Here is a 251,880-nt window from a genome sequence, read left to right on the forward strand (position 1 = left end):
CAATATAATAACAAATTAGAATTGTTAAATAATTACTTATAATTTTGGAAACATCATATAAAAATTCTTACCTTAAAGGCCCAAAAAAGCCTGTCAAAGTGTATTTGGAACCATCGCCATGCAAACTTTCGATCATCCAAGGCAGACGATAACTTATTCCATGTAGCTTTCCATAAATACGAGCCCCACGGAAAACAGGTTCCACGCATTTAGGTCTTCTACCAATTTGATTAGATCATTTGGAATAGGTTGTCTGGCTCTTGCCTAAAAAGCCAGCATGCAAAAGAATTAGAAGGCATACTCGGACAACGTCGACGTCATCCATCCGAGTAAAACCATCTTTATTATTCAACAATCTTGTCAGGTCTTCTACGTGTAGACTCGGCCTCTCCAGCTCAGGAAAAACCCGGGATAGCCATGATGGGCGGGTAATGTGTCTAGTGTACCAACCTACATCATCGTGTCCGAAGCGTAGACCGGTGATTAAGCAAAACTCCTCCCGCCCAAAACACGTATACGCCGGTGGAAAATCAAACCATATCTCTTCATCACGACGTTGTATAGTCTCTGGTAGATCGCTAGTCATGGTTTGAAGAAACAAGTGTGTCAACATTGCATCTCCACAGGGATGTTGTACTTTCAGCCATGGCCCGAAGCATGTATCCTAAAACATTTTTCTTTGTGCAGGTGAAAGCTTCGACGCAATTGTTTGGCCAGGCTGACTTTATTTCTAAGGTCAATTGAGCCGAATAAAAGTTCTACAAAGACAATAAACATACTAAATTAGATATACCAAAAACTACACTGTGAAGATATACCAAAAACAATAATAAACATAAAGAGTAGTAGTTTATTCTTCAAACTTAAATTTGCAACACTGTGAATTTCGTATTTGTCTTTGTTTTTTGGTTGAAGTAATGCAATTCATTCAAGTTTCAATTTGCAGAAGAAGAATAGTTTCTGAAAATGAAAATTGCAACACGAAAATGACTATCGCAACGCGAATTTGACTATCGCAACGAGAGAATCGCAATGCGAAACTAAAATCGCATTGCGATTTGCATTTCGCGTTGCGATTCTCGGTTGATTTAATAAGCAATCTAAGTGAAATGGTTAATCTATTATTGAAATTACCAGTAAACTTATCATCAATTTCAATATTAAAAACCTAATAATAATGCAAAAATTTCAAAAAGAAAATAATTAAAAAAACTAACACTCGTTGGTTGATTTGGTTGATTTTTCATTTCTGATTGTGAGGGTGGCTCTGAGAGATGGAGATAGACGGATTTCGCCGGAGATGGGGACGGATTTCGTCGGAGATGGGTGAGAGAGTGAGAGATGGAGATGGGACTGAGTTGTGATTTTAGGTTTTAGGTTATGAGTTGCGATTACGGGATATACTGTGGACGGTTCAGTGTTCCAATATATTAATATTCGTGTTTGGAATTTAAAAATAAAATACTTGGCCAGGATACTAATGGTGCTTTGAAAATCGCATTGCGATTATGTATTATCGCGTTGCGAAAGTCAGAATCGCGTTGCGAAAGTCAGTATCGCGTTGCGAAAGTAAGTATCTCGTTGCGATTTTGTATTATCGCATTGCGATAGTCAGTATCGCATTGCGATTTTCCCAATTTGCGTTGCGATTTACTTATTCGCATTACGATTTTCCCAATTCGCGTTGCGATTTACTTATTCGCATTGCGAATTGGGAAAATCGCAACGACACTGTAGACCATCGCAACGCGATTTTCAACTATCGCATTGCGAAAATACAACGCGAATTTGCGATAATGGAGATCGCGTTGCGAATTAGCGATCGCATTGCGATTTTGTTGGTCATTTTGGCAAATCCGAAAAAAGTTGATTAAAATCGTATATTATATGAGATTTTTGGTAACTGAGGTTATTTTCTCTAATTTAAATTCACCGAGATATTAAACAAGCCACTAAAAACTTAGATAAATATAAAGACGTACCACCAAAAAGAACTCATTAAGACTAAGAGAGACACCAAAGATAATAATGCAAATCACTGCATTATAATTAGGAATAACTAAAATATCATTAACAATAAAAATTAAATTCTAATTGTCTATTTTAGAAGTCTCGTATCTGTCGGACGTTAATGGTTAACGAAGGATTAGGTACATAAAAGGAAAGCAAGCAAGAAACCCTAAAACGCTCCTGTTGTTGTGACTTGACCCTAATTAATTTATATACAGAACGAAAAGGATGGCTTGAGCTTGACCAAAGATTATCCATTGTGCCTGTCGGGGACAGGAGAATAGCTAACAAAGAAATCTTTTTTTATATTTATTGTCGATTGCACACTGTAAGCATTGGGTCTCTTCGGTTCTGAGTTTTGAGTCCGAGAGATTACCTAATTTAACGTCCGAATTTGCAGTTTCCAGCAATGGCTGCAACCAATCTTCACTTTCTCCAAAACGCATTTCCCAGACCCATTTTTTCTCCTAAACGTCAAGTGATGAGAGCTCCGAGAATGGTTTTCAAGTGTGGTTGTAGCAGTAGCAGTAACACCAGTGTAGGGGAGGATGTTTTCTCCCTCACTTCTTCCAGCACATGTGACGTTGATTATCTGGGACAAAGCACCAAAGGCGATTTAAATCTCAATCTGCAACATCTCGAGACTTTCGGTATTCTTTTTGGCCTTCTTTTACCTCCCTTTTGGTTTCTTTAAATGTATCGTGTTTATATATTGAATGGTATCTTTCAAATGTTTTCTTTCTCTACTTTAAACAATGATGATCATAATTTATACTGTATCTTTATGGGTTTTGCTTTTTTACCAATGTAGGGCTTGATGGCCAGGACACTTTAGAAGGTCCAATTGAACATATAGCTAGATTGGAGACAGAGGAGGCTGGGGGTTTACTCAGAGACTTGGGTATCTCGGTGCTGTAAACCCTTCCTTCTCATTTCGCTTAACATCTTATTGAACTTTTGGTTTCTTATGCCTCATATCATCTTAATTATACTTTGACATAGAGTATCTAGTATTGTTACTTTCAATCATTGCATTGCATGTGGCACCATTTCTTTCTTAGCTGCTAGAAATTGGTTGAATTTGTTGCATAAGCCGGTATGCTGTTTCTTTTTTCTCGATATCACCAGTGTAATTTTTGATCTGCAGAGTCCTTCTGCGGCAAGGCTTTCTCCTCGTGGTATATTTTGTAGCCGGACTCTGAATCTTAGGTCAATAAGCGCAATAGGATGACATGGACTACACTTTAATACACTATAATGTGAAGGTGAATATCGGTTGACATTCTGTATGATCGGAAATCACTCTCAATTCAGTCGCAGCTTTCATCAACATAAATGGATTCATCTCTCTATGTGGTTACTTTAGATTTTATGATGTGCATTGATTCCTTTGCAGGCTTGGGAAGGACGGGCTTATGATTACTGCATGGAGAATTTAAAGAATATGGGTTACCCGGTTGAGGGACTTGCCTTTGACCCTGATTTGGTAATGTCTTATTTTCTGAGTCAGCATACTTATGGCTTCATATTGTATTGTTTTCTTATAATTTCATGGCCACATGCTTTTCCCCTGATTTCTGTAGGTAATTAGGGTCTTGTTATTGACAAAAAAAGGCAATTTGGTTAAGCGCCGACCGGTTTGGCTATGTGAAAAGGCCATGCATGGCACTAAAATGCTATCTACTCAAGCTGTTAGGTATGAATTTGGGCAGTAACTTTAGTTATTGGTAACTATTATGTGGGCTCCGTAATGCTTGGCTACAATTTGGAGTGTACAAACCATCTTTTAGGGAACATATGATCTAGATGAATGGTACTAGGTCAATTTGCCTTGATATCACTGCTGTGCTTTCACATACTGACTTGTGTGTGCATTACATTTTTTTATTCTAATGATGGCTCTATTGTCAAATCTATTCGATTTCTTAGTTGTGTCTTCTCAGTATTTCATGTTCCCTTGCATTATTTGCGGCATATTTTCTATAGTGGCGCTTAACTTTCTATGCTTGGAAGCGAGATTTATGGGAGAGAACTGGTAGACCTGCGGAAGGAGAGTCAATGGGAGTTTCTTAATACGTTATTTTCTGTTTCAGAAGCTGTTGCATTCATGCAGGTACTTTCTTCCCGTTTAAGCTACAAACAACTCTCTAGTTTTCCTTAGAAAATGATTTTAGGTAGCCTGCACTTCATTGTGAAATTTTAACATCTGAGTTCCTTTCCTTCTTGATGTAATTGGCAATTATGACATACCTGCTGCAATATTATGACTTCATGTTCCTGGTGTACTTAATAAGTTTGTGTCTATGTGTCTACATTGGCACTTGCGTGGTGCTTGTATGATCTTGTAATCTGCAGATATACAAATCTTCAATTGCCACATTAGTATCCCTTTGGTCCGACTTGCATTGTTGCTAAGAATTTACACAACTAGACAGTTATAGTGTAAATATTTTGAGCCTTATTTCATAGTCTTGTGATACATTGTGGAGATAATTTCTTTGTTATATGGTTTTAGATGGTGGACAGATTGGATGATGGAACGATCCTGCAGATCTTGGTCCACTGGACTATAAAGGACTTTACAAGGTATATTATTGCTGCATATGTGTATTTAATATGGCTCTCAGATGAATAGGTGCTTATTTTGCGACTCTTTGCTTGGTTTTAAGGCTGTTGGAAAGGCTTTATTCAGGGCACATGTGGAAGGTCAACTTAAGGTAAATATAACCAGGAAAGTTTGACTGTTAAGTGTTGTGATTTTCGAGTTCGTGCTGATGGGTCACATTATGCAGAGTGAGATAATGTCCAAACCTGATTATTTGTGGAGCCAGATCCAGAGCTACCTTTAGCACTTTTGGATCAAAGGAGGTATTTCTTTTACAGTTTGACCTTCTCATCTGGTTCAACATTTTAATTTATTATATTTATTATTTATGTGTACATTTAACGCATCAGGCTGGTAAGAAGTTGCTGCTTATTACAATTCAGATTACCAGTACACAGACAAAATGATGCAGCATTCTTTTAACAGATTCTTGCCCAATGACATGGGTTGGCGAGATCTTTTTGAAATGGTAGGTGTTGCTACATTCTCTGTATTTCTCATTGAGAATATTATCAAACAAACAAGTTCTTCATTAGGAGAAAACCAATTAATGAAACAAACCAACATATATTGAGAAATCCAAAACAATATTTCAGCAAATACATTCTAGGATGACTTTAACTTGGACCTAATGGTTGGGCCTCCGTCTTACCAGTGAGTCAGGTCCGGTTGGCTTCCTTTGTTTGTCATTTTTAGCAAAACACTGTTTTTAAATTTGTTTCTTCAAATCATATTAAGAAAATGGATAATATGTGATCTCACAACGAGAATACAATAGCTTTGGTATAATCTTCTCCTTGCACAACATTTGCAATTAGTTTTCTTGTAGGTATGAAATTGCTCTAAAGAGGAAATGTTAATGTTGATTTGATGGCATTCAGACATGTTGATGCACGTGTTTTCTTGCTGTTCTGAATGTGTATAGGTGATAGTCTCAGCAAGGAAGCCAGAATTCTTTCAAATGTCACCCATTATATGAGGTAGTGACTGGTGAGGGTTTATGCGTCCATGCTTCAAGGCTTGCACAGGTGATCTATATCTGTACCTTATGTTTTGATCTTATTTATACCTTGCAATGGAACATTAAAACTGAGAGAGAAAGATAAATCTGTACCTTGTGTTTTGATCTTATTTATACCTTGCGATGGAACATTAAAACTGAGAGAGAAAGATAAACCATTTACTTAGCTGTTTTGATCCTGTTTCTTGGTTGTCATTGATGCCAGCATACGGGTGGAATTTTGAGGTGAGAGGGAAAAAACTATGAGTGGCTATATGATTGGGTATTTGAAAGATGTGTTACCTCTGTAACTACACCATTTTCCATAGGTAAAAATTTAACCAAATAATTCATCATATTGTGCTAAATATCTTCCCAATCAGGACTTGAGGATGCTGAAAATTACTCCATATGACATTTAGTTTTTTAGCTTTTGATTAGAGTGCACTTTTTGGCACCCTGAACCAATGATTTAATCATAGAATTTTTTTTGTCTGTTTTGCAGTGTCTACCAAAAAAAATCATAGTTTGCTCATGATTTTGCATTCTTATTTATTCATCTTTTTTTTTTGTCTGCAGGAGGCTTGTACTCTGGAGGAAGTGCTCAGATGGTTGAGAATTCCCTAAATATCCATGAGATGAGATTCTTTATGTCGGCGATCATATTTACACTGATGTAAGTCAATCAAAGTCCATTTGCGATGGCGAACAGCATTGGTCTGTCGAGAATTGGAGGACGAGTATGAAAAGGTTCCTTTACGGTGATATCTATCTTGTGCCAATATTTTTTTAATGATTGCTAGTAATCATTGAGGATGAATTTAATCAGAACTATACAGTGAAGTAAGGGTTTACCGTTGAACTTGAGTAGTAGTAATTACTGAACCATTGTTGAAAATAAGATTCATTTTGAGATCAGTAAATTTTGACGAATAAACTAAGTGGTAATGCATTCTTTTAAATCCTCAACTGCTGAGTGCCGATAGGTCTTTATTTCGTGTGTTTCACAGTATAATGCTTTAATACAAAGCCGGAGTCATCGTGGAGCTGTGATAGAGCTTATAAATCAAAAGGAGGTTTTAGGAGATCTCTTTAACCAACTACGACTGGCTCTGCAACGTCGATCCAAAGGACGTCCGGCTCAGGTGACTTTATCCTATTACATGATGCCCTTGAAATTCCTTGTTTCACAGTATAATGCTTTAATACAAAGCCGGAGTCATCGTGGAGCTGTGATAGAGCTTATAAATCAAAAGGAGGTTTTAGGAGATCTCTTTAACCAACTACGACTGGCTCTGCAACGTCGATCCAAAGGACGTCCGGCTCAGGTGACTTTATCCTATTACATGATGCCCCTTGAAATTCCTTGGATTTTAGATTCCTGCTTCTTCTTCATGCTACAATGTGGTCACTGCTTAGTATAATTTGCTTAGTGAAACATTTTATTATAATGCCTTTTTTTTCTTCATACTGCAGCCTCATCACTATAAAGTGACGTTTTAAAATTTTGCAAATCATATGGATTTATACCTGTTTTCTGATAATCTCCCTAAGGGACAACAGCATTCACACTGTCTCTGGTTTCTTGCAGTATAAATTCCTTTTATTTATTCTGAAATCTCATATTTGGCTTATGCTTATCTTGCAACCAAACTCTTGGATCGTAAAAAAGCATATATTCACAGAAAAGGTGTTTATTCTGTTGGTGAAATAACAAAATTCTCGTCATGGTTTTAGACACTTGCTGCAACTAACATGGATGACCGGGAACTGACAGAGAGCATGCAGAAGCTTCTTATTGTCATGCAAAGACTTGATGAGAAGATTGCTCCATTGCTAGAAGCCGATGGAGAGCTGTTTAATAAAAGGTAAAACGAGGGCAGAAAACTTACATCTTTTGAGATTATTATATTGAGCTTATTAGAATATTACTAAATGAGGTAATGTTGAATGTACAAATACTCATACTGTGAAGCCGACTGGTTAAAAGATTGTGATCAGATATAATCTTTCATTGTGGGGGGTCTGCATGGAAACCATAGAAACATGCAATTGAGATAGTGTGAAATGTTTTGGTTTAGGTGGGGCTTTCTTTCACGTGCGGGTCTGTGGGACAAAAGCCATTTGATGCGGCAAATAGAGAAGTAAGTGGTCATGGCCTTGTCTTGACATAGATTTATCTGAAATAGAAAGTTGAGAAGTGATTGGTTGGACAGTGTTATATGTTAATGAATTCATAATTTGCAGGTATGCTGATATATATACATCTAGGGTATCGAATTTTCTGATCTATACACCTTTCATGTATTTCCGGTCACAAGAGCAGGTAATGCAAAGTGTTAAATGATAGGTAAATATAATATGGGGAATGAATTTCGTTGGAACTGACATTGAGGTGATGTTATTTGCGATTGTTATTGCAGACACTTGCTCACGATTCATACTTACATTACTGTCCAGAACAGAATGGGATTTTGACAAACGAGGAGTGAAATTCGGAGTCGTCTTCTCCGGGGTGATGATAATGATGTTTTCGTAGATAAGTGTACTTTAGAATAACTAAATAAATGATAATCATGTACTTTAGAACAACAAATGGATTAGCTGAGCAAGAAGCTTAGACTGTTTCAATCATACTTGAAACCCATATGATCATGGTTACCATGTTGTCTGAACTGGTAATCTCCTACTAATTTCATGAATAAACATGTAGTCATGTGTCAATATATATATATATATATATTGAATAGTTTGAGAGGTGACTATATGGTAGTATCTGTTCAGAATCTTTTTAGTCATTGACAACGCATATACACCCTGTAAATGCAGCTGTTGAACCTAAGACCTCAAGGGAGAACAATATTCCCTTTTACCATTTATTCGTTTGATGGGTTCATAGTCACGTATATTTGTAATTTGTAGAAATACATTATCTCAAATCATGGCAAATTGGTTCACGCTGAAAGGGCTTTGTGTTTTGGGTTGGTTTGTTATCTTTACCAGGCCTATTAGGTGTTGACAAGGGATGCAAATGTATGTAAGACTAAACAAAAAGACATTATAATTTGAAGGGAAGTTGCACCTACGGCTTGAATTCGAAAAGTTTAAAATTAGGCTCAATTCGACTCGAAGACTCGCGAGCTAAAAATTATCTAGCTCAGCTCGAACTAAAAAAAAAAATCAGGAGCTCGATTGAAGCTCAAGACTTGAGCTCGATTCAAGCTCGAACTCAAACTCGAATTTGAACCTACAAAATTCTTATATTACATTTAAAAATATTTTTTTAAAATTTTATAATTATCAATAATGTATTTTTAATATATTTTTAATAATGTAATTTTAAAAAGTCTAAAATTATAATATAACATTTTTTCAAGTAGCTCGCGAGCTTTTCGAGTCGAATATTAAGTAGTTCGTTAAGAATTTGAGTCGAGTTCATTCGATTTGAGTGTTGATCGAACTTTAACCGAGTCGATCTCGAGTAGCTCGCGATCTGTCTCGTCTTATTTACGGGCATAGTTGCACCAACCAACCCCTAGAAGAGGGCTAATGAAGAGGTTTTTGCACTAACGTAACTTTGAACCAATCGTTTGCATTGGTTGATTGATTGTGATGAGACAACTTGAACCGAAATCTAGATTTGAGTATGATTAGGGTCTAAGCAAACATACATACATCAATTCAGTGTACCACAAAATGCCATATTTCAAGCGTATATATCACCATCAGATTGTAATTTAGTCACTGTCCAGCCTTTCCAATTTTCATTCTCTCTCTCTCTCTCTCTCTCTCTCATTACTTGCTAGGAAAGGTATGTATCAATGAATCAATACCAGGAGCATGGAATTTTGTTATCATCAGTAATAAATGAACGAAATGGCTGCATACAGTTGGAAAAGGAAAACACATTAATGGATATAAATGAGATGATAGATTATTACTGTTGCATATAGATTAATTTCTGTTGGGTGCATGATGATGTCAAAAGCCTTTGGCTGAGGCGTAATTAAGCAAACGAGTTTTTCCCATCGAAACTAATCATTATACTTCTGTGATTGTAATTGCATGGAGTATAATTATAATGGTTAAAGAGGAGAGGCGCCCCATATTGAATTTTTACAGTGGGACACGAGTTAATACTAGGGTTTTATATTATCCGATTTAGATTTATAAATTAAATATGGATAGCTATAAAAGAAAAGTAAATGATAGTTTTTGGGTGGGTTGGTTGGTTGGAAAGCTCCTCCACCTGGCCAGCCACGACGGTTTCTTATCCCACACCTGTCAAAATATGATGTACAGGCAGGATATAATGAAAAGAAAACCAAATGAAATGTTTGTTCTTTTGTCCGCAGCCATTAAAATCTGCCCGGTGGGACAGTTAGATGATGAGATGTTGACACTCCTCCTCCCCACGGGTCTCCCATAAAACACAAACGAGATAATGATCACGTTATCTGTTAGCCTTTTACAAAACTTGTACGAGCAGTCTACAACTCTTTCTTGCATTTCCAGTTACACAGGCACTTGGTTTTCTTCAAAATCAAGCAAAATGCAGGAAAGACCATTGAAGTTGAAATTTTGATGCCCCAAAGCAAGTCTAAAACCAGAACATTGCAAGCTTATTACACCCATTTCCCATGTCGAGCTTTAGAGTTAAAGACCAGTCGGCAAGGCCCAAAAGTGTGCCCCCTGACAGCACCGAGAACACCAAGAAGAGCTTGATGATGAACAACAAGCCTAAATCTGGGGAAGTGGGGGGATGTTATAAAAAGGGTAGAGTTGTGGAACAATTTGGAAGGCCTAGGCGTTCCAATGTTGTTAAAGAAAACACAAGGTCACCAGAGAATAATGGTGTTCATGAACTAAGAGAAACTGAGTTGCAGTGAGGGTTTGGTCAAAGATTTGCACGCTCAGATGATGGGTTTGAGAGCTGAGTTGGATGGGGCAAGGAGCTTGAATATGGAGCTGGAGTTTCTTAATAGAAAACTCAAAGAGGATCTTGCTGCTGCTGAGGCCAAGATAGCAGCTCTTTCAAGCCCTCACCCTGACCAGGTGCAGCTGCAGGTTAGATCCTTAATATGTACTGTAATTTTCATATGAACTCAAGATTGGCTTTTTTGCTTTTGATAAATAGTATGATTATGATGAAGACTCAACATTTTGAAACAAATTTCTTTTAAGTTTCAAACTTGTTTCGAGTTATTAATCAGAAAATTCCAGTCTTTTTGAGTTTTTGTTATTGAAAATATAAGATTTCTGACAACTTCATTTAATCATTTATTGAAAGAAGAGGGAGTCAAATGGAGAGTTCCAGAGCCCAAAATTCAAGGACATACATAAACTCATTGCCAACAAATTGGAACACTCGAAAGTTGTAAGGGAGACAAGAACAGTCAAATCGCCATTAAGGGCAAGTGCTTGTTTGACTCCAAAAGATGCCGGAGCACAGGCAAGTTCACCAATAATTCACTCTCCGCCACCGCCTCCGCCTCCACCATTGCCACCGCCTCCTGCACCACCTCGTTTCCCTGCTATAGGAGTCACCACTCCAAAGGCTCCTTCCCTTATAGTGGACTTGTTGACAAGGAAAGAAAAGAAGGATCCCCCAGCAGTAGCAGTAGCAGCATGGAATCAGAAAAAACCAACCGTTGTTAGTGTGCATAGTTGGTGAAATTCAGAATCGATCAGCTCACCTGCTAGCTGTAAGCGTATGCTATTTTGAGTTAGAGATATAGAACTGGTTTGTTTGTTTCCGTTGGTCGTCTTTGAAGATTTGGCTGTTAAAAATTGATGACTCTTTTTCTAGATAAAAGCTGATGTCGAAACAAAAGGAGAATTCATCAACAGCCTCATCAACCGAGTGTTGGCTGCAGCCTATACAGATATAGAAGATGTTGTGAAATTTGTAGATTGGCTTGACAAAGAACTTTCATCCTTGGTAAAGTATCCAAGCTCTCTATGTTATTTGCTTTGATATTGATCTTAATCATAACTGGTCTCAACAATTCTCGAGTCACGTGCCTACTATATATTCATAATCATCAAAGAATCTGCAAACAGAAACTAGTTTATTGAATTAGAAGATATTTCTTTTTTTGATGATGGAAATTTTCTCCATGATTTTAAGAAGTTTAAGAAAAGGTATCAGCTAATGAGGCAGCTGTAGGATATTGGTGATGGACATTTGAATTATTTGCCTTGCCTGTATCCTGTTTCTACAGGCTGATGAGCGTGCCGTGTTAAAGCATTTCAAGTGGCCAGAGAGAAAAGCTGATGCCATGCGAGAAGCTGCTATTGAATATCGTGATCTAAAATTATTGGAAACAGACATTTCTTCCTATGAGGATGACGCTAACACTCCGTGTGGAATTGCCTTGAAGAGGATGGCTGGGCTACTGGACAAGTAAGGCTTGCATGAACTGCACTCTAGTTTATAGTCTGAATTCTCACCTATTCGGGATTTAGTCAGGAAACTGAATGGTTTAGTCACCCATGTAATCATGCTAGGTCGGAAAAGAGCATACAGAGGCTTATCAAGCTGAGAAATTCAGCGATGCATTCTTACCAGGAGTGTAAGATTCCGGTCAATTGGATGCTTGATTCAGGAATGGTGTATAAAGTAAGCTTACAATACATAGCAGGCTTCACATCGAACTGCTCTTCCTCTTTCACCATGTCACAAATAAGCCTTGTAATTTTGCAGATAAAGCAGGCTTCGATGAAGCTGGTCACAATGTACATAAAGAGAGTAGGAACTGAGCTTCAAACGGTACGCAGTTTGGACAAGGAATCTGCACAAGAGGCACTGCTACTTCAAGGCATGCATTTCGCAAATAGGACTCACCAGGTAACCCTTGAGTTGGCTCTCTTCCTTATAAACTCATGTATTATTTTAGTTCCCGCTTATCCTTATGTTTACTAAAACTTGTAACTTGCTTAAGCTCACGAAAATGTTCCTCATATAGCTCCTGCAATTTGTGAACAGTTTGCCGGAGATCTCGATTCGGAAACATTGTTTGCTTTTGAAGAGATTAGGCAGTGCATTCCGGGACACCTGGTCGGATCGAAAGAATTCTTGGCAGGAATATCGTCGGCATGAGTCGCGTGGCTAGTACATAGATTTCATTTATTGGTACTTGTTTTTATCATTTTGTCCTCTGCAGAACGAAATACTAGTTGTCGAAACATACATATATATGCATGCATACATCATACATATGTATATATGCATATGTATGTATTTATATACAGGTGGAGGGAGACTGTGTCCAGTAGAATAACGCAGGGTAGAGGTGATGTGAATCCGGAGAATTGTAGCACATTGCAGCGAATTCGGAATTTGGAATATGTAGCATATGTTATCACTTTTGATGCAATCGTATCACTTTTGATGCAATCGTATTCATGATATCTCATGTATACATATATACGCACATGCATGATGCATCTACTTCTAATTGTGCTCCAGGGAAGTATCTGCGCTTAAGCTTTTATGGTTTTTACTGTAACAGTTACCAGTGAAGTCTAGACGTTATTGTAAGAATGTTGACATTGTTAATGTTTATTTCTCCTTTAATGCTTTTGAATCCAATATCATTCTCATTTTTCTTTATACAACGCTTGAACTACTTATATCACCGTCTGCTACAAGAAAAATTAAAAGAAAACATAAAGAAACCCAGGCATTTAAATAGTGGTAGCGGTGTTATTCGATACAATTATTGTATGATCGCAATCATCGTAATAGCACTTGTTATGTCCGATCATGATAAATACAACGCAACTGAAAACGCAATTTAAGTCCCCGAAGAAACCCATATTCAGTAAAATCCCATCCCTTTATAACGTTAGCAGAACCAGTAACCAACACTCTAAGTTATTCGACTTAAAGGTGAGTATTTGGTCGAGTTGAATTAAAAATTTTGAGTTAGCTTAATTGACGAGTTTTGTTTTATAATCCAAAATTTATTTAAAATTTTCTAGTCGAGTTGAATTATTTGAGTTTCAGTTTGAAATTAATTATAAATATTTATGACAGGGTCGTGGCTAGGTTGTCGGGGGGGTCTTGTGCAAATTCTTATAAAGGAGCCCTTATTTTTTAGATATATTCGATTTCGGGGGCCCTATTTTTATGCTTCTTAATGGCAACAACAAATACATATACTCGATTTTGGGGTCTCTATTTTTATGCTTCTTAATGACAACAATTGATAGATATACTCGATTTCGAGACCCCTATTTTTATGCTTATTAATGGCAACAACTGATAGATATATTCGATTTCGAGACCCCTATTTTTTGGGGCTCTGAGCGGTCATCCACCCTGCACACCCTCAGCCACGCCCCTGATTTATGATGTTATGAAATTAATTATGTAGGGTTGAAAGACTAGACTTAAACTTAAAAATTAATATATTAATTATTAAAAGTTTTAAGTTATTTATTTTTAAAAATAATTTGATTCGAATTTTAATTTTTTTGAGTTAATTCGAATTTATGAAATTAAAAATAAATCGAATTTAGCAAAGTTTATAGATTTAAGAATTCCAAGTAAGTATATTAAGTTTTGTAAAACGAGATATTAACACTAAGGGGTTGTTTGGTTTGGGGAATGTGGGATTCTCATGGGAAAGGAATCCACATTCCCCCGTTTGGTTGGCCAGGAATCTCATTACCAGTAATATTTTATTATCAATAGTGATTTTTGGGGTATATTACCAGGCATTTTATTACCCTTTTCCCTAAGTATTGTTGGATTATCGACATTGTGGACTAAAATGCCCTTAATTTTTTTTCTTTCAAAAATATCATTCTTCTATCATTGAATAATAAAAATTCTACGAAAGTTAAATTACAAATTTATCCTTAAACTATTTTAGATTTACAAAAAAATCTATAATTAAAATTTTGTATGAAGTTCAGGTATTAAAATAAATTTTTACCCTTTCATTAAATTTTTTTTATATTTTTAATTTTGTAAAAAAAATTATATAAATTTTATGAATTTAAATTTTTTAAAGAAAATATGTAAATACTTTCTAACTTTAAAAAAACAAATATATAATAATGATAATTTGGTTAAATATACATTCTAATAATCTTTTATTAATTTAACCAAACGTGGTAATCTTACATTCCTAATAAACCAACTAAACACAAAATACAACATTCTCAGTAATCCTATTCCCTGATAATCTTTTATTCCCACTGGTAATCTTACATTCCGTGAATTAAACGCATCTTAAAAGAATAAATAGACTAATAAATTAATGTTAAAATAATTATTAAATATTGTAATGTGATAAAATGCTATAAAGTCGTCTGATTAATGCAATCGTACGACAATCAATCATTTAAAATTTTCTCTATAAATTCAAAAGAAACTTATATTTATGATGATTTAACTTTCAATAAGAAAAGAAAAAAAAGCTAAACAAAAGGCTTTTTATAAATCCATCAAAAAATATTTTATATCCGCTATGTTTATATTATTTTTTATGATAAGACATTTAACTAAAATATTTTAAAAATGAGATAAAGTATACAAATGATCCCGATTATAGAATGTTGTTTTATTATCATTCGATTATTAAAAGTTACAAAATGATCTTTCAACTAGAGGGTGTTATTTTATTGAGTCTCTGACTATTAAAAGTTACAAATGGTCACTTGACTATTCATATGTTTCTAACTCGTTTTTTTTCTTTAAAAAATTGACGGTTGTCTAATTTGTTACCTCAACCTACTTACTGAAATATAATATAAAATTATATTTTAATGATATTGGCATCGTCGTTGCTTTCAAACACTAACTCGACGATATAATATTTCAAGAATTGACTCGATAATATAATGTAAACAGAGATTTAATCAACAAAATACAACTAGAAAATATTTGAAATAAGATTTTTATCATACCCAATGAGTAGATTAATGATTAACTCTAACCGTCTTTAATTTTTTAATGAAAAATGATGAATTTAGAACATAAAAATAGTCGTATAATTATTTTATAACTTTTACTTATCAAGATATTTAATAAAAATAATGTCTTATAATTAAAAGATATTTTATAACTTTTAATATTCTAACGACTTAATAAAATATTATTCTATAATCGGGATACCATTTATATATTTACTTTTTTTTAAATATATTACAGTAATCTCCAATCCAAGCACCCAAAAAAGAACACTTCAGGATGGCCACCACTAACATGAATGCGTTAAAAAAGATTAAATTACATCGTTTTTCATTGTACTTTATTCTCTTTACTATTTTACTCATTATTTTTAATTTTTTTAATTTATTCACTAAACTTTACACATTGAATCATTTTGCTCACTCCCTTGTTATCTGTTGAGTTAATCGATCGACAGAATCAGCCAAGAGGGGGTGAATTGGCAATTAAAATTTTAGTGGAAACTTTTACAGAAAATTGAAAGTAATTGCGTAGCGATTTAAAGTGGTTCGACTTTCTCAATCAAAGTCTACGTCCACTACCTTAGCTATCCACACTAAGGATTTTCCAACAAATTCACTAATTTGTTCTTTCTTTTGATGACAAATAGTAACCTTACAACTCCTTCAAAAATTATACCCCAATTCTTGAGCACACTCTTTTTCAAAGAGAAATTCACAAATTTGCAAACTTACAAGGAAAGCCTCACAAGGCTATATGTTTGCACAATTCTAGAACAAGATAAGAACACTCAAAAGATGATTACAAATGAGCACAAAATGTGTTCTTAAAAGCAAAATGAATATTGAAAGGAAAATTTGGCTTGAATTGCACAAACTTGATGTTTGATGCTTTCTCTCTTGTTTCTCAATGATTTCTACTTTCTTGTTATTGATCAATGGCTTCTAAACTTGTTTAAATACTCATTCAAATGATTCTGAACGTTGGGGATTGTTAGTGGAGTCAATAGAGCCGTTTAAGTGTGAAAACAATTAATAAAATCAGTTGGGAGCGTCTGTGCATCGATGCATACCCATGGTGCATCGGTGCATCAAGTGTAAAATTTAAATATTTTGACCGTTGGGCCCTTAGTGCATCGGTGCACTAAGAGTGCAACGATGCATGAAGTGCATTCGATGTTTCAAAATAGCCATAGTGCATCGATGCATGGCTTGTGCATCGATGCATCAAATGCATTCGATGTTTTCATAAAACACTGAGTGCATCGATGCATGGTATGTGCCTCGATGCATAAAATGCATTCGATGTTCAATTAATTCCATGGTGCATCGATGCATGAATCGGTGCATCACTTTGAAAATTGATTTTAGGCTTGATTTTGGTTCAAAATACTTTGTGAAAATTGTTTCAAAAATATATTAAGTATAAAACACAATTTTACACATTTAGTAAGGTTTGAAATTGATCTTGAAAGACTTGGAGTAATATTTTGATATTCGAGTAATTAAATCGAATATACTTAGAAAATCATTTGTAAAATCTTAAAATTCGTTTAACTTAATTTGTTATATTGAGACATCAAAAATGTTTTCAACATTATCTCTCTAACATCGTTAACAAAAAGACTTGAGGATGCCACTGTCGGCCATCGTCTTCCACCGCAGATGGTAGTCGTTCGGTCTCAAATTTTATTGGTCGCTTAACCTCAACACCGTGAGTCCGAATCTGACCTCTATTTTGTCGAAACTTGCTCCAAAGTCCACAATTTTGAGATTGAAAGTGAGTAAGCCGAAAAGTTTCAATCCATATTCAGGGAATTTGGGATATTTTCCGATGAAATAACCACCAGATTCGAACTCAAGGGGTCGAGATGAACCGACCCATGAAATTTGAGATTGAACAACCACCATCAACGACTATGGACGGTGGCCGGAATGAAAATGGTGTGGTGGCCGGCATCATTTCTTGTGCCATGTCATAACACCATTAAACAATTAACGACAGAGTTAGCAAAATAATTCAATATGTAAAGTTTACTGAGCAAATTAGAAAAATTAAAAGTGCAGTGAGCAAAATAATAATAGTAAAGTACAGTAAGGAACAATGTAATTTATCCTAAAAAAACTAAAGAAAACAAACAATAAACTAAAGCAATTGCATGTTAGTACCTAATCAAAAATAATTGAATTGATTCTTGTATCATCTTGCTTTGTTTTGTTAATTGCCAACTAGTTAAGTGCTTTGTTGTAACATGAATTGATCGTTGAATTTATGAATATCATTTTATCCTTCAAATTTTATTATTTAATTTTTTCAAGTTGAACTTATAAAATATGAATCGAATCAAATATTTGTTCTAATTTTTGTATAAATTTAATATAATTATTTATAATATCATATAATACTGATTGGTTTTTGATTTAAATGATCCTTTCTAAACATATACTATATCATATTCTTTTTTACATGTGCAAGTAAGATTTGTAATTTTATTTAAGCAATGGAAATGTACAATACTCACAGTTTGGCATACTTCTTGAGGTTTTCTCCGGCATCATTAGCATGCTCGGGCACCGGTAAGTTGCACATAAGCGTAACCCTCGACGATGACACCAAGGATCCGTTATTGCTCTCCGAGCTTCGATTCGAGTCCCCTGCTTTCCATAGTCGCACCTCCCATACCTATTATCTCCCAATAAAATCAAGATATTTATGGTCGATTATAAAAAGCAAAACAAAGCGAGGGTATTTCGGTACATTAGCAGAGTAAAATATAAAATAAATAAAATTATTGATGTGACATTTTTTAACTTTTTTTAATGATGTCATGACATTAATGACACATCAATCAATATATCCTTTAATATTTTAACCGTGAGTGGCCAAATGAAACTAAAATATAATATTAGGTATAATTTCAAAAAAAATAATTTAGTGATCAAAATAGAACAAAAGTGATAGTTAGATTGTTAAATGTGTAATTTATCCTTAAAATGGGTAAACTACACATTTAGTATCCAAATTATTAATTTTATTTTATTTTAGTACCTAAACTTTCATTTGTTTCAAACAATATCTAACGTTTACTTTTTTGTTTCATTTTAGTACCTATTAAAAACTTAATGAAATTGTTGCACGTGACACTTTTTTTATGGATAAGTTATATTATTCATAACATTATTATCTTCTCACTCCTATTTTAGTCGCTAAAATTTAAAAAATTTAATTTAACTGCTCAACTTTCAAATTGTTTAAGTTTAATCACTCTAATTTATTAATAATTTTTGAGACATGATATTTTATTTTTTATTAATTTATAATTAAATTTAAATTTAAAAGCTAGAGTGATTAAATTAGGAGCAATTGAAGTTAAGTAATTTAAAAAACTTCAATGACCAAAATAGGAGTGAGAAGATAGTTGAGTGGTGAATGATGTAATTTACCCATAAAGAAGTGTCATGCTATAACAATGCTGCTAAGTTTTTAACGGAATATTAAAATGAAACAAAAAGTAAACTTCATGTACGATTTTGAAATAAATAAAAATTTAAATACTAAAACGAAACAAAGCTGATAATTTAAATATTAAACGTATACTTTGTCATATATATCAATGAATTTGTTAATTAAACATTAATTCTATTAGTATTATTATCGTTGATACATCTGAAAATAATGGTTATAAATGTATTTATACGTAATTGTCTTTGATTTAGACATTGAAATTTTATAGGATTTTTAATATTTTTAATATTTTTTATTTGAAGTTATAGTTTTAATTTATTTTTTTCACATATTCTTAAAACGCTTCTTTTTTATTTATCTTTATAACACGATTGTTCGTTTGCTTTATTTTCTCTCAACCAACATCGACATCCTAGGATGTTGTTGTCAAACCTACTAACTTCATTATTGTTTCTATTATTGTTAGACTCTTTCACTTCTAAGCTTGATTTAATACATTTATGATAGAATAAAGTGATAGTTAGAGTATTAAATGTGTAGTTTACCCATAAAATTAAGAATCAAACGAGAACTTGCCAGATGGCGGAACTGTAACATTCCTTCATCTGAGCAAACAGTGAGGAGAAAAGAAACTTGTGTGGCAAAGGTGGCCCCATCACCAGTCGCCATTTCTCTTTCATTTTCACTTCAACCAAATCAGCAACGCTCCATTTCCTCATCTCCGCCATTACCTTATCTCTTTAGTCTTTTTCCATTTCTTTCCCTTCATCACCACTGGAACCAGACCTCTAACTTCTCTTAAGGTAAACCATCACTCTTAACAAGCTTCCTTTCCTTATTTAAAAAATTTGTTCTTGAATTTTCTTTTATGGCTTGTTAGATGGGGAAGTGAAATAACAGAGGAAGTTTCTGAAAGCAAGAACCGAACTTGAATGCAGAGAAGAAAATATTGTGGCTGGAGCAACTGGAAATACTGGTAAAAGGGGTGTGAACAGCTACTTTCAAAGGGGTTTTCAGTCAAAGCAGGGGTTCGCCATTTGGAAAAGGCTACAACTTTGCTTCCAAACCATAACCCATCTCTTGAAATTGTTAGTTCATTGTCTTGGTCATCAAAGTTTTTCCTTTTTGTGTGTGATAAATGGCAGGTTTTTGTTTATCCAATAAAGAAAAGAAAATTTACTGAGAATCAAAGAGTGTTATTCTTGCATGATCTTTGTCACTTGAGAGAAACAAAAAACTCGTGCCTAACACGTACTCGATGATATGATTCATTGAGATTTTCGAAATACATGGAAATGCTGGACACCGATCCAACACTTATATGTACCTTAGTCGAGAGGGTCCTTTGGAGTTAAAAGAGTGTTGTTCTCCTTTGAAGTCCTGAGTTTGATCTGCATGACTTGTGTGTGGTATCAATTATTAAGAAGATTATAAACAGATATTATCTTCTAATCACAGTAGATTATATATATGTATATATATACCTTAATTGAAGTAGATTATTGGAGTTTATTTGGTACAAATAACTGAGAGTGGCTGGCTTTGCAGGTGCAAGCAGATGTCACTGAGGGTTCAGCAAAGCTAGCAGAAGCAATTGGTGATGATTCAGATGCTGTAATATGTGCCACTGGATTTCGACCAGGATGGGACTTAACTGCACCATGGAAGGTCAGGTTCCATTGAACATATGCCAATTTTTCATCACGGATGATACGGGACATGAGACTCCAAATATGTAGAAAAAACTTAGATATATATATATACAAACACACACACATATACAATACTTACACTGAGATAGAATAACTAGTTAACATATATCCATATCCATGTCTCTGCTGCTTTCTTTCACTTTTCTGTTCCGAATTTGAGCTTTAAAGTGGAGTTGCATAACGATTATATTGTTTGTTGATTGTTCATAAAATTTGTGCATACATTTTGCATATGATTTCCTTCATGTATTTGAAGTATACGCCTCTAGTTGCTGGGGTGAATTAGCCGAGTAAGTAGCTGATTTTACTTACGATTTGTAATAATATTTTCCGTTTAGATTAACTGAGCTAACCGGAACCAGTACATAACTATCTTCTGTAGGTAATCAAGCTTGGTTTCTGATGATTCTCTAAGCTTGAGTCTGTTGAATGCATTTAAGGAGCACTGTAGTTAGGTCTTTAGATGCACTCCAACGTCTAACTCTGGCAACCTTTGAATGGTTTCGTCCCTTTTTCAGCCACTCAAAGCACCTAAAAACTGACCACTTTCATCCTACCTCAACAGATTTTGTGAACATGGATATGAAGTCAATGATCAGCTATGATTCCATTATGTATTTCCATTTGATTGTCCCAATTAGTACCTCAATCCATGTTCCTTCTTATTGCTTGATAGTGTTAAAACTCGCATAACAGCAAATTCTGTGTTGCCATTCTTCAATAATCTTGATTTTGCAAGTTTCATTATGTTGTGCAGGTTGATAACTTTGGCACAATAAACCTCGTTGAAGCATGTCGAAAACTCGGCGTGAAGCGATTCATTCATATCAGCTCAATATTGGTCAACGGGGCTGCAATGGGACAGCTTTTCAATCCTGCTTATATCTTTCTCAATGTTTTGGGACTGACCTTGGTAGCTAAACTTCAGGCTGAGCGGTACATCAGGAAATCAGGGATTAACTACACAATCATAAGGCCTGGCGGGTTGAGAAATGATCCGCCGACCGGAAATGTTGTCATGGAACCAGAGGTAAACGGTGCATATTCCACGAGATTTCGATGTCGTCTTCGACTTCTTTTTCATCTTTTCATTCTTTGTTTGTTTAGGATACGCTATATGAAGGGAGCATATCCAGAGATCAAGTTGCAGAGGTTGCTGTTGAATCGTTAGAGAATCCGGAATCGTCTTTCAAAGTGTGGAGATTGTTTCTCGTACTGATGCTCCGAAACGTTCTTACAAGGATCTTTTTGATTCCATAAAGCAAAGTTGACATTGTCATTGCCTTGTGTACTTATTGTCTTGTAACACCGGAAGATCATGATATGATATGCATGCAGAAATGTAAATTCATACTTATGCCAAGTTTATTGTGGAACCAAATTGGGAGTTATTTTAGTGACAGTATTTGTAGGTTGATGCGGTTTTCACGGATGGTTCAAAGCAATCACTAGACCGTAAGAAACAAATAGGGTAAATTACATGTTTTGTATCCAACTATGACTTTTGTTCCGTTTTGATCATCCAATTATTTTTTGTTTCAAAAGGATATCTAATATTACGTTTTTGTTTCATTTTGGTCACCCTCGTTAAAAAAGTAATAAAATCATTGATGCGAATTTAAAAAAATTCAACTATAATGTGACAAAATCTTAGTGACACATCACAACATTGTTATTTTTTAACGGTGGGTGACCAAAATGAAACTAAAATATAATATTAGATATGATTTCGAAACAATAAATAACTAAGTGACTAAACAAAACAAAATTGACAATTAGGTACTAAACGTATAGTTTACCCAAATAAATATTAATAATGTGAGAGAGAGCCTTTTGGGTGGGAATTATCTTTAGAATTTTAAGATTTCAGAAGAACCATGCAAGCTTTGAAGCTATGGCGGCTACTGCGGCGGGAACACCCAGAGCCACTCCAGCCGTTGAAAATTAACACCTGAGTTACTAAAGAATAAATCGGAAGATCAATGAACGTTGACTTCCTTGACTATTATTTTTTTGGGTAAATGTATATTAGTAACCTACATTCATGTGGTTTTGTTTAATCACTCAATTATTTTTTTAAATTATACTTAACTTTTGACTATCCATCATTAAAAATAAACAGAATTATTGACGTAATAACTTTGTATTTTTCTCTGAATTATGACATGATATTATCTTGATGTAATGACTTTTTATTTTTATCTCAATGATGACATGATATTATCTTATGATGAATTTATTGAACTATGATGCCTCAATTTCTTCTTCTTCTGGTTTTAGCTCAATTGGAGATGTGATTCATTCTAGAGATGGTGATTGGATCTTTGGGTCCGAAAATCTCTCAATATCATTACATTCTCAGAAGTTGAACTTTAGAGTCTTTACATTAGACTTCGAATGACATAATTTATGAATTTGAGTAACTTGAAGTGCAATCCGGTTGTGATGTGGTCGTGAAGCTAACCCTTGTTTTAAAAAATTCTAAGTTTCTTCTACTGGTAAAAGACTTTCTCTTATCCGTTGATAGATTTGGTTCACTAAATTCATTTGAATCTCATATGAGTGCAATATAGTGATCTGTACTAAATTATTATCAAATTTCTCTATTTATTTTCACGCTTATTAATATTCAACAGTTAAATATAAAGATATATTAGATCATATTATAATAAAAAAACCGAATCACAAAACTCAATTCAAACGACAAAAAGGAAGCCGCATAAGGGAAAATAAACGAGCGTTTACACGTGCTGAGTTTCCCCTAAAGTATAAGGCAAGCCAAATCCCTTAACTGAAAGAACAGTAATAAATTATATTATATTATTTTCTTTCCTTTTCTTTCGCCATCTTCTCCTGCATCCATTGCTTCAGCTTTAAATTCCAAAAGAAAAATTCAACGAATAAGGGTTTTATTTAGGAATATTATTTATTCAATTTAACTTCAGCGGTTTCGGCCGATGGAGGGAGCGAGCAACTGTATCACGAGGTACAAGAGTCGAAGCTGTGCGCCGTCCATTGCGTCTACACGGTGTTACAAGGACCTTTCTTCTCCGAATTCGATTTAGCGGCATTAGCTTCCGATCTCGACTCCAAAGAGCGTCAGATGATGCTCCAAGGTGCCACCTCCGCCGGTGATTTCCTCTCCCAGGAATCACACAATGTCCCTCGGTGGCGATTTTAGCATCCTGGTTCCTTTTTCTCTTTTTTCCTTTCCCTTGTTTTCGAGATTACACGGCGGTGAAGGATAAACTCTAGATTTAAGTGTATAAGATTGGTTTCTCTGTTGAAAACGCTAAAGCTTGTAGAGTTGTCGTTGCTCATAATGTGAAAAGATCGAAAAATAATGGAATTTGAAAGGGCTTTACCCTTCTCAACTTTATCTAATATTGAAAAAAAATAAGAGAGCCTTTTGTTAAATAATATCAATTTGAGTTGAAAGTTCTTTTGGGGTTTGAGTAATTAGGATTATCAGTTTGGCTACTGAATTGTTAGATTAAGACATGAATAATTTGAATATTTTTTCAGTTTGCTTGTGATTTTGAGAATTACTATTATTGTCTTCGTAAGTATGATGTTTCGCAAAGAGGTTTAAACCCGAACTGCCTGCATCTTTCTGTGTGTTAATGTAGCTAATTTTGTCTTAATTTTATACCCGAGTCCTGTTAGTTAAAGAAAGACCACAATGGGAATCATATTGCAATTTATATGGTACTACACTACTATGTGTTTCACTCTGAGTCTGACTTCTTGTGGCTGAAGTTGATTGCATTGATATGTTTAATCCAGTTGGTTTTCGCCTTTCGGTGAATATCATATCGCTATATTAGTGAACTGCACGTATAAGAAGATCAACACTAGACTACAATTTATGTGGTGCATTTTGTGTAAAACTTGAAAATCTACATGTAAATGCAGGACGCATATGCATATTCTTTTCACTCTTTATAGAATGAATGTAAAACTGGGCAGGGCTACGTATTCTATATACAACGCTTGAATACTCTCATCCAGAGGGGTAAAAAACATCTTTAGAAGTATAATATGAATGAAAAACCATTCTTCTACATAGTGAAATGTGTGAGAATCTTACATGTTGATTATTTCTGTCATGTTATAAAATGCTGGTAGTTTGGGCAATTATAAAGAAGTAATGTAGTAATAATGGTGATTCACTAAGTAAAAGGACTTGAAATTAAAATTCAACTAGCTGTGTAAATGAGAAAAATAATGTTATATTCAAAAGTGATATAATTCGAGTAACTTTTATCTATAAATTTACATAAGTTTATCCAAATTTAAAATTAAATACAATATTAACTTATGATCATATTAAAATGTTACAAAAATTTAATTTATGAGAGAAAAAGTTTTATTTAATTATTAACTTTTAATTAATTTTAACTATATTAAATTATTTTAATACGGGTTAAACCTTTTATGATACTTATCACTTTATAATGATATGTCTGCGGCTTAAACCTGTAATAGTGTGTCAACGTAATCTTCTGAGCTCAAAAAATTAGAATCATAACCGGCAGATATACTGAACAATCTCATCCATGAATCATGTTAACCTAGACTTTGATAACGTAACAGTGTGTTATACAATTTGTGAATAAAGGTTATTCACGTCCAAGAATTTGAAGCTCAACATGGGTGTTAAAGAGCCTGCAAACTATTTCAAGGACTACTTTGTCGGATGCATTTCAATGCTCGATGAACAATTCATTCTCATAGCTCCATGTATTAAGGAGACAACTGAAAATGACAGGAAAACAAATGTATATAGGCTGCGAAAGTGTTGAAGCAAGTGAAGGGTATAATGATTTAAACACTATTCTCCGTAGCAATAGTTCAAAATGGATTGCCATTCATGTTTTTAAGATCCAAAATCCACATTTAGAACTTAATAATATTGATAATCATAAGAACACCACAGATATAAAATTTAACTCTAAACAGCAATTCAGTCCCAACTCATCCTATCCACTTGCAATGCCTATCTAGCACGTACAACGTCCCACTGCAAGACAACATATGTGATTAAATAGATGGATAAATGGAAGTTCATATACCATAAAATGCCAAACATATTTATCCCCCCGTAGACAAGATATTCAAAGTTACAAATCCATGAAAGTATAAAGGTTATTAAACTAATCTGTCAAGAGAGTTCAGAGTGTAAACTATCCATTTCATTAGGATTCATTGCTAATTTTCACCACTTTTGAGTTTCTTCTTTCAAATCTTTCCAGAGTTGGGGATCTTAATATGATACTCGTAACCCCAAAAATCAATATGGGAGCTAATAAGAAATCACAAAAAGCTAGAGAAACAAGGGATGCCAACAGGGAAATGATTAGAATTCGGCTAATGAGATGGTTAATAATTATCGATAATTCACATGCCACACAATGAGCTAACTTAAGAAACAAGGTATGCCAATAGGGAGATAATGCATATATTACAAACTACAAAGTACTGTATTTAAACAAACAAATTTCCCTAACCAGTCCAAAAGTCACACCATCACTGCATTACTCATAAATAAAACCAAGATAAATTTCAAAATTTATTCAATCATCTGCATACAGGAAGCAATGGCCAATACTTGACCACAATACCAACATAGTAGAATGAATTTTCAGCTACACAGCATATGGAAAATGCAATTAAATCTTATAAATGCTCAGGAAAGTAAAACACTAGCTTTAAATTACCTCAAATGTTGCTGGGATACATAAAAACTCTAACTTTGTCACCCTGATCAACCAAAAGGGAAACAAAATCAACAACAAAATCAATGCAAACAAAACCAACACAAAGAAAATCTAATAAGTACTTAGCTGATCACAGCTCGTTTGATTACCATGGATCTGGGAGGGAGATTAGACTTGAACTTAGCACGAACAACGCCACTATTACCATGAGGCCTAGATACTTTACCCCAAATGCAACGATAATGAGACCCATTTTTCTTCACTTTGGCTTTGTAAATGTAAGCCATTCGCTTCCCACGGTACCATCCACTTCCTCCTTAGTGTTCACTCCTTCGATCTGAATCAGTGACGTATTTGGATACTGGTTCGACTTCGATCTGTAACAAAATCAAAAACACATTTTTGAGAACCAATTCATAGACTAAATAACCAGCTCGAAAGATCAAAGGGGTAAATTTTAGTCACCTCTTGTAGCCCAAAATGGTCCCGCGAACGTAGAGCCTAAAAACAGATAATCAAACGGGGAAATGAGCAAAGTGGTCTATCCAAATCATTGAAAATTAAGCATGGGAATCAAGTGATTATGACCTGATGCGCTCTCCCTGGCGACCTTTCACCATTGTGAATCAAAGAAGAATCCTCTGCTGCCGCTTTGTCTGTAAAAGAAGAAAACCCTAGCCAAACTACATAGGAAAAGAGGAATTTATAGTATGGTTTTTGTTGGACAATCGAGATTTGGGCCTTTCGAGTATCCATTCTAATGAGCTGCACCAGATCTGAACCCATGAATTCGACTCAACCCATTTTATGGAAAAACAGTGACTGGTTTAAGTTTTATATTCTTCTTAGGTGATTCGAAATTGAAAAAGTTAATTTAACTTTATTTAAATGGTATTGCACGAATTAAGTGACATTGATAAAGAATTATTTTTTAATTTTGAAATTTAAGTTTGAATATCATGAATGCTGGAAGTATAAACGTTTAATGTTAAACATTAACAATTGTTATAAATAATGACAGATAACAATAACGATTGATTGTAATAATGATAAAAAAATTTAATGATATATGATGTAATTTATTAGGATGTTGTAGGTTTTTCATCTACTTTATTCTACCCAAACAATGATTGACTTACATGTTTCTTTTTCCCTTTTAAATTTGCACTCATTATTTCTAAAAAGTTATTATATGAACATTTCTTATCATGTCGTTCATGCATGCTATTAATGACTAGAATCACCTATTTTATTTTATTTCTCTTTATATTATTTTTCTAGGTAAAATATATAAATGGTTTCCGATTATAATGAGTTGCTTTGTTGAGTCATGTGATTATTAAAAGTTACAAAATAATCCTCGATTATAAGATACAATTTTGTTGAGTCTCATACTATTAAAACTCACAAAATGGTCAACCAATTATTCATATATTCCAAATTCATCATTTTTCATTAAAAATTTGATGCATGTCTGAATTGGACATTAATCTGCCAATTGAAAATTGATAAAATCATATTTTAATGATGTCTGAATTGGCACTGATGTTGCTTTCAAGCACTAACTCACAAACATAATGTTTCAAACACTGGCTCGACGACTTAATGTAAACAAAGATTCGGTTTACAAAATACAGCTAAAATGATTATGTGATCACATTTTATCATATTTCAATCAATACAACCGTCAATTTCTTAACGAAAAAGAATGAGTTTGGAACATATTATTAATCGAGTGACTATTTTATAACTTTTAATAGTTGAAAGACTTAACAAAACAGCACCCTATAATTGGGGTCATTTTGTAACTTTTAATAATCAATGGACTCAACAAAGCAACACCAATAATCGAGGGACCATTAGTATACTTTACCTTATTTTTTTCAATCTACAGCTTTTTAATTTGGACCTACTAATACATTCAGAATGTGTCAAATTAAGGAGTGATAAATCCCAAATTTCATCATAAAACCAGAAAGAATAAAGAACTGGTATGTCAACAGCTACAATAAATGAATCAAACTATAAACATGAGAAGGGGAACAACAGCATATACATGTGGATGCTGATGATGGCTGATGATGGTAAACCAAGACAATGTCAAGCTCTGTTTTCTTAAGATTTACAAATGAAATTTTTACCATTCCTGGAAGAACCTAAAGCCTCCTTAATCCAACATCATAAGGTTACAATCGGCCCCACTATGGCGATAGCATCGGCTTTCAATCGATCTACGAACTATTCATTGCAGTGTCTACCTGGTTTGCATTGGCATCTTCTGCTCCGGTTATCCTTATCTCTGGTGCTCAATGGTAGCGAAAGAGGCGAACTTCCGTTACTTCTTTCGGGCAGTTCTGTTGAAAATCTCGGTGTTAGAACCAACGACGATCGTTAGACTAATCTACGATGCGACCAAAACATTCTAACCTGGCAATTTCTTGTCTATGAAGAACACCACTAAATTAACAGTATACCTGCAGAAAAGATCTGTCAACATAAAAGAAAATACAGTAACGTTTTGGTAATAAATGGAAACTTCAGAAGAATACTCCATACCATGCGACGACTACGTCAACCGTGTAATGTTTCCGGGACGCTACAATGAAGAAACTCTGAATTATAGCTACCAACCAACCAAACTGCAGTTGTGCAAATGATATCATCACAAACCAATCAATATTTATACTTCCTTGAGCTAAAAGTAAAGCAAGTACATTAAAGAAACGAAACAAACATGTTTTACCGTCGTGTGCCGTATTTTTGGTAGGTGATGACGAAGACCAGGGTGAAGATCATGTGTGATGAAAAGATCAAGTCGCCACAACCATATATTGCACCTTGAGGAGCTGCAAATAAGATGATCAAATGAGCCAAATATTGACATCCTTAAAGGCAATAAATTGAGAGGTTCAGCAAAAGAGAGGATACAAACAATTGATTAACAGGACTTCTATCACACTATCCGGTTCTGGCAATCTGGCAAGCTTCGAACCCTGCAGAACCACACTAGTTATTTTGTCAAATGATGTTACAAATATAAACATCTATAGAAGAAAATACGCTGTACCGTTCGACAATGATAATTAGGACCAGCCTAGAGTGTAATTCAATTGCTAAAACAATGTTATCCTTATGAACCATGATATAAGATTGGCAAAACTACTTTAGATACCACTGAGTTTTACCCGTTGACTCGTTTATAATACTAAGTTTTCAATTTTATCAATTATAGCCCTGAATTTTAGTTTTACATTCGATTATACCATTCCGCCGGGATTATGATATTGCTAATGATGACCCGCAGTTATGGTGCGGCTGTTTTGATGCCTAACACGACACCGCTTTAGACTTTGAAATGAACCTTAGGGGGTGTACCGATTTCACGGTTAAATCAGTACCAAAACATTTGTATTTCACTCTCTTTTTTTCTCTTAAGATTGATCTTTCATGAAACTCGCTTAATTAAAAAAAATCTAGCTTTGCTACTGGAAAACAGAAAGAAGCACCGGCAAGAATGTATTTCCAACTGTAGAAGAATGTTGATCTCTGAACGAAGAAAAACCCTAGAATGGATGTTTATTCTATAGACACTCTTTCTTGAACAGTACAAAGAACACCCACCAACTCTTAGCCATGAAATCCAATGCATGCTTAGAACTTGAGCTAACGCATTCGCTTGAGCATTCCTTGTAGGCTTTCGAGTGGAAACAGAGCTCCCTCTACTCGGACTGAACACGAGCTGCATCAGAGCGTGAGCCCACGATTAAATAAAGCATTCAAGCCTCGAATCGAATCCTGGGTTTGGTAACACATTTGTGAACAGTAAACAATCACGTTCGTGAATAGTAAATGAACATGTATACAAATAATAAATAAACGAAGACGAACTCCTTTAAAAATAAATAAACGAACAAGATACTAACAATTTAAACGAACATAAATCGAACATGAAAATAAACAAATGGACGCAAACATAACCTTGTTCATTCAAATTCGATTCATTTACACCCTTACAAAATGGTCCCCGACTATAGGACGTTATTTTGTTGACTTCCTCGACTATTAAAAGTTACAAAATGATCACCGACTATTCATATATTCTAAATTTTTGTTAAAAAATTAAAGGTCGTTTGAGATGGACGTTAACATGTTAACTAAAATATAATAAAATATGACCTCATAATTGTTTGAGTTATACTTTGTGGGTTGACTCTCCGTTTACATTATGCCATCAAGTCAATACTTGAAATATTATGTCGTTGAGTTGATGCTTAAAAGCAACTGCAATGTGAGTAGATATCATTAAAATATAATTTTATCATATTTTAATCAACATGTTAACATATAACTCAGTCGATTGTCAAATTTTTAACAGAAATAAATAAATTTAAGATATATAATAATCAAATTATCATTTTATAACTTTTAATTATCAGAATACTTTAACATTTCCAGGTCGGGAATGATTCTATATACTTTACCTTTTAGAAAACTTAAGTATTATTTTTCAAAATAAAATTATTTATTCTTCTACACTGAAAGAACCGTGAATTAATCACGTGTGATTAAAATATCTACTTACGCGCACAACCAAGCTAAAGAGAAAATCTTTATTTCCCCAGCCGAGATTTGAGTTTAATATCTATGCAATGATCACCCAATGCTCTAAACAGTATCAACCACATGACCACCATTTTTTCTTGCAAAAATTATGGAAAACAAACTAAAACATTTTGCTCGAAACAAAAAGATTGAATTTTTATTTTTTTTCCGCGGATTTTTAGTTAAAGATTGGCTCAAAATTTTGAATAAAGAAATCACATTTGGCCATCAATGCCACACCATCTCACTTTGGTTCTTCAATTTATGTAAATCATCTGTATCCCCTGCAAGTTCCTTACATGTTTCTTGTTCTATACCCAGTGAAGCCGTTAATGGCAGCCACATGATGGATTAAAAAGTGGGTTCTTGAAAAAAAGGCATGATCTTGCTTACACTCAGTTACTTTGGTTCTTCAAATTAAAGTAATTTTCTTTCCTATTATTCTTCCCTGCAAATTCCTTAGATTTTTTTTTTTTTTTTATACCTAATAAAGCAGTGAATGTCAGTAACGACATAGATAAGAAAGTGAGTCGTATATGATATGACATGATCTTTGCTGTTGTTGGTCATGGACAAAATGAGTCAGGAGAAAATGGGGTCTAATTTGTTTAAATATGAGCTCATTTTTTTGTTTTTAAATTCAGGGTTGTTAAAAAGCTGAGATAGTGGTCTAATTTGTGTATTTATCATTAACAGTTTATTTTATTTATTAATGTGGGGGTGATTACAAGGTTACTTTGTTCGAAATACTTTCAATCATTTGACGAATGAACGCTCAAACACTCATATAGGTGTCATGCTTGAACCTAGACCTTTAGGGGTAAAAATCATCTCTTTAACCATTGAGGTCGCTTAGTTAGTGCATTAGTAGTTTAATTTGTCATAACTGCTAGATAATTGTTTTTTTGGAGCAAAAGTTTTATTTTTGAGTGCAAGGAGGTGTTCTGGTTCTGAATATTAGCAAAAACCTTGTATATGTTAAAGCAGATTTTCATGAGTTCTTGTTTGTTGTTTATGATTTTTCAGTCAAAAGATCTGTTGATATTTCCGGTTTTTTTAATGTATTTGTTTGCAAATAGGTTAATTGTGGGTGAGAAGTTCTTCAATAGCCAGCTTGGGATCAAAGTTTTTTATCTACAAATCAAAATGTTGCAAAAGGGAATGTTTTGGTGGTGGAAGAAGCAGTTTTTGAGTTGGATTTTGTTGTGAAAAATGACTTCAAATGATGATGAAAAGAGGAAAATATGAATCAAATGTGATGAACACTATGTTTCCTAGGCTTCATGTGAATGATACTGAGAAAGGAGGGCCAAAGGCACCTCCAAGGAATAAAATGGCCCTCTATGAACACCTCATTATCCCTTCCGAAAGGTTCAATTCAGGATCACAATCCATGTTGCCTCTTCCACCAAATAACAGCAACATCTTGGTTCCTTCAATGCCTTCAAGCTATGTAAGTTTGTTAACTGTTTTTAATGATTTCCTAAACTCATATGATGCAGTTGTCTCCTTCAATATATCTGTTTAACCATCTATGTTATTCAGACTTAGGTGTTACAGTTTGATACGGATATGGTTAACTTTATTTTAAGTTTTTCAATGTAGTTAAGGTCTTTGGATAGTCATGTCTTCATACACATATCTTAGTATGTGTCAGCCACGGATACGAGTACTTAAAGAAAAATGTAGAGTCGGAGCAACATAGTTAACCGTTTTAGCCCTTTGAACTTCGAAGTCCTTTATGATCAAATGGAACATACACATGCCGGACACATATTCGTATCCCACACTTACAAAGGGTGCGAGTAACAGAGCTAGATTTGATCAAATGTTTCATTAAGCCTTATTCTTTTGCATTGCATTCATGTATAAAATTGCTCATATTTGTAGAATGGTGGTAAGGAACTGAACATGTTGTTGCCACTAGCAAACTCCCATGAATCTTCAGTTTTGCCTGATGAGAAGTTTTGTTCTTGTTCTACTCCTGGGACTGAACTAAACAACATGAAAGGAAGTCCAGATAAAATATCTGCGAAAACTACCGAGTACTGTAGTTTGGAGCCATTGGAGCCACTCCATTTCTCTAACTTCAAGAAATTTTCTTTACGGTCACTAGGACATGATGACCTTATGGTTCCGACCTCTTTTCTGTCCGGAATAGATCGAAATCGTGGTTGCAGTAAACAAAGTGAAGGTGGGGAAAGTTTTTCGAAATTGAACTTGTACTCTTCAAAGCAGCTTCAAACTTCTAATGAAAAGCAGATGAAGGAAAATGGAAGATTATGTGAAAGCAGTGAAGATCTTACGGAAAGGCCTAATTCAATTGTGTCAACCATAGATGAAAACTTGGCTGGCATGTCAACGGACCCGTCAATCAACATCAAGAACTCAGGAACTTTAAAAGCACCGTATTCATTGTTGAATCAAGAAAATGAAAGTATCACAGTTGATATGTTGAATGGTGATGTTCCAAATGCAAGGTTGCATCTGAAGGATAATATCTTAATGGAATCTGACAGATGTCTAGAAAACGCTTCCATGGTGAAAATTGTGATATGCTCAAGACAATCACATGGACTCGATAATGGAAGTACGATGCATGAGAAAAAGACAAGTGGTATACAGCTTGAGGGTATTAACAGACATAAAATGTGCCAGGTGCATCCGTGGCGGATTACACATCTGCTTTCGATATATGTCCCGATGATGTTGTTGGGATAATCGGCGAGAATCATTTCTGTAGGGTAAGAAGAGCTATTGCCAAGTAAGTATCCTTTTCTGTTGTTTCCATGTACATATCTTACAACTAATGTACATTGAAAGGTGTAATGAAATCTGTTTTGCAGTCCTGTTTTTTATACAAATATCTCATCATATGAACGACATTCAAACTCTTCCCAAATGCATTAACATTAGTCATTAACTTCCTTCTTACGAGATACTAACGTTATTTCGTAATTTTCAGCCAACAAAGAGTATTTTCCGGGCAAGTCTTCGAGTTGCATAGACTAATAATGGTAAACATGTAACTGTGCTATTGACTTGCTAGGCATTACAGCAAACTATGTATGTGATCTCATTTCTAGGTTTCTTACTGGTCGGTGCTATACGAAAACTAAATTACCTTAATCAATTTTCTTGTTTCTTGGATCGAACCAAAAGAAAGGAAATTTAAATTGCATTGATTTTGGAACAGGTTCAGAGGTTGATTGCTAGTTCACCACATATGTTGTTCGGAGATACCTTTTATATGGACAAACCATCTTTAGATGTTCCTCAACCGCCATTGATTGTTAAAGTAAAAAGTAATTCCCGAAAACCCGATATTAGCATGAAATATGCAGGTGAGAATGCATTTGCAGAGCTGCCTTGTTCTTCTGCTAATGATGATACCGGCAAAGGACTTAATATAAAACGACCTAAATATGGTCCTTATTCGGGAAATGCTTCGTCAACACCAATGGCTTCCAATTCTGGGCCACCTCCTTGGTGTGTCTCGCCACTCGGGAGTCAGTGGTTAGTTCCCATAATGTCTCCTTTGGAAGGACTTGTTTACAAGCCCTTCACAGGCCCTAGTCCCCCAGCTGCAGGTTTATTTACACCAGTTTATGGAAGCTCTGGTCCACTTAATTTAGCCGTGGGCAGCTTGGACTTCCCTAACATGGCTAACAGCGTTGCAGCTTCTCAACAACACGAAATCGGAATACTTCGAACCGACCCTCCGATATGTCGGAGCGACCTCCCACATCATGGCCAACTTGAGCATATGAGTCAGGTCACTAAAGTCCAGTCTAAGGCCAACTTCACCATAGCTCAACATAGTTCATGCAACATGTTGAGCCAACTGAGTGAAGTGATCTCATATCGTGCTAAAAAACCGCCTGCATCGAACGAGACAAGTAGTCGCTGTGAGAGGGTAAAAGTGGATGCACTTCCTCTTTTCCCTACCGAACCTGTAATGCCTTCATCTAATCATGATGCTCAAACTCATGAACAACGAACACAGGTGATTAAGGTTATACCCCATAGCCACGCATCGGCAACTGAATCCGCAGCTCGCATTTTCCGGTGTATACAAGAAGAAAGGAAACAGCACGATTAGTTTTCATATCTAATAAGTATTGGTCCTTGGTGAAATATTTCAGAGCCATTTTTGCAGTCGAACTGGACCGAGTGGATCAATTGAGAACTAATGAGATTTCTAGTTTGTATAAATTAAATTTTACATAATCCGTATGTCAAATATATTAAAATTTAGAGTTAATAGCATCATATGTCCCCAAACTATATTTCTCATTTTCAATTGGTCTTTAAACTTTTGAAAATTTTAATTTCATCCCTAAACTATGACCCTCTTTCTAAATTGGTCCCCAAACTTTTAAATATTCCAATTCCATTCCCAAATTCATCCAAATATGTCATTAGTTTCAACCATTGTTTAACCTAATTTTTGTTTATTTGAAACATATAAAAATATAACTTGACCTAACTGTTCTATTAACAAGGGATGCGATTAGTATATACATAGAGTTTGGGATGAAATTAGAATGTTCAAAAATTTTGGGGACCAATTTAGAATGCAGTCATAGTTTAGGGATGAAATTGAAATGTTCAAAATTTTAGAGACTAATTTAGAATGATAATCATAGTTTAGGGATAAAATTAAATTAAAAGTTTAAGAACTAATTTAAAATGAGAGTCATACTTGAGAACGTGTGCTGAAATTAACTCTTTAGCCTTTCATCAACAAACCGTTCAAAACCAATTGTTCACTTGTATCTTTGATTAGTTAATTCCTAACTAATTAACTATTGAAGTTGTGTATTAATTTCGAATGTTAGAAATTATCCGATAATCCCATAATCATTTTAACTTAATACTGGACAAGTATGTACAACACCTTATCACGTATCCTGTATATAATAAGGTACACAAACAAAAATATTACCTGGTATTCTAATAAAATTCTTTACATTTTCTTAGTAAAGACTTAAGGTGAGTATTCGATCGAGTCGAATCGAGTCAAAAGATTTCAAGTCATTCGAGTTGACGAGTCTTATCTTGTAACTCAAATTTTATTTGAAATTTTTTCGAGTCAAGTTTATAAAATTTGAGTCAAGTTGTTCAAATTTCTATTTAAATTTAATTATAAATAAATATAATGTTATGGTAATATCTAATTCTAATTTAAATAATTTTATATAACTATATATGATATACATATATATTTCTTCATGTTTTTCTATATGCGATATACAAATATAATAAAAAGTTGAGAGAATCAACTCGAACCTGAAAATAAAACCACTAATTATTAAAATTTCGAGTTATTCGAGTTTTATTTTTTAACTCAACTCGAATTTGTAAAATTGCGAGTTGAGTCAATTCAAGTCAAGTCCTTTAATATCAAGTAAAAATTTGATTTTTTGAGACAAGTCAAACCATTCAAGTTTTTCAAGTCGAGTATATAGCAAGTAAGTTTGTTCAACACCATATCATGTATATAGCAACTATGTGCAACACCGACCTTGTTGGAGCATGCTATTTTGCAGCATCTGCTATAACAAGAGGAATATTCGAATCGTCTTTGCATCACCATCCTGTGGTGATGGGCATGGACAGGATGTACCGAGGGAGAACGAGTGAAATCGTCCTTCAAAAATCTAAAATTATCATATAGTTTAAATTTTTTTTATGTATTTTTCATTAAAAATCTGTTTTCACCCCCTTAAACTTTTATATGTTCGTCATAAAATTTTGCGTTCGTATATTGTTGAGTTATTGAACACAACATAAATGTATAAAACGAGGACCTATGTTGTGATAATCACTCAAATTGGACCCTATTCAAGAAAACTACTCAAAATCCGACTCCACCCAGATTTATTTATTTAAGTTCAATACAGTAACCTGTTTTGTATTCAGTATGCAAAGTTTGCTCCGAGAAGAATGTCACATGTAAGCAGACAATCTGAGACTTGCATTCTTCTGCAAAGAATAGGTAAGTTTAGCCGACATTGGCTACATTATGAAGCTCGAACTGAAGATTGGCCAACTTCCCGATTAACTCGATTTTCAGCTGGATTTGATGAGTTTAGGTCTCAGCGACAGCTTCCGCCATTGCCGGAGTTGATTGAATACCCACAACTTTAAAACAGCGGGCACAAAGGGTAGGGTGTTCTGGAAAAGATCCAACTTGAGGAGAGTAATTCCAACATCGTTCACACTTGGAACCATCCGCCCTTGATACTCCAATCCAAACCTTGTTGTTCTCAACAACATACTCTCCGGTATGTGAAATATTTTGAACAAATTCATGGTCTAAAGATGAAACTACCTCTACCTGCAATATTTCCATTCAAATAAAAGGACGTGTGAATTATATAATTGTTCTCGGCATGCAGGAAGAGATATATTTGCTTTCAACGAGACTTATCCACGGGTCAGCCTACTAGTTCGGCTCAAGCCAAACATTGACAAAGGAGATTTTAATTTGACCCGGCTCGACCTAAATGGGCTTGGATAAAAGATTTTCAAAAAAAAAAATTCCAACTTACAGTCCGAGCTAACTCAAGCCGTTAACACCTCTAACTAATATGGTTAGGAGTTAGAACTTGGGAGTCTCTTAGTTTAAAATGAAGTATCCCATCTTTATTTGTAAAGCCTATCGTAATTCAATTAATTTGTCTTTACCCTTATGAGTTTAACTTTGTTTAAAACTATATGTTTCTTCGCTATATAGCCAACAAGTCGTGTAAAACACGGAAAATAATAACAATTGTTTTCCTAAGTTTTTAGAAACTTTGGGCTTGCTGAATCACAGACGAAATAATTTAGTATTCTTTTCTCGATTTTCTTAGTTTCTTTTTTTTTTAAGGAATTTTCTTAGTGTAGAATATAAAAAAAATTAGACTTCACACACAAACTTGTCATAACTCTGTATTCAGCTTCCGCACTTGATTGTAAGATCGCATTCTATTCTCACGTTTACATAAATTCAAGTTTTTTTCTAACAAAAACACAATATCCTGATGTAGATCTCCCGTCTTCCTCACATCTTATCCAATCCGGATCTGAAAAACATTCGACCCAAGTATAACCATGATTATCATATAAAATTCGACATCCAGAATCACTTTTCAACTAATGCAGAACTTGTTCTACTGCCTTTCAATGATCAACCTTTGGTGATGACATTTACTGACTCAACACACTTGCCGAATAAACAATATCGCAACGTGTTAAATAAGGTAATTTAACTTTTCAATAAGTCTTTTGTACCTCTAAGAATCTGCAAATAATTCACCTTCTTTGGTTAATTGTAAATTGAGAATCATTGGAGTATTACATGGTTTAGCATCCAATTTTCACAACCAATTTAGAAGCAAACTTCATCCGAGATTCAATAGAAGTGTTCTCCTAGGATATTCCTCTAATAAAAAGGGCTACAAATGTTACTCTCCTCTTACTCAGAAAATGTACAATTTGATGGATGTCACTTTCTTTGAAAATCAGCCTTATTTCTCAAATCTGAATTTCAGGGGAAGAATTCAGATTAATTCCATCTTTGGGATAGTCTCTAACACATCCAGTCCATAGACATACTTTCCCATCTCAAAGAACCTGAAATTACCCAAAGTGATCCATCCTCTCCACGAAAAACAGCAAAATTGCCTTCTCAAGTTAGAACTCCTTCCAAAACACAACTCAGAACATGTCAGAACCTGAATTGGTTCCTTCTACCTCAGAAATTGACACAGGTATGAAACCTTCAAACAATGAAACTCTTGTGCCTTTTAATGATAACTCAGAACTACCTATTGCTCAAAAAAAGGAGTTAGAAAGTGCATCAGTCATAGTATTGAGAGGTTGGAAATTACTGCCGTCTTTTAAAGCATTTACTGTCACTTGACAGTATTGAGATTCCCAAGACAATACAAGCAATGAAAAGCCCAAAATAGAAGAAAATTGTTGAAGAACTGAGGGCCCTAGAAAACAATGAAACATGGGTCCTCACAGAATTATCTCCAGGAAAGAAAACAATAGGCTGCAAATGGATCTTCACAGTGGAATACAAGGCTGATGGGGGTGTTGAAAGGTTCAGAACAAGGCTGGTGGCGAAGGGATTCACTCAATCATATGGAGTTGACTACCACTATCACTGGCAGTGAATGAAGAATGGTCTCTTTATCAATTAAAAATAAAAAATGCTTTCTTAAATGGAAACCTTAAAGAAGATGTTTGCATGAAGATTCCCCAAGCTTGGAAAGTTTCTCTAATGGCTACAAGGTATGTAAGTTGAAGAAGTCACTGTATGGTTTAAAACAGTCACCTCAAGCATTGTTTGACAGATTTACTAAAGCAATGATTATGGATACAGTCAGTGCCAATCTGATAACGCCATAATTTTGAAAGTGTCCAGAAATGAAGACCATAGTCTATGTGGATGATATCATCATAACAGGTGATGACCCTAGAGAAATCAGTAAATTGAAAGATCTGCTTGCTACTGATTTTGAAAGGAAGGACATTGGCTATCTCAAATATTTTCTAGGCATGAAGGTTGCAAGAACAGAGGCTAGAATTGTGATCTCTCGAAGGAAATATGTCTTGGAATTGCTCGCTGAAACTGGCATGCTTCGGTGCAAACCATTCAAGACACCCATGGATCCTAACTTGAAGCTAAGAATAAAATGGGAGCACCAGTGGACAAAGGACACTACCAAAGGCTGGTGGGAAAGCTAATCTATTTATCTCTCACTGGAGAAGATATTGCTTTTTCAAAGGGCATTGTCAGCCAACACATGAATGACCCAAGAGAAGAGCATCTTGAAGCAATAAACATAATCTTGAGATATCTTGAAATGGCATCTAGTAATGATTTAATTTTCACAAGGAGCAAGAGTATGGGAGAGAGAAACAGAGAATTTATTAAAAAGTATGGGAGAGAGAGTTAACACCAAAACTAGCTGATATTTTCACCAAAACTCTTGCAAGAGTTAACACCAAAAAACTCTAAAGATTTTATTTACAGTAAGACTCTACTGCTGCTGTAATCTGCCTATTTCTAGAGACCTAACACACTGTATCAGAATAGAAAAACATTTCTATTCACAAAATTATTCCGTCTCGTTAGTTCTCTGTAACTTCCTACTTATGAACATAGGCAACACGTCAATAATTTAACAGATCAGCCAGTTTCAAGAGTATATGTAAAAGAAATTAAAAATACCTGAGATGTTAAGAATATGCGATGCAAGGCGTCTGCATCATTGTTAGCTGAACACATTTTGAGTAATCTAGACGCCAGGCCAGCATCAGACGCATGTAAATAAACCTTTGCTTCCAGACTGGATCCTATCAGCTTTCCCATACGAGCAACCTCCAGCACCTTGTTTACCTCAGTTCTCAGCTGGTATCATCAAAACAAACATTAGTCCTTTGCCAGTCTTTAGTTTAGTTTCAACTAGTATATCTAAAAAAATAACTAAATATATACAAACACATACATATATCTTCTCTAACGATAATAATTAATCTCCATCAATTACATTGTTAAGGATATTCTCATTTTTGAGACACGGGAACAAAAGGGGCAATAATCAGCAAAGAAAATGCAAAATCCTGGAAAACCACGGTGAAAGTAAAATTTATCACAATTATCGATGGAATTAATAAATTAATGGGGTATAATAAGCTTTTTTATTCGAATTAACTTTATTAATGAAATTCATTTCATGATTCAGACGTTGCTTTGAACAAAACTCACACATCACTCTGTTATAAAGATGAAAGATTGGTTACCTCAAGGACCTTTCCCCAGAAATCAATTTCTTCGGCTGGAAATGCGAGCCATATCTCATTAACGGATGGCCACTTTGATTCGAAAACAAATCCAGCAACAGAACCATCTTTGATTGTGTACTGAAAAGGAAGATTCTGCCATGCATCCTCTGCCAAATGTGGCAGGATAGGAGCAATTACCCTGGATAGGGAAAGGAGATGTGCAGCAAGAACAGTTTGACAACTCCTCCTCGTAAAACTTGTCGTACCCCTGAAAATTCTCAACTTATTAAGAAAAACTATAAATAGAGAGAGAGATGCTTTTTCACAATCCCTTCCTTTGTAACTAGAGATTGGACAAAAAAAAACATAATGGTTTGTTGCAGTTGATATATGGGAACGGTTTATAATCCCTTCCTTTGTAACTAGAGATTGTATTCGTTGATAATCTCAGTAGGAGAGTTCATAGGAGAGCTTTATGGGAACAATTTAAACACCACGGGAAGGTCACCAGGGTATTCATTCCGATTGTTAACAAGAGACCGAATTATAAGGATGCTACGTTTGTATATACAAAGCCAATACTCTGTCAGGTTTTGTTTATACTAGGAATAAAGGTTATTCTTGTTAGAAAATCGAAGTGAACTGTGCAACAATCCTGAATGATTTAAGATGTACTATTAAACCATTCCAACGTTAAAACATTGAAAAGACAAGGTACAGACGTAAAAGATGGGAGCGATAGGTAGAGAGAGTGTGAGAGTTTTCTCAAAAAATTTCAGAGATCTTGATGGGGAATGGACCGTGTTCATTGATAATCTTTGTAAGAGTGTGACAAGAGGGGTGTTAAGGAAGTATTTTAGTCCTTTTGGTCAGATTCTGAGGATTTTTATCCCCCGTGTTTTAGAAAAACCAAATTATAAGTCCTCTACTTTTGCTTTTGTCCAATTTGCTGGTGAGGAAAGCAGAAACAAGGCAATTCAGTTCGTGAATGGGAAGTGGATCGATGGGAGAAGAGTCTCAGTAGGAATTGCTAAGTATCAAAAGGTGAAGAGGAGGGAAGCTGCGGACGGGAAAAGGAAGTTGGAGACTAAGTTGGGGGATAGGGCTAATTCAAGATCTGGGAGGATAGATGAGTCGGTGAGAAGCATCAGAGATGGCAGATCTTATAAGGAGGTGGTGAATTCTGAATTTAAGGAGAGAGGTGAACCTGTTTCAGGGGCAATACTGGAGGTCAATAAGAAGAACGCATCTAGTGTGAGGAACGTTTGGGAGATGCATATCCCATTAGCCAAAATAGAATGGGTTAAACGTTCACTAACAGGGATTATGAAATCTTCCTTTGACCATGACTTGTTGAAGGAAGCTTTGGAGTTAGCGGGCATGAAAGTTCAGGTGGTTAGATGGGGCTATGTTTGGAATGCTTGCATCATTACTTTCAATTCGGTAGAAGAGTTCTCTAAGGCATGGACGAATAAAAAGGAAGAGCTGTTCATGTACTTAGACTGGTTGGCTCCAGTTTTGAACAAGGAGGGTGTTCCGACGGCCCTTTGCCAGGTAGAGCTATTTGGTTTGCCTCTACAGTGCTGGAATGTAGCATTCTTAAGTAAACTTACAGAGAAGTGGGGTCAGTTTTTATATTTTAACGAAGATCATGAGAGCAGTTCGGACCTATCGTCGGCAAAAGTTTTGCTCAGGGTGGAAAGTCCTTATGATGTTCCCGAAATGGTCTCGATAGGCTCATATGGGAGATCGTTCAAGGTCAAGACCTTATTGGGGTCTATTGTGAATAAACCAGAAGTAGAAGCGGGAAGGAAGAAGATGGAGAAATTTTAAAAAATTAGAAACAATGGTTATGTATTGTCTGACGAGGGAGATGGTAGTCGTCCTACTCTGGATGCAAATAGGGAAGAGTTCACAGAGGATGCTAGGCGTAAAGTTATTTCTTGGCTTAACTATGGGCAGAACAGTGGAGTGGATGAAGTCAGTGGGGGACAAGTCCAATCGAGTAAGTCAACTAATGATAATTCTGATTGTGGGCTGTCAGGTTTCTTGGGAATGAGGACAAGTCAGAATGACAATCACTTGGGCCTGGGTCTGAGAGATAAAATTGAATCTGTTCATTCTGAGGACAATGAGGCTGCTGTAGCGTTGTCTACAAAATTGGTTCCTAATGGGCCTGCTTTTAATTTAAAATGGGTTGGGGATAAGTTTATCTTACAGCCCAATGCTACTTTTGAAAATCAGTTTGCTGATGAGGAGGGGGAGGTTAGGGTGCTAGAAGATAATTTACAGGGGAGAAGGAAGTTCGTCCAAGCACACTGGGAGCTGCAATGAGTAAAGAAAAGTCAGGAGGCATGAAAAGTCTGGAAGGGGATACCACTAATAATTTACAGATTCATAATGATGGAGAAAGGAGCATATTTTCAGTAAGTCAAGCGGAAGGTTCAAAGAAGAAGAAGAAGGTCAGGGAGGACAATCGGTGCAACCTCATTGAGGAAAGCTTCTCAAGTTCGAGAGGAATGATTAGAAGTAAGGAATACCTATCAAATGAGTTGTAATTGGGAAGCAGACAAGTTAGCAAAAGAGGGGATTGGTTGAGGTGTTGTGTTCTGTTGTTGTAGTGTTATGTATTTTATCTAGGGAAGTTTATTATGTAAGTTGTATCTTATGTAATTATGGGTTATTAATAAAATGAGGTACTCTTTTCCTCCTTCCGCTAGTTGCCTCTTTCACAAGAGCCAACTAAGAGGGAGGTTTTTAATGGGGCCTCCTATTCCTATAAAAAAAAAGAAGGAATACCAAGAGGGTTGTATTGCAGATCCTGTGAGGGTTGATCAGATTTTAGCAAATGAGATTCATCTTCCTCATACTGAACATTAGGAACTGTCTATTCCTCGGCCTAAAAGTATGGTTAATCGAAGAAAGTTGAGAATTGCTCCACGTAATTCAGGAAGTGCTTGTTCGGATACTGAAGTGTCTATCAGCTTTTATGATAGAGTGTATAGAAGGGTTTGGAGAAGTTTGGTCAGAGATTCATTGGAACATGTTAGGGAGGTATCCCAGTCGTCCAATTCTTCAGTTAAAGCAAGGTATGAAGCAGCGGCTACTAGGGAGGTTTGTGAACTACTGGGGATCACATTTAAAGGGGGGCAACGATTATTAGAGGAGGAGATTTTTAAGATGGAGATAAAGGGGTCTTCAAGGAGATCATGAAGGTTTTTCGGGCTGCTATGGGTTTAGATTGTTTAGTTAAATGTCAAAGTTAAAAGTGATAACATGGAATATTAGAGGTCTTGGGAGAAGAGAAAAAATCAGAGCAGTGGACAGACTTGTTAATAGAGAGAAGTCGTTCATCTTATTTCTACAGGAATCAAAACTGAGCGTCTGTAATAGTGGGCTTTGAAGGAGGTTAGGGGGTAATTTATTGAAAGGTCATGTCATTACTCCAGCTGAGGGTTCGGCAGGTGGGTTGATAAGTTTGTGGAATGAGGATTTTTTTGAGGTTACTGCAGTATTCAATCAGAGCAGATTCATAGCAATAATAGGGAAGTTAAAGTTATACAACTTTGATTGTGTTCTAATTAATGTTTATGGTCCAGCAGTAGAGGAGGATAAAGAGGAATTCTTTAGGGAGTTATTGTGTTTTGTACAGAACTTGAGTATGCTAGTTTGCATAGGGGGGGATTTTAATGCTTATTTGGATACAGAGGAGAAGTGTGGAATGGCACAAAATTGGCATTCCTTGGATTTGTTTAGATCCTTTGTTCAACAATTGAATCTTATGGATTTACCGTTAGTTGGGGGAAGATATACTTGGTGCAATAATAGAGTCTCCAACTTGGGTAAGGCTGGATAAGTTTATCTTTGGAGGTGCATTCCTAAATCAGTTTCCTAACGTGGTTCAGAAAATGCTTCCCAAATCCCTTTCAGACCATAATCCCATAATGTTAGTAGAAGAATGTAACAATTGGGGACCTAAACCTTTTCGATTATTCAATTACTTGCTAGAGGAAGAAGGGTTTGTGGAGTTGGTTGAAAAGTCAATGTCTAATGTGAAGATTACTAATGGTCAAGGGGGTTTATTTTCTTTACTTCGAGGAACGAAACAAAACATCAGAAATAGGCCATATGCGACTCTCAAGGGGATTTCTGAAGATATTTCTCAGTTAGAAAGCAAGATAAATGGTCTGGAACTGAAGTTACAAGGAGGAGGGATTTCCATCCAAGAACGTGATTTGCTGTTTTTGTCTAGAATCGAGCTGTGGAAGTTGCATAGGAAGGAAGAGAGCATTTGGTTATAAAAATCAAGATTGAAGTGGAACTTGGAAGGGGATAGGAATACGAGGTATTTCCATTTAACAGCTACTAAGAGAAACAGAATGAAGGCAATTTCGGCTTTGAAAGTGGCTAATGAAGAGATTTCAGATCCGGATAGGCTGAAAAACTATGTATTTGAGTATTTTAAGCAAAATTACAGTTCACAATCTATGTTAGAGGTAGAGGACATTAATCTTAATTTTGCAAAATTATCAGAGGAGTAGAAGAGTGGTCTGGAGGTGAAGTTTTCAGAACAGGAAGTTTGGGAAGCAGTGTTTCATTCGGACAGTTCTAAAGCCCCGGGTCCTGACGGATTCACGATGGGTTTTTTAAGAAATTCTGGCCTATTTTGAAGGATCATCTTTTGAAGTTTGTGGATGACTTTCACAGAGGAAGGAGTTGGGAGCATGGGGCCAATCATGCTTTTATTACATTGATCCCTAAGAAACTAAATCCTGAAGGCATTGAGGATTACAGACCTATAAGTTTAGTTGGTAGCTTGTACAAAATCATCTCCAAAATCTTATCGAGAAGATTGGTTTCAGTGATTAAAGATTTGATCAGTTCATCGCAGTTCGCTTTTTATTCCAGGTCGACAGTTGTTGGATTGTGCTTTTATGACCAATGAATTTATTGATTATTGGCGGAAAAAAAGGCAGGAAAGGAGTGGTTTTTAAAGTCGCTTTTCAGAGAGCCTATGATTTAGTGGAATGGCCAATTATTTTGAGATTATTGAAGGTATTGGGCTTTGGGGATAAATGGATATCTTGGATGGATTATTGTATTTCTTCTGCTTCAATTTCGGTTCTAGTTAATGGATCTCCAACACCAGAATTTCATATGGGTAAGGGGTTGAGACAAGGGTGTAGTTTGTCCCCTCATTTGTTCAACATTGTTGGTGAGCTCTTAAATCTAATGTTGAGTAAGGTTGCTGTTCTTGGCCTTTTCGAAGGTTTCAGTATTGGTAAGGTCGGTAATCTTTTTAATTTGACGCATCTACAGTTTGCAGACGATCTAATCTTATTCTGCAGAGACTCCTCCACCCAAATTCTTAATATTAAGAGAGTTTTGAGGGTGTTCAGTTTAATTACAGGGCTTCATCTTAACTTGTCCAAGAGTAAATTGTTTGGGATTAATATGACAGAAGACAGTCTACAAGATTTTGCACTGGAAGCTGGTTGCGGGATTGGATCTTTTCCTATGATTTATCTAGGTTTACCTATTGGGGCGAATAAAAATTCTGAGTTGTTATGGGAGCCCATTTTACAGAAAGTTTACTCGAGATTAGCAGGCTGGAAAGCAGCTTCACTTTCGATGGCTGGAAGATTGGTGTTGGTAAAATCGGTGTTGTCATCCTTACCTATTTTTTACCTCTCTATTTTTAAGATTCCGGGGAAGGTAAATCAGAAACTAAATTCAACAATGGCCAAATTTCTTTGGGGTGAAGTTTCAGACAAGAAAAGGTTCATTGGGTGAATTGGAATACGATATGTCAACCATTTGAAGAAGGTGGCTTAGGAGTTTTGGATTTGAGTTTGGCTAATAGAGTTTTGCTTGGGAAATGGGTTTGGAAGTATGCAAATGAAAAAGACTCTCAATGGAAAAAATTAATTTGTTGTTTGCATAATATCAGTACGTTATCTTTGTCAATAGGCAAAGCTGTTTATCCTCAAGATTCTTGGCTATGGAGAGGGATTCTGAGTAACTATGAGAAAAAGGACTTGATTGGAGAGTGTTTGAGGTCCAACTTGAAGTTACAAGTGGGGAATGGTAGGTCAATTGAGTTTTGGAATGATATTTGGGTCAATGGATCTTCTCTAAAGATACAATTTCCTAGGATTTTTGCCCTTTCTACTAATAAAAATGGTAAAGTGGCTGAATTTGGTGCCTTTGAAAATAATGGATGGGTTTGGAATATTACACTAAGGATAAATCTTTGTGATTGGGAGTTTGAGCAGTGGTGTGCGTTAATGAGTTTGATTCATAATATTGTCTTGAATGAATCTATGGAGGATTTTCTAGCTTGGTCGGGGAAAGGCGAAGGCGTGTATTCGGCAAAATCGGGTAGACTCACTATTTCAAGTAGAATGGGAACTCCTTTTCAGTGGAAGAAATGGGTGTGGTCTGGAATGGCTCCTCCTAGAGTAGAAACATTTCTTTGGCAGATTACTCATCAAAAATTGGCAGTTAGAGTGGAATTGAAGAAAAGAGGGATTTCGATAGAAGATGTTCTGTGTCCTTTATGTCATAAATATGAGGAAACAATCCATCATCTGTTTATTTCGTGCTCGGTTGCAGAGGAATTATGGTATAGATTTCTAAGACTATGGGATATCTCTTCAGTTATGCCTCAAGAACCTTCTTCCCTTCTTTGTTCCTGGTCTTATCTAAGGGAGCAGTCTACTATTTGGAAGTTTATTCCAGGAGTCGTTTTATGGTCTTTATGGAAAGCTAGGAGCTCAATGGTGTTTGAGAACTGGAAACTAGATACTTCTTCTTTGTTCTTCATTTCCAGGGTTAGATTAGCTAAATGGTTTTTAGCGAAATTCCCTAATGCTAATATTCAGGTTGACATACTAGTAGGAGATCCAACGTTGGCAGATACATTTCACTCTATTTCCTATAAATCGAAGAAGGCTATCTACTGGTCTCCACCTCCTACAGATTTCTTTAAATTCAATGTTGATGGAGCAGTGAGAGGTGATGGGTTGCAGGGTGGAATTGGTGGTCTTAAAAGATTCGAATTGCAATATTTTAAACTCGTTTTCTATAGCGGTGGGTCCTGGTCCTCCTATGTTAGCTGAGCTGAAGGCTATTAAACAAGGAATTGATCTATTCCTTTCGTCTGAATGGGCTTCGAAAGGAAGATTAATCATAGAGTCTGATTGTAAATCAGCAGTTGATTGGATTCTGTCACCAGTTTCTGCCCCTACGTTTCTCAGTACTTTGGTTGGGGAAATTGGGACCTTAGTTTCTGCTAGGGGTATTATTGTTAGATGGATTCCTAGGAGTTGCAATTCGGAGGCAGATAAGTTTGCTAAGGAGGGAATTGGTTGATGATTATAGCTTTATGATTGGTTTGGTTTGTATTTTATTTTGGAAGTTATGATGTAAGATGTAAGATTATGTAATTTTGGTTTATTAATAAGATGAGGTACTCTTTTCCTCCTTCCGATGTTGCCTCTTCCACAAGAGCCAACTAAGAATGAGGTTTTTAATGAGACCTCCTATTCTTATAAAAAAAAAGAAAATCGAAGTGAACTGCAAGGGAAGAAAAAACTTGTCCCTACATGAGGAAAGAGGCAAATAATGTAAGTCAATATTATACCATGAGAATGTGTGACAATCTAGACAAATGAAAATCGTAGCAGGTGCATCAAATTGAACAAGTGGATATCTTTAAGATAAGCACACTAAAATCATCAATTCAATAAAAAAAAAGGGGGTCTGCCAAAAAAGTATAATGAAGAAAAAGTAAAGTGGAATTGCTATCTGGATATGACACATTAGGGAAAGAATTACCCAACATAAAGTCGATCTTTGGCAATATCAAAGTAGAAATTTGATAAGTCAACTATGACAAACCGTTGTATGATCTGCAAAAGGAAAAAAGAAGAATTATATAGCATTAGAAATAAAGCAATGGTGTGCATTTAGCAAAATACAAGTTCTACAGCATAGCAAATGAGTCAACTGTTACACCGCAAAAAACTGACGGTTGGAACTGTAATCTGAATTTGAATTTTTACTCACAGTATCGATACATTGTCAAATACTAGGATCTCTGTGCTATGGTGGCCATTATTATTAAGAAGAAAAACTAATCAAGTGGGAAGAGAGGAAAGTGCATAGAAAGCATTTTCTGTGACCAACAGGCAACAACTTTACACTGATTGTTGTGTTTTTTGAGAATAAAAAAACAATCAAAATGCTAATGAGCTTGAAGCTAAGCATACAGGACATCATGAATTCAATAAAAAATTTAAAAAGGAGCACCTTTTGGTGCTCCATTAATCATGAAGGGGGGTTTTAACGAGGCCTCCTCTTCTTATAAAAAAAATAAACAATTTAAAAAGGTATATTATTTTATTTACCTGGAATATTTTGAAAAACTGATAATTTTCGTAACCCTCCCTTATATTCTTTACAACATTTTCAAGCTGAAGTAGTGCATGCTGATCAATCATGGGCAGGTCAGGGTAAGAGACAGCATTTTCAACCTGCCATGCAAGTAGGCCAAACTGTAAATAACAAATTGTGTGAACTAAACCGACAAATGCAATATAAGCTTCTCAATCTCTTCCTTCTGCGTATGTTTTATAATTTTAGTTATTATTTTTGTGTATGGGGTCGAGGTCTGGTAGTGAAGAATCAAAAGGCTTATAGAGCAATTTAATATAATGCTGACTTTTGATGAGGGATTTCATTCGTTGAGAGATTCAAATTTCAAAAAATTATATATTTTTAACTTAGAATTCGAATAAGGAAATTGGCAGACTGAAATACTCGTTTCAAATTCCACATCCTGAGTTTAAATTTGTTAATTCCTTGTTTTCTTAAAAAAAATGAATAACTGTTAGGTTTCAATTTTATACAGCTTTTATTTTATTTAACTCTTAGCAACAAAAACCCGTTTTAAAATATCATTTTTTAGTGTTTACATATTATTAGTATTGTTACTTTACAAATTCTATACCCATATTGCATATTGTTCCTTCTATAACTATACCATCATTACTTTTCTATTATATATATTTTTTTATCTCATCATATTCCAATACTTGAAATTTCTGTAATGTAAGGAGAATATTTATCTAAACAATACAATGCAATTTTAGATGTCATAATGAATTTTGAAATGTCTTCAGTTCAAAGTTCTTCACATTTTCAAAAATGCTCATCCAAGCATACTGTAAGGGAAGGAAAACAGGATAATAAATTATGCCAGGAAGATTTTGAAAGGATGGATTTTAAAAGGAACTAGAACATACTTTCCAGTCATGCAGATTCCCCAAGAGATATCTCAATGTTCCTCTCAGCTTCCGATAAACATCAGACATTTGGCGGAGGATCTGGGGGCCAATTAGCACATCACCGCTATAATCTACACTAGAAACCCAGAGTCTCATGATATCAGCTCCGTACCCAGGTACTTCCTACCACCATGAGATAATTATCATCCGAAGCTGAAAGAAACAGGAAAGAAGAAAGAATTCAAGGGTGTGGTGTATATTGCCAAAAACTAACCTTCTGGTTCTTTCCTCCCTCAATAATAGTACGAGGATCTACAACATTCCCCAAAGATTTGCTCATCTTTAAGCCTTTCTCATCCAATACAAATCCATGTGTGATAACACTGGAATATGGAGCCTTTCCTGGATGGTAGATTAGAAAGAATAAACATTTAGGGTTTTACAGATCGAAATGTAATGAACATCTTCATGAAATTGTGATACATTAGAAGGAACAAAACATACTTAGAATTAGCTTAGATTTGATAGACAAACTGAATGAAAAACATTGCAACAAGAGACAAGCGAGAAACTACTAGATTGCTGTAATAAATTTTATTCAACAAGTTAGTATAATACAAAGTCAGAGCTGTGATTGCAACCACTAGCGCAGTGCAAATTTCATATGGATTATTTATTATAGAGACCAGATGCACTTCCGGTCCTTGATGCAGAATACGAAGCAACTTTATGAACTGTTTAAATTTCGTTAACTACATTGTTATATGACTGGGCTTACTAACTATTTTTATATATTGAGAATAACACATACTATTTAGGTAATTAAATGTTAGTGTTTTGCTTATTTAGAGATGATAAGCCATCAAGGTTTATTTTGCAATTTGAGTTTATATTTTGGTTTCTGGTGTACTCTATAACCTATAAATTCTTCCTTACCATCTAACAACACTTGGTAATTGTAGAAATTAGAGGAATACCTTTTTTTTATTTCTTTTTCAATAATCAAACAGGTTACACATCCCCTAAATATATACATGCTGAAACACCTAATTTCTAGGGATATATACAACTTACCTAGAATAGGATCAAATCTTATCTAAAACATAAAGAAATAAACAGGAAATAAATATATAAGGATATGGTAACAAGCTACCAGAATCCCTTAATATATGGAACTGAATATTGATCTGTTTGACTCTAGATTTCCTTAATTTCGGCCCTCTAACATGCAGACAGATATGCATTCAAACTAAACTCCAAATAATTCTACACTCCCCCTCAAGCTGGATGGTAAATGTTAATTAACCCCAGCTTGGAACTTAGATCATCAAAAGTCTTTCTTGGTAGAGCCTTAGTAAGAATGTCGGCTGTTTGAAGACGTGGGTACATATAGCATTTTGATCATCCCTTCCTCTATCTTCTCCTTTATGAAGTGCCGATCAATCTCCACATGCTTAGTTCTGTCATGATGGACTGGATTCTTGGCAATGTTGATTGCTGATTGGTTATCACAGAACATCTTCATAGGTTCTCCACTAGAAATTCTTAATTCCTCTAGTACCCTTCTTAGCCATATTCCCTCACAAATACCATGGGCCATTGCCCGAAATTCAGCTTCTGCACTGCTCCTTGACACCACTGATTGCTTCTTACTTCTCCATGTGACTAGATTTCCCCACACATAAGTACAATACCCTGAAGTTGATCTTCGGTCTTGTATTGATCCTGCCCAATCTGCATCACTGAACACCTCTATGTCTCTTCTTTGATTCTTCTCAAAAAATAATCCTTTCCCTGGTGTTAGCTTCAGATACCTTAGAATTCTATACACCGCCTCCATATGTTCTTCATTTGGATTGTTCATAAACTGACTTACCATGCTGACTGAAAAACCAATGTCTGGTCGTGTGTGAGAAAGGTAGATAAGTTTACCTACTAGCCTTTGGTATCTGCCTTTATCCACCGGTGCACAATTTTCTTTAGTGCCTAATTTTGTTGTTGAATCCATAGGTGTGTCCGCTGGCTTACATCCAAGCATCCCAGTTTCTTTTAAAAGATCCAGTACGTATTTTCTTTGGGAAACACAGATTCCTTTTCTTGACCTTGCAATTTCCATGCCTAGGAAGTATTTGAGCTGTCCAAGGTCCTTGATTTCAAATTCCTTAGCTAGAAGACCTTTGGTAGTGTTGATTTCTTCCTCATAATCTCCTGTTAGGATAATGTCATCCACATATACAATGAGGATAGCCAGTTTTCCTGCAAATGAGTGTTTGACAAACAAGGTGTGATCTGATTGACATTGAGAATAGCCATGATTCTTTATTACCTTGGTAAATTTCTCAAACCAAGCTCTTGGTGATTGCTTGAGCCCGTATAATGATCTTTTAAGTTTGCAAACTTTGTTGTCAGTTTTCGGTGTCTCAAATCCTGGAGGGATTTCCATGTAAACTTCCTCAGCTAAGTCCCCATTTAGAAAAGCATTCTTGACATCTAGTTGGTGAAGGGGCCAATCAAGATTTGCAGCTAGTGATAGGAGAACCCGAACTGTGTTTAACTTGGCTACTGGGGCAAATGTTTCTTCATAGTCGATTCCATATGATTGAGTGAATCCCTTTGCCACTAGCCGTTCCTTGAAACGATTAACACTTCCATCTTCATTGTACTTGATTGAGAATATCCATTTGCATCCTACTGGCCTTTTTCCCGATGGTAATTTTGATATTTCCCAAGTGCCATTCTTTTCCAGTGCATTTATTTCTTCAAGCACAGCAGCTTTCCACTCAGGAGATCCAAGAGCTTCTTGTATGTTATTTGGGACCTGAGTGCTGTCGAGGTTGGCAACAAATGACTTGAATTTTGGTGACAGGCCTTCATATGATATAAAGGTGTATATAGGATGTTTTGTGCAAGTTCTAACCCCTTTCCTCACGGCAATAGGATAGTCACTGTCATCACCAGTTAGTTTACTCTGTGAGGGCTCAGGATTAGGATTACCTAAAGGATCTTCACAAGATCTTGGACCAGGATCAGATTCTTGGTTTTGCTGCAGAGGTGCTGGATCTTCACAAGATCTTGGACTAGGATCAGATTCTTGGTTTTGCTGCAGAGGTGCTGAAGGTTCCATCTCCTTTTGGTTCTTTCTCCTCCGTGAATAGGTAATCAACTCTTTATTAGTTGTTGATTTACTAATGTCCAGATTTTGGTATGAAGATTCTAGGGAGAGATGTTGTTGAGGAGAAATAGAGTTAGAATTTGGAGAGAGCTGAACTGATTCATCAATATCCCAAATTTGATATTCCTGGGTAAAATTGGTCTCCCCCTGAATATCAGATTTGGGGTAGTAGGGCTGGTGCTCAAAAAATGTAACATCCATGGAGTGGTAGTACTGTTTAGTGACCGATGAGTAGCACTTATACCCCTTTTGAGTTGGAGAGTACCCAAGGAAGATACACTTAAGTGCTCTAGGATCAAATTTATCCCTTTTATGTTGATGGACATGAACAAAGGCTGAACACCCGAAAACCTTGAAGGGAATAGTGTTGATGAGACGTGTATTTGAGAAAAACTGAAGTAAGGTTTGACAAGGACTTTGAAAGTTGAGAATCCTAGATGGCATCCGGTTTATGAGGTATGCTGCAGTGAGAATAGCTTCACCCCAGAAATGTTTCGGTACATGAGTAGAAAACATAAGAGATCTTGCAACATCTAGAAGGTGCCGATTTTTCCTTTCAGCAATTCCATTTTGCTGAGGGGTGTTGACACATGAGCTTTGATGAATGATGCCATGACTCAAGAGATAATCATTGAGTATGAATTTGAAGTATTCTTTGGCATTGTCAGTTTTCAGAATTTGGATTTTGGCTTGGAATTGAGTTTGTATCATGGTGTTGAAGTTTTTGAAAATCTGACCTGCCTCTGATTTTTCTTTCATGAGAAAGACCCATGTAAGCCGAGTGTGATCATCAATAAATGTAATGAACCAACGGGAACCAGTCACATTTTTTAGTTTAGATGGCCCCCAAACATCACTGTGAATCATTGAAAAAGGATGGGATTCTTTGTAAGATTGGTTGGGATAAGAATTACGGACATGTTTAGAGAATTGACAAATTTCACACTTGAACTCATTTGGATTTTTATTATGAAATAGAGAAGGAAACAGCTTCTCAAGATACAAGAAATTCGGATGGCCTAATCTATAGTGCCATAACATGATTGCACTATCATTATTAGAACAACTGACAGAAAAAGAAGTAGGATTACCAGACACTAGACAATCGGACTGATAAGTTGTGCCTTGAGGAGGATTTGTAACCTCGAGAAGATGGAGTCCCGAGCACATTTTAGCACTGCCAATCGTCTTCCCCGAGTCCAAGACCTAAAATTCACACATGGTTGAACCAAATTTAGTCACACAATTCAGGTCTCGAGTAAGTTTACTAATGGACAGTAAATTGCAATTCAAATTTGGCACAAGAAGGACTGATTCAAGTGTAATATTCCCTGATACTTTAATAGAACCTGTACCAACCACTTTTGAGAGTGAACCATCGGCTATTCTGACCGTTAAGTGTTTATCACATGGACTGTAAGTAGAAAATAGGTCCTCATTTCCAGTCATATGGTCTGAAGCTCCAGAATCTATAATCCATGGATTTGACGTCTCTTTTTTAACACTGAGAGCGCTTAAAAAAATACCTTTTTGGGCTAAGGACCCAGTACCAACCACAGTGGAGGTTTGGGCATGCAAAGACTGGTTGAACAGATTCTGTAGAACCTCTAATTGTTCCTTGCTGAATGGAGTGGGTTCAGGTGAAGGTTTGTCATCCATTGAGGCAAAATTGCCTCGCCCTTCTTTGTCGTTGGCAGACCGAGAAGACTTCCAATCTGCTGGCTTACCATGAATTTTTCCAGCAAGTGTCCCTGGTGTGACCAGGTCGGCGGCAGTGATCACACCAAGGGCGTCCTTTCTTTGGTTTGGTGTCATTGTTGTTGTAGGAGTTCCCTCTAACAGCAAGGGCTGAGCTCTCAAGACTTGTCATTGGTTCTTGAGAGCCCATCATGATTTTCTTTCGACTCTCCTCTCTCCGGACTTCAGAAAAAGCCTCCCGGATATTAAGTAGAGGTTTGGATCCCAAGATTCTTCCCCTTACTTCATCTAGATTTTTATTTAATCCAATCAGAAACTTATATATTCTCTTCCGTTCAATGATCTGTCTATACCTGATTCCATCATCTAGGCAGCTCCAATTGTGCTCCTCGAACAAGTCCAGCTGTTGCCAATAGCGGTTGAGTGTATTAAAGTACTGGGTTACTGTTAAATCTCCTTGACGGAAGTCATGGAGAACACTCTCCACTTCAAACAACTCAGATGTATTCTCATTGTTGGAATACGTTTCCTTTGCAGCCTCCCAGATTTCCCTTGTTGTTCTGTAGAGTAGAAAGTTCTCTCCGATTTCATTTGTCATGGAATTGATGAGCCATGACATGACCATATTATTCTCGGAATTCCAGATTTTGAACTTCTCATCATCCTGGCTTGGCTTGGCAGCCGCTCCTTTGAGATAATCATCCTTTCCTCTTCCGCATATGAACATCATAACAGAGTGGGACCATTGGAGATAGTTGTTCCCATTCAGTTTGTGTCCTGTAATGGGCATGGGATTGCTATCTCCACTACTGTTACTGGAGGCCATGGCTACCCGTATTTGGTTATATAAGGGATTTAGGGTTCAGAGAATGCTCTGACACCATGTAGAAATTAGAGGAATACCTTTTTTTATTTCTTTTTCAATAATCAAACAGGTTACACATCCCCTAAATATATACATGCTGAAACACCTAATTTCTAGGGATATATACAACTTACCTAGAATAGGATCAAATCTTATCTAAAACAGAAAGAAATAAACAGGAAATAAATATATAAGGATATGGTAACAAGCTACCAGAATCCCTTAATATATGGAACTGAATATTGATTTGTTTGACTCTAGATTTCCTTAATTTCGGCCCTCTAACATGCAGACAGATATGCATTCAAACTAAACTCCAAATAATTCTACAGTAATAATGAGTTAATTAATAATTGGTCTATTTGCATCATTGAGATTTTCAGATTTGAAGCATCAGAATGAATCTTTCACTCTTTGCTATACTTTACTTTTTCCCTCAGTTTTCCCCCCAATTTGTATCTTCTTGTTCTCTATCAGACACTCTGACCCATGGTAATCGCTAATTGTGACAAAATTCATGCTTACTAATAAGGAGATAATAACAAAACTCATGCTTACTAATTAAATTTTATTCTATTTGATGGTTCTGTTTTGGTTCTTAGCTAAAAAATGTCAATAAAGAAAGAAAGAAAAATTACAAGAATATGTTTATAGCCAATATGAAAGAAAGAAATAAAATTGCCATTTACTATTCAAAACGGAAAAAGACTAGGCGAGAAGTATCCATGAGGAGACCAATGCTAATATAGGTAAATATAGTCTTAGGGAAATAAGCCATCTGCAGTTCTACAATCTACATCTCTCCTAGCAAAAGTCACAAGTGTTCACTTATGTGTGCACTTCTCATTTGACCTTATGGCTAAGAATAATTCTTTTCTATGAAAGGATCAAAGTTGAAAAAAAGACGCACAAAGAAAGTAAAAAATTACATCATGTAAAACAAAAGAATTATGCATTTTTAAAACCTTTTGATTACGGGGTCAACATTTAGTTTTCAACATTGATACCTTTTGTGGCAATACTTGTTAACAAGGAACTTTGGAACCACCCACGGTGCTGATCTGTACCCTCAAGATACAAATCCGCAGGAAAATTAAGGCCATCTCTTTCTCCCAAGACAGCAGCCCAGGAGGAGCCTGTCATATAAGTGCAGTTAACAAGCATCATAAAACTAAATAAGCAATATATCACATTAACCATTTCTAAACCATAGTAACGGAATTCAAAGTTAAGAACGGCAAAAGAAAGAAGGAAAAACAATTGCATAAGATTTAATGGTGTCTGTCTGTTATCTACAGCCACACCAAACAATAGATTCTATGAAGTCAATGAAATACAATCTACTTCATATCATAAATCTAGTATTCAGCACAGCCAAAACGTTTTTCCTCATTGAGCTGACCTTCAGGAATAGCCTTAGTTAAAACAGCATGCACAACCCAAAAGAACAGATAAAATTAAAGGAAGGGAGGAAAAAGTGGGGAGACACTTCTAGTTTCAGAAACAATCAACTTGATGCACAGTTATCTGGACAATTCTCAAGACAACCTTAACAATTTTATGACCGTGGAAATGATGATGTCAATCTTGTGATAATGCTCAAGCAAGAACAAGAAACTTCTACATTCTAACTTATTTCTCCTAGGCTGCAAAGCACTAAAGCTCAACCCCTAAAACAAACCTGAGTCAAACCAAACATCCATAGTGTCCGTCCCCTTCTCATACTCTGATGCTGTATCACGATATTTCACAGGTAGCAGGTCCTCCACTGTCATGTACCACCATGCATCACTGCCTTTTTCAGCTATAATGGCTGCCACAAAAAATGACCAGAATATCATGGCTTGAAACCTTAATAGCTACACAGAAGTTTAAAAGTATCATACAAGGGCAATAATTAGGGACCCCCATAAAAGTGGAAAATAACCCAAATTTGAATATAAATCCAAAAATATCACTAATGAATCCTTGAAAGATTATCAAGTGAGAAAATCTAACTGAAGGCCCTCAAGTGGAAAATAACCCAAACTTTAATAGAAACTCAAAAAAAGAAGTAATGAATCCTCCTTCAAAGATATAAAATGAGAAAAACCTAAATGAAGGCAGAAGACTTAGAGGACACCTTACATTTGATATGATCAATAGTCTCTTTGTTCATAAGAGGTTCCTTTGAAGTCACGTGATAGAAGACAGGAATGGGAAGACCCCATGTTCTTTGCCTTGATATGCACCAATCAGAACGGCCGGAAATCATGGCAGAAATTCTATTTTGAGCCTAAAATGTCATTATCAAAACATATGATTACATAAAATGCAACTGTTAACATAAATGGTACCATTTGTCAAAAGATAAAATCAAGGCTTCCCTTGGTAAGGTGGAAAGAAAATTCGAAAGATGAAAAAATTGAAAGAGACAAAAGGAGAAAGGTAAAAAATATTTTTTTTTTCTTTCTATCAGTATGCGTGGTAGGAAAGATGGAAAAGAAAAGTAATTCTCTTTCATTCATTGCTTGATAGAGTAGAAAAAATGAGAGGAAAGAAAATCAATATCTAAGATGTGGAAAGCAAATTAGCAATGAACTTAAATATATTTTATCACTTTACATAGTGTTAAGCATCATCCAACCTGAAACGTATGTTGCTCATACTCGAGCACGGGTGTCGGACTCAGGTACATGTCTAGAATCCTAGATGTCCAACTTGTCAATTGAGTTAAGCTCGAGACAAGGGATACATCACAAAAAGATCTGACAGCAGGACACGGGTGTGAGGACTCGTTTTATATATACCTTTTCTTTTTCTTTTTTTTTTTGCTAGAAGTAGGAGGTCTCATTAAAACCCCCCTTCATATTTGTCCCATACCACAAGGGAAAGGAACAAATAGCGGAAGGAGGAAAATAGTACCTCTAATTTATTTTTTTTGATAGGAAAGAAAGGCCTCGTTAAAATCCCCCTTCTTAACTAAGGACCTTATAGAAAGGTCATTAATCATAGGAAGGAGGGAAAGAGTGCCTTGGAACTTTTATAAATATTGAAAGTTACATAATAGTTAAAAATAACACTAAATTGCTTGACATAAGACTGAAACACTCCTCCCATCATAAAAACCTACACACAAAGTGAAGAAAATCATAAAAAGACCCTTACAATCACCCAATCCCTTCCTTTGCTAAGATATCTGCCTCTCCATTACACTCCCTAGGAATCAACCTAAATGAATGAACCTTATCACTAATAAGCCTTGAAATCTGAAAAACAATAGGCAAGAAAAAAATAGGTGCCAGAACCGGAGAATGAATCCATTCCACTGCAGACGAGCAATCACTTTCGACGATCAACCTAGCAACCGAAGCCCACCTAGAAGACAGAAAAATATCCAAGCCTCTTTTTATAGCTTTTAATTCAGCCAGAGGGGGGATTGCTTGACCAATACTCTCTGAGAAAGTCAAAAGAGTGCAACCATTCCAATCTCTTAATAAACCTCCAATACCTCCACCCGAATCAATCTGCCTAACGGCTCCATCTACATTCATCTTTAGGAAGTCTACTGGTGGGGGTAACCAGCGCAAAACAACACGATCAATAACATTACTAGAAGAAACACCATCTGCTAGAGATGGATTACCAATCAGCACATCCTCTTGTATAGTAATACCCGGAAATTTGGCTAGGAACCATTTAGCAATCCTGAATCTAATAATGAAGAATAGTGACACTTTGTCAATAGGAGTTCCTTCGAAAACCCTTGCGTTCCTAAATTTCCATACAGACCAAAAGATGGCTCCCGGAACAAACTTCCAAATCGTAGATTTCGCCCTCAACTCACCCCAAAGAAATACATCGTTCCTTGTACAATACCAAAACTACAGCCCTCTAATACAATTTGAACACCCAGAAGTGCCCTATAATTCACCCAGTCCCTTCTTTAGCTAATTTGTCAGCCTCCCAGTTAATACATATAGGAATCAGCCTAAGGATTATCTCCCTAATCTTTAGGACTATTTCCTTGACTAGATTGATGAAACAGGTAGGGACAGGAGTAGACAAATTTATCCAATCTACTACAAACTCATACTCATTGAAAGGTGCATTACTGGCGGGAATCTCCTATCTACTCAATAATTACTTGCAATGCCAATTAAAACAAATACCTGAGCAGGAATCCATTTTACATGACCAATTGCATCCATAACAGCCTGATGAAAGCCTTCCACAGATGCAAACCATTGTTCAGTTGCCCTAAATATCGTAGGCTTCTTTGTACGCCAATCATATGGATACTTATGTTCTGCATAATAGAATATGGATGTTGATTATTGGCATGGCTACCCTTTAGGTTTAACGATATGTCAGCAAAAGAATAGCAGGCAACAGTAACAGACCATAAAATTATCGAAGAAAAAATAACAGTAACGGAAGTAGTAAAAAGATCGCCTTTAAATGAAGAACATACCATATGATTCTTCCATTATAAGGGACATTTTTTCATCCAAGTATTTGACAACTGCAACATTACCATCTCCAAGAACATCAAGCCCATTAAACTGCCCGGCTTCATCGGTGAACTTTCCATCATCATCTACAGGAGAATTTATAGGCAGTCCATATTTCATACCAGTCACATAATCCTCCTGACCATGACCAGGTGCTGTATGCACCAATCCAGTTCCTGATTCTGTAGTAATGTAATCTCCTCCAATGACAACAGGGCATTCGATATTGGTAACTGGATGAACATACCTGAAACCACAAGATCTATGTTCAGAAAATTTGACTAATAACCCCAAACATGCATTGTTAAATGATGCCTTGAGTTAGTTCATTAGAAGTAAATACATGCTTTAGTTTTAACTCAACCTGAAATTTTCAAGATCTGAACCCAATAGCGTTTTCTTGATGATAAGCTTAATTCCCCATTTTGCTTCTAGTGTTGGCACAAGATCATATGCCACTATAAAGAAAGGCATATTTGGTTCCTTCAGAACATTTCCAACTCTTTTCTTCTTATTTCCAGCAGATAGGTGGGCATCTTCAAAGAATGGTTTTGCTCCAACAACAGCATATTGAAGCTTAGCATTCACCGCAACAGCTGACAGGAAGTAGAAGAAACAAGACAATATTTTTCCAGATTAATAAACAAACTACTTGTGATCAACTTAGATAGCATAAATTGAACAGACTAAGCTGAGTGCCTCAACATTCAAACAATCAAAGTAGCAAGGGTTATAGGAAGCTGCTAATGCATCTTCAAATTCAATGATAGTTTTCCTATAGTACCATCGACTTAAACATAGACATCGAACTAAAACTAAATGACATGATTGTTTGACAATAGTTGGATTTAAATAAAAATAGTCACAAAATGCCCTGTCAAGAGTTAAAGCAATAACCATATACACTGCATGCAAGATAAATCAAAGGAAAGAGAACCCAAATCAGATTAGAATAACATTCATTGGTTCCAACCATAAAATTGAGAAATAAATGAAAAGCATACCTTCATTAAGATGGCCAATATATTAATCTCATCATATTTGTGACTCATAATTTGCAATTTAGATATACAAATTGAAAAGAACATCAGTTTCACGTCAGTATAAATATGGGAAGTTAGGTTAAATGCAGGGCAAAAGAAAAGAAGACTTACCAGCATTGGCTGGAACAGTCCAAGGAGTTGTAGTCCATATTGCAAAGCATAAATCTGGAAAGAATTCTTTCAGTAAGCTATCTTTACTTGCCGGTGCACTCACCATTCTAAAGAGAACATATATGCTTCTTGAAACGTGGCCCTCAGGATACTCCATTAGGGGGAAAAACATTAAATTAGTAACATAGCAATCCTAGAAGAATGCTAAGTGCAAAAAGGTATACGACAACAAGAGACGCTTCGAAAATGGATTTTTACCTCCAATTCGGCCTCTGCGAGTGCTGTACGTGATGATGGACTCCAATGAACAGGTTTCCTACCCCTATATATATATCCTCTAAGTGCCATCTCGCCAAACACTTCAATCTAGCATTATATAGATACAAGAAAAAACAGATAGCTACTTAGAAATAATACACCACTTGCATTAGAAATTTTATAAAAAAAGGGTACCAAAGAGCATTTTCTCAGCACATGTGCTAGAATCAGGATTTGAATTATAGGTTTTCTCAGGCTAGACCAGTATAAGAGGGAGTGGGACATAATATAAACGTCTCCAAGAAGACAACAATTAACACTAATGTTGGAAAGCAATCATAGGAACTTAGGAAGGTAAGATTTTAGAATTATATTCCTTTAAAATTCAAAAGAAACCCCTTTGTCCCTAGACCCATTTCTCTTTCTTTCTTCCTCTACTCTTAGCAAAATATGCAAAGAACTTCATATCCTCCTCCCAAGTTTTGACTAAATTTTAAGACAGCATAAGGAAAATCTGAATGTTCACGATTTGTACTCTAATTAAGCAAAGATAAAGTAAATCGAATAAAGACTGTCTAGATACCTGGGCAGCTTCATATTTTGGATCTAGTGTTAGATAAGGATTATCCCAGTCTGCCCAAACTCCAAAGCGCTGCAAGAATTTAAAATTCGAAGTACTCAATTGCAAATTTTAGTCATCTATTATTAACCGTGACAAAAGGAAAAACAAATAAATATATCATCAGTGTCGATATTACCCATGAAAAAAAGTTAGATTTTCAAGAAAAAAACAGCAAATCATGCATAGCAATAGCATGAAACAAATAAAAAAGCTAAACTCATTAACACCTGAAACGATGACATTTGAGCTTTGACAGTTGCTTTGGCAAATTTGGCAGCCTTCGCTCTCAACTTCAGTGGTGTTAGATCCTTTCTGGCATCTTGATCCAATGATTGAAGAACTGTTACAATTAGAAATAATAGCCAACTTAGAATTTCAACCGGAATTAAACATCATTCACGAGAGAGAATGAATGCGAGAGGTAGAGAGAGTTTTAGAGAGTTTTCGAAAAAGTCCAATGTCTCTGATGAGGAATGGACTATGTTCATTGATAATCTTAGTAAGAGAGTTACGAGAGGTGGATTAAGGGATCTTTTTAGTCCTTATGGTCAGATTATGAGAATTTTTATCCCACGTTTTTTAGAGAAACCAAATTTTTTTTTGATAGGAATAGAAGGCCTCATTAAAAACCTCCCTCATAGTTGTCTCTATTAAGGAGACAAGTAGTGGAAGGAGGAAAAGAGTGCCTAGAGAAACCAAATTATAAGTCTTCAACCTTTGCATTTGTCCAATTTACTGATGAAGAAAGTAGAAAGAAGGCAATTCAGTATACTCATGGTAAGTGGATTGATGGGAGAAGGATTTCAGTAGGGATTGCTAAATATCAAAAGACTATGAGGAAGGAAGCTGCTGAAGGGAAGAGGTTGATGGGAAACAAGTCAGGTAAACAGGAAAAAACACAAACCGAGAAGAAATTTGTATCGGTAAGAAGTTTGAGGGATGAAAGATCTTATAAGGATGTTGTGAATAATGGCCTTAATGCGAGAAGAGAACAAGTTTCAGGGGAAAAACTGAAGGGTGCAAAACAGAATGCAAATGGTGTTAGGAACGTATGGGAGATGCACATTCCGGGGAACCATTCGGAGTGGGTTAAGCGATCATTAATAGGGATAATGAAACATTCCTATGAACAAGATTCGATAAAGGAAGCTTTGAAGATCGAGGGAATGGGAGTTGAGATATCGAAATGGGGTTATGCATGGAATGCTTGCATCATTACATTCAATACGATAGAGGAGCTTACATACGTATGGAAGAATAAGAAAGAAGAATTATGCTTATGTTTCGATTGGTTGGCTCCAGTTCTGAATGATGATGGAGTTCCATTGGCCCTTTGCCAAGTAGAGATGTTCGGAGTGCCTCTATTGTGCTGGAATGAGGCATTCATGGAAAAACTTACCGGGAAATGGGGAAGATTCATTTGTTTTAATGAAGATTCAAAGAGCATATTGGATTTATCAGTGGCAAAAGTACTGCTAAGAGTGGAAAGTCCATTCGATGTCCCTGATACGGTCACTATTGGTTCTTATGGAAGATCGTTCAAAGTGAAGTTATCCCTGGGTTCTGTTTTGAAAAAACCAGAAGAATTGGTGGGGAAGACGAAGGAGAAATTTTCAAAAATTTTGCACAGTGATTATGTCATGTCTGTGCAGGGAGATAGACAGCGACCTACTTTGGCAGCGGCTACTAATCAGGAGTTATCAGAGGAAGCCAGGCATAAAGTGTTATCTTGGCTGAACAATAAACAGAATAGTGGAGTGAATGGAGTCAGTAGGGGACAAGTCTCATCGAGTAAGTCAACTGAAGAAATTGCTAATTGTGGGCTGTCAGTTTTTATGGAAAATATGAGTAACCAGAACAGGAATCACGTGGGGCTGGGATTAAGGGAAACTTTTGAATCAGAGGATAAAGCCCAATCAGATGAAATTGGGGTTGATTTTTCACCAGTAAGGAAAATTATCCCTACTGGGCCTGCATTTATTCTTAAGTGGGTTGGGGAGAAGAATGGTACTGGTAGATTTATGTGCCAGCCCAATACCATTTCAGTTAATCATAGAGAAGTTGCAGAGGAGGGTGCAGTTACGTTGGAGAAAGAAAAGATAGGAGGAGAGAAAGAAATGTTAAACACTGAACAGGATGTTGATATGGATAAAGAGCAGTATGTTGGCTTGAGAAGTCGACAGGAGAATGAAGCAACTAATACACTGAATTTTAATGATTTTGAGAGAGACAAACTCTCTGTCCAACAGAGGGCTGGTTCAAAGAAGAATAAAAGGATAAATGATGATAAACAGATTGGCCTGACTGAGGATAGCTCTTCCAGATCGTGTGTAAGGCAGAGAAATGTAGTGAATCAAGATGGAATCAGTTCAGAGTTAATTATGGAAGGTCAGTTCAAAAGAAAGGAGATTTTGTCCTCTTCCAAAATTCTTGTTCAATGTCTTCATCGAACAAAAAGCTTAAATAATCATATGAGACTAAAAATTGCTCCTCGACGTTCAGGTAGTGTGTGCTCGGAGAGGGAAGTGTCAATCAGTTTTTTTGATAGAGTTTATAGAAGGGAGTATAGAAGTATGGTCAGAGATTCTTTGGAAAAAGACAGCTCATCCTCAAAGTCTTCACACTCTTCTGTTAGAGCTTTGAATGAAGCTATTGCTACTAGAGAAGTTTGCAACATGTTGGGGATTAATTTCAAAGGGGGACAACATTTGCTAGAAGAGGAAATTTTGAAGATGGAAAGGAAGGGGTCTAGGAAAGAAAGGGAGTAATTTAGTCTTCCTTTTCAGGAGTTTTAAGTTTTAATATTCCAATGTCAAATCTTAAAATTATTTCATGGAACATAAGGGGTTTAGGGAGAAAGGAAAAAGTCAGAGTAGTAGCCCGTCTTGTAAATAGGGATAAACCGATTGTCTTATTTCTACAGGAGACAAAATTGAATCAATGTTTTAATGGGTTAAGAAGGAGATTAGGGGGGTAAGATGCTTCAAGGAAAAAGTTTTTATTCGGCTGATGGGTCAGCAGGAGGCCTGATGTGTTTATGGAATGAAACTTTTTTTCAAGTTAGAAGGGAAGAAAAGAACAGTAGATTTGTGGCAATCTCAGGAATGTTCAAGTTGTATAAGTTTGAGTGTGTATTAATTAATGTGTATGGCCCGTCAGTGGAGGAAGAAAAGGATGAGTTCTTTAGGGAGCTGTCGAATTTTGTTACAAATTTAAATCTACCAATATGCATAGGGGGTGATTTGAATGCCTATCTTAATCCATCTGAGAAATATGGAGTTGCACAGAATTGGCATGCTCTAGATCTACTCAGATCCTTTGTTCAACAAACAAACCTCATTGATCTCCCTTTATCAGGAGGTATGTACACTTGGTGCAACAATAGAGAGTTGCCTACGTGGGTAAGACTGGATAGGTTTCTGGTTAGTAGCAATTTTTTACAGGGGTTCCCTAAATTGGTACAACGAATTCTACCCAAATCACTCTCTGATCATAACCCTATAGTGCTGGAAGAAGATGGGCAGAACTGGGGTCCCAAACCTTTCAGATTTTTCAACTATCTATTAAAGGAAGAAGGTTTTGATGATTTGGTTGAAAACTCCTTAGCTGATTTGCAGAAGAAGGGAGGTAGGGGAATTTTTAATTTATTAAAAGGTACTAAAATGAAAATAAGGAGCTGGTCCAGCAATAAATATATGGGGATCTCAGAGACTATTTCAGAAATTGATTCCAAAATAAATGAGTTGGAATTGAAATCACAAGGTGCGGCCTTTTCTCCTCAAGATAGAGACCAGTTAGTGTTGCTCCGAAGTGAATTATGGAGACTGCACAGAATAGAGGAGAGCATTTGGTGCCAGAAATCTAGAGTGAGGTGGATCAAAGAGGGAGACAAGAATACGAGGTATTTTCATTTAAGTGCCTTGAACAGAAACAGATTTAATGCCATTAATGTTTTGAAGGTGGATGGTGTAGAATTGACAGACGCAGTTCAGATTAAGGCTCATGTCTTGGATTATTTCAAAAAAGCTTATAACACGATTAATACGCTGGAAGTGGGAGAATTTGAACTTATTTTTGCAAATATATCTGTTGTGCAAAGGGATCGTCTTGAGGAGTTTTTTACAGAACAGGAAGTTTGGGAAGCAATTTTTTTGATAGAAGTTGGAGGTCTCATTAAAAACTCCCTTCGTATTCTTCCACATACTTAGAAGTATGTTGAAGAACAAGGAAGGGAGAAAAGAGTGCCTCATATTTTATTAAATATAATACTAAGTACATGAGGTAACACCAAACCCACATGCGGGAATAAACACCAATACAACCCATATCACCTAGAAATCTTACATCGTCAACCAAAAAGCCCCTAAATCACCTCAAGATGTAAGATAACATAACAAAAAACCAACAATTACAACCACAAACTTAAAAACGCCTCTGAATACAGCAGCCGAACAATCACAACCCAATTGGAGGATCAAGTTCTAAAGAAATATCGCAATCTTCAGGAACCCAAGAATTAGGTTTGAAGGAAGGATCAACTTCATGCACCAAGATTTTGAATAAATGATCCCCGACCTTCAACTCCAACAACTCATTAATTCTCACTTGAGCGTTTGTGAGTATTTGGATTTTAGCCCGATCAAAAGACGAAGGGAACTCACAACTGTTATCGATTGCTATTAACTTGCCCCACTTAGTAGCTATGTTTTTGAAAGTATCCCAATTCCAAGCGTGAAAAGGAATACCTGATAAAGCCCCTGGACCAGATGGTTTTACTATGGGATTTTTCAAGAATTATTGGCCTATGTTAAAGGAGCAGATTATGAAGTTTGTCTTTGATTTCTACAGTGGAAGAAAATGGGACCATGGGGTTAATCATGCATTCATTTCCTTAATCCGTAAGAAACTGAATCCAGAAAGCTTAGAAGATTACAGGCCAATTAGCCTTGTTGGCAGTTTATACAAAATCATTTCTAAAGTTCTATCCAAAAGATTGGTTTCTTGTATAACAGATTTGGTTAGTCCTTATCAATTCGCATTTATTCCGGGTAGGCAACTCCTTGACTGTGCATTCTTAGCTAATGAAGGTATAGATTATTGGAGGAAGCAAGGTAGGAAGGGGGTAGTCTTCAAAATTGATTTTCGAAGAGCCTATGATACGGTTGAATGGCCGATTCTTCTTAAAGTAATGAAAGCTATGGGGTTTGGGGAGAAATGGGTTTCTTGGATTGAATATTGTCTATCTTCTGCCTCAATTTCGGTTCTAGTAAATGGTTCTCCTACTGAGGAGTTCCCAATGACAAAAGGGTTAAGACAAGGCTGCAGTCTTTCCCCTCTGCTGTTTAATCTAATTGGTGAACTCCTACATCTAATGGTGATTAAAGCTTCTGATTTGGGACTTTTCCAGGGGTTTGATATTGGTAGATCAGCTAATCCTTTCCTTTTGACTCACCTACAGTTCGCCGATGACTTGATTCTGTTTAGTCATGACTCTCTTACTAGCATTCAGAACATCAAAAGAGTGCTAAGGATTTTCAGTTTAATGACAGGGTTACATTTAAACCTATCTAAGAGTAAATTGCTTGGTATAAATGTTGAAGATGCTACCTTAAATGAATGGGCGAATGATATCGGATGCTCAGTGGGCTGTTTTCCTATGGATTATCTTGGCTTACCTATAGGTGCAAAGAAAAACTCTGAAGTACTTTGGGAGCCGATTTTACAGAATTTTAACAAGTTAGCTGGTTGGAAGGCTTCTTCACTGTCAATGGCGGGCATATTAGTGCTTATAAAATCGGTATTATCATCGTTACCGATTTTTTTCTTATCCATTTTCAAAATGCCGCTCAAAGTAAGGCAGAAAGTTAATACTTTGATGTCTAACTTTCTGTGGGGGGAAAGCTCAAGTAAAAATCGAAAGCACTGGGTTAGTTGGGAGGTAGTTTGTAAACCTTTGGAAGACGGTGGCTTGGGAATTTTGAATTTGAATATCATAAATAGGGCTTTGTTGGGTAAATGGGTGTGGAAATTTGCAAATGAGAAAGATTCACTTTGGAAAAGGATGATATGCAGCAAACACAATGCTAGTACTTTATCTATGTCAATTAGCAACGTTGTTTCGACTCAAGATTCCTGGATTTGGAAAGGAATTGTGAATAATTATATGAAGGATGATGATATTGGAGGATGTTTGAGGTCGAATACTAAGACTCAATTGGGAAGTGGCAAATCGATTTCATTTTGGAATGATGTTTGGGTCAATAACCTACCCTTGAAGATTCAATTTCCCAGGATATTTGCATTATCAAACAATAAAAGGGGTAAGGTGGCTGATTTTGGTTGCTTTGAATGGGTGTGGAATGTTCAAACAAGAAGAAGCTTATGTGATTGGGAATTGGATCAATGGATTGAACTAATGGCAGCATTAAATTGTTTTAATTTATCTGACTCAATGGAGGATTTTCTTTCTTGGTCTGAGAAGGGGGATGGTCTGTTCTCGGTGAAATCCTGCAGGATGGCTCTATCAAATAGTCAAGGAGGTGGTTTTTCTTGGAAAAGATGGGTTTGGTCAGGTTTCGCTCCCCCTAGAGTAGAAACATTCCTTTGGCAAATCATACACAAGAAATTGGCAGTTAGAATTGAGATGAAGAAAAGGGGGGTTCCTATAGAAGACGCAGTATGTCCACTATGTAAAAATAATGAAGAAACAGTCCAGCATCTTTTTTTCTCATGCTCAGTTGCAGGGGATATTTGGAACAGAATGTTGAAGATTTGGGACATCTATACAGCTTTGCCTAATGATCCACAAGTTTTGCTAAGTTCATGGTCTGATCTAAACAGAAAATCGAACATTTGGAAATTCATTCCGGGAGTAGTTCTTTGGTCTATTTGGAAAGCAAGGAATTCAGTAGTGTTTGAAAATTCTAGCCTTGATATAACCTCTCTTTTTCCTAATAAGATTTAGGTTGGCTAGATGGTTTCTAGCAAAGTTTCCTAATATCCAAATTCAAGTTGATTTGTTGGTAGGGGACCCCTCTCCAGCAGACAGGTTTGGTTACCAGAATACTCATAGGAGTTCGAAACAAAGTTGGCAGCCTCCCCCTATAGATTTTTACAAATTTAATGTTGATGGGGCTATCAAGTCTGATGGGATGAAGGGAGGAATTGAAGGTATTTTGAGAGATTGTAATAGCATTATCCTATCGACCTTCTCTGTTAGTATTGGTCCAGGCCCTCCTCCGTTGGCTGAACTAAAAGCTATTAAGAAAGGCCTAGACATTTTCCTATCATCAGATTGGGCGGCAAAGGGAAGATTGATCCTAGAAAGTGACTGTAAATCTGCTGTAGACTGGATTCTGCTGCCTAATTCTGTTCCTAGTTTCTTCAGTTCACTTGTTGAGGATATTGTGTCCTTAGTTCATGAGAGGGCGATTATTATTCGATGGATTCCTAGGGGATGTAATTGGGAAGCAGATAAATTAGCTAAGGATGGGATTGGTTGATTGTAAGGGTATTTTTATAGGGTGTTTTAAGATTATAGTTTTATTCTGATACCCTAATTGTATTGGTATAATTTATTGTAATAGTTTCTCTATTCAATAAACTAAGACACTCTTTTCCTCCTTCCGATAGTTACTCTTTCCAAGAGCTAACTAAGAGGGAGTTTTTAATGAGGCCTATTATTCCTATCAAAAAAAAAGAATTTCAACCGGAAAGATTTTGACCTTCCTCATAAGTCAGGTGTGAGACCCTGCTACGAAGATGTCATAAATGAGCAAACATTCTATCATTGGACGTAAACTGAGAACATGACTGGGAGGGACAACAGATCATTATGGTCGATATATCTATTAAGAATTCTTTAGTGAAAAACAACAATATTTGTACTAAAAAATGAGTGAGAAAGGTAGAGAGAAATAGAGAGCTTGTGACAGGTCGTTCATCTTCATATAAGGAATGGACTGTTTTCGTAGACAATCTTAGTAAGAGAGTTACTAGAAGTGAGTTAAGAGAGATCTTCAATATTTATGGTCGTGTTTTAAGGGTTTTTATTCCAAGTTTTATGGTGAAACCAAATTATAAGTCATCAACATTCGCCTTTGTGCAATATGCAATGGAGGAAGGTTGTAGAAGAGCGATTCAGAATGTCAATGGAACACTGATAGATGGGAAGAGAGTCTCAGTGGGGGTTGCAAAGTATAAGAAGGAAAGGAGAAGAGCAACTGATGACAAAAAGTTTCAGGTGGAAGGTAATAAGCAAGTGAGAGGGGAGGGAGGTAGGCAGCAGGAGGTTATGAAAAAGCCGAGTAGCCTGAGGGATGGTAGAACGTATAAGGAGGTGGTGAATGTGGAGGAAAGAGCGGAGCATGATAGGGCGGGAATTAAGGGAGGACAAAATTTGAAAGCAAATGGGTTAAGGAACGTATGGGAAATGCACATTCTTTCTGAAGATTCAAGTTGGGTGAAGAATTCTTTAACAGGGGTTTTAAAATATCCTCTTCAGTCTGATATGGTGAAAGAGGCTCTGGCGAAGGAGGGTTATGAGGTCAAAATAGTAAGCTGGGGATACGTTAGGAATGCTTATATCGTTATATTCAGTTCCAATGAAGATTTCTTAAAGGCTTGGTCGAACATAAGAGAGAAGTTGTTTCTCTAGTTTAAATGGTTATCTCCATTGTTGAACGAAGAAAGAGTTTCATTGGCTTACTGCTTGGTAGAGTTGGTGGGGTTACTATTTCTTAGCTGGACTGTATCTTTTCTGGAGAAACTTGCAAGAACGTGGGGAGAGCTCGTGAGTATCATGGAGGAGACAAAGAATAGAGATGATCTTTCATCAGCGAGATTACTGTTAAGGGTAGCAAGTCCTTTTGATATACCCGAATATACTTATGTAGGGTCATATGGAAGATCTTTTAAAGTCAAAATCAATATGGGACCGAAGTGTAACAAATTCTAAGCTGGAACCGGAGATGAGTTGAAGAAGTATTCTGTTGATGGGAGCAGAGATGATTATTCGAAGGAGGATGAAGGAGTTAGCTCAGAGAAGGAAGAAGACAAGTGGGAGAAGTCAACAGAGGAAGTATGGTCAAAGGTGGACACGTGGCTACAGCAGGGACAAGAAAGTGGGAGGTTAGAAGGTGGCGGGGAACAATCTCTTAAACATAAGTCTCACACGAAACCTATAATTAATGGGTTGTCAGACCCTTTTGAATTTGAATTTGAGTCTAATTCCTATAGAGATTGTGCGGGGCTTGGGCTGCGAAAGGAAATGGATCAGTTACATTCAGCCCAATCTGATTCTAATAGGGAATCATCTTCACCAGTCTATAAAATAATTCCTGCTGGGCCTCCTGTTAAAATTAAGTGGGATGGGTTGGATAAGCAAAACAAGTTCCAGTCTCTTTATGAATTAATGAAGGATGATAGTTGCAATATTATAGAAGAGGATAATGAGGAAGGCCAGGGTGGTGAATTTACTGATCGTGGTAAGATAGAAGTAGTTTCGGGCAGGAGGAAATTAATGAAGGATCTATGAAGAGCTCTAAAAGTTGGAAAATGGGACATTCAGTTTATGCATGTTTGTCAATAAGAAGTGCACCCGGTGGGAGAGAAAGAGGTCGATATGCTAGAGTCTATAGAAGGTCAAGAAATAGACGAATTTGGTTAGGTGCAAATAACGAAACAGAATTATTTTGTTCAGAGGTTAATCCGAATCAAGGACAGAAGGCAAATGAAAGCAAATATTTTCAGTAGAGTTATTCAAAATATAGGGGAGTTGGACAGGAAAAGGATATCAATTGTTCAATTTTTTTTTTGATAGAAATTACAGGCCTCATTAAAAAACCCCTTCTTGATTAAAGGAATTCTTGGGAAAGTTCCTTAATCATTGGAGGGAGGAAAAGAGTGCCTTAGGATTTTATTGATCAGGGACTCATTACATAAAATACAACCAAGACACACTGTCAAAGCCATAAAAATTACAGAATATTTAAACAAAACTCCCTAAACGACCAAACCTTCCTTAAACAATAACAAAACTTTCCCAGCCCCTTCAGCCTCAATAGACCAAGAACCTGCTAGAAAACCTCTATGACACTTAATAATATTCATCCAATTCCCTGTTTAGCTAGAGAATCAGCCTCACAATTGCAAATCCTCGGGATATGTCTAATAATGATTTCCCTCTCCAAGATTATGGAAGCAATTTTTTGAACCAACGAACTAAGAAAACGAGGAGATGTAGTCGGCAACAAAATCCAATCCACCACTGACTTACAATCACTTTCTATAATTAACCTTCCTTTCAATGCCCAATCCGTCGAAAGGAAGAAATCAATGCCTTTCTCAATGGCTTTCAGCTCAGCGAGTGGAGGGGGAATGTTCAGAAGACACCTAATGTCCCATTAATTTGTAGTAATCATTCAGAGAGTCTGATTGCAGCTTCTAATACTGCTTCAGGGACACGATTTAATGAAAGAAGGAAGAGAAGAGCTCTAATCAGTGAAGCTTTGGAAATGGTTAATATTTCTACTGCTTCTTCATCTCATTTCTCGAAGCTGTTAGAGGAAGCAATGGCCACATGGGAAGTGTGTCAGATGTTAGGTATTTCTTTCAAGGAAGGGAAGAAGGCTTTTATTGATAAAATTGTGTCTTGAAAATGGTTTGGTGGTAGGAAGGGAAGGATGATATGCTAGTTTGCAGGGTATATTTTTGGTGTTTGGGTTTGAAGTCAGTATATGCAGAAGTTTAGTATCCTTACTTGGAACATTAGAGGTTTAGGGAGGAGGGAAAAATCTTTAGCAGTTGCAAGGCAAGTTAAGAAGTTCAAACCTGCTATGATTTTTATTCAAGAATCTAAACTTGATCAGTGCCATGCGTCGATTATTAGGAGGATTGGAAGAAATTTGTTGAAGGGAGTGATGATTTCTCCTACGCAGGGGTCTAAGGGTGGATTGATTAGTATGTGGAATGAAAACATTTTCAATGTTACTAACCAACATGTTCATAGTAGGTTTATCGCATTAGTGGGGAATTTTTTGAATGGCCAAAAGGAGTTTGTCTTCATTAATATCTATGGACCTGTTATTGAAGCTGAAAAGGAGGAATTCTTTAGGGAGTTGTTGAGTTTTGTTAATTTGTTGAATTTGCCTGTTTGTATTGGGGGTGATTTCAATGTGTATCTTGTTCCGAAAGAAAAGCAAGGGAGATCACAAAATTGGCATGCTATTGAAACTCTTAGATCATTTGTACAACAAGCTAACCTTATGGATCTGCCTATGTCAGGAGGAACTTTCACCTGGAGCAGTAACACAGAGTTGTCAACATGGGCAAGACTAGATCGATTTCTAATTTGTGGCAGATTTTTGAATAGCTTTCCTAGGATTTCACAATGCCTTTTACCAAAATCAATTTCAGATCATAATTCGGTCTTGCTGGAGGATGTTAGTCACAATTAGGGCCCCAAACCCTTTAGGTTCTTTAATTTTCTGTTAGAGGAGAAAGGGTTTGATGATTTGGTTGAAGGTTGTGTGGTTGATGAGAAGAAGAGGAATAGAGGGGGGATTTTCAGGCTGTTACAAAATGCGAAGAAGAGGATCAGAAATTGGCATGGCAACAGTCATTTAAGGCTGGTAGACTCCATTTCGCTGCTTGAAGTGAAAATAAACGACTTGGATTTAATGTCACAAGGTCGAATGTTGTCTACGGATGAATGGGATCAATTGATTGAATTCAAAAATGAGCTGTGGAGATTGTTAAGGATCGAGGAAAGCATTTGGTGGCAAAATTCAAGAAATAGATGGTTCATAAACGGAGACAAAAATACGAGGTTTTTTCACCTTAGTGCTATGAAAAGAAATAGAGTCAATACTATTCATTCTCTGAAAATTGAAGGGGTGGTAATTTTGGATCCAATTAAGATAAAAAACAGTGTTTATGAGTTTTTCAGGACTGCCTACAACACAAAAGCAGCTTTAGAGGTTGAGGGCCTAGAGTTTGATTTTATGAAAATATCAGCAGCTCAAAGGGCTTATATGGAGGAGGAATTTACAGAGCAAGAAGTGTGGAATGCAATTTCTTCTTCTGATAGTGCTAAAGCTCCCGGTCCAGATGGTTTTACCATGGGTTTTTATAAAAAATACTGGAAACATTTGAAGGAGCAGATTATGGAGTTTTTTTCAGATTTTTTTGAAGGAAAGGAGTGGGTACACGGGGTAAATCATGCTTTTATTACCTTGATCCCAAATAAAGGTAATCCGGAGAGTATAGAAAACTATAGACCCATTAGTCTTGTGGGCAGCCTATATAAAATTCTATCAAAAGTTCTTTCAAAGAGACTTATTTCTTGTGTCAAAGATATTATTAGTCCTAATCAGTTTGCATTTATTCCGGGGAGACAATTGTTGGAATGTGCTTGTGTGGCCAATGAAAGAATTGATAATTGGAGGAAACAAGGGCTTAAAGGGATTGTCTTTAAAGTAGACTTCAGCAGAGCGTATGACACAGTGGAATGGCAGATTGTTATAAGGTTAATGAAAGAGATGGGTTTTGGTGATAGGTGGTGTTCTTGGATCACACAGTGTATTTCCACAGCTTCTATATCGGTCCTACTCAATGGGTCCCCTACAGAAGAATTTCTTATTGAAAAAGGATTAAGGCAAGGATGTAGTCTCTCTCCTATTCTGTTCAATGTTGTTGGGGAATTACTTCACAAGATGTTGACAAAAGCAGTGGATTTGGGTCTGTTTCAAGGGTTTTCGTTCGGCAATGATCAAAATTTCTTTAATTTATCTCACCTTCAGTTTGCGGACGATCTAATTATATTCTGTCGAGCCTCTATTACTCAGATCAAGAATGTTAGAAGAGTTTTGAGGATTTTTAGCCTAATGACGGGGCTCCATCTCAATTTAGCCAAAAGTAAACTTTATGGTATTAATATGTAGAATGACTTACTTGAAGAATGGGCGAGGGATATTGGTTGTTCAATTGGCTCTTTCCCGACAGTTTATTTAGGCCTTCCATTGGGGGCAAAAAAGAATTCAGAGAAGTTGTGGGAGCCAGTCATAGAGAATTTTAGTAGAAAATTGGCGGGGTGGAAAGCTTCATTTTTATCCATGGCAGGTAGATTGGTTCTTATTAAGTCGGTACTTTCATCTTTACCCATTTTTTACCTATCTATTTTCAAGATGTCATCTACTATTTCTCAACAGTTAAATTCTTTGATGTCGAATTTTCTATGGGGTGGAGGGGGTGAGAAGAAGATAATGCATTAGGTTAGTTGAAAAAAGATTTGTAAGCCGTTGAGTGGAGGCTTAGGAGTTGTTGATTTGAATCTTACCAATCGAGCGTTGTTGGGGAAGTGGGTATGGAAGTTTGCAAATGAGAAAGATTCGATATGGAAGAAATTTTTTTTGTAGTAAACATAATGTGAGTTGTCATTCCTTGAATATCACTAAGGCCCTCTCTCAAAAAGACTCGTGGATTTGGAGGGGAATTGTCAATAACTTCTCAAAGAATGACTTCATTGGAGGTTGCCTTAGATCTCATGCAAAAATACAAATAGGGAATGGAAAATCTCTCTTTTTGGAAGGATACTTGGCTTGGGGATTGTCCATTAAAAATACTTTTTTCCTAGGATTTTTGCACTTTCTACTAACAAAGGTGGCATTGTGGCTGATTTTGGAAGTTTTGACTTGAATGGATGGGAGTGGAATATTAAAACGAGGAATCTATGTGATTGGGAAGTGTTGCAGTTGGTTGAGTTATTGAACTGCCTTAAAGACATTAAACTGATTGAGTCTTTGGAGGATTGTTTGTTGTGGGATGGCTTTGGGGAGGGGTTGTTTTCTGTCAAAGAGTGCAGGAAATCTCTAGAGTCTGTTTATGAGGATACATATCAGTGGAGAAACTGTGTTTGGCTGGGGTTAGTCCCTCCTAGAGTGGAGACTTTCCTTTGGCAGCTATCTCATCAAAAAGTTGTTGTTAGAATGGAATTGATGAAAAGGGGGTTCCTATAGGGGAGAATACTCTGCCCTTTATGCAACCTATGCGATGAATCAGTCCAGTATCTTTTTTTGTTCTGTCAAGTTTCGTGGGAGCTGTGGAATAAACTAATTTGTTATTGGGGTATTAGTCTAACTTTTCCACTTGACCCTCCATCTTTACTTAGTTCTTGGTCTGATTTGAGGCCTACTTCGGTTATCTGGAAGTTTATTCCGGGTGTAGTGTTATGGTCAATTTGGAGAATTAGAAATGAAATTATCTTTGATAATGGCAATTTGGACAGACTTTCATTGTTTTTCACTGTTTGGTTAAGGCTAGCAAGATGGTTTCTAGCAAAATATCTTCTTTCCTCTATTAAGGTGGATTCTCTAATTGGTGATCCTTCCTTGGCAGATAGTATCTCTGCTTCTAAGGAACTACTCAGACCGGTGTGCTGGTGGATTCCTCCTCCAGTAGATTTTTTAAGTTGAATGTGGATGGGGCTTTTAGTAGAGTTGGGAGAGTTGCTTGAATAGGGGGTCTTCTCAGGGATTGGAATCGGGTTACACTGATCTCTTTTTCAAAAAATGTTGGTCCTTCTCATCCCTATTTAGCATAACTGAAAGCTATAAAAAGAGGCATTGATATCTTTGTTTCTTCAGAATGGTTGTTGAAGGGTAGACTCATTATTGAAAGTGATTGCAAGCTTGTAGTGGATTGGATCAAAGACCAAGCTTTGGTTCCTGTTTTCCTTTCAAATTTTGTTAATGAAATTGTATATATTGTTCTTTTAGAAATTTTATTGTTAGGTGGATTCCAATGTCTTGAAATTGCGAAGCTGACAAGCTAGCAAAAGAGGGGATCGGGTGATGATTTTGTCTGTTTTAGTTGGTGTTTGTTTCTGAGTTGAGAAGCTAGAGGAGTGTGTGAGGTCTTATATTGTATGTAAAAGTGTTTTTAAGTCTTATGTAATTTAGCTATCATTAATAAATTGAGGTACTCTTTTCCTCCTTCCGCTAGTTGGGTCTTACCTCAGAGGTAAGGTCCACTAAGAGGGAGGTTTTTAATAAGCCTCCTATTCCTATCAAAAAAATATATCTATTTTATAGAAGTTTGAGGTCTCATTAAAAACTCCCTTCGTATTCATCCACATACTAAGAAGTATGTTAACGAACATTGGAAAGAAGAAAAGAGTACCTCATATTTTATTGAATAAACACCCATTACATATGAAAACACGAACTACCCTCAAACGGGGATAAACACCATTACAAAACACATAATCACCTAAAACTCTCGCCTTCTCGACCACAAAGATCAAGAGGCAATCACAATATACCTAAGATAAACCTCCATCAAAAGGAAAACAACCTAACAGTAACTGACATAACATACATAAAAACAACACCTGCAACCATTAAACCAAAAACATCCGCCTCTGAAGGGAACTCCACAAAATACCAACATGATTCACAATCACCAACAAAGTTAACTCAATAAGTTATCTTCACTGAGACAAAACCACATTTCCTTCCCTTCAATCAATCTCCTTGCCTCTTAATTCCGAACTTTTTTCTTTGTCTTACATTTCTTCACTCCACGATTTGTTCTTAATTCCCCAGGGATAGGGGACACTACTGGGGTATCTGCCTTTAAATGTATTGCATCACAAGTTGAACCATGAGAAGTAATGAGACCCATCATAAGAACATCTTCCGAGGCCCTAAGGCTAACTCCATCAAAATGATCAACTGATTTATTAGGTAGATTCTCCACGAAAAGATCACCCTCACCAAATTTGTTACTCGGATTCTCATCACTTTTGACACTCTTTATGGGTGACACCTTCCCTAAATGGGGACATTTAATCACATCATCTTCGACGGGGCAATTACAACCTGAGGATGGCACTGACGATCCTGACAGAGAATCCTCTAACGTAGTCTCGAGAGAACAAATCAGGTCTGGAGAGTCATCGACTTCCTCAGGGGTCCAAGAGTTTGGTTTGAAAGAAGGCTCAATTTCATGCACCATGATTTAAAAAAAAATTAGAACCGACCTTCAAGCTCAACGACTCATCAATTCTACCTGTAGTCTTTGTGAGGATTTGCAGTTTTTCACGATCAAAAGATGAGGGAAACTGAGAGCTTTCATCAATTGATAATAATTTGCCCCACCTAACCACAATGTTCTTGAAAGTACCCCAACTCCACGCGTGAAAAGGAATCCCTTCGCAAACTACCCATACTCGACGACACTCTACAACTAGACTCTCCGACCAAGCTTCAACTCTGGAAAACCACTCTGCAAGAGTCTCTGAATGTTCATTCTTCACCCTTCTCAACATAGCAGAGTCCTCGAAGATCATGAGAACTACATTCCCAGCAGCTCTCATTAACGAGAAACCATTGAGTCTTTTATCTTGCATTTGGCTAGAAAGACTGCCGATTTTGGTATAGTTCTTGCACCAACCCATTAGGCAATTATCCAAAACTTGAAGTTTAGCTTCATCAACAACACCGTCTACTGAATAGAGATTCTTTCTTGTAGCATCATCCCTCTCGGGCTTTTGGTGAACAACTGGCGAAGACTTTCTCCAAAAAGAATATCTTGGGTTCTACTTAGCAAAATAGACTCCAATTTTACAACCATCAATGCGAGCTCCATTCATCTTTGAGATCGCTTTTCTGGCTTCTCCACTTGTTGCAAAGCTAATGAACCCGAAACGTACCCCCTTTGAATTTATTTTGTTTGGAATAAAGGCATCCAAAACCTGACCGTAAGGACAAAATAAAGATCCAAACCTCTTCCAATGGATCTTCTCTGGTAAGTTATCAATGTATAACGTAAAACAGCCAGTTCTATGCCCCATATTGATTTTTGGATAGTCTTTCTTCCACCAGTAATTAAAATCATGGCGATCCGGTTGTAGGATTTCCGCCTCAGAAATCTGTGCAATGGTCTTATCCACACTCCTTGCTTCAACCAACGAATCATCCCTGTTCTTGTTAGTCACCAACACCATCCTCTCAAACTCTTTCTCCGCCACAGTCCAACTCTGCTTCTTCTTTGCTTCCTTCGCTATCTGCAATGTCGTTGCCTGCTGCCCATCTCTTTGCTTTTGTAGCTCCGCTTCAGTCGCCTTCGACAGTATAAAATCTATGCGCTTCGCCTTATTATCCAGTTTATCCAAAGGTTCTGCGATCTCCTTTTCCTCAATCGCGGACTGACGATGAGTCATAGTCCGGCGAGCTGCAGCTACAAACCGTTTCTCGGATACTTCCTCTCTTATCTTGGCCGCTCTTTTTGAAAGCAGAAGCTTTTGCTGTTTCAGACCTTTGGATGGATTTTTGTTTTGGCATGGGTATCAAGACCTGCTTCAAAATCCTGGGAACTCATCTCGTTTCTTATTTCCTCTTTTATAACTGCCGGCTAGAAGAAATAAATACCTCCTTAATCAACAGAATTTGATTCAAGCATCTGAGTCTACGTATCACCCTTTGTAATTAAATTCCCAGAACAATAGCTCAAAACAGTGTCGGAGGAGATCCACCAATAGTTTCGTGTCTGAAGACTGGGATGGCAGTGGAGAAAAACATAAGGTTTGGAGGTCTGTACGTCTGTTCTTGCCGAAACTTCTCACTGCAAAATCATGGTGAGATGCAGCGATTCTCGACACTAAGATAATGGGTTATGGTCGCAAAGAGGCTCTGAGCACAGTGGAGATGCGATGTCCAGTGTACGATCGGCGGGTGGAGGCAAAAACGGCAGTGAGCGGCTTGAAGATCTGCGTCGAATCAAAGTCTTAATCACAAAACCAAGCCCAGATTAGGAAACACCTTGATCTGGCGATCTTCCCACTAAAAAACGGCGTCCAAACGGTGGTCAGAGTGTGGCGGCGGACTGCGGCGGCGGGTGGCGGACGAAGTCGGCGGACAATGGGTGGATGGCGGTGGAGAGAAAATTTTTCAAAAACGCTTGTGCTCGTGGAAATTTGAAATTTGAACCACCCCAATCTGATTTGACCAAGAAAAATAAACCAAAACCCGCCTAACTTGAGGCCAAAATTTGATGAAGTATAGGTTTTTATTTTAAAAATATTAATGCAATAGAAATAAATAAATATGAAAAATAGTTTATTGAAATTAAAGGACTTCTAAAAAATATAAATTTCATTATTATCTTTCATGATAATATCAAAATTGTGAAAAATGTTTCCATCATTATAAATGTTTTTATTACTTTTTTACAAAATAAAATAATGCATTTGTTATTATCTTCTTAATTTTATATAATGCATTGACATTTACATTTTAGAAAAGAAAAGTTACCTTTATGGTATTAAAAACATAAAATGGGAAGTATGCATATCCACATGCCCCTAGTTCATTAAAATGTTATCTTAAATAACTTGAATACCTCTGATAAAAAAAAAATTATAGAAGTTGAAGGTCTCATTAAAAACTCCCTTCGTATTCGTTCACATACTAAGAAGTATGTTAACAAACATTGGAAGGAAGAAAAGAGTACCTCATATTTCATTGAATAAAACACCCATTACATATGATACCACGAAATACCCTCAAACGAGGTTAAATGCACTTACAAGAAACATAATCACCTAAAACTCTCGCCTTCTCGACCACAAAAATCTAGAGGCAACCACCCTATACCTAAAATAAACCTCCATTTTTTTTTTATAGAAGTTGGAGTTCTCATTAAAAACCTCCTTCATAGTTGACCCTTTGGAAAAAGGTCATCCAGCGGAAGGAGGAAAAGAGTACCTCATTTTATTAATAACAGAAGCACACATTAAAAACCTTTACAAAATAGCAAATACTTAGCCAATCCCTGCCTTAGCTAACTTATTTGCTTCCCAATTACTACACTTAGGAATAAACTGCACTACCAAACCCCTGGACAGTACATAAGACTTAATTTCCTTGATTAAATTACTAAAAAACATCGGAGAGAGACTTGGAAAGTTGACCCACTCCACTGCATTCTTGCAGTTAGTTTCCAGAATTAATCTGCCCTTAGAAGCCCAAACAGAGTAGAAAAAGTCGACAGCCTTTCTAATAGCTTTCTGAAAACGTTGCTAAAACGAAACCGTTATGATTTTTTAGGATACCCCCAATGCCGCCCGCCGTCCCATCCTTTTTCACTGTACCATCGGCATTAAATTTAAAGAAATCAGCTAGTGTAGGGAGCCAATTCTGGACAGACCTATTAGTAGCGAACCTCCATCAAAAGGAAAACATCCCAACAGTTAATGACATAACACACAAGAAAACAGCACCTGAAACCATTAAACCAAAAACATCCGCCTCTGAAGGGAACTCCACAAAATACCAACATGATTCAAAATCACCAAAAAATCAACTCGATAAGATGTCTTCAATGAACCAAAACCGCACTTCCTTCCCTTCAATCAAAGTATCATTGCCACTGGGGTGTCTTCCATTAATTGAATTGCGTCACTAGATGAACCATGAGAAGTAAAGAGACCCATCATAAGAACATCTTCCGAGGCCCTGAGGCTAACTCCATCAAAATCCACAACCTCCATTGTGTGTAACCCCAATTTAATACTCGAATTCTCATCGCTTTTGACACTCTTTATGAGTGGAACCTCTTCTAATTGGGTACCTTCAATTGCAACATCTTCGACAGGGCAATTTAAACCTGAGGATGACACTGACGATCCTAACAGAGTGTTCTCCGATGATTTCATATAAATTAGAGTCGACCTTCAAACTCAACGACTCATCAATTCTCACTTTAGACTCTGTGAGGATTTGAAGTTTTGCAGGATCAATAGATGAAGGAAACTGAGAGCTTTCATCAATTGATATTAATTCGCCCCACCTAGCCGCAATGTTCTTGACCGTACCCCAATTCCACGCGTGAAACGAAATCCCTTCGTAAACAACCCATACTCTACGGCATTAAACCACTAGACTCTCCGACCAAGCTTCAACTCTAGAAAGCCACTCTGCAAGATTCTCTGATTGTTCATTCTTAACCCTTCTCAACAAAGCAGAGTCCTCGAATATCATGAGAACTACATTCCCAGCAGCTCTCATTAAAGAGAAACCATTGAGACCTTTGTCTTGCATTTGGCTAGCAAGATCGCCTATTTTGGTATAGTTCTTGCACCACCCCATTAGGCAATTATCCAAAACTTGAAGTTTAGTTTCGTCGACCACACCGATTACTGTATGGAGATTGTTACTTGTAACATCTTCTCTCTCATGCTTTTGGTGAACCACAAGCAAAGACTTTCTCCAAAAAGAATGTCTTGGGTTGTATATGGCAAAAGAGACTCCAATTTTACTACCATCAATGCGAGCGCCATTCATCTTTGAGATCGCTCTCCTGGCTTCTCCAATCTTTGCAAAGCGAATGAAATCGAACCGAAACCCCTTTGAATTCCTTTTTGTTGGAATGAAGGCGTCAATAACCTGACCGTATGGGCAAAATAACGATCCAAACCGCTTCCAATGGATCTTCTCTGGTAAATTAACAATGTATAACCTAAAGCAGCCAGTTCTATACCCATTGTTGATTCTTGGATAATCTTTCTTCCACCAGTGATTAAGACCATGGGAATCCTGTGGTAGGATTTCCGCCTTAGAAATCTGCACAATGGCCTCTTCCACGCTCCTTGCTTCAATCAATGAATCATCCCTATTCTTGTTTGTCACCAACACCATCCTCTCATATTCATCCGCTGACACTACACTACTCAGCTTCTTCCTCGCCTCCTATGATTTCTGCACAGTCCTTGTCTGCTACCCATGTCTCTGATTTAGTTGCTCCGCTTCAGTCGCCTTCGACAGTATAAAATCCACCCGTTTCGCCTTAAAATATGATTTTTTTCAAAGGCTTAACGAGCTCATTTTCCTCTATCTCGGACTGGTGACGATTTTTAGTTTGACGAGCTGAGGTTTCTGGTCAATCCTCTGTTACTGCCACACGATTCTTGGACGTCATTTTTTAATGTAGATTTGAACGAAAAAACCAGAGAAGTATAATGCTAGGGAAGATATGCCTCCGTACGTGAAAACCCAGAGCCAACAACGGCGATCTGGAAATATAAGTTTTTCACAAGAAGATTTCCGCTGAACGGCAGTGGGTATTCACAATAGAGTACTTGGGTTTTTGTCACGAGCTTCCGGCAAGCACAGTGGAACGGTTGAAACGAAACTCGGAAGACTGCTGGTGGAAAAGAACGGCGGAGAAAGGCAAGTAGATTTGCTCCGATTGAAGAGGAATCTAACAAAAAGAACCAGGAATAAGGAAATGCTGTGGGTAGACGAAGATCCTTGAGAAAAATAGCGTCAAAAGGAGGTCAGAGTGCGGCGGTGGACGGTGGTCAGAGGATGGCAGACGACAAGCGACGGACGGTGGAAGGCTAATGATGGATGACGGTAGTGACCAGCTTCTCTCACTAAATACCACTGATAAATTTGAACTTAATTTGTCCAAAACCAATCTGATATGCTGTAAAAAGTTAACAAAATGAACACAAATTGACCCGTAGCGAAGTATGAAACCTGAAATGGATTCTAAGACGACTTGAATAAAAAAATGACAAACCTAAATGACATGAACTCGTAATTAATATGCCTTAAATGACCTAACCTGAATTCAACCCGCAAAAGTGCCACCTCTAGATATCATCAATAACAATTCTAAATTTATACAAATACTTTTCTAGAATTTCTAGGAGCATCTTTTTCAATAGCATTGAAATAAGTATCACTTTATGTCATTTCACATCTTGATAAACAGAAGCAGCAATCTTGGTGATACTTGCCTTTCAACTCAATTGGTAGACCATGACAATCCCATCCAGGCACAAAATGAACTTTATAATTTTGAAGAAGCTGTTCAAATAAAGAACAAAATAAAAACAGATGAAGGCCACTTGATTTAAATTTCCAAGAAGAAGAAATAAGGAACTTGAAAAGAAGAAAAAGGATAGGGTATGATCAAAATAAATTATAGCAACTACTATTCATATGATGCCATCACTGCAACATAAAGTGTGTTTATCATCTGATAACCAACAATTTGGGCCAATACTAAACAAAACTATGTCGGTTAGAAAGATATCGCATATACAGAAACTTGAAGACTGTATAAACATAACTTGAATCAAAGTTATTGTATTATGCTCCATAATAAGCTGTAAGCAAATCACTAGATCTAGATAATAGACAATTTAAATTACCTCAGAAGGCCATAGATCAGGAAGATATTTGTAGCAAGAGTGTTCTGTAACAATAAATAGGTTTCCACAATCCAAGGAAAAGTGTCCTTCACAATTATTACTACAGTTCTTAACAGTTTTAACTGAGCTTCAATCTCAAGCTCCTTATCTTTTCCATTATATTTGCTGGAATGAGAATATTTATGGACCATAGAGGCTTCACTTGATTCTAGCTAAGCAATCAGTGTGATTATTGTCTTTTACTTCATCCAAATGCCATGTTCCTAAGTTTAACATTTTGAGTAATCCTAGAAAAATAAGAATAATTAGTATCTGCATATTTATAATAGTATTTACCAACATGGGTTTAATTTTAATGCAGGTCATGCTATGGAAAAAAAATTAAGGGAATGCTACAGAAAAGTTATAATTAACAATTTGAGTCAGGCCCAATTTAGCATTGTGATTGCGATTAAAAGCAAGCACAACCACAATGGAGGTCTCCACATGCTTTTATGATTGCAAACAACACATTAAAGGTAGTAAAAGCTAAGTCTTTGTTTGGGCAATATGTTTTCAATCAAGTGTGATGATTGTGAACAAAAACAATTCAAAACGGACTCAAATTCCCTCTTTTTCTAGCTCTTATGATCTTGTGCATCTCACAACAGAGGAAAAGAGCCCGTAAATCCAAATTCAAGGGCAACAAATTAGATTTCCAAAGTAAATAAGCCAGAATACCTACCTTGTAACGATTAATTATATCCTTTAATATCTTATTTAATGCATGACCCATGTGTAGATCCCCATTCGCATATGGAGGGCCATCATGAAGGACAAAATTTCCCTGAAAAGAAATTAAACCTAAGATAACTAACCCATATACATAAACATGGGAGCAAGTGTATAGTAAACCTACCCCGTCATTTTTATCAACAACTGTCTTGAACACTTGATGATCATCCCAAAGTTTTTGAATTTCAGGTTCCCTCGTCAACGCATTAGCTCTCATGCTGAATGCCGTCTTTGGCAAATCAACAGTATGCTTGTACCTTCCTTCTTCTTCCTTTTGTCCTGGATGTTAATAAACAAGCTAAATAGTTAAAAATCTAAAAGTGAATAAAAGCATCTGATAGCACATTTAGATTACCTGTGTGCGCCAGAGTTGAGGGGGGCTAGGGGAGAGAAATGGAAAGTAGTTGGTGAACAAATAGATTAGTTAACAACCACGATTAAATTAACTCGTTAACATCTTCCATTAAAGAAAACAGTATGATGAACCTAACCTTGAGATGCTTTCTTTGCAGCCATAACAGGTCCTCGAGATCTTCTCTTTGAAGAAGAATAAAATTCATCTCCAGAATAACTTGAATAGCATGCAATATTTAAGAAAGAGAACACTCTAACTGAAGAGCTTCCTCTGATATAAAGTAAGTTAACAGAGGTGGTTTTCCTAAGAGATGAATTAGCTCTCTGTGAAAATACCTGTATGCATATAGTATACTACTATTAGTGCAGAAACTTAACTCATTTTATTGTAAAACAAAAGCAACCAACAAGAACTGCACCATTTTGCAGTTTTTCTAATTTCAAAAGTTTGGAAAATAAGAAAAAAACATGACAGAAACACCAAGCATCTTACAAGGTAAACAAGTGGTACAGGAAAAGGCCTAAATGCAACCTTTCCAAAGCAACTAAGAGGAAAATGTGAATCTAGTCAGATTACACAATCTCTTCATTGATCGCTTTTGTGTGGTTTAGGGAAAAATTAAACTAAATCAATAGAATTAGGGCTGAAGAAACAAGTAACAACGAAGATGGAACTCTATAAAATATATTAAATCAAAAGAATTAGGACTGAACAAACAAGCAAGAAGAAGCTGGAACTCTAGAAAACATAGGGTTATAAAAAGTAAAAACCCCTAGTTTCTCTCTATTAATTCGAGAAATAATAAGAAAGTTGCGGCAAATTTACAATCAATATGTATCAGAAGCAATCAGTACAGGCACCGAACTAAGTAACTAAATCAACTCATACTAACTCATCAAAATAAATCTAGATTAAACTCACACATGGAGGGATTTGAAGTTAGGATCTCAAAGTTCCCAAGGCCTACACCTTGCCATTAAGGCAAGCTCTCATTGGTATAGTGATCTTAGCATAGACTTAAACCTTCAAAATAACTTATATATTCTTAGTCCTATATTTATATGCCTAATAAATAGTAAATAAGACTAAAGTATAAAACAACATAACATTAAAGCTACTGCCTTAGGTAGTTATATAAATTAACAAGAATGGGTCATATTACTAATCAATAAATAAGACTAAAGTAATAAAATAACATAACAATAAAGCTCTTGCGTCAGTTTTGCAATAATAGAGCAATTGGCATAGGGCATCAAAAGGAAGTTAAACTAATTAATAAGAATGGGTCATATTATAGCAAAGAAGTTTATTTTTGGAGATCCTTAGCTTCAAAAAGGTAATCAATACTCCAAATGAATTTGGCCGGCAATTTATTCGATGGGAAGCTGCAAGCAACTAAAAAGAAACATACTTTGTTGCAAAACAGGTCTTTCAAACAGTACCCTTTGAACATGAATTTTGTTATTTATAATAGAATTGTAACGCTTTATTCCTTTATACCGAAGTAGGTTTCCATAACCAAAGAATAGTTGTCAGGAAGAATGATCCCAAGGGAAACCAACTTCGGAAATTTTACACATATAAGGCGAAGTTAAACTAAAAATAAAAGGAGACCAAAGTTCATTGTAATACTAAAAAAACTGATCAGTAACGGCACCTTAAAAGATGCAATAAGGTTCTTTTATCAGAATTCGCATGCAAACAACACTCTTTCTGGTTACCAAATATTAATGAAGCAACAGCTTAGTCAACAAAAGAGTGATGCATCATTTGTTTGCAACTGGCGGTAAAAGAAAAAGGGGGAAAACAATGACTCGGTGACCAAAAAGAACCATTTGCAATCTGCATGGTATTTTATCGAACACGTTGTGTGCCACAAAGAACAGTTAGAGAAGCCACGTACTCTATAAGGAGAAGATTGTCTCATGGCCATTGTGGCTTCCCTGGGAGTGAAAACAGAGGAATTTGCCGCCACCGATTTGAAGAAAGACATTATTGCTTTCAATTATCTAAAAATTGGTTTGTTTTTCAGCTATGGACATCATCCATTGCCAGGATTGGAAGGTGGAGTGAGAGGGGGGAAATGAGTGGATAATTACGGACCACTGTTTTCTTAGGGTACTGATTATATGACAGGAAGATTTAGACCTGACCCAAAATAAAAATTTGGCTTAATTAGCAAATAAGTGTATGAACTATATCTATTATTTATTTTAGGTACCTAAAATTTTCTCCATTATCGTTTAAGGTGTTTGACCTTTAACGGATACTAAAAAATTTCATCAATTATTCAAAACATAGCACGATATAATTTAAAAAATATTGAAAATTTTATTTAAAAATAAAATTATTTTTATTTTTTTAAATTTATTTTTTCTAGAATATCTAATTCCAACCCTTATTACTACTACCATCGACCATTGTTGGCGATTGGTCATCACTGACCGACCATCGTCCTTATTGTCGTCCAAATTCTCTAAATTTAAATCTCTAAACTTCTCAATACCCAAATTTCTAGTTCTTCCCCTTAATCTCCCTTGTCAACTATTTATGTCATTTATCGTAGCTTGAAACTTGTATTTAGGGTCATTTGGAAGGTAACCCTACGTGCAAAGAAAGCTTCGTTGCTTTCCAAGGTCCGAGTCATTTGGATATGGGGCTGACCCTATGTGCGAAGAAAACACAATTGTTTTCATCGTGCACACTAACTTTTAACAAATAAATAATTGATGGGTGTGAGATATCAAGAACGATGATTGGTTAGTAGATAAATGGTGATCGCCGGATGACTGTTTGACGACAAACACGATCGCCAACGATGATAATGGTGTTTGAAATTAAGAATTTCATAATATTGAGAAATTTATTTTTAGATTTTAGATTTTAGATAAATTTAGGGATTTTTTAAATTCATATTTTAAAGTTGCTTGAAAAATAAAAATTTCAAAAAATAAATACGAGACGTGTCATGTTTTGAGTGGTTAACAAATTCGTTGCAAAACCATAATGAACCATACATTTAAAACGGTAGCGGAGAAAACGTTAAGTATCTACTTTGTAAACAAAAACTTTAGATATCTAAAGTGAATAAGAGATATAGTTTGGACACTTATTCTTAACTTAAGCCTAAAAATCTCATTAGTAAATGTTAATGTTTTATAATATTACCAAAACTACATTCATGACCACTTGATTATATGGATTTTAATTTAATTATCGATCTTGCAATTTTTTTTATCATATCATTTTGCTATTAAAATTATTTTAATCAAGTCATATGCAATTAACATGTGATGTACGAGTATAAAGTTAATAAAATTGATATAATTACATATTTAATCATCATTACTTATATTTTATATCAATTTGGTATTCATTTTAAATTAATTTAATAAATTTAATCCTTCAATGATATGGTGACATGTGTATTTGATATATAATTAACAACATATAATATGATATATATATATATACATATACATATATCATATTATAGGTAATACCAAAAAAATGGAAACAAAAATGTTAAAAAGAGATCACTTGGTCCATTACACATGTTTGAATCGTCTCTTTGGCACTTTTGTTTTCATTTTTTCTATCATTATCTATATTATAAGACATATATCATATGTTGTAACACGTATACCATATACAGGAGCTGGTCCACAGGGTTGGGGTTAAGACGTTGGAGGTCATGTGCAAATTCTTAAAAATAGACCATTTTTCGTAAAGTGAATTAGACCCAAAAAAAATGAGATAAACTTTACAGCTGTAGCATAATATTAATTATTGGTATTTCACTTATCTTCCTTCTAACAAAGTTTTTTGAGCTATTTTTTTATAGTTTAATCATCTACGGTAATACCAATAACTTCATTGTGAACTGTTTGGGGCCTTTATTATTCCGGAGCCATATTCTATCGCGCACATTGCGCATGCCTAGCCCCACCTCTAATGGTCCATAGGTAAAAGCATGTTAGTCCCTGTAAACACTAATTTTTTTCTTATTATTATTATTATTATTATTATTATTATTATATATTATTATTATTAAATAAATATATATATATATATATACAAAGGCCCAAGATCGGGGCCTGATTACAACTCTGGCCCAACTCCCAGAAGCCCTAGGGTTTCACAACCCTAGGTTTATATCCCGGCCGCCACCTCCAAGCTTCAAGAACATCCACGCGGCGCCACCACTGCCTCCAGCTGCCTTGCCGACGCTTCAGTTCCAGATGGTCCAACCAGTTGCTGCCGACGCTGCTGCTTCCACGACGCCGGCCTCGTCGAGCTTTCCAGAAGCCAGCTGCCCCCCACACGTCGATACCCAAGGGTGAGTCACCACACAGTTTGGTGACTCACCGAAATCCACTCTTGAGACCGGTCCGAGACAAGCTCCGACGAGGCTATAAAACAACCATCACCTGCAAGATAAAAAAAAAGAAAGAGAGGAGGAAGAATCGGAGATAACAAAAAAAATAGATAGGCAACCAACACACAAACAAAAAAAAAAAAACCACGGCAAGAACAGTGAACCAAACAGAGAGCAGAATACGAGAACAAATCGACAAAAAGAAGAGGGAAAGGAGCATCTTACCATCATAAAAGCCTCCAAACCGTTTGGAACCACCGGAATCGTTGTAAAACCGAAGGTAAAACCTTCGATTTATTTTAGATCTAGAATGATCTAAAGCGTTTTAGGACAAATGAAGGCCATATTCGGCCTTAGGAAGTCGAGATCTACACTCTAGGGTAATTTGAGATTTCGGCCACCAGCAGTGGCGGCCGGCGGTGGTGATCGACGCCGTTGGTGGTGACCGGCCGGCGACAGAAAATTAGAGAGAGACGAGAGAGTTTCTCTTCTCTCTCAGCTAGAGAGAGAAGAGGAAGGATGAAAGTGAGAAGCTGGCCCTTAAGGGCCGGCCTTGAGGGGTTTATAAACCCTTCCCCAAATGATGCCGTTTTGGGGAAGGGGTATATCTGTAATTTCACATATGGATAAACCCCATCTGCAGTCCATCATTTTTGTAACTTTACATTTTAGTCACTAAATCAATTTATAATCTTTTTAATTTGGTTCTTTAATTTTAGATTTATTTATTTTAGTCCTTTCTATTAAATAATATATTTAGGATAAATACGTATTTAGTCCTTTAGTTTTAATTAATAATATTTTAATCCCGAGTATATATATTTTTAATTTATTTTAATCTGATATTCAGATTTTTTATAATTTTATTTTAGTCACCAAATTAATAAATAAGGAAAATAGCATGTTTAATCCCTATAATTTTAAATAATTAATTATGAATTAGGTATTTAATTTTATTAGATTATAATTTAGTCCCTAAGTTTAATATTTTCATTTACAAGCTTTATTATTCTTTATTATTTTTATACCATGTTTTAATTGTATTTTAAACATTATTTAATCATATGTTACCTTTATATATTTATGTTCATATATATTTAATTATCATTGCTATTATTATTATTATTCTTTATTAATTATGTCAATATATATAGTCTTATAAATATATATAAATATTTATTTCTTTATTCTATTTTCCTATTTATAAATTTAATTTTATAAATTACTTTTAAGAAAAATAATCATATTTTGATATTTATTTATTTTTAATATCAAAGAAAAAAGTTGTCTTAAGGTACCTAAAAGCTCTTTTCTGATATTTTTGAATAAATAAATATCTTACTATATTAAAATAAAAGGTTTTTGATATTTATTTTTAAATATTAAAGAAAAGAGCTGTCTTAAAGCACCTAGAAGCCCTTTTTCTGATATTTCTAAATAAGTAAATATATTATTTATGTATATTAATATATTTTCTTAAAATTATTTGAAACAATAGAATTATGAATTAAATATGTCTTTGAATTTTTAAATTTCCAATAATAGAGACAATTTATAATTAAAAAGTACCAATTTTGGGCGTTGTAGGGGTGCTAATCCTTCCCTAAACGTAACCGACCACGAATCCCTTTTTATTAATAAAAAAGAATGAATTTTTGGTTAAACGCAGATCAGTTTATCTTTTAACTGATGTTTTCTTAAAAACTCTTTTAAAAGATGATTTTTAGGTATTCGACCTACCTGACCCAAAAGGCCGATGGCGACTCCAAATTATTTATAAAAAAATATTTATTCACATCATTTTTCCCGCCAAGTAAAATATTTCGTGCCCGGACGAAAACCGGTTACGACAGCTTGGCGACTCCGCTGGGGAATTGTCAAACTTTAAAATCAATTATAAATTGTCTCTATTAATTAGAAATTAAAAATTCATTTATTTAATTTTTAATTCTTTTCTTTTAAATTTTTATTATTCATTATTTTTATATTAATATTGTTTTTTTATTCATGTATTAATTATTTTATTTATCTGTTAGAGGTTTGAATATTTCTCCTCACACACAACACTTGCATTGCATAACATAAAGCTCTATAATTGAGCTTGTCCCTTTTAAGTGGGAGTGAAAGCGACGTCTTCGTGAGAATTTATTCTCCGTGTCAGACCTAGAAAGTAACTTTTGGGGTTCATATGCTCTATGTCTTCGTGAGAATTTATTCTCCGTGTCAGGTATAGAGAAATGTGTCCCCTCGAATTGAACTCGATCCGTTTAAGTCTGTAATGGACTAGGATTGAGGGTTGACAACCCAAGGGGGCATCAACAAGGACAATTCGAGTACCTTTACTCTTAGAACTGAAACTCTGCATATAATAAACCCTAGAAATTCACCTAATCTAAGACAGTACTGAACCTCTATTCATAGGTGTACACCAAGGAGAAATAAGCTCTAGCTTTTAATTTATTTAATTTATTATTATTTTTTCTCCCTGAATAAATGCATGCGAACTAGAAATCATGCGGTTAGGTTAATTTTTCCAAACAAAGCATGGAACTAAAAAGCATGAGGTTAGGATTTATTATATACCATGATAAATAAATTTTTCTTTCAATTAGTTGGTATTAACCATTTTATTTTTTCTTATTTTCCCATGTATGTTATTTTTGCTCTAATTTGTTTAAATTATTTTCTTTTGTTTGCATTGCATGATCATGACCAAAAGGTGTTAACTGAAAAGACTGTTCATCAAATTAGAAAGAAATCATAAATGGACAAAAAGTTCTATGATCAAACAAAATATGATGCGGCCAAGAAAAGACATCCTGAGGGAACTCTGAAGATAGAGAAGAGCTATGCACCCAAAGATTGTATGCCCATTGAAGAGCAAAAGGAGATACGAGAAATAAGAGAGCAGATGTCCAAAATGATGGATAAAATATCTGTTTTGGCCAAAAGAGAAGAGATTCCTGCACAGAAAGAGAGAGAGCTCAATGAACATAACTCTGCAGTTTCAGATACGCAAGGGATTTCGATTCCTAACCAATTAGAGAAATTACAGACAGTCATCATTCGTATTCACAAATCGTATGGAGATACCAAAGAAATGGTGACAACCGTACAAGCTCCCAGAGAAGAGAAGAAATCATGTAATCAGAAATCATCAAAGTTTGGTCTGCTCCCGATGTCTAAAACTCAGGTTCAATCCAAGACAAAAGGTGGTTCTCATCTTGATACAATCCCCATATCATATAAAGAGTTGTATGAAAAGCTACTTGAAGCACGAGAAGTGGATCCATATTATATAAAACCATTCCAACCTCCGTATCCAAATTGGTATGACATCAACGTTCATTGTGAATATCATGCCGGAACTCAAGGACATACCATCGAGAATTGTCTTGCCTTCAAACGCCGAGTCCAAAGTCTTTTGGATCATGGAACTTTACAATTTATGGTAAATGATCGACCTAGTTTGGTAACTAAGGGTCCTGATAGATTAATACCAAAAGTCTTCAAATGTAAGAATATCAGTAGGGGCGCCCAAAGAGAAGAAGATTTGCTGAGGTTTGAAGCTCAAATACGTCATTTGAAGATTGAAAACGATAAATTGAGCACCAAAATGGAAACCATACATGAAGACTTCCAGAAGGTCAGTCAAGCCTTTCAAAATGCTGGTATAGGAAACACCCTAGAAGAGTGGATAGCAGAGGTCACCAAACTGAAAAAGAGTTGCAACATACATGAAGATCTTGTCCAAAAACTTTTTGAACACAAATGTTCTCTCACAAAGGAAAATGATCAACTCCAAGAATTGACATAGGAGATGAAAGAACATCAGAACGTCATGGAAGAAGCTGCAGTTCAGACAAGCAATATGGTCCATAAGCTGATAAACTAACTTGGTTTTAGAGAAGAAAATGGGAAAGTTATTCCCTATATGTAAAGTTTTGTTAGGACTAAAAGTTGTCCCCTACATGTAAAAGTTTTGTTGATGTACCGAAACTTTTGTGTTCAATGAAATCTGTTCTAAGATGATCACTCTTGAGAAACACCTTTTCATACATGCATTTACATTTTGTATCTGTGCATTTTCATTTTGTATATCTTTGAAATGCACATTTTTGCATTCTTATTTTTTTATTTATGCATTTTTCACATTTTTATTTAAGTACTGTCATGTACTTTAATTATAAAAACATGTTAATAATTAATGAAAGGTTTTGTAACAGTAAAACCAAGGTCATTCATTCATATTACTTTATTGTCATCATGAAAACAATGGAGCAATCTTATAAGGGATTACAAGATCAGTGGCCAGAACAATTGACAGGATTACCTTCGGATATAAGGAAAGAAACATCAGATTCAGTACCAGATTGATCAAATCAAATTATCCAGTATGTGACATCTGATAAAGAAGAGATAATTGATAAAGAGCAACCATGCTGTCAGATTGAAGAGTCGAAAATGGTAAAACCCTCTGGGGCATCCCAATTGAACTCAAAGAATAGCCTTGTTCATTATTCGCAATATGAGGAAAGATTCAAGAGGATGGATGAAGCAATCAAAAATATGAAATGTGTTGATACTTCCCACAAAGAATTAGAAGCAAGAGAGATTAGCTTGGTTCCAGATTTGATTATTCCCCATGAATTCAAAATGCCTGATTTTGAGAAATATGATGGCACAAGTTGTCCCCTAATCCACCTAAGAATGTTTTGCAGAAAAATGGGAGGATATTTAAATTCTGATGACCTGTTAATCCACTCTTTCCATGATAGCCTTGTTAACACAGCAGTAGTCTGGTACAATCAGTTGACCCAAGAACAGATCAAGAGATGGGTAGATTTAGCTGATGTATTTTTGAGACAATATCGATATGTTAAAGGCTTAGCTCCAAAACGTATGGATCTTCGAAGAGTAAAGAAGAAAACCAATGAAAGATTTCAAGAATATGCCCTAAGATGGAGAGGAGTGGCAGCACAAGTTCAACCTCCCATGTTAGAAGAAGAGATATCACGTATGTTTCGTGATTCCCTTCCCGCTCCTTTCCGCGAGTTGATGCATGCAAATCCGACAAAGGAATTCGAGAATCTTGTGACAACTGGAGATTTAATTGAGAATGTAATCAATGAAGAAAACCCAAAAGTCATATCCAAGAGCCCGATTGATCAGAAAACAAAAGCTGATGATGTAAATGTATGTCGTATCCAAAATCCCCGCAACTGCAAAAGAAAAAGAGAAAGTAACTGTTCGGATCGACCAAAGAAAGTCATGCGATCAAGAAAAACTTTGGAAGTGTTCCAAACTTCCATTTCAGATTTGTATCCTCATTTGGTTAAAGGTCAATACATCACACCAAGACCAACTAAAGTGATATCAAACCCTTCTGCTCATAGCTATGATCAAGATAGTGTTTGTAATTTCCACTTGGGGGTAAAAGGGCATTCTACAGGCAATTGTAGGCCATTGTTAAAAGAAATTGAGATGCTTGTTGATAAAGGGGTTTTGACACAAGAAATGATCAAGAAATGGGGAGCAAATGAAGAAAAGAACCCTGATCCTATTACATATCATTATAGGAGTAATGAGGCATAATAAAATAAATAAGTGGAAGTGTTATCTATCACTGTAGTACTTTCTATTTTCAGCATCTTGTTTGAACTTGTTTTTTTTTGTTCCTTTCCTTTTGGCAATAAATAAATAGGTGTTTCTTTTATGGTTATGAGCAAGGAGTCAAATTTTAATCTTGTGATTATTGAGTATCAAGTAGATTAAATGTTCTTTTAATTTTTCAAGAGTTATAGATCTATTGGCAAGTGGTAAAATTATATCTTCAATATCCCATCCAATGCCAATTACTCAAATCAAATCCTGACACTACATTTATCTGAGACTCTGAAGAAATGTCTCTACCTGTTTTTGAGACACAAACACTAGATGTTTACCTTCTCGGGTAGAGTCGATTGATTGATGATACTACCTTCCACCATATACATGACTTCAAAAGTCACACATTTGTCTTTTCGAACACAAAACCATCATAAACCAAAAGACCTCAAAAGAACCAAAATTTCAATTATCCGTGAATCTGACTGTAAGAAGAGACGAGATGAGGTATCATGGACCAACTCATTGAAGATGATTTCGGATGATTAGGGCATACTCAAGAAGAAGGGGAAAATGATTGATTGAAATAAATATATCATGCATTAATTACATTTTTCATGTAAGTAAAATTAATCTTGAATATTCATCCCCCTGGAGATACCTCTTTTTACAAAGGTTTCTGTGTATGAGATGATGAATGGCATTGTTTCATTTATCCTTTAATATATATATATATATCCTTTGTTGTCCCCATTTGAGCCTGAATAATTTTTCTTCTAATTCAACCCTAACCAAGGATCACCCTTTACATTGGAGGGCAAGGTAAAGGATATTGGCTCACAAGAATAAAGATTGTCAATACAGTTTTATTACGAAGACAAGTTTCCATGAAGTCATGAAAGTTTTGAACTACAAAGTATGTCAAATACAGAGTGCTTGAAGATCAATCCAATCAAGAATAATGGAAAACCTCCAAAATGCCAAAGAAAAAGGAGGTGCTCAAAGCAGTTGAAGTATTATACTCATCCAGCAAAGAAAAAAATAGAAATAATAAAAAAAACAACAAAAAAGAAAAAGAAGAAGGAAAATTGAATCAAGATGGGTGACTTATTGAGCTTCAAGTTACAAGGTTGATCAAGTACGAACAAAAAGAGCAAGAAATGCTGAAGATATGAGAAAATGGAAATGAATCCAAAATTTGACAGTTTAGAGGGATCCAAATGATGGAAAAATCCCCAACAAAGCAGATCCAAGTTAAGCAAGGCAAGATTGGTGGCATTAGAATGAATTGATCCTTGGTTTGATTACCCTTAAACACTTATTTTGGGCCTTTTTATCCCTTTCTTTCGTAACCATAAGCCATGGCCTACGTTACGTACCTGAAAAGTCCATTTTAATCATACATGGATTTCTAATTAAAAGAGAATATCATCAGAATTCATTCTGCTTCTCAAGATTGATTTTTATTTGCAAAAATTGGTTTTTAAAATCTTTAATGCATGATATGAAAACTGATAAAAGGAGGGTTCAAGATATAAATTTTTAAATAACATCTTAGAACCAAAGGAGGATTCGAGTTGAAAACCTGAAAAGGTGGCTCGAATATTGAATGGTGCAACAACGACATAAGAGACGATCTTAAGCTCTTAATGAAGCACCACACATCTCAAAAAACGTTCCTGAGATTCTGGAAACGAGAAGCATCTCTACAAGATGAACATAACAACCATTTCTTCAAGTTAGTGTAAGCCAAAGCGACATACTGAACCAACTTGAAAGAACCTACTTTACCAAAATCAACCTACACCTCAAATCAGTCAATAATTTTGACACTTGCCATAGGATTATGATTTTTGAATGATTTAAAAGTGTAGTTGATTTATTTGATAGTCACTAAACTCATTGTTTATGATCTGATTCTATTGTGAACCTAAGAATGGCAATATTTTGTAAAAGTCTTTCATTCTTCAATAAACAAAGGAGGAAAAAAACATTTTCAAACAGGACAGTCTCAAATGAGGAAAGTCCTTAAAGTAATTGTTGCTTATTCTACCTCTGTTGTAGAAAAAGAATGAACGAAGCCAGAAGAATGAAGCGCTTCATATTTTTGAAGGCAAGTGGTCCAAGAAGCCAGAAAGTCTGGAGAATTGAACTTGTGACACTCTCCTATGACATTAGCAATTCATCAAGAAACATTATCGTTTATCTCATGCTGAGGGCGATAAGCATCACCAGACAGATTATTTTCCCCAACCATCAAATCATGTTCTCTAGAAGATTACATCATAAAGCCATGAACAAGTCACTACCTGCACTCTGGTTATACCGTGATACTGGCTCAAGTCTTGATACAACATTGCTGCCTTTTTCCATGCTGATCAATTTCCTTGACAAGATTATATCCATTATGTCCTTCAGAAGATTGCTGAATTTGAATTGGAGGACTTATGGCACAGAATAAGATATTGGAACAAATTCTACATTTGTATGCCGTACAGGATTCCAAAAGTTGAGATAACCAGTTTTACCATCAATTAAACCTTTCCATGGTTAGGGAAGAGTGGGATAAGACAGTGTGTATTTTGGAGCAACAGAAGAGACAGTCATTGTGGTAGTCATTGCAAGAAAATGCACCAGCAAAAACCTTCTATTTTATCCTGATGATGTTTATTTCTTCCAGTAAGGTTGTTACACTGGATGTCACCGACAACAAGGTCGAATTCGACAAATCTACTCATCAATTGCTCCAACCGATCATCATTCAGTTCTTGCACATATGTTTTCAAAAGTATGCCAAGACAGTAAAAGGCAACTTCTGCATCATTGATCCCAGAGAAAAGAGATATGACATTGATACCACCATGGAACATGTCTCTATAACAGATCCTCATGTATGGTTTTTAGGGAAACCTAGAAGCATTTCCACCTCATCAGGTTCAAGTGGAACAATTTTATTCCTTCTAACCCATACCAGATCCCATTTTCAGCACTCATCAAGAACATACTTCTGGACACTCGAAGGAAGGCCATATTTTCTTTGTCAATAGAAAAGCATCATGTATGGCATATGGAGGAAGCAGAATAAGAGAAAATCTGTTCTTAATTGGCAGAATTATGAATATAGCCATTTTCAATGTAGTAGCATGGAAATGTTTCAAATCTACGAATTCTGGCTCTACATCGAATAAGCATTGTGATATCCTAGTCCAAACATTAACTAGAAGATAAATTTGCCAATAGCATCTTCTGGAAGTGTTCTTTGAGTTATCTGATCTGGTTGAACAGAACCAATCATTGAATTCAGAAGATAAATTTGCCAATATCATCTTCTGGAAGTGTTCTTTGAGTTATCTGATCTGGTTTGGACAGAACAATCATTGAGTTTAGAAGATGAATTTGCCAATAGCATCTTCTGGAAGTGTTCTTTGAGTTATCTAGTTTGGTATGAACCCAAAAAACCAATCATTGAATTTGGAAGATGAATTTGCTCATAATAAAAATAAGGATACTCAATAGCATCTTCTGGAAGTGTTCTTTGAGTTATTTGATTTGGTAAGAACTACAGAACCAATCATTGGAATTAAAAGATGAACTGCATGATTATCTTCATTAAGAAGCTTCTTTTCAAGCTTCCTCTGCTTCTTCCTTTTCAAAAATCATAGCCCAAGTTTCGCCTTTGCTTGTAATTGGGATCATTGCATAATGGCTTCCTATCTTCTACCATAAGAAGTGCATCAGTAACCTTAGCCATTTGATCAGCACATATAAAATCTGTCAATTCTGTAATTGATGAATCTGAACCACATCTCTCCATGGTTATTGAAGCCTCAACCTCTGAGAATCCCATTTTTGTCAAGTATAACAGTTTACTCTCCTCATCAGAATCAGAATACAGGATTTCCTCGGTATCATAAGAACTATCAATATCTGTGAAATCATCCTGAAAAATCACTTCATAATCAGATGAGTTGTTATCAGAATCAACATGTTGCATGGGTGCAGATTTTTGATGAGCCTGTACCACTGTATATATAATCTTGCCATTGCATCAGATTACTATTCGCATAAATTGGTTTCTCTCCCACAGAAAAGTATATTTCAGAAATGACCTTCACTGAAAGATGATAAGCCACTGTGTCAACCTGGAATGAATGATTGAATACATCTTAAGTTTATGACAACATGAAGAGAATTTCAGTTACTTGATAACACTACTGTTTAGTGACACCAGAATGAGAGTATTCAAGATAAATAGATTTGGGGCACGAATAAAGCTACAAGTACCTACAACAATTCATTGTCAAAATTGGACCTCGTGGGGATCATGACATTCCATTCAAACAAAGATTGAGAGTGAATCAGATAAATCTAGGGGGACATCTTGAGGGCCCATTTCAACCAGAAATAGAATATTGGGGCATTTTGAAGGCTCGCAGCAATATGAATATTTGGGCATTCTTGGAGGCTCATCTCAACAAGAAGTAATGTTGAGCACACTTTTAACATCTGTATCAGTAAAATGTTGGGGAATGTTAAAGGTTCCTTCAGACATATCCATGTGGGGTATTTTGAAGACTCAGATTAACAAGAAGCAAATATTGGGGCATGCTGAAAACCCATTTCAATCAGAATTAGGACTGTTGATGCATTTTTGAACGATCGTATCAGCAATTGTTGGGGCATGCTGAAGGCCCACATCATCATCTGTCAAGATCATTGACTTGAAAAAATATTTCTTATGAGACAGAAAGATATGAAGAATGAAAATGGTGCAACAGTGACAGTCGAACTGACTATACATAATTGCTTCGTTCATCAGGCAGTTACATTATGATCATGTTGTTGAACAAATGTTACTCAGCAAGTATGTTTTCAAAAACTTAATATTCTTAACCGTATGACAGTGTGTTCTTTGATAAACTACATTACGGTTGCATAAATAAAGATGATCCTCAGGCAGACTACTCGATCCAGGGTTCAGTTCCTCAAGGTCTTAGCTTTGAATTTTGCATTCTCTGTATCAGTGATAATTGAAAATATTTCTTTGAGATTTCTGGCAGTTGTTTCAACCATTACTGCTGGGATTATGAAGCTGTTTTTCACATCAGTTTTTGCTTAATTGATGACATTGAAGAGAGAAGCTCGACTTAATTATATTACCCTTTCCTTTTATTACTGGGGTCATCATTACCAGCCAGGATGAACTGAGTTTTCATCTATTTTGGTTTTATCATGGGTGTTTCATCCCCAACGGCAAGAATTCCATGAACATCTTCTTGTACATGGCCCCTATAGCTGATATGTTTCTAATTCTTACAACGCTCATTATAGAAGAAAATGTGATCAGTATCACATTTGTCTTTGCCTGAGATGATATCAAGATCAGTTAGTGTCTCCTATTCAATTCAACACTAGCATATCTTAAGAAATTGACCAACTTTTTGGTCATACCAACATCACACTTGAATCCCCATGGAGTTTTGTTCTCAAATGGTCTTGTGACATTATACAAAAGTTTTAAACACTATGCAAAGAAGTTTCTTGACCGGCAATCCAAGCAGAAGCCACATGAGATGATGAATGTGTTGTCAAATGTTTTATGAACCAGTGATTATGGTGTTGAACCAGTGTTGCAATCATATGGTTTCCATTTATTGACTCAAGATGAATTTTGTCTTCTTCAACTTCAAGATTAAAAGTGAGATATAATGAAGACTTCTTTCCACAGAAGGAGAGCTGAAAATTTTGACAACAAGAAACTAGTGGAGCCAACTAAGGTTGAACGACAAGTTGTTGTTAAGCATCTCGACATGATATGGTCCAAGTTGCCTTATTCGAGATCTGATTATATGTGGAGACATGAAAGGAATTGAAATAAATCTTCCTTGTGATATGTTTCAAGAGTCAAATTAGAACAGGCTCTACTCTCCTAATTAATCCCTGCTGAGTCACATATCTACATCTACACTCTTCAAAGATGATAGATTCTCTTTTTAAAGATGATAGATTCTCTTTTCAAAGATGAAAGCTTTATGGGATTTCTACACAAGTCCAAGCAAATAAAGTTGGTTTTATCCAAGACAAAATGGGGCATCAGGGTCATAATTTTGACTACGACAAGAGTTCCACAAATGAAATATTTCTTTTAAGACTTAAATGAAGCAAAGAAGGCACCACGATACAAGTTGATCAAATGATTCTGCATGAATGCAAGCTTGATAGCATAAGTTTCTACACTGATATCTAGAGGTAATCCTGGCAATAAATGATGAAGTGAAGGAAGACCAAGTTCACCACTTTAAAGTCAAATAAAGATTGCATCAACATTCATGCATTCATAAGAACATCATTTGCACAATAGACAATGTATTACATTGATACATCTGAGTACATTCAAAAATGAAGTTTTACAGATCTTCGGAAGAACAAGAAGATTCATGGTAAGAAATACCTTACAAGAAGAAGGTATTCAAAACCGTAAATACAGGAATCATGCAAACATCTGAAGAATAGATGGACGTAATCCACAAAAATGAGCATTATTTTGAGATTGGGGCATGTTACCCAATCAACATGTTATTTTGAAAAATAATGAGAAAACGATTTCCATAGTTTCTCATTCAATCTTTTCTAAAAATGAAATTGTTGAAAAGTAAAAAAAAAACGATTTCCTTAGTTTTTTTACTTAGTAAACTATTTCCCACATCTGTAAGCCCTTCAGTGCATGATGTTTCCAAAAAGCCTTCGGGAGCTTTTTGATGTTTTCAAATCCTTCGGGTCATCTGTAAGTCCTTCAGTGCATGATGTTTCCAAAAAGCCTTCGGGAGCTTTTTGATATTTCCCACATCTGTAAGCCCTTCAGTGCATGATGTTTCCAAAAAGCCTTCGGGAGCTTTTTGATGTTTTCAAATCCTTCGGGTCATCTGTAAGTCCTTCAGTGCATGATGTTTCCAAAAAGCCTTCGGGAGCTTTTTGATGTTTTCAAATCCTTCGGGTCATCTGTAAGTCCTTCAGTGCATGATGTTTCCAAAAAGCCTTCGGGAGCTTTTTGATGTTTTCAAAGCCTTCGGGTCATCTGTAAGTCCTTCAGTGCATGATGTTTCCAAAAAGCCTTCGGGAGCTTTTTGATGTTTTCAAATCCTTCGGGTCATCTGTAAGTCCTTCAGTGCATGATGTTTCCAAAAAGCCTTCGGGAGCATTTTGATGTTTTCAAATCCTTCGGGTCATCTGTAAGCCCTTCAGTGCATGACGTTTCCAAAAAGCCTTCAGGAGCTTTTTGATGTTTTCAAACCCTCAGGGTCATTCATAAGACCTCTGGGCAGAATGTTTTCAACATTTCCATATTACTCAAAATAAGTTAAATGAAAAAAATTATTGTCTTTTTTTGTCTTTGCTCTATTCTTGTTAATACAAAAATGAGCAAAGAGGGGCAGCTGTAAACACTAATTTTTTTCTTATTATTATTATTATTAAATAAATATATATATATATATATATATACAAAGGCCCAAGATCGGGGCCTGATTACAACTCTGGCCCAACTCCCAGAAGCCCTAGGGTTTCACAACCCTAGGTTTATATCCCGGCCGCCACCTCCAAGCTTCAAGAACATCCACGCGGCGCCACCACTGCCTCTAGCTGCCTTGCCGACGCTTCAGTTCCAGATGGTCCAACCAGTTGCTGCCGACGCTGCTGCTTCCACGACGCCGGCCTCGTCGAGCTTTCCAGAAGCCAGCTGCCCCCCACACGTCGATACCCAAGGGTGAGTCACCACACAGTTCGGTGACTCACCGAAATCCACTCTTGAGACCGGTCCGAGACAAGCTCCGACGAGGCTATAAAACAACCATCACCTGCAAGATAAAAAAAAAAGAAAGAGAGGAGGAAGAATCGGAGATAACAAAAAAAATAGATAGGCAACCAACACAAAAAAAAAAAAAACCACGGCAAGAACAGTGAACCAAACAGAGAGCAGAATACGAGAACAAATCGACAAAAAGAAGAGGGAAATGAGCATCTTACCATCATAAAAGCCTCCAAACCGTTTGGAACCACTGGAATCGTTGTAAAACCGAAGGTAAAACCTTCGATTTATTTTAGATCTAGAATGATCTAAAGCGTTTTAGGACAAATGAAGGCCATATTCGGCCTTAGGAAGTCGAGATCTACACTCTAGGGTAATTTGAGATTTCCGGCCACCAGCAGTGGCGGCCGACGGTGGTGATCGACGCCGTTGGTGGTGACCGGCCGGCGACAGAAAATTAGAGAGAGACGAGAGAGTTTCTCTTCTCTCTCAGCTAGAGAGAGAAGAGGAAGGATGAAAGTGAGAAGCTGGCCCTTAAGGGCCGACCTTGAGGGGTTTATAAACCCTTCCCCAAACGACGCCGTTTTGGGGAAGGGGTATATCTGTAATTTCACATATGGATAAACCCCATCCGCAGTCCATCATTTTTGTAACTTTACATTTTAGTCACTAAATCAATTTATAATCTTTTTAATTTGGTTCTTTAATTTTAGATTTATTTATTTTAGTCCTTTCTATTAAATAATATATTTAGGATAAATACGTATTTAGTCCTTTAGTTTTAATTAATAATATTTTAATCCCGAGTATATATTTTTAATTTATTTTAATCTGATATTCAAATTTTTTATAATTTTATTTTAGTCACCAAATTAATAAATAAGGAAAATAGCATGTTTAATCCCTATAATTTTAAATAATTAATTATGAATTAGGTATTTAATTTTATTAGATTATAATTTAGTCCCTAAGTTTAATATTTTCATTTACAAGCTTTATTATTCTTTATTATTTTTATACCATGTTTTAATTGTATTTTAAACATTATTTAATCATATGTTACCTTTATATATTTATGTTCATATATATTTAATTATCATTGCTATTATTATTATTATTCTTTATTAATTATGTCAATATATATAGTCTTATAAATATATATAATATTTATTTCTTTATTCTATTTTCCTATTTATAAATTTAATTTTATAAATTACTTTTAAGAAAAATAATCATATTTTGATATTTATTTATTTTTAATATCAAAGAAAAAAGTTGTCTTAAGGTACCTAGAAGCTATTTTCTGATATTTTTGAATAAATAAATATCTTACTATATTAAAATAAAAGGTTTTTGATATTTATTTTTAAATATTAAAGAAAAGAGCTGTCTTAAAGCACCTAGAAGCCCTTTTCTGATATTTCTAAATAAGTAAATATATTATTTATGTAATTATATTTTCTTAAAATTATTTGAAACAATAGAATTATGAATTAAATATATCTTTGAATTTTTAAATTTCCAATAATAGAGACAATTTATAATTAAAAAGTACCAATTTTGGGCGTTGTAGGGGTGCTAATCATTCCCTAAACGTAACCGACCACGAATCCCTTTTTATTAATAAAAAAGAATGAATTTTTGGTTAAACGCAGATCAATTTATCTTTTAACTGATGTTTTCTTAAAAACTCTTTTAAAAGATGATTTTTAGGTATTCGATCTACTTGACCCAAAAGGCCGATGGCGACTCCAAATTATTTAAAAAAAAATATTTATTCACATCATTTTTCCCGCCAAGTAAAATATTTCGTGCCCGGACGAAAACCGGTTACGACAGTCCCTTCTTCATATATTTAAGTTTGAATCTCTCAACCCTCTTTCCTTCTACAATTTATTTTAAAAAAAAGTATACATAACATTTATTATTAATTATTGTTTTTTAAAAATGTTTAATTTATAATCTTACCTTTAAATTATATTTTTCTCTTATTTTATTATCTAATTATTTTTTATTTTGTTTTAGTATTTAAATAATTATTTTTATTCTAAATTATCCATAAAAAATTATCTATAAAAATAAGGAATATATGATTTTTTCTTATTTGACGCTGATAAATTTTGGATAAAAAAATTAAGTATTAAAGTGAGCAAATTTGATGGAATTTTAGTTTGGAAAAAGAACGATTCGTATAAGACGTTGGAATTTTTTTTTTCAACTAGAGTAAAATGAACAATACATAAGATAAGATGATCAGATCACCTGATGTATTTAATAAGATACCTTGAAGATATTATATCTTCTTCAAATTACATGTAATCTGAACATCAATTATAACTTAATTATAACTCAGAAAATATCTTCACAAAAACAGTAAATAGTGTGTGTCAAATTGTAAATAGAGAAAATAATGTTGAGGGCCAAATTATGAATCAAGCCAAAATAATTGAAAAGTACCGATCCAGATCCACAGCTGACAGAGCCAACCCGAACCAACGGGAACCGGGTTCGTAGACGTTTCCTCTATAAAATCAAAATATCGAAACATAAATCGCAAACATAAAATACTTTTCCCTTTCTTCAAGCTAAAAGAAAAAACTACAAAATCCCCCCGAAATTCATATTTTTTCTCTGTCGTACTCTATAGTAATCCAATCATGTTGACAGGTTCATTACTCTATGCCCTTTGCTGATTGTTTACATTGTTGCCCATTGTCAATGCCTCGTTTAGATTTACCTATAAAGGGTTTTCAATTCGGTTTTAGTATTCTTTTTATGAACATTTTTGATCGACTTCAAATTGAAATTTTTGAGATGGGTCTTCCTTTTTCCCCCGATTTTTCTCTTTTTTTTTATTGGAGGAGGGGGGATTCGGTTCTATTGTTTCATGTTTGTTCCTTTATATGATGTTTTTGGTGGTATGTTTGGATTATACTATCTGATATTGAATAAAGATATTATGGGTTTCCGTTATCTCAGAGTTTACTTTTTAGTGCTGTAATCTTCGTACATGCATACATACATATGTTGAAGTGTGTTTAATTTTTTTTTTATAGAAGAAGCTCCCTTCGTATTCGTTCCCATACTAAGAAATATATTAGCGAACATTAGATAGAAGAACAGAGTACCTCATAGTTTATTAATAATAATACCCAATACATAAGACACCACGGAATATCCTCCTACGGTGATATACACCATTACAACAAACACCTTAAACTCACACATCCTCATTCAAAAGCCACAGTCTACAATCACTTTATTTCTAAGTTATACATCCAGCAATAGTATAAAAAATAACGCAGAAGAACATAATACAAAAGAAAAGCAACACCTGCAACCATTTAAACTTAATCAAAGCAACAATTGAAGATAGGAGATCTAATAAGATTCGTCTTCGTCAGGGGACCAAGAGTTTGGTTTGAATGAAGGCTCAATCTCATGCACCATGATTTTGAAGGAGTTGTCACGGACCTTCAATTCCAACGTCGCATCAATTCTCACATTAACCTTTGTGAGGACCTGAATTTTTGCCCGATCAAAAGATGATGGTGACTGACAGCTTTCGTCGATTGCTAATAAATAACCCCACTTATCTGCAATGTTTTTGAAAGTGTCCCAATTCCATACGTGAAAAGGAACACCCTCGCAAATTAACCATACTCGATGACACTCCACTACCAAACTCTCTAACCAAGCTTCGACTCTGGAGAACCACTTTGCGAGAGTCTTTGATTTATCGTTCTTGACACTTCTCAATGAAGCGGAGTTTTCGAAAATCATTAATACCGCATTTTCAGTAGCTCTCATTAAGGAGAAACCAGTGAGGCCCTTCGTTTGCATTTGTCTAGCGATATGACCTATTTTGATAAAGTCCTTGCACCACCCCACTAGACATTTACTCAACACTTGAAGTTTTCCTTCGTCCCTAACACTTTCAACTTCACAATGATTCTTCCTCGAATCACCTTTCATCCCAGAATTATGGTGAACAATTGTAGTGGCCTTTCTCCAAAAAGACTGGTGAGGTTTGAATTTAGCCAAAGATACACTTGAAGTGTGTTTAATGGAAGTAAATTATTGAGTTCTGGGATATTCAGTTGCACCAATTGATTAAGATGTCTCTATTTCGTTAAAAAAATTTGAGCTCCATATATTTGAATTCTGCAGACATTAGATCCACTGAACTTTTGAGAAGATTTAATTCTTTAATTCTATCAACCGAGTTTTGCATTGTGTTTTTAACCGTATAAATAGTTAGTTTTATATATTGTATGGGGTATTTAGATAGTTGGTAGTTGGTACTTGAGAAAAGGTGAAAACTTCAAACTAGATTCAAACTTTGACACTTTTGGTTGCAAACTATATGGGTTTGATTGGTGGTTTGTTAGAGAAGGAATCAACTATCACTGTGGAGTTTTTATCAGTTCAATTGTGTCCTTTTATCCAACTAGTCAAGGTGTTTGTATTTGATATTGTAATTATTTTTCTCTCAAGTATCCTCTTTGGATGTTGTAGTTAGCGTGAAATGGCAAAAGGAACTCTTAAAGGTTGTGGAAGTTGACACCAGTCAGCCTCCATATGTTTTCAAGTGCCAGTTGTATGATCTGACCGGAGTACCTCCTGAAAGGCAGAAAATAATGGTTAAAGGTGGCTTGTTGAAGGTACTTGAATAATTTCCTTTTTCTTTTTAAACAGCTTGCATAATTAATGTATAAAGTGCTCTGCTTATTTATTGCGAAGGTTAGTTTTGCTTATCCTTTATTTGTCAAGTTATGATTTCTAACATTCTTATTTTGCGCTTGATTCATGAATTTCTAAACCTTACCCTTTGACAATGTAGGATGATGATGATTGGTCTATAGTTGGACTGAAACAGGTGAGCAATCTTGGTACCATTTACCCTTTTCCCCTTTCATCTCATGCTTATGGAGTGTTATGAGCCTTAGCGTAGGATCTAGTCACAGGTCTAGATGTGGAAGAATTTCTGCTTTGACCTATGGTTAATTAGAGAGGCAGATTCTCTTTGACAGAACCCCCTCTACGAATAATGTTTTTCTTAATTGAGTAATTGCTTGGCTTCTTTATTCAATATTGGAGCCTTTAATAGGCCTTTAGCGACAAAGAAAATAATCCTAATGGAAATAAAATAAAGATCCCTAACATCTAGGATCTTGACTAGCAAGATTAAAGTTATAAAGGAAAGATCTAATGTAATAGAGGAAACAAATAAAACTCTAATTTACTGCCCTCTATATATTTATTGCATTCCTTCTTTGATATTGCTTTCAAATAAGGCATCCACATCATGTTTTTGCTAGGGTCAAAAGTTGATGATGATGGGAACTGCTGACGAGGTTGTAAAGGCTCCAGAAAAGGGCCCTGTTTTTATGGAAGATCTTCCAGAAGAAGAACAAGTGGTATCCTTGGTAAGTGCCAATTTAATTCCATGTTCGTTTTTCTCTTGCAAATGAAAAATAGGTTCTTGCATTGGGGATTATATAATGGATATAATAACATATTGTAGTATGCCTTAGTGTCATAGATGCCATTTGATTTCATTGTAATTCCAGCATGTATTTTTTTTTTGATAAGATAATTCCAGCATGTATTGAATAATTTACTTGTATTTACGCATTGTTTTTGGTGTCTTTCTTTTGATTCCATTGAACACGAATATGTGCTAATTGTTAGTCGACATCTACTTGTTAAAGAAGTATAGTTAATGATGGAGCCTATTCAAGATTTATAGTGAGACTTAGATGAAATCATCGTCCACATTGTTATTAGCTTTACCATTCTTGTTGTCCTGGAAAATATGGCTCCAAAGTAGCTCTTCCTCATATCAACAGAATATCAATTTTTTTATAAGAATATCAATGTATTTGCTTATTCTTTTGTTAACACATGACATGGTTACAATTTCGCTAACTTATTATTGTCATATTAGATTGGCCTGACTTTCATTTATGTGATCTGAAGTTTATTGATAGCAATATGTGTCTCCTCTTTGGGGTGATAGGGTTTGATTGCAATAACTTGACTATGCTTTTGTTTACTATTATTTTGTCTTCGTCTTGCGTTATTATAAATTTGTCCTTTTCATTAGCCTTGCAACTGATGACTATAACCTTTTTTTGGGTACTTTTAGGGTCATAGTGCGGGGCTATTTAATCTGGGAAATACCTGCTACATGAATTCCACAGTACAATGCCTGCATTCTGTTCCAGAGTTGAAGTCTGCTTTAGTGAAGTAAGTTTTTATTTTTTTCTGAACGTAACAATGCATTATGTGAGCATGTGGCACTAGATTTGTATGTTATTTGTAATAGGTAGATATAATGTACTGCCTTAATTGTGATCAGATATTCGCATTCTGGGAGAAACAATGATGTGGATCAGACTTCTCATATGTTGACTGTTGCAACTCGTGATTTGTTTGGTGAACTTGATAAAAGTGTGAAGCCAGTTGCCCCGATGCAATTCTGGATGGTTTGTTTCCTTTTTTCCCTTATATATAATTTGAATCCCCATGTTTTCTCCGATCTGTGAAGCTCATAGGATATGACTAGATGGAAGAACCATATTTGCTAGTCAGGTGAAACATTTTTGTTGGTGTACTCACTTATATTCAGTAATGATATTTACATAAGGTTAAGTTCATGAATACAGTATAATATTGTGCCTTTACTAACATTTTGTGCCGATTCTGTTGAATTACCTTAGTGATTTAATATCTACTATCATTTATTGCTGGACCTTCATGCAAATATTTTATATGCCGTCGTCGCTCTTCAAGTTCATTAAAAGATTCTCTTATTTCTGTTTTTTTGTTGCTATATGGCACTTCATGGAAACTTATTATATTTATGTATCTTTGTTTCAGGTGTTACGTAAAAAGTATCCTCAATTCGGCCAGTTGCATAATGGTGCCTTCATGCAGCAGGTTATTTTTAGTCAACTGTACACAATACTCTTCTGTAATAGATTTGTTTATATGCCGTTATGTAAATTGGAATCCTCTACAGGATGCTGAAGAATGTTTGACCCAACTTTTATACACCCTCTCTCAGTCTCTTCGATCACTGTGTTCCAGGTGGTTTTCTTGTTCTTTGTCATTTCGATCACTAATACAAGTTAATACATACTGGCTTAAGTTTGAGCTAATCCATGGTGCACTTGATAATTAAAACAGCTTCAGAAAACCGTCACATTTTATTTTCTCAAACATTTTCATCAAAACTAGGGATTTTTTATTTGGAGCACTGTTGCCTTGCGTGGTTTTTTTTGGGTACTACAATGCTTTTCAAGCATAGATCTATGGGTTACTATCTAGTACACTGGTGGTGGAATATTATTAACATTATCGGCGAGGTTAAGAAACTAATGAGGTTAAGAAACTAACATGTGACTCATTTATTTATGTTTATTTTCTTTTGGACACATGACATTTTCTTAATTGAATTTAAAAATTTCACCACCAATGTACCAAATAATTATCCTTTATCTATTTAGAAAAATAATACTAATCTCTCCCTCTCTCTTTTCTTTTTACAGTGAAAGTATTGATACTGTAAAGGATCTTTTTGGTATTGAACTTGCAAGCAGGTAGATATGTTCAGACTTGATGGTCTTTTATTATTATTATTTAATGTTGGCATTATCAAATTAGGCAGTTTGTATTGTGTCCGATGCCATGTTCTGTAATTGTTCAATGATTGTTTCCACTATTCAAAATGTCAAATGCCGCTGGTGCTGTTCATGGAAAAATTACATATAACAATATGACATCTTTTGCTAACTGGGAAAAACGATCATTAGTATCAAGTTTCAACTACACTGGACAACCAAAGCCAGAACACCCTTTCACTTTCATGTCTACATTGAAGTAGTTTTTTCAGTTTCTAAGTTCAACTGATATTAAGATTTTTGTGTTCTTTATTTGGTTTATGTTACTTCTAAGGATGTTATTTACCTAGAAATGCATTGTACAATTTGCTTTCATATATTTTCTGCTTTTTTTTCCTGGTTCTTGAGGAGATACCCTTATTGTATCATGTAACCTGTGTTTGCTTTGATAGGATTCATTGCCAAGAGAGCGGTGAAGAAAGTTCTGAGACAGAATCGGTTTATTCACTAAAATGCCACATTTCACAAGAAGTGAACCATTTGCACGAAGGTTTAAAGCATGTAGGTTATATCTGCTGACTTCTTTTCTATTCTATATATGGTTATTTATTTATTTACAATTCCTATTCTATTTTCAGTTGTTTGTGCCATGCTTTTTTCTTTATAAATTCTTTCAACTTTGTGGCCAAATGGAAATAATAAGAGTTTGGAGCAGTTATAATGTTCAGTGCCCTTGCTGCTGTGATTGGACTTGTAATAGGCTTTGATTTTTCTTTCTTCTTTTTAATAAATAAAACATTGAATAACAAAATTTAAGATATTGCAATTATTTTAACCTTGTTTTTTTTTCTGTCGAGAGTTTTATCATGTGCATCATATTACAAATTTATGGTAATTTCTATTATTATTCATTCTTCATCAGATTACAAACTTATGATTACGTCTATTATTATTCATTCTTCTGTAGTTTCATCGACTTCCTAATGAAGAATGTTCTTAGTTCCTATTTTGTTTGAACTCTTCATTTTGCTTGAATTACCCATGTTTGACACTTGCGTCGAACACTTATTCAGATATGGTATGGGACATGACCCTTTCAGGACCTCCCAATTACATGGAAAAACTTGGGAAAAAATGTTTTCCTTTACATCTGGACAATAATTATTTGTTTGAACTTCTTCGTGTAGTTAGCTTATGCTCCGAGACAGCATTTATGTGGTCACTATATTGTGATCCAGAACTAAACTTGTTGGCAGAATTATTCCATGGTTTAGTGTGTTTCACGGTATTGTTTCAAGGGCTATGGTTTTAGAAGTCTTGTCAACTGGATTAGCAAGAAACTGCAAGGAACTATGCATTAGCCAGCTTTCTGAGAATGGATATGGAAAGGATATCGGAGCTATTCTTGTTTTCCTCATAGGCTGGGATTTTACTTCTATGCTCTTTGTCAAGATTAAAATGATCAGCTTGATTGGGAACCTTAGCATGTTTCTGATTATTCCTCTACGTGGCTTTATGCTAACTATTAATAATAAAGAATTACTTGACCATGCTCCACCTATGAAGCAAAAAACTGTTTTGGTAAAAAATATTACCGAAAATAACATCACAATAAATGATGTTGACAATTCCTATAATATTCTGCTGCTTCCTAAGGCTAAAACAAGGTTATGGAAGATTTGGTCGATGTTAAAGAAGCTAGGTTTTGAAGGGGTGATTGATGTAAGAGATTTCCGGTGACATGGTTAGGCAAGATAGCTAGTCAAGAAATGTATGCTGAAGTGGTGAAAGTTCTTACCAGATTTGATTTTCCAAGCCGGAGAGAATGATGCAGGAATTTATAATATATCTTTAGGGTTTCAACCTAGGGCTAGGATTATATCTTTAGGGTTTAAATCTAGGATGATCGATGAAACTGTGTATCCCTGGTATAAATAAGCTGTAAAATATTTACAGCCACATTATTTTTCTTATTTTCTTGAATTAATAGAAAGTAACTAAAGGTTTTTATAACCCTAAGTTTTCTAAAGTTCCATCTTTCTTACTTTTTTTTCCAGCCCTAATTCTATTAACTGCTGTGTTTCCCCTTAAACCATGCCAGTTGGATTAATAGCTTAATTCATTGATTGTTAACATTGTTCTGAATTTAGGCTTTGAAATCAGAATTGGAAAAGGCTTCTCCTGCCTTGGGACGCAGTGCAATTTACTTGAAAGAGTCCCGAATTAATGGCTTGCCAAGGTAACTCATAGCTTCGTTATTGTGTTCCATATATTTTGTACTATAGTCTGCTATAGTCTCTGGTGACATTTCTTTCCGATGTCAATTCACCGATGTAGATTCCATTTGCATTTTGATTCTTCATACCTTCAATGTTATAATCCGTCTTTTGAAACAAAGAATGTTTTGGTCAATTTTTTCCCGGTGAATTATGAAGGTACTTGACTATTCAATTTGTACGTTTTTTCTGGAAGAGGGAGTCAAATCAAAAGGCCAAGATATTGCGGGTAGGCTAACTTTGTTCTCTGACTCAGTATACATGATTTTCTTAAACAAGTAATTTTTTATTTTAACCAGCAGGATACTGCTTGGTAAAGGCACATATAATATTCAGACTTCTATTTGCTTCGCGAACAATGTTTGTAATCGTATTGCATGATATTTGTTTCCTTTTTCTTAGAAAGTTGATTATCCACTGGAGTTGGATATTTATGATCTATGTTCGGATGAACTTCGCAAAAAATTGGAAGGTCCTCGCCAGGTAGCCATTTTTTACCTTGTTTCAGTGAATACTAAATTTTAGTTTGCAGTGGATTGAGCAACTGTTTCTTGATATGCAACTTTTAGATTTTGAGGGACAATGAAGGTAGAAAGCTTGGTTTGAAAGCTAATGAGAAGAGCTCCAGCTCAAAAGACAACGATGTCAAGATGACTGATGCAGAGGTGACTAGACTACTGAGCTGAAAGTACCAACATGAATGACTATCCGGAGTAGTTGTGCTTGAAATTGTTTTTCCATGTTTTGCATGCAGGGGTCATCTAATGCAAGTGGAGAATCATCCATGACTATATCTCAAGAAGGTAAAAACTTATATTAATTTATTGACTTTCACTCTAAACTTTTTTACATGAGCTATGTTGCTCTGACTCTTTGTTTTTCTTGATATACCTGTATCCGAAATTTTTTGAACCGGAGTATGGGGATATAACCCTCCAAATATGTGGTAAAATTTTGAAGAAGTTGAACAACATTTTGGATAAATGCCCGTATACAACATTCACACTTGAGTCCAAGTTAAATTGTACATGAGTAGTTATTTGCAGTTTATTCTCCAGATACATATTATCAAGTAGTTGCGATGAATGCAGTTCTTGTAAAGGGATATCCAAATTCTGATGACTAAAAAGGCCATTTCACGGAGACAAATTTCTTAGCGTCAGATTGTTTTAAGCTGATATGTTTGATAATTTTCCAATTCCTTGTAGCCGCAGGGAACCTCTTGAATAAAATAGAGTCAATTGTTTGCCATAGTTCTGAGAAGATGCAGTTATATTCCCGAATACTCGAACACTTTTGACATAAATTTCTCACTTTGTTTTTTCAGGGGGTCCCTCTGAGAAGGAAAAACATCTAACCGGGATTTATGATTTGGTTGCCGTGCTGACCCACAAGGGTCGAAGTGCTGATTCAGGGCATTATGTTGCATGGGTCAAGCAAGAAAGTGGTCAGTTCCCGGGAATAATTTATTAGGGGCTGTTTCTACAACGTGTTTTATGTATATATTGTTTTAATAACTAATAATTGTTTCTAATCACAGGGAAATGGATTGAGTTTGATGATGATAACCCTATCCCGCAGCGAGAGGAAGACATTGTTAAACTCTCCGGAGGAGGTAAATCTCAACCTGAGTTTTTTCGTAAATCTAACGTCTTGTTCTGTTGCTTCTTTGTTCATGCTTTATAAGCAAACACTAATGTTTTGAATTAGCAATCCATATCATGTTTTACTATTTATACTTTACTATGTTATTCGGGCTTAGATATGTGTGTTTTACATGGGCATGTCTAATTTTTGTGTGTGTATATTTATTTATTTCTAGTTTTTCCATTTAGTTGATGTCTTTGGAAGGTCATATCCCCATACTCATATCTCCTATAGGCACTGGCAATAGGTGCCAGGCAGTGATATTTCAAGACCATGTTGCTCAGGTACTTTATTGTTTTTGAATTATTCATATTTGACTAGTGTCCAACACATTCAGGCAAGGTATGGGGATATAACTCTCGAAATAGATGGAAAAAAAACTTTGAAAAATTAAAATACTTGTGTCACACACATACTCGAATTCGACACGAATCATGTTGTAGTTTATGATTAAGATGTGCTTAGGTTGACCCTTTTTGGATGGATGTTTGGATTGATAACACACCTCTCAAACTAGGATTTTTGCTCTTTCTCCTAATAAATGGGGTAAGGTAGCTGAGTTCGGTAGTTTTTAGTCGAATGGTTGGGTGTGGAACATACAAACTAGGAGAAATTTGTGTGATTGGAAATTGGACCAATGGGTGGATTTGTTGTTTAAATTGAATAGCATAAATTTGACCGATTCAGTGGAAGATTTCCTATCTTGGTCTGCAAGTGGGGATGGATTGTTCTCGGTTAAATCTTGCAGAAGGGCCTTTAGTGAGTCCTCTGGGAATAATTATTTGTGGAAGAAAAGGGTGTGGTTGGGTCTAGCTCCTCGTGTTGAATCTTTCCTTTGGCAGTTATCTCATCAGAAAATGGCAATCAAAGTAGAGTTGGTTAAGAGGGGGTGCCCATTGGTGAAGTTATTCTCTGTCCTCTTTGTAGGCAGCATGAAGAATCTACGCAACATCTTTTTATTTCATGTTATGTCGCTTGGGAACTCTGGAATAAGATTATCAGTTTTTGGGATTTGTCTCTAGTTTTTCCAAAGGATCCTCCTTCTCTCCTTAGCTCGTGGTCTAAATTAAGGGTGCATTCGATGATTTAGAAGTTTATTTTGGGTGTTTTTTGGTCCATTTGGAAAGCTAGGAATGCAATTGTTTTTTATAGAGCCTCCCTGGACAGGATATCTCTTTTCTTTATAGTTAGATTTAGGTTATCTAAGTGGTTTCTAGCCAAGTGTCCTCAAGTTCTTATCCAGGAGGATGTGCTGATTGGAGATCCTTCCCTCGTAGATAGTGTCTCTGTTCCTAAATCTAAGAGCTCTCTTATGCTTTGCTGGCTACCCCTCCACGGGATTTTCTTAAGATGAATGTTGATGGAGCTGTAAGGTTTGATGGGTTGGTCGGAGGTATAGGTGGTATTTTAAGAGATTGGAATTGTTGCACTCTATTGACATTTTCGGAAAGTATTGGTCAAGGGCCCCCTCCAATTGCTGAATTACAAGCTATTAAAAGAGGCATTAAAATCTTTCTTTCTTCAGTTTGAGTTTCTGTTGGTAGGTTAATTGTTGAAAGTGATTGCAAGTCTGCAGTGGAGCGGATTTAGTCTCCGTCTTCGGCTCCTGTCTTCTTTAACTCTCTAGTTAAGGAGATTTTGTCTCTTTTTTCTGATAAGATGTCTTTAATCAGGTGGATTCCAAGGGCTTCTAATTGTGAGGCAAATAATTTAGCAAAGGAAGGGATTGGGTGAATGTAAGGTTTTGGTTTTTGGTTGTTTTATTCGTTTTTGTTTTCTGGTGTAATTGTTAAGTCTTATGTAATGATGTTATATTAATAAATTAAGACACTCTTTTCCTATTTCCGCTAGTTGGTTCTTTCTTTCGGGAAAGGAACCACTATGAGGGAGGTTTTTAATGAGGTCTCATATTTCTATATAAAAAAAGTTTACTGTTAACTTTAATTATTCTTTTGGTGTTAGGTGATTGGCACATGGCATACATCTGCATGTACAAGGCTCGCACTGTTTCAATGTAAACTTTTATTTTATTATGAACTGTACTTTTGGTATTGTTTTGCTTCGAGCAAGAACCTGGGAATTGTTAAATGGCCAAATAGATTTTACGAATGTGTTGTACTTTTTTTTATACTTTGTCAATTACATTCACTTTGATTGAATGTTTAAATTAAGCTTTTATCCCAGTTTTACATTTACATTATATGCTTAACTTATGAAATTCAGTTATAGCATCCCTTTTCAGTTTTTTTTAATAATTTAGGGTGGTTATAAAGTAATATATGTTCAAAGATACAATAAATCATTTGATAAGAACTCATATCTCTAAAATTTATGGTGTTTGAACTCGGCATCTTAAAGAACAACAACAATTATTTTACTACTGAGGTAGTTTGGTTCACGTTAAATTAATACAAGTTTTAATACGTTACTTGCTAATGTCATCTCTGATGAATGGGTAATTTTCCACTATTATTGTTTTTGATAAGTGGGAGTGGGAAGATGAGTGGTGTGGGTAAATGGCTCTCATGGTATATCAACTACAATTGTTACGATAATTAGGGGTGTTTAAAATTGAATATTTATATTTTTGGGTACTAGAAATAACAGGTACTCGGAATTTTTGAATACTAAATTGTTGGGCCATGTCTCGGTCCATTAAGTCTGGGTATTTGTACTTTTTAGTTTCGGGTACCTGGTTTATATATATATATATATATATATATATATATATATATATATATTCTTTAAATATATTATTTAAAAAATAATTATATAGAAAAAATTTAAAATTTTAAAGGTCTATAATATTAATATGTTCATAAAATTTAAAAATTTAAATTATATAATTAAAAGATAAAACCTATTAAAAAATATAATTAAATTTAAAATATTTTGAAGTTAAAAGAAATAATTTAGATTGTTATGGTTAATTTTAAAAATCAATAATTTAGTATGTTACAATGAAATGGTTTAAGAAATTAGAAATTTAAAATATTATGATGAAATAATTTGAAAATTAGAAATAATATATATATATATATAAGAAGAATTGTCCATCCAGCTCAATTGGTAAGAGCACAAGGCTCTTAACCTTGTGGTCGTGGGATCGAGTCTCACGGTGGACAATTCATAATTCTGACTGTCGAAGGTCTCCCACGGAAGTTGCTCTCAACCTGGCTACTATTCTACCTCCTCTTTACCTCATTATATATGGAAATAGGGTCAGCTAATTTTATATATAATATTATATATATAAGAAATTGAGTAATGGGTTGGAGGGTACCCGATTAAAGGATATTTTATGATCTGGACCAGATTCGAAAACCCGAAAAAAATAACGGATCGGGTACCCAACTCGGAAAATCGAGTATTTTTGTTATAAATATCCGGCAATTTTTAATCGGGTCGACGGGTCAACATGTAGGATAATTCGAATCGGGCATTTTTAAACACCCCTAATGATAATAGTGATTTTAAATCTAATTTTTAATTTTTTTTAGATTCGTGTACTATTGGTTTCAATCCTAAGTTAATACAAGTTTTGATCTATGACTTACTTTGATGATTTGTGACTTTCCACTATTGTTTTTTTATTTAGGGGAAGATGAGTTATGTACTAGAAGGACTCTCATGGTACATTAATGATCGTTGTTGTGATAACAGTGATGGTGAAATATTTTAGTTTAAAGATTGGATGGCATGAAAAAATAAATTAAATTAGCTGACCTTATTCCTATATGTAATGGGGTAAGGGGAGGTAGGGGAGGGTAGTAGGCTGCTCTCAACGCCAGGTTGATAGCAGCTTTCGTAAAAGACCTCCGTTATGAATTGCCTTTAGTGAGACTCGATCTCACGACCACAAGGTTAAGAGCCTTGCGTTCTACCAACTGAGCTAAACCGGCAATCTCATGACATGAAAGCTGACGGGAAAAAAAATAATTTATAACAAAACTTAAATTAAAATAAAATAAAAATATTATGACTTAATTCTCTAAAACTAAAATAAAATATAAAAGTTGATCTTTTAGAGAAAAAAAAATATTTCTCTTTCCTTTCCATCATTTATCCAAACAAAATATATTACAATTACTTTTTCTCTTTACCTTATTAATTATTCAAACATGAATTAATATCATTTCATTTCTTTATCTATAGAGAGTGAGAGAGAGACCTACTCCTCCTAATTTTTTTTTTATTTAATAGTATTTTTTAAAAATAAAATTAGACTTTTTTTATATTAAATGCATAATAAATCTTTATTATTTTAAACTTAGATATATTGTTCCTCTCAATATTTAATCATGACTCCGTCATTGCCAATGAACAAGACAATGCTTAAACATTAAATAAGTTGAATATAAATGGTTTTAAAATTGTACATTATACAGAGAGTTCTACAAATAATATTGGAGAAACTCATAAAAGGAAAATGAAAATATCCTTAATTTTGAATGTGTCGTCTAAAACATACACGCACACAGAGAATCAATAAATGAATAACAGTAGTAATAGTAAAAATCTACGTTACTTGGAATCGGGTGAATATATGTATCCGACAAGGATGTATTCGGTTTTCTCCACACAAGAATGAGGCATCGGTACTTCAACAAGAATGAAGAATCGGAGCAACATAGAGAATGATGATAATAATAACATAATGATGGCGAAAATAATGAAGGCTTCAAAGTAAACCTTCAAATGGATAGGAAAAAAGGGACCCTAAAAACGAAACTAAATTCAAGAGCATTGTTATGAAGGATACTCATTGTTGTTCTTTTCGAGCGAACGTGTTTTCCTATTCAACTTCCCTCTAAGACTCCTGATGTTTGCGTTGACTCGGGCCGTGAATCCGACCTTCGTCTTCTCTCTCGCCTTCGTTTTCTCCCTTTTCCACATGACTTGATCCTTTTCATCTTTCTTCAAGTACTTGATCTCTTGGATGATATGATGATCCATTGGGTGGAAACATCTTTGCAAAGATATATGTGCAAGGTATGGGAGAGTACAAGCTATTGTAACTAAGAGGGTTGTTGTCCAATAGATGGGTGAAGGGGCAAGGGCTTCTGTGAGGATTTGGAACACATTTTTCGAATATGCCGGGGACAGCATGCCGTAAAAGAAGAGAAACAAGAACCAAGCGAGAACGCTGAGCCAGATTAAGACATGTTGGATCCATGTATAGTGTGTCATTATGAGAGTGATCTGGAAATTGACAGCACAGATGATGCAAGTGAACATGATCGTACCCAAGATAGCCATGTCAGTAGTCTGGCCTTCGACACGGTAAGCTTGGTCGTAGAAGATGACGATGTTGAGGAAGAAAATGACGACAGAGGAATATAGACCATTTCCCATCCACCCAAGTATCCTATACCAGTCGAAAAACAGATTTCTAGGTCCTTGCTGATATAATGTGGGAAACTGCAACACCAATAAGCATATGTGCAAATGCTTATAATAATGTCACCGGTAACGTCGATGAATTACAGATGAAAGAATTGATTGCAGACTAACCTCTAAGCACACGTCGGAAGAAACATCTTGCTCGAAAACTCCTAGTGAGATTACAGGCATTGAGGTAAGAACAACGTTAAATAATATCATGTACAGGTCGTCATAAACTGATTGTCCAGAGAAGCCGGTGAATGCCTCGAAGTAGAAGAGGGTGAGGCCAAATGCTATATTCTTGTAGAAGAAATAGCAGACCTGAATCCAAAAACACCAGAGTTAAACTGGTACAGTTAGAGGAGGACAAAGCATAAAATATACAAGAATAAGAAACATAATGAAGACAATCACTAATTGTTACCATCTGTGAAATCCTCTTATAGCACCAGTGTCCATGAACAACGAGAAGTCTTTCCAAGAAACGGAATTGGGAGACAGAGAAATCACTAGCCATTACAGCCTGCAAAAACAGGACAAGCCATGTGGTTCAATGACATGCAATAATAACTTGTCTTAAGAAGCATCATTGTCAAGAAAGAACAGTTATATGTAGTATTTGTCTTAAAAATATTGTGTCAAGATAGAGCACTTCAAGCCTAAAATGTAGTACACTCAACCCCGAGTCTAAGTAACAGATTATTAGAAGCCTATTAATAACTCATCTCCTGTTGAGGATGTTTGTATATAAACCGTAAAGGTGTTCATCTACCACTAACTGAACAGAAGAGAAGACGACAACTCGTCGACAAAAATAATCAAGCTCAAAAACATGATTACTTCTTTCCCCTGTATATATAGCATGAATTCAGAAAAGGACCAAAGGATCAGATTCCCATCCAAAGCTCACCTCTAATGGGATAATCTATGCTTTTTCAACAATTCATAACCATGAAAGATCCTTGATATGAAACTGTAGAAATGATTCACTTGCTACAATTACTAGAGGAATGTATTGCAACAATAATAAGAGTGTGTTAGATATGTTACCAACCTGCATACCTTCTACACCACTGATGCCGACTCCAATGTCAGCTTCTTGAATCATTCCAACATCATTTGCACCATCACCAATTCCTAGAGTTACTCTACCAGTTCCTTCTTTTACCAATCTTGTTACCTGGTACCAAGAAAATGTAGTAAATAAATAGAGCACACAATAAGATCTCCACTTTCATGAATACTACGTGATTTGATCCTTTTAAAACTTAGGGTATGTTTGTCTTAAATGAAAAAGATCAGAAGAAAAAAAATCCAGAAAAGTATAGATTTTCCGATGTTTGGATCGTTATATATGAAATGTTTTCCATTGTTGGGTTATTTTCCAGAAAATCTACATTTTTTTTGCAAAAACAGAAACAATGTTGTCATAAATATTGAGACAATCCTCCCAACCCAACTAACTCCATTCAAAATGCCAGAATTTAAACAATGGACGTTGTTTAAGGGACCTAAAACCTCGTTACGTTAAAGAAACCAGTAGTTGGTACATTAGAAACTTATTATTGATATAATAATATTTTGCTCAATTCAAGTCAGTTTCCGTTGAGCTATAAGTAATTTTTCATGAAGCAAACATAGCAAAATGAGAAAAGGAAGGGAAAAATAAATCTTACTAGTGCCTTCTGCTTTGGAGATACGCGACAGCATATGACAGATGCACAATCAACTGCTAAACCTAGGAATAGAAACTTCATTTCTTCCTCCAAGGCATATGCGAGAGTCTTCCCATCAATGATCAATGCGAATGCAGCATACGGATCTTTTTCTAGTTTGATCATTTGTGAACCATTGGTAATTTGCATCAATATGTTCTCCTTGATTGCCTGATCAATAAAAAAATGTTACCATGTCTAAAATGAAAATGCAATCAATTTCCTAAAGAAAGTTCCAGTCCTCTTTCATGAAGAAATGCCAACCTCTTTGGAATCTGATTCGAGTGTTGTAATACAGATCTGCTTCATGCCTTCTCTCAGCAGACTGCAAGCAAATCTGAAACATGCGAAAAAGCTTTCATCAAAATAAATTCGAGTGCCTTCTGATTGAGAAACGAAATATGAGGCCAAATGGAGCCTTAAACAGAAAAAAGATAGACCCTATATTTATGGCAGTTTCCATCTTGTCCCCTGTCAAGACCCACAACTTTACACCAGCTTGTGCAAGTTTATCTATACAGTGGGGTACCTGAAACATAGAGAAGATAAATCAGGATGAAGCAAACCAAAACACAAGTTTCTTGTTAAAGAAGCAAGCAAGGACATCACATACCCCCTTTTGTAATTTGTCTTCAACAGCAGTAGCACCTACGAGAATCAAATCTTTCTCCATCATCTCTGCCACCTTTTCGAGCATTATGTCTCTATCGGATCCAATAGAAGTTTTTGCCTTTTGAAATTCATTGTTCCAAGCAGAATACTCAGACTCCTCAAGCTTTCTATAAGCCAGTGCCAATGTACGCAATCCAGCTTCTCCGTAATTATTCAAATGCTTAGTAGTATCTTCCAGATACATTTTTCCCTTCTTTGCTAATCGGTCAAAAATAATGCTGTGTCCAACAGTGGGATAAAAATCAGTTAAACACAAATCATCAGGCCATTGAAAGGGAATAGACTGGTGTTCATCTATTAGTACCTTGAAGAAGTCAGAAGGGTAATACAGAGACTAACCTGTCAGCCCCTTTACACATTAGAATAATCTGTCCATCTTCATCCCTCACAATTACTGTCATCCGCTTTCTTTTGCTTGTAAATTCCAACAAATTTAGAATTTTGTACTCCCTACAAGAAACCCACAGGATTAAAATGCTAAAATAAAAATTCAGGAGAGATTAGCAAAGAGCACAAAAATCGTGCACTGTTATCCCCCCACCTCTCAGTTGGTCCTGAAGCTAAATATCTTTCACGGACAAAAACACTTGATTGAGTTCTTTTATAAAACTCAAAACCAAATTCCCTCGCTGCAACAAGAAATGCTCCTTCATCAGGCGACTCCGCTTCATATGTATAAGTGCCGGTCTCTTCATTCAGTTCAGGAATAGCAGTGTGACAAACTGCCAGAATTCGGCAAAATAACATAATCATATCAGTATTAGGTTCGTTTCTCCAGTTCCCTTCCGTCATGCGGCCATCCTCGAAGCTGAAAAATTTTATGGGAGGTTTATGAACTTTTTCATCTGTGGAAGTAACAACTGTCTCCAATTCAATATCTTGTTTGCCTTTTTTACATGAAGTAGATGATTTTGTTTCTTCCTGTTCAAGGTCATCAGCCATCTGTTGTGCAGCAGCACGTTCAACGTCACTAGCACGCACACCATATGCAGTACCAGCAATGGAACATTTGAGAAAATCCATCTGATTGCATGTCAAAGTGCCTGTTTTATCAGAAAGGATTGTATCCACTTGGCCCAACTCCTCATTCAGATTTGATGTCCGAGCTTGAGCAGGGATCCCAGTATCATCATCATACATTAGTAAGTCTTGATTAATAAAGGATGCTTGCAAAACCTTCACCACCTCAATTGAAACATAAAGTGAAATAGGAATTAAATAACCATAAAGGATGAGGGCAGTGACCAAATGGCTAAGACCTGATACAAAAGGCTGTTGGGGATTATAAAAATCCTCAGTGTTATCCGGCCGCATATACCACCAGTTTGGCATTTGGAGCCTTATATTCAAAGCAAAAGCTAAAGAGCTGATCAATGAGATTACCAGAAGGAGGCTAAAAAGAGCATATATTATATAATCCATTTTCTTTTCTATTCTGCTCCTCTTTGATGGGGACTTCGTGGAATTCTGCATGACTTTAGTATCGAAACCGGTGAAAATCACAACCCCATAGACATAACTTGTATTGCGAAGCTTCGAATCTCTAAGGAGAATTTGGCCAGGTTCAAGAGCATAAGTTTGACGACAATATTCTAAATTACCAACAAAGGTGTAAAGGCTAGGGTTGGGATCTTCACATTTAATCATTCCTGTGAAGTTCTTGAAAACCTCATCTTCATCCAAAGACAATGTTACCTCCATAGCTCTCTTTACCTTTAAGTTTGTCTCGCCATCTAAATTCATAGTCTCGACATAGCAAATTCCGTCCTCGTAACTTGTTGACAAGAGTAGCAAATCTGCTGGAAAAAAATTATCCTTCTCCACTTTCACCACATCTCCAACCTCAAGTTGCTGCCACTGTTTATCATCAAAAACTCCCTCTTTATGAAATTGTATTTTCCGACCATTAACATTCATATCTTGCATAAATCTTTTCCAATCCTCCAAACCTTCCTTTGCCATGCTAAGCCCTACAACAAAGGCCAAGGGAGCAATCATGCTCACGGCAGAAAACGGTGAAAGGGGTGTAAGTGAAAGAATTGCAGCTGCAAGGAAGTACAAATTGGCAACTCGGTGGAATTGTTCATACAAAGATTTTGGTAAGAAAGTGAGAAAATTATACTTAGTTGTCGATATGTAATTGGATCGATACTTTAAAGGTTTTTTCCTATGCATATGAGGTTGGTTGCAATGCACCACTCTGGAGCAGCCAGGCCCTTCTATAGGATGTGGACCTGCTCCAGCACACCTTTTCCCGCATGCAAACGTATAGAGCTGACTCCTCCTGATCTTCGCTCTAATCTTACCCTTAGCCATCTCTCTGAATCAAGCTTTAAACCAGAAGTAGGATGCAACTATCAAACAATGGGAAGCCCCCAAATCTAACCTTCACCGGTGGATATTACAACCACTCATTCACAATTTCCTTGCTTTACCTCCTGATTCATGGAACCAACGGAAATTAAACATAAGTACACATCTAGCATTTATAAATTGAAGCTTGCAAGTACAATTAAGGTTCCACATAAAAAGCCAAATTTATAAGCACAAACATTCTGAAACATCTCATATTTAAATCACATCCAATATTCTCAAGTAATCCAGATTTCGGGAAGGGCACGTCCTCTACACTTTTCATTACCCAAATGCCCACACTCTAATGTTAGTGGGTTTGGGTCGAAAATCAATGTTCTCAAAGGCACCACTCACTATTGTTATTCTCCTTAGGGTGCGTTTGGTTTACGGAATATAAGATTATTAGTGGGAATAAGATTACCGGTGGGAATAAGATTACTAGGAATATTTTATTTTGTGTTTGGTTCGTTTAGCAGGAATGTAAGATTACCGTGTTTGGTTAAATGAATAAAAGAAAGTCTTATAAGCTATTAAGTTCAAGGAACAAATCATAAAATAAGAGAAAGATGAGAACAAAATCTAGGTAACTATTGTCAAAAAAAGATACACACACATGCACACATAGAGCCATTCGAAACATAAACAGTTCCATAATCCAACAATACCATATACAATTCCACATTTCACCTCAAATATCCAAATAAACAACCAAAACCATATAAAGGAAATGAACCAATGAGACAATGCAAATATAGAACTTCAAATTTTGAACAAATGAGCATGTCATTAATATTCTGAAAATCCCATCAAGAAAGAATTTCAAGAAACAAAAGAGAGTTACCTTTTAATATGAATGCTGGTTGGTTCATCTCCAATACAAAGTCAACAAAAGAAAAAAGATAACATTTTCAAAACTATTCAAGAAGAACAGTCAAATATCTTTTGCACATCAAGAATGAAGGAATACAATTAAAACACAGTTTCATTTTTTTTTAAAAATTGTTAATTTTGATTTAAGGAAAGAAATTTAGAGAGGAAAAGAGAAAAGAAAGAGGTAAAATTTAGAAAAAGTCATTTAGGCTTAAGAGAGAGAATTTTCTCTCTTTCACAGCAATTCCCGGAGTGCCTTTCGCTTTTATAAATAATATAATGTTGTTTTTCTATTTTAAAATTTCTCCCTTTGGCTTATTCAGTTTTAAAAAATTTGAAGGCTGTTTTTATCTGTAATTCATCTATTATCTGCATTCTTTTAAAGTAGACGTGAATTCATTAACTATAAAATGCATCGTTTACAACAACAACATCACGAATAAAAGACATAATCAAAGGATAGAAAAGTGGAAGTATATTTTGCATGAACGGCGAGGCCGTGCGCTGCTGCATCCGTGATTCAGCAGTGATTGAGCTTCAGCAATGCAGAACAGACATATCGGTTGCAGGCTGTTGTAGTTGATGCACAATATTTGTTGAATCACTTTCGATCATAATGTGAGGGAAGTGTAACTCCGTAACAATGCGAATACCACAACATATAGCGTGAGCCTCGATGATACCGGCATCAATAGGGCCTTGAATCGAGAAAGCACGACCAGTGATGACTAACCTGTGTTCATCGCGACCAATAATCCCAATGGCAGGACTACCAGAAGTGAGTAGGCAAGCAGACCCGGGCGAAGAAGATGTTGCAGCATAAACCAACTGTGTAACCCTGGAACAGGAGATTAATTGTCACCCCCCCGACCTTCATGCAGGTACACAATATGCGGGGGTGGAAGGCGCGATGACTCGGGAGTGCCTTCCTCCACCTCGACCACATAAGCTAAAGACGCTTCCATGTGAGAGCATCTTCGATAAGGCACTATCATGTGGTAGCACCTTCATCCCATGTGACCAAAATAGGTATGATTTTGAGAATTAATGATAAAATGAATATCATTTTAATAAAAAGAAAGATTAAAAGATTATTATTTTAATAATTTTACCTCGTCACTAACACTTAACAAATATACTTACCTATTACATCTAGTTTTAATACTCTCGTACTATCAACTCTTGAAGTATCGACTGGAATTAAATCTCTAATATAAGTATCAACCATATCAAAAAATAGTATGAATTGCATATAATAAAATTGTCCTCATTCATCGGCCTATCCTAAGAACTGAATACGATCTAAAAAACATAGATTTTAGTTTGTTTGTTTGTTTTTAACTAAATCTAGGAAGTTTATTCCATGGGGAGACCTTAAAAGACACTTGATTTACCTCACTAAATATAACATTTTTTAATCTTAGATCAACAATAGCTGCATATAGATTATCCAGTTTTCCTCACTGTTTTGATGTTGATTTATGTTATTTCTTGGTTGAATCTTTTAGTATATATGGAATTAAGAGTGGATGACGCATTGAAAATTGACTTCATATTTGTTTAAGACGCATAAGATTAAGAAAAAAAATCGACTAAACCAAGTTAAAATTTGTTTTCAAAGTTTTCTTCAATTAAAACAAGTCGGTGATAGTAAGAAAATTAAGTGCTAATACTCGTCTGAGTACTGATTGTTCAAGCAACGATATTCATTTTGCACTAGTCATATTTTTAGCCTTTTTTTCTATAAAGGAAATATAAAAGAGAATATGGTATTTTTTTAGGGCTTAATTATAAAAAAATATTTAAATTATACTTTTTTTTCATTTAAGTTTTTTTTGACAAAGGAAATGTTTAATGTTTTCGGCGTTATCATTTTAAGTGTTTGGTATGTCACGACTTTTAAAAATATTCGTTAAAAATTAATCAACCAATTATTATATTTGACACATCGTCTAATTTTTAATTTCCTTTGATTTTTTAAAAACTAAAATTAATCAATTATAATTTAGAGTTTAGATATAAGAATTTGAGTTTAGATTTTTTGGAGATTTAAACTACGATGAAGGGATGATCGGCCAACGACGAAGGGATAGACAGCCGGTAGAAGACGGTTAGGGATGAAATTAGATTAATAATTTTGGAACGTCTTTTTGAAATTTTAATAATAATAATAATAATAATTTTAGAAATTTACTTTACAAATGCACTATTTATCATTCAAAGAAATATCCGGCTCCTAAAGTAGTTTTCAAATATAATAGTAAACAGTAAAATTCTGTTACAGATTAGATAATGGTAAGGTAAAGAAAAAGCAGCTAAACAATGATATATACAATCTTCACCAAACAGTCACTTCTCAAATACCATACAAAGAAATTGTTTATGTTCTTCATTTGTTCAAGAAACACAAGCAATATGGTAAATCACCTGGATGAATCTACCGGAGTCTCATTGTCCTGCACATGTTAATGCAACTTAAAAGTTATGTTATTCGTATTTCGAGTGTTTTCAAGAAAAATGAAGAGTCGATATGACAAAACTCGGAAGGAAGAGTGAATAGAGTATGTACCAATTTCAACTTGATCTTCTCGGACCAGTTAAAGATATTTGAATGAACTTGATCCCCTCCCAGTTCTTCACCGGAAGCACCAGCGGCTATCCTTATAACATCCTAAATCAATGCAAAGTTTCCCATGATATCAACATGAGCGCCGCTAAGGGTGCCACATCCCTCGAGTAGGTTGGCTGGGGGCAAATGGTTGTACTCCCTTACATACGTTCGAATCCCGGATGGATTAAATCGAGTCTTACCACGCCAACCTTTAGCACACATGAAACCAGCACTTAAAACTGGTACTGTCTCGTCACCATCCCTCAGGCAGGTGGCGTCATCATCAGCAGATGTGTCGATCTTAAATGGAATACCACATTCGACATGCGGAGATAACTTGTACACATATGCTCGTTCAGTCGGTAGGCCAACTCCATATAGAGAAAAGATTTCCATATCTGGAGCATTTGGCAACCTGTGGAATAAGAGTGACCGTGAAGACTGATAACAGATGAACATTTATGAACCAAAATGAGTGTATTACATACAAATTGCAGTAGGCATTATCTAAATCAATCAACCGGAAAACAAAAATACGGCCCGCCAAAAAGTGCGTTATATCGTGGCCGTAATGCAAATAGAAAGGAAAATTAAGTATAATTCAAGAAAATAATCAAAACTTAACTCAGATAAGTGTTGATTGGGCTTCTTCTATCAACTTATAGGCCACAGAATCAGATTAAAGATACAAAAAAAAAAGGAAAGGAGATGACAAGAAAAGGGAAAATGAAGAGTAAATACCAAGCAACAAGAAACAAAATGAAATGATGGAATAGGTTTCTCACGTTGTTTCCAAAGGGTTCGACCAATACTTGTAGTGTTTATACTTAGGATCATCCAAGTTGTCTGCAATTCCGTAGGAGAAATGAGCAGTACCGCGAGCCATCATTTTCGGAGCAATGAAATGAAGCAAGTCAACAACTGATTCGGCAGTGTAAGTTTTATACTCAGCTACGGCTTTGATACCAGAAAATCCCATATCATGATACTCCGACCACACATCTCGACAAGTTGTATTTGCAGCATTATGACCTTTAATAGCACCCTGAGCATTGCCATAGAAAATAGCCATACAGCACAACATGGTAAGTTAACTATGTTACACGGACTCGGGCAATAAGCTAACAGGGAACCTCCAAGATTATATGAGAAATGAATTACCCTGAAGTCTATCCTCTCTATGTCGGATGAAGGTGCCTCAGCAACAAATTTTCCGAAAGATATAATCCTTCCATAATTTGCACTTCTAGCTTTACAGACTGCATTTTCAGCACCGGCTTGGTCCGTGATCTGAGTGTCGTTCTTCTGTTCTCTTTTTTTGCTACAAGAATATCCTTCCTCCTGTGACCAGTCTAGACCACCCCATATTGTGTCCCCACCTCTCGGTATCATCGACATGGTTGAATCCCAAGTCCTGCTCATTCTCATCACATGTTGCAATGTTTGAAACTGAAATATATCATTATCCAGAAAACCGGGTGCAAGAGCCCTGCATTTGGGGTTCCTTTTTAGCATTATTGTAAGAAAAAACAAATTTGAATTGATGTACTTTTGAAATAAAAGATATTATCAACTAGCAAAGTAACTTGCACATGGACCAATTTCCGAGCTCAAGAAATATAGACAAAATTACCGGATGCTTTTTGACAAGGTCATAATTTTACATAAATGAACACCAACACAATTTTAAAATTCTTAAGGAACATGAACCAAATATGAACAAGCTTAAAAATAAAATAAAAAATGAACGTGAACAAAGATATGTTCATTCAAAGTAGGGTTTATTTACAGTCTTCATCACCATAAGATGAAAGAAAACATAACTTTGAACACTGTTCTATTGTATGCATATATTGTTTTCACATAATCTGCCATACCAAACACACTGAAACTTATTACAAAGTAGAAAATGGACCAATGACATGACAGTAACGAGTAAATGAGATCTATGGTTGCTTTCGGCATGTTTAAAGCTTAACAGCTAACCATATTTCTAAGGTAAATTAGAATGTATGAAAATGTTTGTTCAAGTGTGCTTCAAAGTTTCCCAACACCATGCAAACTCCAAATTTATTGCTTGGAAAAATGTATAATGAGATCAAAGAAGAGCTAATGTAAGATATAACTATTGCTTCTAAGAAAGTATACTTGTTCGGCAACTGGCAATTGCAATATCCTTTGCCTCAGCAGAAAAAAGGCCTGCAATAGCTTTTGGAACACCGAGAAATGGCCCACCGATGTTAACCACGGCTTTAAGATGCTTTGAACACCAATCTGAGCCACCCCCACCACCCACGGGAGCAGGTGCCTCAACCCACTTCATGAAATGGAGGAAATACAGAACTCCCATGGAATGTGGAATGGCTACTACTTTTCTCACTCCATTCATAGCAACCAGCAGTTCGATATTACTCTTAATATGGCTCAGAGTTTGATCACGTACCTGATTAATTGGAAGATGTCAACAACGTACAGTATTCCTAACAAACGAGCCTACCATCAAGAAAAATTATAGTTCAGGAAAAATTTTACCTCAGCGTTTTGAAAAGTCTCTCCAATTATAGGCAGCCATATACATGTTTTTCTCCTCATATCCAATCCGAGCCAAGTTAGCAATAAGAACTGCCCACACAAAATACCCTGGAGCAAAATAATCCGCAGCTACTAGTCCAGAGACGGGTCTCACTCTTATACCACAAGGATCTAATCCGGTTTCATTATCCAAAGACATGTGCTACACCCAGCATAGAGGTCTACATAGTATACAATATACCCAGAGAACATCAATTAACCAAGCAATACTACGAGTTCATAATTTAGACACACAACTATCGTTTACAAATCAAAATGCTATTGAACCAGAACAAGGAGCAACCAAATTGCAATAGGCCTATCAACACAAGTTAGTCCCATTCTAATATAATATAATGTTTTTCGTTTATACCGTATTGCAAGTTCTTTAAACAACTGTACTACACTTTACATTCTAAAGAAATGTTGCTTTCAGTATGTAAAATACATTTATGAAGAAGATGATCCCTATTTGCTAAACTTATCACTTACATGATAAATCCAGTGCATCAATCTGTTGCAGGTTACGGTGAAAAAAACAAAAAGCTAATAGGGTCATTCTGGTTCCATATTGTTTTAATACATCATGCAACTTCATGTTACAACTTAAAACAGCAAATTACACAATCGAAAGAGTAGAGATATCGATCCAACTCCAATATGTATTGTCTACCATATCAAGAAAATCATGAAAACCGGTATGCAAAACAAGAAGCACATAATAAACAGATAGCCTCATGACATGACCATATGAGCATATGTTACTTGGACTTGGTGTGTGTTGGATATGTATATGAGTCCAACATGGATATGAAGAGTCAGAACAACATAAGTGATAGTCAGTAGACACGACATAACAATCAAAATCAGGTGGAAAAGAGTAGATTAAGAAAAAAAATCAAATGACTACCAAATACATAAACTAGTTTAGAAATATAGCTTCAACAAAGTTAAACTAATCCTACCTAAAATTTAGCCATTATAACAAACCAACTTAAGATTCCATTCAACAACTACCCCTTCATATTCTCAAATCACAACACTACTTCAATCTTCAACTTTTCATATAACTTGCAAATTTAATACTCAAAAATAACTAAACAACAAGTGACCTGGAGTTCCAAACTATATCAATAAAACATCGTAACTTATAACTATAATTAGAAACAACAGTACAACACCAAAAACTGCAAGGTTAATTCTCAAACGCGATGCACAGGCTACTTCTATATACAGCGTCTCCAGTTGTGTGCATCTTTCTTCATGTTTATAAATAGAGAAAGCTATTCCCAAGGTCTGAATCCATGATCAAAATGGAATTACTTAAACTTCACAAACTAGACCTTTTATCTGCAAACAAAACTGCAACATGAATCATCAATGTACAAAACCAACAAACAATGCTAAAAACGGCATCGGAATCATTAGTACCCCTTACTGAAAATTATAAAACTACACCTGATTTCCAGGGTTTTGAACTAGTCAAAGGGATAGTATGTAGATACTTAATTACTAAAAAATCACACACTAGATATTTTATCCCACAACCAGAAATACAACATCAAATTATCAATACCTGGTATACCAAATCAACAAACAATCCTAAGAACAGCATTTTAATCATCGGTACCCCTTATACAAAACCCGAAAAAAAAACAATTTCCGGGGTTTTGAATCAGGAAAACGACAGCAGGTAGACACTTAACCTTAATTACACAAAATCACAAACTATACCTTTTATCACACAGCCAAAAATTCAATATAAAGCATCCATATTTGTTTTAGAAAATCAACAAACAATACACCGATCCTATCCAAATCCATAAAATTACATGTAATAACTGGGGTTCTAAACCTGGAAAACAGATGGCAGTTAGACACTTGACCTTAATTACCAAAAATTCATAAACAAGACCTTTTATCACACAACAAAGGATGCAACATCAGTCATCAAAACCTGGTGTACAAAATCAACACGCAACCTTAAAAACAATGCTCAAATGATCAATACACTTTGTCCAAAACAATAAAACTACACTTAATCCGGGGTTTTGAACCTGGAAAATGACTAGTAAGTAGACAAGTACCAAAAATTCACAATCAATACTTTTTATCACAAAACCAAAAATGGAACATTAATCATCAATACTAGTTGAACAAAATCAACCAACAATCCCAAAAACAGCATCTAAATCATTTTTTATAAGAATTGGAGGTTTCATTAAAAAAAAACCTTCATAATTAACCCTTACCAAAAGGAAAGGGACAACTAGCGGAAGGAGGAAAAGAGTACCTCATTTTATTGATATTTCATTAATACAACAGTAGATCTTTACAAGACATTAAAGAAGTCTGCCATGAAAAGATGCAGAACAACCTGGACAACAACATACAATCAACTAATCCCTTCTTTAGCTAACTTATCAGCCTCCCAATTACAACCCCTAGGAATTAAATTCACTATCAGCATCTAAATCATCAATACCCCTTCTTCAAGCTTCAGCTAATTACTGGGGTTTTGGACACCAGAAAATTGATAGAAACTATACTTTAACCTTAATTACTAAAGAGTACAAGACCTTTTATCAAGCAACCGAAATCAACAATATTTGTTTAACGAAATCAACAAAAAACAAATCCTAAAAAACAGCAGTAAAATCAGGCATAAAACACGCCTAATTCTCAGCTAGATGGCAAGTGCAACAACTGGCAAGCTGTTTTCCCCAAAATTATACCTTTATTAGATGGGAAACACACACACAAAACTTCCAATAAAAGAAAGCAAGCAGATAAAAGATTAATACCTTTTATACACTTCACCAAAAGTACCACCCCAAAGCCGCTTTCTAAACAACCCTTCAGCACACTCTCGCCCTTCCCACAACTCAAGCCCACCAGTGACAATCCCTGGAACAAACACCACCGGATGCTTAGCCTTTAACCCTTCTTTCTTAAGCTTCACACCAGGCGGGTCGGGTAAAGGACCCGTTATTGCCTCCGTTACATACTGAGGAAATGAAGCTGGCATTGCAATGTAAAGGAACAACAGTAGCCATCACGTTATACATATGCAACCGATGAACCAACAGCACGTGTCCAAACACGACCACTTAGATGGTGGTGGCGGAGGTGATGGTGGTTTCTCTCCACGTTTCTTCTTGATCTTTGATGGGGTTTTCTTGTTTTTACCATTACCATCATCGTCGTCGTCTTCATCATGATCTTGGTGTTGGTCTTCTTACTCTTTCTCCAATAAGGGTTTTGAATCTGCAGATTCATTGATTGGTTTCCTCCTCCTAAGTAGAGACATGTTTCATTTAACCTAGTTGGTCTTAAAAGAAACGGAGTGTCTTAAACCAATTACCCCCCCAACCCAATCACCCTAACCTTATATATTTTCCTATCAGATCAGTCACCATTCATATTATATTTCTAAAGGATAAATATTTTTAAAAAAAAATATTAATTTTATAATTAATATCTATTATGATGACATTTTTATAAAAACATCAGCATTATTTATCCTTGGTTTTGAATTGTGCAGAACGCTCACACCTAACCACTTGTGCCATTTGTAAGTTTTTTTTGTCCTTTTCCAAATTCATATTATTTATATCACACTATCTTAATATTGTACAAGTAATTAAATTTTGTTTATTTCATCAAATTTCTTTTTTTTTTATTATAATAGAAGCAAGTCAAGTTATTTGCCCACTTTATAATTTGATTTAAATAATATCTAATTAAAATGAAATTTCAATAATTCAAAGGGTAAATTCTAAAATTTTTGGAGGATAACAACTTATAAAATTTTAGAAGACGAAAATAGTTTATAAATTAAAAATACAAAAAAAAAATCTAAAATATTAGTTCAGGAATATAGAGTCCAAACTAATAAAATAATGTTCTAGAATTGGTTTAGGGTCAAAATTTTTAAACTTTGACTCATTATTATTAAAAATTTATTATTGATAAAAACATAAAAATATATTTCAGAACCTTTAATCAATGTAATTTTGAAATATATATTTTTTTAAAAAAATTAATTTTTTTAAAGTAATAATGAACATATTTAGTGGAACGTATGTAATATTACTTAAAATTTTATTTAATTTGAATTGTTGAAATCAAAACTAAAGTAAATAGATCATTGAAACTAAATAAAGTGAAATAAAAAAGAATAGATTTAAACATGTTCGTCTTATTTAATTAATTGTTTTTTTATTTATTCATCCCTAATAGAAGTAAAGTATCAATGTATGTCAAATAAAAAAATGACTATATTTAAAATCGAACATAGTAGAGTGACCAAAACCAATATTTAATCTATTATATCATATATCCAAAGCCTAAGCATTGGAAATTACACATGGCGAGCTGTGGCCTGCACAATTCAAAACCAAAGATAAATAATGATGATGTTTTTACACAAATGTCACCATAATATAAATTAATTATGAATTTGACATCTGTTTAAAAATATTTATAAAATTAATACTTAAAAAATATAGTCTGAACGGTGTATGATCGGACTTATTAAATGAAAAATATAATTTTTCGAGAAAACCGCTCATCGAGGATCAATACTCCAAAGCTAAAACGCTTATCCAATTTACTGCCCATACTTTTCTCTTGAACATATAAATTTATGATTGAAGTAAGAATATTACATGGGGGAAAAAATCTTTAAACAGTATTAAATTTTACAAACCACACACAAGAAAATACATGAAATTTACAAATTTATATTCCATAAATCATAAACAAATCAAATCTATATAAAATAATATTTTAATACAACTGCTAGAACCGTCAAAAAGTCAGAGAAAGGATTTTTTTTGTCTGAGCTGTTGATTGGGCGTTGGCGGATGGATCATTAATGGTTATGTAGGCTTCTTCTTCCTCTTTCAGCAATTCGAGGGAATGTTGTCAAAAAAAAATTCGAGGGAAGTGGGCCTGGTTTGAATACGAGCCACTTAACTGTTGGAAAATTTTCAATTCTTATTGAACGTTTTGGGTGAGAGGGTCTTAAATACAACTATTAAATATAAGATTAGAAAATGATATAAATCGGTTATAGTTTAAAATACTATTAAAAGTGTAATTTCTTAAGTTGTATAAGATAATATTTACTGTTAAAATAAAAAATATTATATTTTTCATAATATTTTCGGTTATAACTTAAAATGTTATAAGTTTATATAGCATTTTCGGATTAAAATCCAAAACTTATCATAATGTAATTTTTTAGTTGTAACTAAAAAATGTTATAATTTTATAATATAACTTTTTAAGTTGGACTAGATAACTCATCGTTTTAATTCACCGCACAACAAAACTACTTGTTATGAGTCTAAGTTTATTTTTTTTAAATTAATCATTGGTATTCGATCTATTGACCAACTGATCCAGATCGGTTACTACAGAAACGAGGGTGACCCTCTCAATCCAGTTTGCTCAAAATCTACTTATTTGATTATTCATCATCTATTTTTGTAATTTTATTTTGTTCATTTAATTATTTTTTAAAATTATACATAACATTATATTTTTTCATTTTGGTCACTTATTAAGTTCAACCATTAACAATGACGATATTGAAAAAACAATATCTTTGTACAATCGATGTAATACCCCCAACCCAGATACGAGTCTGAGGTGTCACATTGACTTTTCAAACCTTGACTCTTGACAAAATTCAAAGAAAATTTAAAACTTTAATTAAAGTAAAAACAATTTATTTACATAAATTGACCACAATAACTAAAATTAATCAGAGCATATTGACTCAATCATTTAGTACATGCCAATTATATTCATAATAACCAAAATCATTTAAATCATCTATTTTCTGATCTGAAATTTGTAAGGGAGATGCTGACCTGCCTTGCTCTCTTAGCTTTTCTTCTAGCTTTCCATAACCTACGTGTAAAACACTCACACGCTAAGTCGATGACTTAGTGAGGCAAATAAAAATTATAATGCACTTAATAACATTTAACCATGCATGCATGTTTCATTCTATCATGCTATACTAAATCACCTTATTTCATCATAGCATACAAAATCATATCAGATTACCTAACAAAATATACCTACATACACATAAAGCATCATCAACAGTTTATCTTTTAATCACATACTTTTATACTTAAACCCCTTAATCAAACAATACACACACACACAACATCATATCATTTCTACAACATTTATCATATAACAAACATATATTTGTTATTATCTCCTGATTAGCCCATGGACATATGTGAGAACTATAGGTATGTGAGTCTATAGAGGTTGTGCACTAATGCTGTCACCACAACTCGTATAATTGCACCGAAGTGTCGCGTAGAATTTGCACCGTAGTGCCATATAATATTGTCCATAAGGACCACATATAAATTCTTTAAGAACCATATACATATATCAAGGATCAAGTAAGTGTCTCAAAAGACCTCATACATGCTCCAAAGAATATATATACGTCCCGAATGACCACGTAGAAAATTCCTTAAGAATCATATACATATGCTAAGGACCAAATATGTGTCGCAAAGGACCTCATAGATGTTCCATAGGATACCTATATGTCCCGAAGGACCGCGTAGACCCTCGACTCTTGGCATGCCAACTATACCCCAAAGCTCTCAAGACACATAACGTGGGCATTAATATTTATGTTAACATACATTCACATATACACATAGTCTCATAGTTCTTTCACATAGCTCATTGTCATATAAATCACATATCACAAAGCTTATCACTTATAATTGTATTATTTTCCATATAATCACATAATCATATAATATTTCATATGACATATACTTTCTGTTTCATATATCTCATGTCAAGTATCATATCTTGTAATCATGTAATCATGTTACTTATAATCACATAACTTCTACTCATACGGTTCAACATCATTAAACTTAGTTCACTTTTTCATATTATCATACATTTATATAACCTTATATGTCCTATCAATAACCTATAAACTTACTCATATACTCATTAATATAATTTGCATAGCAATGCTCTATAATTGTATCATATAATGAGTTTACCTAAGTCTTCCTTTATAAAGTTATACTACAAGTTCAAATAGTCTCATTCTATCCTATACATAGTTTATACTTATCATATCTCACTCCTTCTTTCACTCACATAAATCATCTATATACTAGTTTTATCTATTTATTTAATTCAATTTCCCATGACTTCTATAATACTCTTTCATAAAGTTTTGTAATTCTTCACTTTATAACTCATAAACTGTAGTTTACTTTAAGTATATAAATCTTCCCTATAAAACTTATGTATCATTACTTATGTTTATGCCCTCAAATTTATACTATCCTCGTAGAGTCTCTTAACCTTTCTCATGTAATCACTTATACCATATAATATGATTTATACTTGGTTATCTTATATTCATATATATATATATATATATATATATATATATATATATATATATATATATATATATGCCAATGATTCATTAACTTGTAGCTTATTTCACATATTTATTTCAGTCCTTATGTCTTTATCATACAACTTATTTCATGTTCTTCTATTATTACATAATAGTGTTTTACACAAATCATATAATATATATAAAGCATATCAATATCTTTAGTCATGCATACATACAATTAATGTAATACATATAATCACATATAATCATAACAAACACATAATCATGTTCATGACTTCATGCATATTACTCTAGGAAATGGACTCATCGCAAGTCTTATTTCCATTAAACACTACATGTTACTAGTATGCACTCACCTGGCCTCACTAGTCAATACAAATCTCTTATCTTTCCCTTTTATCGATCTTACTTGACAATGATTCCAGAACTCGTTCAAGCTCTGAATCTACATAATTATACATTTTCAAGACAATTATTAGATACCTACATCTTGTAATTCGATACTAACAACTTAAACGAACTTAATAAACCAATATTCTTTTCTTCCTTTAGGGGGATCGGTTAACTCCTGTGGGGGTATCGGTTCCCCCATGACATTCTGTAAATTATGGTTCGCTTGAGGGGGTATCGGTTCCCCTTGAATGGGTACCGATTCCCCTAGCCCAGAAATCTCATGTTGAGCTCGAAAATCACTTCATTTTCAGCTCAACACTTCATATTTCACTACCTTTAATATTCCTAACTTTCATATACATGCTTAAACTAATTAATTTTCATTCAATACCTCTTTAACTTAAAAATTCACTCTTCCACATAGCATTCAAGAATCATACCAAATTTTCTATATGTTCTAAATCCAATTCTATCACTCCAAATCTCTTAATTTAACCATTGACAAGTCAAATTCAACTTCACAATATATTAACTCCCTCTATTTCAATAATTCACTTAAAAACTCTTCACATTTAATCCTTCATAACTCATTCATTTTGGAGTTTCAACATGCTTTAATCTCTAAATAATATTTCTTATCAACCCAAGAATCAAAACTAAGTTTAAAACTCAAAAATTAACCAGTTGAACTTAAACTTACCTTTTCCATGGAGCTTACGGGAAGAGAAGAAGAAGAAGGTTGAACCAAAGTCTCCAGACTTTTCTATTTTTTTCATCCCTTTCCACGTGCCATCTCCTATATAAAAGATAAATAAAAATATTTCTTATAGAATTACCATTATACCCTTCAAACTTTCCAAAAATTATCATTTAATCTAACACTGAAATTTTTCTATTTAAATCATTGAACTTTTAACTTGTTTCAAAATCGAGCATATAGTTTTCAAAATTTGCAATTTAGTCACTGACCCTGATTTGGGATGTTACACTCGATATCACAACATTATTTTTTCATATTATATTATATAAAAGTTAATATGAAAAATCTAAAATTATTTTATAATATAAATTTGATATACTAAATTTATTAATTATATATTAAATGTATTTTTCCTCAAAATTCATATATTTTACCGATTAAAATATTTTAATGAAATTTTATTCAAATATTTATAAATTAGTATTAAAGTTTAACTTGTGAAAATATAACATATATTACATATTTGGTAAAATATGCATTTAATTAATTTTAAAATTTTCAAATCAAATATTGTAATATTATATTCTAGCTAATATTTGAATAAAATTATTGTTATTTAAAAAATAATATATACCACTTTTCGCATAAAAAACTTAAGGATTAAAAGATATAAAGAATAAATTCAAATTTGACGACTCAAAGAACGAAAATTCGATATACCATTAAGTATAAATTTAATAAAGGACAGAAAATAAAAATAAATTAAAGAAAAATAGAAGTGGGCCGTCAAATCAAAGTGGGCTCCAACTTTGCGCCAACCTTTTCCCATGAAACCTAAAATCTTACTTTAACAATAAAAATAGGAATAAAGTCTTATATGACGTATCTTATTTGTCAAGTTACCTGATGTATTGTATATCGCGATTTTCCCCAAAAAGCACTCTAGTTCCATTTATTTTATTATCAGGTACCGTTTAGATTATATTTTATGATTTAATATATTTTATAAAAAGACGTGTATTTATACCATGTTTTACGTCACGTGGGATAAAATGTCCCCTTACAACGCGTCTTGTTAAATGAGTAAAAAAATATGGTGTTAGTTTTGTAAATATTTTTAAACTTGTGCTAATATATAATTAATTTATGTTAGGGTGATATTTGTGTAAAATCGCTAACGGTATCTATTTATTTTTTTATATTATTTTTAACAATAGTTAATAATGTTTAATGACTTTTAAAATTGATTGGTTAAAAATATTAAAATATTAAAATAAACTTTTAATTACAATTGAGGATTCAAATGAATTATTGTTCATTTTTTTTAAAAATAAATATAAATGCAATAAAAATGAATTAAATATAAATGCAATAAAAATAAATTAAAAATAAATAAAATTCAATAAAAATATAATGTAATTCTTTATTTAAAATATTCATTCTAATATTAATTTTAAAAAATATTAAAAAAATATTAAATTTATTTTATTAAAAATGAATAAACATTATTAACTGTTGTCAAAAAATAATAATTAATAAATAATAATTCATTCGATTCCTCAATTGTAATTAAAAGTTATTTTAGTCAAGTTTATGATTGTTCAACAGTTGTAGGTATGGGAAGCTATAAGAATCGAATGAAAATTCGATCGCACAAAGTTAATAACTCAAAATTGTCTAACTGTTGTCTAAATATCAACTCAATTGTACCACGAATAAACATCCGATCAAAGAGTTGATCTTTTCTGCTCAATCTTCACAAAAACTGATTTGTCTCATCATTTTCTCTCGTGTATGAGTTCATTTTTTTCAATTATTTTCTATTGAATATAGTTGCATACGTGCACGCAAAAAATCAAAAGTAGAGTGATTTTTATTGCAAAAGTCAACTGTAATTAAAAGTTTATTTTAATATTTTTTATATTTTTAAACAATTAATTTTAAAAGTCAATAATTTTTTTAAAAATATATGAAATTTATAAATTATAAAATATTTATTATTATCATCATCATCATTTTATAAAAGAAATAATAGTTTTAAAACTTTTATAAAATTATTTATATTTTAAAATACTTTTAAATATTATTTTGCAAATTATTTTAAAACTCGATAAATTTTGATTTTTGCATGAAATTACACAATATGTATATTCTTTTGCATGAATGTTATAAAAAGAAAAAAAACTCATACGCGGGAGAAAATGATGAGACAAAACAGTTTTTATGAAGATTGAACAGAAAATATTAACTCTTTGATCGGATGTTTATTCGTGGTACAATTGAGTTTATATTTAGACAACAATTAGACAATTTTGAGTTATTAATTTTGTACGATCAAATTTTCATTCAATCCATGTAGCTTTCCACACCTACGACTGTTTAACAATCATGTTGAAGAATCGAGTATTTTAAAATTAAATGTTTAAAAATATAAAAAAATATTAAAATAAACTTTTAATTACAATTGAGGGATCAAAAGAATTATTATTCATTAATTATTATTTTTTAACAACAGTTAATGATGTTTATTCATTTTTAATAAAATTAAAATTTAATATTTATTTTATAGTTTTTAAAATTAATATTAGAAACAATATTTTAAATAAAGAGTTGATATTTTTTTAGCTTTACATTATATTTTTATTGAATTTTATTCATTTTTAATTTTTTATTGCATCTTTATTTATTTTTAGAAAAAATGAATAATAATTCATTTAATCTCTCATTTGTAATTAAAAGTTTATTTTAATATTTTTAAACAATTAATTTTAAAAGTCAATAAATATTATTAACTATTATTAAAAATAATATCACAAAAAAAATAAATAGATAAATTTGGTGTTTTTACACAAATATCATCATAATATAAATTAATTACATATTAGGCATCAATTTACAATTATTTACAAAATTAGCATCCGAATTTTTTACACGTTTTACAAGGTGCGTTGCAGGGCCGCCTCACGTGGCGTCAAATCAACGTAAAACGCGATAAGGGGTGCACCTTTCTGCAAAAGGGTGTTAGATCAAAAAATATAGTCTGAACGGTGTCTGACAGGGAAATAAAAGAGGCTAAGGTGATTTTTCGGGAAATCCACCTTGTATATCTTTTTCCTGAAAAAAGTTTTCTTATTTGTCAAGTTATGTCTACACTTATATTTATTAAATTAATTAAATTACTAATAATTAAATTTATTGATATTATCATAGTAAAAATATATAAATTATGTATATTATTTTTGAATAAATAATATTTCTTTTAGTGATCGTTTAATTTACAAAATGTAAAATTTTCTTTGGAAATTAGATTATTGAAATATGATATTATTTAACGTATTATTGAGAATATTATATTATATTATTTTATTTTATTTGTTTAACATGAATGTAAGGTTATAATATATGATTTTAAGAATATAAGATAGGATTAATATATATTTTATCAAATTATACTTACGATATATTTTCTTTTTAACAAATTGAATTATCAATATTAAAGTGAAACATTTACATGAGAATTCATAACAAATACAAGTTATATATATATATATAATTTTTTGAATATATTGTGGTAATTATAAGATAATATTTTTTCATAATCTTTTTTAGCTATTGACAACGTATACATACACTGCATATGCAACTGCTTGAAACCATAACTTCAATGAGAACATCACTTGCTTTGACCATTAAAGTCACTTAATAAATTATATATTATAATAATTCTTTTTTATGAATCAAACATTATCTAATAATTTTCCAAATAAATTGATAGATCAAGTATTCTTGATCTTATCATAAGGATGGACCAAAAGAGTGTTGGCGAGGGTAATCGTTCTGAAAATTTTAAATTCATATTTATTTATTTTAAATATTTTTTTATTTTTTTATTAAAAATATATTTTTATCTTCCTAAAATCTCCTTTAATATTAAATCTTTCTTACGTTCTTGTCTATCTTCCTAAAGAAATTGGTGGCTTGTTGTTTACAAGTGAATTATATAATAAAAATGGGCAAATTTTCACATATAATTTAAAAGTAACTGTAATTTGATGAATATATTATTTCTCAAAACATTTTCGTGAAATAAAAAAAGACAGCACTTTCATTGGTTTCGCAATTTCCATATGAACAAACGTGTCACATCATCTCCACTGTGATAGGAAAGGGATTGGGAATTTGACCTTGGCTAAGCATATTCTTTTTCTTTTATCCCAATTTACAAAAAAAAATTTATGGAACTTGGTTGTGGTGGAGGAAGGGCCAACCAATTGGATCAAGATTTGGGGACCAACTTGATTAAATTGTCAAATTATGGGTTAAAATGAATTAAAAAAATAAATCAAGGATTCATTTGATCAACTTCAAAAAAAATTCAAATATTTTTTTAAATAATCTGTGGTGATTATAAGATAGCATATGTTTATAATTTTTTAACCAAATGACAATGCACACGCATTGTGCAACGTAATTGTTTAAATCATTATCTCTAAGAAGAACAATATTATTTTTTTCCACTGAGATAGTTTGATGTCAAGCAAAAATAATTTTATATTTTATGACATTCATAATTTTACATTAAACACCTTATTTTTTTTATAAATGTTTAATAAATTCAATTTAAACCAACTTTGGTCGAAATATTAGTTTATGAATCTCAATTGTTTCTTCTAGTTGTTAAAAGGCGAGCATGAGTTATCCTATATATTTTTCTTAATAGTCTAGAGTGATTATAAATAATATATGTTATGAATCTTTCTTAGTAAACGAGAACACATACACTTTATAGATGTATCTATTCGAATTTGAAACTTATAAAAAGAACAACACTTTCTTTTACGGCTAAAACTATTTGATGAGTTGGCAACTATATTACATGTTTAGTTTTTCCTTTGTAGGTTGTTTCGAATGTTAAGGGCTTTAACTCGGTGTTACTGGAGATAGAGAACTTAGCCATAAGGGAATGTTTATGGTCCACATATGAGTTTCAATGGTTGCAATTTGAAAGGACAGCATGCCCAATTTAATAAACTTGTTGCATGCCTTTAGCTGTCACGATGTCTTCTTATGAGCACTATCCCATGTGATCTTTTGGACGACTCTCCGTCCATGTGCTTTCAATAAAGTTTTTACTTGTATTTTGTTATTCTTTGTTTATTTTTTTCTTCTTTATTTTTTAATTTATTGACAATGTGCATACATATAACTATTTGTATTTAAGATATTTAGAGAGAATAACTTTCTCTTATACGATTATTTTTTTTTCTTAAATGACGACAATTGAAATATTATCACATATGTGGTGGGAATTCGAAAGACAAATAATTATCATAATAAATAAATTAATATTTATTTAATTGATGCTTATCAATATATTTATATAAAATGATAGTGAGATGCGTACAACAAGGGACAATTATTAATGCATTATATTTTATACTAAGCAAAATCGTATAGTTTCATTTTGAGCTTTGGAAAAAATTATTTCAGGTCACTGTAATTTTAATATCCTTTCAATGTTTTACAATATAATTATAATCTAAACAAAACATGTTAAATTTCTTAAACCTATTATTTCATTTAAAGGGATAATTTAAAAAAAAAAATCATTTTCTTATATTTTGGTCCCTAAAGTGAAAAAAATGAGAGCAAACCAAATCTCAAACTTTTTTTAAAAAATAATAATAAATGAATTATTAATACATATAATTTGATTTACACTGAACCCACCCCTTACTGTCTATAAATTCATAAGCAAAGCCTCTAAAAAAACCACGCTAAAGAAAAAAGAAAATAATTCCCAAAAGCAAAATGCTTCACATTTTCCTCCTCTTCTCCCTTATCCTCACGTCCACCCATGTCCTCGCGCAGGATTTTGCGTTGCAAACCTGTCCACGGGCATTGTTACCCCCTCCGGCTACCCTTGCAAAACCGAAACAGACCTCACCGTCGACGATTTTGTATTTTCGGGCCTCGGCATCGCCGGCAACACCTCAAACATCATCAATGCGGCAGTCACCCGGGATTCGTAGCTCAATACCTGGGGTCAACGGATTGGGCATATCTGCCGCAAGGCTAGACTTGGCACCGGGTGGTGTAGTCCCAATGCACACTCCCCCGGTGCCAACGAGCTTCTCTATGTCGTTCATGGTCACATCACTGCCGGCTTCATTTCTTCGGCAAATAATGTTTACTATAAGACATTGAAGAAGGGTGATATCATGGTTTTCCCTCAAGGTTTACTCCATTTTCAGATCAATGCCGCTGGCCGGCGACCATCGCTCGCCATTGTAACGTTCACTGCCCCCAGTCCCGGCCTTCAAATCCTCGATTTCGCATTGTTCGCCAATGATCTGCCGTCGTCTTTGTTGGAGAAATCCACGTTTCTGACGATGCTCAAGTTAAGAAGCTCAAGGGAGTGCTTGGTGGAACTGGCTAAGCCATGCACATGGAAACTTTTGATCGTTTGCTTATGTAATAGTGTATTAATTTCATGTATGTGCTAATATTTGCTTATTTGTTTGCATTTATTTTATCGAATTCCCCCCCTTTTTAGACGATATCATTGTATTCCGTCTTTATCAATTCAAATATCTCAAGTTTAAATTTAAATGTTTTCCTATGGAAATCAAATATTTAAATCAACAATCAATTGATCTAATATAACGAGATACTATATCTTTTAAACAAGGTTATAGGGTTGAATTTTAACGTTGTAAATGGAATAAGTTACGTTGTGAGGGTCGCACTATAATAAACTTTTACAATATCTGATTAAAATAAACAGATCAATAAATCATTTACTATTAATTTTTTAAAGATATTCCTGATTAATTTTTATTAAAAATTCAAATCCAACTCTTAAAATGAAAAAGTGCATATAACATTTACTATTAAATCAAATAGTTTTTATTTTAATGTCACTGAAAAAAGGGATTTATCTTATCTATTTTTATGTGATTTAGGCCTCTCTGCATGTCAACATAATGCTTAGCTATTTATACTCTTTATTTTTTTTAAAGAAATGTCCACTATTTTTATTTCAGTATTTTTTTTAATAGCTGGTCCCCCAAAGCTATGAATATGTTCTTTTAATTTTTATTGGGTCCCATAAGTTATAAATAAAATATATATTCTCTATCCCATTAAATCTATTTTTAATAAATTATTTGACAATTTTTTTAATTTTGATTCATTATTATTTAAAATTTATTATTAATAAAAATATAAAGAAATGTATTTTAAAAGCCATCAATCAATAAATTTTTAAATATATATTTTATAAAATTTAATTTTTAAAACAATTAAAATAATCATAGTTAAAGTTTAAAATTTAAAATTTTCTACTTTTAAAAAATTAATAAGAGACAAATTTAATGACTGAAAAAAAAGTATTATTTTTATTTGGTCCCAGAAGCTATAATCTTTAATTGATTACACAATCTTGATGAAGCTTGTAGGTCAACTTTATCTCTTCAAGGAGAAAAAAACAAGCCTAACATTCTATTGTAATGTACACTAAAGCATAATAATAAATTTTTATTCCTATTTGGTACTTATTCTTAATATATATATATACCTTTCCAGAGTATTGAGTTTTTTCTAAAAGGAATAAAATATGTCATATGAAGAAAAATTTAATATTTCAAAGTATTATTATTAAGGGTGTTTAATGAGTTGAGCAGTTCGTTCGTATTTGACTCGGTCAAAATTTAATCAAAGCTCGTTTCAAGTTAACTCGATTTAAACTCGAGCTCGACTCGATACCTTGACAAGTTGAGCCGAGCAAGTTTCAACTCGATTCGATAAATTTACGAACAGTTCGTTATTTTTTTTTAATTTTGTAATAGTTACCTTAAAATTTTGTTCTATTAAAATAATCTAATTAATAATTACTATTTTGTTAATAGATAATAAGAAAGATGTTAAATTACTAAATAATAATTACGATTAATTTATTAGTTTTATAATAAACAACAAGAAAAATATTAAATTATTAATTTACTAGATTTTATATATAGTTAAAGAAACAAGGTAAAATTTTTGATGAGTTTAAAGAGTAATGAGTCGAGTCGAACAACAAGTTTTTTAACGAGCATGAGTCGAGTAATTATAGAGCAACGAGTTAAGTTGAACAATAATTTTTTTTAATGAACACGAGTCGAACATTACTGAACTCGTAATCAACCCACTCGATAAGCATCCCTAATTACTATAACTCGAGTTAATACATAAGTTTAAGCTTATACTCTTTAAAAGCGTCAACAACAATGAAAATAGAATAAAGAATTATAACATCATAAATTGGAAAATAAAACCTCTCATAGAAATCGATTTTTTCATGATAAGATTATTTACGCTTAATATAATTAACGATTTGATCTATATATCGATTAATTCAGTGGAATAATACATATTAGAACAATGTATTTGATTTTCAACAATTATTAATAACTAAATTAATCAAAAGAATCATTTGAAAAGAACAAACAAACACGAATGACTTCTAAACCGTCAAACTTAACTACCATATTATATATTGTAAATCCTTCAATTACGAAATGACTTTTCTAATAGATAATACTTCAGCAATGTAAGAATTTATGAAAATAAATAAATTTGTAAAATCTTTAACAAATTGATATATTTTATCTCTTATAATAAATATTAAAATATCAACAACCAGTTGGTATAGTGAAATGAGGTAATAGATCCTTTAAGAAATGTCATGGGATCAAATCCCGACGTTTGCGAATTGAGCAAATTAGGTTGGAAATATCACCTTCGTCTCTCTAGTACGCGATCCAGATTAATCGAGACAACGAAAAATGTTATGAACAAAGTAGCATTTTAGGACCCCTTTTCGCCATTGTTTAACCTTAAATTAGGACCCTTTTCTAAAACTTTTCCACAAGCTATGACCCTCATACATTTTAATCTTTTATAACTTTAAAATCAAAAGTAAGTATATTTTGTTAAACCATTTTAAATTCAAATCCTTCAAATCTTTAATAGATTATCAAAAACATATTTTATACCTTAATAAATCTCAAGTTCATTTAACCAAAATATTTCACAGCTTTCTTTTTAAAAAATCCATCTTTGAATTTAAGTGAATCAAATAAATATGATTATTGACATCTCATTATATCTTCAAACTCCGAAGTAGCTTTTTTAGTTTTGTAGTTACGCCACAAAATCTTCACCCAATGAAACTCTTGTGTTACACAACTCTTTCATTTTTCGAGCTAAGATTTAATTCAATTCCTTCTTATATGAAAGATTAGGTCAGATCTCGAAAACTTGATGCTGATAATAATAATGTTACAACACAGTGTAAGCATATACTATCGTATCAAAGTAATAAAGTGGAAACTATTAAGCTACGGATGTCGAACCCACATAGAGCTAAAAGTTTATGGAAGAGTTGTGTAAAAGAATAATAGAAACTTGATTGTAATGAAAAAGTCAACAACAAGATAACGAAATCATAATGATAAATGTCAAGCAGTGCTACAACATTCAGGAGAGCAACAGGTTAAGGATTAAATAGATGTCGATGCTATTTGGTTGTTTCTACCGTGAATATGCTCAAGACAATGTATTCATGTGTCTCACAAGGATTACAATATTTAATTAACAAGAATCAATCTTCATTAATTCACTTAATCAATTGCTTAACAATGGACACCATATATTTCTATACACCAACGTTGCTTGACACAATCACCAAAGTTGCAAAAAGAAAGTATGAAAATTTCACAACTTTCATCTCTAAAAATTATAGAAATCACATGCATAAAGACAACTCCATCTCTAAAATCATCCATTAAGTACGATAACACATAAAACAAAGTAAAAAAACATTTAATCAAACACCTTATGTTAAAGAAACAAATATCATTCGAAATATAATAACATTCAACTAAACAACCATCACTTCCCTATCTCTATAAAAGGATGGAAAATTAAGTTGAATCCTCTTGATCGTCGTTACTACACAATGTCGCTCCCTTGCTGTTGCTGCACTCCCCGACGGTGGATTTAAGCTTACATGGAAGGTGGTAAAATAGAAAAGTAAAGGAGGATGTGGAAGAATTAGGGTTCAAAGGGATAAAGAAAATGTTGTATTTATAACCTCGTAAGGTCAAAGTTTCCACCAATAGAAAAGTTTCCTTATTATCTAAAATTCCTTTAATTTAAAATTTAAATTCAAGCCTTATCTTCAGCATCTAATCAAATTCAAATTTCGGCCTTTTCTTCAGTAACTATCCACTCCTAAAATCTCTTTAATTGTCTGATGATGCGTCGAATACTACAACAACGACCCATCAATTCTGTCTCGTATCAGCTCACAGCAACACCTACATCATAAGACAAAGTTACAACATTAGAGTAGCAAATTCAAATCAAAATCACCAAAATCAGCTCAAGTATCAACAATCTCTTCCATACACAAATGATGTAAAATATGCTAAAATTATTCTAAATGTGATCATAAACATGCTAAAGTTCAAGCTTAACCTAAGTAAAAAAACTATAAATAGCAACTATTTTGGAGAGTTATCAATCCCGATCTCCTTTAAAGGCATAATATGGTCAAATCTGATCCATATATACATAATTAACGTATAAAACACATCACGAATACGCTCGAGTTTTATAAAAAAACGAAAACGATAAATCTCGTAATCTCATATGGTGTAATGAATTTAGGGTTAAGCTTACCCTTCTGACCAAAACGCAACATATTTTTCCAGTAAATTACCTTTATAGAAATTAAGATTTAATATAAATGTTAGAGTTGTGACTCAATTTTTTATTGGACTAGGTCATGAAGTTACGTTCAAAACAGTGGTAAAAGTGAAAATCCTGTAGGTCGGCGAAGTAGTATAATTCGTTTTATTCCTATAAATAGAAAGTAAGAATCTTGTATTTTTTGACGTAGTGAAATTATCTTCTCCTCTGCTTGTTGTTTTTCCCTTTTGAGTTTTCCATTTAAATTTTGGTGTTGTTGTTTATTTCTCTATTCGTGTTTTTTCTCTTTTGAGTTTTTTACATAAATCTTGTGTTGTTATTTGTTCGATTGTAACACCCCTAACCCGGATCCGAGTCCGAAGTGTCACATTGACTTTTCAAAAACCTTTACTTGTATAAAATAGTGAGTAATTTAAAATTTATTATTACATATAACTTATTCAAAACCTTTAACGAACTATTCAGAGCTTATACAATATATTATCTTGAATACATGCCAACTAGAACTTTATGTATTAAAATACATATTATTCACCTTTCTTCTGATTTGATATTTGGTAAGGAGAACTGACCTGTCTTGCTCCACATTGCTCTTTACTCTTCTCACTTCGGTAATCTACGTGTGAAACAATCACACGCTAAGTCGATGACTTAGTGAGGCATTAAACACATTAAAGTAACTCTAACTACTTAATCATGCATGAACATATCATATCATGTTATCTGATCAAAACAATATAAAATTTCATGTAATCAAATGTACACATATACACATCATCATATCAATCATATAATACAATTCATATCACAAAAGTATATATTTTACATGTAATATATATATGTTTATTATTATCTCTTTGTTAGCCCATGCACATCTGTGAGAACTGTAGATATGCGAGTCTATTGAGGTTGTGCACTATGCAGTCACCACAGCTCGTATAAATGCACCGAAGTGCTACGTAGAATTACAGCGTAGTGTCGCGTACCGAAGTGCCATATAAGGTTGTCCCTAAGGACCACATATCATTCCTTAGGAATCATATACATATGCCAAGGATCAAGTATGTGTGTAACACCCCTGTAACATCCGCATTACAGGGTTAGTGACCAAATTGTAAAGTTTCAGAATTTGGTGACTAAAGTAGGATAATTGAATAGTTCAATGACTTCTTGGAAATATGATGAAGGTTATTCAGTAATTATTAAAGGAAATAAAGGGTAAAATGGTCATTTGATCATTTAAGAAAAATAAGGGAATTATATACACGTGGAGAGGGAGAGAATTCTCCAGAATTCTCTTCTACTTTCTTCTTCTTCTTCACGTGGAAGCCAAGAGCAAAGGTAAGTTTGATTTAGCTTATGATTTCTTGAAAGTTTTAAGTTGGATTTGAGTCTTTGAGGGTTATATAAGCTTAAGGAAAACTTATATAAGCTTAAAACACCAAAGAGATAGAATTAGAAAGGAATTTATATTAAGGGTTTATAAATGAACTTTTGTTATAGAAAGGTTTTTGAAGTTCTAAAGTTGGATTTGACTTGTCATCAGCTTAATTAAGAAGTATTAAGTGTTAAAATTGGATTTAGAACATATAGAAAATTTGGTATGATTCTTGAATCTCATAAAGAAGATAGGATTTTGAGGTTAAAGATGATTTACATGGATATAAGTTGGTTCAAGTTATAGTAGTTGAGTTTAATGTTAAAATAGGGGCTTAAAATAGAAGAATTAAGGGAAGAGTTGATGATTTACGTGCTAAAATGTCAGTTCTGGGCAATGTGCATCGATGCACATTCATTGTGCACCGATGCATCGATGATAAATACCAGAAATTGTTTAAGGTGCATCGATGCACATGCAGTGCATCGATGCATGAATTTAAATAGAAAACATCGAATAGGATTTATGCATCGATGCATAAGGAGTGCATCGATGCATCCCCATTAATACAAACATCGAATAGGATTTATGCATCGATGCATGGTGTAGTGCATCGATGCATACCTTCATTAAAAGATGAAATTGGCTTTTCTTTGAGACTAAGGAGTGATAGTTTCGAATATATCAATCAGTATACTAATAAGTATTAATGTATTATTATGTAGATATAGAATGAAAGCTTGTTCCGGAACAAACTAAGGATTAGGATTGATTCAAACAACGAGGCCCAGGTGAGTGCATATTCAATAGTATATGATGTGCGATGGGAATAAGACTTGCGATGAGTCTATTTCCTGAAGTGTTACACATGAATGCATGATTAAAGGCATGAATTGAATATGCATGTATGTATGCTTGATTATATGGATTGATCTGTTCTTTTATGTGTTAGGTGAGAAAGTATAAGTAATTACATAAGAAAGGTTATGAATTATATGAGATATAAACTATATGATCATAGTAAAATATAATTATTATTATATGATAAGTGAAATAAGCTGGATAATATTGATCTATAGGATGAAGTGAGAATAGTACACTAACTAGGAGATTTGAACATAAATGATAAGATGAACATATAAGATAAGCTAGATGGGAAATATTCATATGTTTAAATAAACTATAACACATGGGTTGTATGATAGAAATTATGAAGTTATATGAGAAGATTATAGGAGTTATATGAAATTGAATTAAGTAAACATATTAGATTATATATATATATATAAAGAAATAATAGAAGTGAGATGTGTTTATAAGTCTGCCCTAGATGAATATGAATATGAATTATAAGAGTGCTATATGATTTATATTAGGATAAATCTTGAGAATATATATTATATAGATGGATATGAAATGAAATGAGTTATATGAATACATAATTATGTGATGAAATGGTGGATTACCTGAACATGTGAATATATATATATATATATATGTCTAAGAGAAGGCATACGATTAAGATATAAGCAATGTGACTATAAGTATATATGTGCTCTAAGTGATATGACTTATAGGTATTTCTATTATAATGTTACATAATATGTTATGTATGTTAAATGAATTATGTGAGGGTATAAGAAATGATATGAATATATATGTGAAAACAAGTATATGTTATGAGATAAGACCTATGACTATAAGCTACGTGAAAGTGTTCTAGGTGTTTCGATATATTATATGAAGTATATGATCTTATGTGAACAAGATATGATAAGTATGTTTACATGAATAAAGGTGATTGGGTGAGAAATGATAGAAATTATATGAAAACATGACATATGTGACATGTGAATTATATGGAAATGATCTACGTGTAAGTGAACTACGTGACTATGTGATAATATGAAAAGAAGCTATGTGATACGTGATATGTGAAAGTGAATTACACGTTTATGTGAATATTGAAATGAAATAAATGATAACGCCCATGTTATGTGTCATGAGAGCTAGGGGTATAGTTGGCATGCCAAGAGTCGAGGGTCTACGCGGTCATTCGGGATATATATATTCTTTGGAACATGTGTGAAGTCTGGTGAGACACATATATGATCCCTAGCATATGTATATGATTCTTAAGGAATTCTATGTGGTCCTTATGGACATTATTATATGGCACTACGGTGCAATTCTACGCGGCACTTCGGTGCAATTATACGAGCTGTGGTGACAGCATTAGTGCACAACCTCTATAGACTCACATATCGATAGTTCTCACATACGTACATGGGCTAATCCAGAGATATGAACAAATATAAGTTAGTGGTATGATAAATGCTATAGAAATGATATGATGTTGTGTGTATAGTGTTTGATTGAAAAAGTATGTGATTATATGATAAACTGTTAATGATGAATTATGTGTATGTATGTATTTACTGCAATTAATCTGATATGATTTTATACGATATGAAAAATGCATGGAATTACTATAACATGATAGAACAGAACATGCATGTATCGATATATGTTTTAAAGTGCATTATAAGTTGTTATGCCTCACTAAGTCTTCGACTTAGCGTGTGATTGTTTCACACGTAGGTTTCGAGAAGGGTAAAGAGTGATGCGGAGCAAGACAGGTCAGTTTTCCTTACCAAAAGATCAGATCAGAAATATTTGACAAAGTATGTATTTGGTTATGTATAAAGTGTTGGCATGTAATAAGTCATTAAGTACGAGCACTCTGATAAAGTCTGTATTTTGTTTTAAATAAAGTTTTAAATTTCCCGGGATTTTTCTTAAGAGTCAAGGTTTGAAAAGTCAATGTGACACTTCGGACTCGTATCCGGGTCGGATACGGGTTGGGGTGTTACATTTAATGGTATCAGAGCTATGGTTTAGCCGATTCTCGGCATAAACCGAAGTCCAAAATGTCATAAAAGGTGTACATGCCAACATAGATTGAAAAATTTCTGATCTGATGGTGTAAGGAATATGTTGTCTTGCTAATAGAATAAGAATAGTTTAATACAGTAGAAATCCGATCGTGATAATTTCAAAGTAAGTGAAAGGTGATATTCCTAATTGTGATAGCTATTCACCTACCCTGGCCAGGCAGGATGAAGAGCGGACACCTCAGGAAATGCCTAGTAAGATCAAAAGTTGATTTCAGAAAGCTGAAATCATATCTGAATAATGATAGAAAGTTTTCATCGTTTGGAATCGGAAAAAACGATATAGAGTAGTTTTTCTATTATGTGGATAAGATAGAATATGGTGAACAGGTGTCACCATAAGAATGTTAAAAAGATCTAATGACATGATGAGTACGTATAGAAGAACTCAAGGATAAGTGCATCAGTGACAAGCGTATAAGATGTATAAGTCAGAGCTTATGAGTTCGAAATGAAGGGATAACATTGTGTATAAGCCATAGCGTTTATATGATAAGGGTTTGCAGTTAAGACGGAAAAGTTAGCGTTGGCTAACAAGAATATGCGATGGGAATGTACTGGAATTATAAGATTATAAGATATTGTCAGGATATGATAACCAGATCTGCAATGGATCTGGATATAGTTGCATATTTGGATCATAGTAATGTGGTATAGTAAAGGAAAAGGAAGTAAGAATTTGTATATTTAAGTAAAGCTGAGGATTGATAAGAAGAGTTTGAGAATGTGTATATCGATGATCAGATTATAAGACACAGGAACTCAGAATGTTGAGTTTGAGCAAAAGAAATTTCAGGATGTATGAGAATAGAGGTGAAATTGATAAGTTGAGTAAGCGAATTTTAAGATAATTTCGATTTGAAAGGATGTATGTGTTTGGTTGATTAGGGTTTGTACCCTGGGGGTATCGATTTCCCTCTAGCGTTCTGGAAATTCATATTCGTTTGAGGGGGTATCGATTCCCCTTGAATGGGTATCGATTCCCCTAACCCATAAATCCTATTTTGAGCTCGAAAATCACTTCATTTCAGCTTAAACCTTCATATTTTACTTTCTTTAATATTCCTAACTTCCATATACATATTTAAACTCATATCTATTCCATAATCACTTCTTTAAACCCAAAATTCCATTATTTACATGGCATTCAAGAATCACACTAAATTTTCAAGGTGTTCTAATTCCAATTCTAACACTTCATATCCCTTAATTAACTTGATGACAAGTTAAATCTCACTTCCAATTCTTATTATGAACTTTAATCTAAGATTTCACTTTTTTACTTCTTTTCTTTAATTCTTCATATACTTCTCCTTTTGAGGTTTTAAAACAATTTAAACTTCCTTTAAGCTTAACTATTGCCTAATGGTCATGAATCAACCATAAATTCATCAAGAAATTCACTAACAAGATAATGTTACCTTAGCTTGGGTCTCACGTATGAAGAAGAAGAAAGAAGAAGATGACTCTGGAAACTTGTTTTAATTTCCTACTCTTCCACGTGCTTAATATAATACTAACCCCAAAATTATATTACTATAAAAAGACCATTTTGTCCTTCTAATCTTCCTTCTTTATAATTCAATCCTACACAAAATAACTCAAATAAGTCATTGAACTCTTCCATCATTCTACTTAAATCACCAAATGCTGAAACTTTACAAATTGATCACTAACCCGGCATGGAGGATGTTACAATGTGTCTCAAAAGACCTCACACATGTTCTAAAGAATACATATATGTCCCGAAGGACAGCGTAGACCCTCGACTCTTGGCATGCCAACTATACCCTAGCTCTCATGACACATAACATGGGCATCATCATTTATGTCATTTCATATTTTCACATAAACACGTAGATTATTTCACATAAGTTGAATCACATATACGTATAAACACGTAAATCACTTTCACATATCACGTAGCTCATATCCATTTTTCATACTATTTCACATTTCTTGTCACATTGCTTATATCTTATCCTATATATATATAGATAGTCACATGTTCATATAATCCGTCATTTCCTCATCTAAATGTGTATTCATATAATTCATCTTCATATATATATATATATCATTTTCCTATACTTGTATTCACATCATTTATATTCTTCTTCTCATAATCTCATATGTCCTGATTAATAGCTTATATCATATATGTATAAAATAACTTATCTCATATTATATAGCTTATACCTCATTCTATGATATTCACCTAGATCATATCACATCTGTCATACTCATAAACATATGTCACTTCTATTATTTCATTTATATACTAATCTAATCTATTTACCTAGTTCAATTCATATAGTACCTATAACTTTCTAATATGACTACGTAGATTTCCATCATACAATCAATATATCATAATTTTATTTAAGCATATGTATATTTCCCATCTGACTCATCTTATATGTTCCTATTATCACTTATGTTCAAGTCTCATATCATCATAAAGGTCAATATTATCTATCTTGTTTCAATTCTCATTCAATGATATAATTCTATTTTACTATTTCACATAAATGTTCATACCACTATTCACTTACCCAACTCACATTCTTATTGTTTATATAACCTTTACACTTGAGTACTTCATTCCCATCATTTATTATAAACTCGCTTTTTACCATATTCCCATATTATTACTTAATTTATCTCCTATCATGTATTCGTGTAATCTTATATTCCATTTCTATATATCTCAACGATCTTATCACATAACTTCTCTTTTATATTCATATAATTTCTTATCATATCATCATAACATAGCATATATCCACATCAACCATGAAATACATATATAATAACATGTCAACACATACCATAACATATAGCTCAGACACTCATAACAAACACATGTTCATGTTCATGCGTCATGCACAATACTATAGAAATTAGACTTGTTACAAGTCTTATTTTCCATTAAACATCATATATAAAATAATACGCACTCACCTTGGCCTCGCTAAGTTCCAATCCATTTTTATAATTTCATCTCTTGCGATCGAATCATAACTTGATAATCGTTTCGGGACTTGTTCGTGCTCGATATCTATATAATCATACATTGATACATATTAGTATCCAATTGATATACTCCAATCTATCATTTCTTAGACCAAAAGAAAGGTATAATTATATTTCCCTTGAAGTGCATCGATGCATTCTACAGTGTATCGATGCATCCCTTAACATGTGCATCGATGCACTCCTTATGCATCGATGCACTCCTTATGCATCGATGCATTAATTGCATTCGATGTTTCCATTTTTAATCGGTGCGTCGATGCACTTCCTGTGCATCGATACACAATGAACAATCTCTGGAAATTTACCCTTGATGCATCGGTGCACCTTGAATGTGCATCGATGCACATAGCCCATAAATCCAATTTATGCCCGAAAATCCCCTCTTTTCAACTTAATTACTTCATATATCATTCCATTTTGTATTCTTAACTTACTTACTCCTATTCAAACTCATTTATATTCATTTATCTCGTCTTGAACCTTAATATCCTCTCCTCTTTATTAACTTCAAGAATTATACCAAATTTTCAACATGTTTTAAAACTCATTTTATCACTTCATATCTCTTAATTTAACCCTTGACAAGTCAAATTTATCTTCCAATTTGAGTAATGAACTATATTCCAAGATTTCATTTATAAACTCTAAATCTTTAATCTCTCCTAACTCCACAATCCTTTGCTTTTAAGATGATTTAAGCTCTCTTTAAGCTTAATTATCATCTAATAATCAAAACTCAAATCTTAAATTTAACCAATAACTCAATAATCAGAAAACTCACCTTTGGCTCTTGGCTTTCACGCGTGAAGGAAGAAGAAAGATAAAGAGAATTCTGGAAACCACTTTGTTTCCTCTTCCCTTCCACGTGTTTAATATATAACCATATTTAAATATTTTCCTTGCAAATAACCCTTTTGCCCTTCAATTCACCTTATAATTCCTAACAGCTTTCAAGTAATATTTCAAAATAAATCATTGAACTATTTCATTCTTCTACTTTAGTCACCAAATTCTGAAACTTTACAATCTGATCACTAACCAGATATTGAGGATGTTACAAATCTCCCCTCCTTTACAGAAAAATTGTCCTCGAATTTTCGCTGAACAAATCAATAAGAACACATCTTCTATTGTTCTCATATTACCTCATTTCTTAATCTTTTCTTCCTTTATTTCTTCAACAACATTTTTCATCTATATATTTATCTACTGTCACTGATCATATAAACAGTAACTAGTAACTTTAATCCCTTTTTGTCTTTTCTCTCCTTCCATTATGCATTTTCCTTTGACCATTTCTGCGACTTCATATAATATCACTAATCATGTAGACAGTAACATCCATTTTCACCACTCAACATCATAAATTCATCTCTAACTGCCTTACAATAATAACCAAATTCGTTTTCCATCATCATTTAACCAAAAACACGACCTTAAATCTTCTTTAAATATGATTCAACATACACTTTAAAGAATCTTTTTACATCACCTTGCACACTTTTCTTACTTTTATATCAAAAGTATCATCTACACTTCTATATAACCCTTATCGTATCTGATCATTTAACTAAATTCCTTTCATTTCTTTACTCCATTACTCATTTATTTATTCCTTATAACACATATCATATATTTCCTTTCATGTTCACATACTCTTGTCTTATCACTTATACTCATCTCTATGTATCAATCTTTATGGCATCCTCAACTTTGATAACCCATTTACTTATACAAAACTTCATTCTTTATCATTTCTTATACTTGTATTTTCCTTCCTTAAGGTTCCATGCAAATACTTATCTTCTTTTCTACATCATAGCTATCTGATCAGAATACACAACTACATTCATTTCACATCATAATTGATTAACTAATCTTTACATTTTCTTCCAATCTTAAAACTTTTACTCTGACAATTAATCAATAACATCTGTCCAATCGTGGGCACAAACCCTAGTCAACTAATCACATACATCATTTCCATTCGAAATTATCTCAAAATTCGTTTACTTAACTTGTCAATTTCACCTCCATTCTCATACATCCTGAAATTTCCGTTATTCTAACTCAACATCATAACTTCCTTTGTCTTATAAACTGATCATTGATATATACATTCTCAAACTCTTCTTATCAATCCTCAGCTTTACTCAAATATACAAATCCTTATTTCCTTTACTATATCACCTTACTATGGTCTAAATATACAACTGTATCCAGATCCATTTTATATTTAGTTGTCTTATCCTGACAACATCTCAAAATATTAAATTCTATACATTTTCCATCACATAATCTGGTTAGCCAACGCTAACTCTGTCCATCCAAAATGCAAACCCTTAATCTATCCACATTCTTGCTTATATACGTTACTATTCCTTTATTTCAAACTCATCAACTCTGGCTGTATATATCTTATACGCTTGTCACTGATGCACTTATTCTCGAATTCTCCACAAATTCTAATCACATCTTTAGATCTTTTAACGTCCTTATGGTGACACTTGCTCACCATATTCTATCTTATTCACTTTATGACAAAACTTCTCCATATCACTTTTTCGATTCGAAATAGTGAAAACCTTTTATCACTATTCAAATATGATTTCAAATTCTGAAATCCACCTTTAATATTATAAGACACTTTCTGAGGTTTCTGCTCTTCATCCTGCCTGGCCAGGGTAGGTGAATTGTTATCACCATCAGATTTGTCAGCTATCGATTCACTTCGATAATTTCTATAATCAATTTATACTATATTATACAAAACTTGTTCTATTGGCAAGACAACATACTCCTTACCCTATCAGATCAGAAATTTTCAATCTGTGTTGGCATGTACACATTTTATGACACTTTGGACTTTAGTTTATGCCGAGAATCGGCTAAATCGTATCTCTGATACCATTAAATGTAACACTCCCAACCCGTATCCGACCCGGATCCGAGTCCGAAGTGTCACATTGACTTTTCAAAAACCTTTACTTGTATAAAATAGTGAGTAATTTAAAATTTATTATTACATATAACTTATTCAAAACCTTTATCGAACTATTCAGAGCTTATACAATATATTATCTTAAATACATACCAACTAGAACTTTATGTATTAAAATACATATTATTCACCTTTCTTCTGATCTGACATTTGGTAAGGATAACTGATCTGTCTTGCTCCACATTGCTCTTTACTCTTCTCACTTCGGTAACCTACGTGTGAAACAATCACACGCTAAGTCGATACTTAGTGAGGCATTAAACACATTAAAGTAACTCTAACTACTTAATCATGCATGAACATATCATATCATGCTATCTGATCAAAACAATATAACATTTCATGTAATCAAATGTACACATATACACATCATCGTATCAATCATATAATACAATTCATATCACAAAAGCATATACTTTACATGTAATATATATATATGTTTGTTATTATCTCTTTGTTAGCCAGTACATCTGTGAGAACTGTAGATATACGAGTCTATTGAGGTTGTGCACTATGCTGTCACCACAACTCGTATAAATGCACCGAAGTGCCACGTAGAATTGCACCGTAGTGCCGCGTAGAAATGCACCAAAGTGCCATATAAGGTTGTCCCTAAGGACCACATATCATTCCTTAGGAATCATATACATATGCCAAGGATCAAGTATGTGTCTCAAAAGACCTCACACATGTTCCAAAGAATACATATATATCCCGAAAGACCGTGTAGACCATCGACTCTTGGCATGTCAACTATACCCTAGCTCTCATGACACATAACATGGGCATCATCATTTATGTCATTTCATATTTTCACATAAACACGTAGTTCACTTTCACATAGCACGTAGATTATGTCACATAAGTTGAATCACATATACGTATAAACACGTAAATCACTTTCACATATCACGTAGCTCATATCCATTTTTCATAATATTTCACATTTCTTGACACATTGCTTATATCTTATTTTTATATCTTATCCTATATATATATATATATATATATATATATATATATATATAGATAGTCACATGTTCATATAATCCATCATTTCCTCATCTAAATGTGTATTCATATAATTCATCTTCCTATATATATATATATATATATATATATATATATATATCATTTCCTATACTTGTATTCACATCATTTATATTCTTCTTCTCATAATCTCATATGTCCTGATTAATAGCTTATATCATATATGTATAAAATAACTTATCTCATATTATATAGCTTATACCTCATTCTATGATATTCACCTAGATCATATCACATCTGTCATACTCATAAACATATGTCACTTCTATTATTTCATTTATATACTAATCTAATCTATTTACCTAGTTCAATTCATATAGTACCTATAACTTTCTAATATGACTACGTAGATTTCCATCATACAATCCATATATCATAATTTTATTTAAGCATATGTATATTTCCCATCTAACTCATCTTATATGTTCCTATTATCACTTATGTTCAAGTCTCATATCATCATATAGGTCAATATTATCTATATTGTTTCAATGATATAATTCTATTTTACTATTTCACATAAATGTTCATACCACTATTCACTTACCCAACTCACATTCTTATTGTTTATATAACCTTTACACTTGAGTACTTCATTCCCATCATTTATTCTAAACTCGCTTTTTACCATATTCCCATATTATTACTTAATTTATCTCCTATCATGTATTCACGTAATCTTATATTCCATTTCTATATATCTCAACGATCTTATCACATAACTTCTCTTTTATATTCATATAATTTCTTATCATATCATCATAACATAGCATATATTCACATAAACCATGAAATACATATATAATAACATGTCAACACATACCATAACATATAGCTCAGACACTCATAACAAACACATGTTCATGTTCATGCGTCATGCACAATACTATAGAAATTAGACTTGTCACAAGTCTTATTTTCCATTAAACATCATATATAAAATAATACGCACTCACCTTGGCCTCGCTAAGTTCCAATCCATTTTTATAATTTCATCTCTTGCGATCGAATCATAACTTGATAATCGTTTCGGGACTTGTTCGTGCTCGATATCTATATAATCATACATTGATACATATTAGTATCCAATTGATATACTCCAATCTATCATTTCTTAGACCAAAAGAAAGGTATACTTATATTTCCCTTGAAGTGCATCGATGCATTCTACAGTGTATCGATGCATCCCTTAACATGTGCATCGATGCACTCCTTATGCATCGATGCATTAATTGCATTCGATGTTTCTATTTTTTAATCGGTGCATCGATGCACTTCCTGTGCATCGATACACAATGAACAATTTTTGGAAATTTACCCTTGATGCATCGGTGCACCTTGAATGTGCATCGATGCACATAGCCCAGAAATCCAATTTATGCCCGAAAATCCCCTCTTTTCAACTTAATTACTTCATATATCATTCCATTTCGTATTCTTAACTTACTTACTCCTATTCAAACTCATTTATATTCATTTATCTCGTCTTGAACCTTAATATCCTCTCCTCTTTATTAACTTCAAGAATTATACCAGATTTTCAACATGTTTTAAAACTCATTTTATCACTTCATATCTCTTAATTTAACCCTTGGTAAGTCAAATTTATCTTCCAATTTGAGTAATGAACTCTATTCCAAGATTTCATTTATAAACTCTAAATCTTTAATCTCTCCTAACTCCACCATCCTTTGCTTTTAAGATGATTTAAGCTTTCTTTAAGCTTAATTATCATCTAATAATCAAAACTCAAATCTTAAATTTAACCAAGAACTCAATAATCAGAAAACTCACCTTTGGCTCTTGGCTTTCACGCGTGAAGGAAGAAGAAAGATAAAGAGAATTCTGGAAACCACTTTGTTTCCTCTTCCCTTCCACGTGTTTAATATATAACCATATTTAAATATTTTCCTTGCAAATGACCCTTTTGCCCTTTAATTCACCTTATAATTACTAACATCTTTCAAGTAATATTTCAAAATAAATCATTGAACTATTTCATTCTTCTACTTTAGTCACCAAATTCTGAAACTTTACAATCTGATCACTAACCCGATATTGAGGATGTTACATCGATCGTATTCGTTTGTCGTTAATCGTTATGATAACTATAACCATAAAAAATAAAGAAATTACCGTAATTTTGAAGAAAAACGTAACTAAATAAAAGGTAGAAGTTTGTAAAAATAAGATAAAGAAAAATTACAAAGATTTGTTAAAATTTTTGGGAGGATAAAGAGTGTTTGAGAGGTTAGAAATCCAAAAGATTAGATAATTATGAAAGAAAATGAAATTTGACAGTGTTTGAGAGGTTAGAAATCCAAAAGGTTAGATAATTATGAAAGAAAATGAAATTTGAGAGTGTTTGATAAAAATAGATTGAAATGATAGGTAATGAAAAATGACAAAATTTAAAACCAAAATGAATAAATAATCTAACTTTTAAAAGTTTTGGTATAATTGCCTTTCACATATTTAAACAATTTTATTGTCACATCTTATCATAATTTGATTAATATGATTTAAATAGTTAAATAATCTAATTGATAAAAGTTAAAAAAACAATTAAATTAAAATTCTCATAATTAAATGGATGGGTATAAATTACCCTAAAAACTATAATTTGACCTAATCATAAAATTCATGTCAACACTCAACCGTGAGTAAGATTGCATTTTTTTAAAGTTAATTCTACATCAGCCACATTAAAGGTACTGTTTAATATTAGTAATAATTTGGTTTAAATCATAATAATAAAAACCTTAATTTAACATTTTTTTGAAGACGAGGGACTATAACATAATTTCTTTTAAACAATGGTGGGTGAAAACGAAAATATATAGAAATCAAGTAACTTTTTGTAATTTAACCTTTTATACGAAACCCTTCATGTCTGTAGGTTCAGAACAGATTCCGCAACTTACACTGCTTGCTTCTTTAGTTTTTAAACAAAAGCTGAAATCCATCGAGGTTTCAGGGCTTCTTTCGATTTGAAAAGTGAAAACCATCTTTTGAAGTTTAAGAACGCTCCCATTGTAAGACTCTTTCTGGACATGGAAATGGATACTTCTCCTAGCTACTTTGATCCCCGAGATCACTCCGCCAGGGAAAAGTTTCGTCGTTATGGGTAAAATTTGAAGAACCCTATATATATATATACTTTCTTTTCTTTTTATATTAAACCGTAATACCTCTTTTAACTTTTGGTTGCTGTTTGGTTTTAGGTGGTGATATTTTTAGAGCCCTTTTTCTTATTAATTGTTAGAAATTGATCCATTCGAGTTTATTCTATAAAACCCCCTTCACAAAATAATGTGTTTGGTTGATGATGGCTTTGATCATTTTTTATCTTTATAATTTGGGTTTTGTGTATGACTGACATGGGATGGGTTTTTTTATATTCAAACTTTGGTTGGTTTTGACTGTGGAGTCTGCCAATTAAAGACTTCAGACGTGAAAATTTTAAACAAAAATATTACACCATAGGCAGGGAAACTTGGGGGAATGGAGGAAAAGAGATAGAAGATGTTTTGTACCACACTGTTTTAGATTGTTCTTTATGTTGTTGAATATGAGCCATGTTACTTGGACCTGGGTTTGAGTGTCCGACGGTTACGTGTCTCGTTTTTTAAAAATGTTTTCCGTTTACTTGGAGGTTCCTATTCTCACACATGTCAGGATTTGTGTTGAACATGGGTACTTAAAGAGAAACGAAAAGTCGTTTCAACATAGAATATGGATATGAGTATTGCTTCTTTCTTTTAAATCTCACTTTGTGTGGATTATGTGATATGGACTACCTGCAGGAAGATTAAACAAAAATATTACACCATAGGCAGGGAAACTTGGGGGAATGGAGGAAAAGAGATAGAAGATGTTTTGTACCACACTGTTTTAGATTGTTCTTTATGTTGTTGAATATGAGCCATGTTACTTGGACCTGGGTTTGAGTGTCCGACGGTTACATGTCTCGTTTTTTAAAAATGTTTTCCGTTTACTTGGAGGTTCCTATTCTCACACATGTCAGGATTTGTGTTGAACATGGGTACTTAAAGAGAAACGAAAAGTCGTTTCAACATAGAATATGGATATGAGTATTGCTTCTTTCTTTTAAATCTCACTTTGTGTGGATTATGTGATATGGACTACCTGCAGGAAGATATACTCAAGTTCAAGTATATCTCCACAGCAAGAGAGCGGCATTTCGAAGTTCAATGAAACTAAGTTGTTGTATGAGGGACAGAATATACACAGCCCAACTAATGCAGTCCTTCTTCTTGAAAACATCAAACAAGAAGCTGAGAGCTTTGATACTGATAATTATGATGAAACACCTGCAAGGGCACGGTCGGCTTCTAAGAGGAGACCGTCAAATGATGGTCATAGAATTGCAGAGGTTGATAATGGTGTTGATTCAATCCACAGATTAGGGAGCCATGCACTAAAAGCTTGCAAGATCGAGGAGGATTTATTGGCAGATGATGGAGACACAACCTTTGCTTTGTTTGCATCTCTTCTTGATTCTGCTCTTCAAGGTGCTTGAAGTACTATCACTTATGCCAAGTGCTACAACTCAAACTCGCTTTTCTAGTTTCAACCAAATGTAGTATTGTTGTGATGATGGTTTTCAATCAATGTTTTAGGATTTGCTTGGAATCCTTGATTAATTTCTTCTGTATCGATTTCTAGGAGCTAGGGAACCGATGAAATGCATGATATTGGGCTTGAATGTCTTAATACATAAATCTATTGAAGTTCATTACATTATGCATATCTATGAACAAAGTTTTACTTCGAGTTTTGTAGATAAAGTTTGCATTTTAAGAAATATAAGGACTGTAAGTAGAAAAATATGCAAACTTGTTGAAACAAAATAAAAGCACTGGTTTATGATGTGTGTATAGTTAAGTGTATGACATTGTAGATTGACCGATCAATATGTTCATATTTCTATATTGTAACGTTAATATTGGTTGCAATCCTAAAACGGAAGATAGAAGCCTGCTGGTGTAGTGTGGGTATTTTGAATACCCATAAGTTTCCCTGTAATTTGGAGCTTGTTTTTTCTTTCAGTCTTGAAATGGAATCTCCATTCAAGCTCCTTATATGTTAATGATTTCTTTTTTCCTTTTTCAGGGTTAATGCCGATTCCTGACCTGATTTTAAAATTTGAGAGATCATGCCGGAATGTTTCAGAGGCAATTAGGTGTGTACCATCAAGTATACTTAAAAGTTGTGTAGGTGTATCTTGCAATGCTGGAAGATGCTTGTACATGAAATACTATTGATGTGCTTATAATTATATAATCCCCATTGTTTGATCCGTATATTTATTTATTTTTTATCTGGTTTATTCTCTATTTTTTTTATAGAAATAGGAGGCCTCTTTAAAAACCTCCCTCATAAATAACCCTTTCCTAACAGAAAGAATCATCTAGTGGAGGGAGGAAAAGAGTGGCTCATTTTATTACTATACCAGAATTACATAAGACTTAACAATTACACCATAAGAGATTACATAAGACTTAACAACTCAACCTACTTCAAAAACCTACAAACTGGAAAAGAAAGTAACATAGAGCTATAATGTTACAATCAACCAATCCCCTTCTTTGCTAAACTATCAGCCTCCCCATTACAAGCCCTTGGAATCAACCTAATTAACAACACCTTTTCAGATAGGATTGACAAAATTTCTTTAACTAAAGGAGAGAAAAAAATAGGAGCCAAAGACGGGGAATGGATCCACTCCACTGCTGACTTACAGTCGCTCTCAACAATCAACCTACTGACAGAAAACCAAGGAGAAGCCAAAAAGATTTCAATGCCTTTTTTAATGGCCTTTAGTTCAGCAACCGGTGGGGGTCCTTGACCAATATTCTCTGAAAAAGTCAGAAGAGTGCATCTATTCCAGTCCCTTAAATTACCTCCAACCGAGTCATTTAACCTCATAGCTCCATCAACATTCATCTTCAAGAAATCAACAGGGGGAGCCAGCTAAGCACATAAATATCCTTAGTTTTAGGAACAGAAATACCATCAGCAAGTGATGGATCCCCAATAAGCAAATCCCCCTGTATAGGAAATTTAGGGTACTTGGCTAGGAACCATTTAGATAACCTAAATCTTACAAGGAAAAAAAGAGACAACCTATCAAGAGATAAACCTTCAAACACAATAGCATTCCTTGCTTTCCATATAGACAAAAAAAAAACACCCGGGATAAACTTCCAAATCAATGAATTCACCCTCGAATTCCCCCACGAGTTAAGTAAAGAAGAAGGGTCCTGTGGTAACACTATAGATAAATCCCAAAAGCTTACTACTTTATTCCATAATTCCCAAACTACAAAACACGTAATAAACAAGTGCTGCACTGATTCCTCATGTTTCTTGCAAAAAGGACAAAGGATATCATCGTCCAAGGACATTCCTCTCGTCACTAACTCCACTTTAACTGCAACTTTCTGATGAGCTAGCTGCCAAAGGAAAGCTTCTACACGAGGCGGATACAAACCCAACCACACCCCTTTTAACCACAGATCACTACCCCCAGCTTCCTTTCCAAGAGCACTTCTGCACGATTTGACCGAGAACAACCCATCACCACTTGTAGACCAAGAGAGAAAATCTTCAACCGAATCTGAGAGTTTTATATCCTTCAATTTCCACATCAAATGCATCCATTGATCCAATTCTCAATCAGACAAATTCCTCTTTGTTAGAATGTTCCAGATCCAAGTATTCGATTCAAAACTTCCAAAACAACAACCTTACCCCATTTGTTTGTAGAAAGTGCAAAAATTCTAGGGAAGAGATTTTTTAGAGGAACCTCATCCACCCATGGATCAATTCAAAAGGAAATAGACTTTCCATTACCGACTTGCAACTTCGAATATGATCTAAGACATTCACCCTCCGAATCATTCTTCAAAAAATTGTTAGCAATACTTCTCAAAATCCAAGAAGATTTTGTAGAAATAACCTTATTAATAGACATAACACTCTTTTCCATACGAAAGTCTTTTCATTTGCAAACTTCCACACCCATTTCCCCAATAAAGCCCGATTAGTAATATTCAAGTCAAGAACACCAAGGCCGCCACTGCTCAAAGGTTTGCAAAATGTACTCCAACTAACCCAGTGAATCTTCCTCTTTTCCGCACTGTCACCCCATAAAAATTTGGCCATTATAGAATTTAACTTTTTACCAACTTTGCAAGGCATTTTAAACAATGATAGGAAAAAAATTGGCAGGGAAGATAACATCGACTTCAATAAGACTGTCCTGCCAGCCAAAGAAAGACAAGAAATTTCCAGCCGGCTAGTTTGGAGTTAAAACTTTTAAGAACAGGATCCCATAAGGCTTCAAAATTCGTCTTAGCACCGAGTGGAAGTCCCAAATAATCTGTGGGAAAATGACCCACTGACCAGCCCACTTCCAACGCCCAATCTGATAAAATTCCTCATCAACATTTATGCCAAAAAGTTTACTCTTCGCTAAGCTTAGATGCAACCCCGCCATTGTACTGAAAATCCTCAAAACTCTTTTAACATTTTTAATCTGAGTAAGTGAAGCTTGGCAAAAAATGATGAGATCATCGGCAAACTGAAGATGAGATAGCCGAAAAGAATCTTCAGAATTCCCAATGACAAAACCTTGGAAAAGACCTTTGTCCACTGCTTTAGAGAGCATCAAATGCAGCAACCCACCTACTATATTAAAAAGAAGCAGAGAGAGACTACAACCTTGTCTAAGTCCTTTAGCCATAGGAAACTCTTCCGAGGGTGACCCATTAACAAGAATCGAAATTGAAGCAGAAGAAAGACACTGTGAGATCCACGAGCACCATCTACTCCCAAAGCCCATCTCCTTCATTGCTTTGTTTAATATTGGCCATTCAACAGAATCGTAAGCTCTTATCTTGAGGGCTGCCAATTGGGAAGCAGACAGATTAGCTAAAGATGGTATAGGTTGATTAGCTGCCTTTGTATTTGGGGAGTTGGAGTGTATGTTTCACTTTGTTTCTGTAGGTTTTTGTTCTTAGTCTTATGTAATTAGTGTCTAGGCTTTCCAGCTGATAGTGGTTTTTAAGTCTTATGCTTTCTGGGAAGGTTTAGTTTATTGTAAGGGTTGGCATTGTATTATTCTTCTGATCAATAAAATTATAGGCGCTCTTTTCCTCCTTTCTATGCCCTTCATGTTACTTTCATAACATGGAGGGTAAAAAGGGGGTTTTTAACGAGGCCTCATCTTCTATAAAAAAAACAGAATTGTAAGCTCTACGAAAGTCAACTTTGAAAACAACCCCTTGTAGTCCTTGTTTTCTCCAATAATCGATCCCTTCATTTGCGGTAAAGGCACAATCCAATAACTGTCTCCCCGGTATAAAAGCAAACTGGAAAGGACTGATAATATCCCCAACACAGCCGCTTAGTCTTTTGGATAAGACTTTTGATAGTATCTTATACAAACTTCCTACAAGGCTAATTGGACGATAATCTTCTACACTTTCCGGATTTAAAATCTTCGGAATTAGAGTAATAAAGGCGTGATTTACTCCATGCTCCCACTTCCTTCCCAAGTAGAAATCATTAAAAAATTTCAGTACGTACTCCTTAAAGTAGGCCAGCATTTATTGAAGAAACCCATTGTGAAACCATCCGGACCGAGAGATTTAGAGCTGTCCGAGGTTGCTATAGCTTGCCAAACTTCCTGTTTTGAAAACTGCTCTAGTTTTGTAGACTGGTCCCGTGACAATTTAGAAAAATCCAATAATAATTCCTCCACTTCCATTGTAGAAATGGAATTGTACGCTGCCTTGAAGAAATCAGAAATATGAGTCTTAATCGAGAAAGGATCTGAAACAACAATCCCATTAATCTTCAGGCTAGTAATTGCCTTTCTTCTGCTTCTGTTTAGAGCACACAAGTGAAAAAATCTTGTATTTCTGTCCCCTCCTTTAATCCATCTCGTTCTTGCTCTTTGAAACCAAATACTTTCTTCAATCCTGTACTGTCTCCAGAGATTCGATCTAAACTGCTTCACCTGATCCAACTCCTGAGGAGAAAAATTACTACCTTGTGCCTTAAATTCCAACTCATTGATTTTCCCTTCCAAAGCTACAATAGACTCTGAAATCCCATGGAATTTCCTGCTTGACCAGTTCCTGATTGATTTTTTAGTTCCCTGTAGAATGCTGACGATACCCCTTCTGTTATTCCTCTCCCTCAAGTCAACCATGGAAGATTTAACCAAGTCATCAAAGCCTTCTTCCTCTAATAGATAATAAAAAAAATCTGAAAGGTTTAGGACCCCAATCTACAAACGAATCCTCCAATGAAACTGTGTTATGATCTGATAGGGACCTAGGTAAAAGTCTTTGCACTACGTTCGGAAAACAGGACAGAAAGTTCCCAGAAATTAGGAACCTATCGAGTTTGACCCAAGTTGATTCTTTTCTGTTGTTACACCAAGTAATGCTTCCTCCCACCAACGTAAGATCAATTAAATTAGTTTGCTGCAGGAAATTCCTCAGAATATCAATGGAGTGCCAGTTTTGAGACCATCCCAACTTCTCTGCCGGATCAAGATACGTATTAAAATCCCCCCAATGCAAAGCGGCATAGAATGAGCAGAAACAAACTCCAATAATTCCCTATAGAATTCTTCCTTTTCGACTTCAATAGAAGAACCATAAACATTCCATATCACACACTCTTCAACTGAATTCTTAAACTTCCCAAGTAAAGCTATAAACCTGCCACTTAGATGGCTGTTGGAAACTTTAAATTCATTATCATTCCACATTACCAGTAGACCACCTGTAGACCCCACTGCTGGGGACAAAATTCATCCCTCAAGAAATCTCCCCCTATCCTTTTCCTAAGAGCCATAGAACAGTTATCTTGCTTTGTTTCTTGAATAAGTAGGATGCTCGGCTTATTCTTCTTGACCAAATTAGCCTCAACTCTTGATTTTTCCTTCTTCCCCATACCCTTTATGTTCCACGAAATAATATTAATGTTCCTCATAAAGACAAAGAATTAACCCAAAAGCCTCTGAGCAAAGAAGCACAAAATCCTATTCCCCTTATTTCAACAATTCCTACTAACCTCCAACCCCTCTTCAAGATTAATAATTTTTTCCAGAAAAGCCTTCTTCCCTTTTTGAAAGAAATCCCCAGCATCCTACTGACTTCCCACGTAGCCACTGCTTCTTCCAAAAACATCGAAAAAGAAGAAGAAACTGTAGGAGAGCTAACCACATCCAAAGCTTCCCTAATCAAAATCCTTTTCTTTCTCTTGCTCTTTTTCCTTTCCACTGGTCCAGACTGACAACTTGATCTTACCTCTTCAACACTCCCTGAATGCTGAAACTTGTCCACTTCTGCATTTCGAAGATAACCACCTTCCTCATTAGCAGTAGTTGTACCTTCCTCTACTATAATTGGGAATGATTGAGTGCTCAAAATAGGATTGGATACTTTTCTCTTTTGATCAATCAACTCAGCTGTTCGCAACAACCCTTCTTCTCTACTCGGATTATACCAAACTTTTCTTTCTGTTGATCTTCTATACACTCTATTACAAGTACCTCTATTCCACCTTCCCACCAGAACGCTTCTAATAGACAAACTTCTCGTTAGATGATCCAAAGGACTCCAACACCTTAGACCATTCGAGAACGTTCCCTTATTGATTTGCAGTGCCTGAATTCCAGCTGGTTGAACTGGTGTATCTTCCTTTTCCTCCTCTGTTCCTTCGACATTCCTAACTTCCTTGTCCAAGACCACTACATCCTTTAACACTTCATCATTAGACTTGTTCAATTTCCTGTTTAATTGAGGCATAAATTTGCCATTGGACCCTTCACCGATCCATTTTAAATTATACGCAGGCCCTGAAGGACACAAATTCATCGTATTTGATTTAGAATTCCAACTGTCATACTCTTAGGCTTGAGAATCTAGGCCCATTTCTTCCCTCAACCCAAGACCCACGTGATCCCCTGAAGGATATTTTCCTCTTCCAAGTAAATCTGACATCCCAAAATTTGAGGTATCCTTGTTTGACTTTTTCGGAATAAACTGCCCTTCCTCCCCCTTTTTTCAACCTACTCCTCTGTTCCTGATCAAACCAGCTATCTACCTTCAGCCTAGAGTCGTCAGATAACTTGTTATTTTCAACTTTTTCCATAGTCAGATGGCGGCCACCCTGTTCCTCGGAAAAATCATTTTCACTGTACCCATAATTTGAAATTTCCCCAACCTTCTCCCCGGAAAAATCCTTCGATTTTGAAATTGCCGATCCCACTATGACTTTGACTTTGTATGATCTGCCGTAAGACCCTATTATGACCGATTCAGGGACATCAAAAAGACTCGCTACCCTGATCAGAACTCTCGCCGACGATAGGTCTGACCTGTTCTTTGATGAATCTTTGATGCATATGAACTTCCCCCGTTTTTGAACAAGTCTCTCCAGAAACTCCCCATTCCAGCATAGCAACGGTAATCCTGTTAATTCCACAAGACAACGCCAATGGCACTCCCTCCTCATTCAGCAACGGAGCCAGCCAGTCAAACCAATAGAACAACTGCTCCTGTTTATGTGCCCATACATCGGAATACTCTTCAATCAATTTAAATGTTACAACACAGGCATTCCATGCGTATCCCCATCTCGATATTTTTACTTGAATACCTTCATTCATCAAAGCTTTCTGAACAAATTCCTGGTCAAAGGAATGCTTGATAACACCTGTTAAGGACCTTTTCACCCAGCTCGAATCCTCCGAAAGGATATGCAACTCCCAAACATTCCTTAACCCATTAGCAGCCTTCATTAACCTTTCTCTATCTTCCACATTAACATTTTCGCTTTCCTCTCTATGAATCGTTTCCACCACTTCCTTATATGATCTACTATCCCTCAAGTTTCTCGAAGATCCAACATGATTCTCTCCGTATGTTTTCTCAACCCTTATTGAGTTTGGCCCATTCCTCTTTGTCGTTCCTTCAGTAGCTTCTCTATACCTGTTGTTTTGATATTTTTCTAACCCTACTGTAACTCTTTTCCATCAATCCAAGTTCCGTTTACAAACTGAATAGCTCTCCTCCTCCCCTCCTCACTTGCAAACTGAACAAACGCGAAAGTAGAGTTCTTATATTTCGGTTTCTGAGTAAAATTTGGAATGAATATCCTCACAACTTGACCGTAATGTTGAAATATTTCCCTTAACTCTCCTCTTGTTACCCTCTTACGAAGATTATCGACGAAAATCGTCCATTTTTCCCCTACAGAAGAATGACCTTTCACTATTTCTCTCTCTACATTTTTGGCTCTCTCACTCATGATTTTGGAATTGCTAACTCTCTAACTCTTGGTTTATTCTCAATATTGAGCATCTTAATATGTCATATGCATGCATCCTTGTTCCTCTTTTTCCTGCCCCCATCCCATCATTTCCTGAAAGAAAGATCCAATCGAACTTATTTAATGTGCTTGTTTATAATATTAAGTCTGTATTATAGTCAAGGCAAGGATACCAAAACATGGCATTATCATTTTTCACTTAAGATTATGAACTAAAGACTGGTATTTTGGAAGGATTTTTTCCCCATAAAATTAAGGGACCGGTGCATTTTCTTTGAAATTAGGTAACATCAATTTTTTTGTTAGCCCTTTAACTCCATTGTGGTTTTGTCTTCCACAGAGATGAATCTAACATACGCCATCGGGTTGTGGAGGATAAGTTGATGAGGCAGAAGGCTCAACTTCTGCTTGATGAGGCGGCTACATGGTCTCTTCTGTGGTACCTTTATGGAAAAGGAAATAAATCCCTAACCTTTTTTTGATAGAAAAATCTCTAACCTTTTATTCATATTTTTTTTGAAAAAAATGATGGAGTGCATTATCTTTGGAAATATATATTTTTAATTTAGTTGTTTTACTGGTTGCAAACTTCATCCTTGAGCTTTGGACTTTTGATGACAGTTTCCATCGTTCTTGCAGTGACTGATGAACCTCCTGAAGAGCTTATTCTGGTATATTTTTACTTTCCAATATTATGCCCTTAAAATTGAGTCTTTTGTTGATACTAAATGCTTGTATTCCTTTTGCCTACCTTCTAATTCATAATTAAAATGATTTACTCTTATTTAATTCTATCAATATGACAGTCCCCTTCAACATCACACATAGAGGCTTGCCAATTTGTTGCGAATGATCACACAGCACAGTTATGCCTCCGTATTGTTCAATGGCTAGAAGAATTGGCTTCTAAAGCCCTAGATCTGGAGAACAAGGTGATTGGATTTATTTATTGTTAATAATGGTTGTGTTGACTAGTTCACCATTGTTGTTTGATTCGTTGTACTGTATGATGAAGTAGAATAACTTTTTTCAGTATTGATGAACTTTATAAATCCAGTGACATGCCCATACATGTTACGATTTCTCTGAAAAAACCAAATCTTTCAATTTTTTATTATTCTCCTCCCTCCACTATTTTTACTCATTTCTTTTTAGTTGCATATTAGGTAGATCTGATGAAATCTGCCGAATAAGGTGAATAGTTGCATTTTTTGGTTAACTAAGATTGATTGATACTATAACATGTGTAACTTTGTATGTTGCTACCATTGAAACTATGAGGTTCTTGGCATCAGTTTTACTTCACATGCTTGATTGGACATCTGATATTTGGTAAGGATTCTTGTGTCATAAATGTTCCCGTGACTACTTAGTTGTGGACAGAAAGACTTGATGCTCAGTTTCTTCGGTGCATATATTAAGTAAAAGAATTCTATTTTATTAAATTTGATAACATTTAATTTTTATTACTTTTCTGAAGGTGCGAGGATCTCATGTTGGTACCTATCTTCCCAACTCTGGAGTTTGGTACCATACTCAGCGATTTCTCAAAAAGGGTGCCTCTGCTGCTAACACTGTTCACCACTTAGATTTTGATGCTCCAACTCGGGAACATACCCATCAGCTACCTGATGATAAAGTACTCTCTCTGAAACTATTCTAAAAGTTATGATGACTTCCTTGATACTTGCAGTGTTAATCATAGGGGTACAGAATTACCCTTCTAATATACAGAGGGTGAGAGGGAGATTCTTATGAGTTTATTTTAGAAGCAGTTATTTGTATTGTTTTTGATCATCTTGGTCAGATTTTAGGATTTCTAATAGAGATATAATAGATCTTATCAAAAAAAAAAAAAAATAGAGATATAATAGTCTTTTAAATATCAATTATTTGTTTCAAGTAGCAGTGCCATTTTTTTCCTTGATAGAAACAAGATGAGTCTCTACTTGAGGATGTCTGGATTCTGTTAAGGGCTGGAAGACTGGAAGAGGCATGTGAGCTTTGCCGTTCTGCAGGACAGGTATTCAGTGTTTCACAAGGTTAATGAATACAACTGAACTTGGTTGTCTTTTGCATGTTGTCTGACTAGTTGCTTAATTTTGCAGCCATGGAGATCTGCAACTATTTGCCCATTTGGGGGGTTAGACCTATTTCCGTCAATTGAAGCCCTAGTGAAGAATGGAAAGAATAGATGTCTGCAAGCTATTGAACTTGAAAGCGGTATTGGTCATCAGTGGCGCCTTTGGAAATGGGCTTCCTACTGTGCGTCAGAGGTTAATATAACAAAAATCTTATCCAATGGTTCTGTTACCACATTAATTTTGGTCCCAAACATGTTTAGTGCTTAGTAGGCTAGTTTATGATTGAATTTATCCTAGCTAGCTCAATCTTATCTGTTTTTTCATATGGAGAAGATGAAAATATTTGTCATGGTATTCTAATCTTGGCGCTTTTAAAAGTTATATGTTTCCTTGTTTTAAATGCTAGGATAGTGGTTAATGCATGAGATCAATTAAATCCTGAGGAGTTAATTGATTGTTTCTTCTCTCTTCCCCTAACATATATTGGTCCTTTTTTCTCAGAGGATTTTTGAGCAAAATGGTGGGAAATTTGAAATAGCTGTATATGCCGCCCAATGTAGCAATTTAAAGCGCATGCTTCCTATCTGTACAGACTGGGAGGTACTCTTTTCCAATTAAATAAATATCTTAAGACGCATTCAAATGCTAATATGTTCTTACTTCTTAGTGATGCTTTCTGTTATTAATATTACATATATATGTAGAATACCCATGTGAAATGGTCATTTTAAGATCTCATATGTCTGCAGACTGCCTGTTGGGCAATGGCCAAGTCGTGGCTTGGAATTCAGGTAGATCTAGAGTTAGCTCGTTCACAACCTGGCAGGATGGAGCAATTAAAAAGCTACGGAGATGGTATTGATGGAAGTCTTGAAGGAGTTGATGGTACTTCTCAGTCTTCACCAGGACCTGAAAGTTGGCCATTGCAAGTTTTGAACCAGCAACCACGAGACCTTTCTGCTCTACTTCAGAAACTTCATTCTGGGTATCGTTATAATGTGCCCCTCCCCCAAAAAAAAAACAAATCTAATATTAAGTTAGGCCATATTGGTTAATTCTTATGTCCTTCCTTTGTTCTTTTATTCGCCTGATTTAGTGAAATGGTGCATGAAGCTGTTACCCGGGGATGCAAGGAGCAGCAGCGTCAAATTGAGGTCTCTATCAAGTAGACTTTGTATACTTGGGTTTTCCCTGATGCTAAGTTTGCAGAAATGTAGATTAAAATACTACAATCTATAATAATCATTGTAAGCTACCTAAAGAAAAAGAAAACATAATGGGGGTGGGGATGAGCTAACCAAAATTGAAGCTAGCTGTTCTAGATGAAAATAAATGGATTCTTTTGCAGTGGGATTATGAATTGAAAAGTTCACACTCATCTGGCTCTTAGAGAAATCAGGTTGAACTCGACTCTGTTTACGTCATTGAAGTTTGATCTTAGCTACATTGGATTCACTAGTTTCACTTCCTGGATCGAAGTACCCATTAACATATATGCACCATTGACATACATGGAGATTAATTTTATTTCTTAGAGCATTTGTAGTTCATTCTAGACACATGCACATCAAAAGTCGTTTGTTTGGAATTAGGTCTTGTTTCCTTTCTTAATGGATTCCCATTAAGTTCAATAAAATTTTGTTGGCTTCTCTAACATTATATTTCTCGACAGATGAATCTAATGTTAGGAAATATACCGCATCTCCTTGAGCTTATATGGTCGTGGATAGCTCCTTCAGAAGATGAGCAAAACATCTCCAGGTAGTTCTTCTTGAAAGCCACATCAACAAGCATTTCATAAAGGGTCTGGTCTATAGGCACCTGTTAAAGATTCTGTTATCAAAATTTTAGGAATTTTTTCAATAAACTACTTTTACTGAATTCAAGAAAAAATGTTGCATTTATTAAGCATTTCTTTCTATTAATGCTAGATTAACCAGTGCACTAGGCAGTGCACATTTCTCTTTTAATAGAATAGAAGCAATTGTAATGGGAAGTACATCAGGCCGAGAACGAGCTCTATGATGTCTATTGATTCTTCCTATTTAAGCTAACTCTTATAAATATGCCTTCAACAATGGTTGCAGGTCTGTTAGTTTTATTGGTAGTGCAGGAAAAGTTGAAACCAATGGTATTTGTTCAGTTGTGTGGAATCATTCTTTCTTACACACGGGTCTTATTTTCTTCCAGGCCTCGTGATCCTCAGATGATTCGGTTCGGCGCACACATAGTACTTGTTCTTAGATATATACTTGCCGAGCAAATTATTGATACCTTCAGAGAGAAGCTTATGACTGTTGGCGATCGTATTCTTCACATGTAAGTCATTTCAAATTGTGGTCTTAACACAGCTCTCATAACAGCGATGCAAATTTATTCTGACGAGGCATTGCTAGTTTTAGTGAATTCAAATCAGAAACATGAACTTCTATGTCCTTTAATATGTATTCTATGGGAAAGCTCCTTCTGTTTATGGGGAAGTTGACTTAATTTGCTCTGTATGTCTTGATTGGAATATAAATTGCAGGTATTCTTTGTTTCTATTTTCAAAGCATCATGAAGAATTGGTTGGGATTTATGCTTCTCAGCTTGCATCTCACCGTTGCATTGACCTCTTTGTGCACATGATGGAGCTAAGGCTTAATAGCAGGTAATAGCTATATGTTTTCTTTCCGTTTTTTCTGCTGTTCTTAATTACTGAGTATTTATGATGGGCCTCATTTTGTTATTGGGTACATTTAATTGTCAGGCTGTTTTGCCTTCATGGATAATAGTGACTTGCATATTTGTTTTCACTATATTGTACATTAGTCAACAAAGAAGAATAATAACCAAACTTTTCTTGAGCTGCTATTCTAGAATTATGCATATTAATATATAAATTTGGGGAAGAGAAAAGAAAGTTTTTTCATTTGTTGCTTATATTAGTTTGAGATGTGACTAGTATGCATGTCAAAGAGAAACAGAAAACATATAGCTATCTGTTTAAGTTGTATTTGAGCTGTTCTATCCTTTCTCCATATATCTCTACTCGCAACGGTTTGTTTCTTTCCTTGGCAACAGAAAACATATAGCTATCTGTTTAAGTTGTATCTGAGCTGTTCTATTCTTTCTCCATATATCTCTACTCGCAACGGTTTGTTTCTTTCCTTGGCAACAGTGTGCATGTCAAATATAAAATCTTCCTTTCTGCCATGGAGTATTTGCCATTTTCTCAAGGGGATGATTCAAAAGGAAGCTTTCAAGAAATTATTGAGAGGTATTGCTGTGTTTCTGAAGCATATATTCGAGGCATTTTTTATCCATTCATTTCAAATAAAGTTGAAACGTTTTGGCATGATAACAGGCTTTTGTCACGATCACGAGAAACCAAAGTTGGAAAATTTGATGAATCATCTGATGTTGTGGAGCAACATAGGCTTCAGAGTCTTCAAAAAGCTTTGGTTGTTCAATGGCTCTGCTTTACACCTCCGTCCACAATTACTGATGTTGAAGATATTAGTGCCAAACTTCTTTTGCGAGCATTGATACACAGGTATTTCTTTCTTTATTAAAGTTATTGTCAGAAATTGAATTTGGTTTTTTTCTTTTTTTATTGTACCATTTATAATTTTTGCTTCAACTAGGAAAGCTTTTTATGCATTACTTCAAATTATCCCAGTTCTGGTTTAACCTGGTCGGTGAGGTCCTCTGTTTGACTGACATTTGACCATCATTTCTTTTCACATAGCAATATATTATTCCGGGAGTTCGCTTTGATTTCTATGTGGAGAGTCCCGGCAATGCCCATTGGTGCTCATGAATTGCTTAGTTTTCTTGCTGAGCCTTTGAAACAGCTTTCTGAAACTTCTGAAAAGTTTGAGGAATATATTTCCGAGAATCTGAAAGAGTTTCAAGATTGGGTATGCTTTTACTTTTGTACATGTCATACATATACTATTGGCTTTGGTAATTCTTAATTTACTTTCTTCCGTATATCCTCATTTTCTTTTTAAATAGAGTGAATACTATGCCTGTGATGCAACCTATCGCAACTGGCTCAAAATTGAATTAGAGAATGCTGATGTTTCTCCCGAAGAACTTTCAGTAGAGGAAAAGGAAAGATCAATAATGGCTGCCAGAGAGACATTGGATTTGTCTTTTTCGTTGCTACTGAGTAAGTAAATTAGATTATCTTCTTCTAAGCACCAAAAGCAGTCTTCTGACAGAAGGAGATATTTTGTCCGCAAGTATAGGATGGCTTTGTTTCCATTTTGCTCTCACCATGTTGATGCCTTTGATGGTTAATGATTTTAACGTTTTATAATAGGGAAAACAAAACCGTGGTTGATTTCTTTGGTGGAGCATGTAAATGAATCAATGGAGCCTCTATTTCTTGAGTTGCACGCCACTGCAATGCTCCGCTTGCCTTCCGGTGAATCCATGTGTCCAGATGCTACTGTTTGTGCTGCTTTAATGAGTGCACTTTACTCTTCAGTGACTGAGGAAGTTGTCTCAGAACGTCAGTTAATGGTATGCTTTTCCATCTTGTCTTCCTTTAAAACAACTTTCTTGCCCATGTGCAGATATTAAATTGTTGTTCTCATATGCTAGTTATTTTTGCAATTCCGAAGCCCAAATGATTTAGCTTTTTATAAAAGTAAGTTATATTTCTTTTTTTGGTAGGAAAAAGTAAGTTATATTTCGTCATGTTTAACAATTAAATTCCAAGATATGTATCTCTCCGAAGGAAGTCTTGGAAATTGGATACTTCAAGTCTGTCAACTCCTCTTACTCATAGTGGTAATTGCATAGCTACAGATTTATGTGAGATGGTGTGATATCATTTATTGAAGTTTTGTTTCTCAAAGACCTTGAGAGTATGGGTCAGAGTAAGTTTGCATGACAGGTCGAGTGAGGAAAACAATCCTTCTAGTTGTATGTATTGGAAAGGAAGAACTATGATCTGATTGGCCATTTTACTTGGATCTAGTTGTGGGTGTCATATCCGGGTTTGTATTTGACGTGGATATCTTCATTTTTTCTCCCCAGGTTTTTCCATACATTTGGGGGTTCTTCGAGTCATCCCCAAATCTATATCCAAAAATGTATCAGACACAAGTACTTAAAGAAAAATAAAGTTGGAGTGACATAACTGATAGAAGCCTTGTTTAGTATATAACTTTGCAAACCATAAGAAATTGGGAAAGAAAATGAAGGATGTTAAGAAAATGAATACTGTTTATGTCACTACTCACTAGATGATTTTAAACTGTCAACATATAATATTTCCCCCCCCCCCCCAAAGTTTTGCTTGGCTTTAATGAGCTTAGCTTAGGTTCATGAAATTCTGTTTTTTTCATACTTTCCATTTTTGTGATATTAATTTTTTTATGTTGAAGGTAAATGTTGCCATTTCTTCACGGTTCATCTACAGCATTGAGGTCACATTACGCTGCTTGGCAGTTGAGGGTGACGGAATTGGTCCACACATCCTCAATGATGGTGGCCTTTTGGGTGCTGTCATGGCCGCTGGCTTCAAAGGTAAGTAACTAAGAAGATGCCAATCTGCTATGCATGTTTGTGTTTGCAGACTGTCATAGTTGCTTTATACTTGTCATGCATTCATTGTAATTTACATGCATGAACCTATTCTTTTCGAGTCTTGTATGATATAATAACTAGTGAAGAAGGAAATATGCTATGTCAAGTCCCAAGTGAGGAACATGATCTACGCAGATTTTCTATATTGATTGAGCTTGTTAATACAGGTGAGCTTGCTAGATTCCAACCCGGAGTAACATTGGAGATTTCCCGATTAGATGCTTGGTTTTCAAGCAAAGATGGTTCCTTGGAAGGGCCTGCAACATATATTGTGCAGGGCCTCTGTCGTAGGTGTTGTATTCCAGAAGTCATTCTCCGATGCATGCAGGTAAACTTTTATATGGAAGATTGAGGCTCCTTGTTCAAATATAGGCACCATTGTTACAGGAAAAAAATGTCTCCTTGCTTTTAAAAGCTGAAAAGAATCAAATTAACAAGCCTTGATGATTCATTAAAACGAAGTCTTTCTCAAAAGACAAAGGGGAAAGTAAAAGCAATAGTAAATCCTAAGCATATCAAAATGTTATGGCTTCAAAAGGTAAAATTATGTCTCTGGTTAGCGACACTAGATATGCCATTTCGTATGTGTTAAACATGGCTACATTTGATTCTTTTTCAAAGTGACAGCTTTTTCGTTTAGGACTTTGTTTTCTTGGTCCAGTTATATACTCTATACTTCCCTGTTTTAACTGTCACTGTTTATTTTGCAAAAATTAAGAGAAATGGGGCCTCTAGATGAAAAAAATTAACATGATTGTGGAAATGTTATTTTAAATTTAACCAATGTAATGAAAGGAAACAAAGAAAGAAGAAAGCAGTTGTTGCGGAATGCACATTCATTTCATAACTTTTACCATTTTAATTTATTGTTCTAACCACTTGACTCATTTGCAGGTTTCTGTTTCACTCATGGAGTCGGGCAATCCTCTTGAAAGCCATGACCAGTTGATTGAGCTAGTCTCGAGTTCCGAGACAGGTTTCATCAATCTATTCAGTCAGCAACAATTGCAAGTTAGTAAAAGATGTTTACTATATATTTGTTCATTCCTCTTGAGAAAATTTTTCGTCCTTATTAATAAAAAAAAAATCATCCTTACATCCTATGTTAGTCCAACTCGAACTTTGTGTGCAAGTGTCGGATATGAGTATGTGATTGACACCAGTATGTCCAATTTTTTCCAAGTTTTTCACGCCCTTGGAGGGTCATATCCTTGCACTCTTTCCTGATATATGTCTTACTCTACTCCAAAAAAAAAAGAGTCAGAGTAGCGTAGCATCTATCTACGATAAACATAAAGGATAAATTGCATTTCACTGGCATTTACATTATAATGGGCCTTAATAAGATTAAAAGTATAAACATAGCCCTCCAAAATGAAGAATATGTTATCAAGAGAATGACATTGAATTCTTCATTTGTTGTAGTTTTGATGATATAAAAGTGGTATTTGACAGCTAACTCATTCCAATTATCTTGGAAGTGCATGGATCCTTAGATTACTTCATTGTTTCAAGTTTCTGTTCATTTTGCCTTTGGGGACTTCTCATTTCATTCAAACGAACGATCTCTGTGTGACGTGCAGGAATTTTTATTGTTTGGGAGGGAATATTCCATATGTAAAATGGAGCTTCAAGAGGAGTCTTCATGATGGGATGAAATTCAGGTTTTGTACCATTGTCTGATGGAACCTTCATCACAGTTTCAGTGTACTAAGAAGAGAATGTAAATTATAAGAAGTGGTATTTTGTTTGTCCCCAAGTTAGATGGGTTGTCTGAAATGTTTCTTACATGATAATTTGAGGTTCAACACACCATTCAATGAGTGTCGGAGACATCTAATATGGCAATTTGAGGTTCAACACACCAATGAGTGTCGGATACATCTAATATGACAATTTTCTTGTCTGAACATTCAATGGAAAGTAGAAATTTATTGTAAAATTTTCTATACAAATAGGTGCGTTTATCATGGGGTAACAAGGTGGTCTTCCTGAGCTTATTTAGGATAATGCATTTGTTGTTTTCTATGATTCTTTCATCCGATTTTCTATATAAATGCATGTATACATCAAGCTTCTTGATCGAGTAAGGGGTGTTAAAATTTAATTTCACGTTTGTCATTTTACGCAAAGAATGACATGGTTGAAGAAAATTCACACTGCCGATACTTCTCATCCTTATCATGATGGTCAAACCAAAACACTCAACATATGACCTGAGATGTTCTACATCTCCACTGAAGAAAAACAATTCGGTGTCCATTTCATGTTCATATATTTATCAGGTAATAATTGTTTCTCAAATATTTCATATTCATATTAATTTAAATAGTTTAAGCGTTTATATTATAAAAATTTAAAAATGAATAGTTTAAGCGTTTATATTATAAAAATTTAAATGTGTTTGTCAACCTATTGATATTCAATGGAATCCAGAGAGATCATGTCTTCATCAATAGGAGTATATTAACGTACTTGCTCATGATCATGGTTTAAATAAATCGATGATTTTTTTTTAAAAAAAAAGGAAAATCAGGGTTATTAAAATAAATTTAATTCTATTTTTTCTTTTTGATTTAATTTAATTATATATTGAATATTATATACAATTTATATATATTATTTGATTAGTTTCGACAACCCAATTAAAGTTCTTATGTGCTCCCATATAGTATAAATATAAATATAAAAATTACTAATTATTATTATATTATTTATTATTTATCATTAAAAATACTAATTACTTTCGTAATGACAATTGGAATGACATTAACTCCTATTTATTCATTATCTATGTCACGTCAAATGTTCTATGGATACAAGCCATTTAATGCTTTAAGTTCTTATTTTTTTGATTCTAGCCCACGAGTTATTTGTTTCAATCTCTATCTTTCTACCCGTAATAGGTATTGGTATTTATCCAGATCAAATTTAAACATGTTTGTCAACAATCTCTTGAACAAAAGATTAAAATATTTCATTTGACACCTCTCATTTCCCGTAAGTTAGGAGCAAAAAATTTCCTTCCTCTCCCCTAAGTAGTAATTGTTAAAAACAACAACATATATTTGACATGTTTGCTTTTCTATTTGACATGTTTTATTACAAGCTTCGAGTGTCCAACATAAATTATAAATAAATAATCACACTTGAATAGCAGCAGCCAATGCACATTGCAGGAAACACCAGTCACCGGGAAGGAGTTGAGGGGCCAGCCGCAGCTGCTTCCCCTGCAATAAAAGGCAATGAGACAAAACCAAAGTTTTATGGTCAACCCCTACGTTACACATACTCATGTTGTTCTCCTTAAATATCCGGGTTCGAATGGTTTGTATTTGCAGTGTGTGCGCATTATCGATAGGTTTAGAAAATTTTAAGCAATACTACATTGTAATCATCCCATAATATTTAAAAAAAATATAGAGACAATGTAAAAGGGAATAATAGGGATGGGGTCATTGTTCCCTCGAAATATTTGAAAATTTTTAAGTTGAGAAAATGGTAAAAGTATTCTTTACCCCCAAATATATATATAATAATTTATTATTAACTCTAATAAATTTAGACATTTTTGAATGAGCCTCAACAAAAAATGTCGAATTCTGTCACTGCACAACTGTATACTCAAAATACATAAAAACCTTTGAAAAATTAAACATGTCCCTATAGGAAAAACAATGTTCGACGCCTACATCAAAATCTGAGTAACATACATGTTTTTACCTGCAGGTATAAATACTTACCGTTCTTTTTGTCCGATTTTTCTTCATCGGTCGTTTTCCAAATAATATCTTTCAGCCCAGTCGAGAGATTATTATAGAACTGAAGATTTAAGAAAGCGGATTGTAAATTCAAGGTAATTTAAAGCCAAAAAAGAGAGAAAAAGGTCAAAAGAAGATAACAGAAATTGAGAGTGCTCATAATGATAAAATTTAACTCCCAACTTTTCCCATTTTTTAATAACATTTATGTTTTTATGATTCTTTTATGAAATATACATAGACTACCAGGTGGGTTGTTGCATCGACGACGTTAAACTTTTAGTAGCCCAGTCATCTTGTTCATCCAAAAAGAGTAACTTAACTAAATTTTGGAAGTTGAGAGCTAAAGTGATCCCCAAAAAGGGGCCAAAAAGACAAAGTGTAAACAATAGGGACTAAAGCTGTCATTTTGCCTAAAATCAGATGGAATACCAATAGACATGCTTTGCATGCCTTTACATGATAAAGTGACCATGGTTGGAAGTAACCGTAGTAACCGGTGTCACTTCATTTCTATTAAAATACCGGTGCTTGAAATTCGTATCCGACACATTTGAACATCAGTATGAGGGTAAGGTCCTCCAAATATATGGAAAAACTAAGAAAAAATAAGTCTCAAACATGAAACATGTACCCATATCCGACCATCATTCACAAAAGCGAGTAAACTACCCATAGACGAAGAATTAATATTCAATAGGAGAATATTCTAATGAGCAAAAAACATGGCAGCATATTAACATATGGTATAATACCTTGTGAAATTCCAGGGTATCCCCTCCAGATTTACGAAGTTAAACCATGCAAAGTGAAGGAGCCAGCTGGAAAACCTGGAATGGGAAAAGAGGCAATGTTGGGGGAACTACACATCTGATCATTACAATGATGTTTTAAACAACTTTAAATGACGGCACCGATACTATCCTCAAAAGATAAAGTCTGAAAGAGGCGTACCTCCGTTGTAACATCCAAATGACCCTTACGTCCAGTTTTTTCTCCACGAAGCTTCATCTGAGATGGGTAAAAAGGAACTCGTTAGAAATGAGAGAATAATTTAACTTTTGATGATTATATGCCATCTCAATTTAGTTACACATGGATCTTTCGTTTTCAGAAAGTAAGACCCAAAGAAATAAATATTTGAAGCTATGTCGTACCGAGTCTTCATTTTTCTTTGAAGTACCCATGCATGACATTTGTTTCTGACAAATGAATATAAAATAGGGCTTCCATGAGTCCTTCAAATATATGAGGTCAGAAAAATCTGGCCATATTTGTGTCAGATACACACATGAATCCAAGTAACAGATTTGAAGTGCCTAAAGCAAATCCCATGTGAAAGAATTTGGCACCAAACAATCTTTTTACCAAATGAGGGTGGTAAAAAGCAACAACCACGACTGAATCGAGTTCAATCAGTGTCCATCAGATATAGAACCATGGCTAATACTGAAAAAAGTAATAAATCAAGAAATGGGTAAATTTTCTTCACTTAAACAATAAACATAAGTTCATTAATCCAAATTTCTTTGGAATATTAAACGTACCGAAAAAAAAGAAAAGCAGAAGTCGGAAAGAGATTAAACCTTGTGGTTATTTTTCTTCACATCAAAACCCAAGGGCATTGCAGCTTTTTCTATTTTCGAGATTATCTCATTAGCAGGATGTTTTGATGTGAATCTCGTTTCCCGTTTAACAAGACCCTGTAATTGGAAGAAATTGCAATCACATTATCTTTCAATGTAAACATAGAGTAAGATGACTAATAATATCCCAAGGCATTAATAAAGTATGCAATTATGACAGCATATATCCGATCAGACTAGACAGATAGCATAGACCTTTTTTTTATCAGTAAGTCAACCGGGCTGCATCCTCGAGAACTAAATTTTTGGTATCAGATAAAAAGGAGCAATAAACAATGAATATAACAGGTTAATTATATATTGCATACTTTAAAAGGTTAAAATCATTTTCGTACAACTCTCTGGTTCAAAAAAGTTATTTGAGGAACCTTCATGATAAATCAAAAAGTTCTCAGAAGTCCATTTTCCATATTTTGTTTACTATTATTACATAGCCAGTCCGATATAAATGGTTAACATACCATTTGCTTCTCAAACAAACTACCGAGGTTGAGACCCCGAGATGTTGAAATAAGTTCAAAAGCATTCATAGTAGCAGGTAGTGCAGGCCCTTCTTCCCGCCGTTCAACAAGAAGGTTTAGAGAATCCTACTATGCAAAATCATGTGCACTGACTCATCCCATTCCATCAACACCAAAAAACCACTTCCCATATACAAAAATACATGCTTCTTACCCCTGATTCATTGAAAATGGCATCCACATCAACAAGAGCAGCGTCAGCTTGCTCAAACCTAGGTGGTATATATCCTTTCTTAAACCATTCATTCTGATAAAGCTCAGCAGTTGTTATCCTCTGGTTTAATCACAACCAATAGAGTGAAAATTGCACCCAAAAAACACAACTTAAAAATGCTCACTACCATTCAAGCACAAAATGAATTAAAAAATACCACTAGAAAAAATAATAATAAAGGGAGAACTAAAGAAAAAACAGGGAAAGGGGAAGAGAAAAGAATTTACTGTAAGTGGGTTAGGATCCAGGATTCTCCTGATTAATTTTTTGGCATTTGAAGAGAACCATGGAGGACAACTGAAGTCCTGCAGTCCCGTAAAAATTTTAAATATAGAAGACACAAGTTAACTAATCAGCAGCGTGACAGGATTGTTATACATAGATACAAACATGAAAAGCATCGTTCTCTTGTGCATATTTGTTTTCTTATTGACATTCCCCACAGCACTGTCCTACCTGCTATGGGTTATAACTACTTCAATGCAAGAATTGAAGGTTTCTTAAGACAACTGATCACCAATAACTAAGACTCATAATATTTTCAATAATAATGTTGATTGAAGAAATGCAAATTGGAGACTGGCTAACAATAGGATCCAAATCAATATTTACCAAGGGAAAATTGATTATGTCCAGAATATGAACCCATTTGATTCTTTAATTAACATGTGTCAATGGTTACATGATAATACATGACAGTTATTGTGCAAAAGTGTTCGGGTAAAATGGAAATAGAGCTTCAAGAAATGGAAACAGGAAGGAAAAAAAACCTTTTTGTACAGAGCAATTATATTGGAGTCCTCAAAAGGCAAGTAACCAGACATTAAGACAAAGAGTATCACACCACATGACCACAAATCTGCCTTAGCTCCATCATAGCCTTTATTTTCAATCACCTAAAAATTGATAACACAAAAGCAATAAAAAACTAATGAATCATAAAGAAAAAGAATCTTTTCCTAGGGGCTGTAATTGGGAAGCAGATAAGTTAGCTAAGGATGGGATAGGTTAATTGTTAGGTCTTTGTTGTAATGTTATGTAATACTCTCTTTATTTATAAAACTAAGGCACTCTTTTCCTCCTTCCGCTAGATACTTCTTTCAAGAGGTAACCAAGAAGGAGGTTTTTAATGAGGCCTATTATTTCTATCAAAAAAATTAAAGAAAAAGAATCTTTTCTCTCATTGCAACAAAAGCAGTGTACCTCTGGAGCAACATAATTTGGTGTTCAACATGTTGTGTGAAGTAACCCGTCCTCCTATATGAAAAGGGTAAGATAATCAATTTTGAAAAAAATTCAAGACCAACCAAGACTAAAACCACACATGCAAAGTGGGGACAAAGTCATGTTTCACTGCGGTGAAAAAGGGAAGGGATTGTATGAGATAACACAGAGAAAGCAGTCATAAAAGTATTCCTTAACAAACATAATCTTGGACAATTATTATCATTAAGAGAAAGTGAGAAATTTCATATAACAAACTCACTCGAACTTGCTGAGGTAAAGCACTCAAACCAAAATCTGAAACTTTAAGAACTCCATTACCATCCAGCAGCAAATTCTCTGGCTGCAAATTAAAAAAAAAAAGCTATGCTTATTAAAGAAATTTACATATTTAACTGTTATAGGAAAAAAGCTAATGAACACAGTATATTTACTGTACCTTGAGGTCTCGATGGTAAACACCCCTGCTATGGCAGTAATCAACAGCATTAATAAGCTGCTGAAAATACTTTCTAGCTTCATCTTCCTTTAACCTCCCTCTGCTAGCCTGGCAGAGGAGATAACAAGACAAAAATGCCAGATTAATATGCAGTAATAAAAAATTGATGCCCAGCTGAGATTTGAATCCTGAAACACTTTAACATTCCAAGAGTAAACACAAATTTGTTTCAATCTATATCTTACAATCTTGTCAAAAAGTTCACCACCAGTCACAATTTCCAGAACAATGTAAATTTTTGTCTTGCTAGCCATCACCTGCATCAAGAATACTGCTGTAAGTTACCAATAAATGTAGACATACGTTGCCTGTATTGATTATAAAGCCAAGTGGTTAAATGCCAGTCCGAATATAAAGAGAGCAAACAAGGAGCAAGGAAGAAATGCATGGAGATAAAAAATGTAACTAAATTGAGATAGATAGAGTAAAACCACGTGGCAAACCTCATACAAGCGGATGACATTTGGGTGGATGATGAGTTTCATTGTTGAAATTTCTCGCTTAATCTGAAAAGGCAAAAAGAAAGAACAATGTAGTAAACACAAAAGGGAAATCAGATTCAAAGTGGAAAAAACCTGTGAATGATAAAAAGTATACAAACACAAGGTAAAAGAGAAATGGTATTCAAAGAAATTTTTTAATTCAAAACAGAAATATTTTAAAAGGAACATTTTATCACAGATTTTTTTTATACGAATTGGAGGTTTATCCTTTTATTACCATGTGAAAGAATAATTTTCCATCTTTGGGTAGAATGAGTAAACAAATGGTAGACATCCAAACAAGCTAATTTCAGTTCAGAACATTTAAAAATGCAGTACTAAGTCAAGCTCATAAATAATGCGTGTTATAATTGCCACCAACATAGCGGCTATGATATCTAGACTCTTCATTTCCCCTAAAATATTGTGTAAGCACTTGCATGAACAAATATTCGGACATGAGTATGGAAGCTTGGTCCTCCAAATATATGACAAAACTTAGACAATGTTTACCATACCTATGTCGGGCCCATACTAGTATCCAACACTCACCTCGGGTCAGACTAAAAGCCTAGTATCCCTAAGTTGAGTAACATAGCATGGAGGGGAATTGAACCAGTAGAAAAAATTTCGTGTATTTAATTACCTTACATATTGTATCATACCTTCTACTGCAAGCTGATTTATATTCTGAAAAAAGTCTAGAAAAATTGATAGTTTTGAAACAATGAATCACGTTTTTTTTAATTCAAATATGTAAATCATTATGGAGCACCAAAGTTAATCAAATGAGAAATTATTAATATTATTTCTTTCAAAAATTAAGTTGACTGTTTTTAGAGGATGTGGGGTGATAAAAGCTCCATTGTTTAGTTTTTAATATTTTATCTGTTCCACAACCAATCAATCACTAAATCATCATTTTTTTTTATCAAAATTCATAATTCAGTTACAAGAAAAAACAAAGAAAAAATTATCAAAAAATCAATAAAAGGAACTAAGAGAGAAAAAAATGAAATTATAAGTCAAACAATGCTTAGCATCAAGATTAATCAAAAACTAAAAGAAAAAAAAATCAAAGGCCAGAAAAATCATTAAAGTAACCTATAATCAGTGATTAGTTCAATTATATGGAAATCGATCAACCCCCTGAACATTAGAAAAGAAAAACCAAATCAACTGTTAATTAATCTAAACTATCATTTACTTAAAAAGAGATTTATTACTGGAAAAAAAAGAAGTTACCTGATCAATCATCTTGTGTTTCAAAACTTTCTCTTTGTCAAGAATCTTAATCGCAACATTCTCTCCGGTCTCCAAATGCCTCGCAAATTTCACCTTCGCGAATGTTCCTTCTCCCAACGTTCTCCCTAACTCGTACTTCCCCACACATGTCCGGCTCGATGAGCCACTGCGAGTCGCCATCACTTCCTCCCCCCAAATCCTTTTGGGTTTTTTTTCTCTTAATTAATTTCCCCCTTGTTTTCCAGTATGTTTCTTCTAAAATTTGCAAGTAATCAAAGGCCTCTTCTTCTTGCACGGCTGCCATACCTGAGACTTGGCCACCCTCATTTTTTTTAGGAGATCAAAATCCTATCAAGATTAAAAAGGGGAAACAAATTTATAGGTTGGAGCGCGAAGAATTAGAAGCGGTGGGCATGGGGTTGGATGTGGTGCCCATAAAATAGAAGAAATCGAATCGAGAAGAAAATGAGAAGGGAAGAATTGAAGAAAGGTGGGAGATTAAAATGTGTAAATGGAAGCAGAGAGCAGATCTAGTCTATGGAGGTTCTGTATGAGTCTGGGATGATCAATTAATATATAATATTAGAGAGTAATTGACATATGATTCAAAAGATAGCATATGGAGTATAATACAAATATAAATCAGTGAAAACTAATTTAGATATAATCAATTTTGTTCGTTAATTCGATTATATCAATGAAACTTTAATATTAATTTTAAATTTAATTATATTACTCTATATTTAAATTAATAATAAGATGTTGACATGACTAACGGTTATTAATATAGTTTGTCACATTAAAACAACGTTGTTTTGGTGTGGTTATTCTGATGCCTAAAACGACGTTGTTTTAGTCACCAAATATTATGGGGATATCGATTTTGTCATTGAACATTTAAACAATTTCTTTTTAGCATCGTACTTTCCGGTCACTGACAGCCAAGCACCACTGTCATACGTCATATTTTATGGCAAAAACCAATATCGAAACATTCATATTTTACTCATTTTTCTTTCTCTTAGGTTCGATTTTTCATAAAACCCACTCAAAATCGATGAAAATTCATTTAAAAGTTCGATGTATTAATACACTAATCTCTTTTAATGATCGTCTGGTGATGCCAGTTTTGAGGAATAATATTTGTCTTCTCAAAATAATATTTTTTTTACTATTTAGATTTTTGAATAAACACACCAAATCTTGTAAATCTAATAAAGTCTCGGAACATCTAAAAAATGATAGATGTTATTGTTTAATTTGATTGATTTTGAGTGTGTTTCGTGAAAAACTAATCATATGAGAAGAATGAAGAGTGAAATGTAAATATTTTGGTACTGATTTTACCGCGAAAGATGATCAGTGACATACATTAATTGGTTGACGATTGTGGGCGAAAAATGCAGTGCCAAAAAAGTAAATTATTTAAAAGTTTAGTGGCAAAATCAATACGCCCCTAAAGTTCATTGTATAAAAAAAGCGACATTTTAGGCATAAGAACAACTACACCAACACGAAGTCGTTTTGTTGTGACATGTCACGTCATCAATCGTTAGCCATGTTATCGTATCGTTAATGACTTAACGACAGAGTGACATAATTGAACATAAAACTAAAGTGCAATGCTAAATTAAAAAAAATAAAAGTTCAGTAGTTTAAACGAGTCGTCGAATAAAATTTGATGGTATTTAAAGTAATCTGTCCTATAAATTATTGAAGTATAAAGGAAAATTATATATTAGCACTCAATTTTATTTTAGGACAAAACATTTATCTTTTAATTTGGAGTTGGTAGTTAATATAATTGATATCATTATATATTTGGTTTTTATTATTTATATTTTACTAGTTTTATTTAATTTTTATTATTTATATATTTTATTTGACCGAATAACAAAATTTAAATTAAAATAAGAATCAATTTGATAGATTATATAAATAATGAATATCAAATATATAATTATACTCATTTATTATCGCATCAATTTATCCATCAAATGTTAATGATGAAAAACATGTCTTAAATAAATAATTAATAAAATTAATAAAATAAAAATATCAATAATTAAATTAAAATTTCATCATAATTAAGTGATGGTGTACACCTCGCTTTACTTTAAATTCAAAATCTTATTTTACGTTTTAAGATATTAAATTAAGATTGAAGTTTATTTTATCATATGGATAATCTAATAGCTTATTGTTTGTTTAAAAATTAGATTATTGTTTTTTCATAAAATATGTGGTTATTAGCGGTGGTGGATCCAAAAATTTTTTTTAGGGTGGACACACATATATTAATAATAGAAAATTTTTATATGGAGTAAGCAAAAAAAAGAATTTTAGGATGAACACTATCAATAAAATGAACGACTAATATAAAAAGTTTTGGATTTCAAGATAGACACATATCTATCCTGAATAACACGTCGCCCGCCATTGATTACTAGTCCTATTCGTAAAAAGAAAAAACATTTTCATGCATATGTAGATTTAATTGATTTAAAACAATTAAATCAATTAAATGATTTAATATCATTAAATCAATTAAATCAAACCCAATATTTAATAATATCACATCACTAAGGATAGAATATTAGTTGATGCGAGGAAAGGCGCAAGAGATCGTGATGTTACATGGCGGCATGAGCCAAGACAAACAGTTCATATGGGAGAACTGTAACAAATCGAGACATCGAGAAGTATCCAAAGTGATCTTGTCCAAGATCGTTCGATTGGAACGACAAAGATGACTCTAGGTTCGATTGGGAAGAATGTCATGACTCACACATTTGTGTCCGAGATATTGGTGTAAATATCCATTAAATAGGTTATGGAGTGTCGGGCTTGGCAATACCACCAAACTTGACCAATCACTTGGAGAATACTGTGGAGTCCGTTCACATTTCCCTTATAGATAAGGAATTTGACATCATATCAGAGAATATTCTAGAAAGATCTTGCCATATTCAAAGTGGATCTTTATCCAAGGAAGTTTCCAACTAATTGACGTGATTATATAAGATTGAGTTTAGTTTTTTTAGATTAGGGATCTTGTATGATGTGGGTTAATCTTAGTTATTGATGTAAATAGATCTAGGCTATTTATTGAGTGGAAGTTTAATTATAAATAGAGAGTCGTCCTTCCTCATTTGAATCATCTCATGTCTCATTCCATTTATTCTCTTGATAGAGTAATAAAGCTTTGAGCATTTACTCTATTATTTTGTTCTCAATTCTCTTTGTATTTGTTGCCTCTCGTGGTGGCTAAAGTATCCACGATAATATTTACACTTCCACACTATTGTCCAACTTTGGTGGCTTGAGTGGCCACGTTAGTGTTAAATCTTTCACATCATTCGAAGTCTTGAGGGCTTGATCCATCCTTTGATGAGTTAGAGTTCTCACAAGGCGTGGTTTTAAGGCTTATTAAGGTGCACAACCGATCAAGAAACGTCCTGAAGCATATAAACCCGCACGTCCTGCTAGTTCTAGGTATATGATAATATCATATGGTAGTATATAATTATAATTAAATTTGAACAAAAACTTGAATAACTCGTTTTAATTTAAATGCCATAAATTCAACTTGAAAAATTTTCAAATAAAACTTGATTCATAAAATATAATTCGTCAACTCAACTAACTCAACTTTTTACTTAACTCAATCAAATAATCGCTTATATTTATAAAATTTAAAAAAATAAAATAATATATAAAAAAAATAGTTAACTTTTATCAAACAATATAATCAAATTTAGTATTTAAATTTTTACATTAAATCAATTAATTATATAATATAAATTTAGTACTTATAAAATTTATCACTAATTAAAATTTAATAATTTGATTTCAGTTTTAAATCGTTTTAAGAATCCTATTGAAATATGTCAAATTGATGAATAATCAATTTCTTTATATAAATTATAAATTGATAGACTTTATATAAATATACAAAATTTATATAATTTTAAAATATTAATTTTCAAACACAAATTAATTCCGAACAAATATATCAATTATTCAAAATTCAAACAGAATCAAAATTTCACTCAAAATATTATCATTTAATTAAAAAAAATGAGATTTATTAATATTTTTTATTTTATTGTTTATAAATCAAACCGTTCAAAGTGTATTTTTATAAATTGAAAAATTAACTATTAAATATTTATTGAAGTTTTTAAATCAATAAAAAAATTAATATAATTATCAAACACAACTAAAAAAAATTAATCATCATAGAAGGTATAGATTTAAACAGTTGCTTCTATGTGTGTATACGTATTATCAATAATTATGAAAAATTCTAAAAAAATATTTTATTATAATCATCATATACTATTAAAAATTTATCAAATCATCTAAGTTATTTTTAAAAAAATAATTAATTCAATTTTTTAAACTCCATTAAATAGTATCAAAATTATATATATAAGAGAAGTATACTACTAGGAGTGTATCCTCCAGTAGGAGACAGAGAAGTGAAAAAACTAGGAATCAAACTCAACATGGTTTTCATGTAAGCAAACAAACTCCCACACATAAACTCCCTCAATATAAAGCTGAAGCTCTTGCTTTGCCCATATAAACAAAAATATGGCGACAGAGAGGGAGAGAGAGTCGGTGTGGAGGGAAGAAGAGACGAGCGGGAGAGTAGATATTACAGTTCATTTAAAAGGGTTCTTCCTTCCCTCGGAAACTGAAGTAATTTTCGAGTCAAGCCCAGGAGATTCACTGTTTCTCCTCATGATCACCGTTACATGTAATAAAATAAAAACCTTTCTTCTTCATTTAATGCTCTAGGTTCTTTCGTTTTCCATTTTCTCAGTGTATATTTGTGGGAGATAATGATCGTCAATGCGTGTTATTACAGGGTAATGCAGAACTTTCTGGTTATTCTGGTCGTCTACACCGCTTGGGTTTCACCATTCGAGTTCAGGTTCCTTCATAAACGGCACCCAGTTTTTTCTATTACGGATAACGTTGTTAATGGATCCTTTGCCCTGGATATTGTTCTCACCTTCTTTGTGGCATACATGGATAAAGCCAACTATTTATTTATCGATGACCGGAAGTGTAACACCCCCAACCCGTACCCGACCCGGATATGAGTCAGAGATACTACATTGACTTTAAAACATAACTTTTAACAAATAATAGCAAAATATTTGAACTTATATTAAGAAAATACGATAATATACATATTGTAATATAAGTTTACCAAAATATTAAGAGCATACACAACTTAACCCTTTAATTACATGTCAACTGCCATTTACATAACAAAATGACCTACTGATTAAGTTGCTTCTGATCTGGTGGTTGCAGGAGTAATGTTGTCAAGCTGCTTAACCTGTCTCGTCTACTTTCTCGGATCCTACGTGTGAAACACTCACACGCTAAGTAATCGACTTAGTGAGGCAATGTAATAATAATAACAAAGCAATGTAATGATCATGTCATAATGATATGAAATGAGATGCAAACATGTACTTAATCAATGTAGTCTACATCATCAATATCCATACCTGTAAGCATATTACTTTAGCATTCATGAATTTGTATGAATAAGTTTATTGGCCCATGATATCATACTGAGAACCTAAGGTATCTGAGTAATGTGAGGTTGTGCACTATGCTGTCACCACAGCTCGTATAAATGCACCGAAGTGCCGCGTAGAATTACAACGTAGTGTCATATAATGATGTCCATAAGGACCACATATAATTCCTTAAGAATCATATACATATACTAGGGATCAAGTATGTGTCTTTCCAAGACTTCACACATGTTCCACATAATATATATATATATATCCCGAAGGAACGCGTAGAATTGCACCGTAGTGCCATATAATGATGTCCATAAGGACCACATAGAATTCCTTAAGAATCATATACATATACTAGGGATCAAGTATGTGTCTTTCAAGACTTCACACATGTTCCAAAGAATATACATATGTCCCGAAGGACCGCGTAGACCCTCTACCCTTGGCATGCCAACTATACATATAGTTCTCATCTACATAACATAGGCTTTTACATTTCACGTAGTCTATATCGCGTAGACATGTAAATTCTTACCTTTTCACATAGCTCATAACTTTTCCCACATAGTCATGTCATATAATGCATTTTATATGAACTCATGTCATGTCTCATAATACAGAATATGCTCATGTACCAAGATATAAAATCTAGACTTATCACAAGTCTAGAATGGAGTATATTTCTATAATTATGCTATGCATATGCACTCACCTATATTTATTTGCCTTTTCCTCGATCGATCCTACTTGTAGATTGTTCCCGAACTCGTGTAGGCTCAGTATCTACATAATAATTCAATGATACTTATCAGTATACTAATTAATATATTCTAAGCTATCATTCCTTAGACTCATAGAAAAGCCAATTTCATCCTTTAATGAGGGTATGCATCGATGCACTACTGATGCATCGGTGCATAAAATGCATTCGATGTTGTATTATTACTGGGATGCATCGATGCATGACTTATGCATCGATGCACTAATTGCATTCGATGTTTCTATTTTAAAAGAGTGCATCGATGCATTACCAATGCATCGATACACCTTCAAATAATTTCTGGGTTTTAAACTTTATGCATCGATGCACTATGAATATGCATCGATGCACTCTGCCCAGAATCCTCTTTTATGCCCGAAAATCCACTCTTTTCAGCTTAATACTTCATATATCATCCTCTTTCTTATTTCCTAACTTGCATACTCTTACTTAAGCTAATTATTATCCATTAAATATTTCTAAAACTTAGAAATCTAATTCTCCATGTAGAATTTAAGAATCTAACCCAAATTTCAACATGTTCTAATTTGAATTCTAACACCTCATACTTCTTAGTTAGCTTATTGACAAGTCAAAAATCTTATTCAAACTTCAAAAACTCATCCATATCAAAATTTCATCTAAAAACTCATTTTCCAAATCTATCTCTAAAACATTTATCTTGTTGTCTTAATGTCATATAAGCTTTCCTTTAGCTTATATAACATCCAAACTTCAATTTCCAAGCTAAACATCAAAGAAACTACCAAGGTTCAAATTCTTACCTTAAACTTGGGTTTTCACGTTTGGAAGAAGAGAAGAGTGAAGATAAGAAAGAAGGAAGAAGAAATGAGAGGATTCTGGAAACATTTGTTTCCTCCACAAGCCCCACGTGGGTTATAATATAACCCCATAACATTTTTTTAATTATAATTTTTCCTTACAAATGACCATTTTGTCCTTACATTCATTTCATATTTACTAACCATTATTTTTAAACTATATAATTATTCTACTTTAATCACCAAATGTTGAAACTTTGCAAATTAATCACTAATCCGGCATGGAGGATGTTACAGGAAGAAGATTGCTTGGAAGTACAGCAGATACTGGTTGACTTTCGACATTATATCCACCATCCCCTCCGAACTTGCTCAAAAGATTTCCCCTAAGCCATTAAGCTCTTATGGCATATTCAACATGCTTCGCCTATGGCGTCTCCGCTGAGTTAGTGCCTTGTTTACAAGGTACACTTTGCTTTCTAGCTTTAGAATGTTGTTGAAATATTTATACTTACTGTTGCTCTGAACAGATTGGAGAAAGACAAGAACTACAGCTACTTTTGGGTTCGGTATTCCAAACTTATTTGTGTGAGTACAAGAAGAAACAAAATGAACAACTTTATCCGATTATTTTTTGTTAGTAATGCATAGCAGCATTGATGAAACTCTGGATGGTTTTTTTTTGTAGATTACGCTTTTTGTTGTTCATAATGCCGGAAACTTCATTTATCTGTTAGCTGCAAAATTTCACGATCCTGGAAGAACATGGATTGATGTAGTTCTCGGAGCCGATTTCAAAGAAAAACAGACTTTGTTGAGTCGATATGTGACATCAATTTACTGGGCTATCACTACATTTACTACTGTGGGATAAGGTGATATTCATCCTGTGAGTACAGGGGAGATGGCATTTGATGTTTTCTACATGCTTATTAATGTCGAATTGTTTGCGTATTTGATTGGGAACATGATGAACTTGGTTGTCCATTCAGCCACCCGAACTAGACTATTTGTGAGTAAATTTCTTGTTTAGCTTTGATGTTGGAGGGTATTTATCTGTGTGCTAATCTTTTCTTGTTTTGTGTTTTCGACTCTTTAGAGGGAGACCCTTCGAGCCGCTTCGAGTTTTGTTCTTCGGAACCAATTGCCTTGTCGCCTACAAGATCAGATGCTTGAGCATTTATATCTGAAGTTTAGGACAGATTCGGAAGCGAGACTCTCAATTCTCTTCCTAAAGCAATCTGATCAAGCATTTCGAATTATCTTTTCAACTCTGTCATTGAAAATGTATACTTGTTTCACGGTGTTTCTAATGACTTGCTTTTACATCTGGTAATCACACTAGAAATATGCTATGCTTTTGTCTTAACCTCTTTTCTTTAGTTCATATGGAACCCTTGTACATCGCAGTGAATTAGTGTCTCAGGGCACCCGAGATGAAAGCCAAATATTTTCCTCCAAAAGATGTCATCCTGCAGAACGAAGCGCCCACAGATTTCTACATCCTTGTCACTGGTGCTGTGGTAAAAAACCATTATTTCTTATTTTGATCCTGGATTGCATGATTCATGCCATAGTTTATGTATGATATCTGATTCAAGTTAAACACTCTCGAAATGGTCACTAACGTTTTGTATTGTTTCTCAGGATCTATTGGTTTCCAAAAACGAAGTTGAACAGGTAAGTTGCATTGATCAAGTACTAGCCTTGTCGATCGATAGTCATGAGCCTAATGTAATTGAACACCACTTGGGTTTCAGGTTGTCAGAGAGGCAAAAGCTGGTGACATTTTCGGTGAAATAGGTGTACTTTTCTATCAGCCGCAGCTCTTTACCGTACCTACGAATCACTTGTGCCAACTACTGCGGCTAGACAGTACCACATTCCAAAATATCATTCAGGTCAATGTTGGAGATGAGACTATAATCATGAACAATCTCCTCCAGGTATATATGTTGTACATGATTATATGACCTAACTACTAATGTATCCATGGAACCCTTTTGCATTGAAATATGCCGGATTCTTTCTTGGTGCAGGATATGAAAGACATGAATGACCAGATTATGGAAGGCATTTTAATGGAGTGAACATGCTAGCTCAAGGGAGAATGGACCTACCTCTCGATCTTTGCTTTGCCGCACTAAGAGGAGATGACTTCTTGTTGCATCAGCTATTGAGAAGAGGGCTTGATCCTAACGAGTAAGACAACTATGGAAGAACAGCTCTGGTTTGTGAAATTGTTTTCTAATCGATATGGTCAAGACCCTAAGTTCTTAGGCCAGTGATGCTAACCTTTAACATTTTTGTGATTGTTTTGTGTGAAATTAGCATATAGCTGCATCCAAAGGAAGTGAGAACTGCATTCTTCTCTTGCTGTATTATGGTGCAGATCCTAACTTTAAAGGTAGTCTCTCGTCTCGAATTGTTCATGAAGTATCCGTGTATGGCACTCGGATAGCTGGTTCGGGTATATGATCAACACTCATCTTCAAATCCAATTAACATATTTCAAGTAATTTGTGCAGATTCAGAAGGAATTTGTACCATTATGGGAGGCAATGTTGGGTGGCCATCATAAAGTAGCCAAACTACTAAATGAAAATGGGGCAAACATCAACGCTGGAGATGTAGGTCACTATGCCTGCACTGCCGCTGAGCAAAACAACTTAAGCTTTTTCAAAAAAATCATTCATTACAGTGGCGATGTCACGTACCCGAGCCACACCGGTTATACAGCTCTTCATGCTGCCGTCTGGGAAGGCAACCTTGAAATTGTCAAGTTCCTTGTCGAGCAAGGCGCCAACATTGATAAACCTGATTTTCGTCTCTGGACACCGAGGCTTCTAGCCGAGCAACAAGGACATGAAGAAATATTAGCGTTCTTGGATGGAGTAAAGAGATGAAAACTGATCAATGTAATTCTTTTCCAGAGACGCTATCCCCTATAAAATATGCTTTTATGCTTGACCTTGGCCCTCTGCCTTCCCCACCCCTATAAAATTCATTCCACCCACAATAAACATGTTTAAATTTCATTTTTCATACTTAATTATCACCAATCGACAATCAACATTAAAATTGGTGTCGCCATCGGTTAAACAAAAATCAAAAGTAAAGAAAGAGAAAAACAACACAAAATTATTGAGAGAAACCAAAATTAGAAAAAGGATAACACCCTTAAAAATTAATTAATAAAAATAATATTTTAGATGTAATCAGAATGCAATATTACTATATTGATAAATAAATTTAGGTATTAAAGTTGATATTATCAATAAAAAAATCTACTAGTGAGAAATAATACTCCCTAAAAAACTTAATCAACAAATTAATATTACACTTATAATTAAAAAACATTTAACTAAAAAAACATTTGACTAAACAAAGTTTGTAATAAGACTTACACTTAAAATTTAGTTTTAATCACCCTATAATTAAACTAATTTTACTTTTTTATTCTATAGTCAATGCCACTTTGGTAAATAAAAAAACGTGCTAATAATGCTTTTAAATAATTCTTCTACCAGAATACATTTACCTTCTACGTGACAGTTATAAATATTATTTTTATAAATAATACCTGGGTAATATTTTTGCTAGAAAATATAAATTATATATTTAGTCACTCACTTATTCTTGCAATTATATTTTGGTCATTCTACTATTTTTTTTTAAAATCAGATCTAACGTTATATTTTGGTTTCGTTGTCACATCATTATTAAATAAATAATTTATGTCAACAATTCTATTTATTTTTCACTATAAACTACGTATTTAGTCATCAAACTATTCATACAGTTTCATTTTGGTTACTAAATTATTTTTTTCAAAATTATATTTAATGTTATGTTTTAACTTCAATTTGATAATCCGATGTTAAAAAATTAATAATATTATGTGACATTTAAAAAAAATCATTGATAATGTGACATTATATTAAGGTGATATGTCAACATCACCCTTAATTTTTTAATAACGAATGATCAAAATGAAACTAAAACGTAACGTTAGGTGTAATTTTAAAAATAATAATTAAGTAACCAAAATGAATCATACAAATAGTTAAGTTACTAAATACTGAGTTTACCTTTTTTTTTTAGCAAGGAGTGATAAAAGAAATCAAAATAAAACATTAAATATAATTTTAAATAATTAATTAAATGACCAGAATAAAACTGCAGAAATAAATGAGTGGCTAATTACGTAGGTTATCCTAATTAAACTCTTAACCAACCATTACTATTGATGATTGACAATAAGCCCCAATCACCTCACAAGGATGACGTCATTCATGACATCAGTGGAACCCAGCTCCAATTGACCACGTCATCTTCGAAGTCATCCAAACCACTTCATCGCCCTTTCGAAATCGAAATATGGAATTTCTTTTTCTTTTTTAGAAAAAAGAAATCGAAAATTAAGAATTTTTTTAATTCTTAAATTTATTAATATTATTTATTATTAGTATTATCCCTCTATTGACTTTCTTCTCTCCTTCCCCAAGTCTTCGGCTCTTCACTAACCATTTCCTCTTCGCATCAAATTCTCTCTTTGATCTCTGCCAAGTTCCCATTTTTATTACATTTTATAAAGTAAATCACATTTATATTCATTGGGATTTTCCTTTTTTAAGGATCTGATTCTTGGTCTTTTCTAAAACCCTTGTTTTTTTCTTCCTTGTTATGATAATCAAGAGGTCCTGGAAATTCAAGCAAGTTGTTTTTCTTTTATTTGCTTTCAGTCATGTGATTCTGTAATAAAGTTGTAATTTTTGTTTTTGGTTCTTAGATTAAGATTTTAATGGCTAATCTGTCTGAGCCATCATCTTCATTGAGCTTCAGTTCATCATATCATCCCTCAAATGGCTCAATCAGTCACAATATCCCCTCAGTTTCCCTTCCTGAAGCTGGTGCCACCTCCAACCTCGAAGTTATAAGCTTGACCAAGCTTAGCTCAAGCTTAGAGCAGCTGGTTTCTGACAATTCCCCCCCTTTTAGTGATGCAGATGTAGTTGTTGAAGGTGTATCAGTTGGTGTCCATAGATGCATTTTAGCTGTTCGAAGTAAGTTCTTCAATGAACTCTTCAAGAAAGGAAATGGGTCTGGGGAAGAAGATGCGGGGAAGAAGAAACCAAGTTACAAGATGAGCGATTTCTTGCCTTATGGCAAGATTGGGCTCGAAGCTTTTCAGGTATTATTGAGTTATTTGTATACAGGGAAGCTCAAGCCTTCTCCCATGGATGTTTCCACTTGTGTTGACACTGCTTGTGCACATGATGCTTGTCGACCCGCCATTAATTTTGCTGTCGAGTTGATGTATGCATCATCGATATTTCATGTACCTGAGATGGTTTCACTTTTTCAGGTCTGTATTTTTTACCAGTTTTATTTACTGTTGATTTGCTGTAATCTCTGTAAATATATGTTAGATGTGTATAGCCTATGGATTCTTCAGTGAATATGTAATGAAAAACCCTTAAGTTCATAGTAATTGAAAGCATGGATATATTTTGGCGTGCTTTTAGCTTGGTTTGACCAAGAGAATTGTTGATGCGAAAAGTAGAGTTCTGGCGTGGTTTCTCTCTTTTAGTTTGGATGGAAAGTTGCAGCCGGTGATTCTAAGGAAGAGATGGAAAGTGGTCAGATGAAGAAGTCGTTGAACCGCCTATAGCCCTATGGTCAATATCTTCACTATCATCAATAAGAAAACATTTAAGCTTGTTATCTAGGAATTTGTTCAGAAACACTGTAATGAAAAGAACATAAGAATAACTGCTAAAATACCCCTAGAGGGAGATAAGGCTAAACGAAAAGGGTTTTCCAATGGAAACTATTAGCCTTACACGAAATTTGTGAATAACCGATTGTGTCTGTTCATGAGCAAAGAATATTCGTCTTTCTGTTAAACAGGATGTATTGAATTCATAATTCATTAGATACTTTTTATGAATGTCAACTAAGTATTGTAAATAAGTAGGTCTCGGTTGTTCAATCATTTGGTAACCAAAGTTATTCTTTCATACATGATCACTATGAGTCGGACTCAATAGAATTTGATCAATCCTTTTTTCTCTAGTTAAGGTGGAGGATGTATATTAATTTTATTAATTTCATTTATTATATGTATTTGCAGCGACGGCTTCTTAATTTTGTTGATAAGGCTCTGGTAGAAGATATTATTCCGATTCTTGAGGTTGCTTTCCATTGCCAGTGTAGCCAGCTTGTTTCGCAATGTGTCGATAGGGTGACAAGGTCGGATCTCGATAGCATCTCTATCGAGAACGAGCTTCCTTATGAGGTTGCGGAGAGTATTCGGATGCTTCGATGCAAGTCTCCACCCGAAGGCGAAGATAGTGAGGCAGCTGTTGTCGATCCTACTAGAAAAAAAAGAATCCGGAGGATACACAAAGCGTTGGACTCGGATGATGTTGAACTCGTTAAACTACTTCTAACAGAGTCAGACATAACTTTGGATGATGCTGCTGCCCTCCATTACGCAGCTGCGTATTGTGATCCCAAGATTGTTTCCGAGATTCTCGCCCTGGGTCTGGCTGATGTCAATCAACGGAATTCCCGTGGTTATACCGTTCTTCACATAGCTGCAATGCGTAAAGAACCGTCGGTGATAATGTCGCTTCTAGCAAAAGGGGCATCCGCTTCGGAATTGACATGGGATGGACGAAGTGCTTTTAACATCTGCCAGAGGTTGACGAGACTGAAGGATTATCATGCAAAAACAGAGCAGGGAAAGGAAACAAATAAAGATCGGATATGCATCGATGTTTTAGAGAGGGAAATGAGGAGAAATCCAATGGCGGAGATGTCTCCATTACTTCCCATACATTGGCCGATGACATGCACATGCGACTTCTGTACCTAGAGAACCGAGGTATTACTCTATGTAGGGATTTCCCTTGGCTCTTTATCTACACTATAGCTGTAATATATATTTATATCCGTCTCAAGTTTCTGCAATTAGTATTGCATGCATGAAACGAACCAACAGTGTCTAGGAAAGACCGAAAGAGGTACTTCTATATTATTTTCTTTCTGAATAAGCCACATAGTTTGAGTGTCTACATGAAAGAGTTGAACTTGGATCCATTCACAGTATGCATATCAGCATATGGCTAAGGTTGCAGACTAACAGCTAACTATGTTTTGGTTCATTTTCTGAGCTGAAAGACTCGTTGTTAATTGAGAAAGTATGATGCAATGGAATACTTGGTAAAAGCCGGGTTTTGGGTTTTGCTTAGTTGGCTTTTGATCGACTCATTCATGCTAACATTTTTTTATGATTTGGTTTAATATATGGTTTTGCTCATTTGCATTCATCCTTACACTTAAAAGCTGCATTTAATTCGTTATCGAGTTTGTTTGTTTTTTTTTTATAGAAGAGTTTGTTTTATTTAGAAAGTTATCTCCAAGTAATGTTGCCTATTGCAGTTGCGTTCGCGAGGTTACTTTTCCCGAGTGAAGCAAAACTTGCCATGGACATAGCACATGCTGAAAGAACCTCGGAGTTTTCCGGTCTCTCATCGAAGGGTTCGAACGGAAACTTAAGTCAGGTTGACTTGAATGAGACGCCGGTCATGCAGAAGAAGAGACAGTTTGCAAGGATGGAGGCCCTTATGAAAACAGGTGATGGAAGGTTTAATATAACCCCACATTTGTGTATGTTTTTGGTGTCAGTGTTGGCTATTTATGTTTGGTTTAAATGATGTGATTGTTGTTTCCGACAGTCGAGATGGGCCGCCGTTATTTCCCGCATTGCTCGGAAGTGCTAGATAAGTTCATGGAAGATGACCTTCCCGATTTGTTTTACCTCGAGCGTGGCTCTCTGGAGGAGCAAAAGTTAAAGAGATCGCGTTTCAGGGAACTGAAGGATGATGTTCAGAAAGCATTTAGCAAAGACAAGGCCGAGTTTAACCGCAACGGATTAACTTCGTCGTCGTCATCTTCATTAAAAGACGGCGGACCGTATAAGCTCAGGAAATTATGAAGAAATGTGGGTGTACTTAAAGTGCTTATTGCTTGAAAGCCAATTTAAAATGTCTGTAGTGACTTGATAAGTTGGATTGCATGCAAAATTTCAACTGATTCGTCACTCTTTGACCCTTTTCATGACCTTGTGCGACTTGCTTTTAACTGTTTTTTTAAGTAAAACCCTAAGTAGCTTGTTGTGAGTGAAAATACCTTCCGCATAATGCCAAAATTAGCCCTCAATGTTTGCCAAAATGATTATTTTAGTTCTTATATTTTTAGCATTTTGACATCCAACGTTTTATATTGGCCAGAAAAAAATCTTATGTGGATGGAAATCGTTAGTTGACATACTATTAACGTTATAAAATAAGAGTATTTTTAACCTAAAATGAAATGGTGAGGACCAAAAGGTTTCAGAAAGAAAAATAAGAGACAATGACTATATGATCAAACGTGAAAAGATTTTTTTAATCCTAAAATAAAACGTTAAGGTTGAAAAGGTCAAAAACAAAAAAGAAAATAGGAACCATAATGAATATTTTCATAAACATTCGGAGTTAATTTAACATTACACCAAATACGTGATGCTACCATCTTCTTCTAATTCAATGGGATAAAATTCGTGAGAATCCGTCACACTCCACATCTAATCAAGTGATGAGGAGTATATATTTCACGGACATTAAAATGAAGATAGATATATTTCATACTTTTTTCCATACTTTCAGGAAAATGATTTTGAATTTTATACTCGAAACGCAGAGTTGATCTACAAAATTTCCAACATTCCAACCATAGATATGTTGTGACAGAATAAAACACGATTAAGATTAAGATTAAGAATTAAGACAAAAGGCCAATATGTATTCTTAAGGACGGAACTAAGATTAAATATCGAAAAGGGCCAACTTCAAAAGAGCCCCTCCCATGCATTACATGGTTTGGGTATACTTATAAAGACACGAAAATTTAACAAAGGAAAGGAAATGGTAACTGTATAATGAGTACAAATAATGGATGGAATTAACTTACACTGAATTCGATGATGATTTCTTTAGACTCTCCCATTTGGCTGGACCTTCAGGATGTACTTCTACGAAATACTTCACGAATCGTGCGTCCGAACATGCAAGGACAGTGCTTAACGACAACATCGCCTTGGCTGCTCCTCTCTCCCTTAGCCACGCGTACATCGAAAATCTTTGATTAATTCTTTCCATCTCGTAACATAAATATGCCGGGAATGCCACGACGGATTCGAGTGGGTATCCTAACCAATTCTTTAAGCAATCTATTTTCCTCTCGAGTACATGCTTCGATTGGTTAAGCACCATCGGAGCATGTTTGATTAGGTTCTTGACGACGTTGCTGTCCAAACCCGCGTTTACCAAGCAATCAAATCTCTCCTGCAATTGATCCCCTCTGCCTCGGAACTGCTTCAATGCTTTCAACATCTCATCCGAGTTTTCCAGATAACCTAATCTCAGTAAGAATGTTGTTTTCTCAATATAAGTACTTGGGTGTTTCCGAGCTACCTGCATCCTGCGTTGGACCTCGGATTTAGAAGCCACAGTGAACCATTTCAGAGGATTTGCCTTTATAATTTGGCACAATTCATCTTTCTTAATATTCAACTCTCTACAAACTGTTTTAGGTCCTTTCAAAGAATACAACCCCATTAGTTCCATGTGTGTAGAGACTATGTGTGCGATATCTTCGGATTGCATCGCAATATCGAACAAGAAATCCAATGACTTGCAAAGATTTTTGGTGCCATTAACTGACAAGATATGTGGGTTCTGGATAAACAAGGAATAAACCTTGTTCATCTCGAGACCTAATTTCAGTAAGCGGCCAAATAGTACGTAAACCTTTTTTCCAGAACCTTGAAACAACAATGTCGGATTCGTTTTAAATAGATCACAAAATTGCTCCTCAGTATAACCCACTCTCTCAAGAAAATCGAGTGTGTCCAGCATTCTACCCCAATTATACATACCCTTACACGATACGAACCCTCCAATCTCATCCTTCTTCATTCCTAATGCTTTGAAACGCTCAAGAACCGCAGCAAAGTCAGAATCCACACCACCGACCAAAAGTGACGGACAACAACTAACAAACTTTATAACTATCAGTTTGCTGAGACCCAGATTCTCGTAAGCCTGAAGTTCTGAAGCCAATATCCCGTAATCATATCCGAAAATCTCCCTGACCTCCTTGTACATCTTTCCCATCTTAATACGAGGAATTCCATAGTCACACAAAATGCGAAAATTGTCAAGCATGACACTATCATCCGCCAAAAACATCAACCGCTGCGGAACAAGAGATGCTATCTCACCAGGGCACAAACCCAGACTCTCGAGAAACGGTTCAAACTCGTTAATAGGATTGTATCTAAAGAATTTAGATAAAGACTTTGCTACATCTTTCTCAGGATCAATCTTGGACAACAAATTGTGAAGAAAATGAGGCGAGTTCTTGCTTATATGCTCAGCATCCATGAAATTAAAGCCCCTAGTGGAGTGCAAGTAATCAAACAGGACAACCTGAGCCTCGGTTTTAGCCGACCGAGAGACTCGACTGGCTATTCCAGAACTTGATTGTATGGACTCAACCAGAGATGATTCTGCATTAAAAGCAAGTCTAGAACTCCTAAAACATCTAACGTTCAGTGAGATAGAAAATGGGTTTTGAACAACTTTGGATTTATCATACACAACATGAGACAAAACAACAAACTTGTTCAAATTAGCGATCATTTTAGACAACTTAGAGACTTTTCTACTGATTCTGCAAATAAACATGGCAAGATAAAGACCCAAATTTTATCAAAAGAAGCTAACCCGAAATTGATTTCTGAGAGAATCGATGGAAAATATCTGAAGGTTATTATTTTTTTCCTTTTGGCAAAAACGTGAAAATGGACTACAAAGCTCATTTGGGTTGCTTACCTGATTCAGTCAGGGGTTTATCACCAGAGAAGCTTCTTTAGGTTAAGATAAAAAAACAAGGGATTGAAAAAAATGGGGATTTTGGAGAAGATGAGGCACCGCGGAATTTAGAGCCCCTGCCCTGTTTTTTGGGGTTTAACTCGTGAGGATTTCACTTTGAGGTCTTACTTTATAAAGTTTGATAACTTCTTCTTCTGGCGTTTGATATTGTGAAAGGTAAATTTTTAGGGTAAACTATGGCGGTCTCTGAACTTTTAGCCTATAGTCACTTCTATTATTGAACTATAAATATTTACATTGGAATTTAGAATCACCAAATATTAATATATGTATGTATGGGTTAGGAAAGAGTCAAGTCGAAAGTTAGATTAGATTGGTCAAACATTGGGCCCAAGATTCGAGTTTACTAATACACTCGAGATATATATTTTTCACAGTAGAAAAGCCCAACATGAATTTTTTGGTTGTAATCTTGCAATTGAATTGCTCAAACCCTTGATTTGATGCTGAAAGAAAGCAAAGCAAAGATCAGAACCCAGAACCAGGGAGATCAAGAGAAATTGAAAGAGGAAGAGAGAGAGTGGTTAACTTTTTGTTTGGTCTAGTCGAGAAAGAAGGAGGGCCTGCGACTGTAACTAGGAGGCAACCCCCGCCGCCCCTTCCGCCATTCTTGAGCTTCTTTTGCATTTGGGGGTTCCTCTATATTTTTGTTCGTTTTCTATTTGTATATACAAATTCTTTTATTAATATAATTATCTCGAGAGAGAGAGAGAGGAAAAGAAAGAGAATTTGAGACAAAGAAGATACCAAGGAAAGAAAAATGTCGAAGAAGAAGGCTTTCAGTGGAAACACTATGACTTTAAAAGATTTTCATGGCGGTTCAATCCCTACTGATCTCCCTCTCCCTTCTGCCCCTGGCGTGTATGTTCCTAATTTTCAGTTTCTTCTTAATTTGATCAATCTTTTCTCTCTTTTCCCCCCTTTATTCTTTGATTTATGCATTTCCTGGTATAATCCAAAATGTTAATTTTGAGTCGTTTGATATTAGATCTGAAAGCCAATGTAGCTGCTAGTGGAACACTAGTTATTGATATTTCATTTTTCTTTTTATTGAATTTGATAGGAACAGGATTATTAGGCCTTACGATCGTTCAGGTTATGATAGGGCAACGTTGTGGGGAAACTCCATGAGCCGGGCAGATCATCGTGCCCGGCCCAGTTCGTCTCCTGCAACTAGGCATTTGGATAATAAAACCCCATTTCTGACCAATTCAGTGCATATTGGTCGAAATTTTGATGAGGATGAAAGAACGCCGTTAGATGGGGTTTCTGCTCCGCGTAGAACTGTTAGTGATGAGAGTTTTCAGGTTCCGGCTAGACATGTGGAGCTCAAGCTGGAGTCTGCTTTTTCGGGTAGGGTTTCAGGTCGATATGGATCATCTCCGGTGTCTCCATTGTCAAGTGGAGGGGGGCATTCATACCCTGGTAGAGTGTCTGAAGCTGCACATATTGGTTTGAGTTCTCAGACTTCGGGGTGGAATGCCGGACAGGCTGCTTCGGGGTCGTACCCTAATGCTTGGACATCTAGGAAGGAGGTGACATTAAGTGACCTGGAGCCTGTACAATCGGCCTGGTCTGAGCAAAGTGCTGCCTCGAAGTTGGCTCATGCTAGTGCTTTTGAAAAGGTTTCTTCGGGTCGATGGCAGTCAAAGCAGTCCCTTCAAACTCAGAAAGATGTCGAAGTTAGTAAACATTCGGAACTGGAAAATGGTTTGCCCTCCCAGGGTTACGGTGATAAAATGTACAGCAGAATGAGTAGTGCCTGTGGTAGGGAGTATTCGGATGTAACATTGCCAAGGCATGTAGAAAAGGGATTGAATATTGACGAAGGAATTCATGGTGGTAGAAAGGAGTTACCTGACTATGGGAGGAACCATAATCTTAATTATTTGGAAGTTAAAGAAAATAAATCAATGATCCATGGTGAAGGAGTTGGATCAACTCATTCAGATGGAAAACTAGATGGTTATGAATTGCTGTCATCACCACCAATGCTGCTAGAAGCATCTGAACGACCCAAGTTGAAGTTACAACCCCGGACTAAGCCATTAGATGGTCCAAAATCACCTGTTGTTGAACCTAAGCAGGTATAGTTCGTAAGCCATAGAATTGAAGTTAGCATTCTTTTAATTTAGTTTACCTCTAATAATGATAATTTCTTGAAATAGGGGCACCAGCGCCAGAGTGAATCTGTCCTTACTCGTGCTGGAATTGGTAACAATGCACATGTGTATACTTCAAAACCTTGTCTAGCTGGTAGTGAGAGTTGGAACCAGACAGTGGATCGTCCGAAGCTTAATTTAAAGCCATTTTCGCATCTCAACGAACTATTAGAAGGGGACATCAAGAAGGAAAGGTCAGTATGTTTCTAGACTTTGAGTTAATGTTGCTCTGTAGATGTGTATCACAGTCTTATGCACAACGGAAAGAGGAAGAATTTATTTGCCATGCAAAACTCGTCAATTGTTAGTTAATTTGAACATGATAATGCAATTTTACATGTCTTTAAATTTATTTTTCACCTATTTTCCGTGCAAAACTCTTCTATTATTAGTGAATTTGAACGTGAAACCATATGCATCTTACCTTTTAGCTAATGAGAGGCAGCATATAATGGACCGATATTTTGTTTGCACATCCTTACCTTTTATCTTGGAATGAATGAGATTTTTTAGTTTATTTTCTTGAGAATCCTCGCATTAGATAACTACTTAGCTGTCATCAATGCAGGAATTCGATGTTTGGTGGTGCTCGCCCACGAGAACTGGTGAGTGAATATCTCGCGTCTTATTGGATTTTTTTAATCACGTTATTGTTATTATAGCTTCACACTTGTTATTGTGATACTTTTTAGTGATTTTCATCATGATACCTGATAGGATTGCTGGTTCACTTCTCAGGTTCTGAAGGAGAGAGGGATAGATGATAGCAATCACGGGCCAGTTCAACATCTTGAGAGGTAGTGATTTCCTTTATTTAATGCATTCTAGGACATTTTGCGTTTCCCATTATGGTTTTGTTCACCAATTTTCCTAAACCTTAATAGTAAGATGTCGTTACTGTTACGCGAAGGGTCAAACATAATGTTCCGATGACTGAAAAAGCTCTTCCCCATGGTGAAAGAGTCGAGAATAATCCTGTTGATCAGAGAGGTGGAAAAAAACACGAGAGGAACCATCGTGATGACAACTGCAGAGTTGATATGCAGAGGAGAAACCGGCGGAATGGCCGGGAAACTGAAAGGCTGCAGCAGCAGCAGCAGCAAAGGAGAGGCAGCCTTCACCCGAGACCTGGCGTAAGCCTGCAGAGAATATTAAACCAGTATCTACTCAGTCTCCCGGGTTACGCTACGGAAAAGTTACATCAGCGGTGGAACTTGCGCAGGCCTTTTCAAAATCATTCTCTGATCAGAAGATAGACGATGAATATGGTGGGCAAAGGGGAAGTCTGGGGCAGACCCAGATACCGTTTTCTCGGCTGATGGGTCCAAGTCCTAGGCCGCGGATAAATGGCTACTAATTTTGATAGCAGATGGTAATTGGTCTTTGTGCAGTCGGGTAACTGAGTTTTGTGTTTTCATTTCATTTTAAAAGAATTTCAGGAAAATCAAATTGTTTGAATATGAAATCACTTATGATTGTTTATGATGGGAATTAATAATTTGATGAAAAAAAATTTCTAAGAATTTTTTTTCTTAATTTAAGGTGATTACGAGGTAGTGTTTATTAAAAAAAATTTAATCATTTGACAACGAACGTCCAATCACTTATGCAGATGTCGTGCTCTAACCTATAACTTTTAGAGATAATAATTATCTCTCTAATTATTGAAGTCGTTTGGTTCATATTGGTCTCTATAGCGCTCGTGGAATTTCAGTGGTCAAATAAAAATAGTGTGGAACATATTGCATGCGGAATTTCAATGGTTAAATAAAAATAGTGTAATGTGTCATACTATTATTGATTCATTATTGATTCAAGTAGTTTTAATGGAGTTAACGATTTTAAAGTGAAATTGGTAATTTTAATAAACGTTAGGGGCATTATTGATAAAAAAAATATTAGGTATCAAATTGAAAATACAGATAACATTAGGGAGTAAAAAATGCATTAAGCCAACAAGATTATATATAAAACACATAATTCAAATTCGACCAAGTGATCAGATTCTCTTTTAGTATATGTAAAATGGATTGACTCTTGTAACTATACGAGATAATAGATCCGGTGTTCTTGTATATATATATTTTAGAGTTAATTGCATTACATGTCCTCAATGTATGACCATCATTTTAAATTGGTCTTTAAACTTTTAAATGTTCTAGTTTCATCCTTAAACTATGATTAACATTCTAAATTAGTGCTCAAACATCTGAACATTTCAATTTAATACCCAAACTATGATCTTCATTTTAAATTGGTCCCCAAACTTTTAAAACATTCCAATTTCATCCAAAACTATACATATATACTGATCACATCCCTTGTTAATAAAATCATTAGGCGAATTTATATTATTAGATGTTTGAAAACAAAAACAAGAAATTAGGTTAAAGTGTTGTTGAAACTAATTACATATTAGGATGAATTTGGGGATGAAATCGGCACATTCAAAAGTTTGAGAACTAATTTATAAAGAGGCTCATAGTTTAGGTATGAAAGTATAACATTTAAAAGTTTAAGGACTAATTTAGAATGAGAGTCATAGTTTAGGGATGAAAGTATAATGTTTAAAAGTTTAAGGACTAATTTAGAATGAGAGTCATAGTTTGAATATGAATTTGAAATATTCAAAAGTTTAAGGATCAATTTAAAATGAGATTTATTATTTGAGGACAAATGATGCAATTAACTCTCTTTGTTTAAGAATTTATGTATAAAATAATAATATAAATTAAATTTAGTTAAGCAATATGCATTTAGTTTACTTTTCAAGACCTAAATTATGAATATTAAATTTATAATAAAATTTTAGGTTGGCCACATATTTAAATTAATTTGTGTTAAGTTTGAAATAATAATTTTAAAAATATAACTTAAATAAATATATATTTTTATTAGAATTGATTGAATTTAATAATAACATGAATCAACTTACCTAAGTAATTAAGGGAATCGTTGTTGTTCCCAGAAGTCATGTGTTCAAGCACTAGCGACTGTAAGATTGATTGAACGTTTATTGTTAATTGGTTGAGAGTATTTAAAACAAATAATATTTTGTAATCACCTTTAGCTTAATTAATTTTTTTTTGAATAAACTTGTAAATGAATTCACAATACAACTCTTTTTAAAGACGTCAAAATTAAAAAAAAATACAAGTAAATTCTTAAATTAATTTACAAGTTGTCAACACACCTTTTCGTCCTACTAGGATTCAAACTCCTAAAAATATGATAGAATTTTGCTAGGATTCAAACTCCTAAAAATAGGATAGAGTTCTACTATTATTTAAACTCCTAAAGATGAGATCCACAAGCATTATAAATAGTCATTGTAACTCACTATTGTAACACATTCAGAAAAGATATACGAGATACGAGATACCAAGCAAAAAATTACAAGCAACTCGTAGTCATTTTTCGAAGCATTTATATTTTGAAAGGTAATGTTCATACTTTCGCATGTTATTTTTCCTTACCCTTGTTGTGTTTTGATTCGAAAGAAAACCGAAAGAAGTGTTTTTGGCCAATGAACATGGGCGTTTTCGAGATCTATTTTTGTAGATCTAGCCCCCGAGGCTTGTGTTTTTTGAAAAACTATTCAAATTTTTATAAACGGGTCGTGTAGATCCGTGTGTTTTGCCTCTACAGTATGCCCATTTCGGTCCCCTGATTTTAAATACAAGCAAATTCTTTTTTTTCTTTGATTGACTTTTAATTTCGACCCCTAATTCATTTTTTGTTTTAATTTAACCCTTATTATTTATATGTATATATATATATATATATATATATATATTTTATTTATTTATTATAGTTTTCTTTTTTTCTTTTTTTTGCGTTATATTATATTATTTTTCTATTATATATATATATATATATATATATATTCTTACTTCATTTTATTTTATATTTCTATGATTACTATTTTTTTAGTAAATATTATATGTATATTTATTTTTCATTTATTATTATTATTATTATTACTATTTAGTATTTATATTATATATATATATATATATATTATTTTATTTATACTATTTATTTATTTTCATTATATTTTTAGTTTCTTTGTTTTTTTCTTTTTTAAAAAACACTTTACCTTTTTTATTCTTTTTGTATATATATTTTATCTTCATTTATTTTATTTTATTTTATTCAATTTCATTTTTTTTTGTTTCATCCAATTATTTTATGTTTATTATTATTGGTTTCATTTATTTCATTGGTTTACTCTTTAGTTTTGTTACTTTCTTTTATTATTATTATTTTCTTTTAACATCTTATTTTTTAAGGGTATTTCCGTAAACTCATTAAGAGTAAGTAATTCTGATCAAATTTTACCTTTTAATTTAACTTGCAATTTTTTAATCAAAGACAACTGGAAATTACGTAGTACCGAAAGGGCGGTTCAAGGGTGCTAATCCTTCCTTGACCGTAACCGACTCCCGAACCCGACACATCTTTGGAAAGACGCAGATCAGGTAAGAAATAGGGTATCCGATCAATCCATTTGTTTTAAATAAATGATCGGTGGCGACTCCAATCCACATTTTTCAAGTCGAAACTCAATTTCGGGGCCCAACCGAAAGACGGTTGCGACAGCTTGGCGACTCCGCTGGGGACACATGTAAGTGAGTAAGGCTAAGGTAATTTCCAGTTGTCTTTTTAACGAAAAGGGTAAGTTTAAATTTTAAGATAATATTTCGATCCTTTTTACTTAGTTTTGATTATATTTTCGAGTAAATAGTTGGACTAATTGTTTTCTCATGATTTCAGCCTTCAAAGTTTTTTTTTCATCTAAGGCTCTATACCCGAGCTCTAAACCCTATTTTAAGTAGGGGTGAAAGCGACGCCTTCGTGTGAATTTATTCACCGTGCGGGCCTAGCAAGTAGCCTTCGGGATTCATATACCTTATGTCTTCGTGTGAATTTATTCACCTTGCGGGTATAAGGGAATGTGTCCCCTCGAGTTTAACTTAGTTCACACAAGCCTGTGAAGGGTTTAGGACTAAGGGTCTGGCAAGCCCAATGGGGCATCGGTAAGCCTAAGGGGGCACCGGCAAGGAGAACTCGGGTACCGTTTTTAGAACCTAAACTGGAAGACCATGGAGAATTAGAGCCTACCTTGAAACCATATTTCCGAAACCTAGGATATTTTTACCTTAACCATGTCTTTTTTTTTCCTTTCGTCAGTTATTTATTTATTTATTTTACTAATATTTCTGCCTTGTGTTTGTTTTTTTAGCATTTGCATCATAACAAGATGCTATTGATCTTTAAAAAGCGTTTGTTATACACAAAATAATCTGAATTAATGGATAAAGGTGTTGTAATACAAGAGATTAAGAACGCCGAGGCACGACTATGGTCTGAGATGACTCAGAAAGAGAAGGGAGATAGTTTTCAGGGGAACTACGTGTCAGAGCTGGTTAGCTATGCCTCTGTCAGCCTGAAACAGAATGATGTCCAAGAGTTGCGAAACATTTGGGACAACTGGAAGAATGTTAGAAAGTAGAAGTTCAGCCAACAATATGGTGATATTGCCCTCTTACTTCATGTCAAGACTGATGAGCCCCTGCTCCGAGCACTGATTCAATTCTAGAACCCGGGATATAGTTGCTTCACCTATAACCGAGAGGACATGGTGCCCACTATTGAAGAGTATACCACACTACTGCACTGCGAAAGCATCAGACTAGAGAAGGCATATATCAAACATATCAAGGGTTATCCTTTTAAGAATGGACTGGCCAAGATTGCAGGGGTTGAAGAAAAGTGGGTGACTGATCGACTCCGATACAAAGGTAGCGGGGAAGGAATCGAGTGGATCCATATAAAGCAACTAATGAAGAACCACCCTGATGAATGGAAGACTATAGATCTTTTTGCACTGGGTCTGTACGGTTTGATTATCTTTCCGAAGACCTTGGGGTGCATCGACGCAGCCGTAGTAGAACTATTTGAACAACTTCCAAGGCGAGTCAACCCAGCGCCGACCATCTTAGCCGAGACCTTTCGGTCTCTTAATCATTGCAGAAGAACTGGTGGAGGAAGGTTCATTGGATGTGTTCAGCTCCTACAAGTCTGGATTCACAGCCACTTCTGGAAGACTAACGGTGTTGCCTACCGCCGATTCAGCACTACCTATTCACCATTGGGAGAGTTCATCACTATGAAATGGCATGAAGGCGCTTCGAAAGAAGAATGGATGAAGGTCTTCACTCATCTTCAGGACCGGGATATTACTTGGAGAGCCCCCTGGTTGTTCCTCAGTGACGTTCTTTTCTGATTTGGGGATTCTGACACTATGACCTTACTTGGACTTTGGGGTGCAGTTGGTATGCTCCGTTGTTGGCACTTAGACAGTATGGGCACGTCAGTTTATCCCAGCAACATACGGATTATCTACATCAGAGTTTGTGTATCACGGTGACAGTTATAAGAAGAGGATCAAAGAGGCAGCCGAGTTATGGAAGAAAGTATCCCGGATGGATGTCGTGGCTGTCAGAGATATGCTTACTCCAGATTATATGGAGTGGCGAAGATTGAGAAAGAATGATAGCATCCCGATGCCAGACTGTGAAGACACCCGGACCGGAATATCTCAGGCCTGTCCCTTCTAAACTTGAGATAGTCAAGGCAGAGTTTGAAGCTGTGAATAATGAGCTGAAACAGAGAGTTAAGGAACTTGAAGTTGAACGTTATCAATGGAAACTAGATGTCGGTTCTCATAAAGATAGAGCAGACAAACTAGAAAGGGAGCAGAAAAGAGTCTATTTTGAGTTTGAAGACTTGAGAAAGGGGTACCAAGATAAAGTCAAGGATAACTCCTAAGAATCCAACGCCTGAGAATCCAAATGGCTGATCTGGAGAAACAACATGAGAAAGATGGTCAAATAATAGCTTCAAAAAGCAAGCGAGTGAGCTTCAGATAGTGCCCTTCGACGGGGGTTTGCAGTGGCGTTTCCTTTGGGACCAATCACAACAAAGGGTGAAGGCTAGAGACACAGTCATCCGAGATTTCCTGGATCAATTACAGAAGGCATCTTGCCATCTACACGGCCTGGCAAGGGAAGCTGGAGTGGTCCAACAAGGCATACAACCAGTGACAGATGAAAACAATAGACTTGTCAACATGCTGGAAGTTGTTCGGGGTATAGAGGATTTAGTTCGAATGTACATTTGATTGTTTTTATGTCTCTTACAAGATAAAATATTTTTGTCGAAATAAGGATTATTTATAATAATGGGCATTTTTCTGGATCAATGCCTCGAACATTTCATGCATTTTTTTTATTTTGCGTTGTGCATCTACATTTCATTTTTAAGCATTTTCATAAACATGAAATTTCTTCATGGAGGATTTGATGAAGTGGTTTTAACCACATGACACCACATGGAAGCAAGATTGTAACATCAAAAGAAAAAAAACTGAAAACAATACAGTGGGAGCTTGATCAGCTGATTGTAGGATAAAGCCTGCCAGAATGATCTAAGAAAAGAATCCCCATATCCTAAGGGCTACGATGTTGAAGCTGTTACCACATAAGAAGCCCCAAACATTCCTCTGAAAATTGTAAGGCGCTTGCCGAAGAATGGGGCATGGCATATACCATTTGCACTTAGAGGATTGTTTTGTTTGAACACGTCTTTGATCTTTCATGTTTGCTTAATCTTTTGAATGATTGAATTTATGCTGCTTTCTAAGGTGGAGCAATTGAACAAATTTTAATCTTTAGTTCTTCGAATATTAAATGAATTAATGATTATTTTAATTCTTCAAGAATTATAGATTTTTGACATATGGAAAGATTAGACCTTTCTTACCCTGTCTCAAACCCCAGAATAAAATACCTTGATTCTTTGCCCAAAACAACTCGTGGTCATTACCAAAAGACGAAATTTTGACATTACCCCCTTTTGAAATTCTTGAACATTGCCTTTATCTTTTTGATGCACTCATACCTTTCTTTGAGTCAATAAGATCACACCACTATCTTTTTTAGACTAAAAAATAACCTTTCTTACCATTAAAACCCAAGGCATTGAGTTGTTCATTTTAACATGAGCATTCTTCTAAAGAACCAACTTGGGGCATCTCGTGGGGAGCCTGAATATTGACACATCTGGGAAAAAAGAAGAAGGATTCATTCAAAATAATTCTATCATACATTAATTACATTGTTTTCATGTGAATAGAATTAATCATGAAATGATGAACGACTTTCTTTCTTTATCCCTTCAAAACATGAGAAAAAATATATCCCTTGTGTCCCCTTTTGAGCATGTAGTATTTTTCTTCTGATTCAACCCTAACCAAGGATCACCCTCCACACTGGGGGGCAAGGTGGAAGAAATATGCTCACATGAGCGAAGACATTGATTCAGATGAGATACCAAAAGGTGAACCAAATGCCAAGTGTGAAGATTCAATCATAACAAAAAGGGTAAAAATAAAAAAGCAAAGAAGCAAAAAAGAAGAAAACAAAAAAAAAAGAAAGAACAAAAATCAAAAGAAAAAGGGACAAAAAAGCACATGCAAAGATTCCCTAAAGACAAATGGTACATCAAGCTTCAAACTATGAGATTGATCAAGCACAATCATTCTCGAATCACTGAATCACTTCACTCGAAGATCATAGAGCATCAAGAGAGAGAAACATTTTGAGCAAGATTGAAGGCATCAGAATGAATTGATCATTGGTTCAACACCCTGAAACACTTGTTTGGGCCTATTTATCATTTTCTTTCATAACCATGAACCCTGGCTACATTACGTGCCTTAAAGTCCCTTCTAATCATACATGGATTTCTAAACAAAAGAGAATATCTTCAGATTTCATCCCGCCCATCAGGATTAATCTTTGTTTGCAAAAAACAATGTAATTAATGCATGGTAGAGAAAAATAACAAAGGGGGGGTTCAAGACGTAAATCTTGAATAACGTCTTGAAACCAAAGGAGGATGACACAAATATAAAAATTGTGCAACTGAGGCGATCACACAAATTCCTTGATAAGGCATCGCACAATCCAAATGTGACTATGAAAGCTGGGAGTCGGAGAACACTTCCAGTAGAGGAGCATGCAAGCTACCCCATCAAACCTTTGAGCATCAAATGCCAAACCTTTGACCAAACACAATAACCTGAGACCTTTTTATCATTTCCTTACTTAACCATTTCCCAAAGATAGCTTTGATCTTGGCACGTGTCAAATAGCTATAATTTATTGAAGGATTAACATTGTAATTAAACATTTGATATCCAATGAACTCTAGTTTTATGATTCGTCTCAATTGTAAAACCGTGAAAGAGACAATATTTTCAAAACTTTTGATTAAACATTTTTCGAAACTCTTTATTGATATTTTCATAACTTTGAAAATAAAAGAGAAAGAAAAACATTTTTTTTTCAAACAAAACAGTCTCTCTAGAGTGGATCTTGGTAAATGACATGTGACTCTTAGACACAAAACTCATGCTCAGAATCAATGCTGAAGCAAGAAATGAGGAACATTTGGGGCATCTTTGGAGATTCAACATCAAATATTGGGGCATTTTTGGATATTGGGGCATCATTTGGGGATTCAACATCCTAATGCAAATTATCAGACCTTTTTCAGGAGATAAAATATAACCAATTCATGTTACATGCATCTTATGCATATATTTTAGAGCATCATATTTATCATTTTCCACATACATAATTTTTTACAGCTTTTAGAGTCAAGTTTCAACTTCAAGACGAAGGATACTCGATTCAAAAGCACATTTAAAGAATCATGTTGGTTGCTTAACTCAACAGCAATAAGCTACACTTCGACCAACTCGACAGATTGAAAGTTTCTCTCGAAACAACACAATTTGCTCGAGAGTGGATTTCAACTTCACGACAAAGGATATCTAGCTCGAAGCCAAACTTCACAATAAAGGGGTCTCCACGGTTTCAACTTCACGGCGAAGGGAATTGTGTCCACCCGCAACATACAATACTTGGGTTTCAACTTCACGACAAAGGATATTCAAGTTAAGGCTCAACTTCACAACGAAGTGGCTATCCGCGATTTCAACTCCACGACGGAGGATAACGTGCCACTCGAGACAACACAAGTTCAACTTCACAACGAAGGGACGACTGGTTGTCAACAAACAACTTCCCAAATTCAAAGCCAATTTCAACTTCACATCGAAGGATATTGGACTCCAGACAACACAAGTTCAACTTCACGACGAAAAGACCGCTGGTTGTCAACAAACAACTTCTCAATTTCAGAACCAATTTCAACTTCACAACGAAGGATATTGGACTCCATACAACGCAAGTTCAACTTCACGACGAAGAGACCGATGGTTGTCAATAAACAATTTCAAATTTTAGAGCCAATTTCAACTTCACAGCGAAGGATATTGGACTCAAGACAACTCAAGTTCAACTTTATGACGAAGGGACCGCTGGTTGTCAATAAACAACTTCCCAATTTCAGAGCCAATTTCAACTTCACAGCGAAGGATATTGGACTCCAGACAACACAAGTTCAACTTCACGATGAAGGGACCACTGGTTGTCAACAAAAAACTTCTCAATTTCAGAGCTAATTTCAACTTCACAACGAAGGATATTGGACTCCAGACAACGCAAGTTCAACTTCACGACGAAGGGACCGCTGGTTGTCAACAAAAAACTTCCCAATTTCAGAGCCAATTTCAACTTCACAGCGAAGGATATTAGACTCCAGACAACGTAAGTTCAACTTCACGACGAAGGGACCGCTGGTTGTCAACAAACAATTTCCCAATTTCAGAGCCAATTTCAACTTCACAACGAAAGATATTGGACTCCAGACAATGTAAGTTCAACTTCACGACGAAGGGACCGTTGGTTGTCAACAAACAATTTCCCAATTTCGGAGTCAATTTCAACTTCACAACGAAGGATATTGGACTCCAGACAACGCAAGTTCAACTTCATGACGAAGGGACCGCTGGTTGTCAACAAACAACTTCTCAATTTCAGAGCCAATTTCAACTTCACAACGAAGGATATTGGACTCCAGACAACGCAAGTTCAACTTCACGACGAAGGGACCGCTAGTTGTCAACAAACAACTTCCCAATTTTAGAGCCAATTTCAACTTCACAGTGAAGGATATTGGACTCGAGACAACGCAAGTTCAACTTCACGACGAAGGGACCGCTGGTTGTCAACAAACAATTTCCCAATTTCGGAGCCAATTTCAACTTCACAACAAAGGATATTGGACTCGAGACAACACAAGTTCAACTTCACAATGAAGGGACGGTTGGTTGTCAACAAACAATTTCCCGATTCCAGAGCCAATTTCAACTTCACGATGGAGGATATTGGACTCGGAACAATGCTACTTACTTGGATTTCAACTTCACGATGAAGGATATCCAATTCCAGGCTCAACTTCACGACGAATGGGCCACCCGCGGTTTCAACTTCACGACGAAGGGAATCGTGCACACAAGCATCATCTATCTTTAGATTGGATTTCAACTTCACGACGAGGGATATCCAACTCAAAGAAGGATTATCTCTCAACAAAGACCTTCGAGTTCGACTACGCTCAGCTCCAAGGCACATCATTTACAGCATAACTCAAGGCTAAAAGGGTTATCTGCCATCAAAATTTTCGAGTTCGATTTCATTCAGCTCGATGACACATCAATTGCACTACTTTCCGGTTGCAGTCGAGGTTTTCAAGTCGATAAGAGGACCTGGGTTAGCCGTGCCTGAGTGACAAGCAACCATTTTCAAGCAGCATAGCTTAAGTCAAGAAAAAGCTATTTGTCAATGAAGATTTTTGAGTTCGATTCCGATCCAAGGTCTTTAAACCGAGAAGAAGACTGAAGGGCAACGGGAAGCCGCGTGCTGATTCAAATTCCGAACTACGGCTTCAATTTCATATCATTTCAAGATGAACTCGACTTCACGATGGAGGAGTCATTCGTAACTCAATTCGACAGGGAGTTATTGAAACATCAGAGTCAATTTTCAACTACACTGAACGAAAAGTGTGTCTTTTAATCTTTGCCCTATCCCCGTTACACGACTATGGGCAAAGAGGGGCAGCTGTCAACACACATTTTCGTCCTACTAGGATTCAAACTCCTAAAAATAAGATATAATTTTGCTAGGATTCAAACTCCTAAAAATAGGATAGAGTTCTACTATTATTTAAACTCCTAAAGATAGGATCCACAAGCATTATAAATAGTCATTGTAACTCACTATTATAACACATTTAGAAGATATATACAAAATACCAAGCAAAAAATTACAAGCAACTCGTAGCCATTTTTCAAAGCATTTATATTTTGAAAGGTAAAGTTCATACTTTCGCATGTTATTTTTCCTTATCCTTGCTGTGTTTTGATTCGAAAGAAAACCGAGAGAAGTGTTTTTGGCCAATGAACGGGGGCATTTTCGAGATCTATTTTTGTAGATCTAGCCCTCGAGGCTTTTTTTAAAAAAAAATTATTCGGATTTTTATAAACGGGTCGTGTGGATCCGTGTGTTTTGCCTCTACAGTATGCCCATTTCGGTCCCCCTGATTTTAAATACACGCAGATTCTTTTTTTCTTCAATTGGCTTTTAATTTCGATCCCTAATTCATTTTTTATTTTAATTTAACCCTTATTATTTATATGTATATATATATATATATATATATATATATATATTTAATTACATTTTTTTTATTTATTATAGTTCTCTTTTTTTTTTATTTTTTTGCGTTATATTATATTATTTTCCTATTATATATATATATATATTATTTTTTATCTATGTTTACTTATTTATGATTTTTTTACTATATTTTCCTAACGTTATATATATATATTCTTACTTCATTTTATTTTATATTTCTATGATTACTATTTTTAGTTAATATTATATGTATATTTATTTTTCATTTATTTATTATTATTACTATTTATTATTTATTTTATTATACATTTATATATATATATATATATATATATATATATATATATATATTTTATTTATACTATTTATTTATTTTCATTATATTTTTAGTTTCTTTGCTCTTATTATTATTTTTCTTTTTTAAAAAAATACTTTACCTTTTTTATTCTTTTTGTATATATATTTTATCTTCATTTATTTTATTTTATTCAATTTCATTTTATTTTTTTTGTTTCATCAAATTATTTTTTGTTTATTATTATTGGTTTCATTTATTTCCTTGGTTTACTCTTTAGTTTTGTTACTTTCTTTTATTATTATTATTATTTTCTTTTAACATCTTATTTTTAAGGGTATTTCCGTAAACTCATTAAGAGTAAGTAATTCGGATCAAATTTTACCTTTTAATTTAATTTGTAATTTTCTTAATCAAAGACAACTGGAAATTACGTAGTACCGAAAGGGCGTTTCAAGGGTGCTAATCCTTCATTGACCGTAACCGACTCCCGAACCCGAAACATCTTTGGAAAGATGCAAATCAAGTAAGAAATAGGGTATCCGATCAACCCATTTATTTTAAATAAATGATCAGTGACGACTCCAATCCACAATTTTCAAGTCGAAACCCAATTCCGGGGCCTAATCGAAAGATGGTTGCGACACAAGTGAATAAGTTGATCAAACTCACTGAATATATCTTTTAAAATTAAATTACTATTATTATTAATGATATATTTTTATTAATCATTAAATTTATGATTAATTAAAAAAATATGAGAATACAAGGAAAAAAACAATAATTATTTTCTTAGAGCGAGTTGAATCCAAATATTAAATCAACTAATGATTAAAGAGAATGTTTAAAGAAAACTCATCAAATAACCTTAATGTAAACTGATCCAAATATTAAAAACAGTAACTATTCTTAGAGCAAGTTGAATTTAAGAAAACTCATCACATGATCTCAATGTTTAAAGAGAATGTTGTTTTCTTTAGAGGTCTTGAATTCAAACAGTTTCATCTATAAACAGTTTCATCTATAATGTGTATGCGTGCATCGTTAATGATTAAGAAATATTTTGAACATAAACAACCTTGTAATCATAACTCATACTAGTGAAAAAAAATAGTTTTTTACACTTTATTTCCCCTTTTCCCTGTTTTGTTTTGCGAGTTATGGGGGAGTAAGATATAATAAATATAACAGCAATGACAATTGTTGAAAGTGAAGTAATTACACTAAGGATGAAATTTCAGATTAGCTCAAAAATCTCGATATGAAATGCTTTTTCAACACTGGTATATATTCTAGTGTTTTGCCCCTATCAAAATTTGTTTTCTAGAAACAGCAACACATGAACCTTAACATCTCCAGAGCACGGCGCCATGCATCCATGTTTCATGGAGCCATCAGCCCATCAATGGTGTAGGAAAGAGATTTTGCCCAGTCCGCTCTGAGTAGCAATGTCTGTAGCGTTTGCATCACGTTATATCCGGGATCTAATTTCCTTTGCCAACCCTACAAGCATCCGAACATGATATCGAATTCAATAACGATTACATTGACTACGTTTCTCTTCATATTATAAAGGCATTTCAGCCCTAGGACTATTACGAAACGATCCCGATTCTATCCTCCAGGCTCAACTAGTCAAGAAAATATAACCCTACTACGTATGAACAAGAGTAAACACACTGACAAGGACTTCCATCCTAGGAGATAAAAGGGCAGCAAAAGACAAAGGGAGTTGGAGTCGAAAAAAGACATCTTGAGTGATCGGTCAAAGATTCGAAATGAATGTTTGCACTCTCGTCAAATAGAGAAGTTACCTCAAGAACCAACATTGTGACCAACACAGTGCATACGTTGCCATCAATATTGACTTTATGACGCCTTACTTTCTCAAGCAGTTGTTCCATGCATTCAGCCGGATGGACTAGATCACCCTCTGGAGTACCCCAAAAAGTGAATGCTTCATCTACTTCCTGTCGAAACACGGTATTAGACAATCAAGCAGAAGATGAACACACATATAGAGATACACCATTAAGCATTTGCCTAAAATGACGGACATAGAGAAAGGGTGAATAGAAAAAGCATTCTGGACAGGTTGACTAAATGGGAAAATAACAAGATAACAAAGAAAGCATTTTCCAAGTTCCTCACTGCCCTGAAAGCTTTTAGCACAGTTTGGATTTTATCTATTTACATCACCTCAATAAAAGCCTTTGGGTTCGGGCAGTTTTGTCGATGTGATATTCTAAGTGTACACTCAGCAGCAGTCTGGCCATCCCTTCGGGCAACAGCCTTAAAAAATTCCAATAAGTTCAAACGATCACTCTTAGAAAGTTCAGCAGTCATGCCTACATCAAGGAAAATAACATGAGGCTTTGATTTAAAGAGCTGTTTTCGAGAAGACTTGCTCTGAGACACTCGAACAAGGATATTTCCAGGATGCATGTCAGCATGAATGAAGTTGTCCACCTGAAAGAAAAAAGGAATCTTTTGATTACTCGAACCACACTGAACTCTTATATTTCAAAGAAACAAGACAATGGGAAACAGGAATCAAGCATCATCAAGTAGAAATCAATATTCCCCCCACCCCCCTCCAGAAGCATAAGAAAACCAAGTAAAAGTAGTTACCTACCAAAAGCATCTTTAAAAGTGCATGAGTTCCAATATGAGCAAGCTTGGTCTTAATCCTGTCATGTCCTTCAAATCCATCAACATAGTGTGCAACACTTTCCCCTTGTTCATATGTTTCCACTAAAACAGCAGGGTGCACAAGTGGATACACTGGCTTGGGAAAAGAGACATCTTTCCAGCTTCGGAAATTATATATAAAACGGTTCAAATTTGCCGCTTCCCTGGCAAGATCAACTTGAGACATCATGAAAACAGCAAACTGCTGGACACTTTCATCCAATCTCAACCAGTTAAGAGTTGGAATGAAATTTGATAATTTTGCCACCGAGTTGATAATAATAAAATCTCTCCTAATCGATTCACCAACACCAGGATGTCTAACCTTTACCGCAACTAACATGGGCTTGACCCGTTTACCAGGATAGCGGAACCTCAAAGAAGCCCGGTGTATCTGAGCTATACTTCCTGAAGCCACAGGTTCCTCTTCGAAACCTTCAAAAATTTCAGAAAGCTTGCGTCCAAATGCTCTCTCAATAGTTTTCTTTGTGTAGGCAAAGCTGTGTTCAGGAGCTTTGCTGTGAAGCTCAGAAAGCTTGGTGCATAGATCTTTCGGGAAGAGATCAGGTCGTGTTGCTGCCCATTGACCCCATTTTATGAACGCTGGACCTGCTGTTTCGAGTGTGCGATGCACAACCTCAAGCCACATTTTCCTGAACTGGAGGCCACAAGAGTCGGCAAATGGTGCCATTATTATGCTCGGAGAGAACAAAACACCAAGATACAGAGCCCTCACTAGCAAGATAACAACTTCCATCACTGAAAGTAGTATTGATGAAACAAATGCATGCCCATCTTGTGCACGAATATACAAAGAATTCGGTGATAGGAAATAATCTGTCTCTACTACCTTCCTTTGTGCCAATGCCAATCGTCCGCATCCCAATCCAAAAATACCAGGAACTATCAAATGTGAGCGGAACAAAGCTAAGCTGACTGCTTGAGCAATCCTGCTCATGCAGGGGAGCGTATGACAACTAGAAGAACATTTTCGCGTGAGCTTTTTCCAAGCAACTTGGGCATTATGAGTCACAGCACTACTTGCAGAAAGGAAGGAACGGTACCTAGAAAAAGAACCTCGAGATATCTCCTCCTTGGTATTATGCAAAAACAATGGAGCCTGTCCTCCAATGTTGAACCTACAATGGGAGTATACTCTATACTGCAGTAATCGCAGCCCGATAGTAACGACTGGTCCATACTTGCTAAATTCTGAATGGCTCCTTGTTGGGGTTGAAGTAGCAGATGCTGCAGCTTTCCTAATATTTGCAAATGTCAAAAGTCTGCATTCCAATAATTCTCGCATCATTTACCAAGCAAATTCTATAAAACCTTATAAGCAATTATAACTTTCTTACGCAGAAAAGGCAAATATTCAGACTCCAATTGTTAATTTCAGACAGAATAGCACCGATAATTCTTTAATCCATCAAACTCGACATAAAAAGCTAATGGAAACAGATTTTGCAAGAAGCTCAGCCTTTTAATCTAATAATTCATTGTGAAATTCATTAATGCAGGTGATCATTAGAGAATTCTAAAACTAGAGAGAAGGTTAAAGAGGTGAACCTGGACATGGAGATATGTATATAAAGAGAGAAGGTGAAAAAAAGAGAGCGTTGGAGAGGCTAACGAGCGAAGGCGGTGAATGATAGAATAGGAATAGGAAGACGAAGGCGAAGAAGAGAAGATCTTGAATGCATTGTCTCATTGATGTTTCCCTTCTAATTACCGATCAAAACTCGGATGCGTTTTCAATTGCCCAACCTTCATTCACCTCCTGTCAGTTTGGTAAAACTTAGCGGCGCCAGAGGAAGAAGAAGAAGAAGAAGAATAGATCCGCGCCAACCTCAATGGGCCTAAGAAGATTCAATATCACTTCAACTATTTTTATCCATCCTTTCTGGGCTTGGCCTTGTCTTTATTCTATGATTTAATACTTCTTTTGGCCCCTACACTATCATTTAATTATTAGTTTAGCCCCTGAATAATTTTTATGAATTTAAGGGTTTTGAAATTTTTGATTTTTTTTTTGTTGAAAATTTTGATTTAAGATTTAAGTGTTTAATATTATTGTTAATATGAGTTGCTGAAAAGATAAATGATAATTTTAGATATAATATTATAAATTAATTAACATGTATTTAGATTATATTTAAAATTTTAATATTATAATATATAAAATATATTTATTTAAATTAAGAGAAAAATATAAATAATATTTTTGTTAATAAATAAGTTTATAATGATTATACATGTTTCATGAAAATATATAAATTTTATCCAAAAAAATTGGCATGATGAGATGTAATTTTTTAAAAACATGCATAATATAATAGTAATATAATTATATCTTGATAAAAAATTATAAATTTATAAATTATAAAACAACCACACCATATTATAGCAAAGGAATATTAAAATTAGCACGAACCAAATGACCTCAATATAGTTAAAAGGATGGTTATTATCTTTAAAGATATCAGGTTTGAACATTACATTTGTAGGGGTGTTTGAGCGTTCATTGTCAAATAATTGATAGTCTTTTAAACATATATTACGTTGTAATAATTCTAGACTAATAAAAATATTAAAACTATACTTTTGACTCAAAAAATATTTTTTTAAAACACAAAATTAAAAATATATTTTTTTAATTTTTATGTTTGAGTTGAAAAAATACTTTTTTTAATATTATTATTTATAATTCTAAAATTGTTTCTAATCTTAAAAGTACTTTTAAATTGCTTGTACTATTATTTCATTTATCACTATATATCGTCTCTTTTTTCACTTAAGAAATGACCAAATGAAAATTGCCACGTGTAATGGGAAAAATTCTTAAAAATTCTAGAAAAACAAAACGGTTTGATAAAATTTCATTTTAATAGAATTTCTTTGAATTTTTTCTCATGCCTCTAGTATTCTTCTGCTCAAACCAATACCTCAAAAAGATAACAATAATTCATTTACTACGGAGATCACTTGTTAGAGCTTAAATAGCAATAACGGATCAAATAACTATAGTTTTTGAATTACAAGAGTTTGAATTCGGAATTTTATTTTAAAATTTAAATTTATTTTCAATGGTGCATGAATTAGATTACAGGGCGCGAAATGACAAAATTTCAGGGATGCAAAATAATAAAATTTCAGGAGTGTAAAATTAGATATTCAATAAAAAAAATATAAACTACGTGAGAATTTGAAATTTTCAAAATTCAGGTCATCCCTATCTTCAACAGCCCAAGCCTTTGACAACTGCAGCCTTCGGTCCATCCCTGTTTTCGACAGCCCAAGCCTTTGACAACTGCAGCCTTCGGTCCATCCCTGTTTTCGACAGCCCGAGCCTTTGACAACTGCAGTGTTGCTTCATCTTCCTACTCCTCTTCCATGCAGCAAACTGAAAGCTTTGGGTTCCAATCAATGTAGGCTGTTCAATAGGCCATTGTTTTTTCTTTTCTTTTCTTTTAACCCAAACAGTGTATCTTGAAAAGAAAATTCACCAGATTAGTTCATACATAGCTTGATCAACTTCATAAATATTAGGAAAAGTAGCAATCCAAGGAAGTGGATTTGAGAACAATACACAAACCTGATGACAAAGACATACCTACACAACATTGAAGATGGAAAGGAGATGTTGATATTAAAAACAATCTTCGAATAAGTTGACAAGAAAGGCATACAAAAAAAAAAAACTACGAATGAGCATCAATGTCGTTCGTGTTCTTATTCACTGCAGCTAATCGAAACATACCTGCACTTATGGAAGCTTGTTTGACAACCCTTTTTCGAATGATATTTCCCTGACGTGCTTATTCATCTAAGAAAAACGATGCCAGCGCTCCAGTGGAACTACACCAGATTTCAAAACTACGAATGCAAAGACCATGAAACAACTACGGATGAACATCCATGTGGCACATGTTCTTGAAAGACTCAAAATCATAAAGAGAAAGCTTGAAGGTTAACAAAGATCCAATGCAGCCAATCAGAACATACCTGCAGTTATGGAAAGCTTATTTGACAACCCTTTTCGAATGATATTTCACATGCACGCTTATTCATCTAAGAAAAATGATGCCGGCGCTTGAGTGGAACTACACCAGACTTCAAAACTTTGTGCTATATGTTGGATAAACAGCTTATATACAAGACAAACAATCAAGACGAATGAATATATTAATATTACAAAAACCAAACCAAAGTGCATATCCATTCTAATATAATGACAATCAGGGCACAGTAGCATCTTGAGCTTAAACAATCCAAGAACTCTCAAAATGAATACAATGTTACCACTTAAATATCCGTTTGAGACATTACCGGTAATCCACCAGATTGAAGCACTAAACAGAAAATGGCATATTGGATTACTTCTAGAGTTTCAAGTACCAGCATTAGCCAAAGCTTCCATAAATGAATTGCATGGAGATTCCAAGTCAAAGTGGAGCTGCCTAGCTTGTTGCTCTGTCAAATCACCTGCCGCCCCCATCTTAGCCAACCTTGAAATCCATTCCTTCATCTTTATCTTCCCCTCGAAATCAGGTGGCAAAATACTAGACTTATTGGACAACAATGGATACACTTGATCAACCCCCACCATGTTAAGTTCCAATGAATCCATGGCAGTAATAAAATTCTGCACACATTCCACCACACTGGCAGCAGAGGCAGCTGCTGCTGCATGTTGCTCCACAGTGGCGGCCACACCGGATGACACTAGATGATTAATAGCAGCAGGGCAGTCCATTTTATATGTATCTGCAAAGCGTTCAATGCTAGGGGCAGTGTCTTCGAGTGTGGAAGCCAAGGTTTTGAAATGGGCAATAAGCTTTCGGCACTCAGTCTCGCATTCGGATGATGAGATAATGTCCCTCACATAAGCCTTCTCAAGCTTCTCTGTTGCCTTGATAATGGCATACAGGCTACAGCTCTGCAAAATTCTCATACATTTCTCTCTCGCTCTTGTGGTTCCATAGTTTAAACTCCATGAAAGCAAGACTTCTATATTGAATATAAGTGTCCACTTGGGATCAAATAAAAAGGGGTTTCTGAGTTTGAGGATTGGAGAAGAGAACGGGACACGCGCAAAGAGAAGAACAACACTTTATTCACAGCAAAAACAATTGAATCAACAAAAATTAATTAGATTGCTATAAATTCATTATTGATAAAGATTGGTTTTTTTTCTTCCTGAGAGACACATAAATCCAACCAAAATCGAAATCACTGAAGAAAAAGAAATATAACCAGAAACGAAAAACATGAACTTTATGTCATCTTCATCATCAGAAACTTAAAACATCAAAATTTATTTACTTCTCATCTGATTTTCCATGCAAACAACAACAGAGGCGGTAAAAGAGCATACGAAAAGGATGATCAAGACAAAACAAAACGAAGAAACACTTACCTTAATTCATCCCAAAACAAGATAAAAGCCCCAAGGAAATTCTAAGTTCATAGATGAAATTATAGGAAAAGAAAAGAAATATGTATTATTTCCACTAAGTTAATAATAATAATAAGGTTAAACTATACTCATTTACTCAACTGTTTTCTCACTCTTATTTTGATTATTGAAGTTTAAATTTTTTTAATTTAATCACTCAAACTTTAAATTATTCATTTTATAATCGTTTTGATTTTTATTAATATTTTTAATGTTGTGATGTATTTTATTAATGTTTTTATAACACAGGTTCAGGTTTTTAGACTGGAAATTGAAGTTTATAATGTTTTTAATTTGATTTCTGGTTTAGGTTCAGTGAGGGTGCAATCGATAAAGGTACAATTTGTTATAATGAAGATTAGTGTTTGAGGTTTTTAGATTGGAATTTGAAGATTATGGTTTGTATATTAAGGTTTGGGATTGAAATTAGGGTATGATAATTTTTTATTTTAAATCCTACATGATATTAAATACTAATAAAATTTACGTGTTATAGAAAAATATTAATAAAATAATCTATGTCATTATACAGTGATCAAAATAGGAATCATTTGAAAGTTAAGGGATAAAATTTAAAATTTATAAATTTTAATGATTAAAATAAGAGTAAAAATATAATTGAATAATGAATAATATAATTTGTCCTGATAATAATGGAGGTGTGGGGGAACGGTTGGAATGACGTGTGATACAATTATACGAAGGAAATGAAACGCAGCTTTGGCTGTCGTGCAACGAAGTGGTAGTGGTGTTGGCACTCGGCAGCACAATGAGGGAGAGAGGTGATTGCGTATGTGAGGGATTTAGAAATACATTTAAATATTGATAAAATTATAAAATAGATATAATTAATAAAATAATTAATTAAATAAAAGATTTAAATTTTAAGACGAATACATGAAACTACTATTAAGGATAAGGGTGGAATTATATAATTATGAGGTGCTTATGGCATCAACGCGTGGCAGTTGGGAAAAGAGGGAAAGAAAAAACAAAAACACTATGCTTCCGTTCCCTCCTAATTCCTATCCTTCTCCAACTAAATCATCTATCATAATTTGATCGTAATAAAAATAAGGGTAAAGTATAGTAATGGTCACTGAACATTTCTGAAGCTTGCATTTAGGTCCTTCAACTTTTAAAACTTACAATACAATCCTTCAACATTTATTCCGTTTACAATATGGTCCCCCAACTTAAACCATTGTTAGAAAATTAGGGTAAATTATATAAATGGTCATTGAACTTTTCAGGCACTTGAATTTAGGTCCCCAACTTTTAAAACTTGCAAACCAGTCCCCCAATAATTTTATTTTCTTATTAAATATAGATGTATAGAAAATATAAATGATTCAATTTATATTTAAATGTATGAATCATTTATATTTTTGATATATTTTATTTTTCTTGTATAAACTAGTATTTAAAATATGTTTATTTTAATCAAAATATTTCAATATACGAATAAAAATATATTTATATAAATGTATATTTATATTTAGATGTATAAATAAAAAAAAATATTCATATATTAATGTATGAATCATTTATATTTTTTGAATATTTTATTTTTAATAAGAAATTAAAATTATTAATTATATTAGAAATACTCAACTTAAGATTATATATATAATCATGAATTATAAATATGAAAAATATAATTATTAAATTTATTTTAAAAATATATAAATCTTAAATTTATTCTTTTAAAATATTGTATCAACTAATATTTAAAAAATATATTAAATCTATCAAACAATTTATCAAATATAATATTTTTTATTGTAAAAAAATATAATATTTTCCCATCATTTATTGCTTTCAAATTTTTTGCCGAAGTTCAAATCTCATTATTTCCATTTTCCATTATATTCTTTTTTTTTCTGGCATTGGTCATACTATTAGTATATGTATTATTGTATATCTCTTAACACAAACGATGGTGTTAGCTTAGTGGCTCCACCCTGTATCTTTCATTTGCGTGACTCAGGTTTGAGTTTGCCCAAGACCCAAATTTTACTTCTTTGTAACTTAATTTTCTTCTAATTAGGTGGTGACATGTGTCACCAATAACACATATCAGGATCATGTGTTAACACATGTCAGATCCTGGTTAAATGATTAATTTATTAAATTTTATTTAATTTAGGACCAAATTGATAGCATATATAAATAATTAGGTGGTGACATGTGTCACCAATGACACGTGTCATGATCATGTGCTAACACATGTTAGATCATAATTAAATGATTAATTTATTAAATTTTATTTAATTTAGGACCAAATTGATTATATAAATAATAAAGACTGAATGTATAATAATGTCAATTCCTTTTAACTGCCACATCATCATTTTTTTCAATTGGTAACGACTAGTGACTTAGTTGAAACAGTTAAATAATTATGTTGTATGATTGATAAATTTAAAAGATCGATGACAAAAGTAAAAAGGGCTAGATAGTTAAGTTATCAACCGAGTAGTTTACACTTTTATTTATACGTCAAAATAACATTTTATAAATTTAAAATTCGAATTATTTTCAACCTCTTCTATATCCTAACTATTTTTTTTAATTAAAAAATTTCTTCAACAGATAAGAATTATACTATTATATTTATATAAAAAATACGTATCACATGAAATAAGATGAAATTAAATAATAATAAATCTGACATAATTGAATTGAATTGAATTGTTTTGGAATTTAGGGTTTAGAATGAAATTGAATTACTTTGGAAATTGGGGTTTAGAATGAAATTGAGGACTGTTTTGCAAGTTTTAAAAGTTGGGGGACCTAAATTCAAATGTCTGAAAAGTTCAATAACCGTTTATATAATTTATCCTAATTTCTAACGGTGGTTAAAGTTAGGGGACCATATTGCAAACGGAATAAATGTTGGGGGACTGTATTGCAAGTTTTAAAAGTTGGGGGACCTAAATGTAAGCTTCAGAAATATTCAGTGACCATTACTATACTTTACCCTAAAAATAATGACGTAAGAAAGATCAAGAATTCGAACACTAGTGTTTGTGAATATAGTAAATTCGGTTGGAAGGATTGTTTTTGCTTTTGTAATACCTGATTTAGGTTGGTCAATTAATAGATCGGATACAAATGATTAATTCAAAAATAATAATAATGATATAATATAATATAATAATAATTTTAATTTTAATTTTTAAAATTTAAATTTAATAATTCGTTAGTAGTTTAATAAATCTAGGGCAAACCTTTAAACAAAGAACAAGAAGAAGTCCTCCGTTCCAAACCCGCCGTCTCTGCCCTCAAAGATGTGGAGATTTTCTTCTCATGTTTACGTTTATATTTATGCGGCACGTTGACGAAGCTCTCGGCGAATTCCGTGTTGTGCGGTCCGATCTCAATGTCATCTTCGTCGTTGATGTAAACGTCGAAAATTTCAGCGCTTGTTGCATGTCGAACTCGATTTTTCTATCACCAACAGTAACATCAAGAATCAACCGTCGACTATCAATGTTGCTAATATCTAAACCTCAACCGGAAACTGCACTTCTACTTTATTACTCCACACCTTCAACTTCTTAACTGCTATCTGCAAGTATATAAGGAGAATGAGATCGAAAGAAACATAAAACAATAGAAAAACGTCAAGAAGATTCTTTTGATTGCAGCACAAACAAAACAAAATCAATTTAAAAAACAAACATGGAGACTACATGCATTGTTTAGAGAACGAGTGTCACTATTTTGAAGATTGTTCCATTGCACCTATTACGAGTGAATATTAAGCAATGCTATTGCACAATATTTTGATCTGTATTTGTTGTGACTTTGTCAAAATAGCCCTTACACCTATTATCCAATGGTTAGATATTTAAAAACAATTGTTATAATATATTTTTTATTCTTTTAATTAGATCCTTATTTTATTAAATAAAAATTAGAACTATATTTGGATCGAGTCGACTCAATTTGAGTTTTTATCTTAAACTTTAATTGAATTGAGTATCGATTAAAAAATAAAATTCTCAGATTGAATTCGAATCAACCAAAACCAATCCAATATGACATGTTGTCATTCCTACATGAGAGACTATGGGTACATAAACAACCTTTCTATTTATATCCGACTTAATACTATATATATTCTCCATAATCCTTAAGTTAATAGTTAATATATATTTATGAGTTTTTTAGATGCTATATCGATAATTGTACCAACTAAATTAAAATTTAGGGTAAATTATATGCTTAGTATCTAAATTATTACTTTTATTTCGTTTTGATACCTAAACTTTTTTTTTCAAAATCATATTAACGTTTAGTTTATGTTTTAATTTAGTACCCACCATTAAAAAAATAATAAAAATGCTAATGTGGCTTTTTTTAATGATGATGTGGCACTACCATATGGTGACACGTTAATATCACCGTTAAGTTTTTAATAATGGGTACCAAAATTAAACATAAACTAAATGTTAAGTATGATTTTGAAAAAAAAATAAAGTTTAGGTACCAAAACATAATAAAAGTAATAGTTTAGATATTAAAAGTATAATTTACCCTAAAATTTGATTGTGTGATAATTAAGTGGATAAATTCTCTAAAATTAAATAAATCAAACATTTAACTTGATTAATCCAATACAAATCTCATCTAAAAGAGTATTCTCTTATTAAGTTTTGAAATGATAAACTACAAGAAGAAGAAAAACCACTAAGATACTTCCGTATAGTATTAAATTGCTACAACAATGCTTTGTAATGATCGCATTGTAACGTTTTTCAAGATCATCGTAACACTGCAATCGCATTCGCAATGTAAAATCGTAATTAATTTTAAAAAATAAATCACGTTGTAACAACTATAACACCCGCAATGGAAACATCGTAATCACAACCGCAATTTAATACTATCTTCCTATTATCAAATAAAATGTGACGATAAACAAATTTGTGTTCGAAAAAATGACACTAATGGATCAATCTCGAGCAAACTCAATCTTGATGCCACCAATCTTAGCAAAACCCTTACCAAATCTAGGCACCAAAGTGACAACAATAGCATCATCACCCTCAACATCCAATTCCTCCAACAAGTCCGTCAGCCCTAACCTCAATGATGTGTTGATTTTCTTCCCATGTTTATGTTTATGTTTATGTGGCACATTGACGAAGCTCCCGGCAAACTCCGTGTTGTGCGGTCCGATCTCCATGTCGTCTTCGTCGTTGATGTAGACGTCGAATTTCAGCGCTTGTTGCGGGTCGAACTCGATGTTTTTGATCACCAACACTTCTTCTTCCTCTTCTTTGGCTCTCTTGCTCCTTAATTTCTTTGGCCTCGCAACTTCGAGGCTAACATGGTTGTTTAAAACAAGAGGGAACTCGACGTTGGTTATGATCTTTCTCTTTGTCTCGGCTGCATTTGCAACTCCGGCGAGGGCTCTTTTCGTTTTACTCATAGTCCTTGCGGGAGTTGGTTTACTGGCTAGCCAGGGAATATCAACGTTTTGATACTCATATCTTAATTTTCTAGTGTCGAGACAATCTCGCACCTTAACACGAACAAGATTCGCGTTTTCGTCGTAGAAAAGGAAGGCCGAGTTGAGCCAATCCGAGTCGGTGAAGTCGGTTCGTCTCCCTCCCAACGTCTTCCAAACGGCCCACATCCGGTCCACATTCGAGTGATGCGCGAAGAAAATAGGGTCTCTCGCAGCCGAATAGAAGTTACCCATGTTTTCGAAATTCGGTTGTCTATCGTCAGCGCACCAAATGTGGACCGGTCCGTGAGGGATGTTCTCAAGAGAACCGGCACCGGGGTCCGGTTCGTCGCCGGCACGGTAAGCATTCCCTAGGAAAAGCCTAGCGGTTTTTCCATTAGACACCATTTGTCGATACATGACGCTAAGGTTACTCGAAATCTGATCATTACTCGACGAACTCTCGTCGGAACCATTGAAATCGAGATCGAGGAGATTGGGAGGTAGATGATCGGTGTTGCGAAGACGATCGTAGAACGGAGAATTAGGGTTTGCATAGAATGAAGGCATTTGCATGCCGGCCGGAGCATCCCAGTTCCAAAACGGAATGGCGAAAGTTGGGTCATCAATCAAATTCCCCAAGATTTTTTCAAAGAAATAAAGATAATATCTATGGAAAGGGAAGAAAAACCATGAATTATGAACTTGAAAATCAAGATCTGGGAATCCAATTTGGTGATAAGCTCCATTACAGTAAGCACAATGAACATTTGCTTGTTGCATGAAGCTTCGTGGATCTTCAGCTGGAAGAGCTTTCATCAGCTCCAACGCCTTGGAAAACTTAGCCAAGAAATCATCCGTAACTAAATGCGCAGCCGGCCTAGTGCGCAATGGGGCGGTCAAAGGCGGGAGCTTGAAATCGACGATCTCCGTCGTCTGTCGTACCGGAGGGCAACAATTGAGGTTTTCCAGACCCATAGGAAGGTCTGCTCGGCCGCATTGAGTGATGTCGGGACCGGCAATCGGCGCCGCGAATGCCAACGGATCGTTTAGGGTGGCCGCACCGTAGAGACCTCCAAGGCCGAGGAGGACATCTCTTCTATCGAACTTGTTTTGATTATCACCATTTGTGGCTTTGCATGACACTGCTTTGGAGATGAACTTTGGCTTTCGCTTCCCAGCTATGAAAAGTTGGGATGTTCTTGGAAGGAAAGAAGAGGTGTCGGAAGTGATGGGGGAGGACACGGCTGTGGTGGCGGCGGAGGAGGATGGTGGTAGGACAGAAGCCATAATTTGAATTGGTCTGTGTCAAGTGTGATAATCAGGGGACTTCCATATTGTTTTTATAATGCATAAGATTGGACTTTTCTCTGCATGCATACGCACGTTAGATAATAAAATAGTTTTTATTCAATATTGTGTTAATTTATGTTAGCTTTTAAGATTTTCATAATCATATTTGATAAAATAGATTTTAATTTTGTGTTTCACTAAAAAAAATTACAGCCGCCCCCCTTTTTTAACCTAGATTTTTCTCTCGTTATCTTTTACCGCCTCCCATTCCCCCTTTTATTTTTGTTTAGCCGTAAGCAGAGTCAATTTTAATATTAGTTATTATCTTTGATGATTATTAGTTTTTTATTTTTCGTATTATATCTTTGTTTTTTATATTTTTTTAATTTTAAATAAAAATATCCATTCTTGTGATGCATTTTCTCTATTCTTATAGTACGCGTTTTTTTCTTGTGACATAATTTTTATGACATTTGGTACGTTTTCGTACACCTTTATGATCGTTTTGGTACTCGTACAAAGATCTTTACAACATTTGTTTTCTGATTAGTTTATCGGTAATCACGTATAGTTAGATTCTTCTTTGGTAAAAGTTATTTGTCGATATAATCAAAATTGTGTAACAAAACAGCCTACCATATAGTTTGCTTCGCTCACCACTTCTTTATAACTTCGTAAATTGTCTCATTGATAAGGAACACAAACCAAGCGACCTCAATAGTTAAGGGATTTGTTGTTATCCCTTGAAGTCTCATGTTCAAGCACCGCGTATGCAGAGATATTAGCGTTCATTGTTAAAGAGTTGAAATTTTTTAAATAGATACTATTTTTATTCACCTCAGATTTATAGAAAAAAAATACATCATTATATTTAGATACAAAATTCTTAAGTTCGAGTTACACATGTTCAGTTTATTTGCTTGGTTTAGTTTGGATCAAATTTAAAGATATGATATGATTGTATGGTAATGAAATCATGTTTAGTATTCATACATGTGTAATATAAAAGTAATGTCATTGATATGTATATGAAATTAAAAGTATATCGACTTTGTTAATTAAATTATATGAATATGATTAATTTGTCTTTTTGCACATATGTTTTATGTATAATATATGTTTTTTTAAATATATTTATTTTTTAATATTTAATAATTTATCATTTTATAGTTTGTGATATATTTTTAATTTTTTAATAACAATATTATATATATATATATATCATGTAGAGTTGAGAACCAATTAAAACTTGAAACCAATCTACTAATTATTAAAATGTTTGAGTTATTCGAGTTTTATTTTATAACTAAAATTTTATTTAAAAATTTTTCAAGTTGAGTTTATGAAATTATCGTCGAGTCAAGCTAAATCGAATCGAATTTTTCAACATTAAATCAAATCAAAAAATTTAATTATGCAATCAAATTTTATTCAACCCTAAAGATTGCTTTTATACATGGGTGTAGATGTTTTATTATTATTATTGATTAATATTACATTCATCAACTGTTCACATTTTAAACTAATTTAATGCCATGTGCTATACCAAATTCACTGTTAACTAATTTAATATATGTCTCAATGCAGAGTATTAGTTATACCAAATCCATTATTAAATAACCTCGTAAATTGTTAAATACTATATACCATCGACTAATGCGGATCATGTTGGGTCATACCTTCTTTAACGTACTTCTCAAAGTCTAAATTGTTTTTTCTTAACTAAGATTTTCTTAATCACTCCCTATCTCAATGTGTACGTATCAATTTATTTTAATAGTATAGAGTGGTGACATATCTAAGACTTTTCTTGGGTAGACACATATTCATTTTAAATTTTAAATATTTTAAATTAATTATTCATTTTATTGATGATACTCATCCTAAAATGAAAAAATAATCTCAGTGACCGAAAATTCCTTATAACATACGATTTTGACCAAATTTTTTTTTTTCGATTTGCCAAAATGACCAACAAAATCGCAATGCGATCTCTAAATCGCAACGCGATCTCCAGTATCGCAAATCAGTTTCCAGATTCGCAACGCGATTTTGACTATCGCATTGCGATTTTCCAAATTCACATTGCAATTTTAGAAAATCGCAATGCGAATATGTAAATCGCAACGCGATTCTGACTATCGCAACGCGATAATACATAATCGCAACGCGATTCTGACTGTCGCAACGCTGAATTTCAAATTCGCAACAGGTTTTAGTTTCGCAACATAAATGTTTTGGGTATATAACTACGCAGCAGCAGCAACTCATAACCTAAATCCCTAAATCGCAACTCATTCCATCTCCATCTGTCACTCTCTCCGGCGACATCCGTTCCTATATCTAACGACATCCTTCCCCATCCGGCAACAGGTTTTAGTTTCGCATCTCGTTTGTTTAATAAATTAATTTACAATAATGAAATCATCTAATGTTGATCATGTTTGGATAGATTTGTGTTTTGGAGGGTCATGGGAGAATGTTCATGGTGTTTTACAATATATGCCTTTACCCATGAATCTTCAACTAAAACTGTCATTAAAAAAGTTAACTTATAAAACTCTAAAGTTACGTGTTGTAAATAAATTGAATTTAGAGCCCCTAAGTGGATTTAGGCTATATTATCAGAGAAAAGGTAAAGTTTATTTGTTAACCGACAATGAAGATGTTGAACGATTCATTGCTTACATTAGTGTTTCGCAAGATGATGTTACATTATATGTTGTTGAACCTAGAAGTAGTGAAGTTGGGTCAGTAGCGGGTAGTAATCAACTAAGTTTTTCAACCCCAGTTTATGGTACTCAAAATTTAATGGTTCCACCACAATTTCATCACCAAGCAAATTTTGTTTCACCACATTTTCAATACCAAACACAATCTCAAAACCCACAACCTTTCCCTAATCCAAATCTCAATCAACTTTCAGCACCAAATTCCGGTTTTCGTATTGACCAGTTAGACGATGATGAGCCAACAGAAAAAATTGCGAGTACTAGTCAGTATTCGAAATTTGATATTGGTCAATACACGGACTTTGATCTTGGTCAATACTCGGATTTTGATGATGTTTCAGAAGAAGAAACAGACCCTGCGTGTAATGATTTTGATATTGGTCAATACTCGAATTTTGATGATGAAACAGCCGCTGCTGAGGAAGATGTTGTTGATGATAATGAGGAGGAAGTTACGACTGTGAATGAACATGTTGAACATCCATTCTGTAATTCATATAACCCTGAAGAAGAAGAAGAAGAAGAAGAAGAAATCCTCGAAGAAAAGTCCTCGAAGAAAATGCCACGGGAGTATAACTGGAATATGCTAGAATTGCTTCATATACCGGAAGAAGAGTTGGTAAAGATAGCAGTTGATTGTTATACAAAAATTATTCGTATCAAGAAAGATGATTGTTTTGATACAAAGTAAGACTTGAAGATAGCTTTGTATACGAAATGTGTGGAAGATGGCTATCAACTAAAAATTAACAAATCAAGCAAAGATCGTTTCGAAACAAGGTGTATGATTGACAAAAATTGTACGTGGCGTATGATTGTAAAGAGGATAAAAGATTGCGAAATGTTTCAAGTTAGGACTTTTATTGATAAACATACATGTTCAAGAACCCAAGTTTTTCCTCACCATAGATAGGCAAACAAAAAGGTGTTGTGTGGTTTTCTAGCTGAGTTAATGTTTTTGAATGGCAGGGTATATCGGGGACATGAAATTATGACTGACATGAATGCTCGGTTCAAAATTAGTATCTCATATTCTCAAGCTTGGAGAGCCAAATGTTATGCCTTGGAATTGTTGAGGGGGTCGCCAGAAGCATCGTTTGCCCAACTGCCGGTTTATTGTCACAATTTAAAGCTGAAAAATCCTGGGTCGGTAACTCATATCAAAACAGATAGAGATGGACGCTTTGAGTTATTGTTTATCGCCATTGGTGCTGCGGTTAGTAAATAATTATAATTTTGTTGACTCATTTTTGTTAGTTGCATGCATTTCACATTTAAATGATTATATTTCTTGTGTATATGATTTTGTAGATTCGTTCGTTTATTACTTGCATGCGCCCAGTTATTATAGTTGATAGAGCATATTTGAAAGGTCGATACCTTGGAGTAAACTTATTAGCAGTAGCCATGGATGCTAACAATGGGATACTGCCAATAGCTTACGGGGTTGGCAAATCTGAAACCTCTGATTCATGGACATGGTTTATGGGGCATCTTAGGGATTGCATAGGTCCTATTAGTAATCTGACAATCATATCCGATAGGACAAACTCAATTGACAACGTTGTTAGAAGGTGTTTCCCATATGCTTTTCATGGACTTTGTGGTGTTCATTTGTATAGAAATCTAAAATCAAGGTCTGCTGGTATAAAAAATCACAAATGGACATACTGGAAGGCTATAAAAGCTTATCGGGAAGTGGATTTTAATAAGCATATAAATTGTTTAAGACGTGTTTTGCCTCAGTGTGCTCAAACACTAGAAGATGTCGGGTTTAAAAGATGGTCAAGAGTACATCAACTTGGAGCAAGATATGGTTTCAAGACGTCTAATAGTGCAGAATCAATCAACGCTCTAAGTCGTCATTCCCGGAAATTACCCATTACTATTTTAATGGAGTTTTTTCGAGCCTCTATTCAACAGTGGTACTACAAGAAAAGAAACCATATATGTATTATTTCTTTAAATTCGTAACTTATCATATATTTTACTAAGTATTATTTATTTAAATTTACAGGAACATTGGAATATCGTGTTACACCATGGACTGAAAAAAAGATAACGAAACATGTTGTGAAGTCAACGTCATGGAGAGTTGAACCATGTTCAAACACTTTGTTTGAAGTATTGGATAATAACTTAAATGGGCTTGTCGATCTAAATGCAAAGACGTATAGTTGTATGAAATGGCAAACATCTGGTTATCCGTGTGACCATGTTATAAAAGTTGCTCTTCATATAAACCAAGATGATTCAAGCGCATACGCTATGGATTGCTACACTACAGAAGTATATCGACAGACTTATGCCGAGATTATCTACCCTATTCTACATCCTTCTGAGTGGGACATACCAGATGACTTACAAACAGTTTTCCACCAGCCATGGACAGAAGACTACCTGGCCGACCAAAAAGTCACGATCGTACACTGTCTAAGGGTGAAGAGAAGAAAAGATCGACTTGTAGTCGGTGCAAGGAAAGTGGTCATACAAGGTTGACATGTGGATCACCAGTGCCATCACAAATCATCTTTTCCTCTACCAAAATATGGATCCTCATCAAAATCAAAGCTCATATGGTGTCAAGAAAAATGCAATCAAAATTGCAATCAAAATCAAAATCCCAATCACAACCAGCTTCACCTTTTGGGACTATTAACTTAGGTGATTTTTAAATACAAACGTTGTATTATGTGTATTTTATGTGTAAACTTTTAACATTTTCAGTTAGGTATGTATTAGTAACTTGAGTTTGAACATTACTATGATATGTTCAGTTGTTATCACTTATTACACATTCATTTGAATATCGCAACGCGAATTTGACTATTATGTGTATTTTATGTGTAAACTTTTAACATTTTCAGTTAGGCATGTATTAGTAACTTGAGTTTAAACATTGCTATGATCTGTTCAGTTGTTATCACTTATTACACATTCATTTGAATATCGCAACGCGAATTTGACTATCGCAACGCGAATTTGACTATCGCAACGTGAATTTGACTATCACAACATGAATTTGACTATCGCAATGAGAAAATCACAAAGCGTATTAGACTATCGCAACGCAAATTGACTTTCGCATTGCGATTTGAGTTTAGCGTTGCGAAAGTGTACCTTCAACAGGTCTTTTACCTTCAATATGATGCAGATTGAAATCAACTTTTACATTCCAATCAATTAAATAAGCACAAATAAGAATTATTTACACATCAATTAAACAAATCAACTTTTACAAATCAATTAAACAAGCACAAATAAGAATTATTTACACATCAATTAAACAAATCAACTTTTACAAATCAACTTTTACAAATCAATTAAACAAGCAAAAAATGCTAATAATTCTTATTTTCCTCATCAATTAAATAAATCAGACTTTTAAGAATCAATTAAACAATCAAAAAAAGTGTACCCATACAGTTGTTTATGCACCCATACATCAATTTCACGCAGCTTACTTCAGGATTAACCTGCAGAAACCAAACATTTGCTAAAACAAAACTTTCTACACATCTAAAACCAACAAACATCAAATTATTATAGAATTCTAGGTACTTAACAACACTTGCATTTGACGTACAAATTGTTTATGGACACTTTCATAACGCGGATGCAGGTAGGCAGCGTTTCGCATATATCGCTCTAGCCATAAAATGCTAAAACCACAAGCCTACTGCACCTCTATCTCTATCGGTGGGAGGTAGAAATTGTGTACTTCCTGTCGTCAAACGCTCCAAGCACATGGATACGAGAGGACCACAATCCCCTCTGGCTTCCTGCGTTTGTTGTGGCGCGGTCTCGTCTCTGATAACTGTAACATTGAACTTCTTTGGCTTCTTGTTTCCAGAATAAGTCCAATAATTAATCGCATCCAAGAATTTAGCCAAATGAGAGCTCCATCCCTTAATAATATCTCTCAAATCAGGCAATGATATGTAATTTATCATGTTATCATATACTATTGTCTTCAGGGATGGGAGCTGAAGCTCGACGAGAAGCCAATGAGTACGTTCCAAAACAGGGATAAACACCTACAATCATAAGTAATAATTCAAATTGCGCACTTATTTATGAACACCTTTAAAATATTTAAAAAATAAATACTAACCTTATCGATCTCCCACCATACAGGATAAAGTTTAGCTTGTCCATTAGCCAACACATATGATTCCTGTCGTTGATTCTTCAAGTGAAATACGAGAAAAGACATCGGCATAATTGTATATCGCGTATTTTTTTTATTTTTCCTCAATTTCCTTACTATTAGAAAACGTGACACCCATGCATCAATATGTTGTTTTACAAAAAAAGACATATATTAGTGAATTACATAAATTAAAAAAAAAATAATCAAAATGAAATATAAGAAGAAATATAAGACTTACCCCCCATCGAAATAGCCTTTGTCTTCAACCCCTAATAACACACCCCACCAAGACCGATCAATCAACAAATGCATATCATCGTTGAGTTTGTATATGTCAGCGTAACACCCCTGGCTCCGCTCATGTAGATAAAAATCAACTGCGGTCTTAGCCCAAAGGGTATTATCCAGAATTGTTTCTGGTAGTTGTCTCCTCTCCACTTTATCTGCCGGAATGGTACTGGCCGGTAACTCATTCGAAAGCTAACAGTCATCCATCATGTCCGGCACGTGAGGGGGTTTCTCAATAATTCGACATATTACGCCGTATGAATCGGGCTCTTGAATGGTGGGAGGGACCTCTTCAACGATGACAGGGGCCTCTTGAACGGTGGGAGGGGACTCTTGAGGGATGATAGGGGCCTTTTGAATGATAGGAGAGGCCTCTTGAACGATGACAGGTGAGTCGAGCTTCTTCTTACTGAGTCTTCGCACTATTGGGGTGAACAGAGACGTAATGGCACGTGCACGCCGTCTGATGTGTGAACCCCGTCGTGTAAGAAAAACCCGACGTAAAGCATCCACCTTATCAGGCCGCTAAAAATAAATAAATTAATGCATAAATCAGTAAATAAACAGACATGATATTAACAGTGAAAACAAAGACAAATATGTTTCAAACTTGCACGGTATTCACCCAAGTCATTATTCTATCATAGTTCACAAAATGCATCAGATAACATTCCGGAAGTAAGCACTTATATATATATAAACATTTAAAAGGACAATATATAGGTTTAGTGCATGTTCAAGGACAACATAAAGAGTAGTAGTTTATTCTTGAAACTTAAATTTGCAACACTGTGAAGTTAGTATTTGTCTTCGTCTTTTGGTTGAAGTAATGCAATCCATTCAAGTTTCAATTTGCAGAAGAAGAATAGTTTCTGAAACTTAAAATCGTAACACGAAACTTAAATTGCAACGCGAAAATGACTATCGCAACGCGAATTTGACTATCACAATGGGATAATCGCAATGCGAAATAAAAATCGCAACGAGAAAATCGCAACGCGAAACTAAATTCACATTGTGATTTTCATTTTCGCATTGCGATTTTCTCGTTGCGATTTTTATTTCGCATTGCGATTATCCCGTTGCGATAATCAAATTCGCGTTGTGATAGTCATTTTCGCGTTGCAATTTTTAAGTTTCGTGTTGCGACTATTATTCTTCTGCAAATTGAAACTTGAATGGATTGCAGTACTTCAACCAAAAGACAAAACAAAGACAAATACTAACTTCACTGGGTTATTTTAGAACTGTTTAGCAGTATTGGCAGCAACCAAATGAATTTACTAAGCAATCTAAGTGAAATGGTTAATCTAAGTGAAACTACGAATAAATCAAGTTAAATATGAAAAATCTTAAACTTGCTCGTTGCGTAGAGTATGAACCTCATTCTGCAACGATGCTACCATCTCATGTAGAGCCGCTACCTCACCACGTAAAGTAGATACCTCGTCACGCCATGCACCATTGTCATCGCGTAAAGTACCGACCTCCTCACGCAAGGCATTGACCTCATCACGTAACTCCTCTAACTCATCCCGTGGAGGTGGAGAATAGGGAGATAAATATCGTGGCATCTTTGCCGGTCACCTATCATGAGGTGATGGTGGAGAAGAGGCTCGATGATATGACGGAATAGGTGATGGCTCTCGTTGTACAGGTATATAGTGTGGTCGATCAGGTGATGGCTCTGGGTGAGGTGATGGCTCTCGAAATGGAGGCTGCTCATCATTTGTGCCATCAAAAAAATGCTTACTAGCTTGCCACAAATCAATGGCAAGCTTAGCCTCTGTAATGAAGTGTTGGCCTCCTAACAATATAAAAACTCAAACAAAGTTAAACGTGTAATAGTAATAACTTGTTTATATATGATAGTATTTGTGTTAACTTACATCATTTATTGTCGTATACCGTATTAACTCTTCCCAAATCAACAGTCGCTGTTTCCTCTTTCATGAAATAGCTCTAGGAATATCATTTGAAGTTTTTAATGCATATGTTTGCATGTCGGGAAAAGCCTCAAATATCCAAATCTACAAAAACAATATAATACACAAACATTAGTAATTATTAAATAATTAATTATAACTTTGGAAACATTATATAGAAATTCTTACCTTAAAGGCCCAAATAAAGCCTGACAAAGTGTATTTGGAACTATCGCCACGCAAACTTTTGCAGTCATCAAAGGCAGACGACAACTTATTCCAGGTAGCTTTCCATAGATACGAACCCCACGGAAACAGGTTACATGCATTTATGTCCTCTACCAATAATATTAGGTCCTTAGGAATAGGTTGTCTGACCTCTCTTCCTAAAATGTCGGCATACAAAAGTACTAAAAGGCATACTCGGACAACATCGACGTCATCCATCCGAGTAAAACCATCTTTCTTATTCAATAATCTCGTCAAGTCGTCGACGTGTAAATTCAGCTTCTCCATTGATAGCTCAGGAAAAACCTGGGATAACCATGATGGGCGGGTAATATGACTAGTGTATCGACCTACATCATCGTATCCGAAGCGTAGACCAGTGATTAAGCAAAACTCCTCCCGCCCAAAACACGTATACGCCGGTGAAAAATGAAATCATATCTCTTCATTACCACGTTTTATACTCTCGGGTAGATCGCTAGTCATGGTCTGAAGCCACAAATGGGTCAACATAGCATCTCTACCCGGATGTTGTACTTTCAGCCATGGCCTGAAGCAAGTATCCTCAAACAATTTTCTTTGTATAGGTGAAAGCTTCGACGCAATTATAGTGACTAGGCTTATTTTATTCCTTAAGGTCAATTGAGCCGAAAAAAAGTTCTACAAAAACAATAAACATACCAAGTTAGATTAACAACTACACTGTGAAAATATACCAAAAACATTAATAAACATAAAGAGTAGTAGTAGTTTATTCTTCAAACTTAAATTTGCAACACTGTGAATTTCGTATTTGTCTTTGTTTTTTGGTTGAAGTAATGCAATTCATTCAAGTTTTAATTTGCAGAAGAATAATAGTTTCTGAAACTTAAAATCACAACACGAAAATGAAAATCGCAACACGACTATCGCAACGCAAAATGAAAATCACAACACGAAAATGACTATCGCAACGCGAATTTGACTATCGTTGCGATTTTCATTTCGCGTTGCGATCCTCGGTTTCAAATAGTCATTGTCTAAAATTGAAACTTGAATGGATTGCATTACTTCAACCAAAAGACAAAACAAAGACAAATACTAACTTCACAGGGTTATTTTAGAACAGTTTAGCAGTATTGGCAGCAATCGAATCAATTTAATAAGCAATCTAAGTGAAATTGTTAATATATTATTGAAATTACCAGTAAACTTATCATCAATTTCAATATGAAAAAACTAATAATAATGCAAAAATTTCAAAATAAAAATAATTAAAAAAACTAACCCTCGGTGGTTGATTTGGTTGATTTTCCATTTCTGATCGTGAATGATTGTGAGGGTGGCTCTAAGAGATGGAGATAGACGGATTTCGTCGGAGATGGGGACGGATTTCGTTGGAGATGGAGACGGATGTCGCCGTAGAGAGTGAGAATGGAGATGGGACTGAGTTGTGATTTAGGGTTTTAGGTTAAGAGTTACAATTACGGGATGTATTAATATTCGTGTTTGGAATTTGAAAATAAAATACGCGTTGCGATACTAATGGCGCTTTGAAAATCGCATTGCGATTATGTATTATCGCATTGCGATAGTCATTTTCATGTTGCGATAGTCATTTTCGTGTTGCGATTTAGAGATCGCATTGCGATTTTGTTGGTCATTTTGGCAAATCGAAAAAAAGTTGGTCAAAATCGTATAAAAGGAATTTTCGATCACTTAGGTTATTTTCTCTCCTAAAATTTTATTTGTATCCACTTTATATGAACTTTTTATTATTATTAATATATATGTGTTTACCGTAATTTTTTTTTTGAATTTGTCACTAATCTAAAGTGATTATAAGGTAATATCTGTTCAGAATCTTTCTGAATTATTGACAACACACATACATACGAATACATGTGTTTAAACCTACTATATCTATTGGAGTCATTTGTTGAATTATATTACTATACATATTATATTTGAATATTAATTATCTAGTTTCATACGTATAAATAAACTATATGTTTATGCACGGACATTGATAATCTATTGACCATAACTCAATTTAAAAGTATCACATCGTTAATAACTACTCTTTTGTCAGACTCGTTAATATTTTATTAATGGTGCAATGTATCAGTTTATATGTTATCAAAATATGAGTACATTAAGTTATTCCGTATATCAAGGCATACTATAATTTTAGTAAAATAATTTAAATTCGAATAATAGAGATTATATTATTAATGTTATATTTCTAGAGATAATATTGAAAATTATTAATTCTCTGTTAATTGAAATATTAAGATAAACTCTTTCACTCGTTTGAGTTTTTAAAGAATTCATATCATTCAGGTAGAAAAGTATCATAGCCTATAAGTCAACTATAATGTATAGACAAGATAAAATCTCTAACGGGACATACTCACACGCGTAACTGTTAATATCATGTTTAGTATTTTTTTGTTGAACCTCTTGATTATAAAAGTTATAAAAATATCATATGATCTAAAAAATAATAAATTAATTTATTGTCGTTAAAAGATTAACATATAACTGTTTATAAAATTAGAATAATAATAAATTTAGCTTCTAATTTTCTACTTTATTATTTTAACCTAATATGAATCAAAGTTGCTCCTAGACAACTGATTTGTTTAATAGATTTTTCAATAATTTGATCTTAATTATAAGACTTTTTAGCCCTAAACCAAACCGATGAATTTAGACCATTTCCCTTAATCCGGTGGGCGGAAATATATAATATAGTCGGAGTAAATTCAAAGCAATTAATTTGGTCGACCGAAGCAATCTACGAAGCCATGTTTATCACTAAATCTCTGATTCAGTTA

At 34.5% G+C, this 251,880-nt stretch overlaps 8 protein-coding genes, 1 long non-coding RNA gene and 11 pseudogenes across 12 annotated transcripts; 10 read left to right on the top strand and 10 right to left on the bottom strand.

Annotated features, from left to right (window-relative positions):
- Window positions 1-2,162: 2,162 nt before the first annotated feature.
- On the top strand, window positions 2,163-8,171 carry LOC120158799 (annotated as a pseudogene).
- Window positions 8,172-10,234: 2,063 nt separating this feature from the next.
- On the top strand, window positions 10,235-12,982 carry LOC120158809 (annotated as a pseudogene).
- A 6,602-nt stretch (window positions 12,983-19,584) lies between these two features.
- LOC120159462 lies at window positions 19,585-22,076 on the top strand (annotated as a pseudogene).
- A 3,481-nt stretch (window positions 22,077-25,557) lies between these two features.
- LOC120158789 lies at window positions 25,558-27,133 on the bottom strand (annotated as a pseudogene).
- Window positions 27,134-28,864: 1,731 nt separating this feature from the next.
- Window positions 28,865-29,453, bottom strand: LOC120158137. The gene is made up of 4 exons (XR_005519204.1): window positions 29,370-29,453; window positions 29,172-29,283; window positions 28,994-29,076; window positions 28,865-28,911 (listed from the first exon to the last, which is right to left on the bottom strand). It is a non-coding gene; the product is annotated as an uncharacterized LOC120158137 (long non-coding RNA).
- A 2,811-nt stretch (window positions 29,454-32,264) lies between these two features.
- On the top strand, window positions 32,265-35,141 carry LOC120158144 (annotated as a pseudogene).
- A 1,970-nt stretch (window positions 35,142-37,111) lies between these two features.
- Window positions 37,112-87,820, bottom strand: LOC120158815 (isoleucine--tRNA ligase, chloroplastic/mitochondrial-like). Its single transcript, XM_039169563.1, has 22 exons — window positions 87,629-87,820; window positions 85,862-86,060; window positions 85,495-85,649; window positions 85,321-85,422; window positions 84,180-84,249; window positions 62,605-62,717; window positions 62,339-62,407; window positions 61,756-61,863; window positions 61,498-61,648; window positions 60,708-60,939; window positions 60,304-60,590; window positions 60,002-60,138; window positions 57,978-58,125; window positions 57,532-57,663; window positions 56,858-56,986; window positions 50,390-50,517; window positions 50,134-50,298; window positions 49,237-49,362; window positions 48,665-48,738; window positions 40,844-41,093; window positions 40,272-40,451; window positions 37,112-37,382 (listed from the first exon to the last, which is right to left on the bottom strand). Exons 1-22 carry the CDS (start codon window positions 87,716-87,718, stop codon window positions 37,134-37,136), a joined length of 3,294 nt encoding a protein of 1,097 aa, XP_039025494.1. The 5' UTR covers window positions 87,719-87,820; the 3' UTR covers window positions 37,112-37,133.
- An 18,239-nt stretch (window positions 87,821-106,059) lies between these two features.
- LOC120158827 (ubiquitin carboxyl-terminal hydrolase 6-like) lies at window positions 106,060-117,229 on the top strand. The gene is made up of 18 exons (XM_039169572.1): window positions 106,060-106,181; window positions 108,033-108,178; window positions 108,358-108,393; window positions 108,836-108,943; window positions 109,666-109,766; window positions 109,879-110,005; window positions 110,400-110,459; window positions 110,542-110,609; window positions 111,071-111,121; window positions 111,595-111,703; window positions 113,293-113,381; window positions 113,578-113,647; window positions 113,821-113,901; window positions 113,988-114,083; window positions 114,173-114,221; window positions 114,746-114,865; window positions 114,959-115,033; window positions 117,028-117,229. Exons 1-18 carry the CDS (start codon window positions 106,172-106,174, stop codon window positions 117,081-117,083), a joined length of 1,452 nt encoding a protein of 483 aa, XP_039025503.1. The 5' UTR covers window positions 106,060-106,171; the 3' UTR covers window positions 117,084-117,229.
- Window positions 117,230-119,790: 2,561 nt separating this feature from the next.
- Window positions 119,791-125,174, bottom strand: LOC120158839 (probable phospholipid-transporting ATPase 4). Its single transcript, XM_039169575.1, has 10 exons — window positions 123,379-125,174; window positions 123,177-123,287; window positions 122,779-123,055; window positions 122,606-122,694; window positions 122,430-122,502; window positions 122,127-122,336; window positions 121,505-121,630; window positions 120,875-120,973; window positions 120,580-120,771; window positions 119,791-120,486 (listed from the first exon to the last, which is right to left on the bottom strand). Exons 1-10 carry the CDS (start codon window positions 125,151-125,153, stop codon window positions 119,815-119,817), a joined length of 3,624 nt encoding a protein of 1,207 aa, XP_039025506.1. The 5' UTR covers window positions 125,154-125,174; the 3' UTR covers window positions 119,791-119,814.
- Window positions 125,175-126,599: 1,425 nt separating this feature from the next.
- LOC120159473 lies at window positions 126,600-134,589 on the bottom strand (annotated as a pseudogene).
- An 11,000-nt stretch (window positions 134,590-145,589) lies between these two features.
- On the top strand, window positions 145,590-146,313 carry LOC120158849 (annotated as a pseudogene).
- Window positions 146,314-164,844: 18,531 nt separating this feature from the next.
- LOC120158860 (nuclear pore complex protein NUP107) lies at window positions 164,845-183,808 on the top strand. The gene is made up of 24 exons (XM_039169595.1): window positions 164,845-165,085; window positions 166,114-166,493; window positions 167,095-167,164; window positions 174,677-174,792; window positions 174,976-175,007; window positions 175,143-175,268; window positions 175,817-175,975; window positions 176,267-176,359; window positions 176,445-176,612; window positions 176,922-177,020; window positions 177,170-177,405; window positions 177,517-177,574; window positions 178,093-178,181; window positions 178,611-178,739; window positions 178,948-179,070; window positions 179,581-179,679; window positions 179,767-179,955; window positions 180,151-180,322; window positions 180,420-180,576; window positions 180,730-180,932; window positions 181,802-181,943; window positions 182,171-182,331; window positions 182,898-183,014; window positions 183,587-183,808. Exons 1-24 carry the CDS (start codon window positions 165,012-165,014, stop codon window positions 183,650-183,652), a joined length of 3,258 nt encoding a protein of 1,085 aa, XP_039025526.1. The 5' UTR covers window positions 164,845-165,011; the 3' UTR covers window positions 183,653-183,808.
- A 1,325-nt stretch (window positions 183,809-185,133) lies between these two features.
- Window positions 185,134-192,109, bottom strand: LOC120158868 (annotated as a pseudogene).
- Window positions 192,110-196,106: 3,997 nt separating this feature from the next.
- On the top strand, window positions 196,107-201,598 carry LOC120159479 (annotated as a pseudogene).
- Window positions 201,599-203,254: 1,656 nt separating this feature from the next.
- On the top strand, window positions 203,255-206,731 carry LOC120158886 (annotated as a pseudogene).
- Window positions 206,732-207,452: 721 nt separating this feature from the next.
- LOC120158877 (transcription termination factor MTEF18, mitochondrial-like) lies at window positions 207,453-209,763 on the bottom strand. Its single transcript, XM_039169609.1, has 2 exons — window positions 207,645-209,763; window positions 207,453-207,477 (listed from the first exon to the last, which is right to left on the bottom strand). The coding sequence occupies exon 1, from the start codon at window positions 209,489-209,491 to the stop codon at window positions 207,710-207,712; it is 1,782 nt and encodes a 593-aa protein (XP_039025540.1). The 5' UTR covers window positions 209,492-209,763; the 3' UTR covers window positions 207,453-207,477; window positions 207,645-207,709.
- A 353-nt stretch (window positions 209,764-210,116) lies between these two features.
- LOC120158896 lies at window positions 210,117-213,353 on the top strand. 2 transcript variants are annotated; one of them, XM_039169629.1, is made up of 6 exons: window positions 210,117-210,559; window positions 210,762-211,785; window positions 211,867-212,054; window positions 212,429-212,465; window positions 212,599-212,657; window positions 212,771-213,353. In XM_039169629.1, the coding sequence occupies exons 1-6, from the start codon at window positions 210,459-210,461 to the stop codon at window positions 213,114-213,116; spliced, it is 1,755 nt and encodes a 584-aa protein (XP_039025560.1). In that variant the 5' UTR covers window positions 210,117-210,458; the 3' UTR covers window positions 213,117-213,353. The 2 variants fall into 2 exon arrangements, with proteins under 2 accessions (XP_039025560.1, XP_039025568.1); XM_039169637.1 differs by having other exon boundaries at window positions 210,119-210,559; window positions 210,768-211,785.
- An 11,519-nt stretch (window positions 213,354-224,872) lies between these two features.
- Window positions 224,873-229,297, bottom strand: LOC120158911 (probable serine/threonine-protein kinase abkC). 3 transcript variants are annotated; one of them, XM_039169652.1, is made up of 7 exons: window positions 229,093-229,297; window positions 228,260-228,806; window positions 227,468-228,181; window positions 227,032-227,301; window positions 226,647-226,802; window positions 226,220-226,335; window positions 224,873-224,893 (listed from the first exon to the last, which is right to left on the bottom strand). In XM_039169652.1, exons 1-7 carry the CDS (start codon window positions 229,098-229,100, stop codon window positions 224,890-224,892), a joined length of 1,815 nt encoding a protein of 604 aa, XP_039025583.1. In that variant the 5' UTR covers window positions 229,101-229,297; the 3' UTR covers window positions 224,873-224,889. The 3 variants fall into 3 exon arrangements, with proteins under 3 accessions (XP_039025583.1, XP_039025575.1, XP_039025581.1); XM_039169644.1 differs by having other exon boundaries at window positions 227,468-228,806; XM_039169650.1 differs by lacking the exon at window positions 224,873-224,893 and having other exon boundaries at window positions 226,101-226,335; window positions 227,468-228,806.
- Window positions 229,298-231,637: 2,340 nt separating this feature from the next.
- On the bottom strand, window positions 231,638-233,006 carry LOC120158935 (annotated as a pseudogene).
- A 4,889-nt stretch (window positions 233,007-237,895) lies between these two features.
- Window positions 237,896-239,744, bottom strand: LOC120158947 (polyphenol oxidase, chloroplastic-like). Its single transcript, XM_039169661.1, has one exon. It carries the CDS (start codon window positions 239,730-239,732, stop codon window positions 237,945-237,947), a length of 1,788 nt encoding a protein of 595 aa, XP_039025592.1. The 5' UTR covers window positions 239,733-239,744; the 3' UTR covers window positions 237,896-237,944.
- Window positions 239,745-251,880: the final 12,136 nt, after the last annotated feature.

The sequence above is a fragment of the Hibiscus syriacus genome, unplaced genomic scaffold, assembly GCF_006381635.1.
Source record: "Hibiscus syriacus cultivar Baekdansim isolate YM2019G1 unplaced genomic scaffold, ASM638163v2 tig00002841_pilon, whole genome shotgun sequence".
Lineage (NCBI taxonomy): Eukaryota > Viridiplantae > Streptophyta > Magnoliopsida > Malvales > Malvaceae > Hibiscus > Hibiscus syriacus.

Excerpts from the sequence above, each read along its gene's own strand:
- LOC120158815 (XM_039169563.1), bottom strand. The coding sequence starts at position 87,718 with ATGTCTTTCTTCAAATCGGTGGCGGCAAATTCCTCTGTTTTCACTCCC. Across the intron at positions 85,423-85,494 it reads TTGTTGATAAAAATGACGGG|GGAAATTTTGTCCTTCATGA; the intron begins GTAGGTTTACTA and ends ATTTCTTTTCAG. Across the intron at positions 40,452-40,843 it reads TCTGGGGAAAGGTCCTTGAG|CTGAGAACTGAGGTAAACAA; the intron begins GTAACCAATCTT and ends TGATGATACCAG.
- LOC120158827 (XM_039169572.1), top strand. Across the intron at positions 111,122-111,594 it reads GGTATTGAACTTGCAAGCAG|GATTCATTGCCAAGAGAGCG; the intron begins GTAGATATGTTC and ends TTGCTTTGATAG. Across the intron at positions 113,648-113,820 it reads AAAAGGCCAAGATATTGCGG|AAAGTTGATTATCCACTGGA; the intron begins GTAGGCTAACTT and ends CCTTTTTCTTAG.
- LOC120158839 (XM_039169575.1), bottom strand. The coding sequence starts at position 125,153 with ATGGCTAAGGGTAAGATTAGAGCGAAGATCAGGAGGAGTCAGCTCTAT. Across the intron at positions 123,288-123,378 it reads GCTTCAGGACCAACTGAGAG|GGAGTACAAAATTCTAAATT; the intron begins GTGGGGGGATAA and ends GGTTTCTTGTAG. Across the intron at positions 122,695-122,778 it reads AAGACAAATTACAAAAGGGG|GTACCCCACTGTATAGATAA; the intron begins GTATGTGATGTC and ends TCTATGTTTCAG.
- LOC120158860 (XM_039169595.1), top strand. The coding sequence starts at position 165,012 with ATGGAAATGGATACTTCTCCTAGCTACTTTGATCCCCGAGATCACTCC. Across the intron at positions 177,575-178,092 it reads AGCAGCAGCGTCAAATTGAG|ATGAATCTAATGTTAGGAAA; the intron begins GTCTCTATCAAG and ends ATTTCTCGACAG. Across the intron at positions 180,577-180,729 it reads GTCTTTTTCGTTGCTACTGA|GGAAAACAAAACCGTGGTTG; the intron begins GTAAGTAAATTA and ends GTTTTATAATAG.
- LOC120158877 (XM_039169609.1), bottom strand. The coding sequence starts at position 209,491 with ATGTTTATTTGCAGAATCAGTAGAAAAGTCTCTAAGTTGTCTAAAATG.
- LOC120158896 (XM_039169629.1), top strand. The coding sequence starts at position 210,459 with ATGTCGAAGAAGAAGGCTTTCAGTGGAAACACTATGACTTTAAAAGAT. Across the intron at positions 211,786-211,866 it reads CTGTTGTTGAACCTAAGCAG|GGGCACCAGCGCCAGAGTGA; the intron begins GTATAGTTCGTA and ends TTCTTGAAATAG. Across the intron at positions 212,466-212,598 it reads GTGCTCGCCCACGAGAACTG|GTTCTGAAGGAGAGAGGGAT; the intron begins GTGAGTGAATAT and ends TTCACTTCTCAG.
- LOC120158911 (XM_039169644.1), bottom strand. Across the intron at positions 227,302-227,467 it reads CACTTTTAAAGATGCTTTTG|GTGGACAACTTCATTCATGC; the intron begins GTAGGTAACTAC and ends TTTTTCTTTCAG. Across the intron at positions 226,803-227,031 it reads ACCCAAAGGCTTTTATTGAG|GAAGTAGATGAAGCATTCAC; the intron begins GTGATGTAAATA and ends GTGTTTCGACAG.
- LOC120158947 (XM_039169661.1), bottom strand. The coding sequence starts at position 239,732 with ATGGCTTCTGTCCTACCACCATCCTCCTCCGCCGCCACCACAGCCGTG.